General features: G+C 41.0%; 2 protein-coding genes across 2 annotated transcripts; both read right to left on the bottom strand.

Annotated features, from left to right (window-relative positions):
- Nucleotides 1-29,288: 29,288 nt before the first annotated feature.
- Nucleotides 29,289-35,002, bottom strand: EIF1B (eukaryotic translation initiation factor 1B). Its single transcript, XM_082478971.1, has 5 exons — nt 34,983-35,002; nt 34,639-34,846; nt 32,128-32,291; nt 31,320-31,421; nt 29,289-30,755 (listed from the first exon to the last, which is right to left on the bottom strand). Exons 2-5 carry the CDS (start codon nt 34,667-34,669, stop codon nt 30,711-30,713), a joined length of 342 nt encoding a protein of 113 aa, XP_082335097.1. The 5' UTR covers nt 34,670-34,846; nt 34,983-35,002; the 3' UTR covers nt 29,289-30,710.
- Nucleotides 35,003-53,126: 18,124 nt separating this feature from the next.
- Nucleotides 53,127-274,082, bottom strand: MYRIP (myosin VIIA and Rab interacting protein; the record flags this gene model as incomplete). Its single annotated transcript, XM_082479170.1, has 17 exons — nt 53,127-53,159; nt 53,865-53,983; nt 54,799-54,859; nt 54,955-55,059; nt 56,762-56,923; nt 61,540-61,734; nt 67,733-67,795; nt 75,268-75,507; nt 82,720-83,369; nt 87,888-88,065; nt 100,448-100,597; nt 102,177-102,257; nt 102,590-102,687; nt 103,298-103,378; nt 105,035-105,171; nt 173,885-174,106; nt 273,973-274,082. The coding sequence occupies 17 exons, from the start codon at nt 274,080-274,082 to the stop codon at nt 53,127-53,129; spliced, it is 2,685 nt and encodes an 894-aa protein (XP_082335296.1).
- Between the last annotated feature and the right edge of the window lie 14,276 nt (nt 274,083-288,358).

Here is a 288,358-nt window from a genome sequence, read left to right as displayed (position 1 = left end):
CTCTGCAGACTAACATAACGTCAGTATTTCTAGTAGTCTGCATGTACGTCTCAGGGACCTTAATGTTCCTCTAATACAGGATTCATTTGCTGCCTTTTTTCTCCCCAGCTGTGGAACTTCCTCAAGTCTTTAAAACAAAAACCAAAGCAATGTCAGCTATGTTGGGACAGCAAGCACACAACTGCATCCGTGAGTGCTCAAGAGCTCAGCCTCCCTGTAGCTGGACCAGTGGCCTATCCATCCTGGCCTTGAGCTGCTCTGCATCACTATCACTGCCACAGTGCATCCCTTCCCTGGGGATTTGCTGAGTCGGAGCTGCTCCCTTTCCAGCCAAACTGCTCATTTTTGTCTGTCAGTGTTTGGTGGCTTACAATGACCCCCGTGAGTCAGGGTGTGATCATATGAATTGTTACTGTCAGGGAGGATGGGATAAGCAGGCTAAGGAGGGCAGGGGGTAATCTCTTACTGGGTACAGTTGTAACTGAGAGAAGTTGTTAAATCAGACCTGGGACAGTAGGTGTCAAGAAATAAATCAGGCTCTTAATTCATAAACAAGGACATATATCAAATAGGAACCCTGCCCACCTTCATGCGCAGCTTCCCCACAGAATATGGAAGGAGGGCAGGAATCAGTGAATGATGAATGCACGCCACAAGCTACACACCTGCTGTATTAAAAGTGAATATCTCCACTTCCCTGTCTTGTAGAAGCTGATATAAGCCTGGACTAGTACTGTGAGAGCTCCCATTCAGTGGAATTTTCCACTCAGTTTATATACATATGCATGCTGTGTGCTGCTGGGATGCTGGCAGAATGCATGCAGGTATTACAGAACAAGTGGCTTGCTCGATGCTTTAAAATACAGTGAAAAAATAAGGGGACAATGATAAGAAAGGGCTTATAAAACCCGGCTATTGAAAATGCTGTAAAATAGCATTTAGTCTGGGAGTGAATGGCAGGGTTTCACAAAAGACTACTTATCTGAGACCCCACACATCAAGTTGAAATGGTGATTTTTTGTATTTCTATTTATTTCAAATTTCGCAGTCATTAGAATCTATATAATATTATTGTTAAAAAAAAACAACAAAACAACATTTCTGACACTGTCAGCAAAGAGTGGCACTTGACTCTTTCATATCTGAATGTATTGGGGCACAATGTGCACTGTGGGGGCAACTGATCCTAGGTTCCCCACTAACTTAGCTGAACTGTCTCACTTGAAACTTGGGGCTGCTAAAGAAAACATGGTCACCGCAGCTACTCCTTACTGTTATGGTTGTGTTTTATGAATGAGAACTGGTTTCAGGTTCCTGCCACCATGGAGGTGTTAAGAGCTGTGAAACCCAGGTAGTCAAGTATCTCCTTGCAGATTAATGCATGCGTACACCAGACAGGGGAAGACAGACAGTAAAATCCCTGTCCTTGCTTTTTGCCTGAAAAAATTGCTCCCTAGTTAACATGCTGGCTCTAATAACCTCCCTTTAATTGTTTTCTCAGGCATTGTATGACAAATCTGGGCCCACAACCTGGAACATAAATTCCACTGGGCAGATAGGCACATCTTGCAGCATCTATATAATTTCTCCAGGCATAGCACTTACAGAATAAGAAGGTAAACTGGAATGAATGAAGAAACTACTTTTATGGCCTTATCGTTAGGGTCTCACATACAGAGTCTCACTGTTACAGAGATGGATAACTATTTAATAGGAGCATTCAGGCTCCTCTAGGACCCTGCTTACATCCTGCTCTGTAAGCCAGTGTCCAGTTTGACTTTGGTCATATCCTTGCTTGCTAATCTGAGATGCAGTAATAAAAAAGTGATACTTGTGAAATGATGCATCTGCTTTCTTGTGTCCAAAATTTGGCACGGGAAGGCAATTTAAAACTTGAGTTTCTTAAGGGAAGCCTCTAAAGCTACCTTGCACACAGAAAAGAAACCTAACAGAAGGGAGCTTGACCCTCCTATCTTCTATTGGTGCTAACTTCATGTCTGAAGAAAGTCTTACCTTTCTTCCAAAGGTCAGATTAACAAGGGAAAGCAAAGGTTTAGTTTCTTAAATTAAGTTTCCTAGCAGGGTGCTTCAAACAGGATATTATTCTGTTCTAGTCTGTGTTTCTGAGCCCCAGGTTCCCCTTCCACTTCGTTATAGATAAAAAAAGTATGTTACACTTTTTTCTTACTGTTACACTTATCAGCATTATAATGCTTACTTTGAGTTCATTTTTCCTGGGTTCCTTGCTAAAAGCTGAAGAGATGACACATTGTAAACAACAAAAATCTGTGCTGCTAAGAGCTAGTTTTGCATACTGCGTTTTGTGTGTGTAAAGATTGAACAAAATGATTGATCTACAGATTATGAGATATGAAAAGAAAAAGAAGGAAATTTCATTCTTTTGTTTGTATTTCATGTCCCCTTTTTTATTTTTTGTGGAAAGAGAAAGAGTGTTTGGGATCTTTTCCTGACCTCAGAGACCAGGAATATTTATAAGAAAGCTGAAATGTTCATACAATTCTCAAACACCAAAGTAGGGCTTTAATTAATGTCTATATCTACGCATATTTTTGTGAGATTTTTATATAATCTATATAGCTATCTCACACATTATAGAGAGCTGTATTTTGTTATGCAGCTGTCTATCTATGTATGTCTATCATAAGACAGACTGTGAAAATGTTATGAATTGGCAACCATTGATATTCATACTGTGCTTAGAAATGTAAAACAAAAAACCTCTCAGATATTGTTCTGGTCTACCAAATTCAGTCTGTTGTTAATGCAGGACGTTCAATCATTTTGAAGAGGCTCTTAAACCATTTCTTTCAGCAGTTCTTTAATTAATCCCTTTGTATAATGGAAAGCAATAGAGCCGTCTACCCTCCTGCAAAGGGCCTGTAATTCTAAAGCCACTTTCAAGGTCTACAGCTTGCACAGTTAATATGTGTTAGACAAGTATAATATATAATAGTACAGATATGTAAGTAAATCTGCAGGTATTTTAGAAGCACGGATGAGGCAAAGGAAGATCAATGGAATTTGACAACACGACAGAAATGCCACTGCACAAGTACATCCATCTCTAGGCTTTTTGTTATGTATTACTGTGAGGGAAACAATCAGTGGAGTAAAACACCCCTTTGATGAGTGTAATTTGGTATCCATTTGCAAACATGATAATGTGCCTTCTTAATTCAAAGGCATTTGACGAGATATCTTGATACTTTCATTACAGGAGCTGTCAAGAATAATCTGGAAGAGGAGAAGAGGCTTATTGGAAAGTGCCTACTTATCTTCGGTAATCTAATAATCTATAGTAGTAGGGTCAAGTAATTTTTTATGATACAGCCTTTAATCATCTATCAATTACTACTTTTAATTACGGTGACCTGCTGAGATGTATAGAGGTCTTCCTGGGGACAAAATGAACAGCTATAGCTCTGCTCTGAATAGTGCACTATTGCCAAAGAGAGAGCAATTCCCTTTCTCCATCCCCGCCTTCCTATGAATGAACTGGCTGTAAAAATAAAAGGTGCTGAGCCCATTACACATAGTGCCAAAGATCTGGTTATGCCGTAGCACATATCCATGACAAACTGAATGAAGATTACAAGAGAAGTTTTTGCAAATTTTTCTAATTTACAGCTACTTAACTTTGCCCTTCAACATTTCTAACTAGCTAGCTACACTAACTGCTGTAGATACACTTTCTAGATAATTGTGAACATCTATATGGGCCAGGACTTTTTTTAATACCAATCACTGACACTGAGTTGCTGCCCCAGGGAGAGGGCAACACCTTGCCTGGGAGCCATGGAGGTCTGCACAGAGCAGCATGTGCTAATGCATTACCTCCCCCTGTAGCACAATCCAGGTTGTCACATACATATTGATCACTTGAACTGTTTTGGCTAGATAAATAAAAGTGCAAAACTTTAATACCCCTAAAGTAAAAATTTCATAGCCCACCAGCCACCCTGAAAAGCTGCATTTCTCCCTTGATTTCATATAACAGATTTTGCTGTGTTCCCTGAAGGCCACTGTGTCTTGCTGCTCCTCAGTGGCCCTATTTTTCTGTGGATGGGAGAGCTTCAGAGGGCTTCTCTGTTAATAGCACAGCGATAGCTTTACTGATTCTGCAGGCTAGTACTGCAAGAGTCCAGCTGTTTATAAAAAGCAAGTAAATAAAGACGCAGTGTACTTCATACCAAATTAAAACTCCTTTTTTTTTTACCCATTTCTCTATGTGTAGGACTCTTCAGTCTAAAACAAAGATGCATAGAATGACCCTGCAAATAAGATCAGCGTAATTCAGAGAATGAAATTAATCTGTCAAGCCCTAGCTTTGTTTGTCACTTACCATCACTGTAGTTTCTTTTCATCTTCGATTTTTGCTCCCCTTCATTATTTGCTATAAAGAGTTTTATTTAGAGGAAAAAATAGAAAGAGGATTTTATGCGTCCATTATTTAATGGTGGACTTTTATCTCAAGGGAAAATGGGCAAGAAGGATTCTGATGGTGTAGTGAAGTTAATTAAAGATCAAAAAATTTCTTAAATTTGGCTGAGAGTTTATGACCTAATTTGCATAACTGGTTTTAATGTCAGTGACTTCTTTCCTGCTCCATTGTTGGGGTTTTTTTTTGTTTTCAAATTAAATTGCTTGTGTATTAATTTTCACAATTCTGGAGCCAGCATCCCTGTGAGATCTAATTTAAGGGCTGTATTTCCTCTTTGGAAAATAACAGACTATTTCACAAAGAGAAGGAAAAATCAAGAACAATGGCATCTTTGAAATAACATACATTATTTCTTTTCAGAACAACATTTCTTTCCTAGGGCTTCTTAGGCGGGGGTATTGTCCTTACAGGAGATTTGCCTGAATACAGTTTTCGGGCTCTCACCAGGCAGCACGAAAGGCCAGAAGAGGCACCACAGCGTTGCTCAAACTTGCCTAGGTGGACCTGATGCACAAGTGGTACCACTGTGATTAGGCTAGGCAGAGGGAATTTTACCCTGCTCCACCACCGCACTGGCTGATGGTTCATGGAAAGAGCGGCATAGCCTTCACATAGCTTTACTGCAGTAGAAACTAAATTACATGTGATCAGCAATGTCTTAATATATTGTATATACAATGTATATACAGAACTTTATTTTCCAAACAGGAATAATTTGAGGCATGAGTCAGGTGCCAAAAGTTTTCTAACTCACTTTTGTGAGTATTTTGTGTGCTCTGCATTGCTGTGCTGATGCAAAAGAGCCATGCAGCCGGCATAACGGGCCACCTGCACTGGTGTGGCCCTGCAAAAGCTGCACCATCGGCAAAGCTGCTGAGCACCATGTGAATGTGAGCCTGGGGGACAAAGGATTACCGCCACATGAGGGAGCTGCCTTAGTCGTCCTCTGAAGCAACATGGGCATCAACTACTGGTGAGCAGCAGGGTTTGGGGCAAACCACAAGGTTGGTGGACTTGTTGCCAAGCCTTTGCCTCCCCACTGCAGGATGGTGAGTTGGGTGAACCAGCTATGGGGGCTCAGCTGTAGGATAGACAGCCTCTTTTCACCAGGGACAAGACAACAGTGTTTACATCATATTTGACACCACTTCCAAGATATGTCTCAAAATGCCCTTCCCATCTTCCTCTTTATTTCTCCCCATTTTTACCAATAAAATTGTGCCAAACTTCCCTCATAAATGACTCCAGTGTATGTCTGTCTTCATTTTCTTGCCTTCTTTCCTATCATTACAGCTTCCAGCCTTCTGTCCTTCTTCTGGAAAAAATAAAAGGCAAAAATCACAAAAACCTTCCAAAAGTGAGTATTTGAAAAACCTTATTACTACAGAATGAAGCACGGGGTAGGAAAAACAAAGAATTGTAGGATTTGCTTTAGCCCAAACCCAATATTTTTTTGTAAGGGGACACATGCCTGCTTCCCTAGCACTAATGGTAGCTGTGAAGTGCTGCACACCCAAAACACAAGGTGTTTGTACAGCCTGCCGCACTATGGGAAAGCCTCCAAGTACCGAAAGAGCAGAAGAGGCCCCAGGACATGACGGCATAAAATATGTTGCACCTGAGTCAAAGGAGCAAAAAACCCCCCAAAATCATGATTCATGGTCCTAGTCTTAATTAGTGGGGCCTCTTCTGCTCTGCTGAGAAGAAGCCTCAGAGAAAGCTCTTCTGTGTACCATTTGAAATTAAATTTATGGACAAAGGTATGTTTCTGATAAGTGAAAACACTACATGTCTGGAAAGAGAATGAAAGCAAATGACCTTTCATTCATTTGGCCTCCATGGGACTTAGAGGAGCTCCAGTTCTACCCTGTAAAAATGTCTCTGGGTGATTCTGGGTTAAGGCTACTCCTTGATCCAGACAGGAAAATATTATTTTGTCAAAATACTAGAAAAACTCTCTCCAGAGTCAGATACTCACAACAAGGTCCTTTCTGGTAAGCAAGAAAGCCACTAACAAAGGCTTTTCTAAGCTTTATGGACACATTAGACTTTGGATGCTGCTGCTACCATTTGTACCTCTATTTAGTCCTGCTGTTTGACCTAAAAGCCCTGGGGATCTTGGCTCTGCTGTGTCACAGCTCTCTGCAGTATTGTAAATGCCAGCAAGACGTAGGAGACTACAGACCATATGTGTGCATGGGGATAGGTTGAGAGATGACTTATTTTAAGGCCAATACATTATTTTCTGACAGTAACTGAGAGGAGATTCACACTCAAAAGTTATTCTTGAAAGGATGATTTTTGCAGAGCTGGGAACACTGACTCACTCCTGCCATCCTCTCAGTCTCCAGTGCGTGATGCAGAGGTGAGGTAGGAGAAGGAAGTGAGTGATGTCTTGCTTTTGCTGTGATAGAAATAAGGGATGGATTGTGACTTGGCTCTTTTCCTGAAAATTTTCAGCATGAGATGGGAGACTGCAAATAGCAAATCACAAATAGCTGGCTTCTGCTGCACAGAACAGAAAGGCAAAGTTTTTTTCCTCTTACTTTCAGACAATTGCCTAAAATACAAGACCATACAGTCCCCAAGGAAGAGAAAGAAAGATGAGATTAACTGACTCACATGATCTTCTCATACTAAACCTACCATAGGTAGAGGTACAAACGTCACCGTGAGACAAGTTTAGTCAAGGTACACCTTCTCCAAAGGAGAACTCTTTTTCTTTCTTTAAATTTCCTGTAAATGCCACATCTCAGCTCTGCTGCCAAATAAGTGCATTTGCTGGTGGAAATTGTCTCAAATTTTTCCTCGTCTCACAGTGCAAGTGCTGTCCCAACATTGGGACACCATATTGAAGTAACGCAGCTGAAATGAATGCAGTTACATTGGGATGCAGCTGTGTTTACAGCAATGAAAATGTGAGGAAATGCATGATTCAGTCAATGGAGACAGGAAAAACAATTTAAAGGAGCTATTTGGAATGGTGGATGCTTTTCATTTGCTAAGGTAAATTATTATTTTTACATCTACATACCAAAAAGTCAATTTTAATTTGTCTGTAACTACAGGAAGAAAATTTGCTGGTGATATTTAGAAATACTGTAGATAATATTGGACGCAGAGAAAGAGTATTCTTACACAAATGCAAAAGGTGTCAAACATGTAACGGTAATGAATTCCTCAAAAAATACCTGCACTAATGCTTTGCCAATGAAAACTGTGTCTCTTTGAAATTTTTTCATCAAAAAAGCTTGACTTAGACTGCAGTCCAATTATTCACAAAGGTTTCATTTTGTAGTGCAAAATTTTCATAAAGTGTATTCTGTCAATATTTATGACCTCTCATTGAAAAACAAAATCCAGCTGGAATATATTTTTGTGTATTTTTCTGAAAACTAAGCAGTTGCATTTGGAAACATGATCCCCTGGTAGCTGTACACGTAAGGCCACAAATTCTATTTTTGTGTTCTGAGTTGGGTTACATCACCAGACTAAATCTTACATTTAGACTCCCCCTAAAGATCAACAGGGGAAGCTTAAGAAACCTGCCCTGGAAAAAACAAGTACAATGTTTCAAGGATGTCTTTCTTTTCATTCGAAATTAAATGAGTCGTAAGGATGTAAACAGTAAGTAAATGAAGACTAGAGCAACACAAGAGATGGTACACAAAGACATGTGATTGTATCTTCCAGTACTTGACATTATAAACTCAACAAAAGGCCACCTCAACCTTACTAAAGAGTCACTAGCCTAGCTAGACTTCTCCAGTTTCAAAAGGCAAGCTTTGAAGAAGATTTGGGTGCATCTCCGGATGGGAACCTCAATGTAAACAAGCACTTGTGTCCCAGATGCTTGGAGTGAAGGCAACACAGAGGGGCCTGCTATAGCAATGTTACATCTAGGCAGTAAAATATTGCTCAGTGTAGAAAAATACAAGCTAATACATTACAGGGGGAAAATGCCAGCTATATTCCAATGGAAGGGGAAAAAACACTAAAAGCAAGTGATATTAGAAATAAATCAGGTGTAAACTGTGCAGTTGCGGACTTTGGGAGAAGAAAATAATATGCATGAGGAATTCAGTTCTTCTGCTGCTGCAAGGCTCTATGAAGACAACCCCTACGTTTTTAGGACATTTCACTAGTTTCAGCTCTTAAACCCTAGCTTGGAGTGGCTGACAAAGACTATAAGGACTAGTGATGATGATGGTAAGGAGACAGAAGAAATGAGGGCTGAACAATTGAGAAACTGTAAAACCCTAATGAAAAAAAAAACCCAAACAAAAAAAGCAGTGGCAGACCTGTGGAGAAAACAGTGATATCTTCAGGATTTTCCCTTTGCTAGCAGATACCTCCAAGTAGGCAAAAGTCTCCAACTTCTTTACAGTGCTAGTAAATCATTTGAGCCCTACAGCTGCAGGTGTCCTGGGCAGCTGGTGCAAGGGTTGCTCTGGGTTTAACAGCTAGGCTGTTTCGCTGGGCTGTGGAGCAGACCCTTGCTGCCTCCTGAAAAAATACCTTTTTTCTTTTAATGGTATTACAACACCTTCACCTTCACATCGTACATTCTTGCGCTCAGCTCGACCATGGTTTGACTATGTCTTATTTGTCCAAAGAGTATTTAAAGAGAGGTTTCAAAATGCCAATAGAATTTAATAAATTCTAATATGACAGTAGTCAAAGGATACTCTTGAAAGATATTTCAACAGTGTGGCCTAAAAAGAGGTTGAATAAGAGGGACACCCCATGATCAATGAGGAAATACTGGGAAAAACACAGTCTACATTATGCATTTAGTATCAGATCTTGATAATGTACTGTATGATACAGTCCTTAGTGGGAAACGAAGTAAGAGCTTTCTCTCCCTCTCACGGTGCCAAGCTGTCCACTGACACAGTAAAATAAAAGTGAGAAACAGATGCAAAAGAAGTGGAGAAAAAACATTCAGGCAGCTTTCCTGTCAATAGTATAGTCTTTCCAAAAAGTATGAGCAAATGGCTTGAATGAAATTAATAATCAGTTTTGATCAGAGGGCGTTGCTGTATTGTCTATCTATTTGTTTATGTATTTGTGCACACCCACAGCCAGCAATAGGGTAATAGTCAATGTCTTTATTCCTAATGTGGCTTATTTTTTCCAGGTTATGAAAGGCAGGTTAATATTTGATCTTATATCAATAAATCTCCCTATACTAAACATGTAAAGGTTATACTGGAAAACACATCCTAGCACGACTGTGAACTTACTGTGATAGTTTGTAGGAGGAGAATTTCACTAGGTATCTGGAGAATTTAACTGCAATTATGTAAATATATGAATATACTGATGCCAGTCCCAATTACAGTTATTGTCATAGGTACTGTTACAGACTGGTATTTGAAATATGTGACTTACAAATTTAATATGATCTCTGATGGACTCTGTTTCACCATCATAGTAGCTGGATGGCATTGATTTCTTCCATCTCCCCCTGCTTATCTCAAGCTCTTTCATTTTGCTTGGCTTATTGATTTTCACGTTCACTTCATACATTATCTCACCGGAAGCTGCTAATGACTCAATGTGGCCTCCTAAATATATGTTCTGTTATAACCCTTCGGAAAGAGCCACTTACAGCTATCTATATCAAAATGCACTCAGCAGCTATTGTACACATTTAAACAAGAGAAGACATCTTTGTCTCAACCTTGGTCCTGGATGGAAGGCCTGTACAGTCTTTCTATTGAGTGTATGTACTTTTAAATGCCTTCCATGTTAATATAGACTTAAAAGGAAAACACTGAAGCAAGCTAAAGAGACTTCAGTGTAAATCCTTCATTTTAAGTAGGTCCATTTTTAGTGGCTCATTTCCCAACCTTCTGCCTGTAAGTTGTGTGCCTTCTTCTCAACCCCTTCTTTTCCTATGTCCAGTAATACTGGAAGCCCTTCAGAGCAGGGACCAGCTCTTCTTCTCTGCTTACATTGCCCATAATGTGCAGTTGTTATCAGAAAGCATCCCATTAGCACAAAAGGGACACCTAAAGTATAGATAACAGTAATACTAATTATTCAAAACAATGTCAGGACAGCTATGATGACAAATTGTCGTTATTTTTGCTTCCTGCTGTTCTTACATCTTTAGGTATGTCCTGGTAACATTAAACTTTAATGGTTAACTCGTTCCCATAGGTGCACTCTTATTTAGCCTAGCTAGCCCGCTGCAGTACATATAAGGATATTGATACAGCTTTCTGCTATACAGAGACAGGGCTAGCTGAGAAAGGGAGACTTGTACTTGAAATTGCCACTTGAAACTAGCCAGAGTAATAACACAGGAATCTAATTTCTACTTGCAGATGTTTTAAATGGGTTCTTGAAGGAAGCATAATAATATCACTAACACCCTAAATTAACTGGTACCTCAGTGATAGAAAACAATACGTTAAGATTCAGGGATTTCTCCTAAGACATATCTTCTAAGTTAAAAAATCTACTTGGCTGAACAAAAGTAGAAGATGCATATGTTAATTTTGGAGCTTTCCAACATGAGAGCCAACACTTAATTTTTAACATCTGTATATGTAATGTAGAGTGATTACTGACAATAGTTGTGTGCCTCATTTTTTTGTAGGCTCACACAAATCTCATCCTATTCCACACTGAAACTGGCTTCAAGCAGAGATTTGTCACAGAGGAGCCTGCAAGTCCCTGCTTTGTGTCAACCACCTGTGTTTCCCAAGGGACATCGCACCAACCGTATCACATCTGGTTGTTCTGGCTACCCACTACAGGACTTTTTGGTGGGATTAAAAGTGGGTTTCTGCGACTGCATTGTCTGAGCAGTCTCCTGTGACAAGCCAGGCTCAGAGTATTTGGAAAGACTTCAAGGCTTGATTTGCAAAGGTTCAGAGCACTCTGATTCCCATCTAATTCACCAAGGGCCAGACAGCTAAAGACTTTTCTCAACCCTGAAGAAATTGTGCATGCGTTGGTAACAAACTTGCAGCGTTTGCTTTGCTAGAAACCAGCAGCATCTTAGTGTTCCACTGCCTCTTTCTGCTTGTGCTCCTTATCTGCAAATGCTGTCCTAAACATGGGCAGAAGGATTAAAATTCACGCTGAAGTATACAGAAAATGAACTGCCAGAGCTGAGTGTACACACAAAACTTTTATGCAAACCCTTTGGACACAAAGAGCTGCATAACCCTTCTGCCAGGGGATGTTTTTGGCACTGAAAGGGGTTCAGTTACGTGAGGGGCCTCTAAACTTCCCAACGCCTACAACAAACCTTAAATTAGCCTGCCCTTAGATCCTCATCAGGCACTTGGGAGACTAGATTACGTTGTTTGGGCTAAGCAAAACCTCCCCGCTTACAACAACCACCTGGAAGCCCTTACCCAATGGGGCTTCTCAAATGGGCTCTGCCAGTCTCTTGGGCAAGGAATTTAAATTCATTCAAGAATTCATTCATTCTAGCAGGAGGACTAAAACACTTATTTCAAAGCAAAAACAGTTAAATAAAAGAATCAAAAGCTATACTCGTCTGCCTTTACAAGCTGTTTTGACTTTAAAAAAAAAATCAACAGAAAACCCCAAGAGGCACCACAAGGCTTACCAGAATTGCAATTAAACTGTGAGCTGACAACATTTGGTTTTGTTAGCTCTGCTGTGGCTAAGTGAACAAATGGCTTATATGATATTAAAAGATTTTTTTTTATCTGCTCAGAAGCCCTTCCTCATTTACAAGGCAGAGCATGTGATGCATTTGCCCTCCTCTTGTTTGTTTCTGGTTTTCAAAGTCTCAGTAAAGCTTCAACCAGCGGGCCCTGCAGTAGTGTCTCTGGACCAGCTATCATCACGCTTCACAACTATGAGAATAATTCAATAAGCATCTCTTTTATATGGTGCTACAGGGAAATTTCAAAGCCCCTACAGCTCCAGAGGTGCCTGCAACAGGAACCCTGCCATGTGAAGTCTGAGGACATTCATGAGCTACACCTTACATCTGCAGCAAATTACCACCAGTAGTTGGTGACCACTTTAAAATATCCTCACAGTTCTTCCAGATGGTTTTATGAGACACCTAATTAAAATGATCTTGGTTGAGGAATTAATCCGTGAAGGTCTCTTAGGTAATTGCTTTGGTGTGCTTACAATTTCCAGTTGTACAGGGTGCTTCATGGTGACCTGCGAGCAGTGGCAGGTCTGTGAGATAACTCCTCCTCCCTAAACAGGTCCCCCCACTGTGCCCTGCCTTCATCCCATTTCCACCTGAATGAGCCCCTGAAAACCATAGTTTTTACTGCCATCTAATGTCTACCCAGACTGCATAATCTCCTGCTGGTACAGTATATTAGACTAACGCCATTAGAATATTTGATTCTGCTGAACCTACTTACCCGCAGCAGGACACCTGGTTCATTGCAAGTTGCCTGCCCCATTGCAGGACCTTCCCAGCTAAATCCTGCTCAGCTCTTCGCAGCATCACCCTGCAGCCCATGCGACCCACAAACACCAATGTTGCGTGTAACCGCTGGCTAGCACCAACTGCATTTGCTGAGACACCAGAGTCTGGGGCTCATTTTTGGTACTTTCTGGATCCAGCAGCTGATGTTTCTTGCAGTACCAAGGCATCCAGGAGAGGGGCTGGGAGGGGCTCAGCTCTAGGCTAGCATGTGAGTGGCTGTTTTGGCAGTAGTGCCTGCCATTGACCCTGCTGCCCTGTCCCAGCCCCCGGGGAAAGTGTCATGACTGAAGATCCCATAGGAGGAGGTTGGGGAGATATCGCCACAGCCATGTGGCAGCCACCCCTTGCTGGCCTGGCCTGTCCAGTGGGCTGCGACTTACACAATCCGCAGGGCAACACCAGGGAGAAACCATGGACGCCACTCACCAGGCAGATTTGGAGAGGCAGAAGAAAATTTCATCTGGTACAGCCACCAAGGATGGTGGACCACAAAACCCTTGGCGTTGGCAAAGAGGAAAAATGAGCTCAGGTACCCCACATCCTGGCAAATGGCAGGGAAGGCCATATCTCACATACACTGAATTTCAACTGCCTGTGTGGAACTACACAGGCACAGCAGTGCCCTTTAACTAGAGACTCCAAGTGCTTATTTCAGCATTGTTTTCTACCATAACGGCACTTAATCTCATTCTAATTGACCAGAACTGCTGATTGCGTTATAATTAAATTGCAGTCTGATTTTACTTAGCTATAACTGATAGAACACAAAGCTACAGAAATTAAACCAAGATGAAAGGAAACTGCACTAAACACAGGCATGAATATTAGGCCAGAATTAGGCTGAAGAAATGTGGCAACAGACCATCATCACAGCCACCACTGTTTATAGAAATTAATATTTAGGGACCAAGGGAATCTAAAATAGCTTTTTAATGTGTGGTTTTTTTCTATATCCATCATTCTAAAACAGAATTTGGATTTCAGTTAAATGGACAAAAGCTGGGATTGTTGGATGACTGTCATTGTGGGCTCAGCTTTTCCAGACGTGTTGACTGGATACTTACTGTTGAGTTTACCGGTGGGGCTGAAGCCTGTGCTTCTAATGCCCATTTTTCTACAATTGGATTTCTTCCCTCTTGCCAGACCAACTATTTTATTTAGTGTGCTGTAGAAAAGTCAGCTCATCCTGCAGATAAAAGATGAAAAGTGTTCATTGTGCAAGCCCTAGAACTAGGTCATTCGGTTCCCTTTCCAGATTTAATCTTCTCTCTCTTTTGTATTAATGAACCTGCAATGGAGGTGGCTTTTTACATTCTTTGGGAAATGAAAGCCATCATCACTTCAGTCCATGCAAAAGCATGAGAAAAAGCTCTATTTAATGCTGAAGAGCAAATTCCTGGAGGTCCCAGTTGTCATGCCATGCTCTCTGTAGAGCACACACATTACTAAAATAATTGTACATGCATATTTCCAAAAGTTACTTTTCATGGGGAAATGAAAAATTTTATCAACCCCTCTCCATACATAACAGGAACCACAGATTGCACCAGCAGTGTTAACACTGGAGAATACTCCCTTTACATCCACCCTTTCTGCCTTCTCCCCCACTGGCCAGTAAATCCAAGCCTACGTGGAGATATAAACTTTGACACGTGCCAATACGTGATATCATTCTCTCTGTGGCACTGCAGTGGTGACAAGGCACCTACAGCTTTTACCTGGAAACAACCCCATAAGAGCAACTTCATCAGCGTCAGCCATTGCTGAGTTTATCTTGTGGTAAAATGTACACTACTGGTCTCCTCCAGGATTTTGTTTTTAAGGGCAGGGTAGCTCACAAGCGCTTGTTTTCCCATTGATAAAACCTACCATTTTCAACAATGAAGCTAAAATCCCAGGTATGCAGTGACTTACGTGGCTAGGCCTTCTCAGGAGAGCTAAAAAGAAGAGCAATGCTTTATTGCTCAGACAGAAAAACCACCCAGAAGCAGCCTGTTTGGTCATTGGCCTGCCAGACCAGGCAACGTTCCTCTGAGAGCCAGGCTACGGCAGGAGTGACTTCAGCCCAAGAGCTGAAGACTGAAAGCTGCAGGCCCATGCCATAAGATATTTTCTCTTTTCACTAACCAACCCACATGAGGTTAATGTGCAGAGAGCTATTAATCCTCCTACAAACAGATCATTTTTCAGTTCATTAAGCATTATTGCTAAACTACCAGTAGCTCTTCCTCAATTACTCACCTCTGATAAAAGTGGCTCACAACTAAGTAGGAGCAGAAATAGATATTAAACTGTTTGTTCCAATGAAATCTCGTGCTGTGAAGGATAATTTCTGTTATTATTTGGTTTCTTTGGTGGGGGTGGACAGAGAGACTGGGTTTGTCTACACTGAAATATTTTGTTAGTGCTGAAGACACCTGTATTTATTCAGTCCAGCAAACGTTCATTTTATGTTTCCAGAAATTGTATGATGGGCAGAGCTGACCAACCTCTTCCTTCCATACCCTTCCATCACCTCGCTTGATTCTCTTCCTCCAGCAATATAAGAATGTTTTCACCCAGCTCTGTGGTTCCTTAGGAGAGGTCTCCTGCAGACATGGGGGTCCATCCCTTTGCCTGAAGCCAGAAGTCTGAATTTCAGACCCTGGCATAGCACTGTGACACTGGCAGGAGGTCACTTCTGCACTCTGCTTTTGCTGCTGGAGAGGGGCTGGAGGGACAGGAACAAGGTTTGAAGGAAGCAGCAAGAAAGAAGGTGACCAGGTGAATACTGTATTTCAGCAGATCCTTTCCAACCCTGCCTCTAAAGGAAGGAGGAAAAATCCCCAATAAGGCTGCTGTTTCTGGTAAGAGGAGACAACATTGGGAACAAGTTGGGGAGGGATGCCTGGTGCTGGTTAAGAACAGACAGGAATCAGACATTTGATAAAATGCAAAGCTATGTTTGAAATAATTTTAGGCCCTGCCAATCTGGGTTATTAAATGCATCTGGTTTTACTCATAAAATGTATTTTCTCAAAAATCTGATCAATTTATGACTTTCTGATCTAGCCCATGGATACAACCCCCAGTAGAACGCCATTTCATGCCCCCAGAACAGCTATCAGTGTCATGAAACCTCAGTTTTACATCCAAACCAACAACTTGGCAGACCTAATTTCTTTACTCACAAAAGAGCTGATCAAGGAATTCATTTCCAGCTAGGTCTCAATCATCCATACTTATTTAAAAGCAATGCCACTGTCCTCAGAGTAACCCTTCTGTTATGCAATTCAAATTGATCCAGCTCTTCAGTTGGGAGCAAAGCCCTTTAGTGCTACTTTTTCCCCAGCCATCAAAATTGTTGTATGACTGCCATTTTGTGGAAAGAAATAACATTAATTTAGATTTGTTTTTCCGAATTGTGGATCAAATTTTGAAACCTTTACTCTGTATTCTGCATTCAGGAAGGTTGATTGTAAAATGATGTATAGATGGCATCTTCCTGAATTCAATGGATAGATTCCAAAAGACCAATTGACCCTGGTTTCTATGCTTTGCAGCTTTATAGTTTTTCCTAAAGGACAGCCTCCTTTTCAAAGTACCCGTTCACCAGGTCTGTTGGTCTCAAAGTCAGCTACAGACTGTGCTCCATCATGCAACAGTAAGCTCCTGACCTCAGGAGAGCCACAGAGCCCAAAGTACAGCTGGTCTCTTTGGTGGGAATCTCTGTTAAATTGCCAGATCTTACCCAGCTAATCAGCAGGTACGAGATCCGCACTTCCAGTGAGTGACCAAGCTCACCTCTTACAGGAAGCATTAAAGTACTTACTTGTCTTCAGCAATAAGAGAGGGAGCTTACACAAAATGTTTAGATTGTTAAATTAGCTGAAATTAAGCCCACCCAACATATAAAAAGGCCATGCTTCCATTAAACTGAGCCAAGCTAACCTACATAAATGTAATTCCAAATGGTTTTCTTAATGATATCTAGACTGATGGGCTGTCCCTAAGTCTTACAAGAAGTCTTTGCTTGCAGGAGTGCACAATGGTCGAGTTATATTTACAGCTTTAATCTAGACCAGGAATGAAATTGGTAAGGATTACATGCTAAGATATCAGACCTACAAACTATTTGGCTTGGGATTCTGTATCTTGTAATCAATAAATTTCAGAATTAAGTGACATGTCTGGATGTCCTTGCTTCCTAGGGAACCTTTATGCTTCCTAAACAAACAAGCCAGTTCCACTCATCTGATTTTCTGAAAGGGAAGGCAAAGAGAGGATTAGGAGAGCTTTGAGTCAAATAGAGAAATATATTTAGGTACCTACAGTCCCACAGCAATCAATAGGTGCTAAGGCACCTAAGAGACTCGCTGGAGCCTGTTCTTAAGCAATATTGGCAGTTTCCGAAAGGTGGTCTGGCAGCAGCTGGCTGGCCATATGGGCTGCATCCATTTCTGGGTGTGCACAGCCACCAGTGAAGTCAGTGGGAGGGGACTCACTCCTGAATCAGGATTTTGCCTGTGCTCACCTTGCCACCTCTTCCATCACACGTGGAGACAGCCAGGGACCATCTAAGGCCAATACCATCAAACCTGGTAGTTCTGAAATTCTGTTCCTAAACCCACATCTGATGCCTACTTTCAAGTTATTTGGAGGGAGCTGGCACTATCTTGTGATGTTGTCTGGTGTCTAGTACCAAGGACTCCTGGTCTGGGGGGGTGAATCCTAGTATTGTAACATATGTTAATCTTGAGTAAAAGTGACTCATGGTTTAATTTCAGTGGCACCATATCATTAGTAGATCTGCCTCTGTCACAAAATCATAGCTTCAGTTTCCTGGCTTTATCAATAGGCCACCATTTTCTCTCTGAGGTAGTACAACCAGACTCTTCCTCTCACATACATCTTTCTGGGGAACAGCTAAATCTAAAGTTTTACTTCATGTGGGTTTTTTACATGAAATTAGAAAACTTCTTTAGGCTTCATTCAAGCTCTGCATAAGCGAGAGTGGCCAGAGCAGCAGATCACTTTGTAGCACATAGATACATTTACATGCCTGAGCTAGCCTGCCGTGCCTATACAGGAAGGTATGTGGACTGGACTGTCAATGATCACATAAGACCATCTGACTTAAATATCTACTAAATATGAGATACTTCAAATAATTTATATGAAGGTTAAATCCTACTATAAAGCCCTTTACCTGAAATTACTACTGGTTCTCAAGACCACCCCAGATGCAGCCAGGATCAGTGTCTGAGTTCCCAATGTGAGCTCAGTGCCAACTTTCTGCTCTTGGTTGCTTTTCTCCCCTTATTCTTTTTCTCAAGTTACCATTTTTAGCACCTTGTGCCAGAAGAGGTCAGTGCTCCTACCCCAGGATGCCAAGGCAGCCATTGTTATTCCACAGAAGTGTCCATGGTGTAACAGCGTGCAGTAGACTACAATTACCACATCTGAGAGTGACATTACCCAGAATGACCTGAACCACTCTACGAGGTCACCAGCCCCAAAAGGAAGAGGCAATAAGACATCTCAACCAGAAAAGTAAGTCCCCTTTCTTCAGGGCTAACATTTCCATCAGCAGCTGAAACTTTCCACATAGTTAACCTCAATGGAATTAATATACTCACAATACCAGGAAAACAAAATAAAATCATTCTGTACCTTCTTACAGTGCAGGAACTGCTATTGATTTACTTATTTGAAAGATTCCCCACAGGGTATTAGGAAGGCCCTCGAGATATGACTTCAAGATGTTAGGCTACATTTTGGATTACAGCTTGTTCTGCAGTACAGCTGCATGGATGGCAGCAGGGAGGGTGCTGGACCCGAGCTCTTTACGCCTCCTGGCTGTGGTTTGAGGTCTTACCAACAGTGAAATCAGTCAAGGCCTTCAGCAGGAAAGAGCCCTTCCAGCCCTGGAGTAGGACATTATTCTCATGGAGTATACTCTCAGGTCTATGGGGGCTGAACCAACCAAGTTTCTCTGGCAGGTGCAGGAGAACAGCCAATTTGTTTTCTTCCATCACCGAGCCTGGGTTATGCTCCTGGGTACCAGCCTCAGCAAAGAGAGGAAACACATCTGTGCCTCTACAAGGTCTCACCTGAGGTGCCTCAGTGCAAAGCTGGTGCCAAGTCAGAAAAGGTGTGTCAGAGAGAGAGATGCAATGAACCTCATGTTGAGTGGGTCTGATGGGCAGCAGCAAAAGCTGTGGCTACTTGCCTGCGTGAGGAATAGGCAGCAAACAGCCTAGGCCCTTCCTGTGTGTCACGGACCCTCAGATACAGGCAGGGTCTCTGTATGAGCCCAGAGGGGCTAACTTCTCCCCACATTCCTGAACCGAGTCTCCCACTGATATCATTGCAGCTGTAGCTGTTTGGTTTTGGTAAAGCGTGGTTGGTTGAAATGAGCTACAAAATCACGGTGCATCCCACCACCAGCCCTAAGAGCATCAAACACCAACACCACCTGCCAAGAGAGTCCATAAGCATCTAAAATTCCCGAGCAGAAGGGTTAGCACCCCTGCTTTGACCAGAAAGACACACATACGTTATTTTAGGAAAACAGATTTCAAATTACCAAACACATTTCTCTGGAGCCGTATCGTGGCATGTGTCTGTGCTATCTTCCTACATGGCACTGACTGCAATCAAATGCCCATGAACTAGGCTCTTACTTCAAGAAGGACAGGGAACTGCTGGAGAGGGTCCAGCAAAGGACTACAAAGATGATTAGGGGACTGAAGCATCTTTCTTATGAGGAAAGGCTGAGGCACTTGCATCTTTTCAGTCTAAAATAAAGAAGACTGAGGGGGGATCTTATCAATACTTATACTTAAAGGGAAGGTGCCAGGTAGATGGGAACAGTCTTTTTTCAGTGGTGCCCAGTGACAGGACAAAAGGTAACAGGCACCAACGTGAGCATAGAAAGTCCCATCTGAACATGAGGAGAAACTTCTTTACTTTGAGGGTGGCAGAGCACTGGAACAGACTGCCCAGAGAGGTTGTGGAGTCTCCCACTCTGGAGACATTCAAAACCCACCTGGACGCCATCCTGTGCAACCTGCTGTAGGTGACCCTGCTCTGGCAGGGGGGTTGGACTAGGTGATCTCCTGAGGTCCCTTCCAACCCTGACCATTCTGTGATTCATGCAAGTCATCTACCTATTGGATATAACTGGCTCCAGAGTTTCAGAAACTCTGATCTTCTGGACACAGTGTACTTTCTAATCTTGTAATGTCATAAGTCGTTGTACTGTTGCTGATACTTTGCTCAAAAAAAAAAAAAAAAAAAAAAAGGTTAATGTACAAAAGGGAGGTTTCAGTTTTACAAATCTCCCTTTATTCCCCTGAATCCCACTAAGGTCAAGAGAAAGACTGCTACTGACTCATAACAGCATTTGAATCGAGTGCTGAATTAGAAATTACGCTTTGTACAATTTCAGCTCAGGAAAGAACTAACTTCCTGAAAGATCACATGGTGACAACTTTTATCCTTTCTTAGCAAAAGTCCTAGAAATACTTCCCAACACTTACTCACCAAGTCAGAGCCGCCTTCTCTTCTATGACAGTTTTAATAAAAGCTAGTTATAGTTTTGATCCTATAGATGTTAAAAATGTGTCTCAGCCTCCTTTTATGAGCAAAATACCCACTGAAATCCGAAGTGTTGTGAGCGTTCGAGGAGCTCATCTCTAATGGGCTGCTTCCAACTCTCAGTCTTGGGAAGAGGACTGGACCCTCAGGCATTATCAATACCTCGATCTACCCAAATACCCTTATGGGCCCCGCCAGCCTGGGGTGGCACTGGAGAGGACCATGAGCCATTCAAACTTCTGATCCCTAAAGGGGCCTCCTCTGACTTCTGCCATGATTTGGAACAGATTCTTCATCACTGGTTCCTTACAACTCTTTCCTGCAGGCAGTTCGGTCTGGTGTGCAGTCACTCCCATTGCCCCATGCAGATGTGCACCAAGCTCCTCTCCTCCACCTCGCTCCAGGAGACCAGACACCAGCACTTCTCTGAGCCTGCAAACTCAGAGAACTAAATGGACGAGAAGCAACTCCTTAATCCCTTAAAGCAAATAATTTCCTACAGATTCACCTTCCAGAACTGGCTCGCTGCCAGAGGAGGGGCAGAGCACAGAGGAAACTGTGATGTACATAGGCAGGTGGCACCGTGCTGACTTTCACCAGTCACAAAGCCATAACTGTCATCTGCCTCTCCCGGTAGACTTCTTTCTTCTCTCTGAAGTGATGCACTGGGACTGTCTTCCTCGCGCCTCTTGTGCTGGGCTCTGCAGTAAGCATGCACTGAGCTACCAGTCAATGATGTGCAGCCGCCAGAGGGAAGAGGTACATCTAAGGACAGAATTCAGATCCTCTCAGGCAGATGAAATCTGGGGTACAGCTTCACACGCACTATGCCTGCAACCAACCAGGAATTTTACCAAATCTTCCCCTCTGCATTCCCACATCTGAACTTTACAGTCATTTTTCCTGGCTTTAGTGTCACTATTCTCAGCATGTGCTGTCTTCCAGTGACATCTAGGGATAGAGACTGGAAATAGCAAGTTGGCCATTTACATAAGTATTGCTTAAAACATTTTTCAAGCTGTTAAAATGCTTTTGTGTGATAGAGACCAATTATTTAACTGCTTTTGAGAAAAAGGCCGAGTCCCCTTTTGCCCCTCGGAAACTTAAAAATGCTCATTGCAGAACTTGTATTTTTAAAAATCTTTTGTTGTAGTCTCCCAACAACTACTTGTCAAACTTCAATCTCACAATGGACACAAACCTATAGATCTTAAATAAGCCAATGGCTGACGGGACAGTTGCAGTTAAGATTGGGAGAAAAGCATCTCTCATGTTTTGCAAGATTGATGCATCATACTCCCCTAGGCCCACTCCTCAGCTCATGAGCATTAGCATTTTTTTCAGAAAGTGATACCAGAGAAAGGGCAGTGATTGATGTAACATTTCCCTCTGGTACAAAGAATGCCAGGAAGATGAAGACATTTCAGTACTAGAAACAAAGCAGATGAAAAGGGATAATGTCATCATGAGGACAGAAACACATTAGGGTCAAAATAACAAGCAAGTCGCTTTGTGTAGCTGTATCTATCTACAATCTACTCACTGCTGCTACTACTACTAATTTACTCATTACATTTGCATGTCAGTTGTCTGGTCAAGAATCAGTCAGCGTGCCTGGTGTTTCACCTACATACATAGGATGCGGATAGGAGCCCTGACCTGGAGATCTTACCTGCAGGACATGACGTAACTGATGGATGCAGGAGTAGAGCAGAGGGAATGGTGGCTCCATCTAGACTGCTTTGCAGCCTGGCTTGAGGTCAGACTTAAGCCCCCAGTGTTGAACAGCTTGTTCCTGTAGGAACAAAGCCGAAACAGCAGCAAGTCTTCCCACTGCGCTTTCATTTCTTTACTGGAGGAGCAGGCAGGCTTCCTCCAGAGCATCACCAGGAAGAGTCAAGCATGATTAAATAGAAAATGCACTATGTGCCTGTGTAACACATCACATCAACGATGCAGAAACATACAGGGGAGCTCTTTTAAATCAGACTTTGTGTGACGTTACAGTCTACAGCTGCTCTGGATTTCCCTCTGTAAATTTAGACTTCCTAATTATATATGACGCACGAGAACAAAAGAATCCTGTGCTAAGGCATGCCTGGACCTTCGGAGAAGCCCCAAAAATACAACATTTCTTTGATGGCAGGAGGAAACATGGAACATATTCTTGGAGAAGACATCAAGAGAAGTGCTTATATAGATACAAGGGGCTTGTATGTCCAAACCCAAAGTATTTAAAACTGCTCACATATAAAACCAGTGTGAAGAGGGTGGGGACAGAGGCAAGGTGGTTTTTCTAGATCTTTCAGTCTGATCAGATGGAGCCACACCAGCTAAGGCCCAAATTTCAGTGAACAGGAAAATCTCTTGTCCAAAAGTAAAGGTCAAGTAAACTTTTGAAAAATAAAAGTCAGTGGATGCTTTGCCAGTATCAGCACTGTAAGATGCGATCCTGAAAATATGATCTGTCCAATTCTGTTAACTTCAGGGCCATTTCTCTTGATACGTACCTGTGAAGGGACTGGAAAAAAGGCCATCCCTTTGCTCCCCGCAGCCACTTCGCCAGATCACTAAACCACTACATATAGTAGAAACTGCAAGCCAAACCTTTTGTTTCTTTTTTTTGCTACCTCTGCTGTTACCACCATGCAGCAGTGCCGCTCAGCAGACAGAGCTGGCAGCCCATCCCGGGGCAGCATGCATTCCCAGGGCAGTGCATGTTCCCGGGGCTCAGGAGAGCAGGACCAGTTGCAGCAGGCTTTCCGAAAGCTCACACCATCCATGCTGTGCCTTCCAGATGAGGACCTGGGAGAAACCACCACTTCGGGGCTGATTTAGGGCACTGAAATAAACTGAGCAAGAACTCTCCTGGGCAGGAAATGCCTTTTATGGTAACACAAGAGAGGCTTCAACTTTAATAGCTTCTTTGCAGAAATATAACACCCAAATCATGCACTTGGAAGATTCCCACATTGTCACCTTGTATTCAATTGTTTCAGCTAAGCTTTCTTTTTAAAGCATACCTAATGTCTTCCTCCTGAAAACATACCTTAACAACGTGAATATTAGTAGCCCAAAATCAAATTGAGACAGCTAATAAGATACTAGAAATTAACAGATTAGAGATCATCTCTTATTATTTAGGTGGTTAGGGAGAGGGGTTACACTGAGTAAACTGCTAAGAATACAGCCTAGGCACAAAAATTTCCAGGTAACACCACCACCACCTCCTTTGGAAAACAGCCTGTAGAGCCTCAAAACAGTTATATGAGGGCTGTTACCATTTTAAGCACATTCCCTGTGCATTCCTACTGCCTGTAGCTTCATGCAGCAATGTGCAGCTGCTACCGACAGGCTGCTCTCGCTTTTGTACATAAAATTGCATCCTCGGAAGCTCATTTGTTGTTCTGAATGTTGGCCTTGATGATTTCTACAACTTTACGTGTTTGGGGTTTGTTTTTTTTTCCCCTGTAAATCTCCACAGTGGACAACTGGCAATTTTCCCTGTTTCCAGGGTACTGCCCTGAAGTTGTCAAGATACTACTTTTATCAGACAGACAAAAAGCAATTAAAGGACCGTAGGGACAGACACACAGTATATGTCCATTTCTATGTGGTCAGATCATGATCACTTTGAATTTATTGCCAGAGACACAGCTGTGTATCAGGCTGAGCTGCTGTGAAGAACCAGCTAAGGCATGGAAATTGCACAGCTGCTTCTGTGCAGCGCAAACCACGAGGCAGCAGATGCTGCTGCATTCAGACTGGCTTCAGGTGGAGGCAACTTGAAGGGTTCTGCATTGCTCTACTTGGAAGCAAGGTGCTCCCCTCTCATCCTCTGCAGAACCCTTTTTTATCTTCCATAGCATTACTGAAGGATGATCTAGTTTCAATGCAACTTAAGCCAGCACTGGAATTGACTTCTACTACCACGAGAAATTAAGCAATCTGATGACCCCAAGAGATGTTAAAGGGCACCGAGGGGAGGGACAACAGCTTAGCATGCAAGGCAAGCGAGGCAGCGGTGGGTGAGAACTCCAGTCCCAGCTACTTTCAGACAGAGCACTGTTCACAGTATTTTCTCTGAAGTAAAACCACTACTGGACAATCAGAACGTTTCTCCATGCCACTGCAAAATCTTACCTAAAGGAAATGTAGGTAAGGAAGGAATCATAGAATGGTTTAGGTTGGAAGTTAACTTAAAGATCATCTACCTCCCCCCCCCCCGCCACGAGCATGGACACCTACTAGACCAGGTTACTCAAAGCCCCATCCAATCTGGCCTTGAACACCTCCAGGGATGGGGCACCTACAACTTCTCTGGGCAACCTGTTCCAAAACAATCTTCTTTCAATATTCCCTAGAAGGAGCTTTTTTTATACTGCATTCTCACTCATATAAATTATCTTGGTAATACATGGATTAATTTACAGGCTACTATTTACTAAAGGAACCTGGACAGTGGTTTTGTTCTGTATCTTTAAGTCCTAATCCAGATCTGGGCTTTGAGTTACAGGTGTAACTCAATAATATCAGATACTGACAAGTACTGTACAGACACTGACAAGTATCATCTTGCAGGGCCATCTTTTTCAGTGTTAACAAGTACAGATGTGTTGATACCACCAATGCATCTGGCACTTATTGAGGTGTAGCCCATCATTCATCAGGAGGTACCCCATCACATGAGTATCTAACTTTGTTGGAGAGCAGCTATAGGCTGCTTCCTCTGCAACAGGGGCTGCCCTTCAGTAGTTTTCCAGCAGGGCTCTTGGGAATACACCATTTTTAACCTTCTTACCGCAGAACTGTTCTCTGATTGCACATCAACGCATTTGTCATTTGTCAAAGAGCACGCTTCTATTTCACTTGGGGGCACACGCTACCAAAACAACTGTAGCGTGAGCGCTTTCATGGGGTTAGCTGTCCCATCACGATACCCAAGGCTTGTCCGTCTATACTGTAGGAACAATGCTGTTTCCCGCTCCAATTGTGAGAAGGACCGCAAACACAGCTGACAGCTAAACCCTGTCTTTGAGGAGCATGACCAGTGTACTTGCAACCACATCTGCAGAATTCAGCTACTCATAACTTGGAGAGCTAAGTCTGGATCGTGATGTTCTGCTGCATAATCATAGCAAAGATGGCTTAAAATGGAAAAAAGCATTTATTATACACACAAGTACTTTTAATCAGACCCCAAATTAATTTCAGAAATGTGCTGTCACATTTCACAGATGCAAGACATTCTAAAAGAGCTGAGACCAGAACTTGAGTACATGTCACTGGCTTCACCTTAAACACTGTGCATTTTGCTTATTCAAGAGATTAGATGATCTTCTCCTACCCAAAACTTTAGACCTCAAGCCTGTACCATCATCTTGTTTCAGAGCTATTATATCCCAGTACAAGCTACAATATTTTTAAGGTGGTTAGTACAGATTATGGTAGAAATTTAAAAGACCAAATATAACATTTCTTGAATAAATCAAAGCTGATTACAGCAGGATCAAATACATCACTATTAAATTACACTAATTCTATCTTCCACCAAAAAAAACCCAATTCTCCTTAATAATAGCACAAAATTCCATTTGTTTTAGAAAAGCAGACATAACATTGGTACATTTTATTTCAAAAGACTTTGTTGTCTCAACTCTCTAGCAATACTCCAATACTCATTCATAAAGAGATCAATCATAGGCATGCAGCAAACATTAAAAAGGCATGCCAAGAACAAATCTTCTTTTGAGATTTTCTTTTTTAATGTAAACTGGAAACAGTAGGTATGAAGCACCTGTACAGCAAGCATAAAACTACTATGTCATTTTCCCCTTACTCATCTCAAGAGCTTTTGATCTTGCAACTGGAAAGTAACCTTCATCTTGCCGCACATGGGGGACACATTCCTAACTAAACTGAGTATGGATGTACAGAGTTGTAGGAGGAAGACAGATTCTTACATACACATGATCCTCTGAGACTACTTCTATCTCCCTAGCGGCAGTAGCACATTAATTAGAGGACCACTCAGTGACACTAATCAACACTGAACCAAAAGTGACAGTAGCCCCTACCATGTCCCAGAATAATCTATAAAAAGGCCTCCCCCATTCTTTACCTGGCTAAATACCAATCTTGGACATACTTCAGAGTACGAGGAAATCCTGAGTGACTTTAAACAAGGGTGTAATACATGGATCCTGTGCACCTGAGCCTTCCAGAAGGATTAAGGAAAAGATAATTGACTGGAACTCAAGGTACATCTGTCCTATACTGTTAATTTAGAGTAGTACAACCTCTAACAGTGCAGCACAGTAGATAAGATCCCACAAAAACTACAAATAGGGTACCTCACTACAGCAGGGGTATCTGCTTACTGACAGCTCTGTAAGTGCACATGCATCATTAGGGCAACTGCATACTGATTATAAGCAGGATGGCAGAATAGAACAAAAGGAAGACCTCTGCTTAATCATTATTTTTTCAAATATTTAGAACTTAAACTCCAACAACTCTTCACATTTTTGAGTTTTATAACAGCTTTAGATATATTTAGAACCTTAAATGCCAAGCTCTCAAGGAAGTTTAATTACAATTTTTAAAGATACAGAAATAACGTTTTAGAGGTCTTGCAGTCCAGGTGAATCTAAGTTAATGAGAACAGACAAGATATAAACTTCCTAAGGTGTTTTTTTTGTTGTTGGATTGCCCCTCCCTCCCCCAAAAAGTTCTCCAGGACAAAATGCTTTTCATGTAGGCTGTGCAAGACTGTTAGGGCAGGAAGTAAGGTTTAAGCTAAGCCATTGAACCAATGAACAGTACACACACACAATCTAGGAACTATTCTTTTCAAAGGGTCTTTCACTTGAGAAAATTATTGTTCATCTGCCCATAGTTGTGCTCTTCGTGCTCATCTCAAACACATGGTCAGATTTAGAAGACCACAGGTGAAGGTCAAGGGTCTGATAATTCACACAAGAGGAAGCAGGCAGCCTACAGACTTAAATTCCTAAACCTCATCTTCTACAAATAAGGACTGCTACCACTATTTGGGAAGAGATAGCTTCACTGTTCATAGCTGCATTAAGCAGATGTACAGTCTGAAAAGACAATTCAACGAACTTATTCATTGAATACACCTTACTCCAGTGTATCAGCTAAAAGAATCGGCTACAACAGCCTAATGCAATATGGACAGCAAGGCTGTGAATTTGAACTGGCAGTTCCTACAACTAATTGCAGCTTGTGGTTAAGACTAGATATCACTGAGAAGGCAGTCTTGATTTGGAGACCTGAAAGACACAGACTTCGCAATATTCCAACAAAAAGAAGCCACAATTCTTTGCAGTCTGAGCTTGCCCAGTCTCAAATCCTACTACTGTGGTTCAAGTGTTTTTTCCATTATTAGCTCCCTTTTACTGCCTCGACAGTTATGGGCTACATCCTCTACCATTTTTTAACCTATTTTGGAATAGACGGAAAGACTGAAACCTGCCTTTGCTGTGCAAACATGTTTTCATGGCACTCATTTAAACAATTCTTTCCCAAAGTCTTTCACGTTTTTCAGCATTCTTGAGGCATGCATATGTATTCTAAATAGACTGAGCTTTAACAAAGACATTTCAGGCTAGGATGACAAAACATGAAATTGTTGAAGCCTTTCCTCTAGAACACACACAGAGGGTTGGGCTTCTAACAAGGTTAGTTACAGTCTTACCGAGACACTGTCCTAATTTAAAACATTTCCAGAATAAAAAAGTTCTGCTTTCCTTCTAGAAAGATCGTTTCTGGCCACAATTCTCATCTATTTGAGCTTCAAATGAACTACTTCTTATATCCTCTCCTTTTAATTTTGCCCTTCAAAGGTCAAAACATAAGCAGCTCCACTGGTGCATAAAATCCAAGCCACCCATGAACTGCAAGGCTCTTCCCATCAGAAAGGACTTTTAAATGAGGAGGAAGAAAACAAATTTTTTTCTTATTTATTTCAAGCAGAATGACAACAGAGAAATGACTCAAGCTTAGGTAGTAGAAGTTAATGGAATGCCATCTGAAATGAAGACTGACTCAGTAGCACATGAGACTTGCTAATCATTTGTTAATCTCCAATTCAAAAACCCACTAGAAGTACTCATGTAATACCAGTGAAATAGGAGAAGATACTGCTTGTTTTTCCTCTCGGGCAGGAGAATAAGCTTTAAATGAGAACGTCAGTTTTTCTGGCATTTGATAAAGTGAAAATCATGAAATGCTACATACCCCCAAAGGATTAATTATTTTAGCATCTATGAATCAAGACTAGGTAAACTTGCAGTATGATGATTTTATTCTGCTAATGTGCAAGACTTGCGTAAGACTTATTCTTTGGATTTTCCTTCTGCATGCCGGTATTTCACATTGTGCAGCAGGCTTTCCCTCCTCCTGAACATATTATACCTTAACAGTATTCAATCTTCTGGAACATCCTTTTTCTGGAACAATTAAGATCAGTAATGCCAGGCAGAATTTGTGGAGACTGAGAGACTGGACACTGGATTCTTACAGGTAGAATTGTCTAGATCAGACAGAGAAAGAAACTGTCATATGAATGCTCTATAACGCTCCCCTAATTGTTGTTAGTGCCATAAAGGTTCACAGCTGAATTCAGAAAACTTAAAAAAAAAAAAGTTCAAGTGAATTAAAATTGAGCATTTCTTTTTAGAACGGCAAGTCTGAGCAGGAAACACAGTATAGGCACAGGTGATATTAAGTAATACAGTTTCGCCTATTCTTGATGTTTATATAGGTAGTCATCAGTTCTTTTTTTTCTAAGTTATTAATAAGTCTTAGCAGTAAAGAAATGTCTCTTTCTTCCTTTCCAGAGAATACATGATATTACAAGAAGGGTTTGTTTTGGTGTTTTTTTGTTTTTGGTTTGGTTTTTTTTTTTTTTTTTTTTTTTTTTTTTTTAAACTTTTCCCACTATTCATATGCTTTCCCAGCTCAGCATGTTTTGAATTGTTTCAGAGAAAATTTCCATGCCTATCTCACATGGAAGATAAGATTTGCATTTTTCAAAGTCATTTCATTCTATAAAGAGACATCTCTTAAAAGCAAAATACCGAATGCCTACAGCTAACTCAAACTAGATGAAAAGCATCGTGGAACAAACCTACTATAACTTTAGATCACAGTGAATGAATTGCCTGCTAGAAAAGTAGACAAAATCAGCTTTCTATAGTAACACCCAAACCCCATTATAAAACCCTCCTTATTAATTGTGAGTGATAGCAAAACTTTTCACACCAGGAAAAAAAAGAAAGGTTAGTGTAGGGCCTGTTCCCTTCCTTACTTCCATAGCTAACACTACCAGCTAATTAAAGCACTCTGCTTGCCAACATTAAATGCACAGTCATGGCAGAAGCCAACTCAATGTCTTTCCCGTTCACTCACTGACAGAAGAGATATAAAATCCCATGCACTTCCTTCAAATATTCTGGGAGTACTATGTAGGACCTAGATGTTTAACATGTTCTCAGTAATAGCAGCCCTAAGGAGTTCAGCTTGTTTTAGCCTACTATGCTTAACACTAATAGTCACTGCAGTAAATTTTAGAGAATACCCAGTTACTTACTCAGAAAACAATTTATGTCTTATCATGCTGCTACTAAGATACACCTACACAAGAGACTTCAAAGCTCTAGTCTTACAGCTACAGGATAAGATCACATCAAGCTAATGTACTGATTAATTAGCTAATACTTCATCATGTAGATTTTCCAATTTATTTAATGAGCAGTGAGCTACACTTACCACAAAAATGTTTTAGCCATTCTTTAGTAAGGGTGCTGTGCTAGTTTAAAACTTAAGCTAAAGCATTTCAGATATCCCAGAAAATATAAGAACAAACTTTTATTTCTAAGCAACAACACACACTATTTTAATACAACCCACACATTTAAGTCAGGTGGAGAGTAGTAACCTGAACAATCATCGCTAAAACATTTCCATTGGAAATGTGTTAAGGTTCACAAGTGTCATCATTACCACCTTACTGAAGTTTTCTTATGTGTTTCTAGCCTACACACCACATGTTTCACGCAGACATGCAAATCTGAATCAAATTTTAAATGTTCAGGTAACAGGGAAGTCCATTCACTACAAAGATTCATTTTTGATGGAAGAGCCAGGCTAGGTAAGACCAAATACTGCAGGGTTCTTCATGAGAGTACAGGTATTTTAGAAACCATGAACCTTCAGTTGTTCTTCCTTGACAATGCCAATCTAAAGGAGAAAAGCAACACATTTCAGTAAAGCTTACATGCTTAGGATATTACAGTTATATCAATTTACCACGATCTTATGCTCTGACTAAAGAAACTGCCACACAGTATATACTCAGTAAAGCAGTTTTCTAGTTTCCAGAATGTTTCTGGGCCAAGAGAAGAATTGACTTCACAAAAAAGAAAAACTTATCAGACATCTGTCTTGTTCTGTAGTCCTCCTAGCACTTATTCTTTGACAGTGTAGCATCTCTACATCATGATTTGCATCACTAACCTAGTGGTGAAAGACTTTTTCCTCTAAAGTGTTTTCAGTCTCAAACACTTGATTTTACAAATGAAGAACTCAAGCTGCACTGCCAGAGAACAAGCGGTATGTTGTTGCAGGGTAAATGCATTCTACACTGCTTTGATTCTTACTCGCATTCTGCAAGTGTCATTTTACTTTTTGGCTGAAAATACAAAGGAACTATAGTGGACATCTTTAGCTGGTTAATTAACATCACTGCCACCTGTCACTCTACTGCTTCCAGAGAGGTTTAGATATTTATCTGCAGTCCCTCACCTCCAAGAGGAATTGGCAAATGTTCTTCCTCTGGTCACCTTGAAGCTGGATAACTTCACCGTATTCAGGATGTTCAATCACAGTACCATTACAAGCAAATTTCTAGAGAGAAACATTCATACTGTAAGGCATCCGATGTACATTATGATTTTGCTTAGTAAGTCTTTTCAGCAGAATTTTGTCACAGAAGCTGCATACTAAATTCTGATGCCAAGCAAGGCAAAGGATAGATCCATTTTACACTGGTTTTGAGAGCAAACGGAATATATCTGCTGATGCGTACAGACACAAACTGTTTACTGATGGTAAATTCAGGCAAAGACAGGATTAGATACTGTGCAGGAGGAACTGGCCAACACTCATTGCAAGAATGGAAAACAAAGTCATAAGATACAGCCTTTCAGCTCCACGCTATTTTAAAATAAATATTTTCATCCTGGTGAAACTCATGATCTCTATTTCAACAGCACTCCAGCTATGACAGAAGCTGGAATGCAAAATGAGTTCTACTTTAGACTGATTCTATTCTTCACATCAAAAAAGCCAGATATCTGTGAAATTTTAGTGAAACATTCAGAAAATATTATATTTACTTCTTTATAGGAAAGAAACATTTAACTTTTTAGCGAAAATCAGTGTCACTAGACACTGATAGGAGTTTTAAGACAGGGAAAGGGATCAACCTAAATATGAAAGTGATGTGCATCAGCAAGAATGAAATAAAACAAATATTCAGTTACTTAGCATTAAAAGCTATCATACTCCTTTATATAATATCTTTTTTATTAAATCAAATGAGCAACTTCACCTTTTTGAAAGCTTTCACAAGTTTCTTCTTGTCATAATCATCTGCAATTCCCTGAACAGTTGTTAGTGTCTTTCTTCCGTTTCGTTGCTGGATCCTTATATGAATGTAGTCCTCAGTCCCCGCTGGGAGTAAGTCGTCACCCTTTGTTGCATCAGCAAAGGGGTCTGCAGGAAGAAAAAAATTCATGTAATTCCCACAAAGGAAAATACCCAAGCTCAAAAACTAACAGGTAAATTTCTCACTTCACAAAGAGCTTTATTTAAGGGATAATCTTCCTGTTTTCTCCCTGTTTAAAAATACACTGTTAAAATCGGAGTACTTTTTTTTTTCTACAGCTGTATTAAATCTCACTAGCCTACTAACTCAGCATAGCGCTCTCAGCTATCCTGCATCCTGTTTCTTCAATGCTTTTCTGGATATAAACAATTTTCAGCTACAGTATCAATTTACTTCACTATATCTCGCACACTGTAAAACCTGAAGCTCTGAACCTGAAAACAGAGGTCTGAGAGAACATCAAGTGCATGTAAGTTTTAGACAGATACATGCATTTTAAGCGAAATACAGAAGTCATATCTTTTATCAGATCAGCTGTTAAGGACAGAAAAATCAAAATGCTCTTGTAGACACACTCCTTTACAGGTCCAGAAGTCATACCATGACAACTACCGCACTACCAGCATTTTAAGGCATGGATGTAATTCTTGGCTACTGATGTAAACAAAACACAGCAACGTACACTAACAGATGTCAGAGGCTGTCTGTAAACCAGGACCCCTCTGCCAGTCAGTAGTTTTAGGAAAGGATTGTAACAAAATCCATTTAGGCTTTGACTATAGAAAGGTCAGTTCTCAAATTCTTCCAAGCTTTAATTTATCTAGCACAGGTGAAATAGGAAGGTGTCTAGGAAGAAGAAGGGTTTCCGGGTTATACTTCTTATTCTCTGTTCTCCACAAAAACATACTTTACACTCACTCTTATCAAGAAATTTGATAGCCCTACAAGTTTCCTAATCAGTAGCTCCAAATAAATCTTAAAGCATGAAGTACTGTAAGTTTTGTTGTTTTTTTTAAAACTAATCCCAAGTAATTTTTTGGATACTAATCAGAATCATATTGAAGGGTCTGATCTTCAGAAAGTGTAGGTTCAACAGCCATGCAAGCTGCAATTTCCTAAACTTCCATCCAAAACTCAAACCTAAAACAGTGATCAAGTTTTGCCACCCACTTGAAACAAACACCCCAAAAGAGTAAAACTTCAGCAGAAGTAGTAACAGAAGTGGTTCAGCTGTAGACAGACGGACCCTTGTAGAAATAGGAATGACAAAAGCATTAAAGTCACTGAAAGCATCATGAGGATACAAGCACCAAAGGAAGAGAAGTACAGCACTGGGAAGCTTGACTGGCTTAATTTCTACTACGGCATGTGTTAAAACATGCTGAATTTCACTGTCCCCACACAGCTTGCAGTGCAAACACTAATAGAAAATTTCAGTCAAAGAACAGGTGAAAGAAAAAGGGGCCTGCGTGAAGATCACTTGGCAGAATTTAGGATTCTAGGTGGGAGATACATCAGCGCTGTAGGCGTTAACACTGGATTACTTCAGACAAATCCTTTGGGCAGCACCTCCCTAAACCCTGGATCAGCTCCCAAATCGCGATTAACACAACCTTCTCACGTGGCTTGTATGTGCAGAAGATTAGAGATAAAAGAGACCAAAAGTCTAACCACATTATCGTATAAAGTGTTAACTTGCTCACTTCTGTTGCCTATAGATAAGGAAGGTGAAGAACCACGTCCAGCATGGTAAACTTCCCTAATACAAGAGAAATGACCTACCTATAGCTCAATGTATAGAAACAATACCCTCCGCGGGGCGCGTATCAGGTTTTGGCACATTGGTAAGGATGAGGCAGCAAATCAACAAGCAACTGGAACGGAGGAGATGATTTCCTTCCTTAGCGGCGGATGCGAACCCTAAACTCCCTCCGCCCGCAAAAATTACAACTTTGGGACTGCAGTGCTGACAGAAAAGCCCAGTTGGGGGGCAAGCAGGCATTCAGGCAAACAGCGCAGTATGGCGGGGGGGGATCAGAGGCCGGTACCCGGCAGCATCTCCCGGGGGAACGGAAAGGGAGCACACGGGGAGGGCGGCGACTCTCCCAGCCGAGGTCTCCCCGCCGCGCACACAGCGCACGTCCCGAGGCCGGGACGACAAGGACGAGCCGTCGGAGCCGCCTTTACGGAGCTCCGGGGACGGCGACACCCGCTCAGCCACGGCCTCAATGTCACGACGGAGGGAGGCGGTGTGCGTGATGGGGGCACCGGCGGCCCGGGGGGGAAAGCGGGGGGAGAACCACGCCGGGGGTCGGCAGCACGGACAGCGGGGGGGGGGGGGGGGGGGGCAGCCATAGCCGCGGGGTGGGTTTCCCGAGCGTGGGGTGGTGGTGACTGCGGGGGGGGCTCCCTCGCGGCACACGGGGGTGGCGGGGTGTCGGCGGAGGCCCTTACCGAAGGATTGGAGGTTCTGGATAGATGACATGCGACTCTGCGGCGAGAGGCTTGGAACAGCGGGGAAAAGGCCGCGGCTGGGTCCGCTCGGGTCACGTCTGGCTCCGGCTCCGCAGTGCCGGCGGGGGCGGGGAAGGAGGGAGGGAGGGAAGGGAGGAAGCGAGGGGAGGGATAACAAAAGCGGAGGGAGGGGGGGAGGGGGGCGAATCTGAGAGAGAGGGAGGGAAAGGGGAGGGGGAAGAGAGAAAGAGAAAGGAGTAAAAGGAGGAGAATGCGCAAAAGGAAATAAAGAGGGGTGGGAGACCCCCCACGCCCCGCACCCCCGGCACCCCGCCCCACGCTACCGCTAACGGGCAGCGGCCACCGTTTTTCCTCATAAAATGGCGGTTCGCCCGGGCCGCGCCGGGCACGTGATGGCCACCGCCCCCCTCCGCCCCCGTGCTGCCTCACGGGAAGGAGAGTCCCGTCCCGTGTCCCCCACAATGCTCCGCGGCCGCGGCGCGGCAGCCCGAAGGACTACAGTACCCAGAATGCACCGCGCCGCTCCCCGCGGCGGCAGCGTCGAGGCGGCCGGGGGGGGGGGGGGAGCAGGTGGCGCTGGTGGGCCGCTGCTTCAGGGCCGGGCTAGGTGTTGGCGGGTCCCGGCTTTCTCCGAGAGGGATCCGGGCAACTGGATGTCACCAGCTCAGGAGCCCGGGTCCCCACAGGAGGGGCCCCAAAAGCAATGCGGGCGGATCGCTGAGGCCCCTCGTTCTCCAGGCTGCCCACTCCGGCCCTCGGGGACAGCACAGGCCCTGGTGGGGTGACACCCCGCTACTGTGCCTTTGGTTGGGGTGGTGATGGTTCCTGATGTCCCCACGTCCTCCCAAGCTGACTGGAATTCCAAGCTAACTCCCAAAAAACTGGGAGAGGGCTTCCCCCTTCCCATGTCCTACTTGTTTGGAAAAAACCCTCTCCCTCCGGCCTACCTTGCTTGGCTCAAACGTTGCACAACATACATGAATGCACTGGGGGAGCCAGTTTGCACCCCACAAACCGCTCGTGTCTCCCCCTTGGCGTGCTTGCCCTTCCTTCCCGGTGGGCGCTGCCAGCGAGGTGGAGCTGCTGCGTTCCCGAGGCACCAGATACCACCATGGCTGTCCGGCCAGGCTGCCTGGGGACTGCCCATTCGGCAGCTTCCTGCTGACCATTTGTGTGGGGGGAGGACACAAGTGGTGGTGGGGCTGCAATGGTAAAGGTTTGCCTTTGGAAAGGTGTGCTTGTGGTACGAAGCTCGCCAGTCCTCAGGAGGTGATTAATGGCTTTGCAGATGTACAATAACCTAGTTGCATTGGGACAACTGCCAGAACCTATATTTTTTCTTTCTTTTTTTTTTTCTTTGGCTTTTATACTAAGCTTCAGTCCGTTTAAATCAGAGGGATATTTGTCTTCTGTGATCCAAGGCCTGGATCAGCACTGCAGTAGTCTTATGAATGTCAGCGTGCATTGGTCTAAGAAAGTTTCTGGTCCTGGCACTTTGTAAGGAAGCTTTTCTTTTTCCTTTGGGGAAAGCAGGGCCATTTGCCGTAGTACAAAACCTCTGCTTACCCTTTGCTACCAGCTTTTCACCACAGTATGGGTTGTAGAGAAGGGTTGTCTAATTCTTTCCCAAGCAGCTGCAAAAGGTGCTATTGGGACAGTAATGGGAGGATGGGGAGATGCTAATTACAGAGCTTGAGGCAACTGCTTCAGTCACAGAGGCATGCCATGGTTTGGACAATGCCTGTGGATTAAGAAGGCAAAGCTAGACACAGACACCTTATGGGCAGGTTGAACAAGCTCAGGACACACATCCTCAGGGACATGTCCCCAGAATGTCTCCCGCACCTCTCTCAGAGAACTTATACATTACTATTAATGTAGGAAATTTTTGGCTGTCGTGTATTTTTTCAAACTCGTCATCTCTGTGAAAAATATAGTTGTCTCTTTTGCTCTTCCATTGTCATCCCATGAAACTTTTTTCCCAGCAGCAAAACAGGCCTGACATCCTTTTTTTCATTCCAGCCACTGTTTTTTGTTACCTTTGCTGGGCTAGTACCGCTGTCTGTGGGGCATTGTGATAAGCTAGATCAGCAAACTGATTTGAGTTAAAAATTAAACTCAAAGGTTAAAACCTCAGATACACTCCACTTGCATAATCCTGCAACAGTTGGGCTGGGACCACAGGAGCGGACAGAAGCTGGGGACAGGCCTGCCCGTGGATGAGAAAACAGTGGGTCTTCAGACACAAAACCCAAGTCTAAGTCTGCAGGTTTAGGCAAGCGCTCTGCTCACTGTGGTGGTTCTTGTGCTTACTTTGAATCCCCATGCATTTAAAATAGTTTTTTACTTCTAGTTTTCTCTGCAGGGTTAACCTGAGTCCATGGGTTCACTGGGCATCTGTGGGACTCATCATACAGTTTACAAACAAATGGGATTTGGTGTTTGGGAAATAACAAAGCTCCTGTATAAGCCAGGAAGATGTGACTTTGCTGTCCTTAAAATGAAACCACAATGAATGTTTCTGAAGTGCAAACCTTGACAACTGCAGAAGGAATGGAAACAAATCCTAATTGCACAGCTTGGCATGCACTGGGCAGCAATTAAAACAAAACTGGTGGCCAGCACACTTATTGTTCCCTTGGTAGCCTACCGCAATGGCTGTGTGTATTGGCTTGGGATCTCTGGGGAGCTGTGGCAATGCAAAGAGCTCTCCCTCTGCTGTCCTCCTCAGAGGGAGCTGCAGGTGTCTGTGTCACCTCTGTCACTTTGGTCCGAAACAAACATAGTCTGTGCCAGCGCCTTGCACCAAACTTTGGTCACTGTGGGCAGAGACAGGTAGCATCCTGCTGGAGACGTGCTTCTCCTGCCTTTGCCCCTTTACAGGTGTCCTGAGGTCCTTTGTCCTGGCTGAGTCCTTCCCATTGCTCTTGAGCAGCCACTCATGGCAATAGACCGTGAAAGTCCTGGTTGTGAGGGCTTCCAGTTGCACCGGACTGCAGAAAAGTGGGCCAAGCAGACATGGCACAGCAGCAAACAAAAAAGGTAGAAGCAGTTAAAATAGGTTTAAAACCTAAGTGGAAGCAAGAAGTGTTGTTGCTTAGGCTGTTAAGTTTCAGATTACGGCTACTTGTCCTAGAGCCTCATTCACTAATATCTAATAGATAGACATCAGGGTTTAAGCAATGGATTGTCTTTCCACGACTAATGTATAACCTGGCAACTACTGTGCAGGAAAAGAAAAACATCATCTCTAATTACCTTGATCATGGCTTCAAGCTATTTAAGTGTAATTGTTGCCAAGACCTGGTTATGAATGGCAATTAGAGATCCCCTTGCTTGCCTTTTACTGTATTTCAGTTCATCTGTCAAGCTGTATGTGACTCATTAGAGGTTATTTATGACTGGATGAGCTGCAGGCATTAAAACCAGGGACTCACTGGCATACAGATGAAAAATATGACACACTGAAGCCACGAAGTACACTTTTGTAAAAATTATCACCCTAGTGCAGAACCGCACCTTCACTGGTTACCCTCAGAAGTACTTCAGCAGCCCTTTAGGCCTTCAGGAGCAACAAGTAGTCCAGACCAGTGGGAGAAACTTTGTTCTTCCAGAGGATTGTTGTGTTGGAAACATGGGCCTGGAATACCATGAGAAGGCCTTGCATCAGGAAAAAAACAAGTTGCCCACATGATAGGGGCTAAAAGTCTGCTTTAACGTAGGACTTTGTATGACCTCTCTCTTTGCATGTGTGCACACACATACCTTCAGCTGCCTTCAATCCCCTCTGTAATAACTGGAATGAACAACATTGTTCTTCATTTCTTATAGACATCGTTCTAATATATACTGACTACTATTTCCATGTGCAGCACTCTAATATTGCAAGTTTTATTCCTTAGGAGCCTTTACAAAGCCAAAAGGTCTGTTCATTTACTAAAGATTGCTCCTATAGGCAAATCCCCCAGACATGGTCTTGTGGTCTGCCCTACCAGAACATGGCAGGCTCTTGTGCTGAACTGTCCTCCGCAACAGCCTGGAAATCCAGACAATTACTGCTTGAAGCACGCAGTGTTCAAAGAGCAGTTTAAGTTGCCTGAGAAAGTGATTCTAAATGAAATGTGCAAATGGCATGTAGCAGCATTAGTTTCCATCCTGTATTCCAGCAATGCAGCTACTCTTTACACAAATTCTGCCCGGCTCCAGTGCCAGAGGCATACTTTTGCTGGCCTGATGTTGGCATCCTGAAAATAATGTCAAAGTGCTGGATGCTTGAGAGACAGGCAAAAACATTTCCATCCTTGATTTTTTTTTTCCTTGAACTGTAATCTTCCCTGCTTCTGCTCCATGACTCTACCAACAATATCCAGCTGCGTTTGGAAGCTGTGTATCCTGAACCGCTGTGCAGAAGACTGTCTGGTGGCTTTCTAGCAGGGAGGAATAATGAAAGTCTGAGAAGAAATCTTTGCTCTAACTGCACTGCCAGCAGAATCGCTTCAAAGGTGGCTGTAACCATGCCAAGCCTGACTCGTATTTTTCCATGGAAGCTCTAACTCTGGTGCAAAGCCTCCACAGCGTGCTGAGGAAGGACTTGGGGAGACTGGCTGATGTCTTGAGCTGTAGCCCATGCCTGAGCTGCTCAGCTGCTAACAAGTTGTTCTAGTAAGCATGCGCTAATTGGGAGAACTGGGCAGACCAGGAACTGTGCTGGTGGTAAACACCTGGATATCCAGTCTAACTTATCAGAATCAGGGTTATATGCAGTTTGGTTTAGCTTCAGTACATGGTCAGATTTCAAGATGCACATCCTTTCATTTTATACCTGTGGGGATTCTTTCCTTGCTCAGTAATGATCGAAAGCAAGAAGATAATTTCTGTGTTAACCACTAGATGGTCCTCTTTCTCAAAGAAAAAAATAGCTCCAAAATTAAGCCTGTCCCGGGTTTTCTCTCAACCTGAATGTTGGTAGAGAACGGCTTCAGTGTAAAGCTACACATAATTAGCAGTCTCGTCTAGTTGCTTGAGCTGACATGGTTTTTCTGCATAGATTTGAATAAAACTTTTAACTCAATTAGTGCAACTGGACCTCTTATCAATCAGCAAATACTTCCTAGTTAATACCAGTTAAGAATGTCCAGCTCCAGACAGCACCAGTGTTAGTGTTATCCCTCCCTCTCATTCCAGGCTAAGCAAAATCAAACCAGCAATGTTTTATTTCATTTCCCACACAGAGGTCATACTTTATCCCAGTACAGAAGGCTGGGCAGATTCATGAGTCAGACATGAGTTCGTGGTGTTTTCAGACTATCCACATGCTGGTATGTGAAACAAGGAGAGTGGTGGGCCGGAAAAAAAATGTTTGTTTCTCCATTCAACGCATCAAATATCTTTGCTTTGGTGGTTTTCACCTTCTGTTTGAGGAAGGCTCTTACCAGCAGAAGTAGTACAGAAAAAAAAAGAAGTTTCAGATTAGTTCTTTGAGCAGACTAGATAGTAGAGATTGGCATCAAAACACTAGTTCACTGTTGGCCTCTGGTGCTGTCTTCCCAAAGCATATTCCTCCATGGCAGGCTCCCTGGACCTCATCCTCTAGGGTCACTCCAACCTCCAGGCAATACCTTCCCATTGCTACCCTTAATTCTCCTCACCTTTTCCTGCCCAGGAACCCGACCTCTCCTTAGGCTTGGGAAGATACTTTCCTTCCCACAGCCCTTCACACCTGTGTATCATCTGCTGCCTTTCTAAGAAGTTGCATCCCACAGTGTCTTCCTGGTCAGCCATCTCACCGAGACACTGAGACACTTCAGCTAACAGTGGGCTCAGGCCCTGCTCCTGGTTCCCATAACCTCCACAGGAATTTTACGTGCAGAACTCCTTGGTTGTGTGTGGGCCAGGGAAGTGATGGAGGCTTGAGTCCTTCCCAGGGATCATCTACAAAGAAGAGAGCATGTTTCCAGCCTCTCACTCAAACACTGAAAAAGGATGGAGGTTTTTAACACACAAATTTCTGCCCCTTCACTACAAAGCTGTTCTCTAGATGGTCTTCCCGGTTCACTCTTTCATGACCCCCTTTCCCTTGACAACTCTTTCCCGGTTCCTCCCAAGTCTGAATGGCTTTCACATTTCTGTGCTGCATGACCTGCCTTGCTTCCCTCAGCCAAAGCATAAGCCTGGCTATGAACAGGATACCAAAATAAAATAAAATCACAACTGCCTGAAAAGACCCTGAGAAGACAGGATGATTTATGTGAAGCTCCTGAGTACTATACATAGCCCTGTGGTAGTTCAGTTGTGGTCTGGTGGAAAGAAATGATAACTTATAGTCAACGAGGATGGAGTAAAATAGTACTTTGGTAAGAGAAACGCTTAATGAGGCTCATTTATACAGACTGTCACATAGTTTATTAGTCTTAATTGCTTAAAACGTTTTATAGTAGCCTTTCATGAAGGCAAAATGAGTGGAAAAAAAAAAAGAAAAAATAAGTACTTGAAACTGGAAAGTGGTATGTCCAGAACAGAGGCACGGGCATGATCCTTCTTGTAGCAGGGAGAGAGCTGTGAAGTTCTTGGCACATGATTTTGTGGACGCTGAGAATTTACATGGGTTCAAGAAGCAATCATAAAAGAAAAGTAGTCCATTAAGGGCTATCTACCACAGAGAAGCATTTGACTTGGGAAGCCTCTGGACCACAAATCTCAGGGGCTTGGGAGAATAGTCTAGTGGGTAACGTCAAAATAAGCTGCCCTGTTTTCAGGCTCTTCCCTAGATGTTCTCTGCTAGCCACTGTCAAAACCAGGATAGTGCAGTAGATGGACCTCAGGCCTGAATGAAGGCAGCTGATCATGCTGGAGCATTTTAAATGCTGGCTCTCCTAATAATGATTTTTCTTTGTACGGCATATTATTTTGCAGAAAGTATTTACCTATAGGCAAACCACGTTAACATGAAGACATAGCACAGTTTTATTTAACATGGTAACTTCCACGTAGGTATCAATCAATGAAAATGATGTGTGCTATTGAAAGGCTCACATTGCAGTGCCGGCAAGACTAGAAAGAGTAAATGGGATGAAAATGGCTTTTACTTCTGTTTTAAGATGATAGGATCACTTAACAAAACAGCAAAACAAGAGAAGATCCTACATATCTTGGAGAGAAAAAGCCTTCACTCCAGAGATTGCCCGCTAGAGATCAAGAAAGGATACCCACATTTTCTGGTCACAATCAATGTGGAGAGCGGTAAGGGAAAAGGTCTACGATGCAAAACCATGAAGGATTTTACTTACTAAGAAGATACCCTCTCCATGCATCCACACCAAATTAGCACAGCGGAAGCACAGCCACTGCCTGGTTCTTGGGTGCAGATTGATTTTTAGGTAGGGAGCGTTTGCGAGGTTCAAAGGGAACACGCTAAAAGGAGGTTGCTGAAAAAAGCATGTATATACATTATTGATTGCCTTAGCTGTAGAAAGACCTTTTGTGCTATCACAGACTGGAAGTGCTCTTCTTATTTTGCAATTGTAAGCCTGAGTAGCCTGAGTAAACTCTTGAAAAGTTGAATGAGGAAGGCAGTTCTTTTAGTTGTTGCTAGGTGGAAACTGGAGAATGGAAGAGTGTTTCTCAGGCTTCTTTACCGTTTGTGTTCATACACGTGCCCATAGAGCAAACTATTACACATAAAGGAGAAATTTATGTTAATCCCCCCAATTAGTGATTGTACACAGCCCAGTAGTGGTGGTGGGGTCATCTACTCGACACCTGGATGCTAAGGGCAGGGCCAGGCAGAATTTCAATCGTGATTCCTTGTATGAGTACCCCACAAATTGCCCCCAGGAAAAAAAATATATATTTCGGAAGGTGACTGCAGTGAAACGGTGTCATTTGTACTTTGAGGTTTTCTCAACTGGAAACAGCTTTATAGAAAAACTAAACAACAGATTTGCTACTGAACTTCCACTTCATCCGAATGGGATTGTGGCATTTCCTATGCAGTCTCAGCTCACAGACCGGGTCATGCTTCAGAGCCCTTTCTACTACGTACAGGTTTAAAAATTGTTTCTTCAGGTAATCAGTCTCACCGGGAGCAAAGCACAACTCTGCGTCTGCAAAGATCTCTGCAAGAGAGCCTGCGGTCCCCGGGCAGCCCAGGAACGCTTCACATCTCAGCCTCTCCGCAGGAGGAGCGAAACACCTGCCAGCCCGACTGCTGCTCCTCTACAAAACCTCCCGGTAAACATGGTCTTAGCCATTAAATCAGCCAGGTCTGGAGCAGCAAGACTGTGATGACACATTAGTCAAGAGATAGTCTTAAAAATAGCCGCACAGAAGAGCTGCCTATTGTGGAAATACGATATTGCTTGAGATTATTGGCCTCATGCAGAAGAAGTTTTCTCTGCCACAAAACTGAGAAGCACCTGCCTAAGTACTGAATCACAGCTGATTTTGTCAGTTACTTGGGTGCTGTGTTGCAGTATGGCCTAAAACATAAGCGTGGGTGAGTTGACCCTGGCTGTGGGTTAGGGGCTTCATGGAACGAGAGCTGCGGCCAAATGAGATCCCAAGCAAAAAGCAAAGGCAGGACAACAGCAAGAGGAGCGAGGGCTGGGAAAGGGCACATGGCCTGGCTGCTCCGGCTTGCTGGCCCTGAGAGCTTCCTACTGTCCATCTCCTCTTTCCCCCCACACCTCATCCCCAGCCATGAGTTCCCCCCCCCCCCTGCAGACACGTGCTTCAGACAGAGCATCTCAGCTGGGCAGCGGGGACAGCCGGGGTCTCCCCTGTGGAGAGCGTGGCAGCTGGTGGTGCTCTGGTTTGCCCGTGTCTCCTCATCCACAGGGACATGGCAGTAGGCCCCTCCCCTCTCCTCCTGATGGTCTGGGGGGGCCTGGGGGTGTCCTCAGCCAGGTGCCTTGCCAGGTCCCCCTCTGCAATCCCCTGGCGCCGCCCTCCGCTCCTGCTCCCTGCCCTGATCAATGGCTTTCCAATAGAGCCACGGTTCTCTTCCCCTCCCTTTGTAAATTTAAATTTTGCTCAGTAGTACTGCTGACGTCCTCCTGGCCCACCTCTTGACTCCCCCTCCCTCCTTCAAGCCCACTTCCCTCCAGTATAAAAGGCACGAGCCCCCAGCAGCTGCCCTGCTTCTGCTGGGAGCAGCGGCTACCCGAGGAGCAGCTTTGGTGCAAACAGGTGAGTGCCTCCCTCCAGCTGCTTCAGCGCTTGTCCTGGCTCTTTCTTGCTGGATTTTTTTTTTTTTTTTTTTTTTTTTTTGGTGGCTTTAGCTTCTCTATGTTAATGTAGACAGCCGCGCTCTCTGCGCTCAGCAACTTTTCTCCAGTTTTTGCAGTGAAGGAGAGCCTGCAGTGCCGTGTCCCTGCAGGGAGAGGACAGCCCAGCGGTGCGCCTCGCCTGCCGCTCGGCCCTGAAATGAGCCATGGGCCCGGGCCTGGATTCACCCCGGGGTTTGATCTCTTGGGGGCATTTCCAGTGCTGCTTTCAAACGTGAAAGCCATTCATGTTTCTGTCGGGGGGGTGGGGTGTGGGGGGCTACATAGCCACTGATTTCAAGTAAGATGCTATCTTAGGGTTTAAAGAGTTATAGCACCTTGTCTTCTGAGGACATCCACGGTGGATGGATCTGCAGCAGAGCTTGAGTTTGGCATGCTGAGAGCCCCCCCTGTGCCCAGAGGGAGAGCCAGGCTGGTGTCCCGCTGCCCCTGCTGCTTCACTGTAACTTTACTTGTGGTTTTAATGTGCTGTAACTTTCTCTCCTCATGTCGATGGAAATTCCCAGACCGCTGTCACAGATGTTGCTCAGCCCAAATTTAAAGGCTGTTTCTGCTTAGGGACCAAGCAGAAGTGGCAAGTTGACCAAATGGCAGCGGTGCAGACTTTTGCTTAGCTCCAGGAGCAAAATTATTCCTGAAACTTTTAATTCTGTCAAGTTTTGTTGAAACTAGTAAGCTTTTAAAGTTTTTGGAGATCATTTAATGGTTGGAAATGGAGGGCACACGCAGGGTGACTGTATGAGGTCTTGTTTTTTCAATTTTCCCTTTAGAACAAAGCTGCAGATCTGTGGGCTAAGGCAGGTCTTGACCTGAGGAGATCACAGAGCATCTCCCAGCCCCATTACTCGTGAAAGGACTATGAGTGGGTAACCAGGATTTTGTGATTATCCTTAAAGCCTAGTGACAAGGAGGAGCTGGGGTTAGAAATGATCAGCATCATGCGGCACCAAGTTTATGGCATAACCTCTGCTTCGTTTTCTCCCCATACAAACAGGGGTGGGACAATTAGGAGGAGGAAAATGAGGGATGATTGGAGGTGCTGAGCCCCTTGGTTATTTAGGGGTGACATGTTACTCACTGAGGAGCGGTGGAAGCCGTGTGCTTCACAGAAAACCTAGCCAGGTCAAGGGTATGAGTAAAATTTTCACTAAATAACGGCACTCTAGAAGGTGGTCGGAATGGCTGATTCGGGCACAGGACCAGCTGGTGGAGACTGGGAAACAGCATTGTTTAGGAAAAAGCTTGTGTTAAAAGCTTTGCTCTCTATTTTCATCTTTCATCAACAATGAGCTCAAGGCAAGCTCTTTCCTTCTGCTGCCCAGTTTTCAGAAAAACAAGATACAAAACCAGACAGCAAGTAAACTGGAAAACCTGTCAGCACCCTGTAGGCACACTGGAGACATTCCTCAAAACATCTTTTTGTCTATCTGAATTTAATGCTTTGCTAAAAGTGGATCAACAAGAGATACACTTCAGCTGAAACTGGAGGGAGAGTTCATCCCATGTGGTTTTACATGCTAAGATCATTTAGCCCTGATTGTTATGAGACATTCTAGTTAGAACAAGTTAATTCACAGTTCTGTTGAAATTACGAGTTAAAATCCTTTCCTCTAAGGTGTCTGCTAAGTGACAGTCAGTGTGGGGGAAAAAAAAAAAAGAAAAAAAGACAAACCTTCACTGAATGCTAGGGGTTAAGAAGATTTTGACTTTTCATTTTAATGAAAGACACCACCAGATTTTCCATGTGCTTTTGTCGTGTTGCCTGTGCAGTGTGCTTGGGACCATCTTGCATCAAAAGATTTTCATTCCTGCTCTGCTCCTACTGAAGCACTGCGCTTTGTCAGCAACAGGGGAAAAATCCCACCTGTACATGGGGAGAAGCCTCTGTTTAGGTGTAGCTGAGAGGATTTCCTATAGCTCTGTAGCTGTATAGCTACCGTAAGTGATGCTTAAGCAAACAAAGCTCCTGCAGGCAGAGGCTCCAGGCTGTCAAATTCATAGGCAGACCTCACCCGTTAGAAGGTACCTAACATGACAGCCAGGAGAGCTGCTGCGAGGAAACTTGTCCAAAATGCCAGAGACAGTGCAGTGGTAACCCGAGCCCGGGATCCTCATCTCCTGGATGTGATTTTCCTCACTCGGCACCTTCTGTTCTGCACAGCCCTTCTCTCGGCGGGGATTTCTTATCCATTTGCATCTGGCTGCATTTACAGGATCTGGACATCTAACAGGGGAAACCGTAACTGGATATCTTTTGCGTGCTGGCTGTGAAAGGGTGAGCTTACGTGGGAGGAGTGTTCCCTTTCAGTAAACCTTTCTATTACATTTAGTTGTAAAGAGATTGTGTAAAATGCAAATGTTAGACATATTTTACAAGTGAGGAAAGGATGATGGAGATAGTGGCTAAACCAGACTTTGGTGGCCAATGCCCGTGGTCGTAAGGAGGGCCACACAGAAAGTCAGCGGCAGGCTCAGGGCCAGGACTCGTGTGTCCTCTGAAGCCGTGCAGGGGTCTTTCACTGATGGATGAGAAAACGCTCAAGTTGCAAGACTTACCTCAGTAGGTGGCTCACTGCATAGCCTTTGCCTTCCAGCAGAAATATTCAGGACATCCGCAGTGTCAGCGTTTGACAGAACTTAGTCATAAAATGGCTCTGATGGATAGGAACATGCTGTTACAGTTGACACCTTCCTTTGCCATGAGTGCTTTAACTGATACATGTTCCCCATGTTCACTTTTCTCCTCACAGCCTTCCCACCACCGCTCCATCATGTGGCATCTGATGTCATGGACACCACGTGCCCAGTGGTCACCAAAGCACTTAAAGCTGGTCACTGTCTATGTGCTGGTGCTCTTGGTATCACTCAGCTTTGCTTCTGGACAGAGCAGGCCATTTAAACATCAGATAGACAACAGAAGTAAGTATCAGTCTCACCTGATGTGGTGCGATGGACTCCCATATGGTGACCCCATGGTCTTTGGTGCATCGAGGGATCAGGGTCGGGCTGTTCCGCAGCAAATCCATGTGGGTGTTTCTATGGTAAAATGGGGGCGTGGGGTCCTGTACTTCCATTTACACTTGTAAGCATGTACAGAACTTAATCTCCTTCTCACAGCCCTTAATTAGCCAAGGGAAATACTGTAATTTTTGATAAATACTGGAGGAGACACCAATGTACAACAGAAAATGTAAGGCAGTGTACATTGAGTATTTAAGGAGCAAATTTTCAGCTGTGTTCTGTAGACCTGGGGTAGTTCACAACTACTTCTACAGAGGAACAAGAAAGCAAGGGGCCAGAAGCTTAAGTTTGCTTTACAGACATTTTCATTTGCGTCTGGAACCATGACTTGTCTGAAAGGTAAAATACAAGTGGTTGAAGTGTCTCCATTCAGAGACACTGTGAGGGACTGAGGCTGGTCAGGTAAGGGACAATACCATATGTCCCAAGTAAAAGCTAACACACGGTCCAAAAGATTTTTGAGAAAATCTTTATCAGGAAACCTCATCTTCCCGCAAAGAGCAAAGGCTGATAATTGTATGTGGAGTGGGAGAGAGGTGGGTGTGGGGAGTAAGGCACGTGGGCTCTCAGTAGCACACCTGCCCTTTTCAAGGAGAACTAGGCATGCAGGGAGCCTCAGTTTTTAGGTACCCAGGTGAAAAAAATGAAATTACTTGGGTTTTGGTGGGCAGAAGGGGTATTCAATACTGTATAGACAAAGACTTACAAGATGCATTTATGGAGAAATTCACAGCCAAAGCGGAGTTTTTATTTTCCCTGTTGAAGCATCAAAACGCACAGGGGAAAATCCTGCTGCCTTGCCTGAGACTTTCATAGGACTTGGATGATATATAATGCACTTAAACTGAAATTTATTCCTGTTCCTGATGTTCACCCGGCTTTAGAACGATTTGGTATTTCCTTGGGGTGGCACCATCTCCAGCACTTCGTAGATTTTCCCTGTTGCTATAGCTTAGTCTTTTAATATAACTATGCCCCTCTCCACACCTGTGCTAAAACTAAACTAGACTGTAAAAATGTCAAGTGTACTTCAGATACATTAAAAGAAAAAAACGAACAAGAATTCGCTTTTTATGTTTACCTCTCACATAGGAACCCCCTCTGCAACCCTGGAGGCTGGACAGTAGGACCTTCAGGAATTTAGCTAAGAGAGGAGAGTTTAAAAGTGGTGGTACAGAGAACTACTGTGGTCTTTCTGGATGTAGGCTTCATTGTAACCTCTTCCGGGGTTTGGATCAGTTTTAAAGCATGCTGTGCCCTCCTGAATTCATGGTTACTTTTGTTCAAATTGCAGGTTGCAGCCCAGATAGATAAAAATTAATTTTGCATCTGAAGCCTCTTCCTTTGGGCTCCACACATGGCAGGTGACCCTCAAAGGCACCACAAACTTGTGTCTGGATGCAGCCTTTCCCCTCTCTTTTTTTTTTTTTTTCTGGACCACGAATAAGCCATTTAACACCCTCAAGATGTTCAGGACATGGTGCCTTTAAGTAGGGTGGTAGATGCTTCACTGACTGCTTTGAATTCCAGGTCCTGAGATCGATCCTTTTTGGTACGTGGGCCGTGGCGTCCGCCCCATCGGTCGATTTGGGAAGAGGCAGCTGAGAAGCAGCCGTGGCAGCCTGAGGCCTGTGAGCAGGCACCTGGATTTCATCTTGAACGCTTTGTGGGAGCAAAAAGTGTCAGCCACAGGAGACAATGACTGGTGATCCCTGTGCCCTGGGGCGGCGACCCAACCTCTGCTCTTTGAATTTGCGCCCTCCTCTGCACCTCAGACCTCCGGTTCTGCTTTTGCCCAGCAATCCCATGCTGCTCTTCTTTCTGCTCCTTGTGCAAGTTCCTTCAAAAAGAAACATATTCAGGGTGCAGGTAAAAGACAATGCATGGACACTAGCAACGAGTGCAACCATAGCTTAGAAAAATGTTTCTTTGTCTCACATCCCCACCAATCTCCTGATGCTGTTCACTGTAACGTTACATTTACCCCAAAACTACACAGCTTTTGTGCTGGGATTTAACCTCTGCAGTGTTAAGCGTGTCAAGAAGCCTTCCTGTCACATTTCAAAGTCAATGGCTGTCCATATGTAAAAATAAAAAGCAATGTTTGGAAGAAAGAAAAAAGGCTCCCACTAATTTTTAGTGTACCTGCCCTAAAGGCATGAAATGCTGGTGCTCTGTGAGTAGTTTTTATGTAGATTCTTAACATCCACCTGTAGGAAGGCAGCCCTGAATCACCCACTGCCCCTTTATGATTCTTCCTGTACTGCTGGAGAGATAGGTTAATGAACAAAAAGGAGCTCCTAAGTATTTGTTCTCCCTGCTGAAGAAAAAAAAAAAATTGGCTAATTAAACTCTTCAGACTAGTTTTGTGCTTACTGCATGTAATTATGCACTGTTATCCGAAAGGGGCAAGGGCCTTAACTAGCAGGTTTCCTTTAAAACAATGTAGTTCTTTGTAAGTACGTTATCTCATCAAGCTAAGGTCACTCTCTGAGGACCACAAGCAATGTACCATCTACTACATTAGTCCACATCAATAAGCCTGGGGCTGTGGCTCAGTACCGTGTTTGCCACGGTAATTAACTTTGTTATATTAATTTCAATTAGAAGTGTTATTTACAGTATGTTTATTCTCGATTAATTACTATTACCAGCAATAATATTCAAATGCAGTTTAATCTATGGCATATATCCAAAAAACATAGTTTACAATTTAGGTAATGACTGAAAGTTAAATCCAGGCCATGAATCATTCTGCAAAAGACAAATTAGAATGAACTTGCATTTCTAGTTGTGCTTTGTTACAATTACTACTAAAATTTAGTAGTGGTTGAACTAATCATTGCAGATAACCTTTTTTTTTTTTTTCTCTTTGACAATGGTCTGTCAGCAAGGAGTCGATTTTTATTGTAATAAGGTAGTTACTCCTATTTATAATACAACGTATAACACCCAAAGCGTTACTTAAAACATGCTAGTTAAAATGAATGCCCTCATGGTGGAGAACCTGTGCTGATAAATATTTTGATCAGCATTCATCGCGTGTGACTTTGGAAATACTAGACTGAGATTATCAGCGGGGTTCTTGCTCCTTTTTTTTTTTTTTTTGTAGCGATCCCAGTGAGAGTTATAAAAATTCTGCATGAGATGGTATTTCGCCCAACAGACTGGGCGGTTTGGAGGAGACTAACCGTCAAATGTTGCTAACAGGATCTCTCCCACCCCAGCGGAAAAAAAAATTGGAACCAGGCGCATTAAGGTGTACTCCTCCCTTCAGCTAACTAAGGTAATTCTGCAGCGTTGGGAGTCTCCTGGGTTTGCCGGGGGATGGGTCATTTGTGGACAGGCAGGACCTGAGCTCTGTGTGCAGCATCACGTTCCGCACACTTTCTGGCCGAAGTGCACATAAATCCAAACAACAGAGAGGAACTTTTGGTTTTTCTTTATGAATCAAGTCCTTGAAAAGGCATTCTTTTCATAAATTGCTTTTACTCTTTTATAATTTCTCTTGACAATAATTCTCGGTGAGTATGCAGATAACAACAACAAGGCAAGCTTAATATTCACTCAGACTTAATCAAATAGATCATATAGTCTTCATTTTACCCATTAAAATATTTTCATTTATAAAAATTAATCTAAATATAAATATTAACACTAAAGATTGAAATCACTTGATGACAAAATAATTCTTTGTGTGCTATAACATATGCTTTTATGATTTTTTTTTAAAACAGTAAATTATATCTTTGCACGTATTTGGCACAATAAACATTTGTAAAAATTCAAATGCCTTATAGCAGGTGGGATTTTTTTTTCTGTTTTTTTTTTTTTTTTTTTTTTTGCAATGCCTACACAGTACACATTTTTCTGTCAAAGACGACTGAATATTTTAACATTGTAACACGATAATAATTGCTTTTCATGCCTCTTATGGAAAACAACCTATTCCAAACTTTGTTGGCTTGTTTAAGTCACACTAACAGAACAAAAGCCAAAGAGTTATTCTATTAAAATTAGTCATGTCTGTATTGATATTACATACACAATATTAGTTATTATTTATTAGACAAATATGTAGACCAACCACCATTAATGACATTTCATAACACGCATACCTGCATAAACCAGAACCTGGGAATGTATCGTATACATACACGAGAACAGTCAAGGAAGGAGGAGGAGACCGGATAACAAAAAAAATTACTAGGCATCCTACTCTGTTTAATTTCCTTCACTGGATTGCATATATAAATAAAATCTATTTGTTTTATATATATATTTATATATTAAACAGAGTGGGCCAAGTTCTGCTCTCACATCTCTGCAAATCAATTCCAGAGAACTCGTGTGAGAGTAATAGGCGGTATAATTTCACCCAGAATGAACACATCGGGTCAGATCTCAGGCAGATGGAAAGTCCTTGAAGGGATGGAGCGACGCTTATGCATTCTAGGTGGGAAGATGGTTGTATCTATTCTGAGGGTTCCTTACATGCAGCTGGACATCAGAATACTGACAAGGCAGATGTCAAAGATGGGTGGCAGATCTGCAACTGGCACTGTTCTTCCAACCGTCCCATCCAGTCATTCTTCACCTGCCCCCCTAAATCCAGCCTAGACAGGAAATTTGCCCAGTCATGCTCTTATTTGCCCAGCCATAGACATTTCATGACCTGGTGTCCAAGGGGAATGCTTTCTGGGCTACACGGCAGGTCTCCTCCTCCCCTGCTACTCACTGCTCTCACCACTCCTTAGTGCCGAGGAGGAACTTGGCAGCCCATAGCATCTTTCACATCAACCCGGTCTGCATTTGGGTACTTGCTCTGCACTTTGTGTAGAAGATAAGGGATTCACTGGCTTATCACCTCCTCGAATGAACTCCTTTGTATTCTTCAGAGCAAAAAGTACCACAAATTGGCTATGTCCACCCAAAAAAGGGTGAGAGGGACACCTCATAAGCAACATCTTCTCTCCTGGGCATCTGCTCAAGGGCCTTCTAGATTGGCTCACCTTTCAAAGGTCTCAAGAAATGAAAGAAGAAATTTTACTATTCCCAGTCCAATTCAGAGTGGTTCAATGGTAGTGGGATGCACATGGCACCAGTGACAGGCCCCAGCTACTATGTTGGCTACAGACTAGTAAAGGAAGAGGCATCTGGGCTACATTTGCCCCCTCCTCAGAAAAGCCAGGAAACCGCAGAAGGGAATCTTGTACAGGTTGCAGCCACCCTACAACAACCAGGCAGTCAGAGAGATTTCATCCACAATTCTTTTACTTTCTTTTTCCAATCTTAAAGATTTGGTCAGAATTTATTCTGAACTACAGCGTAGTTGGACATCACTAAGCAGACAATGGTACCCAAGAAGAACGAGACATACAAAGGTGTGGGTTTCACAGCAGTGTTCAGGTATTTCCAGACGCCAGGATCGTAACTCAACAGACATCTGGTCCACATGCGCTGCCACCAATTCACGGTTCAACACGACATCCATGTTCCTCCCTGCCACCAAGAGCAAAATACACCAAGACCTAGAACATTAACTCTGCCAAACATACCCTCAGTGAACAGGGAAGTCTTTGCACGTCGCACCTCCTCCTACAAACCCAGTCAAAACTTCCACTGACTCACTGGGAGCAGAGCTCGATACACTGACTCTCTGCTCCCATCACGCAGTTGAAAAGCAGCACACACTGCACAGAGTTGTTCATATTGCTCAACAAGATGGATGTCTGTGTGAACAGTAAGAGGGCAGCAAATATGGATCACAGGTCTGCTTTGCTCATTCTTTTTGTACGAAATATTGGCCTGTAATTATGATTGACTGAGTCTACAAAAACATACTGCAGTTTAAAGACGACATACTTTAGTACAATCAATGGGGAGAAAAAGTGCATCTTAAAATGTGGAGCCTTGCTTTTGAAACTCAGCATCCTTTCTAGAGTCTTGTGAGAACTTTAAGGCAGAGTTTCCTTTAGCAGACCACAATGCTGAAGACTTGGACAGCTTTCTCAGTGAGGTATCCAAACGAAGCCCTATAACTGAGGCATTGTGGGTTCTTGAGGGTCCATTTTCAGCTGGACATACACAATGGCTGTTAAGTAAAGGCACTCTAGTGTACAGCCTTAGGCAGTGTGTTATTGGCAGTAGGGAAGTGTAAATTTAGTACATCACAGCAGATCCTATAGCAGGTTCCTAGGACAGAGAGGGACAGGAAAGAAAGAAAACATGAGCAAAACACAAAACAAGCTCGCTGAAGCTTCTAGGGAGAAGGTCCTTCCTCTTCTCACCTCCCCACCTATCTTCTACATATCTAGTGGCAGACTGCTTTGGACAATCAGCTTTTTTCCTTATCCCTCTATGGCTGCTCTAGAGGAAATGATTGACAGCTGGACAGCTGTCCAGTGAAGCCTGTTTGCTCAAACCCTGCAGGGCCAACGCGTGGCCCGTCTACCCCTTAAATTCCACTTAGGCAACCTTTGAACATTTCTCAAAAATTAGCGAGATTCAAGATGACTCCCGTGCTGAGTTACAGTGTGCAGCTGGGTCTGTGACAGTCTGCTTCAGAAGTCTGAATTGCAGGGGAGCGCTAATTTATTCCTTGTTTTTTTAAAAAAACCATAAGGGTAGCACATTCCTGGAGACCTGACAGCCCGAATACGTTCACACAGGCTGGTATTCAGGAGCGCACAGCTGCTATACTATGGCATACAGTCAGACAGCTTCCAAGGACATTGGTCATATTTGTTCAGAGCTGCCTCAGCAGTCTCTATTCTTTTTCCTCAAACTATTACGGCAAATTTTGTGAAGATGCTGAAATACAACTGCCTACGCAGATACCACTATCTCTCTATTTACTGTTTTTTACAGCCGTTTTAAAAACATCTCTTATGAACTTACCATTAAGTCCTTGGCAGTGCTTTTCCTCTCTTTAGTTCTTTGTGTTAGAGACCCTTGAAGCATGAAGTTTCTGTTAAACGTTCTGACAGTGGTAACTGGAGAACCATCTATTTTTTCACCTGGGAAAAATACAAAAGGAGAGACTTTTCACATAACTGATTGAAGCAGATGTAACAATACTCATGAAGAGTCGCAGCTTCTAGAGAGATAAAACTTCCCCTAAGACACGTGAGGAAAGCTGGATTTAATTTAAATGAAAAACAGCAGGCTGTGATACTCCAAATTTATTAAAGTTTGAGGCTGTGTCCATCAGTGGAATTATACAAGAGTAAAACAAGAGCACTGCAAGGTGAAGCAGGCCCTAAAATTGTCAGAGATAATGCACTGTGGTGTTAAAAAGAAAAAAAAAAAGAAAGAAAACATGAAAGAACAAAGCACTTCATTTTATAAAGCCAAATCACAGCCATAGCCTAACATACCAGGAACATCTCTGAGCCACACCATATGGACCGAAATCAGCAGACAGAGGCTTTAATAAAGCAATGGTGGCTTGTGGAGGGTGGTAACTGGGTTTTGGTAATTAAACACTGTGACTGCATAGGCCTCACAGCCAAACCCCAGGCATGCCAGTGTAACAGCGTCCCTGCTGCAGGACAAGTATTCAGCGCTTCTCATTTGCTTTTCCCAACCTTCTGCTCCTGCTCCTATTAATTTGCCACTGTCACAACTTCCACAGAAGGCGGTGATGCTTTTTAATGTGACAAATGGGTATTTTATGTAATGCAACTACAATGGGAAATGAGGAGGGTGGACACGTTTAGGCTTTCTCTGTTCATTTTATGACTTAATCTTTCCCCTGCTTCACCGATCTGTACATTATTGAACCTTATAAAGACAGACTCTATATAGGATGTACACAATAACTTAAGTGCACCTTTTATTGGTGGAGCTGGAAGTTTTCTCCTCTGCTGTCTTGATGTGTCTATTGTATGCATCTGGAAAAAACACATATGTATTACTCAACTCCATTACAGAAAAAGAGGCAAGATTTCCCCAATGTATTTTTGAATACTACATAATGTTCTGGCACCTGGTTTGTTTGCTTTTGATCCCGTTTCCTTGTCAGGCGAACACATGGAGCCACGTTCAAGCCTGCAACAGTGAGAGCTGATATTCTGCTCTCAATATCTGAAATCTTCAAAGAAAATAAAAGAGAGAGACAGACAGATGGGGAGGGGGAAAAAGAAGTTTTAAAATTACTGTGGATGCCACTACTAAAATATATCCCTCCCCCAGTCAAATTCTCTTTAATCAAAAAATATAAACAGATGGCTAATTTCTTCAGCAATTCTGACACTTTCCTGTATTCTTTAGTCCTGATGTTAAAAGGGGCTTAATTTGTTAGTAAAGATGGAGTAAAAGAACAATCCAACCTACCGTGTGACTCCAAGGAAGAAGCATTTTACTCCTTTTGAGCAAAAAAAGAAAGGAGGAGAGAAACCCCCCATCTGCCATCTCCCAGTTACCTTTAGCTGCATAATCCCAAGTTCATTCAAGCCGTGTTTTTCAAAGGCTACATTCAAAGAATGACTTTGTGGGACATAGTTCCTAATTCAAAATTAATTTCATGCACGCGCCAAGCACATCCTCCCTCACAAAATCTAAACATTTGACCTTAAATATTTATAACGTACGTGTTAAACACAAACATGCATAAATGCAGGTACACACTATGTAAAAACACTCAATGGAAACCAAATTGCTAGGAAAACCAAAAGTCCAAGAAAAGAAGCATCTGGGGGGGAAAGCAGGCTGACGCTGAGACTAGCGGAAACAAATGTTGCCAAAAGGGAAGGAAGCATCAGAGAAGTCAGAGGTACAACCCGACTCCTCATTCACGACGACACCTGAAGCTGTTCATTCTGCAGAAGACCTTCCGTTGGCCTCTATCATCTTCCTCGCATAACTTAGGCCTCTCTCCTCCTCACCTCCCACCCCGGTTAACAAATTTACTGTAAAATAACGACTGAAGCCAACAAAACGTCACTGCCAGTTTGCCACCTAGTGCAGCAGTGCCCTTCCGACATCAGAGAGATGCCAGACTCTCAGATCTTTGCTCAGTCCTAATCGGAACATGCTACTGCTCAGCAAAATAACCAGGGACGTCCTGTTAAAGCCCAGCACGGGCAGGTCAGAGTGCTTCGCTTGGCACAGACGGGTCAGTGAAACCTTTGGGAGTGAGTTGCTAAGCAGTGCCATCCCCTCGAGGTCTGGCAGCGTTACCTCCCTCAGCTTTTAGCACGAGATTGCGATGTTCTCTCCCGAGCCCCAGACTTTCCGGAGCCGGCTAGAGAGACACTAGATCGCAGCCCACAGGAGCAATTGACTTTTGGGGGGGATGTGTGCTGCTTAAGCGGCTAAATCCCAAGCGCTAGGCTCTCCGCTTGGCTGGCCGGCTGCCTGCCCTTGGCCTTTTTCAGCAGAACGGTACCAACACTGGCTTCTTTTATAAAGTACTTTACAATCTGCTGATTAGATAAACGCCCAAGACTGCATTTGCAGTGTTGACAACAGCGTGTGACGTGACGCAGAGCGCACCACGCGAGCTGCCCGGGAGCAAGGAGCAGGTTCGGCATTAGTATTGCAGCGAGAGGCTGTTGCTCTCCCACGTCCGAAAACAAGCTGGGGGAAGGACCAAACAGATACAGCGTATCTGGCTGGGCTGAGTTACGCATCGCGGTTAAGCTTTGCTCAGCTCCCGAGATGCAGCCAGCATCCTCGGCTCGTGACTTCACTGCGGTACAAAAGAACATTGAAAGTAAGTGCGCGCGGACGAAAGGTAAGCGCGAGGCAAGGCAGCGCGAGACCCGCAGGGAGGGAGGAGCCGCTGTCCTCACCTGAAGCTCTGCGTGATGAACCTGGGCAGCTGCTGTGGCCACCTGATCCTCCAGATCGGCCAGCTCAGATTCTGCCGTAACGCTGTTGATCTTGCGCGCGGCGTCCTCCAGGTTGGTCAGCTGCCCCTCCAGCCCGTACACCGTGCCGGCTGTCAAGTACACCTGCAGGGCCAAGGCAGGGAGAGGTGTTTTGTTGGGATTTCTGGGATTTCACGGAGGTCTGAGCAGACTGCATCTTCCGCGATGCCTTTGAGCGCCCCTCCTTGCTAACCCACTACGGGGAGACTTACCTGGCAGAGGAAAGTCAGGGGGGAATAATCTGAAAACGCACATCCACAAAGAGAAGGGAGGCGTGAGGTGGCTGCGCTCCAAATTTCATAGGTGCTACAATGGTATTCCAAAACAGAGTTGTTCCAGATTCACCAGCAAAAAAAGAAAGCTGAAAAGTTTGCTTTTTTTTTGTTTTTGAGAGGCAATTGCATAACAAAACCCCTGTAGTCTACAAGGGGAAAAGTCAACATATCACACCTCGTATAAAGCTGCGGTTATTGAAACATGCCTAATGCCTTCTGGCAATCAAAACTGTAAGAATAACTGTTCAGCAGTGTATGTTTATTAATTTCTTATAGAGTAACTGTGCTTACATTTACAACACAGTTTTCCATCCTATCCTGCTCTCACCCAAGTATACAGCAGCCAAAAAGTTCCCGCCTCCTGGCCCTTTGGAGGGAATCTGTGGAGAGTCAATGGACTTATCTGGGCCACGTAAAAGAGAAGAACAGATTATCATTTAGAGATCTTCCATAAAAAAAACCCAACTTTAATATTTTGACCCACCTACGATACCTCTGATAACTGCAGGTAAAGGTTTCATTTCCTATTCAGCTCCTCAGAGCAATAATTCATGAAACACTGTGTTTTATGTTTCTTTTATTTCACAAAGAAATCTATGGTACATGGCCCCATGGAGGTCTCTGGTTTATAGAAAAGTGTCATTTTCACGCATTAGCTTTTGACATCTGTGCTTAAAATTGTGCAGACCCATGCGAAAATTCTGCACCTTCTGCCTATTTACGAGATAGTCAAGAGACTGTTTCCATGAGGCTGGTAACAGCACGATGGAATGAAAGAGATATTCTGGTTTTCCCCACTGGCAGCATCACTCACTGTAAAGACCGTGGTGCTACAAAACCAGCATGAATTAAACATATTCTGTGGCTGACTTCATGGTTCAAGGGGAAAGCAAACAGGATCTGAACCGGATCCTTGAGCAGATACCTTCACTTCATGCATGTTTTCCATTCAAGTCATTGTATCTGCCTACAATTCCTTGGTTATTCAGTCCTTTGACATAACAGGTATTCAATAATTTCTGGCCATGCTGTGACTTTATGGACCAAAAATGGTGGAGAATGACTAGATTAAGTTTTAAGTGTTTAATTTTCATTATTTTGTATTTTATTATTGTTTCTTAATCGCTTGCAATTCTCTTTTTTCTTTTGTACCAGTTGTTTTGAAGCATAAATGTATACACATTTTTTCATGCATGTCACTTTGCTAAGAAAAAAATTAACTACATCTTGTATGAACTGCATCTTGTAAGACCACGGTCTAACTGCAGGCACGAAATCTTTGAAAAATGTACCTAGAACAAATAAGCAATCTGATTTAACATCTCTGCTGAAGTACTTGGAGACAGAGGTGGGCCATAAAGTTAACATGCTGACTTAAATAGAAATGATTCTGCTTTCATGGGTTTTAATTATTCTTTCCATTCATTTAAATGATACATCTTTGTGGTGCAACATACCACAGCCACTTCAGATTAAAAGGTGATTTTTTAAATTTCCCTATCATGTCTAAAAGGTCAGAGAAAGAAGAAAAAGGAACATTATGAACAGAAACATGTTTAGAAAGGTAAAGAAAAGGTGCGTTTAAATACAGCGCTGAAATTCTCTGCACAATAAGTTCTACTTTTCAAGAGGGGGAAAAAAAAATCTAAAGAAATTAGGACTGATAGAAAAATATGGGTAGGGAAGGTCATCAATGTTTTTGTAACTCAATCAGCCCCTACATTTTTTAAATTTCAATTTTATTAAACATTTTCCAGCTAGATCCAAAGAAAATATTTTTCTAAAGAATATTCTCTTTACCCGAACAATTGCTGTGCTTCCAAACAGCAATGGGGTACTTGCAGGTCTCCAATAAATTATGCCGTTATGCATACTTTCACATTCAAATTGTGGACAGTTATTTTGCTACCACTTAGCTATGCACAGCTTCCACTAAAACCCACCCGAACCTGTGCTGGTACAGGTGGCCCGACATTCTCCCCGCTGATGCATGCACAGTCCCTGAAATGCTACAGAGAGCAAAACCAAACTGTCTATATATACCTCTTCCAAAATTTGCTGCAAAGATGATGTGCTGCATGCAGATGTGCCCCCAGCTGCACTGGGAAAAGTTATGGATTCCTGGATTTCTAAAGGCTCTTTAACTTTGCTATGGAGTGCGGCGATGAAATCTTGATACCATGAAGGTCTGCCACATACTTGCAATCCTGTGTGGGGCAGAGAACGATGTAGCGTGGGGGCACACCAAGGCTGAGCCGGACACCTTACGAATTGTGCAGGGAACTGAGAGAAGCTAAACCAGGGATATGCTGCAAGGAGGGCAATGCCACAGCAAGACATGCTCTCCCTCCGTGCCCAGTCTCTGCTCAGGGAGAAATGCTTGGCCCGAATGAATGACTAGAGGCCACGGCAGCACAGATACCACAGCTCCACAAGGATGGGAGAGATTGTCAGATTGTAATTGGGGGAAAAAAAAACCACCTCAGATAGTTTACAACACAGTTCTCAGAAAAAAATGTGGGAAGAACTCCCAATATTGCTCTCTGTCCTCCTGAGAAATTTCTTAGTTTTAAAGATGTGGTCCAGCCTGGACTTGGTTTTTCGTTCTGTATTCACTGTCCTGACAGACGCATTCTGTGGTGTGTGGAGCTAGGATGCTTCAGTATTCACAGAGGAAAAAAAATCTCCATCTATTATTCTGAAAAAAATTAATCAAACTCAACTAGAAGTTGTGGAAGTGTGTCTGTCATGTAAGAATGAAAGGGATACCATGGCGGGTGGCACGAGGAAGTCACTTTGCTCGCCACAAGCTCAATTTATACTCTTCTCCGGGCACTAGAGCAGCAACTGCTATGGGAAGCCTACCATTCAACAGAGGTCCATATCAGAGCTGCCACGTGTCCCGTGTCTCATTGACCCATCCTCTTGTCCTGCCCTCCCAGCCCCATGGGGGAGGACTCCCAAACCTATATTGCTTGTTTGTTTTGAGTTCCCCTCCCAGAGAGGAGCTGGGGGCATGGCCGCTGCGTGCAGAGCAGGCTCAGGTAGCTGTGGTGCCCCATGATGGAGGGCAGGAGATGGCAGCAACCAGAACCAGGACAGTGTGTGGGAGCGAGGTAGAGCAGGAGCACCTCAGCTGGCATAGCGGGATGCCTGGGAAGGCCGAGCAGAGGTGGGAAAGAGAAGTTTGGAAGCCAGGGTATGATTGAAAGCTGGTTGGGGGGGGAGCGAAGGTGCTCTGGGGTGGGTTGGAGGGCATCCTGTTGGTGTGGGCAGTGGGACAAGGTCTGAGATGGAAAACGTTTTGGAGCAGATGAGGTTTAGAGGTGTAGGTTCTAGTTTGGGAACCTCCAAACCGAAATAGGGATGGGAGATTTGCTCTCAAAACAGGTGTGATGAGAGGGACTGGGGACTTGTGGGACTGGTGGGAGGAGTCTGGAGTAAGACAGGTCCAGTGGCAGGATTGGCTGGCCCTAGCCTGGGGCTGTTGTGGAAGTACGTTTCTGTGAAGGAAACTGATTTTATCCCCCAAGAAGAGATTCTGTCTTTGAAAGTTTTCCGGGGGCTAAAGAAAACCAGGCTCTATTTTCTTGAATTGATCAGGATGTTATAATGGGACAGCCCAGATTCCTACGTGATCTTTAAAAGCTCCTAATGAAGGGAAAAAATGACTGACATGTAATCATTTAAATGTAGGAAGAAGAGAAAATCGAAAGTCACAAGTGTACTAACTCCATTAAGCGAATGCATAAAAATTTCCAATGAGTAGTGATTCCCCTCTATGATTGAGCATTACACTTTTCCTTGCAGATGACAGGTACTCACGAAAAAGGACGAGTGATGTGGACGTGGCCAAACAGAAATGTTTGTTGAATTTGTCTTCTCCAGCCTGCTCTTTTTAAGAAGTGCAGCAGGCAGCTCCGGCTGCCTGGGTGCTCAGCACAGTAAGGTGGGGAAGCGTGGGGGGAGGAAGAGCTCCTCCACTTTTTCTGTGTGACAGGGGACATGCTTTCCCTACCTGGCCTTGCAGGAATGAGGCTGTGCTGGGACTTGGAGACGTGCGGTTTCAGCGAGGCACGGCACAGCCACGCACAGCCAAAGAGGTTCAGAAGGCTCAAGTTAACTTTTGAGGTAGGGATTCTAAAATTAGTTGTAAACCCCAACGTATCCAACTTGCTCCCTCCTCCAAATGTTTTAAAGCACGCATTAAAAAAACCACACCCAACTACACAGCTGAGTACCCCTTTGAAATAGGACTTTTTGTTGTGTTTGTGTATTTGTTTAATAACCCAAAATTAATCCTGAACATCCACTGATTGCCTATGCACTTTCCCTTTCCATTTGGCGCGCGCACACACACACACACAGACAGAGGTACGCTCACTCACACGTGTGACACTTTCACATACTGATTCATGTTCTTACATTTTCTTCCAGCGTGGTGAGCTGCTCATCGAGTCTGACGGGGTCCGTCCCCAGTGGGAACGTCCCTCTTCCTCTGTCCTGAACATCAGCTGGGAAATCACAGGGACTGGTGGATTCTGCTATCAGTTCTTCAGTGGCATTGATGACTTTCAGGACCTCTGTAGATATGTTGCAGAGAGAGACAGCAGAGTACTTCTGTTTTGTTACAAGAGTAGACAGAGAAAACAGCATTAAATTAGCACGGAGGGGTAATATGTAAAATCACCTTGCTAATAGCTGTAGCTTTAGCCATGCTAAAACAATACACCTGGCTAACTGCTGCGAGCAAACGCAAGAACCTTGTGATGAAACTGGAAGCTACTTGTCTTTTTCTCCCTCTCTTTTTCACCTACGCACACCGATACAGCATGCTAAATAACGTACACGCGCAATTCTTCCATAATGCAATTTCTACTGAAGGGATGGTCCAAATCTTATCCCCAAGGGGCATACAAATATCCAGCTTTAAAATCCAAGTGAGCTAGATAAGGATATTTTTGCAACAGTGCTTTAAACAGGTTTTAAAACACAATCTTCCCGTTTGAGTACTGGCAAACAGATGTGGAATCATCTGCCTCCGTATCCACAGGAGTTATCGCACTGCAGCTGCAAACACGGGAGAGCAATCTTCACCAGCCCTATCAGAATGGCAGTTTACAAAGATGTTTGCTATGAATTATATGATAGCCCCAAATAACAAAGGTTGAGCTATACGTGTGTAAACACTTGTATTCTGATTTTTTAAAATGTCAGTTTACTTTTTTTTTTTTAATATTTACTAAATAAATTTTATCAAATACCAAGGAAAAGCGTGCAGTTTTATCCATGTGTGGGGTTTTTTTTAACAACTATAAGCCTTTTTATCAGTGTTCCTGATTTGTAATTTGTAACTAACTATCCTGATTCTGACGATTCTCACAGAGCTTTACACTTCAGGACAACTTCTCTGACGGCAATAAAATTTCACCTGATGTGCCCTCAAGCATCAAGCTCAACATCCAAACTATGCAGCTTGGAGACTGAGCCAAAGCCTGTTAAAGCCAATACAAACATTGTCACTGAATTTACGTGCAATGTCTTTAGTGTTGCTTTGCCAAAAGAAAGTGTGGGAAGTTTAAACCTATATTTCATTCATTCCTCAAACCTGCGAATACTTATGCATGTGAATCTGTAAATTTTTCCACAAATAAAGTATCTGAGGATCAAAACTGAGGAAACAGTCAGTCTTTGGATTCTGTATAGTAAATTATACCGTACAGAAAAGTATAACTGATTAAAAATGTCTGCGTGTTAATGTAAACACTGTATTAAACAACATGTCAGCTGCCCTCCTAGGCAGGATATAGGAAAAATAACCTTCCTTTGTTTCACACACAAACTCTGGTGGGTTTAACTCGAAAACCTCTTTTATCATCTTTTTCCTTGTAATTAGTTGTTCATTTTTATGTTAGGTAAGACTTTTACAGAAAACCTACTTTTTTTAAGCAGTGTGTGCTCAGTCGTTGCGCATCAATACCTTACGACATCTTTAGCACTGTTACTGCTCCGAATTACAAAAAATAATTAGATACATGAGATTAAAGAGAAGGAGAACAAAGCAAATACAGTATGCTACAGCACACAGATCTTTAGCTTGTTAGGACAGTCCACACAGCCCCAGACAAGCAGGCCTAGGACTCTCTTACTGAGAACAAATACTTGAACCCCATAAACAGCCTACTGTTTTTTCCATTTATTTTCACAAGTGCCAATTAGGTTTAAAACAGATCAATAATTTTATAGGACAGAAGAGGAAATCAATGTTACTTTGTTTTATTATTTGCTTTTACAAGCATCTAATTCTTATTCTATTCTGAGTGGCGAACAAAAAAGGATAAAGGCCAGACACTACATTTTCTTCATCATCTTCACTGATGTATGTTCTCCATTTGAAGAACTTCAGTGTTCATTATTTCTCACACTTTTTATTATCCTTTGTAGCTAATGATGGATTCCCCAAAAAGATGAAATTAATTTAGAAAACAGTGTTCTTACACCAGAATATGAGAATCCATATTTGGCATTTATTACAGAACAATTACTGCAAAACAGTTTTTTTTTGTTTTTGTTTCCCTGGTAGAGTGTTCTGTGAAAGGAAGCTTTATGAAATCAAGATTTTGAGTAAAATACCCTACCTTGTCAGTAGGTAATGGAGAGGGGAAGAAAAGTTCAATGAGAAAGAAATGTGATTTTTAGCTTTTCTAGAATTTTGGTAACTTCTTTGGTGGCAGATGCTGTTTGACTTTTAAAACCAAAGATTTGCTTCACATTAAATGTTGCACAAGGCAGCTAAATGCATGTTCATAAAATGTTTGCGTCAATGAACATATCTCAGTATCTACATATCTGCAGGTATCTACACGCAGGAGTCACAACATTAAAGCTTTTCTTTAAGCTTGTAAAATATCTGCTTTTACAGTATAACAAGGATACAGCACTAGAGTTTAAACACCATAAAGAAATACATTGCAAGCAAAAGTGATTTTCCTTAGACTACATCTGAAGAGTAGATCTCCCAAAACTTTAGAGTGCAAGCAATATTTCAAAGTATTTAAAACTAAACTTAAGTTTTCTGCTAAAGGGTATTTAGAACTCAGCTTTGCTCTGGTCTGCATTTTACAGAGAAGTAAGAAGATATTAACGTCTGCCCAAGGGAGACATAAAATCAACATTCGGGGAGTTCAAGGGTTCTCAAATTGGAAAAATTGGATACTCAGTTAATGGTTTTGCATACAATATTACCTCTTTTTTTTTGAGCAACTGTCAAAAGCTGTTATAAGAGCTCATGTTCCAAAATGGCAAAATGGCCAATTTGCAAATGTAGTGGGTTACTCCAGATATAACTAATTAACATGTGTAAGGAGGGGGGAAAAAAAAAAAGAAAAAAATGAGAAGAAATAAAGAAGAAAAAGTGTCCTGGATTTTGGATTTCTAGGGCTTCACAGTCCTGTCCCCTCCCCAACCACCCACGTCAAACTTAGGAGTTATGAGGTTCTATAAAAATCACCTAAAATTCACAGACACACACACACTGAGATCATCCTGGTAGGTGGACATTTCAAATTGCTCTAAAGACCTCTTGGCTGTTTAATTTATCTTGCCCTTGCAGGAAAGGTCATCAAAGAGACAGCTATCATGCCATGGTGAAGTCTCTCCCATCTGTCTTGTGGAGCAAGTCAAAGAACTAATATGGATGTGATAGACGCAGAAAGCAATCTTTGTTACAAACATGGAGCACAGAAAAGCTAAGTGCAACCATTCTTCTTGAAACACTGGGATGCATTCTGATTTCAGCTGTGCTTTCCTATTTCTGGATTAGCATCACCCCTCCCAAATGAAACAGAAGCAGCTGATCCAAATTTGAATTTTTGTACTGGTTATGAGAATCTCATTTTTTACTGAATCTGAGATGAATAGGTTAATGGAATGAAAAAAACATGCATTTACCCTTTTTATGATAATTAATGTTCACGCTCACAAATACGTTAAGACACAGTCAAAAGAAGATGCTCAATTTCCCAAGTTCTTTGTGGAAGAGTTTTCAAACCAAGGAAATACTAAAAACCTGTGTGCGTGAGAGCACCTACACACGGATGTGCGCCTGTGTATTGAATATAACAAACAGCATCTTGTAAAACTTCTTTACCATCATTTCTATGTGAGGATGGACAGATGGAAAGGATTCCGGTTTCGCTGAAGATAACATTTCGGTGGTCTAAGCTAGCTCTTGCTGGCTGTTAGCCGTTTCCCTCTCTTCTGCTGTCTCTTTCTTTTCCCTGCTGATGCTGCAGATACTTCCTTTGGTTTTTTTTACTTAAGGATGCTACACTGGAAGCTGCGTTATACAACAGTATTTGAATCCTTGCACAAGGTAACGGAAGTAAAGCAGGATGATAAAACTGAAGCAATGTAAGTGTCCAAACTGCTGAGAGTAGGTGAGCATTAAGTCATTGTACATGTCTACAGCCTATGACATCTCCACATCGTTTCCTTTGCATGAACATTATTGCTTTCATTTTTAATGCTCCTAAAGTAGTTAAGTTCTCCACTTGAGCTATTTATTTTCTCCACAATGTACTCAGCTGTTAGCATTTTCTCTTTTTTGCTACTACCATGTTATGGCATCGTTAGGCTCTGTTAAACTGGCATGGGAGGCAGTGACTTGCAATTCAGTAGAGAACAGTTGACATCAACAGTTAGATCAAAAAATAGAACAAGGGAAACTTGCAGCCCTGGCAATATTGACCATGTCGGAGATGACTTGTAGTGCAATAATTTTTAGCTCTGGTCTCAAGCTGGTCCCAGCTGCATGTCCATTTCTCAGTTGATATCCTCATTTTTTTGTAGGGAGTTCAGGGGGGCTGGGGAGAGGACAAGTTCTGCTTTGCCACTGGTTGATTCACCTTTTCAGAGTAACCTGACTGAATCCAAGCTTGATGAAAACAAAACCAAAGCCCAAACCTGCATCCTCATCTCCTCACCCCATTGGGAGTTCATTGTACAGCTTTGGGAAGGCCCTGAAATGCCCACCAAAAGTCCATCTCCTTCACAGGCAAACAAGATCTGGGACACTGGCCAAGCAACGGCGTGGGAGGAACAGAGACATCAATGCCCAGCCATCAATGGCAGTCATCAACCCTAACCTTCAAAAGATCTTTTGGCCTAAAAGTGAGCCCTAACCACTTATTACCACAAAGACTGAGAAAGAAAGCCAAAATTTGCCTTGATATTTGGGGGAAGACGAGTATACTTTGATAAACTGTGGTATTATGGAATTACTTTTCTGTGCAAGTTTAAGACTTCCTGCCTTGACTTTAACATCAATATCTTCATTTATGGGCGCTCATTTAGAAAAAGAAAGCTAAATTATCTAACCGAGTGAGCTATTATTCTACTGACATTCTCTAAAGTATGACACAGAGAAATACAGTCTCTTTTTGGTATTAGATTTTTACTAATGAATTCAATCCACTGCCCTAATGTAGTTACAGATACTATTCCTAATAATATGTAATGCCTCATTTCTAGAGACAAGTTTCCTATAATCATGAGAAAGGAAGTTTTTTTCCAAGAGGTGAAATATTATGGTCCAAGCTGGAAATGGAAATATTTAAATCTTAACATCCGCACAAGATTCTATAAGAGTATCTATAATGGACACAAGCTGATGACATTGCACAAATGGGAAAATATTTTTTCTTTAAAATCATCCTTGATACTTTCACTAAAGAAAACCAAGATGATTAAAAGGTGATTAAAATTCATAGCACAACATTTAACTCTGAGAGTAAGGAAAAAAAGAAAAAGTTGAGAGGAGTGTTTTGCTGAATTAAGCATCAACTTGACACAAAAAAGCGATTCTTATTTTATGACTGAGAAAATGCTATGGAATTAATTTGTTTACCACTACAAACGAGATACTAAAAATAGCATTTATTTTAAAATACAAGATGAGTATATATTTGCTCAGGGAATAAAATGAAAATCTGTTTTCAATCTGATTCTCATAAGCTGAGACTCAAATAGCATAGAATATGAAACCTCTTTCCATCTAGACCAATGATAAGCAATAGACATTACCAGCAATGTGAGAAAAGTGCCTAATCACTGTGTACAATCTCTACAATGAATTAAGGGTTTTATTTTTTTAAATTGGGAGCTTAGAAAGGTTTGTGAAGACCACTACGGTCAGAAACTGCTAAAAATCTTATTACTGACATAAAATTTGATTTTTTCCTTCCAAGTTTATTAATGTAGGTAAGTATATGAGAATAGGAAGATCATACACCTTATCTTTGTCTTCTGTTCTTTACTGATAAAATCACATCACAGAGCCAAATAAGAGAGCCAGTCTGCTCCACATGTCTACTTCATGCTCATCACTCCCATCATAACACAGGGCTAGCTGCGATTATAAAATAATTATAAAATAGTTTTCTGCAATGATTATTGATTTTGGCTAAAAGGTATGAGTTTTCAGGCCTGATATTTCCAGGGAAAAATTTTGAGTTTTAGAATTTTGCTTGGGAAATGTGGAAACCCTCAATATCACTTTATAGCATCTCTTACTATGTAAGAGATGTAAGAAGACACAGACAAAACAAAGCATTCTCACCTGCTGCAATACAGTGGATAAAAACTGCAACTTTAAATGAAGATCAAAAGCCTTTTGTTTTTCCTAGGTAGTGGGAAAGCAGTTAAATAAAAAGGCAGAAAGGTTATGTTAACAGCTACAGAAGTTAACATTTATATAGGTTCAGTCTTACAAAGAACTTTAGGATGAACAGCAAGGATAAAGAAACTAGCAAGTATAAAAGACCATAAAATTTAGATTTTATATCTATTACTAAAATATTTAAAATAAAGCAATGCCTAATTTATTTCTGTTTGTGGGATTTAGAATACCAGATCTCATTAAGACAGATATTGCAAATGACACATCATTTATTATAAAATTAAACAGATGGGAAATACTGATTTCCACCATCACAAAACAAAGTGGCGCTAGCAATAGAAAAATATGTTTGCAGCAGTCTTGAGAAAAAGAAAAGCCAGATATCTTCAATGTTTTTGGTCTACACGATTGTGATTTTGATACTGTGTGTGCTTCTAGTTACAAAAGGGTCTGTACCTCACTTACGCCACAGTCAGATGCTCACGTCGGAAACACCGGGGCTGAGTTAAGACATCACATGCCAAATCACTTCCTACTGTTTGCTGATGTCCCTCTCCTGGACTTCACTGTCCCAAAGCAGACAAGTAAAACCCTTCATACTACCACTCTCCAGTGTCAACGCACCAACCAAAATACCCAGGAGTTTCTCAGCAACGTTTTCAGTTCAGGGAGTTGCAAGATTACCATGATGAAAACTACTACATCATCTTCTGTGAGGACAGTGCATGCACCAGCACAAAGGATTAACGGAAGCCCAGCCACCAGCAGACACAGGATCTCTCTCGTTATTACAGCACTGCTGTTATAACATCACAGCCGTCCCCACTGTGATGCTTTAATGGGTCTGTGATACAGAGGACGGGTTCACTGCCATGTGCACATCCAATGCCATTCTCCAGCTCCATCAAGGCCACGAGCATATTTCTCTCCAGTGATCAAGTTCCATGAGCCCTTCCTCGCCTGACCTCCCTCGCTGAGCCCTGGCCACCCTCTCCATGGCCAGCCCCAGGCATAGCCACCAGCGTACACCACGCCAGGGAGCTGGCTGCCTCTTCTGCTGCGGTACGATGCACCCATGTCTGCAGCTACAGCCTATTCCTCTTGCTAACGAGAGGCGCCGGGCAGATTTTCTAACAAGTGTCAATCTCGTTATACCAGTAGCCGAAAAATGCTAATTTACCTGGTGAAATATGTGAGATGTATTCTCTCAAAACAAAGAATATAGGCCCCTGGCACAAATGCACGTGAAGATGATGCTCATAGTGCATACTTTTTTCCCCCAGCTAAAGTTTTATAAAACCAAAGACGAACAAAATGTTTCCAGAGAATGAAGGCATAAATATTTTATGGAAAGAATATTTATGCTGTTATTCATACTGTCAAGCAACTTTGAGATTTCACTTAGGGAACAGGATCTCACTGTGCTACTTAACAAACTGACTTACAGGTTGTCATTTGGAAAAGCGCTATTCTGTGCCTAGCCGTGTAATAATGTCAACAGAAACCAGCAGGATTCAAACAAAGTTACTAAGAGGTTGTAAGAGTCTGAGCCGAAGTAAACACATAAAAGGATTAAAAGAAATTCCTCGAGCACACAGCACGTTGCACCAAGCTAAAGCAAAGAGGAGAGAAACTCAACAGTACTAGTGAAGTTTAACTCCCTTGCTCATTTGCAAGGAGGAGTACAACGTAGATGGAGACAAAAAGAGAAACACAACTCAGGTTTTAACAACTATTTCAGTTTTTAAGCTATGTGGGGCAATTTGCAAAAATGGCAGGGGGTAATTTGTTTTTTAAACAGTGTCTTTCTGGTAAAGTGGTTGCAGTGACAGACTGCATTTAAAATGCAGTCTGCATTAGGCACTGCTGAAATTGCCTTCTAGAATGTAATTCTAGGGTATACCACAACATATAGACCCAGCCTATTCATCTTCATGAAAACATTAAAAGAGAAGGAGAGAGGATAGAGGAGAGCAAGAACTAAATACATCCCATTTATCACGCTTGCCACTCTCAGGACCAGTGTCACTAAGATACTCCCAAGGGGATTTACATTTTGCTTTTTTCTTTAGGTATTTGGTTAGGGTTTGGCGGGTAAAGCAATAAAACCCCAAACCAAACCAAACGAGCAAGGCAGAAAGAACTGTGCAAATCACTGTGCTAGTACCAGATGCTTCACTAACACGACAGTTGCAATAATGTGATTTTTTCTCTGTTCACACCCAAAGTCTAGAGGGGCTGAAAGGTAACTGTAGCCTGAACATAGAAGACTTCATGGCCTTTCATTGCACTACGGAGATGATCAGGCTTTTCAGGGGTCCGCATGTCCCTGAAAGACCATGAACTACTTCTGTAGCTTAACAAGCACTAAATGTTGTCTACAAAAACAAGCCTGCTGTGGGATTATGCTTGTTTTAGAGAGCTGCAAATCCCCACAAGACCATTTTAGGTAATCACAAACTTAGAAACGTTGAAAATAATTGTGCTCGAGGTCTAAGAGGATTTAAGTCTAAGGCATAAAATTAACTTGTATTAATTAATACCCATCCTCAAGTATCCCACATGAACTAAATAATTAACTCAAAGTTTGGCATTTTCAAACCTGTATCTTAAAGGCAGACACACAACTCATGAGCTTAGCTTGAGGTGAGAACTGAGAACACATAAATGCCCAACTTCAGCTAACTCTCCACTCAAGACGTGCCAATTCTTGCCATTGCTACAGATCTTAATTTACTAAATACCCTTATTAAAGCATCAGCTCATCATGTGATTATATGAGATTCCCAGCTTCCATTAACAACTGAAGTCCAGATTTTTAAAGGTGCAGACATGTCAAAGTCAAAGTTTCAGGAGCACCAGGTACTTAATTTCCAGTGATTCAATAAACAAGACATGCTTTTTTAAATCTTACTCTATGGTCAGGTGTACTGTAACTAGAAATTCCCTGTGATTTAAGGTTGCTCATGTGTTCAAGAGTAAGCTTGAGAATAGAAGACTAAAGGCTAACAAAGACAAGCAGCGTGGCTAAAACATAAGCAAAACAGCTAAAATACAGTATTTAATTTGTGTTCAGGAGCTCAAAGCAGATTGTAGGCACTCGAGCTCTCATTTTAATGGCCCAGAATTAGTGCTTCTGTATACCTAATTTGAAACTTGATGCCCAGGTCAGAATCTGCGTCTGTGGCTGAGAATCTTAAGTATCAGTCTGAAAGATCTGTAATCCCCTACGTATGTATTCTCCAAAAATCAGGCTTCTTAAAGAGACAGCATATTGGGACATCTGGCTTTTAAGGCACATGAAATTACTGGTTCCCAGAAAATATGTTGTTTATGCTTGTCTACATTGAAACATGCCAGCTATTCATCTTAAAGTTATTGCACGTTTTATCAATTTAGCTAGGTCTTAGTATTTTAGGTTACCATAGCCACAACTGGTATTATACGCTGTCATCATCAGTGTTTCATTGTAAGATATTGGTCAGCCACCTTTCCAAAGAGAAGGCACGCATCAGAAGACTTTAAATCACCTTTAAGGACGATTGTCAAGAATAAGAATGAAAGCAGCCTGCTTGTTTCTCTATAGCTGGAGCAAGTTCCGCTATCAATTCTGCTGAAGTCATGACCATGAATAGTGCTGGGATATTTTGGTTTTCTTATTATAGACAGAAAGAATATATACTGCGACCATGAATGACTAAGACTTTTTTTTTTCATCCAAAACCAATAAAGAATTAGGAACTCCAAGCATACTCCTTTTGCTGAACATGGTATATCTCTTGTTTTCTTAAACTTAACAAAATTTTACTGAGAAAAAAATATTAATCTTTGCATTATTTTAAATAACTGACATACAAACGTTAAAGAAATAAAAATATTGGAGGAGGAAAAAACAACTCATATTACTTTGTAGATGCATGCAGACGAATAAGTACACCACAAAACATACATCTGCCATTTTCTGTGCTCAGTTCACATTTTAGCATTTTAGAAAGTTCTATTCACAGCCTTTAATTCTAGACTTTAATCGCATCATGTTATACCCTAGCTAGCCTACATATCCTTTTGAATAATTTGATATTGCTGGTTTGTCTTTGTAAACCAAAGACAAGCTAAACTGAATGCTGCAAGTGAGCACTGGTAATAAAGCTTTTATTTGATTCCCTTAGAAAGGTTGTGCCTACGTCAAGGAGGTATTTGCATACAGGGTGACGAAGGTACTTACGCTGCTGTGTAGTCCATGGCTAAATAAGTATTCTGTGACTCTCTGATTCGGAATTAAGTTTGGAGAGGACCTCTGGAGATCGCCTAGTCAAACCCTTGTGCTCAAAGCAGGGTCAACTAGATTAGGTTGCCCAGGGCTGTGTCCCGTCAAGTTTGATTATCTCCAAGGACACAGACACCACAATCTCTCCTGAAAACCTACTCCAGCATTTGTCGTGGTTTAGGCCAAAATCCACTACTGGGGACCTGAGGGACCCCAGACGGGACCGACAGATGCTCCCCTCTACCCCTCTTCAAAGAGAGAGGCAGAGGAGGAAAAAGAGACTTATGAGTTTAGAAGGAACTAAACTACTTTAATGAAATATTAATAATAAAATAAAAAGAAAGAATGAAATATATACAAAACCGTATCAAGCTCCCGAGATGACAATCACGTCACCGGCTGGCACTGGGGCACTCCCAGCGTGGACTCAGTGACGGACGGGAACTGGATTCCTGATCTGGATTCAGGATCAGGATCACAGGCAGACAAACAGAGTCCTCCTCAGACGTCGGCCATTGAAGGAAGAGCCCCGTGACTCTTTGATCCCTCGGCTTTTATACTGAGCATGAGGCAGATGGGATGGAATACCCTGTTGGTCAGTTTTGGGTCACCTGTCCTGTCCGCTCCTCCCTGCAGGTGGGACCCCACTATGCTTTTCTGCTTCCGACCCTCCAACGTGGCAAATAACAAAGTTGGTTGGCCTTGGGGGTTACAGCAATAAGTATAAGCAAGAGCCTCTCTGCATACCATCCTGGGCATCTCTGCATACCATCCTGGGCAGCTATAAACAATTGGTCTTATCACTCTGAGAGAGCGAACATTGTCAGCACAATATGCAGTTAATTTCAGTAGTTAGAAGAGGCCCAGCTAAGAAGGGAAGTTACTGAACAAAATTGATTCTGTTTTACCTCAAACCAGGACACCACCCTCACAGTGAAAAAGCTTTTTATGTTTAGATGGAATTTCTCATATTTCAGTTTGTGCCCACTGCTTCTTGCCCTGTCACTGGACATGGGTGAGAAGAGACTCATTCCTACTTTATTCCCAACCCACCTGCCCCGCCCCAGGTATTTATACGCATCGAAGTGATCCTCCCTAAACCTCCTCTTCTCTAGGCTAGACAATTCCAGCTCTCTCGGCTTCTCCTCATATGACAGATGCCTCAATCTTTCAACCATCTCTGTGGTCCTTCACTGGACTCAATCCAGTATGTCCATGTGTCCCTTGTACTGGGGAGCCCAGAACAGGACACAGCACTCCAGAACTTGCCTCACCAGTATCTAACTGAGGGGAATAATCACCTCCCTTTGTCCACTGGATGCTGGTGCCCACCTTTTTTGCAAGTGCATATTGCTGGCTTATGTTCAACTTCATGTCCACCAGGACCCCTACGCCCTTTTCTGTCAAGCTGTTTCCCAGCCAGATGGCCTCCAGCCTGTATTTGTGCATGGGATAATTGCTTTCCTGGTGCAGGACTTTGCATTTCCCTTTGCTGAACTTCGTGAGCTTCTGTCAGCCCATTTCTCCAGCCTGTAAGGCTCCAACAGAACCATCTAATGTAACAACCACTCCTCCAAATTTAGGATACGCTCTGCCTCACTGTCTGTCAATATTGACCACTGGGGTACACCACTAGAGACTGGCCTCCAGCTGGATTTTGACTCTCTTTCGGCCTAGGTTCAGGCAATTTTCAGTCCACCTCACTGTCTACTTATTTGGTCCTTACTTGCTCCATTTGTCTGTGAGGATGTTATGTGAGACAGTGTTGAAAGCCTTGTTAAAGTCGAAATAAACAACATTCAGTGCTCTGAACGTCCCAGATTACCATGATCTCTCAAAGATCAACAAGAAGGGCCTCATCATGACATGGGCCGGCTCCTTCAGCTCTTGCGAGTGCCTCGCCATTGGGTGCCATGCATGTGTATATGTCCCATTTGTTGAAATGTTTGCTAATTTGATCCTCCTCTACCAAGGGTAAGTCTGCACTGCTTCAAACTTTTCCACAGGTCTCAGGGGCCTGGGACTCTTGAGGGCAAATCTCACTTGTAAACTGAGGTGAAAACAATGTTGTGTAACTTGGCCTTTTCCATGTCCTGTATCACCAGGTCACTGCAGCAGTGAGCCCTGCCTTCCCTCATCTGCCTTTTGCTGCTGATATACCTGTAGAAGCCTTTCTTATTTCCCTTTGTGTCCCTCACCACATTCAACTCCAGGTGGGCACTGGCTTCCCTGACACCATTCCTGCACACTTGGACAGTGTCCCATCATCCACCTGGGTCACTTGATCTTCCCTCACCTCCCGGTGCGTTAGTTCTTCATAGCATTTGAACAAAACACCTTTCAAATGATGACGAATAGATTTCCTTTAGCGAGTTGACCACACCCCCTGTCAAAGCTGAGCTGCTGTACAGAGAAGACCCCAAGAGGTAAATCAAGACACACAGCAGACAAGAATGAGCCTAAGTGGATCTCAGGGATAACGGTGACTGGCAAGGGGCAGTGCTGGGATTCTACAGCACCAAAACTCAAGCACATGACATGATCTGAAGAGAAATTCAGAGATAGAAAGGGAACAGCACAGGCGGTAAGTTCTGTGGAGTGACACTGAAATCAGACATCTCATTGTAAGGGTGAAATGGCACAAATGGAAGATCTTGTACATTATCAGAACTGACACTGGATTTCAGTTTCTACTCACAGAGGTGTACTAGCTAACAAAGTAAAAGGGTTTTAAAGCTTTAAAGAAGCACAAAATAGTCCAATAGAGAGGCAAAAGAAGAATCTATGACATCAGTATGAACTACACAACACTAAAAACAGGGGAGCAAATAAAAGGACTGAAAAAAAAAAACACTTAAACCAGCTGGTTAGCAAGGAGGCAAAAAGGAGAACCGGATGTGCTTTTTTAAAAAAAAAAACATATAAGCCAATTCTCAGTCAGTATAAACTGACATAGTTCTGTTAATATCAGTCAAGGATTTATTACACAAGCGAAGTACACTGCTTTAAATTGATGCTGTAGGGTCACAGGGAGGGAATGCACACCTTAATCGAAGTTTTACCTGCACAAGGGTTGCAGGTTCAGACCCAGTGTAAAGGGCCTTGTTTTTTTTTTAAGCAACTACATTTAATTCTCTAACCAAATCTTTCTCCTTCTGGATTCTAACTTTTGCAGGATTAGCCCAACTGCTCTCCAATGACCACTTACCTTCTTTAACTCTTCCTGAATACTTCTGCCATTCTCCTCTGAGGACAAACTCTCCTTTTGGTTTTCAGAGTCTGTTCTAGGTTCTGACTCTTGTTCTTCACCAGAAGATGTTTCCTTGTCGCTCATTTTAGCAGCGAGCTGAAATAACCTGGATTTAAGATCCTCTTCCATAAGGTCAGGCTTGGTGTTATGATGCTGATCCTCACTGCTTATATCTGTTTCTGATAATTCATCGAAATCCTACAAGGAAATTAGAAGAACAGTGTAATTACTGTACAGGTACAGCAAGGAAAACAAATAGCTTCTTGAAAAGTATAGATATGATCGTTCTGCAGGGAAGCTAGAAAGAAAGTACACTAAGTGTGCTGATGAAAAAATACCATGTCTTTACAGAGGAATACCAGTAAACCCACACCTGTTGGATCATATTTACAACTCCTGCTTACTCATATTATGTAAAAAGGATCTATCAAAATCATTATGTATCTGTGTGCAACTACTGTAACAAAAGCCTAAATGGCATTTCCCATTCCCAGCACTGCACTGCCATCACCCTCAGGCATGGTGCAGATAAAGTGAAGCGTGGGAATGAAATGATTTGTGGCCTGGCAGTTGTGTCCAGCTTTCAGGTGAAAGCTGTGCTCGAATTCCCTGACTGCTGGTCTTGAGCATTATCTCTATTTTTCTTAAAAACTACTGGAAACAAGTTTTGAAATATCTCTCTTTTATTACATGATGGTGCTTAAGATTTCCAGCTTTCCCAGTGATTATTTACATAGGTGGGTCCTCCACAGCGAGAATTATTTCCGAAACGCCAACCTCCTTGGAGCCAGTTCAATCTTTAGGAGCAAGTTCTTTTCTTACTCTTGGATCCTTTAAGGTGGGAAGCACTCAGAGGCTCAGTTAAGTACAGTGGGTGTTACAGTCTTGACCGTGACAAGTTCCTTGCTTCGGAGGCTGAACAGAAGAAAAGCAAAATCCTTTTGCAAGTCTGTTTAGGGTGTGCCTGCCCAATGTTTAATAACGTGGAAAGGGGGCTTTTTTTTTTTTTTTTTGGTCAGCCCTTGCAGGAAATCTGAAGTATCTGGTGGTTATGCCAAAAACTAATGTCCGGATACATACTAACTTATTTTCTGGATTTGTGCTGTCTGATTAGGATGCAATTTCCCCTGGTTTCCACTACAGTCCATGGAGAGACAGGCATCTCCCAGAGCAACCCACTCCACCTGTAGCGTTAACTGCCTTTGGAAATGCTCTTCTCTCCCTGCTGACTGTGAAGAGAGGGCTTAGAATAATTAGAAACTTTGTTTAGTGCCTCAGTCGAGTGCATAAAGTAAAGTGGAATTAAGTGGTTTTAAAAGTGAATTCTTTGAAATGGAGCGCAGTCGTGACACAACCACCCTGAAGGAGGCTATAAAGGATGCAGCCTGGGACCCAGAAGCGGTAGGCACATTGCAGCAGGTCTGAGAGGAGGATTTGGAGCAATTCTTAGATAGGAAATTATTCCTGTTTGCCTTACACTCTCCTGCCGTGACAGGACCAGACACTGCTGGAGAGACGAAAAGCTGCGCTCTCTCTACCATCCATTTGGAAATACATAAACAGGAGAGTTGCTTTGCACAGCTACCCCCTCTGCAGCCGCAGCAGCAGTATTTATGGATGGACCAATTACCTCCAGTGCTCATGGGAAACCTTACCTCTGACAACTCTCTCACAAACCCTACCTGCCAAACTGCTCTTAATGAATTGACACATCATGTTCATAATGTCACTCCTCATCTCCCATACAGTAAACCACACTGTGTAGTGGCTTTCTGGACAATTTTTGTCTGCAGTTACCTGTGAATCAATTACACTACTAAATTATTGCTTTATAGCTCACTTTCAGGATGCAGATGGCCCTTTTAGAAAAACAGGATTTGAAAATGCATGATTAGCTATAATAGAAGGGGAACCACAGGCTTATGCTGAAATTTATTCTTTTCCCAAACAATCAGCTTTTGCAGAATAAAAAGCCTTTTCTGCCAAATGAACTTCCAAGCTGTTCTTAATAAGAACGAGAACAAGATTTCAAGTCAGTATGTTTCCACTTTAGTTTTCTAATATGTTATGATATGCTTCTATATACATTTAGAAGACTGGTGTCATTTTACCTTTTTAATTAAAAATCTATTTATCATAATGGTGCTTCATCAAATTGTAGCAAGAGATTTTTATTTCAGACATATCTTGCATGTCATTCAAAAACTCATTACAACTCCTGCCCAACAATCTGCTAATGAAAAATACTCACATATTGCTAAAATTTTGCTACATTTTTTTTAGCTTTTTGCTCCATTTGCCAGCACAGGTGAACGTCATGAGCTGCCTTGGCATCCCTAGGGTTTTACTCCACATTAGCTAAATTTTTGTTATGAATACACATCCTTTCTCAGGGGAGGACTCACCTTACGGGTATTGATTTCATTACAGCTGGATTCAGGTATGTCTATTATCCATCTCTCTGCCTTTCAACCTCCTTACAATGAGCAGGTGGAGTATTTACATTTGCAAGAGCTGTTAGCTCCTGCTTACACGCAGAGATAATGATATCCTATAATGCTATACTTTGTGGTTTCTGGTAGGCTGCATGGCTTGTGTGTTGAGCTTTTCAGATGGTGGCAGCAAACTATTTGCAAGGGGATGATACCTCTTTCATGGATTAACAGGTTAAAAAAATGCATTAGAAGCCATGACAACAATAAAAAATAATACATACATTGAAAGGTACTATTATTATTAATTTAATAGATGCTATCTTAAACTTCATTATTCTTTAGTGTTCACACTTTGGCTTTATCTGGTAAGCTTAATGACATCTTTGTGTTCATATGAATCACTGTGTGAGTTCCCATTTGCATCTACCAGCAACAGATAATACTACCATCTGCAAACAAGAAGAAAGGACTACCGCTGTGCCTGAAATCAGAGCTTCAGCGAGGGTCGGGCAGACTAACACAGCCGCAAACCCGCTCTCACTAAAAGAAAATCAAGTGTTTCTAATGCAAGCATAAGTCCTTTAGCAGACAAGGAACTAGGAAATACACTCTTCCTCATACACACTGTCCAAATCTTCACATGCAAATGGCTGATAACACAACATAATCCCAGCAAACAAACAAACAAAAAAAACCAAAATAAATCAAGCAAGCACAGTACTGGCTAGGAGGCTCCCCAACCGAATCCGTGTTATACTTTAAACTCTTGAGAGAAAGCTCCATTCGTATAGGAAACCAAAAATTGGAAACGACAGGTTTTAGGAAAAGACACAAATTGTGAGGTTTGCACGCAGCTTCTCAGCGAGAGCCCGTGTAATTTCAGGGCAGCGATTTTCAATAGATACATCCCAAGCGCCATCCCGTGGGGACCAGCAGTCCGACAGCACTCACCCCGTACCTGGCTGCAGGGCAGGAGGGCTGTAATTAACGGGTTGGATCTCCTGATTAAAGAAGCAAACTCATAATGAGGGCACTTCCTTCACTTGAAGAAATTAAGCCATACACTTTCCATCAGAAATATAAGAATTGCAGCTACGCTAAGCAACTTATCCTCCCCTCAAAAAGATAATGAAGCCAATATATAAGTATTAGTAAGAATAATATAAATTATTAATATTATTAATAATAATGAAAGAAGAAAGAGATTGGTGGTTTGAGTGGCAATTGCTTGTAAACAGTTACAATTTGCAAAAGAATTATCATTAAATGCAAGGTTGCACTTCCCAGTTCAGTTTCCACAAGAATATAAGTATTCTGTGGTACATAAGCAATCAGGCTATCAGAAATTTATTACAATAGGACTTTGGTTTTATCAGGAAAGTTTTCATGTTGTACTTTGTGTACTTTCTTCGTTACTGTGCTTACAGCAACTCTACAGGCAACCCAGTAAAGCAGGTTGGTCTTTATCTATCATTAAATGGTAAAAAACTCTCCCCAAATACAGTACATCCTGATATCTATTCTCACGGTTCCCTTTTTAAGTTGCTCCAGACTTTATACAATTAATTCTTTCTCAGTCACCAAGTCAGCATTTCAGTGCTGAGTCTAAAATCCATTTGAAACAAAAATGCCACAGGGTTATCCTAATCTAGGTACTGGATCTTGATTAAAAAAGACCTAATTTTTAATAGAAGTTCAATTGTGAGTTATGAAATGACTGCAATTGTTTCAGATTGTTACTGCTTGAAATTCTCTAGACTTGGAGCAGGGAGAGAGGAAAGGGCCCATTTTCATTTCACTGTGAGTTTCCAAGAGTAGCAAACAAGAAAACGACCCGCATTACTTGAAAAATAAAAAAGAAAACTCAACTTTTAGACTGCTAAACTGACATCCTGTTGTACAATGATAATGAAAACATAATGGTTAACAAATTGTCATGTTATTATTACAACGCAGTAAAATAAGGTTATTATTACAATGCAATGAAATCAGGAAAATATATGTTTCTTCACTGCAATTTACATATGATCAGTTGTTCAGTGTCTAATATCTAGATGCAACATGGCTTAGGAGAGCATTTTCTATGGTTTCTGTAAATTCTGTACAACCTTAGCACATGAAAAATCTATGACTGTTTTAAGACGCCCCCAATGAAGCTTCCTTAAGATTACACTGACTGCAGCTCTCCATGCGCCTACACCACCATCTTGTACAAACTATTTACATGTAGGGCTCTCTCTGCTGCAGCCTCAATCATTTTACCAAGATCAGTACGTTACTTTGGGGATTATATGGAACCCTGACGTCTCTTTAATCTCATTTTTTTTAAGCAATATAAAGGATGTCTGGCTAATTTATTATCATACCTCAAATCATATTCATAGAATCATAGAATCTTAGAATGGTTTGGGTTGGAAAGGACCTTGAAGATCATAGAGTTCCAACCCCCCTGCCATAGGCAGGGGCACCTCCCACTAGACCAGGTTGCCCAAGGCCACTTCCAGCCTGGCCTTAAACACCTCCAGGAACGGGGCCTCAACAACCTCCCTGGGCAACCTGTTCCAGTGCCTTTACCACCCTCAAAGTGAAAAACTTCTTCCTAATGTTTAATCTGAACACGCCCTCTTCCAGTTTCAAGCCATTCCCCCTCGTCCTATCACTACATGCCCTAGTAAAAAGTCCTTCCCCAGCTCTCCTGTAGGCCCCCTTTAGGTACCGGAAGGCCGCAATAAGATCTCCCCGGAGCCTTCTCTTCTCCAGGCTGAACAGCCCCAACTCTCCTATGAGGAGAGGTGCTCCAGCCCTTGGATCATCCTTGTGGCTCTTCTCTGGACACGCTCCAGCAGGTCCATGTCCTTCTTATATTGGGGACTCCAGAGCTGGATGCAGTACTCCAGGTGGGGTCTCATGAGAGTGGAGTAGAGGGGCAGAATCACCTCCTTTGACCTGGTGGCCACACTGTTCAACTGTGCAACAGCCTTGCTATAAATTGCAGTAGCCAGTCCATTCCTGCTCCCAGCAGTGCTCACATGCTGGAGGCTGGAGGAACAGTTCTCCAAATGTGGGCACCAGCTGTCAAATCAGCCACCAGGTTGTGTGCGTCCAAACACAAACTAAATGTATGCAAACCCACCCATAAATAAACTTTCTAGTAAGAATCTGATTGCTTTGAAAACAGTGGCGTGATCTGGAGGCAGTGCTTCTCCACCTACCCCACTGCGGCTGAGGGAACAGGACAGCAGGAACAGCCTCTTTTAGCCTCAGGGGTAAAATGAAGGGGAGAAGTCAGAATCCTGAACCTTGAGCACACCAGAGAGGTAGAGCTTAAGACACACAGCAACTCACAAAAGAGTTGGAAAACCCAATCATTTTCTGCACCAGCTTGCAGGATGCTATCACGTATGTCTGGAATTATCCTGCCTTTTTGTTTTCTGCTGGAGGAACACCTCTCCAGGACATCTTCCCTGTGAGCTCTGCTCTTCTATGCTCTGCAGAGCAGTAGTAACTTGAAAGCCATGATATGAATGTAGACACACACAGACACACAGAATATGCACAAATCCGCAAAGCCAGAAAGGGAAACGCAGAAGTCAACGTACAAAATATGGTCTTTGTGCAGTCCCTGGAAAGTCCTGTAATTCTGCCTGATGTTCTAAGAAGTCATTAATGGCCGCTGATGTGTTGTTACAGCACGTTATCATACATAACTCCCCTTCAACAACTGTACATTATAAATGTATGAGGACATGAGTATAAAAGAATCAGTACAAAACACCCACACCCATCTCCTAAAAGCACATGGAATAGATACAGAATTAACAATAGTTGACCCACCATCAAAAACTTGCTGAAATCCTAGAACCCTAATCTTGACTTACTGCTGTACTGATGTCTTTCTATGGGAAATACAGGCTAGTAGTGTAAGCAAAGACAGACAATTCCAGGCATCCTAAAATTGCTCAGATGGCTTTAAAGAGCAGGTTGGGTTGCTTGTAGTCAGAGGCATAGGGAGAAGACAGCACTTAGCTCCCTGCTTCAGGCTTACCAATACTCTGCTGCAGCAACGATGCAGCTCCAGGACTTGAGAGGGGCAGGACGTGGGAAAGGGAACTGGACAAGGGGTCAGTATTCTCCTCGTCCAGCTGGGTAATCAGTTAGAAGTGTGCTTGTACTGCTAAAAAAGTTTTGGGGCGGACAACTGGATCCCTTACATAATATCAGTCCCAAGCCTGGACAAACTCCAGACAGACTACTTTGCTTTCTGGTTATCCCACACTTGTTGTTTAAAAGAAATGCTTGCGGAGTGCTTTGCTGTTTTCAAGTTGTATGATCAGTTATTCCAAGTTTGAGCTGTTATTTTCTGTTTGTTTTGGTTTTCTTTTTGGTTTTCTTAATCAAATGTCAAATGACACATTATTTAAATGGAAGTAGTTTGTAAACACTTACCCTAACACACCAGAACTCTTAATCAAGTGACCAAATAAAAGCAGACATCACTTGGACTATATTTCAAGACCAGCCCTTTCTGAATTTCTGCTGCTTATTAGCTTTATCCCTTACCAGGACATTTCCAAACAGCACACAGAAAGTTCCCAAGCATATGAGTTATTTCTTATTCCAAGAACAAAGGAGTTAAAAAAACCAAACCGAATACAACAGAACAGGTGATTAGTCAACATTTGTTAGCTGTTGGCAAATCCTGACTTTTTCTTCTTTTATAAGAGCACTGCATTTTACGGCATTAACAATGTCATTGATCAGATGCAGGTGGCATATTTGAGAAAGAGTCAAAGCCTGTTCATGGTATATATGACACTTTACCTTTGCTGCTTCTCAGTTATGAGGCACGAGGAGGATAAAGTTTGCAAGAACACTCCTCCTCCCACTCACAATTCACGTGTTATTGCCAGTATAGCTTAATTAGTTTTGCCCAGCTCTTTTTGAGATTGCATTCGGTAAGCTCAAACACAATTACCTGACTTAAATTCATCTTGTTGGTTTTTGTGCGATTTTTTCCTTCGCATAATTCTTCAGAAATCGCTTTGTTCTTCCTCCACCTTTTTGATCTCTTTTCTAAATCATAATGGACTTCTTCAGTCTCACTGCTGTCCGAATACTCCAAGCTGGTTGCCTGTGGATTGAAATTTACATCCAGTTCTCCGTGGAAATGTTTTTTTTCCATTCTGGGCATATCACTTTGAGTTCTGCTTTGTAACCAGAGAAGTTTGCTAGGTCCTTTAGCTTCCTGGGAAGAGTTTACTGAAGACGTTTCAGAATCTGAGAACAGCGTCTCAGTATTGGTGTATAACCCAGAGGAAGGGGAGGTCACTGCCTGGTACTGATCATTGCCATAAACCCATTCAGTACCATACTGGGAATCGGTATAATAGAAATCGTCTGGCAACTGCCGAGGTCTCCGACGCAGCTTGTTCAAGGCCACATTCCAGTCGTAGTCATCCTCGCTGTCTGAGCCCATCTCATCATAAGCAGAGACAACGCTAGATTCATTCTCCAAAGCTTCAAATACTTGACTCTTTGGTTTGGCGAGCATTCGAGGGCGAGGCAACGTGACATTCTGCAAAGCCACCCAATTTCCATCAGTGCTTTGAAACACGGAAGGCGGAGCTATGAAAATGAAACAAGAACAATTATTGCTATGTGATCATGGGGTGAAAGGCTCATTTGACTGCCCAGTTTGCAATCAACTGGCCACAAATTGGAGGGTTCAATCAAACTAATGAACAAATGCAAGTGCTGCTGCTACATAAATTCTCTCACCTTGTGAGCCCTGCTGCCATGCTCTTTTTAATCAGAAGCCACCACTTAAAAGTCACGGTGATGAGTATTTAAAATGTGAGAGTACTTGGACCAAAACTTTTTTCTAAAAGAATTATTAGGAAAGGATGAGGGAGCATCAGTACAGTACACAGACAGGTATAAATTCTGTGTTTTGCAAATGTCTTCAACTCTGTGTGCAGTTCTGCCATCTTGAAAAGGAAAGATGGAAAAAGGATCAGAGAAGAGCAACAAAGATTGCAGCAGGCTCTGAAATGGCTTCCATTCAAGGAATGATTAAGCAAGCTGTCCGGAGGAGAGAAGACTGAGAGGATACATGCTAAAAGATATGGTGGAATCTCTTCCAGCCTAACTATTAGAGGACATCAAGTGAAACTAGTGAAATCGAGGTTCAAAACAAACAAAAAGAAAGAAGTGGGATGCAATGGGTACCAGAACTGTGGAGCTTCTTGCCTAAGGGTGTTATAGATGGCAGAAATTAATCTGGGACAAACCAGAGATGGCTATGGACACAAAAGAGAAATCCACTGAGGTTTACTAAATAGAGAAAACCACTTCTAGCTGAGGTAAGTCATTAAGATGAAAGTTCTGGAGGTTCAGAGCCTACTCAGAGGCAGCATGAAAAATAATCTTTCTTGGGCTCTTGCTTATGGTTACTGTTACTGCTGTTCTACCCTAGACTACATGAGCTTTTTGTCTGACCCAAGCACTGCTGCTCTTACACTTTTTCAGAGTATGTTTTACAACTCTGACAGAAAAAATTAAATGCTATAAACATGGTCAAAACCTCACAGAACTGCATTTCTTCTTGTCGTGGTTTGGATTTACACAGTAATCTCAGCCTACTGAATGAATTTTTGAGCCTTACAGATGCCTTCCAGGGGTTCAAATTTGCCATTTCCAGAAAACTGTAGAAATACTTGCTATAAACTATTAGTTTTCCAAAACTGTAAGCAGAATATCTATTTAAAAATTGAAGCAAAATCTGGTTAGTGTTGTAGATGATACTCAAGCATCTTGCATTACATGATTACAAATACTTGGAGCTCAAGAAAATGACTTTTTCCCTGGAATTGTTCATAAAGAATGTAAATATGCAATAAAAAGGTGTGCTCAGTTTTTAAAAAAAAAAGTCTGTGGTGCACTACCACCAGCAACAAAAACCCCACAAAAATGAAACATAGTAATTAAATGTAATTAAACCTAGGAGCTACGCGAGATTTAGAACAGGTTTTGTATTTGTTACTCGTTTGAGTCCTTTTGGCTTGTTTTCACTTCCTAAATTTCATGCCAATTCAGAGAACTTAAGAAAATACATCACTGAAATAATTCTTATTCCTGCTTAAAAAGAAATCAAAATAGTAGCAGTGACCAGCTGATGATACAACTGAAGTCAGGTTTATATGAAGAACTAATAACTCTTTATTGTAACAGCTGATTTTGGAGAAAAAAAGAATACAAGCTATCAAGCTTAAGGAACTTCTGCTTGTTTGTTTTTTTTCCAACTATGCTCACTAATCTAAGTACAGGATTCTCTCGAGAGAAAGAGGACCTTTTCTTGTTAAAAACATTATTCCTTCAAACAAAGCAAACAGCTCTGCAAGATCTAAATCTCCAATGGGAACTGAATTAAGCTGCACCACATCACACAAGCGTAATGCAGTGGAGTGCCACATCATTACACTTTTTTCTCTCCCAAACCATATCCCCCACAGGAATCGGTCAAACATTCTCAGTTAGCTGAAGAAAGGACAGGACAGCAGTTGATTACATTTTAGAGGGTAAGCAGGGTGGAAAGGAAAGGAAAGCCACCAAGAACTTTAAATTCAGAAAGCTGACTCAGTTTTCCCCCAGCTTCAAGTAACGGCAAATGGTCCCTTCCTGATTTTCCAAAACAAAGTCACTTAAAAGAAGGGATTTTGTACACAATTTTTTGGGTATATGCTATAAGTTATCCCTGTGAAAATGACAATACGTTTAAGAAGTCAATGACAAATGACAATATATTTAAGAAGTCTCATTGCGAAACTATCGGAAAAGGGGAATTAAATTTAATTAAATTAATTAAATTAAATGAATTAAAATGAATTGTGAACAGATTTTTGGCTACATGACTAAAAAGCCCACTGATTTTAACACTCGAAAGTCTTAGTTGAGATTTCTTTTGTTTTCTGTATCTAAATAGAGAGCTGAACAGGAAAGACATGGACTTGGTGAAGTGAGTCCAGAGGAGGGCCACAAAATGATCAGAGGGCTGTAACACTTCTCCTGTAAGGACAGGCTGAGAGAGTTGAGGTTGTTCAGCCTGGAGAAGAGAAGGTTCTGGGCAGACCTTATTGTGGCCTTTCAGTACTTAAAGGAGCCTTATAAGCAAGATGAGGAGAAACTTTTTAGTAAGGCCTGTTGCGATAGGACAAGGGGTAATGGTTTTAAACTAAAAGAGGGGAGATTTAGACCAGATAGAAGGAAGAACTTTTTTACACTGAGGGTGGTGAAACACCGGCATGGGTTGCCCAGAGAGGCGGTAGATGCCCCATCCCTGGAAACATTCAAGGTCAGGTTGGAGGGGGGTCAGAGCGACCTGATCTAGTTGAAGATGTCCCTGGTCATTGCAGGGGGGTTGGACTAGATGACCTTGAAAAGTCCCTTTCAAACCAAACTACTCTTTGATTCTATGCTTACAGGTGAGATCATATTTACACAAATTAGCACAATCAGGAATTTACTATAAACTCAATAGGCACCACAATTTCATCACAAATGTGGTTCTTAGGTGAAAGAAGCAGAACAAATCCTCTGAGTAGAGCACCTGGAAGGAAACTGGGTCAATTTGTCATTCTGCTATGGTTAAGCAATTGTTAAGTACTAAATTACTCAACATTGAATTCAATGGGATTGAAGTGGGTTCTTAAATTTAAGCACCCAATTAGCTGCTTTACTGAAAACAGGCCTTCCACTAAAATGCCCAGAAGAACAACACTTCTGACAGGGGGTTGAATGAGCAGTTCACAAAGTAATGCATGCGTAGTTAAGTTGGATTTCAATACTACTTTACTATCAGTTTCTTTTTCTGGGGGAGGAGGGGTATTGGCACTGTCCAATTTTCAGCCTCCCAGGGTATCAACTGGCTTTACATATAAATGAATTGAATCGATGGTCAGCCCCCATCCCCAGTTCCCACTACCCCCAAACACGTGTTTTGGCTGCTTCTGCTTGCCAGTGCCTAGCGAGTCAGCTGTGGGACTTAGAGCACCTGTAAACGCACCCTACAAAAGAGAAGTTTTCCTCTTGTTTTGTTTCATGAACCAATTTGCTAGAGAGGGGTCAGATGGGCTCTACAGCTGTTACAAAAGAAGAAGCAGGAACAAGAGCAGACTCCACCATGGGAGGACAACAGCAGCCTTGCTGTTCCCTCTCACCTGGAGCCAGGGGCTGCTGCTGCAGGGAGCAGTTCAGCCCTTCCCCTTGCAACGCTGTGGGGATGAAAACTAACCAACTCCTCTGTGCAGCAGCTGCCTGGTGCTCCGCTCTTGTGGCCTCATGAACACTACAGCCAGAACAAGAGAGGCGGTGGAAATGGGACCTTCCCAAGAGCAGGAACCATCTTCCTCAGTGACAACCTGTACTTATGTTGTCTTGAAGTAAGCAAGGAATTGCATTCTATCCCAGGGTGCTGACTCAGGAATGGGGCTGACTTAGGAAGCTACTCACTATCCATCATCCATATTTACATCATACCTTATGCACGGAAAGACAGAGGACATAGATCTAGGGAAAATGCTAGTCTGTGAAGTTCCTACTCATACAGGTTCCTCAAACTGGTGTAGAAGCAGCAGTTAGCAGCGATGCTCGGAACACTGCATTGGTGAATTCATCAGGGTTGAAAATAAAGGTGCAAGGGGGAATCCTATACGTGAATTATTTCACTGTTTGGTTCACCATGTAACCGCATGAACAATTAACTTGTGCAACAGAAGGGAGTCTGTGGGCAGCTGCAAACTCCTTCAACTGGAGGACAGATAAGCAGGTGGCAAAGCAGAGCCCTTTGGGATCTTATGTCTTAAAAGCTCTGAAATGTATCCAAATAAGATGCCTAATGTTTCCTACCAACCCAAAATCAACTCCCCAAAGGCCCAGATTTTGAATCTTTTCTTGGAAAAAATACAATAGTAAGATAAGCAATGAAATCATGACACTCAGCATCACCAAATTGACGTCTTTACATGTGACCCCTGCAAGCACAAAGATCAGCAGAAATTTCCTGGAGAGGGTCCTTGCTTTAAGTCATATTTATCCCACATATGAGTGAGTACCAAAAAAAGTCATATTCGTACTAGAAATATTTACTTGTTTCATTTAGCCTGTCCACACTTTTCCAGCTGGGTAATGCAGAAAGCTTGCGTTCCTTCTGTTTCCTGAATTGTCCTTTTTGCTGCCTCCAAAGAGCCTCAGTCACAGACGAAGCAGGGTCTAGTCCTTTACTGGGCGTATCTTCACTAGCCAGGGAGAATGCAGACTGGGACCTCTGTGGGAATAAAAATCGAAGAGCATAATTTAAAAATAGAAATACTTAATTATCAAACTCTTTACCATAATTAGTATGAGTATCCAGTTATCCATGGAAGTGGGGGATCTGCTAGCATCCAGAAATTGAATTTAATGCATTCAAAAGAATTGTTTCAGCGCTAGATTGCTTATTTATGTGCATTTCTGATGCTATGCAAGGAGGCAGGAAATTGTTTACACTACCACGGACCAGATGGAGAGAAATAACTACGGTGAAGTTGTTAGGAATGTGCTTGGTGAGGACTGATATCTAACTGCTTTCACTCAAGCTAGCCAGAAAGAGATCCCATTGTGATGAGACATGATGATCTATTGTTGGCTCAACAGGCCATCTGGTGTAACAATTTGCTGAAATTAAAAATTTTAAAAAAATCAAACAAACAGCCTGTTCCCCCAAAATAGATGTGAACTCAACTGGCTTTAATGCAGAATTCTTTTCTTTGCCAGGACATATCACACAATGAGCCGGGCAGTTTTATGCAGTCTTGCTAATGAAGTCAGCATAGCCTACAATTGCACATCTATCTGTTTCTAGGAGGGTCACATTTCAAGTCAAAATGAGGTAAAATACTGTTGTGATTCTTAATGATCTCTGTCTGCTACTGAGGGGAATACACTTTCCTTTGGAACCACGTAAATAGATCATACATTTTAGTTTTGACACAGGCACAGGGGTCAGTTACAGAAGTCACATTTAAATTTGGCCAGATGTTGAATAAAACCTGTGAAAGCAGGCAGTGTCCTGCTGATTTCATGATAATTCACTCTTACCTATCAAATCACATCTGCAATTCTAGAAGCAAAGCTACAGCAGCTCGAGTCAAGTTTTAACATCTGGCTGACAGCGTTTGGCCGCAGTACAATTTTTTATTTTTAATGAGTAACTTTGCTTTTGATGACAGTATGTGCTTAGGCAGCTTGAATGGCAAGAGAGATCACTTTTTCAAACGACAATTAGCTTTTTCCCCATACCTTTTCATTACTCAAACCCGCTGTCTTGGCCTTCATAACAGTCTGTTAAAGACTGCCTGCATATGCCAGGGTTTCATTAAGAAGTGTGCTTTCAAGTGGCTAAGCTTCTTTACTCAGGCCAAGCTGGCGCTCTCAAATCTTTGTACATTTTAACTGATGTTCAAATTACAAATAATTAACTAAAACTGTTAATCTCAAAAGGGCCAGTCTTTGCCTGCATCAGAGCTCTGCTTTGCACTGGTGCAGATGAGGAAAAGGATAACCTGACTTTCAGCTATTTTCAAGTCCCTTCAATTCCCAGGACAGCATAAGCATTGCTGGAGTCCTGCTGGCTTGAAAGCAACAATTTCACCGCTTTTTTTTTCCCACGTTTCCCAGCTGAAATGCTCCTGTGTGGGACCCTTGTACCATGCCAGAAGATTTAATTAACTGCAAATCTTCCTGTATCCTTGGCTCAGCGGTGTGATTTCATAACAGATTCAGTAAAAAGAAACACAACCAAACACCAGGTTCTGGAGAAAAAGCCAGAATTAGTGCCCTAGAATCAAGTATTTTCTGTAACTGCAACACCTGCATAACTTGGTTAATCCTGTCCATGCATAGACACAGGTTCTATTATGACGCATTGGAGTGTTTCCTTTCAAATTGAGTGACACGAACTACTAAAAATAAGCTCATAGTACTGTATAATTTTATTATAGGGAAACGCTCAGATGACCACTTTCACAAACCAGCAACATTCAAGTGTATATTTAGGCTGTTTCAAACCTCGACCTAGAGGTTTTCAACTGATCAAGATCATCCGAGTCCTCATCTCTCTAACTCCGCAAAAGAGTTAATAATTTAACACAATACAGACAGGTACATATTTTTTTTTCTATAGGAATTTGCTCATTAATTTTTATTTCATCCTGCCAGGATATATGGAGAATATAAACAATTCTGCCACAAATTCGCAGCCTGAACTGTGCTGTGGCTCAGTTCACTTTGTTGTAAAGGAAGAACTACTCAACTTCCCATTCTTACAATAAATTAGGTCCAGTTCACATCTGCCATCCTCTGATATCTTTGTGTTAAAGTTGTTCTGTACTGAAAAAAGCAAGTTGTCATGGCTGTCACCATTTTCACAGTACCAAACATAGTCCCTCAGGGCACATTCTTCTTCCACAAGTACGGCAAACACAGAGAGATAAGAGATGCTGAAGAACCCAGAAGAAGGAATATCCTACAGTTTAATCACTAGTATCTATTTTCCCTTTTACTTAAAGAACTGAATTGTAAGAAGGAGAAGAAGAAAAAAAAAAAGGCAGGAAAAATTCAAATAGTCTGTTCCATGATAACCTGGGCTCAAATAATGAAAGTAACATGTTTTTTCTTATTATGAAAAAATCTGTAGGTTTGACAGTTTTTCTGGTGCTTTGTTTAAATGGCAGTTTCTCACCCTCCTACTCAGTGTTTCATAAACATCACGGTACAGGCTGCATCGCAGTGATGGCAGCGTCTGCACTTAGCTCTCAACTAACCCCAGACCCACCAGCAGCTTAGACCTGGCAACGCAGAACTTGGCTCGGGCTGTGAAACCCATGGAAGGAGCTCGGCAACCCTGACCTCAGACCTGTGCTTCTGCAGCAACGCTGCTACCAGCACAGCCTGAGCAATTGAAAGGTAGGTCAGGTGCACCTACACTATAGGGCAAATATGTCTTTCTGAAGGTCTAGAAGATACTCAACAGCTTGAAGGATTTAAAAAGAAGATGAGCATGAAGGGCCTGATGGACAAAAACCACTGATAAACAAGGAAGCACAGAAAAGAAAGTAGACACAGTCCTTTGTGGTATTAGCAGCCTAGGATCTCAAATAAACTTATTCAAAGTTTATCTAAAGCTTATCTAAAACAAGCTGGTTCTTTTAAATTGTGTGATCAAACTTTCGGGTCAGGTCAGAGGGAAACTGCTCTCCACAGTTTCTACCAACTCACTGTGGAGAGTAGAAAGTTGGTATTCTGCAGGAGCTGCTGCTAATTCCCAGGAAAATCCGTCCAAATGCAGCAAGGGAAAAAGCTTTTGGTACCTCCAAAGCTTGGCTTGAGGCCATCCTCATCCTTTTTCTACATTTTATGTGAATTTTTGATAAAATCTGTCTTGGAGTGCTCTGCTATAAGTACCATCTCTTCTCACTGAAGATGGTTCAATGTCACAGAAGGCTCAAGAAGAGAAAAGTAATGCTGAGCTAAAATAGCTTGATGGCACCCCTGCATTCAAATCCTGAAAAAGGATGAAATGATGCCACTGGAAGAGGCTGTTGAACTAGCACTCTTCCACTACTACTTTTGTACTTCTCTGTAGTTCTTGCAACTGGAGAGGTTTAAATGATCAAGAAGTGACAGTGTTCCAATAAGCTCCAATTAAGAATAATAATTAAAGTTAGAGGTGGAACGGTTGAATCAACTTGAACTCAGCTGGCACCGCTAACGCAACAGCTCTAGAGCTACAGCATGGGCTTCAGCATGGGCTACAAACCTATGTACATGCCTGCCCATGCTGTTGAATTCACTGCCATGCTTTCCTGTGGCAGGCAGCAGAAGTACACATTACTGCGCTGCATTTGTGCCACCCTTCCTCATTGAGATAACAGCCCATTTGTACATCCACAGGGGACATTTTTCTCTCGAGGATATTTGCATAGGAAGCAAAACACTGAACATAAGGGAACAGGATAGAGAAGCCTACCTGGGGGCTGGTGCTCCATGTAGTTTTCCTGTGCATGGATGCAAGGAAGTCCTAGAGGTAAGGCCAGCTACCCCAATAGGGCTCTTGGATCAGTTCGCATTGGAGCAAGGGATATATACCGACCAAGTGGAGGAGTCATGGCCCTGAGTCTTTACCAATTGCCTATAAATTTGGGGAGCAACAAGATCTCAGGGCAGAAGAACCAATCCATTCTGTTTTCCAAAAGTATCCAAATAATACAGCAGCCTAAATATGATTTTCAAAAGGAGGCATGAATGCGGGAGCTTTGGTTCTGATTTATAAAGACGTGAGAGGTCAGGAAGACCCTTCCCTCCCAGCTAAAGCTACCGGCACCTTTTCTAACCAGAAGTTTTGGTTCCTCAGCAAAAAAACCCGTGTCAGTCAGCTACTATGTTAGGTGTATTTATTTGTGATGAATTATCAGGCTGCCCTGTATGTTCGCAGTCAGACACTAAGGTACTGCAACTGTTAGTTACTGCAATAAATTAGTACATCAGCAGATGGCATTGCAACCAAACAGGTCATTTGCTATGATCGCTGCACTCTCTCCTCCCTTGGAGGCATGTGCTGCATACTGGATTGCTGTGCAGCAGAGCACAGCTTGCAAAATATAGTTACAGTATTGACAGGCATTTCCAAACGCTTTAGTTAGATGAGTTCCCCACCGAATCCTGCCTACTGGCATCTGCTGCGAGATGTTTGTTTCAAAAAGAAAATCCAGACACGTTATTATTCTATTGGTTTGGGTTTTTTTTTTAACCCATCTTCAGGGGATTTCTGCTGCATAGTTATAATGCCTGGACAGAGAGAACTCAGCTTTCATCTTGTACTGGGCTAGCACTAAAAGGAATAATTTTTGCATGTACAGTCCTGTTTCATTGCTGGCCTTTGGGGGTGGAAAAAAAGGCAACGCGGTTTCTGAAGATTAAAGAAGGAAGGAGTAAATAAAAAATAATCACATACAATGTCTCCTATTACTTAATAAATATAAATATTCCATCTTCTGTCTATAACAATTCACAAGTTCATGCTTCTGAACACTGAATAAATAAAACCAAAACAAGTAACCAAAAGCAAGAACAACTTTTTATAAAACATGCTTGTGAATACTGAGAGACAATACCAAGATTTTGCTCTACATTGTTCCTCAAAAGATGAAAAAGTATGGGTAATTCCTCTTTCTTCTAAAGAGAAGCCAAAGTGGTAATTTAAAACAGCTGTCAAAAGCAACTGACTGAACTCTATATTCTGGATCATGCATGTTTTTCTCCTCGTTTCCCTCCTATTTCACCCTATTTCACCCTATTTCTTTGGTCTGGTTTAACGAGTAAAAATGTGATTTATTCTGCACTTACTTAGAATAGATGAAGGACTCTCCCAGCTTCAGGAGGGACTAAGAACCCTGGGTGCCACAAGGGTAGAGCAGCTGCAGGGTCACCATGGCAGGAGCCCTTGGAGGCACTGAGACCTCAACACCAGGGCTGAGGGAGGGGAGGGCACCTGTGGGTCCTGTGCTGTGAGAGCTCTGACCTGTGGGGCAGCCGTTAATTTGGGCTTTGAAGACTGCCTTATTTGTTCAGGGAAGCAGCCTAGAACTGATAGCACAAACACAGATGACTTAAATGCAACCTTATCCGTCCCCTCTCCTCACCTGCAAATTCTACGGCTATGCCTGCTAGCGGTGCAGCGAAAAACCCCTCGCCTGTTTCTCATCTGTGCTCTATGAATACAATCGATGCACAGACAGAACCAGCCGGTCCCACCTACCTGAGCAAATACAGCAGCAATCCCTAAGCATCAACAGCAAATGCATCCTTTGGTAAGTAAACTCCCACACCAGGAAGGAGACAGTATGAGCTTGCGATCGGTGCCACTCTGCCACAGCCTATTTATCCCTGGAAGTGATTTTCACTCTGCTCAAATGTATGCAGTCCAGACATTTAGCAGTGGGAGTGAAATACCAAGGGTTTCAAGCATCTGTTCCTTAGTTAATCTTGTATGTGGCAAAGTATCTGTTAACTACCCTATGGCTTCTGAAAAAGGGCAAGAACAGGGAGATGAATGGGAGATTTTCACACAGAGTTGGAAAAAACTTCCCTTCTTCATGCCCTGACCTAAACCCTGGTTAGGATATCCCAGCCACCAGGGCAAATCCTTCCATAACTGACAGTGAGAAAGCAAAGACGACTGTTCCCTCTCCTGCAAAAGCCTTAGAGCATCCGTCCTTCCAAGGTCTGCCCAAGCTGGCTTGTTGTTCGCTAGTGACACAGACATAGCCCAGCTGCACTTTAGGTGGGTTTGCCATCCTTCTACCGGCCTCTCAGGCAGCCGATCCCCTTAGAAGTATTGTTCCTTTAAAAGAACCACAAAGATAAGGCTCAGTTAATCAGGAATAGGTCCGTCAGCAGTAGGAACTGCAAGCTGTGTAATAATATGTAGAGCCATATTTGGGTGTGCATTTATTTTGGTTCGGTTTGGATTAGTTGACCTTGAGGATCCAGAGACGGGTTGCAAGGGAGAGAGGCAGGAGGTTATTTGCCAACGAACCCAATGCTGCTGAGCATGCAAGCAGCTCTACACATCACCACACAGAAGTATAATCCATAGTGTTTGAGGGACTTCCCCCCCCCCCCAATAGTAAGCAGGCCCCACATGGGAAAATGCTTTGGTTGCAAGGGATTTGCAAAGGGATTTGTAAACTAGTTATAAGGTAGATTTTAAATGTTGGTTGAAGGAGATGAGTATAAACATCCTTTTATTGTACTTATGGGGCTAACAATTTAGGAAAGTGCTAGGAGCGTAAAACAGCATAGTTCAATCAATGTAATGGATTTATGTGAAGGAGTCTATAGAATTTTGTGGTAAATCAATTGTTACAGGCTTTGACAGGAATAGAGGGCAGATATACCAATGCAACTGTAATCTAAACAGCGCCTTTACAGGTACCCTTGTTCATCTTGCTGTTACTATTTCTCATATGTTCCCCCATGGCCCATTCTTCTTCCCTCCTCCGGAACCTGGAATATTCTGCTACATTTCTTTAGAAAACCAAACAGTGCAGATGCTTCCCAGTCATGTAACACCTTTCATTTGAAGATACTGAGAGCTCAGTTAGTATCTTGTGATTACTGTATTGCTATATTATTTACAGATCAGAAAGCTGAACAACCGCAAAGGACCGATCCCTCTTCTGGTGTAGGGCAATATGATTGTAAGTTGCTGCTAGTGTACCCCACTGGGAGACTGCAACGTCTATAAAGGAGTAGGGAAAGGAGGTGAGCTGGCATTTTCAGCTCAATTCTAATTGCAGCCTCACACGTAAACTCACCTTTTTTTCAAGACAATATTCTTCACTGCACATGATTACTCTATTTTTATTATTTTCTAGGTTGCTCAGTACCCCATGCAACCTTTCACGTCCCATTCTGACCCTTGTTCACAAAGTTGTGCTCAGCAGTGCACTCACCCATCAGAGCGAATCACTGCATCTCCTACTCAAACACCCACTTGACAGAGGAAGCCTTAAGTGTTCTGTGTTTATTTGCTTCTCGTTGTGACAATATACACCCTGATTTCATCTAAAAATAACGTAAGATTTGTCAGGCAGCCTAGCTCTGAGCATCACAGGTTTTAAGTTAGACCTTAAAGCTTTGTGAAATCCAGCAGTTTCAAGATAACATCTTTAAAACAAAATAAAGCTGAAAGAACAACATACAACCTAAATTATTGGGAAAATAACATTGAAGAATGACCATCCTTCTCTGTCCTCTCTCCTACTCCCTTTTCTGCCTTAAAACCTATCTTGGTTTGCTGGCAGTAAGCGTAATCCAGCTGAATTTAGGCCTGCATGGGCTTGATCGTATATCTAGCATCCAAAACTGTTGTCTGTCAAGTGCATGAAACCAAGAATCGCTAATTTTCTGCTAGAGATACATCTCAAACTCAAACTATACAAACAAGCTTAAAAGGCCAATGTTGTCATGTTTAGCCATGCACTGATTATTTAGCCACCCGAAGCCTTAAAATATGGTACTAATTGCTGAGACAGAATTGCAAAAGCAGTTTTATCCTATCCTTCTGCTGCAGTGGAAGGAGGGAAAAATCAGCCAGATTACTGTGGACAGGGCTGTCCCGATCTGAAACCCAGATCGCTTTTATAGCGAAACTACAATGCTACACGTGCAGAGTCAGCAGATGACAGTAAGATTTCTCACCTGGAAAGCACTTAGAGAAAGTTGCATCTTCTCATAATAAATATTAATTAAAAAAAAAAACCTCAAACAACCCAAAGCATTATTTTCTAAAGTACCAAGTGCTTTTCCATCTCAAAGTGTACTGGTCTTTCCCATTCGGTGCAGAGAAAATAGTGCTGCAGTTGGCTTCCTCTGGGAGGAAACAATAAAAAGTAAATAACCCACCAGGGTCCAGCTGATGGGCTTCTGGACAAATGCATGCCTGCCTGATTGGAAGTAGGTCCCAGCAATACACTCTGTGCAACCTTCTGATCCCAGCTCATGTATAAAAGCTAAAAGCTCCATCTTCCCTATGATGTGGCACATTTATTAATTAGACATAAATATGAGGTTTTTGATACAGAGTTGTTGACAGGAAAGAACTGATGTCAGCTGGTATCAACTTCCTACAGTGTTACGCCTCCCTCATCTGAAGCAGCTCTCCCATTGAGTCGTAACTGTTAAACAGGATTCCTCCTCAAAAAGGTTTTCTTCAAATATTTGTTTGGGACAAACTTACAAAGGTATAGAGCACCTGCAAAACCTCCAGAGATTTCCAAAGCGGTTTTGGACCTCAGGCTTGTGGAACCTTCCTTCCCTTTGAAACAAATCATAGGGGGAAAAAGAAAAAGAAAAAAAAAAAAAAAGCAACTGTCGGTACACTGTGGACCTTATAATTAGCTTAACCAGTAAATTTCTGCTTCCCCCGAGGTGCATCATAATGTGTATTTAATGAAATCCTCCTTTTCCCTATATCCCTAGCTGTTTTATATACTATAAATTATGGATCAGCTTCTGTTTATATATGCAATCTTTTAGCTGTAAAATGAAGGCCACTAATACAGCACTTAGCACACACCAGGATGCCTGCACTCCATCGATGTTTAAATGGGATACAACATGCCAACAGGTCGTTTGCTTTCGCTGGGAGTGATGTATGGGGGGAGAAATGGACCGAGAGAGCAGAGAAGCATCCGCCCATTGCTCTAACCTCCTCCTACCCCAACATTGTACAGCCTTTGCTTATTGGTAATGAGAAACAGATGGTGCCATCCATCTCTTTTTATGAGATGGGGAAATAAAATATTCAGCCTTGTACCACTATTTTTAGCATGGGCAAGAGATCTCAAAAAAAATCTAAGAGAAAAAAAAGAGAATATCTATAGCTACAACTGCTCCATAGTACTGCAGTTAAACAATCAATAATATATTTCAGGGAGATACCGCACATGTGTGTGTGCTCCGTAATATGAAGATCAATAGATTTTTGCTCCAATCAAGCAGGTCTCATGCAGTTGGTCTCTTGGCACTGTGCTCTCCCCAGCTTATGCAGCTCAAGTTCTCTGCAAACATCTTTTATTTCATTCTACAAAGAGGCACGAGCAGGCAGGTCATGCAGCACTTCCAGAGCCCACTGGAAGTTTCTGACTGATACAGATGAGCTACACACAAATAGCTGCGATGAAAAAGAAAAATTGCTTGGCAGATATAACCACACAGTTATATGTGAAATTATTACAGCTCCCCCTCACACTGGAAGCAAGTGACTTTGCTAATAAAATGCAATGCAGTAATAAACACGTGTTTCTAAAGGCCAGTGTTACTAGCTTTATTGTGGTAGCAAAACCGCTTTTATTAGCTTCTACACAGAAGACATATAAAATTACTTGCTCTAAGATAAATTTCCAGTTTTAAATTATGAAATCCTAACTGCCTTAATATTTACTGTCCTTACCTTCCTTTCCTCTCCACGTCTGTCGTCAGTTAATCACATTTCTTCTTCCCTTTTATTTAACCTATCCTGCTTCTGCTCACTTCAAGTACTAATTTGTTTGCCAGGTAACAAAGAAAGCCTCAAACAGAGGAAGCTTTACTTAAATAATTTACCTGGGAAACAGGTTCCCATATATAACTCTAACCCAGTAAGAGTCAATTTTATAGCTTTGATAGAAAGAATTGCACACTTTTTTTTTTTTTTTTTGGCTTCCCTTGGGGTTGTTGTGGCCACATAGTCTGTCTACAAAACCCTTGGTTACACTACAAACGTCTTAATAAATCTGTTGCAAGAGACCCCTTGTTAGCTGTGGCATGTACTAGTAAGAAAGGGTTTTTATTGTTACAGGCAGATTTCTACTCAAACTAAGCCAACACAGCTCAATGGTAGGATGTGTACACAAATCAAGAGTTTGGGGTTTTTTTGGTCAACATAATGTCATCAGTTAGGAAAGACGAAAACTTCACTTATTGCAGTGGAGCCCACAAAGATTTGCTGTTACAAGCTTGGACTCAAGAGTTCCAAAGTCCACCTGGGAGGGAGTAAGGAGCTGTGTCTGGAAAGGGCATGTGGCCATAGGCCCTCTCTGCCAGATTCTGTAGAAGCGAGGTTTTGTTTTGGAAATTAAAAAAATATGGCAATCCTTCTGGCAGAAAAGGTAACTTTCTCAAATGATATACAGAGGAGAAACTGATGCAGTTTAGTCCTCCAAATCTGCTGATAGACGCATGCTTACCATTCGTAGCTGAATGGAAGCAAAGTTGAACGGAAAGCTCAGGAAAAGGAAATTGGGTTGTTCCACCATTGCTGATGAGAATCATGCAGGCTGTAACTGCCCTACTTTTGCTCTGCACAAATTGCTTTTCCAGTACGCTTTCCAGTAGATCGCTTGTTAGAGCTTCTAGGACTTTATTTCTGCTCGCCTAATAGGCTAACATAACTACAACTATATTAGCTATGGGAGCAACTGGAGTTACGCTACCTTTCCAAGGGTGTCTGGTTATACTAAGAAAATTCTCCTCTATTCAAAGCAAAACAAAAATAAACTTGTGTACTTCAAGGGACAAAAGAAAACAGTGAAACAACCCTAGCAAAGCAAAAAGCAGAAACTGAATTTATGGGAGGGGTGAGAGAATCCAGACTAGATGGCCAAATTCATTCCTGTTCCTTAACACACTGTGGGAAGAGGGAAGACAATTGGACCAAATGGTGACAAATGTGGTGAAAGACGCTGTAAAGAGGTAGGAAGTCCTTATAAAGAACTGTACACGTCTGTATCTCTAGCACTGACCGATGGCTGCAGAAGTTTTGAAGCTGTTCATTGTGGCTTTTCTCACCTTAGCGGGACATTTCTACTATTTCTCAAACCAATGAGTCTCCCTCTGGAGAAAATTTGGGACTCAAACTTGTTACGTCAGAACAGAATTTCAAAATGCGTTGAGTTCAAGCTTAACTCTCCAAACGCAGAACAACAACAGGCTTCTGCTGCGAGAACTGAGGATTTGAACAGCATGTTTCCCCTAGGTCCTGTCCTTAAACTCCAGAAAGAAAACTCAGTTGTCAGACACAAAATTAACTCTCCCTCACCTGGCTCTTCTGTTCCACAAGCAAGTTGCTTAGGAACTATAGAGCAAAGCGCTTAAACACGCTGACTTGTGATCACCTGGCTAACAGCAGCAGCTTAAAGGCATTACTCCTTCATTTTGGAAATAGGCGGGGAATGAGAATGTCAGTCTGTATCTCAGCAATTTCGGCCCACAGTCTTATATTCTGGCATAAAGCTATTTTCACTGGCCATGTATGCCAGCAAATTTAGCTGGAAACTAAGGCACAGCACACGTTCAATTCTGGCAGTTCTGCTGAGTGGGGGAGAGGTGGTTACTGGCCCAGTAGCAGGACACTTGGGAGCAGCAGCTTAAACCACTGTATCAAAATGCGCTGGAACTCATCTGTCACTGTCCTCCCTCACGGATTGTGAAACAGCCTATCCAAGCCTACAGCTTATTTTCACTTGTTTTCACTTGCTGCTCTTCTTAAAATGTTACTAATGCGGCTTGTCAGATTTTCTTCAGCTTTACAGCAGGAGCTAAAGGCATTGTGCCGAGAAATAAGTGAAAGAAGGAGGAAATACTCTTTAGTGTAAGACATAAATGGTGCTCTACAGTTGACTTTACTTTTTTGTTGTTGGCGGTGGCTGTTTTAAGATGGCTCAGGAGAAAAAAAACCAAACCATTACAGAAAACTAACGTACAAAAGAAAATAAAACATTCAGCAAAAATCCAAATAAAAGCTAAGTGAGTATAAAAAACGTTTTAAGGAATAAACACTGAGGTATTGAGTCCTGTTAGTGTTCAAATCAAGCAGCGAGATTGCTCATATCGCAAACCTCCCCAACACGCTCACCAACACCACAGAGTGTCTGTGCTGTACTTCCATGGCCCATGATGCACTAGGAAAGCATGTAACTGAGCCACAGTTTGTCCGGAAACAGGTTTAATGCTTGTTGTCTGCAAGTCTCCACGTACCATTCCAGGCAGTAGGTACACTTCTCTGTGTTTTCGATCTTCCAGTTTTGTGCAGCCCCAAACATCAGTAGCTGTGCTCAGCCACTCACCCATAACGTGTAGGACCCCCTGCGGCTCCCTGGGAAAGTCAGCATACTCTGGTCTGAGACCGCGACAGACGCCAGGCCGCTGCTCCTGGATGGCGGCCATTCAAAGTCAGCCTCGGCCTGCTCAGTTTTGCTTTTCTGCTTCTTTATAATCTGTAAGGTAGAGGGACACAGGGTGGGAGTAGGAGGGAAAAAAAAAACAACAAAACAACAGTGCTTGGAAAATGCTGTCTGAGCTGCATGGAGAAAAAGTACATTAACCCTGTCTGAAGGCAAAGTGGCTAGGAAGAACATCTGAGTTTCCCTTTGCTTTTGCCCCAGTTCATGCAAGGATGATTCTGACAACCCGCATGCATTTCTTCTCATCGTGCAATTCCATAAGCATCGATAAAATAAATCATAATCAATGCCTGTAGGAACATCAGAGGTGAATTAAATAACCACAGAAACCTGTTCCTACAGTAACACTTTAGCAGCATCTATCAAGTATTTTCTCAGACAAGAATGTTTGCAAAGAAACATAAAATTCTAGTTATGAGGAGAATTTCAAAGGCTCCCATGGCATATAGACACATTTCTGCTGAAAACAAAGAGGTGTTAGGTGTCTAGGCACTATTTTTGGTTTTGAAAATCTACACCGTCTTAAGAGAGAGAGAAGATCATATAGACTACCTGTCTCCCTACACTGAGAGATTATATCCCTGCTACATTTCATTTCCACAACTTTTCTGACTCCAGTTTAAAATATCTACAGAATATTATTTTATGGAATAAAAGATCTTGTTAGCAGCTTTTGATAAAAGCGGTCGCTTGGCTGAGATAGGCTCTGGACTATCAAAGACTTGATAAGCAGAATTAATCTTCTAACATCCCTATTAAAAAAAGAAGGTGGATTATTTTCCATCGAGCTTCTGGTCTTCTGGCTTTTCTTGATAGCCTTATAAACATCATGTTCCTCTACTGGTGTGTGATCTGTACGTTGTTATATGCCGCATCCCATGCACAGATGTGGCAATTATCTTAGTTCACATGGAGGGAGACTAACTTAGCAGAGTGGTTACTTTACTGATCACGGGAGCTCAGCAACGCTCAGTTCAGCTCGTCTTGCCTTGCTGCAGACTGTCCAGATAAACTCAACGTGTATTTGTTCCCACTAGCCCTCCGTTTCAGTGCTGCGTCGGTGCCAACTGTGAGCTTTGCAGGGAGAGGAACGAGCTTTCCAGAAAAAGCGACATAAATCAGACACACATTGGGTTCTGTGAGTTTTTGGGTGTCTCTCTCACAGCATCATTAACAGAATTCTATTTTAATGATCGATGTGTTCTGTGTATGTGTTGCAGTTGTAGCGTTCAGTAGAGTTGGTATGGTCAAGAGTCACACTTCTTTACATTGGAAAACTTTGTGCCTTTTGGGAACTGAAGCACAGATGTAAAATTCCACCAAGATGGCGCCTCCTCTTCCAAGCAAGGATATCACAGACCTGAGGAAGTGGTACCTCTCAGCTCCGAGGGTGTAGGCCATCAGTTTAGGCACTGGATTAAGCTTATTTATAAATTGATCTCTCTGTCAGATGTAGCTGATTAAGCCTATACTGTGATAGCTGAAGTTGCAACTTGTCATTTACTTTCTTCATTGGTGTCATCCTTTTTTCTGTTAGCAAAGTCAAAGCTCACCAGACTGAAAGATCATGTTTTGGCTATTAAACAAGCTAAGAAAGAAATGCATGCCATACCTTCTGCACGATGGTTGTTGCCAGCTCTTCTATGAGGTCCTCCTTGTGTTCCTGCAAGTAACAAGCCTCGTTCTGCTTGTCCTGCATAAAAATGGATATCTGTAGTTTCCAAAATCACATAAAACCAGCCTTTCCACAGAAATGGTATTGATCAGGAAATGGGGAATATGCCCTATTGGCACCGTGGGAAGAAATTACAGGTACTTACATTGCATGTCACCTTCTGAAATGCAACATGCATCTTGGATACAAGTTCATAAAACCCACACTCAACTCTTTAGGTATTGCATGAGATAGTCACTACTACTTCTTTATGTTTTTTTTCTGTATCTACTTGGTTTTGTACCACTACCCAAATTAAAAGAAACATAAATGTTCTATTTAAATTAATACATTTTGTTTGAAAGTGTTACCAGGCTGTCACTGTAGGTCTCTGCCTTAGAAATAGCTTCTTCTACTGCTTCTTCTGCAACTCGTAAGGCCACAGCAAGGGTATCCATCATGCTGTGTCCTAGGTGAAGAATAAGAAAAACGACCATGTTCTTTATATATGTAAATTTTGCACAATGAGCTCCAAAATTCAGACTCATATTCTGGACATATATTCAAATCTTAGATTATTCATGACCACGTTAATTTCCTTAATCCATAATTATGCACAGTAAAATAAACACCTTAAGACAAAGAAATTTGTCTCAATCTCTATGTTACTTCTTAAATGTAAATATTAAATAAAATAAACCACAATATTTTTATGTTGCTTATTTTAGAATCGAGCAAAATAGGAGGAAATCATAAGAAAATTTATAAACTTCCGATAAACACCAACAGAATATAAGAAAGAGAATGAAAAGAATATATGAGCATGGGAAAGGGAACGGGAGAGAAGTTAACAAAAACTGAACATTAAGAAAATCACACTAGAATAAGTGTGTAATAGCTGTAATACTGACACAAGATATCCCAGAATGGTACAGAAAGTATTTTTAGTATTTTGCTAAATGTTTCAGCTAAAAGATAACTGGATCTGTGAACAAGACTTACCAGCACTCTAGGCTATTTGTCCAGTAATTCAAAGTGTAAAGACCGTGTTTTAATCAAAAGAGTTTTTAGCAGCATACCTTCTGTTTGTCGGTAGAACGTAGAGTCACTGCCACAAACGCTTCCTTCATTTTCAAAGCTTCCCTCAAAAAAACCTCCTTCTGCTCAAAAAAGACAGTACCACACATTAGTAGAAGAGCAGAGGAATTATTAGATTAGAATACTCACTCAAGATATGGTGGCACCACACACAAAGAGGAATAACCAGAAAGTTCCTCCTACCTTTTGTATAAACCATGATTGCAGCAGCTTTTGTGCAAAACATGACTGCTTTTATACAAAAGACCTCTCATTCATTTTGGATGGAGAAAACTATTTGTACAGTAAAAGAAAGAGAGAGGAAGAAGCCACTAGGTATAAAAGTTACATGGTAGAAGTTAAGTACAAGGAATTTGCCTTTAATATGACATTTGGAGTTGAAATAGATTCTACATTTTAAAGGGCAATTCTGTATAAATAAGCCAAAACCCAGAAACGTATACTAGTATTTATCTTTCAAGGGAACAAAGGGTTTACCTAACAGTCACACGGAGAGCAGAAGAAAGTTAGCAATGACATTTAGACTCAAAGGCCTTCCTCAGAAAGGTCTCACCGAGAGTGCAGATGCCACTGCAACTCATCATTGCATTGTTCACACTTCCATTCGAGGACAAAATGAGTGAGACTACAGCTTAAATAAAGGCAACACATCATATCAAAGTTCTGAAGAATCCATCCCCACAGTTTTTAATTCCATTGTCCCACTTCTGCCCTCACAGACATGGATTTTCATGTCTTCATACATATTTGCTCTCAACTGTTAAGGAAACTTCTCTAGAAAAACAAATTTGATACAGAGAAAGCAAAAAGACTAATAAATCAGAACTTAATGTATAGCTCACTTGTCCCTAGAAGCTTTTATGCCAATATTCATAAGAAACACCTAAAATTTCCACTCAGGACTAGAGAGTCCACTTACCATCCCATATAATTTCAGAAAAAGACAAAGCAAAGACTATAGAACACTTAAAGTATCTGTACAAATTTCAAAAGAATTGCATTAGGAAAGTATCTGGCCCAAGAAATCCAATGAAATTTCAAACCTTCATCTCACAGTGTGTTGAGTAATTTGCTAAAGTTACCAGTATGACACCAAACGCCACTTCTAACCCATTTTATATCTCCAATTACTCTTCTTATGGGGTGATGTGTTGTAACACCACAGTTAAGGGAGAATTGTGTCTCTTCATTTAAAAGGTTGATGCCAATACTTAATCTGCATCTTTTAACCATTTACAAACATCAATAAAAAAATAAGATGTGGCCAGTTTCAGATCCTTGAGCGTGCAAAACTCTAAGTGAGAACAATCTAAGTTTTGGTCAACTTGGATACTGAATGTATCCCGTGTTAACCAAATTCTGCTTCAAACACCATGGAAATATGCTCCAAGGCCAAATGTGGAATGCAAAATTATTTTCTCATTCATTGACTTCTCAGAACTGTGATAAATTTTGGAACACGGTCTAGAACACAAACTGCAATTTAATTTATACACTGAAGATAATGGTTCTTCTGTATCAGTGGCATAATTAAGATTAAACATTCTTTGAATTCATAAACAGCTCTCTAGTCACTTCACCTCTTTTTTCTCCCTCCACTGAAGTGTTTCTTTAAAAAAAATGCCTTAATTTTTTTTTAATAATCTCAGAATCTCCATTGTTTCAGCTTGTGTGTTAAAGTAGATAAGTTAATAAGAAATCAACACAGCTGTTCTTACCTATTGCATCAGGACAAACTCCACTCTCCAGTCTATGCTTCTTGTATAAGTTCTTCAGGACTTTGGCACTTCCAAAACACTTAAAGCGGCTTTTGACATTATTATAGTACCAATCCAGAGACTGGGTCCTTAGGAGCCTAAACCAGAAAATAACCAACATATTTGGAATCAGTCTACGACAAATAAACCTAAACAGTTTACCATGCTTTTATGTAAACCGGGATCTTTTAGGTTTCAGAGCATAAATGTTGATTTCTGAACACTTTTTTACTCTTTGTACTTCGGAAGTGTCCGGTATACTGAGGAAAAAAAAAAAAAAAGGTAACTCATGAGCAAACATCTGCTTCGCATTACTCAAGGTTTTATTTGGCTTTGCTACTATCAGAAGAGGTGCTTTCTCCTTTTACATTATAATGCCAACACAACAGCCTTTTGAAAAACATAAACAAGCTCTGGAACAGCACAGGAAGGTTTTAAAAATAGCCTTTATTTACACAGATCTACAGATAATGTAAGAACATTAGGCCATTAATGAACCACAAAAAAAAAAAATAATTCATGAAAATGTATCACTGCTTTTATTTGGGGAAAGCAATAGAGTATGTGAAGACTAATTAGAGGACCTCAAAGCAGAATGAGCAAAGAACAGTAGGCAGACAAAATTTTTTTGGGGGGGAAGGACTCACAACCAAAGTTTGGTTTCTTACTTTCAACAGTAAGTATCACTGATGTCAATAACTCATCCTAATGGATTCATCCCCAGAGCTCTATAAAGCTTCAATAAAGCCATGAGATACTGTCAAGTACTTTATTCTTTTCCACATGGCAAAGGGCTCTTGTTCCACCTGTTACTTCATTAGAAGGTAGAAAGAACCTGCACTGTATCCTCAGGCATCACAACCACAGGTTACTGCAGGTACCCACAGCGGACCCAAACGTTTCCCACTGACGGTGTCACTGGAGAGGGGGATCCGAGGGTTCCACCTATAAATTAAAGCTGACTTTCCCAAAAGCCTCCAGGAAGGAGAAATAAGTCTGAGACAGTGAACATGAACTAATTCTGTGTGTTTGCTTCCTCATTTGAGCCCATTTGTTCCTCTGCATACTGCCATAATAGTTTATTTTTAATTAATTTATTGCACTTACACTGCAAGAAACAATATATTTCTATAGGACGTGAAAACATTTCCTATAAAAGACTATTTTTTATATGCTACAAAGTTATTTTCCCTCTGTAAAAATTATAAAAATCAGGGTCTTGGAACTAGAAGCCCTATGGAGCTTGTTACATAATTATGCGAAGAGATGATTCTTAACACCAAGATTTGAGAAAAGCAAAGGCTAAGGTTAGTGTGCGGTGTCAACATATGAACCCCTACAGAAATGATGTTAGTATCAGGAATTCTGCACTCTCAGCACTTCCAGATTTGAAGACATTCATATGATTTAACTTTGTTTTTTAAACGTGGGGTTATGGATGAGAAACAAAATAAAACAAAAGCCCCACTGTAACCTTTAGATTCTCCTTCAGGGACTCTGGACTTTTCTTTATAAAGTGCAAAGCAAGCCACAGTCCGCAATTTTTGTTAAACACGCACCATTTCATAAGCAAATAAAATCTCACCTATTGAGAGACTACCAATGTGCTTCTTACTCGCCACTGAACCCCAGGAGATACTCGAGAACAAACAAATGTGCTGAGCCTGGGGTTGCCTCCAGTATGGCTCCGGATTTTTTGAGTTTCAGTATACTGCTAAAAAGGAATATCCACTTCACATAAAACAGAACATCATGATATAGTCCACTTCTCTGTCACCACTGCAAAGTATTTAGTAGCAAACACCAGCAGTGGGAAATTAAAAATAAAAATCAATGAAGCCTACCGTATTCAAACTGTGAACTCTTAAAGTTACATTAGTTGCTCTACTGAAAACAACTGAAGAAAAAGCACAAAGAGGAACAGAAGCATATTTTTTCTCTTTTCTCTATGCTGTGTCAGCAGTTAGATGCAAGACAGATGTTTACAGATAATGTAAGAATATTAGCCCTTTATTATCTATTCGCACAATAATATCCCAAGCCTAACTATGGTTCCCAGGAGGCTGATTAGTTCCAATATTCACCATTCTACCAATATCACTAACATGTGACAAGGGTAAAAATCCTTTTTTTCTGGAAAATGTCCTTACACACGGAGCACAGATGACTGACATCTGATGAAGCCCAAATGGCTGGTGATAGAGCAAGGGGGAGCACATGTAGGTCTGTGAAGTACAGGATTTCTGAATTCCTATGATGCTGCCACCAAGAGATCTGTTATGGTGCCTCTCCAAGTCCTGACCCGCTGACCAGGGCTTGGCTGCTGGCACAGTGATGAATCTGTGAATGGAGGCAAATTTCTCTCCCAAATCTGCAATTCTTTGGCATTTTGAGAACATGCCTTCTTTGTGGGCAGGAACCATTCGCTCTCATGGAAACTGCGTCAGAAAGGAACAAACGCTGCGTCTTCTGCTAGCTGTATTCACTTTTGTCCGCTGAGTTTCTACAGGTGCTGGGAGTGTAAGATTTCAGTCAATAGCATGGAGTCACATCATTAGGATGGATAAAACTAAGTCTGTACGACTGGGCTGGATGTGGCTTAGCAGGAGGTACTTGCCAGGAACAATGCTCTTCCACCCAGGGAACACAGTGCTCTCCACACTGTTCACAAAATGGTCTTCTGGGACTGTCACTGTTGGTGGACTCACAGCACTGAGTCCTCAGATACATTGCTTTACGGCTTTTGAGATCCCTGTCAACTACCTTAGTGCATTTATCAAGCAACCTCAACTCCACTCGCTCAGAACGCTAAACTTGGCATCTTCTTGGAAGCCAAGTAGACCCCATGACTGGGTGACAAGGTACCAAAAGCAGAAAGTCACCTATCCCATTGTACAAGCTGTATGAGTTAAGATGATCAGTTGTGAATGCTGACCTGGCAACTTGGGAAAAACGAGAGACGGGACCCATCACAAGCCCTCTTCCCCATCTTTTTCCCCCACGTTACCATGTTTTTCTGGGTCTGATCAATACTGTTTCTGTAAAAACAGGAAGCTAACAGCACTGATTTTTTTAATGAGGTGAAACACTGCTTTGCAACTAACATACTTTTAGGGACAGGCTTTCTATTTGTAATGATAACATTTTCCGTATGTGAGCTTTGGAAGAGTCAAAAGAATAGGAGATTATACATTTCAAAGCAACAATGAAAGCAGAGATGCTCGCCTCTCTGTACTCGCTAATCTGGTGTAAACACACAGATCAGGATTTTTCTTTTTTTTTTTTTTTTTAATTTCCTCATTGCTGCAGGATTAACATTTTGTGAGTAATCTAATAATCTCATGCTTCTCTCCTATGTGTTGGAGAGCTACCAACAACTCCAAATCTATGCCTCTGTCCTGCATGCGTTTTATAGCAGATTACAATGCCTCCTCTAAAGCTTTTCAGCTTCTTAACTTTCAAATAAGTCACAATGTCCCTGCTGATTCCTCCTGGGGAGAAAGGATTTGGAGAATAGAGTAGTTCTCTTATAGATACCAAAATAATGGACCCACTCAAAAGAGAAATAAGAGCATTTTATACTTATTTCAAAATCCTTTAATGTTGACCTGTATTTTAAAGCTGTATTCTCTAAAAGCAGTCCATGAGTGCAGAATAAAGAAAGACTATAACAGCGCTAGCATTAAATTGTTAAAATGAAACACTTTCCTTATTACCTCTAAAAGAAAGTGTGCAAGTTTTCTCCGTGAAAAAAAAGTTCATACTTAAAGGATATTAGCTGTATGCATTTTAAAGATGCAGGAATGGTTGAAGCCATTCCTCTCTCTTTCTGTGCCAGAAAGACTGCTACGTCTTTATTGCTACATAGCCTTAAATGCTAAGGACATTATTAATGTTATATAATATTGCCATGGAGTTGAGTTGCATTTTGATGTGCTTTTGACAGAGAGGAATACTGTAATTTTAAAAATTCTGCCTTACCAGAAAGTGTGAAAGGTAGGTAGACGCTTCTGGTTTAATAACATTAAAACTTGAACGAGTATTATAAATACCCTGTCCTTTTTTTTTAGTGCGGTAATGTGTTTGCCTTAAACAAGTAGCACCGTAAGCGCAACAGATAAGCTCATTGAAATCTTTACAAGCAGTTTTCAGTACATTTCTCACCTGCAGCACCCAAATACTCAATTTTTAGCCTTCTCCTGAGAAAAACAGAAAGTACACCAGCTGTGCTGGGGAGTGGGGACACGAACCAACTCACTCACTGTTAGTGATGATCACAAGAAGATCATGTGAAAGACGCCACTCATGCATGATTACAAGTATTCACTACTCAATACAGAGGAGGTTGTTTAGTGACTGATTTACCACTTCAATTTTTTTTTCTTCTAAAAATTTGTGAGGTTTTACTTGGTCTAAAGGCAATCTAAAGCTTCTGCAATAAATTTTCTCTGAAAGGTAGTACCAACCTAATGTTCATGACCTCAGTCTTTGCTCATAACTCAAGTTAAACTACAAGCATTTTATAACAACAATATTTTTCCATGAACTCGGTGAGAAGTTTTCTCCCACAAGAAGAAATTGCAACCTACTGAAAGTAGACCGCAGCTCAGTAAGTCAGGAGGTGCTTCTGGAAACCTGAACTTACATTATTTAAATGTCAGAGTGAATATATAAGCACATGGAGTTTCCTTGCTGTTGACTTGCACTGGAAACTGAAGACTCCTTTTCAGCTTTCCAGTCCTATCTCACCACATCTTCCATAGCTTTGTGCCAACAGCAAGGTCAGCAATCTGTTCTATCCCCTCAATCTCACTCCAAAGTCAGAGCCACAAACTTCACCTGCACATCAACAACCGTTGTACAAATGGTTATGCAAAACAATTAGTATTTCTGAGCTGACCTCCATATATCTATTGTGAAATGTTAGACATGAGTTTCATGCCACCCTGCGAGAGCCTCTTACGTTCACTCAAGGTGGAGGTGCCCACTGGAGCTCCAGCTACCAGCTGAGCCTCTTGAGGCCGATCCCTCTCCCTTCATCCATAACCTTTGCCATTTTTCTTCTGGAATGATGGGAATCATGCTATAGGCTAAATGATACTATCTATCGCCTCCCTGTAGCTCCACGGATTTTGTTGATGGTCCACATCATGTTAAGATATTGGAAATCTGACTTTATGACCCTTAGGTATAAAATGACAGTGTAATAATCACAGAGTAATATCTTTAAATACAATTTTTATACTTCCTTTTGACAGGAAAAGGTGGTCCTTCAAATACTCATTTATTCTTTTTAAGTGTTAAACCCATTCCCACCCCACCCCCATGCTCCCTCCCATTAGTCCAGCATTACCACTGCATTTACTAGTAGCAGACTTAATGGGCTGGTTGCAATTTTCATTATAAACTCATTTTTTCAGGGTTTTATAACTCAGTTGTGAGATGTTCCTCACGGTTCTTACTTTGTAAAATAGGAAATAATAAAAAGGACCTACTAGCAGACCCACTAAAGTAATGCCCATCATAAAAAAGGTCTTCATTAAACAACTGCTTAATATTCTTGAATGGGCATCAACACCACTCAGCCCTGACATGCAGACATTCAGCAGCAATTATTCAGACAACTGATCATCAGCTAACAAACAATCAACCTCACTAGAAACCAAATAAAGCAGTTGTTGAAAATAACTTTTATCTGGGGGAGAAAAAAGAATAAAATAAAAAGCGTTAAAAATTTTTACCCTGTGCTTCTCCTGCTGTGCCCATGCCCTAGTGTAACATCCAACCCCAGGTCAATCGAGATCCGTGTTTGGCAGTTGCCTAAATTCACTCAAGGGAGCTGCTTTACAATTCTTGGACCTTTTTAATTTTGCGGATGTGACCATTTTTAAAATCAAGTAATGAAAATTTAAATAGCTAAACAAACCCACCTCTGAAATACCGGACTATCCACAGATCAGAACCACTGCTCTGTGGGAGACTCTAAAACGCAACGCAACCACATCAAACAGAAGAAATACTAGAAGTTTAAATTCACAGTGGAAGAGCAACATGAGTGTTTAGTTTTCACTCTTTCAAAACACTCCCAAGGTGCCTTGAACTGCCTGAAAGCTCAGCTGTGAGTGAAGAGATGGAGGGGTTGGGAGCCAGGGGAACACTGCCTGCTGAACTATGCCAGAGATGGGACACCGGTGGATAGGAGCTCTCCAAAGCCAACCTGCTTCACCATGATGCTGGGCCAGAGGCAGAGGCATGCTGCGGTTAAATATTTGTCTTCAACCGTGGTGTCCACCCAGAGGCAGGTGACCAGTGCTGTAGGACCAACATCCTTGAAGCCTTGCTGCTCCTGGGGAGCTGCATATCCATCATCCTCTGGCTGCACTGGCATCAGTTCTCTGGGAAACTCCAGCTAATCCAGATTATGCTGTCTCAGGCACACCGTCTGTCACAGGGGCCCTGACACGGGCTCTCTCCCCGTAGTGGCCTCACACAGAATACAAAGCTCAAGGCCCTTGTTTCCATTTTCCAGGCACCGAGTGGCCTCAGCCTGGAGCCCAGAGAAACAATTAAGATTTAGCCTGTCACTTCTTATTTACTCAGTTTTAGAGCAAAATTGCTTCAAACTCAGCATCCTGAAATACTCTTTTTCTGCCAATAGCAATATTTGGTTTTTCCCTTGGGCTGATGTTTTAGACCTTGTAATGTACTGTTCTTTATAAATTGTGGAATTAAAGTATTTCAGTTCCTTTCAGTTTCAGTGAAATCAAACATACTTCCAGCTTCAAGAATGCAACTTCACCTTCATTCCCTTCAGGATGAATCATTACTATAGCACACGAACATGGCACACATGAATATCCTGCCAATGCTCAGTTTGCTAAAAATCAGACTTCAGAAAAAAAGTAATAATTGAGAAAGTTCAGCCCCCTGAAGCCCTAAACAGGAACTTCTGTACATCAGCCTTTGGCCAAGCTCATGTCATTTCAAGATGGGACTTATATTTCGCTGATTGTTCTGCATCTATCCCTTGCCTGTGAAAGGCAATTGTTCACGCCTCAAGAACAGCAGCTCCTAAACATTTAGCCCCAAAGGCCACTGTCAGCTCTTTGTGACACTTCCTTCCCAAGCTTTAAGTTGAAATCCTATTTATTTTTCTCTAATGGCATTCTGCAGATCATCTGTCACTTAAGAAGTGCTGCTCCAGAAAATTTCTTCCTCCAATTATCCACAGCAGAGCGCTGCACCCGGATTACACTGCGACATGTGAAAGCACAGCACGCTGACCCGTGGAGATGTGTCATGGGAAAGGCTACAGCAGTGCACCATCGTCGTGGTTTGGGCTGGACTGGCCATTGAAACAAGCAGCAGATACTCTCCCCCACCTCTCTCTCCAAAAAGAGAAGGAAGAGAAAGACACTTATGAGTTTATAAAAAATTAAACTACTTCAATGAAAATAATAATACATGAATAAAATAATAATAAAAAAAGAAAATAATGAAATACGTACAATGTACATAAAAACCGTATCAAGCTCCCAGAATGACAATCGTGTCACCAGCAGGCAGAGGGAAAGTCCCAGACGGGACTCAGCGATGGATGGGACATGGATTCCAGATCTGGAATCAGGAACACACAGATAGGGATCAAAGGCAGATGAACAGACAGAGTCCTCCTCGGACGTTGGCCATTGAAGAAAGAGAGCTGACCCTTTGATCCCTCAGCTTTTATACTGAGCATGAGGCAGATGGGATGGAATACCCTGTTGGTCAGTTTTGGGTCACCTGTCCTGTCCGCTCCTCCCCGCAGGTGAGACCCCTCTACGCTTTTCTGCTTCCAACCCTCCAACGGGCCAAATAACAAAGTTATCTGGCCTGGGTTGTTACAGCAATAAGTATAAGCAAGAACCTCTCTGCATACCATTCCTTGGCATAAATTACAAATAATCAGGTCCTATCACTCTGAGCATGAACAGTGTCTCCACAATATGCTGTTAATTTCAGAGAGTTCAGTTAGAAGAGGCTCAGCTGCAAAGTAGAATTACTGAACAGAAAATCGGTTCTGTTTTACCTCAAACCAGGACACAACGGATGCTATGCTCAGCAGTCAGCAAAATCCAAGTAACAGCAGAGGAGAGACTGTCTCAAGTCAAAGCGTCTACCCCAAAATGAAAGCTGTCCAACCCAGTGAAAACACGGTCTGTCATTCCTACAAGTGGAAGAAAACAACTGTCCGTGTCCCTCACAGTGAAATGATTTTCCTGTGCCAGCAGAAATGAACCCGGCCCAGTAATCACACTGCAGTCTACAGTATGTTAATCATTCAGAGAGCTCACCCTACAGCATTGAACTATAAAAGGCGTTTCCTAAAAACATGCACACCTCCCAACCATTCACCGAGAAATTCACTGCCCCAGTTTTACTTTTAAATTCCAACATGGAGCAACATACAAGAAATAACAAACTAAGCTTAGCAACACAGAGGAAAAAAAGGAATTTATTTTTTTCACCCAGGAGACAGCTGTATGTGCAACCCTCAAATTTGCTGACTCTCTCTCCTTTACCTTTGAAATCAGCAGTCAAGACGTTGTGGGAGGAAGACAGAGTAGGTTTTATACAGAAAACCTAGATATACTTTCTGAAAGGAAGAAAGCTTAAAACTTGCTACAAGTTCACCCAATCCTGATTATTGAGGGAAGTACTAAAGTGTTGACCACCTGGGCCCTTTAAACCAAGCCTTGGTGACTTCCAAAGGGAGATGCCAAAGATTGCTCATGGCAGCATGTGCCAAAGCGCAGGAATCACTGGCTGCATTATGCAGCAGGCCATAACCTTCCCTTAAAACATTTTACTGGCTCATAAAAACAAGATCACGAGCCATACTAGTTCAAATAAAAGGTTCAACCAGCCTCTTACTCTGTCTCTGGCCATCAGTATATGTTAGGGAAGAGATGACAGGAAAGGTGCAAGTGTGGAGTGACCCTGCCTTTGACACACTCTGTGCTTGTCAAACACCAAGTCCCAAGCTGACATTACAACAGAGCACCTTCAAAGGACACTCTATGATGGACTCATCTTCCATAAATTTGGCTATCCCTAACCTAAATCTATGCATGCTTCTGGCCTCCTCAAAGCTCTGTGACAACAGAGTCCACAGCTACATACCACACAGACGCATTTGTGATCCACACTCGTGGTGGTAGCTTGATCATCTAATACACATTAAAATAAACTATGAGATTGCTGATCTTTAAACATATAATTTAATTATTGGAAAGTAATCAGTATGTAGGAAATCAGGAGTAAAACCATCTGCCTCTGACAGCCTTTTTGAAAACAAGAATGGAGAAGGTTCAGGAGTTCCTCTCTTAAGAAAATAACAGACTTTATTAATATTAAAAAAAACCCCAAACAACAAACTAGTTGCATTTTTGTAACCTGTATACTACCAAAGCACCATTCCTCGAAGATCACATCTAGACTGCAGATAAATGTTTACCTATATTTGCTGACAGACATTACACAGAACAATTGAACATTGGCCATCTGCAGGGACAAATAACTTGGTGGGTATGGATTGGGTTTGCTCAGTGGTATATTGTGATCTTCCAGAACTGACAAGTTCAGCCGAAGTCAGGCCCCTGACACAAGAGCTCCAGACCTCTTGTGAACACACCTGTAAACTCGGCGATGTACTGCTGATGGTTCCTGTAACCCAGTCAGAGCATTTACACCCTCAAGCTCTCCCTGACAAATGCCAGACCTGACATACCACCTTCGGTTCAGATTTACACCCTTTTGCCATTTATACCCACCCATGCTGCCATCTAACAATAGATTTTCACTTGGCCAGCAGTATGTGCATACTCCTCCATCGTCACATCCTTTCTTTTTGGCAGTCATCTACATACTTAACTTACTTTTCCTATGAAGCTATTTGGGTCTTCTCTGAACTTTACGGTCCTCCAGTTACATTTCCCCAGAATTAAAGAGGTTCCTTTGTCAGAGGCTTACAGCAACAAGACACCTCCCTTTTAAAATTTCTGCAAAGGATAAGATTTGAACAAACGATGGCTGAACGTAGGTCAGGTTCAGTAGTTTTTGCACATCGTCTCAATTAAACTTCTCATATGAAAGTGGTCAGGCTAAAAAAGTCTTCTGGCTTAACTCGGGCACAAAGCCATCATTCTGGTTTGTGAATGAAGGCTGTGAACGCAAGCTTGGTGAGGACCATTTTCAGGTCTGTTCCCCACAGAGGAGAGGTGTCCTGCAGCAGGTGAGGAAAACACCGAGACAATACCAGGTATAGTTGGAGTTATGGTTTGATGCTCCAGTAGGAAAACACAAACAAGAGTAGAACACGTCAGCATTTACCTGAGATGCTTTGCCCTGTATTTTCCGTGTGAGGTTGTATGTCAGGAACCCCTGGCTCACCAATGAGCGTGTTTGGCGTATGAGAATATTTGGCATATTAACCCGACTTGCTGCCCCCAGGAAGCATGTTATGTTTTAGGGTAACTGAAGTGAAAATATGAACTTTGCAGCGGTTGTAAAAGTGATTTTTTTTTTTTTTTTTAAAAGAAGAGACTTTTCAAACCCAGGGCTCCACTGTAATTTATCTGACTGTAAACACCAGGGGTGAAATCACAACTGTGGAGTGTTAACAGCACTTAAAGCAATGACCTAAGAAGGGGCGGGACCTCTTGTCAGGCAACTACCAGCAGTAAAAAACACGAGAAGCCATATCCAATACAGCTCCTGACATTATCTCAGCACGAGGTAATAAGCTTTCGCCATAACAACATGTTTATAAGGATGTTTTGCCATGTCTTACAGCCATTAGTGAATATTCTTTCTCCATTTTCGCTTTGTAAAATGAGCACCGGTGACTGATGCTTATTTATTTGGAGCTGACTTCTGAACCTGGAAGTTCAAAAGGCTACATCGCAGGGGAGCTTGCAGAGAGCTTGCAGTACAAGTTACTTCTGCTTTCAAGCCACTTTGGCAGAGCCTTAGGCCATGACAGAAAGGATATCACATAGGTGTTCCCCTTGGCCCCATATGTGATGAGCAATACCTAGATCACTCCCAGCAGATATACAGTTAGCCTGTTCTTAATGACTGCTGATGTTGCAGAGCTCCACCAGCCATCCACTCCGGTGTTTTCCTACCCTAACGTTGAAAGGTTTTCTTAACATCTAAACCAAATCTTCCTTGTTTCTATTTAAACAAGACAGTTTAAGATGTTTGCTCTTTTATTTTTTTTTCGATTCTTTTTATTTTTAAAGGCTAAAGAATCCTGTTTCATTCCACATCATGTTTTCTAGCCATCTGATCTTTCCCATTGTTATGTTTTCCTGGGACAAAGACAAAAAAGACCCAAGTGGTCTATATCTTTGTTTGAATACAGATCTCGGAACTGGTAATTTGAGTTCTCACCAGTACTCTTTCAAGAAAGCAAAGTGTAACTGTCAGGATAGGACTTAACACAGTGCTAACCCTATGGATGTGATCCCACTACGAGTACCAGATATGCCATGCTAATATTGAATCAGGGATACACATGCTGTGAGTCACACAGTCGTCAAAGTCTTGCTAAGACTCGCGGTGCAGAAACTGCCAACTCTTCAAAAAGAAAGATCATGTTGAACCAAGTCAAGGGTATTTCCACTCCACCTTTTCTTTTAAACTGACAATTACATGGATGCCACTTTCAGAAATAAGGTTTAAAGTGTATCTCCTCAATAGGTGGCAGATATACCAATGGGCTAAAATGTCATTTTTGTGGGAGAAATCCAGGCACTCAGCTGTTACATCTTATCAACCAGCAAATAACTCTCCTGGACAAGAAAACCATGAAGCCTGTCATTCAGAAGACAACTTACGGTCATATCCGTACCACTTCCACTCCACCTGCACAAAAAGCCCATCTCTCTCCATTTCACTCCTGCTTTCATGTCTAGGTTCGTGTGTAACAAGCCTCAAATGTCACTGCAGCCCCCGTGAATCATTCAGTGGCCAAAAATGGTCTGCAGTCCTCATATCAATGGTGTAAATGGAGCCCAAGAACTCGCCACCTTCTTTTCTCAACCCTTCTAGGTGTTTCATTCAATACCTGGAAACAACTGCCCCACCACACTGCCAAATTTTTTGCTCTTAAGCATTTCATTAAACTGCGTATTTTTACACAGCTGATTAATACTACCTGTCAACTCTGATGAAAATTAAATAAGCAGCCATTGAGTACTCGAAACTAAATCAAAACAAGTCAAAATCCAAATGCCTGTGTAAAAGCTGGAACAATCTGATATTGCCAAAATGGATCATTCCACATTTTTACAGGATACATTAATGACATTTGTATATGAACTATAGGCTTTATTTAGTGGCATAAAAATCATAGATGCACAAACAAAAATGTCACTACTGAAACAAATCTTTCCCCCTTTAAGCAAAAAGCAATATTTTACCTTATCTGAATCCACTTTCCTCCAGAAATTTCATTTCATGTGAAATTTTGGTTTTTTTTTTTTTTTTCCCTATCTTAATTTGCAGTAAAACATATTTTCCATATCTCAATATTTTTCAAAGGGAAGAAATTCCACCTCCTGGTCATCTTGTACTGGATATTTTTTCAGGCATATCATAAGAATTAATCGATACGGCATCATTAGTAAATTTATGACACTCACATGCACACAACATGCTGAAGCAAAATACAAATAAACATGAATCAAAGCAAGTGATTATAGCTACACTGAACACGGATATACTGTCTTTTACTGTCATATTTGTTTCTACTTGCTACAATACATCAATGTGATTTTTATTTTAGATTTCTGAAAGAAGACAGGCAAAAAGAACAAAAATCCACACTGACAGTACCTCAAAATGAATACATCCCGCTGTTTTTCTTAAGAAACAACAACAGCAAGAGATATTCACAAATTCTCAAATGGAGAGGCATTCATTTCCTGCTGTGCTATTACTCCAAATTTATTCTTTGCACCTACCCACTGAAGTGAAGGAAAATTCATACAGAAACCTCATGTAAATAAACTTCAGAATGCAGAGAGCAACATTAAAACACTCTCAGGAACATTTAGTCACTGAACTTTGCGTTAATGTTAATGAAACAAACGTATTTGCAGTCAAAATACAACTGAACATAAATGGCTACGAATAAATGCACCATTCACCTACATGAGAAATGTTTTCCATTATCACAGCAGATACCAAATCAAACAACAGAACATAAAGCCACTTTGATTAGTTATTCAAATTACCTAAGTGAAGGCTTTTTTTTTCTGAAAACTTCATTTTAATCCACGGATTCTTGAAAAACAGCTGAACAACAAAAATAAGTGAGGTCGCTGAAGCATAAAAATTTTCACAAGAAGAGATACAAACTCCACTCCATCAGAAAAAAATACCAGAGGATAAACCATGCAAATTAATTCTGTAATCCTGATTAGAAAAATACGCAAGGCTTTCAATATAGAGCTCAAGAACACCAAAAAGACAACAATCCTCCGCTTTATGGTCTGTTTCTGTTCTTGTATTGGGAGAAAGCTGTGAATAAACAGCTGTGAAATGCCAGCAAAGACGAGAAGATTCATCACCACGTACAATCAAAGAGAAAGTTGGGCTCATTTCAAGATTATTTTAAAAAAGAAAGGGAAAATTAAGAAAAAAATAAGAAACTCAAACAAGCCAAAACCCTTAAAACATTGCTGGGGAGTGAAGAGATGTGATTTCAGTTCCCATCTTTCATACTGGTTATCTCAGCCGGTAAGCCCAACTTGTACTAAACTAAGGCTGCACTGGTTTCTTCTGGGAGCTGTGCACACAGCGACTCCACCACCCCCTTTCTGAGATGAGATGTATTCGTAGCTTTGCGACACCACAAGCCACAGAACAGCTTAAGAAACGCTTTGCTCAGCTGGAGACGCTGAAGTGTTATCCAGCAGGAGGATGACACCTCTGAATCCAAGTCCCACGCAGGTCCCTAGCTGGGAGGTGCAAGGAACAAGGGTATTTCCTTGCCACCCACCCACCCATCATGGGAAGAGGAGGAGGAGGAGGAGTGAGACAGAGTGATGCTGCACTCCCCAGAGAGCAAACTACCCAGACACGCTTTGGACATTTATCCAGCAGTTAAAGCAAGATTTTTTTATTTAATTACAGTGGAAAATGGGCTGGATGGGGAATAGCTGGCCAGCCCCAGAAGGGTGCCCCGGTCAACCACTGCACCTCAGCAGCTCTTTGCAGCATGGACCAAGGGCAAATAAGGACAGGGCGAGGGTATCCGATGCCGTATAACGTTACTCTCTACTGCTGCGTGCAAGTGATCATCCCGAGCACACAGCGTGCGCCTCCGAAGTTCCTTACCATTCTATTTCTCCTTTTGCAGACAATGAGCCTTCTGTATGTTGTGCTACTCGTAAGAGGAGCTCTCTTTGATTAAGCCTTTAAAACACAAAGGGCATGCTTCTCTTTTTTTCTTCTTTTTTTAATAATAATTATTTTTTCAAACCAACTTCATAGTCACTGCTTTTAAAATACACATTTTTCCCTAGTGGGGTTTTCCCTGTTGCACAGGAAATATTTTTAGTTGGAAGCTTTATTGTGCAAGCTGTCCAGCAGTCTGACAAAAGCTAAATTCCAGCTTATGGCTGAAAACTGTAGGAAAAATTCCAAAGCCTTTACAAATTATACAAATGAGACTTTAATCCCAGCTGGCCTCACTAACAGGGGCTCTACATCTGGGCACACATACAAATGTAATTTTCATATGGATTTTAAGCTATCTGTATAATGAAAAATAGAAAAAAAAAACCAACCCCGTTCTATTTTTGTAAATTGTTGTATCACAATAATAAAAACCAAACAGTCCTGCAAGCACAGATTAGCCAGACTGTCAGGGAAATACAGCTGTTTCTCAAAACCGGTCCTGCTCAGAGCTCTTGGGTAAAATTGATCTGCTGTCTGGAGGATTCAGTCTTCTAACAAACAGAAAGCTTCAAAGCGAAGCAATCCTCCCGTCTTCTCCGGGGCAAGCTCATTCTCTTCTGCACAAGGGAGGGGGTGTCCTCATAGGGCCACCTAATTGTTGTAAGATGAGTATACGTGTGATATCAGCAAGTTTGATCAAGAGCAATCAAGAAAAATGGAAGGAACCAGAAGAAACAGTCTATGAACAGGATGGGGGAAAACAGGGAGAGCTGCAAAGCTGCCCGGTCACACGCACCGAGATGACGGTGTGCAATGGGTCTTTGAGTCGCCAAGTCCTGCCTTTCAACTGCCGGCAGTGAGCGGAGCACAAAGAGCCCTTCTCAGCTATATCCACAGTGCTCATTTGAGAAGAGCCCTTACTTCACTCACAGAAGAAACGCATGAGTTTCTGAGTTCCCATTAAATTGGGATGAAAATATGGTAGCCAAAGGATGGATGCTACCTGACCGAGAGGTCTCTTCCTGCTTTAATTGATTGAGGTATCACTACCGCAGCTTTTCATGTTTGGATAAGGCAAACCCACAGAGGCAATTTTTTAAGAGTAAGGAAATCAAGTTCTATCTAACATTTTTCCAACTGCGCTGTTTAGGCCCTAAGTGAATAAAAGGATTTAATGCAGCCTCGCTGCATACACTCTTGTAGTTTCACTTGACGGTGACAGAGAAGATCCCATTGTAAAAACAGGAGGCACTTCACTCGGGTGTCCCTCCTGTGTGTAGTGACCACAGGGAGAGACGGGGCCAACAGCAGCTATTTGTCATTCCTGAGACATCGTTTACCCTCACCTCTCACCAAAGGGGAGGGAACGTCAGCCTCTTCTCCAGCTGAACTCCTCCCATAAAGAAGAGAAACTTGACGGCATTTTGGCGAAGCGACTGTGAACTGCTGGCTGCTCGCATGGCTCGTGGTGCAGGCTGCCAAATTGCTGCTGAGCCTGGGTGGATCAGAGACAGAGGTGTGTGTCTGTCTGTCTCTCCTGTGCATCTAAGCTGGAAGCCTTAAAGAACAAACAAAAACGTTCTTTCTCTCTGCACATACACAGTACTTTTGTCAGAGGCCTGTAGGTAACTCTCAAGCTGCGCCTGCCCCTGTTTCTTGCCATTCTTTCTTCTCCATTCTTCGTTTTCCTTAGGAAAACATGAAGGTGGGATAAATGATTCGCTTGCATTGCTGATGACAAATTCGGAGAGTACAGGGGCAAGCAGGCAGCAGAAGGCAGTCCAGTAAGAATGTCCACAGTGTATGTGCTGCTCTATTAACAAACATACTGACTTTCTTCTAGGAGGTCAGACTACAAGAAATCACCAGTCTTTTTGTCCAGCAGACCACCCAGGGATATAAAAAAAAGCTTGTAATAACAAAATATTATCCCATAATCTGTGCAATTCTGTTACAAAGACAGTGCAGATGCTAAAGTAATCTCCATTGGATACATACCCATGGGAAATAATTTAATGACCACTTTTTAAGGATGGTGTTATGGATACTGCAAACACATTTTCAACTAAAATACGTTAAAAATTATCTTGGACACAGAAAAACATTAAAAGAAGCATATATTTGAGACACAGAAATGATTAGTCTCCAAAAAGACAGATTAGTCTATATGGAGTCAGATGGATACATTAAATCTGGTAATTGTGTAATGAAAAGTGGAATGATAAAAACAATCGTTTTTCCTTGATATGAAACAAAAAAATGTATACTGAATACTTAAGGGTATTTACCCGCAACTTTTCTTTTTAGCTATGATGAGCTTGCATTAAAAAAAAAAAGCTCTTTCTCATTTTCTTCAGAGGTTCATTTTTGTAAAGGAGTGGAGACCCCAGGGGTAGAAAAACCAGGCAAGGAGGGAAACCAAACAAAAATAAGAAAAAAACCCACCTGACAGGAGTTTCAAGACGGAAAAAAAATTATCTTTTTTTCTCTCCCAGCCCCCAAAAGTAAGAGGTTGTATCAATATAAAGCATTAAGAGTATCTGCTTACTTTCAGCATATTAAGGAAAATAATAAAAAGCTTTACATTCATGGACATTTAACTCCTGGGTTGAATCATAGTACTGCTGCTTTAAAATATTTGGGTTTTATACATCTAATCCATCTACAACATTATTTAAATAAGACACTGTGAGATGATAATATTAAATACTCTGCAGGCTGCAAGAATAGGATTATTTATTGAGTACACCTAAAATAAAATCACAGGTAGTAAAGAGAAAAGAGATTTTCCAGAAAAAGTCTAGAAACACAGTTATAAACAAGAACTTCTTTAGCAGATAGTAAGAGAAGTATTTTTCAGATCAGAGCCAACTACCAAATCCTGTGATACATTCTATGATCCAACTCCTAATTTTTTGAATTATTAACTTTTTAAGGGACAAAGTGCCATAATTCTACAGTAGGTGAAGAAGCTAATAAAACTATTTTACATGTATACCATTTCATCCATTTTATGGATTTTTGCTATTCTCTACAATCAGTAAGTATATACCATATATCACAGTTATTTAAAACTTCTTAACTCATTGACAACAATGCCATTATCCTAAAGCAATTAAAATGTTTGAAAGGAAGCCAACTAAAATCTCAGCAAGTTAATAACAGAAATGGCCAAATATTCTTTAAATGCATTTTACAGGTGAAAAATTGAGGCACCAAAAGACTTCCTTCCAGTTACTTTGGAAATCTAGCAAGTTGAGAAACAAATTCAGGTATCTTGACTCTAAACCCTGTGTTTTCGACTCAGGCTGACCCCTCTTCCCTCTGAGGCATTAAACATTTGTCTTCAATCTCTGTTTTCACATCTGCAATTTGTTCAAATTAAATATTTTAGATTAAATACTTGTGTTGAAGAGAAAAGGAAAGCAACACTCTCAGAATCTTTATGCATGAAGAACTGTGAGTGAGATCAAAGGGTTGAATAAGGTGGTGTGACAGCGCATGCAATCCTCTTCCAAATCCACTAGACAAGCAGCATATCTGAACTTGGAAACAGCCAGTAGCCAAGGACTTTGCAGATTGTTTTGTCAAGATACACGGCAAGAATTATAAATGGCTGAATACATGACAACAGATGCAAATCTTGAAAAGTGATGGTCTGCATTAAGCCTATTTAGCACTGCTTTTACTACAACAGCTAACACTGCTTTGCTCAGAAATGTATGGGAGAAATAAGATGTTCACATTTTACAGCCAACGAGCCACAAACACATATCCTATATCTCAGGCAACTCCTGCTGGGCAAATCCCTTTGTGCAAGCCTGTGCTGCCTGTGGCCCAAACACCGGCTTTATTCTCAGAGGATTTGGGATGACATAGAAACCGACGTGCTCAGCGCTACGGGCTTCTTCACCGTTTCTCAGGTTGCCTCATTCAGAAAAGACCATCATTGCTCAAGAGCGCAATTATCAACAGGGCAACATCTTGTAGAAATATTTTTGGCCAGCATGATCAAAAAAGCTCCACATTTACTGAGACATCACAGCAGCAGGAGTCAGGTCAGCCTAGCTGAATGCTTTCAGTTATATTGCCCTGTGCTTTATAAACAAGATCATCGCTCCAAGTTTGGGCTTATTGAAAGCTATTGAAACCTAGGCTAATTGACGGCTCCGTAAAGTAAGAGACTGCAGAAGAAAACGGAATTGCTTCCTCCCTGATATCACCCTCAAGATCCAGTGTCACCTCCGAATCCCCCTGTAGCATGTTATTTTGGTGAAAAGCTTTCATAAAAGTCTTCAATCCTATTAGAAAATAACACATATGCAAATTGCTGCATGTCCTTGACCGCAAAATGCATCCTCCACTGTACCAGTGAAAACATACTTGGAAAATTAACACCAGGGCTCCGATTTAACCTTCATATTAACATGCAAATTCAGAACAAATCAGCTACTGAAAGCCACTGATCAATACACAGAGATATGAGGAGAGCAAGGCCACCAAGAAAAAGCAAGTGATGGTACAGACACCGTCGTATTGGGCCACACAGTACAGAAAGGGATTGTAATATCCACCTTCATTCTAAACAGTCGAACTTTTTCAGACACCTGTATCTATCCTGCAAGGCATAGGGAGGGACCATACAGCCACACAGCCCAACACACCTGCATTTGTTGTACAGGATTGTCGTAGGTCTGCATACACTACTTCAGAGCCACAGAAGTCTCGCATCTCTTTGCCAAGCCAAACTACTGCAACCATTATCACAATGCTTCATTTGGGTCATGTCCAAATTACCCATCACTCAGGGTCTCCACCTACTGGTTACTTAGCACAATGATGACACTTAATTGGTAGAGGACCGCATTTCTTCATGGGGAAGCTCATTTCTGTTAACCAAACTTCTCATAGCAAGGGAGCAATATGTTGCTGCCTTTGGAATTGAGTCACTTCAGTAGGAGGACAGGGAGGATGAAGAGAATATGGAAAGCTTTTTTCAACATTTAGTCTTCAAACACATCATAACCCAATTTGTACGGATGCCAGCCACTCCTTTTGGCAGACTGCATGATGTCTTGTTGTATTCTACAGCCAATTTGTTGACTCTAATTAGCAATTTGGGAATAGACTAAGAAGAAAAGAGAAACAAAAAATTGAGTGCACAGTGCCAGTTACTATAGAGGGACACACACACACTTTCATTATTGTTTTTTTTTTTTAATGTGGCTGAACATAGGCTGCATCCAGCTGTTTCTTCAAAACCAGCTATGGGTCTGAGTAGTTCCATGTTATATTTGACTCTGGTTGGGTAAAGATTTGGTCTCTTTTCCCTGTAAATGTCACTTGTAATTTCCTAGGTGGACTCCAGTGTGCAGCCTAGCAGGTGAAACCAGGTGTTAAGGAACACCTTTTCTAAAGAAAAAAATTTCTTGCTATCTCTTATACTTTATGTTTCAACTTAATAGCAACAACCTGGGCCTCTCCAAATTATTCAGTCCCAAAAAGCACTGGGAGAACACTACCATGCATAAGCCAGCTATTCAGTGTGGCTTAAAACACAGATCAAGTCCAAGTTCAGCAAGTTTCAGGATACTCCATTTGCTCCTCTAAACCCCTAAACTCCCACATATTCCAGAACTTTCACCTTTTTTTTTCTAGTAACAAATGAAACAAACTATTGGTGTCAACACACTACATAACCATAAAAGATACTTACACAGCCACTATATTCTGTCACATGAGCCACCACGTTTATGTTACCATGTTCTCTGACATGAACCACCAAAGCATTTACATCAAATATCCCCAGGATCCCACAGATTTTGACAGATTAATTTTTCAAGGTAAGAAAATAAAAGGCAAAAGGGAAAAGACTGTGATGATTAAGGAAAGATAAGAGCGTTTCTATTTATTTTTTTCCCCTTGTACTCAGTGCTCTTTCAGGGATCTTTAGATACAAAGTCACAGCAGTAGATGGAATCTTTTCCGAGGTTTGCAGTACACTATCTATAAGCCCTTCTTTCACAAACAGATCTTTTGGGGTCTTATGCCCAATTTCTACTTGGAGAAATTAATTTTTCTCACAGCCAGAAAACTAATAGTTCATCACCTCTCTTTGACCGTACAGCGGGATGCAGGGACCCGCGCTGCCTGCAAACAGACTGTTTTGGCTGAAAGGGAAGAAACAGCCAAAGTCATGTAAGGTCCTCAGCTGGCCTTTACTTCAATGAAATGAACTTTCAGCTTGCGGTTATGACTCCCCTGAGGCATTCCCCAAGCCCTGCCTGCCTGGACTCAGGCAGAATTTCACTGTGAGAGCAGCACCCAGCTCCATGATCTCCCACAGCTCCATGGATGCTCCTATGTCTCTGAGTCTTCAGGTGCAAGACCTGGGTACCACCTGCCTTTGTGAGCTATGGCTAGAGCCACGGTATCAAGGGAAAGCAGCCTGCCCTCTCCTCCATGTATCACAGTTAGCATATGCCTCATATGCGATAATGTGTCCTGGTTTAAGGTAAAACAGAACCAATTTTGTTCAGTAACTTCCCTTCTTAGCTGGGCCTCTTCTAACTACTGAAATTAACTGCATATTGTGCCGACAGTGTTCACTCTCTCAGACTGATAAGACCAATTGTTTATAGCTGATGCCCAGGCATGGTATGCAGAGAGGCTCCTGCTTACACTTATTGCTGTAACCCCCAAGGCCAACCAACTTTGTTGTTTGCTACGTTGGAGGGTCGGAAGCAGAAAAGCATAGTGGGGTCACACCTGCAGGGAGGAGCGGACAGGACAGGTGACCCAAAACTGACCAACGGGGTATTCCATCCCATCTGCCTCATGCTCAGTATAAACGCCGAGGGATCAAAGGGTCAGCCCTCTTCCTTCAATGGCCGACCTCTGAGGAGGACTCTGTTCGTCTGCCTGTGATCCCAATCCTGAATCCAGATCCGGAATCCAGTTCCCGTCCGTCACTGAGTCCAGCCTGGGACTGCCCCAGTGCCAGCCGGTGACGTGATTGTCATCTCGGGAGCTTGATACGGTTTTGTATATTTTTCATTATTTCTTTTTATTTTATTATTAATATTTCATTAGTTTAGTTCCTTCTAAACTCATAAGTCTCTTTTTCCTCCTCTGCCTCTCTCTTTGAAGAGGGGTAGAGGGGAACATCTGTCAGTCCCGTCTGGGGTCCCTCAGGTCCCCAGTAGTGGATTTTGGCCTAAACAACGACATAATGCAAAAGGAAGTCGTGTTAGTCTTCTTTCAGATGTTTTTTGAAGGGTATTTTGCAACCTCTATTCCCTTTACAGATGATGGGGGTGTGAGATGACAATTGCAGGAGTATGAATCAATGCACTTAAAAGAGATGGATAAAACCCTTTGGTACGAACATCCATCCCAAAAGAGTTTCTGATCAACTTTACCACGGTCAATACTGACATCTACACCTTCCCCAATGTCCTTCAACCCTTCCTCCTTGCTGTCTTCACAGTCTAATGCCATGCTACGCTGATGCATGCAAAGATATAAATAGAACAACTCCCTGCTTCCACCACTGCCTTTCCCCTTTTCTCAAAACTCATAGTCTCTGTTTTTGGTAAAGACAGCTACTACCACAGCTTTTGTCGCTGGCTGAGTAAAGAGCACTTTAGTGGCACAGGTGCTGGAGCAAATTTTCATCATTTCTTTCTCAACCAAAACAGGTATATCTTAAACAGTCAAAAACTTGCAATGGCTTTGGTGAGAATTGCCATTAAAATGTCACAAACAGCTGTGAGAGTGCTCACACGGCACTAATGAGTACATTAAAAACCATACAGAATGCACAAATAATAAGAAGTTTAATTGTACTCTCTATAGTAACTGTTCAAGTCTGCATTTTGAAAATATTGCACATTCCTAGTGAGAGATGACATTTGATTTTGAAATACTAACTCAGGGCAGTTAGACGTGAATATCTGGCTGCTAAGTCATTTGTATCACTTTCAGGAAGAAAGAGCTCCCGAGGGACACAATATTTATATTGTAACATTAAAATTTACATGATCACAGTAGGATTAGATATAGAATGCTCACAAATCTCGAGCAATTAAAGAGACTATACAATTACTGAGCGCGGAGTTTCTCTCTTTCCTCGTAACTTTTCCCTTCACCCTCTCTTAATATTCCTGTTAGGGCGATAGCCCGAGCAGCGGCCAGTAGCACTTCAGCCAGGCACAGGTTAGTGTATCCGCTGGCCATTGCAGCTGCACCTCTTGGGCTAGCTCACAGATTTTTGGCATGCCCAGCAGGTGATAGGCTTTGGCTGGCCAGCATACAGCAACTAGGCAGTGATCAGATGGTCCGTCTAAACAGGCAGGCTGCCCATTTTGGTCATCAGGTCTAGACTTGAGTCCAATATGCTCAACAGCTCTTTCTGAGCCTGCCAGCCAAACAGGTTACCAGCACAGCAAGAGCTGTGGTCTTGCGGTGGGTAGAAGATAGGGGGCACGAGGCAGTATTGGAGACATAAACATAGGGAAGAGTGATAGATGCAACCCAGACTGGCTTGCTTTTGCTTGCTGTTCTTCCCTGCTCTAAAAGACTTGGGGCAAACCAAACTGTACGTTTTTACTATTTGTCAGTGTCACCACAAGCTACTGCGATGTATTAGAGCTATCGCAAAAGATGGGAATATAACAAACATCCCTTCCCCTAGGGAGAAAACACAGTGAATGGCACTAACAATCACTTAAGTCTTGGGAAATTTTGCATGCCTCTATGTGCTTGTTCTAAAACCTCTGGTACTACGTGAAAACCTTAGCTTTGTTTGGGACATAAAGAAAATGGGTTCACTACATAAACAAGAAACAAGATCTAAAAGTCTGACTCAAGGGGTGAAAAAAATCCACTCCAAAAGATCTGCATTATTTTCTGCACCTCTTGGGATTTCCTTGAAGGCCCAACTCATAACGGTCGATGCTTCCACCTGGACCTAGTTCCAGTGCTGACAGTGAGACTAACATGTTCTCACTGATGGGCAGTTACTGCAGTAAAGGTGTAATACAGCTTCTGGAGACAAAGCATCAGATGGGCTAGGAAAAAAGTTTGGGTTCACCTGTGCTCCACTTCTTCTTCCATTTCCTCACCATCCTTGATCTAATTCTTTTGCATTTCAGCTCAAAAACGGGTGTCCAAAAATCCCAAATCCTCCCTCAAAGCAAAATCCCCATTTGAAGTCTTATTTCTGTGCATTACACCCTCTATGCCAAATTCACATCAACACTTTAGCCCACCAACACCCCAAGCTGAGCAAACCCGAGTATAATTAAATGCCGCCTCCCACCTTGGCTTCAACAGCTGATTCTTCTGCGTCTGCCTGGCTCTCGCTTTGCATTTACTGATACTCTCCTTACCTATCAAATTCCAAAGCAAATTTAAAAATGCAAAGATTACCTGATTCCAAAAGGTTTGCTCCACTTAAGGACCCACTTAAATTTTTCCACCTAAGACCTAAAGTCTCAGACAATAATCAGCAGCTTGCTGTTGACACTTGGTGTGCTGGCATGAGACTTAACCAAGGGTGGTGGCCAAGGAAACCAGCCACCCACTGCCCACATCAGACTGCCTAACGCGCCTGCTGGAACAGAATGCCCCCCACTGTCAGCATGCTGGTACTGATCTTGAGAAATACAGGGGGGAAAAAAATAATCTAGTGCAGGTAGCAAAGAACAAAATAGGTTTTAGGTAAGTGTGGTCCAACAGTGAGCCAAGTTAAAGTGGTCAGGAAAACTGAAAGGGTAAAATGCCACTGAAAACGTCTTCCTCTTTTTTTTTTTTTTTTTTTTGAAAGAAAGGTGGATGGACTGCAGTTGGTACAGCAATGAATCTGTCAACTAGAACATGTTCAAAACATTATACAACCTGCAGATTTATGTGGATTAAGGTATTTTGGAAGGTTATGTAGAATTAGCATCTTTGAGAAGCTCTTTACATAGACATACCCTATGAATACTTGCAGGAAGGGAACTATTGTGGGAAACAATGTGCATATCTATTTAGTTAACAAGAAGTTAGCTCGCTTCTCTGACAAGAAGTCAGAGACGAGTATCACAGAGACAGATAGGTTAATGATTGCCTCAGTTTGTTAAATGTCATTTCCATGCTTTATGTCAAAGTTCAGCCAGACAGTTCAGAATTGCATTAGGACCATTATTATTTCATGATACTTGATCTGAAGTGGTTTGTAGCAGCAGCTTCTGAAAATAATTTTTAACTTCTCAGTTGACTCACTTGTGTAATTTGTCAGGCACCTGTGGTTTCAGTAATCATTAATAAATAAACTAAAGGTATGGTGGCTGGACCTTAAGATACAACCTTGTTTATATGCAGGCCCAAGGAAGGTTAATGAGGCCTAAATATACAGTATGTGAAACTAGAAATGTTCTGTGTTACACACAGCCCTCTGTCCCACACACCAAAAAACTGCAAATACATGTAAGAGAGAACATTAAAGGGGTTTATGCTTAATATGTACTTCAGGATTAAGAAACATGACCACAAGATTGCATGCACCTACATTTCATGTATTTGAGTTAGCCCTAGAATGCTTTTTCAGACTAATTCAGTATCAGATAGAGAAGAAAAATGAAGGACTAACGAAAATTTTGTGAGAGGAGTATAATAGGCAAAAATGTTAACTAGTCTTTCTCTACTCCACTTACTACATTTTCATTGCTATCAGAATTTAAGAGTTTGCCAGTTTACAGAAGTTACATCTAGGCAAAAATGAAATATTGAATTTGAAGTAGGATGACTGCACTACTGAAGAAAATTTTCAAAGCATTTGCTCTGAAGATGCTTCTCACAACAGGTATAAATCTCTGCTGTATAAGAGACAAGAGGCATTCAGAAATGAACCTACAGGATTTCTATAGAAGAAAAATCATGTTTTTAAAGTCTTTTGAGAAAAAGATATTTCTAATATCAAATTTGTTCATGTCTTGCTATTCATAAAGCTGAGCTAGTTGAAGTAGATGGGTCAGTTTTATTTTTGGATATAGCTGGTTTCTAGAATCCTTAGAATTTATGTCAAAACGGAGCAGGTACCTCTCTTCATTAGAAAGTACCATAGAATGTCAGGATGAAGAAATGCTCTGATAAAAAAAAATTACATATATATAAAGTTACATATATATTTATCCTATTTATTCTACATTAATACCTTTATTAGCCCTGACACTATTTCAAATTTATCTTGGTGTTATTATGATCAAAACTGGATTCCTGGAACAGCACGATATTTCCCTGCCTCAGTAGCTGTGAGAAGATGCTGCTGTAGGTGTAAAATTCACTTAGACTTTTATTGGAGTCTTTGATGAGTAATAACATACAAAAAGCTGTTGTGTAGGAAGGGAAAAGTGACCACCACATCACAAATTCCAAAGGCTGACAGTAATGCAAGTCCCAGAGAGGGACTTTCTCCAGAAAACACGTTAAAATCTATGTTGGGTGGCAGCAACTACCCAGAAAGGCACTTAGAGTAGCAATGGAGGTACATGACTATTATTACTCTTGATAGTAATATCAGTTACCCAGAAATAAGGGTGATGGCTATCCTTAGCTTTCAGTAGAACAAGATCTAATGAATTCTTTATCATTTAGCACAGCTCCTTCTTTTTACTATGAGGAACACCCATTTACAATGTCTTCACTAACAGTAACACTGATTTTCAACTTAGGAACACAATAGGCAACATGAACATTGGGAGAATTTTAAGATGACTTTTCTGCTTCAAATGAAGTTGCATTTGTACCAAAGCGATGGTGTTTGCTCTCCCTTGGTGTCAGGTGCACCCCTTCTCCTCCCTTTTAGCCTTGGGCTCGCTTGTTCTTCTCTTTTGCCCCCTTTCTCTTTTGCAACCACTAGAGCTGAGTTCCCCTGAGGACTCTGTTCACCGTGGTTGCCGGCCAGCCCAATACAGAAAGGGCTGTTGCCACCTCAGTGCCAGAAGTAAACTAGGCCAAGGCCTGCACGAACCAGTGGCATCTCTGATTTCAGGAAAACTCACCCACTAGACACAGCTGATGCATGGCCCCTGGAAGCCTGGGATCACTGATGATCAGGCACCCTCCGTGCTGCCGATGGACCAGCTGGCCTGAACCACGGCAAGATGCCAGCAGGTCTGCAAATTTCACCAGGAAAAAACAGAAGTGGTCCAGCAGATATTTTCTGCCTCTTAAGGAATACTCTCCAGACCTGGAGTACTATGGGGAGACAACACAAACAAGAGGTTCTTCCTTTAAACTTTGCTCATACTATCCATAGAGAGAGCATATCTTAAGCGTGAGTGTGTTATTTCAGAAATAAAAGCTGGTGGCTCAGCTTGTCCAGCAAGCTTTCAGCTGTAGTACTTAAACATTAGTATTGCTGTTTCTGGAGGACTGTTCCTACAAGAACAAAAAACATGAATGCATTCACATGCAGAGCATAGAGATATATTTTGCACTACAGGACATCAGGCAGAAGCTGAATCCTTCAGGAACCAGAGTTCCCATAACGTTATGAGAGACGAGAGATTCCGGGTTACAAATGCTGCAATACTGAGCACCGCAGAGAACAGCACAGACACACTCTCTGTCTAATTTCTAGGTAAAGCAGCGGATAAATCAATTGCACTCTTATTTTAACCTCCAAGACATACATAGTGCTTCAGCAGCATCAACACAATCAGTACCAAATGGTCAGTGTCGTTCAGGAATCAGACTTAAATCTCACAGAAATATTTAAGACAGAGATGTTGAATGGTAATAGATATTTGAGTTTATATTCACCAAAAATATAAAAAAATTCCTCAAAAAATGATGCACAAAAAGGGCCAAAACTGGATGCCAACTCTTCCATAACTCTATTGACCGATACTCCAAGTGGAAAAGGGTTTTCTATGAGCTTAGCAACATGAGCACAGGCAGGAAGCCTGCCCTGGCAGGGCTAATCTCATCTCAGTTTCTTGACTTGTGCTACGTTCGTTGTAACACTGCTGATGTACTAGATTTACAAGTGTGTGGTCATGAAGCTGAAAGGGCTTTGGAGACATTGCTCACATCCACACATCTGTGCCAAACAGGACAACACATTGCCAACCGCATGTCACTGCTACACAGGGAGCAGAAAAACCACGTTCCTTCCATCCATTACCCATTCCTCCATCTATTATCCAGTCATCCGGCATTTGCCAAAAACAGTGTCCCAGTGGGTGCTAATAGAGTGAAGAAGCAGAGAAGCTTGTACCCGGCGTGTGACCCTCTGTCTTGCAAACATCGTGTCGCCTCTGCAGGAGCCTGGCCAAGTCATTCACCAGCTCTGTATTACTGCTGTCGTAACAGGGGAAGGAGGGGGCAGACAAGCAAATCCACTAAAAATGAGTCACAGAGAGTCTTTATCAAATGACTCAGAATAACAAGCGAATAACAGGGATTATGAAAGTACAGACACTGTTGCGTGAGGCCATTCATATGACTTGTGTTCCCCAGTGACGCAAGAAGCAAATGAACTGAGGACTATTGACAATGTACAATTCCTATCTCGCTGCCTGCAATACAATTTAGAGGATGCTTCCAGAGATAGGCTGAGCCAGAGATAAAATGTGACATGAGACAGCTGGAAAAGAAAGAGGAACAGACTAAGTTGATTTTTTTTGCACTTTTCTCCCCCAGAGAAATGGAAACAAACTGAATGCTAAAGGCTTATCAAATAGGGCTCATTCTTCTAGTGGTACTGCTTATTCCCCTGGAGAAACAGAGAAGTTTTCTGCATGACTAAGGCTGTCTGGAAGCATAGCTCCTCAAAGACACACATGCACCACCTGACACTATGGAGCATCTTCCTCCACCAGCCAGACATGGGCTGCCTTGAACATCAACTGAAGCCCAGGCCAGGACTTTGCACAGACCCTGAGGCAACTACACAAACCTAAACCACTATTGTTCCTCCTAATAGTGCAGCAGCTAAATGGGATGAAGTCCTGGGGTCTGGCACCAGGATTTAGGGGCTGTTTGACATCCCAGAACATCACCCGGTCTCTATGCCAGCAGAACCTTAATACTGACAATGCCCAAGGCTTTTGCAGCACTTTCTGATCTATCTGCAGATCCAGAAGCTTGCTGTGCAGCACGTGTCCAAAATCTTAACTCCATTTTACAGATGGGATAAAAGAGAGTTAAGCACAGACAGCAGTGTTTCAGTGGTGGTCAAAATCTCTTGCACGTTGGGGCACACAAGTGAAACGGTCACTCATTTGTCACATCAAAGGAATGAAGTCACCACAAGCCCTCGGGATTTCAATACACACGAGCTGCCGGTCCACTCGCCTTGCATTTTTCATGTCTGACAAAACCAAGTTACTTCAAATTCAAAACCATCTAGAGCCAAGTGATAAACACATTGAGTGATAAGAGATAGGGAACAAATGATAAATCGTACAGGTTCAAAGATGGCCCAGGTGAGCAGAGGGCCAATGTTACCATCTTCCAACACGGAACAGAACAAGCCCTATGAAGCAGCAGCATCGTGCGTCACTGACATACATAAAACCTATGGCACCACTTTGCCTCTGGATGGAATCCTCTTCCAGAATGGATGGTGCTACTTTCACTGACCTTGATTCTCCATGAGAAGTCAGGAAGCAAGGGAGTGTTTTAAGTGCACACATTCTCCTAGCTTACTTTCCACCAACTCCTCATGGGACAACCCCAGGAAGAACAACGCTTTGAATGCAAGAATTGCAATGAACTATGTGTAATACTGGTAAAATACTGGTAGATATAGTATTTTCTAGTATGAGACAATACTAAATGAATGCCATAAACTTTCCCCCAAAAGGTAGGTTTTTTTACAAAGTTCATGAGCACTTTTAGCCATTAGGCATTTGTTTGTCATTGCTAAAAGCTTATTTAATTAACTCCATTTTGCCTAGTTAAGCACCTCCCATAACTTGGCATTCTTAATCTCTTCATTGTACTCCAGACAACAAAAAGGAAGCCTAAGATCTGATAGACTATTTACCAAAATGTTCTTCTCGTCTGTCTTCATATATTTCAACAGAGATTCTCTTTCATAAAATGTTTGTGATTAATTTGTTATTTCATGAGTCTAAACAGAGGACATATCAGTTTTCTAAGCCACTCTTCCCAAAAGAGATGCTACTTCTCTTTTCATTAGGAAATGATGACAGCCAAAGCAGGGCAAAAGCTATAGCAGCAGCTTGAACGATACTGAAAAGGCAACAAGTCTGCCAAGTTCACTAGAAGCCTTATTGTAAGAAAATTAAAAATAACTCTTTCTCTGGCCTAATGACAGAATCACATTTGCTTATAAACTGCAAATCTTACTGTCCATCCCTGATGTGATATTAAAAACAGCAACACTCCTCCCTCCCAAAAACCACCCACAGACTGACCCAGCAGATGGAATTTTTAGACCCTGCCCTCTCTTTTAACTGGGGCCAATTAAAACAACACCACTTCTTTCTTCTTACATTAATTACATAAAAGGTTATGAAACACTGTGATAGAGAGGCCATACAAATATCTGAATCAGAATCTGTATTAATTCCCACTTCTGTTTAAATCTTCTTCTTGTGATTTGGTTTTCTAGCCAACATTATTAGTCGTATGAAAGTCTCAGCCTCAGCATCCTCCCAAAACACAGAATTTGCCTGAGCTGTTGTCTTACTGCTCCTGTAACACTTCCATTCTGGTTGAGTTATCATAACTCCACTTCCATTCTGGTTGAGTTACCATAACTCCACGGATCAAGTAGGATCATTAGCTCCGCAATATCTGAAGAACGCTAGAACTTGGAAACTGGGCAGGAAAACAGACAGAAATACCTCACCAGTACCTACGTGTGTTTTAAAGTTAATCAACATATTACAAGTTTCCCACACTTGATCTGTTCAGGAGTACAAATGGGTCTCCTGAACTCACAAGCGCTATATAGCACATCAGGATTTCTTCTGACTTACCTGAGCACCTCATAACAGCGCTGCGAAACACCACCAGGATCTGTTCACGAGCACTTCAAAACTTCATGCAACTGGAGTGCATTTGAAGTGATGTTCCTGATACAAAAGCGCAGGACTAGCTTTAAGCTCCGTTTGCTTCACTTCACGTTTCCCTCATTCCTCATTTGTAGCAGCTTCTGTTTCTCTTTAGAATGATTTATTCTCGGGCATATTTAAAGGGTATTAACCTCTGCTTCCAGAAAGCAAATGTGCTCATAAATTGTTTCACAGAACAAAAATGACTTTTATCAGTTACCAACTCTTCCTTCTCTGAATTACGCTGTAGAGCCTGCTGGCCTCTGTAGCCAGCAAAATTGGAAGCTGTTGCTAAAGCAATTTTTGAAATCACTTCCTCTAGTGCTATCAAAAAAACCCCACCAAAACACCGAAGCCCAAACTTTCTCTCTCCTGAGTTACCACCAAGGAAAAGCACTAAAATCACACCACACTGACATAATCACCGAAGAATACCCACACATGTAATAGACTATTTCCCTTATTAACACTAAGATATCGGTTCTTCTCAACCTCAAGAAAAAAGACTGTGAAACCACAAACCACATCCCAGAGACTTTCAGGGTAACGCATCAGATCATACTCGCTCATCTTTGTCAATATATTGAACTCATACTCTGAGTCGAAATGCCTATAGGAGTTAATAATGCAAAGATCTATAGAAAAGTGTATGCTGACACCCGAAATTAGAAACAACCTAAACTTTCCTTTGGACAAATTCTACTTTTTATTTGAAGTTATTAAGTTTTCTTCTTTCCCAGGATTACAAAATGGTCATGTTATACTTCAATTCAATAGGACAGGTTTTTTTCTCCTACCTTTTCTTCTGATGCCTTATTTTTACCATGTTACTCCTATGCTATCAGAAAAGCGAGGAAGTGAAGATTTAAAATAAAATTGTTCGTGAAGGGCAAGTGCCTTTCCAAATCTCCTAGCGCTCTAAAGGTTCCCTTTGTCATCTAGTTTTCTGCAGTTAGATTTTCACTTTAAAAGCACAACTGTGATTTCTTCTTTGTAAAAGGTATATACTGTTCATTTTTTTTTTCCACAAATGTGTTTTGGACGTAGGTGATGTAACATCATTTCCTACTGTAGCCTCTCAGGTTTCTTCTAACTTTGGAGTTGAAGATCTGCATTTAAGCTTTCCAAACATTTATTTTCTCCCTCCCCTATCCCCCCCCTTTTTTTTTTTAAAAACCTTTGAGGAGAAGGTAAAGACCTTTCCTATAGTCACTGACTGTTCAGAGACTTGTAGCACTTGGCTGTCCAACACGCTTCCCATCATTTGCTCTGGACTGGCTTCCTAGGATACGAATGGACTTAAGTTGTTGTAGCCTTCTCTTTGAAATTCAGACCCTACTTATAAGCCCCGACTATTTTATACTTATTATTTTTAACCTATTTTCAGGACCCAGCAGAATCCCACACTTTCTTCTAGTCTCTGGATGAAGAATTTAGTGAGCTTGCATTGCCCTGTAGAAAGGCTAAAAATACCACTTTTGAAGGACTCAAGCTCAACTTTTTCCACAGTCAGTTGTCTTTCTAGGGCATTTTGCTTCCATCAAGACATCAGACTATTTTTCAAATACCCTAACAGCCTGTATGAACACCACTAGGATTACTCTGACTAAGTGACCTTAGTAGGAACTAGATGGGAACCCTAATGATGTAAGAGCCATGTAGGATTAACCATTCAACAGGCAACTGGAGAGCTTCTGTCATGTGCAGAGTAACTCAGTGATAGCCTGCACCGAAAAACACGAATCCCTTATCTTATTGTACAATGTTGTATCTGAGCAGCTCCACTCAAGCGTTGGCCAGAGCAGATCATACTCTTCAGGGCGACTGATCAGAAATGAACAAATGGGGCAGCGTGATGGGAGCTGAGCTTTATTGCTGCAAAGGAAAAGATGACACACTGAATAAAATAATTTTAAATTGCTCATACAGGTCACCAAGCTCTGAATTAAACGAGTCTGAATTATCAAAAAAACCCCAACCCCAAACTCAAAAAAGCATCACATTCAATACTCCATAGCAAAACTCCAGTCAATGAGCAACAGAATTACAAAAAGAGTTAGAGAGAACAAATAGAAATATACAGAAATATAAAATTAGCTGAGATGCCTTCATTTAAAACACATTGTTCTGTTTTCATAGTTCTGGAGCAACCCAAGTTACAACAGGCCTATAGAAATAGACAGCAAGAAGTGGACCAGCTTTTACCTTGCACTGAGGGTTAATGAGAATTACGAAAAGGATAGTGATACATGGTACAGAAACAGTAGAATGGGCAAACTTTATCCTCTGAAAAAGCTACAGATAAATCCACTGGGATTATCTGTGAAATGGAACTGTAAAAAAAACATATCAAACCAAAGGGTTTTAGTGCAGTACACAATCAGCATGTAGAAGCTTTTTTTTTTTTTTTGGCACAGAGCATGAGCTGCAGCCAAAAATTCAGAAGTGCTGCACAGGTAATAAGAACCACCACGCTTGCATGAGATACTTGGACTTCAACAAGCCCAGAGCCTAGAAACTGTAGTGCTTCACAACCTGAAGTTCATTAACTGGCAACGGCACTGTAGGTTGAGTTTGTTGATGCTGTGGTGCTCCATCCCGGTCTCCTGGAGAGAAGGGGACGCCGGGAAGCCTGGCTGGGCCAGGGGTAGCCCCATGGAGGGGCACGGCCAGGGCTACTCCAGCCAGGTCCACTGGCGAGGAAGGAATCAAGGTGCCGTGTCAAAAGCCAACAGCCACTTGCCAAGATGGGACCTGCCGCCTTCTACATCTCAAGAATGACAAGGGAATGGGAAATTTTTAGGTTAGGCTAAAAAACATAAAATAGCCGAACCAGTGCAGAGGTCAGTTTGTTCCCAACAGCGCATGCCAGCCTGAGGGCAGGATAGGACCCGAGCACCAGGGCGGAGAGGCAGGTGCAGGATTTAGTCTGCTTTAAAGAAAAAAGTACTTTCAAAATTTGTTGTTCATTTGTTTTCTGCAGAGTTGCCACATTGACCAAACCCAAGCACTGAAATAATTTCAGCTATCCGTATCTCAAGGGGAAACTTTTCATTTAGTTAAGTTGTAGACAACATAAAAAATGACAAACTTCAAGGTTGTTTATTCTTTTCTGACGGAATAACAATTTATCATTAGATTTTTTAACATTTTGGAGGCCAAAGTGGAATTTGGAGAATTCAATAATTGTAATTACATGTATGTAGCTGCTTTCATTAAAAGGATAAATCTAATAAAACACAGTTAACATTTTTTTTTGTTCTCATTAAAACAATTCATACAAATTTAAAGGTAAAATTTCTGTGTTGATAAACCAGAGATTGGGGGAAGGGGCAGGAAAATGTAGGCTGCATTTAAGGTAGGATGAAGCAGTAGTATTTGCCACTTTGGATATTACCAACCAGAATCTCAGCAGGGATAAGTTAGGGTCAATTTAATGTGTTGAAGCTTGTGTCAGAAAAATAGCCTGAATTATATGCAGGCATGAAAAGGCAGTCTTATCTCTAATTCTGAACAATGATTTCTTCCAGGGAAACTCAACTTACATTGCAGTGGTGGGGAATGCTATTACCCACTTCTACAAAGGGGAAAACCAGGACACAGGGGGCTAAGGTGGATGCAAGCAAGATTTTAGAGTTGCAAAACTAACAGACCCTGTTTAGCAGCCTGTGATCAGCTCAATCAAGTTGCTTCCTAATACATTTCATGTTTTATTTTAACTGTGATTTTAATCTGGCTGGGTTTTTTAATTAATAAACTAAAACTGAATATCTACAAATCTTTATAATTGGAAAGAGAGAGAATTTTTCCTTGACTAGAACTGCTACTGCTTTACGCCTGTTTCATGGTCAGAGAAAACTGGAAAAAAATCAAGAGTGATGATAATTAGTGCCATATTTTGCTCAGATTTTTTTAATCTGGCTTAGTGATTGAACGTATTTTACATTTTTGTCGTAAGAGATCCTTATTTTTCTTAATATTTGGACACTGAGGCCACGCAATTACATGGTACTTGTTTCCTGCTCGGGAGCCTTGTATAGCAACAAAGAATTCTCAGCTATGCTTGTGATAAAAATCATAAACTCTTACAGAATTTTTTTGGTGTCCAAAGGAAATTAGCAGCTCATTGTTATTTCCTGCTTACCCCAAAACTGCCTGGAAAAAAAGCGAACAAACAAAATCAAAATCCCTCAATTTACCAAAGGAAAGCTCTTTAGAGGGATTGGAGTGACTAGAAACATAGTGCCTAAAAATATTCAGCCTAGTTATTCTGCCAAAGTGAAGGAAATGTCAGCAGGGTCATTGAGACTGCAAAATGAAAATCCATTTTCATGTCATTCTTTTATGTACTTTTACCTTTTCATCTACCTGGCCACATGTTGCAGCTGGAACACAGTCCTCAACAGGCACTTTATGGTGCAAATGGTAAACACTTGCATTTCTGAATGTGGTGGGAGTTTTGCCATGGACTCTAACAGTTAAAATGAGGCCATTAATAGGGATGTCAGATACAATGGCGCATTTCTGGCTGTCATCAACCTCATCCTAACAGTAACTAACAACATGACTGAACTGTTTTTGACTGTTTGTTTATGATTAACTTTTCTTACACCGTGAAACAGCCTATTACAATACATCAAGGCACTACCAAAATGGGTTTGTGACTAATCAGTAAGTTATATCGCACCGAAGCACTGTGCAGGAGGGACCTTCCTGTTCTGTGACATTCATAAACTTAACGGGAGCAATGCAACAAAGCTAATTGTATTCTTGGCATCGTTCTTCAGTGAGCGCTGGGAAAGTGCTTATTCTCCATTTCTTCAAATTTATTATCCAGCTCTTATAAATGAAATTAATTAACAAGTCTTCATCTTGTCAACTATTGGGAAATGGCTACAATGCATGAAATAAGATTTCATATCTACCCAGCTGGATGGGTTGTTCTCCTACATTTTGCACAAAGGTATATACACTAGGATATGGCTTTCTATGATTTTACCTATCAAGGCTTTTGGTTGTTCAGTGCTTTCCTGAATGGAAGAGCGTAAGAAATCTCTAAAATATTTCTGATATTTCTTTCCAGATAACAGTAATGTGTTCAAACGTCACTTTCAATTCAATATCTTCAAAAAAGCACCTCCATAATTTGCTATTTTACCAGTATTCAAAGATTCTTTGTATCAGCATCTGTCTTAACATAATTCCTGGATGGGGTAACCTTGCATCTATTTTATGATTCCCAAGCAGGTCATCTTTCTTTAGATTCAAATGAACTTTTTCTGAATTAATGCATAAGCCACAAGCACACCCTTAGTTTTCCTAATTCCCTGATAATACTATTACGATCAGTGGATAACAGAGACTATTACTGGGAAACTAATTATAACGAGTAACTTTTGAGAGCAACAGTTTATGTAATTACAGACTTCACCTTCCTCCTCCTATTGAAGCCAGGGCAGGAGCAGGGCCAGAAGTCCAGATTCCCCTCTGCAGGGAAATGTCAGCACTTGGAAACAAAGACCCTATAAGTCTTTCCCTCTCCTCACTGGCCTTCTTCAGAAATTATACCCAGAAGCCTGCCGAGATCTTTAAGGGTCCCCAAGAGTGAAGGCTCAGCAAGGAAAGCTTTACACAAGAAACAGAGGCCAGGCCCAAGCACCCCTCAGAAGGTGGTGGGGAACGGCATGGCAACATAGATATGACCGACTTGGCTACTGACAACGGGGCCGATACGCTTTGCTTGCGACCAAATGGGACGGACAGGCTTCTGTAAGTCACGGAATGGCCACATGACACTGAGAGGGGAAGAAAGAGTGTGAGGAAAGGAGTGCTCAGCACAGGGCAGAGCTGAGCCCCATAGACACCTGCCCACACCCTGCACCACAGAGAACTTCCAAGGCATTTCCAGCATAAATCCACGCTCGTAACTTACCAGCAATTGAATCTGGCCCTTTCGTTTTCCATATTATGCCTCTTCATCTTTGCCTCCTCCCCATAGCACTGTGCATCCCCTTTGTTCTTTATGGCATCTAACGTTCCCCTGACAACTCGGACATTCAGAAAGTATGTCAATGCATGCAATGAAAGCATCTGAAATCTGGTGCACGTGTTGCCCTTCACCTCCAGAGCTACTTGTAAAAATCCAACAAAGACAACATTTTCAGTTGTACCTGTTGCTACATTCTTGTATTTAGTTTCTTGTTTGAGAGAGAGATTCAATACTCAACCACATATTGTATGACCCATGAAAGTCAGAGCAATACTCTGGTGGGCGTGCTAAGTATTATTTTACTAAAAACTTGGGGAAGAGGGTGAGGAAGGAGTCCCTGGGCTGGCGGGTTGTTCCAAACGCCAATACCTTGCCTGTGGCTCCACCCAGCAGCCGAAAATTCACGTGGACAACCAAGCAGACCTCATGTCCCTTCAAGCAGCCCCTCCGCTGCTAACCTGGGCATACAAAGATACATCTGGTTTCTTGGTCTCTCCCTCAGCCTGCCTCTCTTGCTGCACTCTCTCGAGCAGCTTGTGTATATTTTTCCATTACAAGGGCCTTCCCTTCTAACTGCAGAAGCGTTAGCAGGGATGGGAGAAATTTCTCATTAGCCTCTCGGCAAAGGAGAGAGTCACGTCAGAATTGTTTCCCAAACTGGGTATCAAGGGAGCAAACTCCACAGATTTTTTTTATACTGTAACAACTGGGATCCCAGGGATAGGGTCTCTTTAATACCAAGAGATCTCTGCAGCTACTTTTTCTACTGACAGCCAGGGCTACGCTGTCTGCTGCCTCCAGAATTACAAATAACTACCAGTTATTCACAGAGCCCTATTTTCTATGAACAGTACAGAGAGAAACTGATGGGCACAGACAGTAGATCATCTCCATAGCACAGACAGCAGAGATGGGAGCAACTCAGCAGCAATGAGTGCCGGGTACAGTCTCTAATGTCATGCCCTGTATCAGTTTTAATTGATTATACTTGTGAGAGAGACATTACATTCTTTAAAGCTGTGTTTATAGAAGAGCAGGAATATGTTTCACAGTGACCCAAACCAGTCGGTTACTTGAGTATGCCTAACTTCTTTTTTTGCTGTCCATCCTACAACAAAAATAAATATCCAAGATTTTGAAGCTGCTGTGGCTGGCAAGACAGAACACAAAAGAAAATTATCCTCCCGTTACCTATGCTTAAGTATATGCAGTGTTATAATGCTTCAGCTTCTGCTCACTTCAGAAGTTGTGATTCCCCCTACATTAGTGGGATAACATATCACTGCTCCATCGTCACAACACAGATGCTGTGATGCATCTGGTAAGACTTCACGTTGACGCTTGTAAACCCCGTGTTATGACTGCAGCAGTAGAAAACAGTGTTTAATGTTAATGCTGCTTTCCTGGAATACAGTTAAAAGGCATTAAAAGAGAACATCTCTAGGAGCACTACAGAATCTTTGTCAAAACACTGTCAAGACAAAAAAATATATGCAATGCTGAAGGAAATGTGTCCTATCTCGGTTACAAAGAACGCTATGGATCACCAAAGCAGATTGTTAAATCCATCAGTAGTTTACTTTGCATCACTGAGCTCTTGACATCTCTGTCTGTCCAAGGGAACTACTGCTACGGTTGTGTCCACTTCCTTATGCAGCCACACAGCACTGCATTGCTTGGGATTTCAGCAGTGCCAGTCACCACTGAGTAAACATTTGTATTTACTCACAAATTTAAGAACTAAAACTATTTTATTCATGTAAGCCTCTCCATAGCCAAATTTCTTTTTTTTAAGTCCGCATTTTGGGACTAAGCTATTTCAAAACATCCTTTAAAGTCATTATAAACATAAGGATAAATCAAAACATCTTTAGGAAAAACAAAGCTCCCCCTAGCTAATCCAGATAAATATTGTGCAGATACGCATTTGTTACAAGTTCAAAAAAGCTGAAAGTTAAATTCTTTGTCATGTTCACTGCAGCTCAGTGTCCAATATTGAAAGGTACTCCCAATCCTGTGATTAAATCACACACTAATGTTATGAACTGGAAGAACTGCATTGCAAGGACAGTGATGCACAACACAAGGAATGAAGTCATCTCATGTAATATCATGCATGACAAAGACATAGGTACAAATGATAAGAAAGAAAGCAATAAGCAGATTTACCTGGAGTAGTTACTGTGCTCTATTCCTGATCTGTTTCATACTCCTTTCAGGATAAACACCCCTAAAGTACATTTCCCGCTTTGTACTAATGTTTTATTCACGACATGTGCGTTCTTCATTATTAAGCGAAGAACTGTAAGGTTTTCAGATGGCAGGCAGAGGGCTGGGGGGACAGAGATCCCCCCATCCCCAGCTCTTGCAACTGCGCTCTTACGATGCAGGTGGACAGAAGGATTCTGCTGAAGGGAAGGTGCAGTGTATGCAGCTCCTCTCAGCAGCGCTTCTCTCCCCAGCAAATGCAGCTCGCTCGTGGTGGAACAGCCTGCAGTAGAATAACGAGAGAATTTCTCAAGTGCTAGTGTAAGCGAAGGAGGGGGTGTGAGGGAAAGCAAGGAAAGAAAATGCTCGGGAAGCTGCTTCTCTCTTCAGCTCAGGCATGCTCTGTGTCCCTCTTTCACCGGGGTCTTGTGAGGATAAGCACACACCGAAGATTTTAAGGCTCTGAGATACTACGTGAGACCTAACACAGACAGTTGGCTAAAATAACCAAGGTTAGGGAATGCAAAACATCAAGGGAATGCAAAATATTAAGTTTCCAATAGCAACATTGACACCTCCCTGTTGTAGCTCCCGTAACGTGATGTACATTGTGAGACAAACAGCAATATCGTGTGAGATAATGTCTTTGGCCTGAAAACCAGTCGCAGAATCAGTCTTGCTCTAGTACCCCTCCTCGAGACTCATTTGCCAATTTTTAAATTTTGTTTGATTTCACAGATACCATTTTTCCCCACTGTATTCTTCAATATTTTCTGTCCTCTGATGGTGAACAAACAACCCTTGCAGGTGCTTAGACAGCTCTGTTTACAGCCCATTGCGGGACGGTAACTTAAGTGACCATACAGATGAAAAACTCTTTTGCCTGTACTAACCACCAGCAAATCTACGCAGCACCCGTGCTAGAAATAAAGAGAAAACCTGACTTTTTTTTCAGATCTACGTAAGGCTCATTCGGCCGTCATGCAACCAGAGCGTAAAAGACCTGCTGAGCCTCCTGCTTTGTGCACGAGGGCCATTCATCTGGCATCCCTCCTGCAGCTCCCCGGCAGCTCCAGCGGCTGAGCTGATGTCCAGTGTGCAGTGGGGGCACTTCCCTCTGGTCCTGCATGCCTCTTCCCTGGGGCTGGGTCATAGGCATCCCCTGCACACCATCTCACAGTTAGCCCCAGCACGTGACTGCAAACAGCACCTTTTGTGTTAAAACCACAGGAGCTGAAATGTTTGCTCTCATACGTATACTGCTAACAGATGGCAGATCTCATTTAAAAAAAAAAAAAAAAGAATTCAAACTCTTAAATTACTACAGCCTCTTGTCCTTGCTGACTTTAATTATCAGCTCTAAGTGTTATGAACCCAGTTCTCCCTTTCCCACCATTTTAAAATAACAATATTATTTACAATTATTTTTTTTTTTAAAATCATTGTGCTGTTAATAGTATCCACCGCAATATAGTAATGATTACACTTTGCAATCTAGTAATAACAGCTCAGATAAGTTTCTCTTGGGGAGAATTTTCATCCCCATGTGGTTTATATATGCTAATTCCTATGCAAATTAAGAACCCACTGACACATCCTATTATAATACTTGCCCATTTTGAACATGTATTTGGTGAAATCATTGCACTCATATTATGCTTTGGAAGGAGAACACGTCCCAGCCCATATTGTTGCTACAACAAGGGATGAGATACAGATCCATCATAAGAGTGTATCCTCCGCTCTGGGAGGTGGGTGTTCACTATCGCTAAAATGGCATGGACAGTGGGTGGCAGCAGGTTATCATTTCTTTCCTACGTTATGTAATTAGTACTGTCAATCCCGGCCTTTTGAAAACTCAGAGTTTAAGAAACAGAACAAACTGATGTATTTTTATTTATTGCTTCAATACTCTAGTCTTTAAGATTCATATTTTCTGTTTTAAAGAGCACAGCATCGCAACTATTTTTAAAAGGGAAGCCTGAGCTTTCCATCTCTGTGGAAACTGAAGCTTTAAGGGAAACCACGACAAGATCCATAATAAAATCACGACTGCCAGCAACCTCACATCCCATGTCAAGAAAAAAAAGCCCTTAACAACGTCATGTTGTCACTAACCACAAACTGCTGACAACTTACCAGGAAGGAACAGCAAAGTAACGCAAGCTAGACCGTGAGTGCCATGTTAGCGTACGGCAGAGCCCGGCTGAGACACTTCTGGGTGGGAAAGGGGAAGAGGTTCGTGCTTGAGAGGGGAGGGAGAGACAAATGTCAGCCCAACAGGCAGTGCTGTCTGTATTGCACCGACAGTGCCTGCTCTGGTGAGAGCTGTGTCAAAAAGGCAAACAAAATTGCCGACAAACTTTCAAAAGAAGGGCATTCCCTCAAGGCTGAATGCAGAGACCCCCTAACAAGTCAGGATTGGGAAAATCAACACTTTGAACGACACTTGTATGAGTCCTGATCTAAGCCCTGGAGACTTGACGGCTCTGACACATCAAAAAGAGAAGAGCCTTGTTGTTATAGCTCCCTGTTGTGCATTATTAACACAAGGGCTGGGAACGTCCATCCCTTTGTGAAGATTAGGCTCCTCAGATCTGTGTATCAGAGATAAGTGGTAGAACTGATGTGAATCGCTGTTGTTACGGCGCTGGAGACCCCAAGGCCTCACACGAAACCCAGGGAAACTGTACAAAGAGGCATTCCTTGCCTAGGGGAGGTAATAATCTAAATGAAAAAGACAGGCAGGGAGTTGGAGGGGAAGCAGAAGCATGGGGAGGTGAAAGCGATTTGCCCAAGGCCACGCAGACAGTCCAGGAGCGAACCAAAAATAGAGGCTGACCCCCTTGATTGTCAGCCCATTGTTCTCTCCACTAGACTGAATCTCCCACGGTGGATGTGACATTAAATTGGTATTTCTGTTTTGCTGCTGTCATTTTTAAAAATAAAGCATGACGGCAACGTCTCTGTACTGAGCTGCTGTAATCGAGGCCACACGAGCATTTTTAGAATACCATGGAGAACTTTTGCTAAGAGAAGAAAGCAAGGCCCCCGGACCGAGGATCTGGAGAGCACATCCTAATTACCAGCTACTCCTCTGCCATTAAAGACAAGCGTTACTGCAGTTTTGAAGGCTCTCAGCATCAGCGCCTTCACCAGAGCAAATGCTGGACAAGAAGTGCAGCTGAAGAATGCAGCTAAGGGCAGACGCCATTAGGAATGAAGAAAGGATTTGGCCCTGCAGAAGGGTTAATAGCTCAAGAGGATTTAGGATTGTAAGGGTGTCTGCAGTAGCTCTCAACCTGGCAGGGTAAATTCTCCCGTGCAGAACTTGGTGCTGCCAAACACGGACTATTGCTGATGACTGATCAAGACCCTGGATCCTCTGTACACCACTCCAAGCTGCAGGACACTTGTCCTTTCAAAGCCCTTAAATGTCACTTTAAAATGCAGTAAAGTTTTCCAACAGACCTCTATCTATGTCTATAAAGGCTGCAGCAGTGTTACTCCAGGCATCATAAATGCAAAACTGGACTTCCACTCGCGTGTACCTGAAGCAGTTTTTCAGAAAACCCTAACGAGCGTATGACGCAGTGCTCGGAGGCCTCTGCAGGAGAAGAGCCACACACGCTCTTCTCATGGAACAGGAGGAGGAATTCAATTACCTGCGTTGTGACACAAGGACAACTTATTCCAAGTGCACTGGTATGTTATTCCATTCATTTCAGAACAAAACCACACAGAATTCTTTCAGTTATGTTTTTAAACACAGCTCCTTAGTATTACATACCCAGCCATGTCCCCCACACTGGAAGAGAGCAAATGTCGCTCCGATCTTCAAGAAGGGCAAGAAAGCAGATTCAGGGAACTACAGGCTGGTCAGCCTCACCTCAGTCCCTGGGAAGGTGATGGAGAAAGTCCTCCTGGAAAGCATTTCCAAACACGGGAAAGACGAAAAGGTAATTTGAAGTAGTCAGCATGGATTTATAAAGGGGAAATCAGGCTTGTCCAACCTCATTGCCTTCTACAATGAGATGACTGGCTTGGTGGACAAGCGGAGATCAGCAGGTGTTCTGTATCTTAACTTCAGTAAAGTTTTGATGCTGTCTCCCATGAGACCATCATAGTCAAGCTAACAAAGCATGGGTTAGTTAAGTGAACCGTGAGGTAGATTAAAAACTGGCTGAACAGCTCGGTCCAAAGGGGTGTGGATCAGTGGCACAAAGTCCAGTTGGAGGCAAGTCACTAGTGGTGTACCCCAGGGGTCAATACTGCGGCCATTACTGTTCAACATCTCATTGATGACCTGAACAAGGGGATGGAGTGCACCCTCAGTAAATCTGCAGATGATGCAAAACTGTGATGAGTGGCAGATATATCAGACTGATGTGCTGCCGTTCAGAGGGTCTTCAACAGGCTGGAGAACTGTGCGGAGATGAACCTCATGAAGTCCAACAAGGTGAAATACAGAGTCCTGCACCTAGGGAGAAATAACCCCAACCACCAGTACAGTTGACAGTTGGCTGGCTGGAATGCAGCTTTGCTAAGAAGGACCTTGGGAATCTGGTGGAAAAAAAGCTGACTATGAGCATGCAACGCACTCTTGTTGCACAAAAAGGCAAAGCACAAACAGCATCCTGGGCTGCATTAGGAAGAGCATCACCAGCAGGTCAAGGAAGGTGATGTCTCTCCTCAGAACTGATGCAGACATATCTGGACTGCTGTGTCCAGTACTGGGCTCCCCAATAGAAGAAAGATATGGACTTACTGGATCAATTCAAGGGCAAGGTCACAAAGACTAGTAAGGGACTGGAGCATCTATGGAAGATGAGGAGATGAGGAGAGGCTGGGAGAGCTGCAACTGTCTATACCGGAGAAAAGAAGACTTGGGGGGGGGCGGGGTGGGTATATCTTATGAACGTGTATAAACATTGATGGGAAGGAATGAAAAAGAAGGAACCAGACTCTTCTCAGTAATGCCCAGTGACAGGACAAGAGACAAAGGACACAAATGAAAACACACAGAATTCTACCTAATCCCAGGAAAACACTTTTTTCCACCTTGAGGGTGGTGAAACAGGTTGCCCAGAGAGATTATGGAGACTCCATCCTTGGATATATTAAAATCTTGACTGGATATGCTCCTGGAAAACCTGTTCTAGCTGACTCTGCTTGAGCAACGGAGTTGGACAAGATGATCCAACAGGTTGCCTCCAATCTCAATGATTCTGTGATTTGCCGGTGCTTCAGTACAGAGACAGCACAGTTTGCTTGCAATGACCAAACTACAGTCAGTGCAGGTGTATGCAAATATGTGACCACAGTTTCTTAGCATGCTTTCTCTCCTTCTGCCACCAGCAGATCACATCAAATTAAGGAATTTAATGCTAGTCTTAAGACTTAAGTGTGACAAGTAATTAGTTCCTTAATAAGCAGTGCTAATTCACCTTTGTATCTTGTGTCCTTTTGACAACTGCTGTCCATATTCCACGACTTCTAACCTTTTGGCATGTGAACTGCACTCATTCACCTCTTTCCCACTAAAAGTCAAAATGCAGAAATTAAGTAAAATTAAGAAGGCAAGTATGTAACCATGACTTTGTTGTAGAAAGCAGAGAATACTACTTTAACAGATGCAATCATGTCTGGCACAAAAGCCAGTGAGATTGGTGAAACGAGAGTGAAACAAAGGAATTTATAAAGATATTGCAATCTACTATTAACACAGGGAAGTTAGAGACTCACATTCAGCAAGTGAAATGCAGAATGCCATACTTTAAGTGAAGGAAGGAAAATATCTTAACTACTTTGTTTATCAATGTTAGAAGCATTGTAACTTTCTTAAGCAATAAGCTGACAGGTTTCAACACACTGTTAAACAAAGATACTTAGTACTTGCTCCTCTCTTGGGAAAAAAGGGTAAGGAAACTGTTCTTCTAAGGTAGTAAAAATTTCACTACTCCTAGACTGACTTGATTGAGAAACGAGTAATTCTATAATGTCTGTAATATGAATTTCTCTCTATCTACTTCTAGGATATCCAACTACAAGAAGTATTTGAAGGTAGAAGCAGTTTCATAATTCCACATATCCACATTTTCAACACTATCTGGGAATGAAGTCCTTTACAATAATACAGGAAGCCACGGTATAATGTCAGAAGTTCAATTATACAACACAAATATGCAAACAATTGACTATTATTCCTTAAATGAAATGAGATACAGATAAAGGTTTTACACAATTGTATGCATAGGCTGTTCTTTATTTTGAAGAACTGCATCTTTCCGTATATTTGGGTAATACATATTAGTTCATGGGTGCTATCAGAAAATAATAATAGAATAAGTATCACTAGTTGCAACTTCTTTCATGACAATCCTCTTCTCATTTAAATCAGTAAGAGGATTAAAAAGATTCACTTTATAGGAAAAAATAAGTTTCCTCTGTGTGTAGCTACCCACTCTATACTCAATACTTTCGAATACAAGTTCTGCAGCTATGCTTGACTGTACTTTTTAAAATTAAAGACATTAAAATTCCTAAACGTGCAGAGGACTTGATAACATTTTAGAGAAATTAGCTCTCCTAACTTAAAAGCAGTACTTATCAAATTACTTAGAACCCCTGTACTTCCGAAAGACAGTTCTGCAAGAGCAGTTTCTGGGGTTCGAGAGTTAAGATGGGGAGACTGGAGAATGGATGTGGGACTTCCTATTACTGCAGTAATAGAATAACCGAAACAGTTATGACTTCTCATTTCTTGCTTGGACATTATCTATTTAAGACCAACATCTACAAGCAAATCCCCAAGATTCATACCCGAACTTTGTTTGACAGTAACAGAAAGAAGATTCCCCCCACCACCACCTGAAGGGTTTCGTTTGTTTGTTAGTTGGTTATTTTTCTTTTCCAAAGAAGCTGACTATATTTAAAAATAATGCATTTGAAAAGCTAAAATATTGACTTATTTATTATAATGACAGTCTTGGTATAGGAATTGGTCTTAAGATTCAACAGTCAGACACTAAAAGCCGTGGCTATGGCAACCCCGGCTTCCTGTTGTATTCCTTACAGCACAGCAATATGTCAGAACGCAACATTGTCGAACCCGAGTTAAAAAAAAGCAAGCTCGGGAAATTTATGTAGTGTAATTCCATGGAGCAAAAAATGAAAAAAATCCTAGTGAGGTGGCAAAGTTTAAAAAACCGAGGATTTCCAAAACAGCTTAAGTTCATACCACAGATCAGCAGTAAAGTAAGAAAACTGAAGTTATGGTTTCCCTTCTGTATGCTCTAAAGTCCACCACATAACTTAAGGCGCACATGGATTTTTAGTTCAGTACAGTTCAAATCATGAAAATGTCCTACTTGCAAATCAATACTGCTGTGCAATCAAATAAGGCAAGTAAGAGACTTACCACAAAAAAAAAACAACAAAACAACCTAAATTTTGGTTCTCTGACACTACAAGGCAGACTGCTGTGGCTGGTTTACTGGAAGAGTTAGCACAAGAACGGGCATACTTGCTTACATGAAAATATACTTCTTCAGGATCTCCAGTTATGCAGCACTCCATAGAAATAGTAGTTTCCAGCAAAACAAAAACTCAGTTACTCAAGGCCCAAACCCAATCTGACAGCAAGATAGGAGAAATTTGGATTAAGATTTCTTCCAACAGGTTTTTAATATATAGCTCAGTATACTCCAGTCTACCTGTAGGTGAACTGTTTTGCCCAGTATCATAGGAAATTATTAAAAAGATGATCACAAGTGTATATTCTTCTACTAGAATAAGAGAACACATGCAAGAAGCTGTAAATTTTCATACTTTCCTCTACAGAAAGTCCTGTGTAAGAACTACCCATAGCCGTTGTGTTGTATGATTCCAATAAAATTAAGTGCAACACCCTTGAGGACAGCAGACTGTAAAACCTTTCATAGGAAACTTGCTCATGCAAACAAAAGGCTCTTACATAAGATAACTTGTCCTAAGTAAGATAAAGAACCATCTCACTTGTAAACTCAGAACAGAAAGGCAACTTTCTAACTTGTCATTAGGATCAGAGTAATCAAAGGGAAAGAGGGTGAAGGAAAAAAATATGGCGGAGAAATATTCATGGTTTACAGATCATTCAAGTGAAGTTTTTCTTTCCCCCAATAACCTGCAGATTTTAGCAATCGGTATTTAAAAAAAATAGGTTACCTTCACTGAGGTTTCCTCTCCCAAGAGAAGTATCAGACGTAAAGGAATGGTGTAACAACTTAAAACAGGTTTTGACACTGTTGTGGTTCCCATCTGTGTGTGTTCTGGTAGAACAATGCAAGGCACTTCGGAAAATCACTTGTTTTCCTAGGTGCGATATTTAAAGACGTCTTTGAGAAACCGAATTAAAGGTTTTTCTTTACCTATCTCTAAAACTGCAGGCCTTCTTTGCAATTACATTATTAAATCCAATGGCTCCAAAATATTCAACAAACTTGCAAGTTGAAGAAGTACAGCTCAGACATCATGTCTCATCATTATTTAAAATGCTTATATGTTGTACATATATTACATCAAAATCACTCCCCCCATCCTGGAAATAGTATAAATATGCATTTATGCAGGACATGTTTCATTAAGTAATGCTGACGTGAAGCTTCCCTGTTAGCTCCCATAATTTATGAAAAGGGTTTTGGAATGTGTATGCAATCACTTTTTTTAAAACTACATGTCATATATATACACACACACAAAAGTATTTATTTTTTTTTAATTATTGTATAACGGTACTATAAACACGAAAAAAAAATCATGTTAATATATTTCCACATTAGGGTAGTATCGATCTTGTCCTCTTTGATTAAACTTCCTTAGAAAAAGATGATTAGAACTGATAACCTAGACAGTAAAATTTAAAGAGGAGTTGGCAATACTTTTAATTAAAACTTCAATACGGTCCACTGTTTGCAATGTCACCTTTAAAGTCAGAAAAGGCAATCTCTCCCACTACTAAATTTTCCCTTTCACGGCTAACACTTAATTGATCATCAGGAGCAGTAAAAGGATCCCGAGTTCAGCCTGGCTTGCGATGACAAGAGAAGCCACCCTCACATTGTCAAATAATCCATGCTGGAACAACTCCCAGCTCTGTGTTAATTAAGGTTATAACTTGATTTTCAGGCTGTAAAGGAAACTTCCACAGGGGGCTGGGAGGAAGGAAGCAAGCCACCCTGCAGACCTGAAGGAAACCAGCACCACAATTTGCTACTGCACATCGCGCAGTATTTCTGCAGCAAGTCCATCAGTATTAAGGCCCTACCGTGGCTGATAATGTATTTTGACGCATTCCTTTACAGATGAGAAACACGGGTGTTTTCATAGAGCACATCTGACAACCCTGCGTAAATCCCCGGTCCCCACTACGTGAACGGAAACCAGGGAAAAAAAGGTGCTCGTAACGGAAACAAGGCTCTTGCTTCCTGCCGTTTCCCAGCACCTGCCGGTGTCTTAATGCTTTTTCAGCAAATGAAATCGCATTGCAAAAACTGGCAGAATTACAGTAGAAAGTAACACGGCCGCACCCTTACATGGTGGCTCCCTTGCTGAAACCAAATAGTTAAGCGTAGGGAAAGATAAGCATACCCTGTAATGAAATTAGCTTCTAAGCACAAAAGGGGTACAATGGTCAGAAAACAATTTATTATCATCACCTCTGATCACACAGTAAGAAATGAAAATACTAATCAGTGGCAGAAAGTGTGTTCCTATTAAGTTAGCTAATTACATGGTTGTCAGGAGCCGGGCAGGTAAGGATTGAAGTATACCGTAACTGGTTTACAATTTACTGATACTCTTAAGATTACGTGATGCATTTTTATCTGTTGTTCATGACTTTGATAAACTCAAACTCCTTTGAACTAAGTGTGTTGTGCTGGGGATTTGCTTTACGTTAAACATTTTGAAAAAAATACCAAAGTTGTTCTGCAGTTTCTAAGGACGAGGCTAAAGAACAACACGCTTTTCACGTATTTAAAAACATTTATCTTGTGATCTTTACTTTGAGATGCTTTACTTCGGGGTTTACTCAAAGGGTTTACCCTTTACTCATGAACGCAGTGGAGGACAGCTTCTGACACAGACACAGGAAAGTTTATGTCTCCGTGAAAAGACATAAAATTGGGCAAAAGCATGTGATTTTGAGAACCATAGTGAAGTTTACAGAGGCTCAGCAGAGCGGTGTGACTTTGCTAACACACTCTATAAAAAAATTTGCGCACTAAAGCACACGCTTCTGCAAAGGCAGGAGCGGAGCCTGAGTCATCCGCTGTCGACGGATCTCCGAGAAACAAACTGTCAAAGCATCCCGTTTTCATCTCACGCTGCCTCCCAAAGGGTAACCACCTGCTACTCCTCTTGCCCCGAGCGCCAAAGACCTGCAAGGGTTGCTGAAACGTGCTGACCTCGCCAAAGAAGCACGCAGGTCTCAGTCTAGTAGCACAGGGGGAAGACTGGGTTTGTTTTGTTTTGTTTTGTTTTTCTCTTTGCAGAAGGAATACAGAAGCCGCGGCTCCTGTGCAGGAATGTAAGCTGTGTCTCCAGGGCAATTTTTGGTTTATTGACCACATTGCTCCCAGCTTCTGAAACAAATGAAGCAAGCGCTTCAGCCTCTAGATAGTCCTTTTTTGCACTTCTGCAGTGGGACCCCAGTAAGGCAGATGTGCTGCCGACAAACCAGTGAGAAATCACAGACTGAAAAAAATGTATACTGCACATGTCTGAGTTATCCCTTCCTAGTCTTCTTAATCATTGCGATAGACTCATTTCACGTGCCCACTACTGCAGGTTAAATGTGCTTTAAATATCTTGGTGTATCACTGAGATACTTAAAGCATTAGTTTGCCTTTAACCAATCCTAGTGGGTTTTTTTGTACCCCTCAAGCTTCTACAGAATATTAAAGATATTTTTAAGAAACCCAAAAGCAAAAAAGACAACCAGACCACTACTGATGCAAAGAATAAATCTACTGCATTAGCGATAAAACATGTTGGTCAAAATATCCAAGACCACTATGATCAACCTGAACTGCATCTTTTCTCAACAATAACCAACTCTTCTATTTCAAGGTAAAGCTAGCAAAAGGGAAAACAGAAAAGTGAAATGTTACCATGGAAATGTTTGACACCAAAGAGAAATGGAAGGTCTCGAGGAAAATGGCTCAAGTTTTAAATAGCAGGTATCCAGTGCAAGCGCAAAAGCATAAAGAAAGCACTCACTCCGGAGAGTACATGTTACGTTTTTCTTGGCATACAGTTACTTGCTTGTTCATTTGCCTTTAGTTTTCTCGGTACCCGGACTACTATTTGCAAACCAGAATTCCTAGTATTTTTACTGGGAAATGAACTGCTGAAATCGTCTCCAAAAATGTAGGATTTTTTTTCACGTTACAATTTCAACACTTGGTTTTAGTTTTTAAGCTTTTTTCAATCTAGCATTGCAGTCGAGAGTCTGCAACAGTAAACTCATGTAAAAAGAAATAATTGTGAATTTGTGCCAGCTATCCCAAACCCAGCAAATTAAAAGCTCAACTTACACCTCAAACAGATGCAGTTACATTAAGGTACGTAACTGCAAGGCAGAATTACTCAAGCAGCTAAAAGCGGTAACAATCATAGCCTGTAATTCTACAAGGTTCACAATCCCAGGTTAGCTTTGAAAGATTTTTAAAGAACATTTTTCATTCCCACTCATACTGTATTGTGACACAGCAAAAGTTGTGGTTCATTTGGGAATGCATCATGAATACGCCGATACTGAATACAGCAGGCATAGTTTAAAGTCACTGTCTTCTCCAGAAAGGGCTTATATTTAGCCCATTTAAGAGATCAGTGAGTAATGCGTATTTTAAAAGAAGCCTCTCCTACTGCATGTAAGTGTATGTGGAAGTCATTTTGAGACAGCAAAGGGATTTTAAGAGCTTGTGAGAGTGAAACATTATGTTTTAATTACCTGCTGAGAAAGAAACTTTCAATGATAAAGAATGGCAGAAAAATCATGACCTAACAGTAAATTCTCCAAATATATAAAAAGTTTTCAGTGATTTAGTGAAACGGGAAGACTGAACAGTCTGCCCTGTTCTGTCATTATGCTGTATTATGGACAGAACTGAATTTGAAATTAGATTAAATTAAAATTAATCAAGATACTAATAAAATTTTCAGACTATTTACTTCAACTCCCTAAATATATTTGTTAATCCTAGGAGTAATATGAACTATCCCTTCTTGTGAAGTATTGCTCTTGCGAAGCTCTGCTTCAAATATTAAATTCATTTTAACTTCAATTACAGAAGCACAAACAGTACTGGCATAATAACATCAAGTAACATTTCACAGATGATGTTAGTGAATATTTATTTACACAAGCTAAACCAGGACCACGTGATCCCATTAGACATACGCATGCTGACTCTGAAAGGCAGATTTGATTTCAGGGTGGTTTTTCCTCCCTCTAACAGCACCGCCATGGATTTTTAAATATTCCAAATTAGAGTTTCTTGTGTCCTTCTTGTAACGAGGCCAAACAGGTTGAAAATACACAGAAAAGCCATTTGGACATGGTGCTTTTACACACAGCTAAATTCTTGGCGTCAAATGAAACACAGAACCTGAAAGGACTTCTCACAGAGGCTTTGTCTAAACCAGTTAAAAGGCATTAAGTATTTTGTAATCTTTCAACGTAAACTTACGGCAACAGGAAAAAGTGGAAGAAAATAACCGAAAACTGTGTTAATGTTGTAATAGTAGAAAGCTAGGCAACTCAGCCTCATGGGAGGAGCTTCTTATCTCTTGGAAAAAAATATTTTTCTATTGCAAACCCACACAGACTAACTTAGCAATTTGTTTTAAAAGGGAAAAAAAAAAGTGCAGGATGGTATAGCTCCCTGTCACAGGAAAAAACAAAGCTCATTTATATCTTGATGTCAGCTTGAATTAATTTATTTTAGACCCACGGCAATATCCCATGACACTGCAGGTTTTTAATTATTAGGCATATAAGCAGCAGTCTTAATAAATCCCAACAGTAAGGATAACGGCAGAATCATTTTACTTTCTGCAGACTCTCAGAGGCAGTAACTGCTACACTTATTCTGAGGGCAACGTTCAGATCAGAGATGAATCTGTGCAAGCATCTGGAGACAATTATTCAGCAGGAACTAAAAGCAGAGCAGACCTGCGAGATGGGCGTCTGAAAGGAGGAAGCCTTTCTGCACTGCAAACAGCCCTCTGCCAGCGCAGAGGCTCTGAAGATTTGCTACGCGGGTTTTGGTACCACAGAACATTTTACTCCATTTAGGAAGAGGGTGCACCAGCGAAAGCTACTCATTTTACACGAGGAAAGGGGAGGATTTTCCGCTTGTCTTACATGTCAAATAGGGAAAAAAGCCAAGCAACCAATATGTTGCTGTTGTGATGGGATTAGGAAAAGCCACATCACAGAGAAGCAATAAAGCTATTTAGCACCTGGTTCCCCACCCCAACTCTCTTTAGATTTGCCAGAATCTTCGCTACCACAGGGAAAAGACATTTTTAGCTAGAGAAAACCTTCACAAAAGCACAGCAGGGCAGCGTCCTGGTTTGAGGTAAAACAGAACCAATTTTGTTCGGTAACTTCCCTTCTTAGCTGGGTCTCTTCTAACTACTGAAATTAAGTGCATATCGTGCCGACAGTGTTCACTCTCTCAGAGTGATAAGACCAATGTTTCTAGCTGATGCCCAGGCATGGGATGCAGAGAGGCTCTTGCTTATGCTTATTGCTATAACCCCCAAGGCCAACCAACTTTGTTATTTGCCCCTTTGGAGGGTTGGAAGCGGAAAAGCATTGTGGGGTCCCACCTGCGGGGAGGAGCGGACAGGACAGGTGACCCAAAACTGACCAACAGGGTATTCCATCCCATCTGCCAAAGTTGGTTGGCCTTGGCTGTTATAGCAATAAGTATAAGCAAGAGCCTCTCTGCATGCCATGCCTGGGCATCAGCTAGAAACACAGGTCTTATCACTCAGAGAGTGAACACTGTCTGCACAATACATAGTTAATTTCAGTTGTTAGAAGAGGCCCAGCTAAGAAGGGAAGTTACTGAACAAAATTGGTTCTGTTTTACCTCAAACCAGGACAGGCAGTTACGCTTTCCAGCTTGATTTAACAGAAACTTCCCACGACTGAGGAAATTCTAACAAATCCAGAGTCCCAGTTAAGAGCATTCTCTTAAGAAGCTAATTCTTTCCCACCAGATATTGGTATTTTTTTCTTGCAAAACATAAATAACGGAATTTGCGAGGTGCCACCTATACTACTTAAATAACAATTTTCCTCAGCACGCAGAGTACCTCTGCAGAATGATCCAAATCTTAAAAATGAAGGGCATCATTCAGTTTGCTACATGCTGATTTTACCTTCCATAGGTTATAACAATGAAAGTTGTAACATACAGCACAAAACACTCAGGATATACGTTAGTTAGCTCACTATATTTCCACAATCGCTGCTAAAAGGAAATGACTTACAGAATCCCAATTCTCACTTACATTAAGCTCTTATTCATGACCCTGGTGCCCCAGATGGATCTTCTTTGCAAACTTCATCTGCTAGTTGCCAGAGAAAGGACAGGAGGTGCTGCTGTTTGTATTAGGACACCCATAGCTAATTCCATGAACAGGATTTGCAATGGTTTAAGAAATCCCATCACAATGGCCCAGGTTACTTGTAAAAACTCTCAGTGGAAGAGAACTTTTAGAGTTTATTATATCAGGTGTCTGAGTTCAACCAAATCAGCTAGTCTCAGACACAAATCTTGACCAGTCTGTTAATGAGGATGTATGATAATCCTAATCTATGTGTTAACTAGGAGAAGCACCATTTTTAGATTTTTGCCTCACTATTAAAAAAATTATTAAACCCATGAAATCTAGTACCTAAAACCAGCTACTACGGAGGAGGTGTTTCCCTTCACTAAACGCAATGCTTTATTTTTGTTTTGGGGTTTTTTTCCTGATCAAGATTTCCCATCTGCTATGTTATCAACTAAGAGAATTTGCCAGAGAGCTCTCCTCAGATTTCACTTGACAATCATTTGAACAGGAAAGGCTGCTTTTCCCACAGGTGTCAAGTTCAGTTTCACTGCCTTGACCATAGAAAAAACACATCACTGCAGTAACAGCAGCAGTGATCAACTTTTAAAAGTCTACAGTTGTGGTTTTTTGGTTTTTAATCTGATGGAAGAAACCCCAGCTCAGTGTCACCACCCCCCTGCCACTGCCCCGTGTTATAGCACACAGGGAAGCAAATTCTGAGTCATCCTGACGCCTTTCTGACTGTGGACCTACCCGTGGGGTTACCCCATCGTCCAGCAAAACAGAGTAATTTATGCTCTTCTCCCTCGGAAAGGCCTCCTTCAAACTCCTATTCTGGCCAAGAAGAGGCGGGCTGCAGAGCACGCATGGACACACAGTAAGGCTAACAGAGAAAAGTAGACCGGTGATACCCTACTTCTGATAGATGACACGAGGCTCTGGACTGATCCTTACAGAGGATTCAAAAGGAGAAAAGCTTTAAAATGTTTCACCTAGTTACCTGGATGACCTATCTGTGGTTCTTTATTAAGACACAGTAAGATTATCAGAGCTGGGAGCCTTCCAAAACCCTGATTTCCCATATGGAGCCTGTCACAGCCATGGTTTTTATTCAGGTATTCCAGGTCTGTACGACCTTAAGTGAAAAAAAAAATAGTAATACAAGTGCCACATGAACACACTTTATCAAAGTATGGATTATTTCTCTCTCATAACGGAGCAAAAAAAGGGAACGGCAGGTTGACCTTCTCAACACCAGATGGTGAGCAAATTACGAGTAGGAAGCAAAATCCAGGTCTGCCTCCTACTTCCTCACCTAATAAATTCTGTCACCTACAGAGTAACAAAAAAATTTACTCCCTCCATATACTATAAAAAAACCTACCTACAAGCCCTCATATATACCTGTTATATAAGACATGGAGAGACATGAAGGAAAAAGAAGGAAACCTTCTTTTCCTCTGTAGCAGAATCCATGTATTAATTTTCTACCTTTAAATATACACTAAAGCTATGCTTTGATTTGAAATTCTTCTACCCTTCATGAACGATCCAAAGACATTTGAAATGCACAGAATCAGCATCAGCAATCATCCAGCAAAACGAAAGTGTCCAAATAATTTTGGAAGCCACGATGATGCCTTTATAACCTAAATGAAAAGTGTGGAAGTATCAGACAGCTCAGGAGATTCAGCACAATTCAGAAGCCATTGCCTGGCTTTGTCAATCAGACTGTGTACATTCACCTTCTATTTCAAAAAGTAGTTCTGACAACTAACACTTTTCAGCTTAAGTAATGCTGGGGCAGCAACTTTTTAACGTGCCTTTTAAAAACTGGAGCAGTATATTTGAACTGTGAGAAGCAAAATCTTTGTGTGACAAGGGTTAAAGTCCATGTAAAGGCTAAACCGCATATTGGAAGGCACCTGACATGAAGTGAGAGAGTTCAGCAGTGGTGCTGATCTGTATTTGCATTCCGGTAGCACCTATTAGCTCTACTGTACCTGAGATTTGAGCAGAAATTAGCAGTGGTCCTTTCCCTGAGAAGCTATACGCTTAAACATAAAGGAATTGCCACCGTTGTCCATTATATTTCACCAAAAAGGAACTGGGGTATGCAAAGTTTAACACAGCTGCCCTTGGACGGAGATGATCTGAAGGAAAGCTGGGAGCTAAGCCCTGACTTTCAGAATTTTGAGGCAGTAATTTCCTCACATGACTCTCTAATATCAGTAACTGGTGCATCTGAGCAACTGCATCTAGGGGATGGACACTGCCAAACTCTGCGCAAGCCTTCAAGAGCTGACATACAATGCTCATTTAGCACGATGCTCAGTATCCCTTGGAAAGTCAGCAGATTTAAATAAAGCACTCAAAAGAGCCTGCAGGGCTGGACTCCCGGCTCTCACAGATCAAAGAGGATTTCTGTCCTGAGACTCCTTCCTTAACTTTTTCACATCCAGATGTGGGGATGCTGTTACTGTAGCTGGTCCACACTGATTACCTGAGAAGTTTATTTGGCATCCATTAATTCCACTATTAAAAGCGAACTGTCACTGAAGACAAGTCTCACAAAAGTGGTATCACTACAGTGAGCTCACCCAAGCACACGGTTTGGGATTTACCTCTGCATTTTTTCTCAGGCTCTTATTTGCAAAGAAAAAACATGGAAAACATTTGAGTATTCAACGTTTAGCTATCTACAGTCACCTAAATTGCAGACTGTGTGGCCAGGGGAAGGCTCCAGGGGTCAAACTGCTGCCCACAACCACCTCCTGGGAGGATTTAGGGAAGGAAGCACAAGACTCTCCTCAGAGGTGCCCAGGGAGCAACAAGAGACTGGGGACACAAACGAGGACATGGGAAATCCTGATTAGATACATGGGAACACTTTTTCACTACAAAGGTGGTCAAAGGCTGGGACAGGGGCTCTGACAGACTGTGGGATTTGCATCCTTGAAGGCCTTCAAAACCCAACTGGAAAAGCCCTGAGTAACCTGCTCCTCCTGGTTCTGCTTGGAGAAGGTGACCAGGCTGGAGACCTCCAGGGGTCCATTCCAGCCTGAATTATTCGGTGACCTTGCTGCCAGAGACCATCCCAACGAGCAGGAGTATATGCAAGCCTAGCTGTGTCCCACACCTGCTAAGAGCTTTCAAGCTGGATCAGCTTCCAGGAGCACTGCCCTTACCAGCCCTGTACAACCTGCCGTCCATCACTCGCTATGTTTCAGCACGGACTTCCGTTATCACCAGAGGGATGTCCACTGCCCTGGGGGAGCCCCAGCTACTATGGCCCCTGGGACCAGGTGGGCTGGCACAGCACCCCACCACATGAGGAAGAATAAATCGTGCGATTTTTCTGGCTGACTGTCCTATTTATTTGTGTTGGGTTTTTTTTGTTTGTTTGTTTTGTTTTTTTTTTAATCTATCAATGCAACAGGCATATTGTAAAGTCATAGCCAGCTAACTGTGGAGCTGGAGGTCTGGTTTTGCTAGGACTAATTATATTAAGCACTGGAATATGGTAGCGTATGGCACGCGTGAGGCAGGTATCTGTCAAACAATTTGCAAATTATATACTGGAAGTGTTGTGCAAGATCCTTAACGTTACCCTCCGGTGTTGCTAATCATTTATGCAGATATGTGCTGTTTAATTGCCAACTGGGAATTAGGATGACACGTTACATGACTGATTTTTCAAACTATAATCGTGCTATTCCCCCCACCCTCCTCTTTCTACTTTTCCTGTCAATCTCCTTTCACTCTATTTTGTTGCTGTTTCTCTTGCCAGAACCACCTTCTTTGGCAGCAAGTGGAAAACTTGGAGAGTGAAAAATAGGGTATTTAAATGTACTGCACAGAATAGACTCAGAGAACTATGCTTTCGCAGATCTCATAACCAACCCTCACTACCTAAACTCTATGTAATATTGCTTCGAAAGCTGTTGTTTCCCAAGAATATTCAACCTTGAATCATAATTTCCCTGATCAGAAGAATTAGCCCCTATTGCCACATTATGTTTAGGAATAACAGAGACACTTGTGAAGTATGTTTTCTGTGTGAGTGGTCTAGTTTCTATACTCGGAGAAACAGTTCCAGGGAGCAGCATTCAAAGAGACACATTCTAAAATATTAACCTCAAATTCCCTTACATCCAATAGCCCTTTGATCCTAGAAGCAAAAGATATGAAGGCATTTTGACATAGGTCACGGAGCCTAAGGCTCAAAGGCACCAGTAGCAATGTTTGTTTTTAAACATATAACAGAATTACTTCCTCCCAAAAGCGAACGGCTCAGGATTTCCGAAGCACAGGAGACAGGCATTCAAAATGTACTTCGCAGTGGGTACTTCTTCACAGTACAGTACTCTACAGTTTTTCCCCACCCTTCAGGAGAATTTCCAAGAGTATTTTTGATCAGAAATACGCACTGCCATCACAGACAGAGGCCTGGCTACTGCTGAATTTGCACAATTGGGAAAACAAGACATATTTCTTCCTTGCCCCTAATAGCTATTAATTCACCACTTATCTTGCCAGAGACCGAAAGTGCTTTTGACAATTGCAACTACCTGAGACACAGAGAACCTAAGAAGTCCCCTTGGTTACGGAGCCCTGCAAACACATCAGTGAGAGAAAATTACAGCTGTGACTACTAATGGAATTTCTACCATCCTGCTACACTGATGTCCTCTATCACAGAAGCATTCATTCAAGTTTCCGTACGCCGGGCACTACTCTACAAGCCACTATATTGACCAGCCAGGAAAAAAAACATGAATACAAAGCAAATCTGTCATCAGCAAATTGAAGACAATGCGAACTGTCATGTCTTCATTACCCTGTTAACCTCACATACAACCTCAGAGTGTGACAGATGCCAGAAGAGAGTATTTCTTAAATGAACAAAGTCTTTCATTCACCACTAATTATTTCCTGGGAGCTTCATGAAAAAGAGAAGGAAGGCTCTCTCAAGCTGGGGCCTGGAGAAGTACCCCTCAGTCTTTACAACAATGGATAGAAACAGAGATGAAACCTAAAAGAACCCATATGGACATCTGACTCCCACATATTCCCAAGAGACATCACTCACTGAATTACAACAACAAGCTTTACAGCATATTAAATTTCAAATCAAAACGATCAGGGCAGGCAGTATTACAGATCCAGCAGCAAAGGCCACCTCATTACCTTACAAAGATTGCTTCCCCAAAGTGAAAGTGTTCAGCCGAAGCAGCAAGACCACTTGGTCACAGAACAGCCCCTGAACAACGGGACCAACAGAACCACTTCAGAAAAGCATTAGGAACTCCCTGTTGGCACCCAACAATCGAGAGACAAAAGTCAAACCGTAAAACCATACCATGGTCATTCCTAGAAACAAACAGGAGTTTGAATTATTTGGGGGGGGGGGGGAGGTTGGAGAAAACAAAAGACATATTTGGTATGATTCTGAGGAAAGGTTGCAACTTCAGCTCCCATGTTTCTCAGGCAACTGAACTGTGATCTTTCACAGGCTCCTTTTCAGAATTTCTATGTTGGGCCTCATCGTTTCCAGTCAAAGCAAGTATGGGCTTGTAAAGAATTTCCATTTTTACCACAGCAGCTTTTGCATGAAAACATTTTATCAGAGTAATTCCCAAGCACGCTATAAATCCACTACTAATCTGAAAATGAACAGGAAGCTTTCTTTTGCTATCATCAAACAGCACTTTCAAACAGTTCACAGCTTCTGCAATCAAAAGTGTTTTGTTTTTAGGCAGCTTTTATTTAGGCACTATGTCAAAATTAGAACTTCATTTCTAAAGCTGTTTCTGCAAAAAAAAAAAAAGATACAACAACCTGAAATCAATGGAGATGTAAACTCAAAGACAGCTTTAGGTCACACGTGGTTTTCCCCTTACGTTAACATGATCTTATTTGTGGATACGTAATAAATAAAAGAGTTGTCTATTAGCTCCTGAGCTAAAACGAACAAGATGTTTGCCCGGACAGCTATAGCAAAAGATGCAGGTGTGACGTAGGATAGGAAAGCACATGAAACACTTCCAGTACAGGTAACTCTGGGAGGCATTACCACTTATTTCATGATCTACAAGTGTAGGGTCATATTTTGAAAGATGAGGGGGTGGAAGATACAAGAAGTGTATGTAATTAGCTCTCTAGCCAGACTCCAGCAGTGCTTATCTGGAGTAAGACTTCACAAAGACCTAGGTGTAGAAACAATATGCTACTACAAAACAATAAAAGAAAGCCATATACTTAATTCTGCACACAAATTTTGAAAACCTTGTCTTTGGCAGAAAGACAGGGCAATGGCTTTTTCTCCCTTCCTTTTCCCCCAAGTCACAGAAGAGGGACGAGTTACTGCCTGATGAAATATGTAAATGTACAATCTCATAGATTGTTATTGAAGATACAAAGCAGCAAGTGCTTCACTATCTATTTCATGTGAGAGATGGGTCTGAAGAATAAGAGCATAGAGGGACTTATTTATTGATCTGGTTAAGCTTTTTAAAACCGACAAATTAAATTCTCACTTTAACTTCTTTGGTAGCGCAAGAACCTTTTAAGAGGGTACTATTCCTGATTGCTAAGTGCATTAGCTAGAGGAAAGACACATTTGTTATTGCCATTCACAGCTAGTGGCTACAAGTCTGGAGGATTTCCAATTTTATCACCAAGAAAAAAAACCACTGTGCTAACCACAGCATTTATAATGCTTCTAAGGGTACCCACACATAATTGGGCAGCTGTTCACAGTTAACAGGATAAATCTTTTGGAGGAAAAGAGGACTGAGGTGGCACAGAGGGTCTTTCATCCATAGGAAGTGGGATAAAAATAATACGATTTAGCAAAAAGGTCTGAAATACTTGTGGACTGCGGAAATACTCTTTATATATAGCTTATAATGACAGAGACAGAGGGGCATACAATACAGGTATAAATAGTCTTCTCTCCTTGTGAGGAGTGTATGAGAGCTAAACCTATGTGGTACTTAGGTGGGAAAAGACTCTTCTTTCACTGCACGAACCTCCTCTCTTGATGCCCAGTTCCTCAAATTCACAGCTGCTCCCCCCCTCCCCCAAACATTAGGAACCCAGCACCCTCAAGGTCAGACTTCCCAATTGGAAAAAGCAAAGAGCGTGCACATGGCATGTCCCTTCAGGAGACTGGCAGAGTACAGGCCAAAAGCTGACTTCATTCTTGGAGGCAGCAATGTCAGCATCAGCTGGAGCAAGTGACTGGATTTCTGTACTTCATCAAAGCATGATGGTTGCACAAATACAGCAGGAGAAAAGCTGAAGACTCAGCAAATGCTGAAACAAACGTATATCAAGCCAATTCGTAATCTTTCACTATCGATAATTTAAAAATGTTCAATGGTACGTCTACGTGAAAGTGCAATCTGCTCCGCTTAAAGGCTACCTTAAGAGTGTAACCCCAGCATAACTTTTTGCTTTATTACATGCATTTTATGATGGGGAAAAAAAGTAATAGGGCACAATAAGACTTAACAAGTGAAATGTGATTTTCCCTCTTAAAAAAATATTAAATAGCAACTCTGCTGAATTGAGACCAGAAAAAGAAATTCTGATGGAATGATATACAAAGATACTCTGACGACCAAAAAATCAGACATCTGATCTAGATGAGAAGTTGTGAGCAACTCTGCTTACACAAGTTTTTTCTATTCAAAATAAAAATCAGTAGACTTAGTTTTAAAATTTCATTTTTTTTTTTCCAAGGGGACTTTCATGGGTACTAATTCAATGTTGTTTAAAATAAAAAAAAAAAAAAAGTTTAACAGCTTTTTCAGATTAACATGTTTTGAAAAACATTTCCCAAACATTATGCCAAGAGGATTTTAGAAACCCAGTCCAAATTTTTCTACTTTACGTGTTTATACCATCGCGTGCTCTAAAAGATCATGTTCCCACCGAAAAGGGAATCTCTCTTCCCTGTGAGCAGCACCTCCTTACCTAGGGAGTAGCTTCACACAACATGGTCTGCCAAAACAGTGCTGCAGCTGCTCATTCCTCCCTATTAGTTCTACCACACTTAACCCTTCTTTTGCCTCAGTCCCCACAATCACCCTACCTAGACTGTATAGGTGCAGGAACAACTTTCTCAACTTGCAAGCATGTGAAAACATCAAATCATTGGCAAGGCAGTATGAAAGGAAAAAATCACTTTCTTCTCCAGGAAAAAAAGACAGCAGAGTAAACATCTGACACATTTGAAAAATAAGAATCGCAATACTACTGATACCAAGAATTAATTGGAGTGGACTTGCTATAGGCAGAATCACTGTATTAATAAGGGACGCATAAATTTGACATTATACTGAAAAACGAAGAGAGGTACAAGCCTCGCTCTCTCTACAAGCCAGCCACTCAGGAGTCAGGATGACAGGCTGGTTTTTGGTATGACATAACTTGGAGGAAAATCTTGGCTTGCAATCCTTTATTACTTCACATATTGGCAAATCTGAGCCCTCTAATTAGATATTGCCATCTTCTGCTCTCCCCTGTTTGACCACCACGAACCCTACATCTCTCCTGACTGCCACCAACCCGACGTAGGGGCTCTCATGGCCCACAGCCCTCCAGCTCTGCTCCTGCAACAGTAGTCAGCGACAGGGTGCAGAGCCCGTGAAGTCCCAGTTACAGCATTGGTGCAAGGGAAATTCTTCCCTAAACTCTGCTTGATACTTAAGATTTTGTATTTCAGCTGCTGTAAGAGGTGATGATGGTCTCACTTGCCACTTAAGTGCTCATACTTGATGAATCCTGTGTATTTCTTATTAGCTTTCAATATGATGCTTTTGCTGAAAGTCCCTCAGCTTTTGCAAAACTGAAAGGCTAAATAAGTCCAACCTATAATTTGTATGCTGCTTATTATGTGGAAAAATTGTGTTACATCCTTTCATATTCCCCTCTTCCCGGTTCAGCAGTCCCAATATTTTTGCATACTGTTTACATAATATTTATTCCTACTAGGGAAAATATTTGGTGGCTTCTTCTACTATGATCTGCCAAAGGTAGGCAGGGCCCAACACAGGCAAATATTTCATTATTAACACTGAAAATAAAGTTGTGATATTGTATCCTCATTCATCCCCTACAAAATCCAAGCACTTACTTTTCTCTGCTACCGCAACACATGAAGCAAAGGTTTTAACCATGCTGACTTCAGCAAAGCTTCTATAATAACAGTACATTAATAATACTTAGCACTTTATAGCCATAGCATTTAACTTTTCAACCGCTGACCTCCAAGAGCTCAGCATCATTAAATCCACTCTGCACATGGGGAAACCTGAGACATGGAAACTTCCCCAAGGTCACTTGACAATCAGGTGAACAGCCAAAACTGGAATCGAGAGCTCCTAAAAAACAGATTAGTCCTCCAGGCACTCAGCCACACGCTCACTTCCGAGGCTACTTAAAGCTAGAAAAGATCGCCTAATTAGCACTTGTATTTAGCCGTTTTAATAGACCTCTCTTTCCCACTCTCCTCTTCAACTCCATTTTTAGATACTTTTCTTAAAGCCGAGTGCGGCATTGCAGTCTGCTGCGTGTTATGCAAGTACAGCTTTATTCTGTCTAGCAGAATTGAAATTCTTCACAGCGCATACTTCAGAAATAATTAAGACAGATCAGGATAGCAAAAAACCTGCCAAAGCAACCAGTTTGCACATTTCTCTCTCTCCTCCTCCAGCTAGGGAATGACTGAATAAACCGAAGACTGTTCCTGGCTCTTGTGCAAAATCCAAGCTATTGCCCTTGCTCTTCACGGGTACTGTAAGCAAAAGGATATGGTGTCTGTGATCCACTGTGCTGCTTAAGCATGGTAAGGAGATGGAGATCAAGAGGCAGGATACAAAACAGAGAGATAACGGTGGAATAAGGAGGAGGAAGGAAATTGGGATAGAGCAGCAGGCATTTTTGGAAGGAATTGCATCAATTTCCAGAAGTACATACAGCTGAGGAAAACAATTTTCACTGCTATTTACTTAAAATTAGTAAACCTCAAGTACAATATGAATGGGATCATTCAGAGGACTTTTAAAAAAGCAGAACAAGACCCATACTGGTCCAGTGAAGACAACAAGCACACGGCAGAGCTAAAACCTTATCTTTTCTGCTATGCCACACACCAAGTAAAATATTCCTATCCAATTCTATCTCAGAAGGAAAAACACACTTCCTGGCATTTACATGACAAAGTCACAGCTTCCAAGTTCTGTAGAAGTTCTCTCTAATGTCAGACGAGGACCTCAGACAGCGGAACGACGCAGCTCTCCCAAAGGTATACACAAAGCTCCAAGCTGTGGTTGAGGCAGACTATCTAAAAGATGTTTCTGCCTCCTTTTGCCAGATGGTTTAGCCTGCTTGAAAGCAAAACAAGATTGCTAAGCAGCAATATACCTTCATTAGCTTTCCACAACTAAGTCCCGAAACCAACTGTTTTGTTACAGCTGAATGCATCAACAAATACAAGGTTCAGTTATTAACTAGGAGTACTTCATTTTCTCAAGTACCATCCCAAGGTTTTGCCAAATTTTGCTGGTTTTTTTTTCCCCCTGTAGGGACTGTAAAGAGTTTTACACTAAAACTTGTATCAGCTAAGCAGAAGGGATGTATCCTTTACGCCAGGCTAAAATCACAGCTACCATCAACTTTACCATGTTTTCACAAAAATATGATCCATTCTGCCGACATTAAAGCACACTACAGTGAATGGGCGCTCCAAACAAAACCATCTGAAATACAAAGATTTTACTTAGGACTGTTCCTGGGGCTTGCAAAGCTCCAGTCTATTTGAAGGGTATTCTGTCTGCCCACTGAGACTAGATTTTTATTTTCTGTTGCAATTTTCATGTTATCAGAAGCATTGCTCCATTTTACATTAGTATTAATCCCAATACACATTAGTCAGAGGCAAATGTACTGGACACTGCAGGTAGACTATACTTCAAGAAATTTTCCTCAAGTCTCATAGTAATGTACATTTAAAAAAATCTAATCCATATCTAACTAATCTAATTCTAATTAATTTTCAAGTTCCAGTAAGAAAATTACATATGCTACAGATGCAAATTGTTACAGTCTAGTTAGAACCCTACCTTTCAACTGGGCACCACAATAAACCCAAAAGAAAAGGTAAAGAACATTAAAAAATAACTCTGGATTGAGAGTCTATGACCATAAACGATATTCTCTTGCTTTCTATTTTTTAAAGCAGCAGTCAAATTGGGAGCATGAAAAAAACCAAAAGGGCAGTTCTCTTAAACATTCCAATAAATCTGTGCTGCAAACAACTAGTGTGACAATTCTGGCGCCCCATTTTGAGCCACTCGGAAGAGTACTTTGCCCAAAGTCTGAGTGTGTGCAGCATGGCTGTGTTTTTCATTAGTTAACACCATTAAGGAGAAGAGGAGCAGTGCCTGGGTCTCCGTCTCTTAATAACTGTTATTGGCAAAGGACCATCAACAGAAAGTATCTCTTACGAAGCAGAATAATGACCTCCTGCAGACCAGGTGATGCCCCCTTACTCACAGCCTGGCTCAAGGGAGCTAAGCAAGATGCCACTAGATGATGAACTCTCATCATCTGAGTGAGGGTTTTAAGAAAAAGTGACAGAATCACGCAGCAGATGGATGTGAAGACACGAAAGAATTAGGTGTCCACGCTCCCACTCACACCAGAGACACAGACCTTCTGATGTGCAGATGGTAAGACCAGAGGAAGGGAACCAAGAACGTGGGGGGATTCGTGCACGATAGTCATGAAAAGCTGAGATGGACAGCCAGATGTTTGTGTGCCTTATTCTGGATGAATCTGTATATACCCCTCCTACAATCTAGAAGTAAAACATGATTGGTTTAGAAAGTCTGCAAAAACATGCATTTTAATAGCTTACATTGATTTTATTTTTTTTTTTTAATACAAGTGTTAAACTGGAAAGCAGAGTATCACTCCCAGGGTATTCTGGGATATGGCTCCTTGGGTGTCAGAAAAGAAAATGGTCTCAGACAAATGGGAAGCATGCCTCGTTTCTAATAAATGAGCAAAGAACCCCCCCTGTCTGGCACCAGAATTGGTAATCCAGAGGGAAAAGAAACTGTGCCTGGAATGTACTTAGTCAAGACGACTTCAGAGGTACAGACCTCAGCAAGCTGCCTAAACACATTGTCTTATGGTTGTCTAACAAGGAGACATTGTACAAAGCTTTGGAAGAACTCAAAATGCACTATTCACAAATTGAAAATTTGAAATTAATAATATACAATTCTATCATAACACACTTAGAAATTAAGAAAATACATACATGAGAGGGAAAGAAAGCCTAGAACATTAATAACAACATCCAGACATAAATCTAAACCAAAATGCATTAGGAGAATGTGTGTGAAATCTGGAAAATTGCAAAAGCGAAGGAAGGTTCTCCAAGATCTATATAGACATTGCTGTAGAGACATTTCTGAGCACTGATTCTATACTAAGTTAAATCTTGTAACTTTTAAGGATGCATTGTAACAGGAGATGTGCTTTAAAGAAGTTCAAACACCAAGATTTTCACTGGCTTATTGAAGAGTTTTCTGCTTTTGGAAGAAGCAGAAACTAACTTTGGGGCCCAATTTTCTACAATTGTTCTATGTTTCAAATGCTGACCTGTGTATTTGCTCTTTGCTAAATGCTAATGTAGGTCTCTGCCTTGGAAGATGAAAACCAACTTCCACAGAACAAGTATCTCCACTAGGGTCATGCCTTGAGAGACTAACTCAACAGGTCAGATTTTCTTCAGTATCAAGGTCACCTCGATGCAGGAATCTACCAGGAGACTACAACCTGCAAAAGTTGACGCCACTCTTTTGGAGGAAGATAATGGGAAATAAGATAGTCTAAAGGAATGGGTACAGCTCCTAGAAAGGTTTTAAATCTGAACCCAAGTGGTATTTATACAATGTATTGCTTTCCAAAAAATTTTAGCCATCCCCAAGTCATTAATTCTGATTCCCGCATCACACAGGAACTTTTCAGAACTTTCACATGTGCAGATAAACAAAAAGTATCTTCCAAGTAATTCCCCTAATTAGAGTCTCAAGCTTTAATAAGTTGAGCTATCCTAAAAAAAGATTATGCTGAGAACACTTTATAGTCTTTTGAACAGCAAGAAACTGCTTCTGACATCAGACAACTAGTTGACATATTCTAAATACATACTAGAAATAAAACTCAGGATTATTTGAGCACTGCTCTAGAGCAGAGCTGAAGAGCACAGACAGATCATTATAGGGAGGCTGAACTATATGTGTTTGTACTTCTCCAGTTCGCCTAAGCTCTTTCTGCACAGCAGAGAATTACAACATGAACTCTTGTAGAAACAAGAAAAAAACATATAGGAAGGGGGAGAAAAAAAAATAAGAACAACCTGAAAATGCAGTCCTCTCCGAGATATTTCTAGCTCACTATCTATTGTGCAGTAAGATGCACAGACAAGCGGCAGCTAAACAGAGAACCACCTCCACTACTTGTGCTATCTTATTAAAGGCAAAAAATAAAAGACGTAAGAAGAGGAGCTGGGAAGGGGCAGGAGAGCACAGTCCATGCTCCATCTGAGGGATAAGTCACTGAGAAAGTGGCGGGAACTCACAACAGACCGTGGTGTTTCCCCCCTGTGTTTTTCTCAGAAAAAAATACTGACTGATAGTTAAAACCAAAAAAAGCCCCCACCAAACCAAAACACCGCAGCAGCCCCTGAGGAATGCCAGCCCCTGCTTCCCCTACAGGGATTTTTAAGTCACACAGTCCAATCAATAAACCAGATCATAACATGGTTAGCAGCAGTGTTAGTTAATTTACTGACTGAAAAATAACTCAAGCTGTGTCTCAGGTCTTATAAATAAAGAAGATGTTTATAACTGAGTTACAGGTGGGTGACTTTGAGGGCTCCACAGGATTGTGGGAAAAGCACTGACTTCAAGGGTCAGAAACAGCATTTCTATAACACAGCTACAGATTTTTCTTCTGAAATTAAATTCTTCTGAGACTTTTTTTGTGGAGTCAGCAAAAATTATTTTAAGTGCAGTTCATCAGCATCCACAAACCTGGCTGCCTGTTCTGCGGCCCATATGGGTGAACTGAGGAGAAGTAGAAGACAGAGGTGTAACATGAAACGGTCGAATGACTAAAGTAGAAACAAGCACTGGCTCCACAGCTCTTTGTGTTGCTGGAAAAGATACTCCTGTTGTTTTTCTGCCTCCTCACTGGAGGAAAGAGGGTGCGTGGAGGTCTTCCAAGGTAAAAGACAGAGAAGGAGCAGGTGCCCTGGAGAATGCAATCTCCTTTGGATTCCAAGACTGGCATTTGGAAACACGGCGTCAACTATCTGAGATGCCGATGATTTTAAGGCCCTGTGTCAAAGGGCACACACTTCATTCACAGACACTATGTGAAAGCTTAAATTTCAAGTGGGTGTTGATGGGAAACAAGTGGGAGCAATGAGTCTTTGGTGACCACAGGAATATCATTCAGCATTGGAAAGGCACTCAGCTGTCTTCGTCCTGTGTTCCCCACCAAAGGGGAAGACGAAGAATAAACAGCCATCTCTGTCACATTTGCTGCTCTGTTTTAGTCAACAATGTTCAAAATTAAGCTATGAGGAATGGGGCTATTTCATTCATCCTTCTTGTCTGAGTAAAAACACCTTGGTCAGTACCACACCACCGCAGCTAAGGCTGCTTTTGGAACCTGGCCTGCAATGCAGACAAGGACCAACCCCACCACCCGCCAGGGAACGGCCCCTTTGCTGCTGTTATATGCTTGCCGAGCTTTGCTTTGTTTCTCTGGTGCTATCTTTAAACGTGTTGGCTATGTTAGCCTCCAAAGGGTGCGGTGGTAAATCCGTGATACCCTCTGCAAATAGAAGCCTGGCAGCACTTTCTTAACAGATGTTAAGATTTATAATAGGTTACGCTGTGATTTTCTCTGGTTATTTGCCAAAGGAAGGCCGAAGCATCCCCACCAATAAGTTGGCATTTAGAAAAGCACTCCAAAACACAGTCACAGCCGGATGATCTATCCACAGATATTCATTCTTCCTTCCACTCCCCACCCGTCAGCGGGATTTGCTGCAAAATGATAACTGCCGTACCACCATCTGTGCCCAGGTTCCATTAGTAACCCAGGCATTTCAGGAGATCCCAGCCCTGCTCAGGCTAAGCCCAATTACTGCTCGCTGATTCATCAGTCCAGCTGAGCAAGGCTGGAAAACGCAACAGGTAGCCAAACACACTCAGAACAAATTAACCTCCACAAAAAACAAGTACGTCACACCTAAAGAACAAATCAACCCCTACACGAACAGGTACTTCGTGTACCACCCCGCCAGTGTTAACTACTGACAAATACAGGGGAAAGCTCAGGTCAGGCCATAGCTGCTTCACAGGGGTTGATGAGCCTTACCTTGCTTGCTGGCAGACACTGCAAATCCAAGCCTTCTCCTTCTTCTGGTAAGAACTGCAGCTCTTGCAGATGTTGTACTTGCAGTCTCGGCACTGTCGCTTGCTGTTGATAAGAAACGTGAAAGGGGAACAGCAGCGAATACAGCAGTGCTCGTTGAACTTCTGCTGCTTGGAAAGGATGCTGCACTTGTTACCCTCTTCATCCAGCTTCTGCTTCATTTCACTGCAACGAAAAGCAAAAGAACAAAACCATAAACAACATTTCAGTGGGAAATCTCCTCCTCTTAGCCTTTCTCCTCTTTCCACGTCTTCACGTTACACTCTTCAAATAACTTTTGCTTGTGTGAAATAAGTGTCAGAAATGCACATTCTAAATCCGGAATTGGGAAGCAAAAACTTCTATATTCCCTGAAGTCACCTGTGGCCGATCAGTTTAAACTTTCTAACACATGAGCCAGAGCAAACAATCTCCTGAGAGGTAGTCCAGCTGTGCAAAGCCATAGTGTTATCTGAGAATTCAGGGCTGCTTTCAGAACACTTTACAAATAAAAAAAATCAGTCTATGAAAGTCAAAAGGTTTGGTGCACACTAATAAAAAATCCTACTGATTGACAGTTTGGAAAACAAAAATGTTAAGTTTGCTTTGTTCTGCCCCATGGGGTTGTATTAGTCATAATAGCTCCAATTTGTGAAGGAATCCTATACTTCATTTCAGAGACATTTGGGCATTTTCCTAGTTCGGACCAATACTGAGCCAACTGTTTGTGAAAGCGTTTGCAGACCCTAAAGCCTTCTCTATTCCAGCAGAAGACCTCATTTATTAAAAAAATAAAATTAAATAAATTGTGTGTGTGTGGTATTCAGTAATTTGCTACCTCCCATTTTACAGTGCTTTTGGTACTTTACGAATTAGGCAACATATTCCACAATATGAGTAATAAAAAACATCCAGAAGGAACAATTGTGTAAGTAAACAAGTCTGCAAACTCATCACAGTTTCTGGTATGTACACCTAGGATATACATCAAGAGAAAAAAATAGGATTAATGAAAAACGTTAAATAAAAGCTTACAGAACAGTGTGTATGTACATATATTCATTCTTTCCATTTCTCAGAATTAGTGTGACTACCTTACGATTTCGAATTGCTGCTAAGAACCACTGATAAGACTAGAGTAACACAAAAGTCTAAACAAAATTTAAAGGTACTACAAGAGATAGACTAATTTGCAGGAAGACAGAGTCGTGACATGCTGACTTGCACTTAAATTAATGCTTAAATGTCTTACTACAGGAAAAAAAGAATACACTTATCGCATCTATCAGGATCATTATAGGCCAAGCCTGGAATGTTAAAAAGGCTTGCATTACTGGGCTATACATCATCTTATTTACTATTTCTGCCTTAGATTCATAACTCAAAATAAAACCAGCCTATTTTACAAAAATCTGACAGGTCAATTCTAAACTTCAAGCCTAAAAGGCAATTAAGGATCTACAGCATATAATTTTTTAACTTAATGCACATACATCATATTTAACCATATTCCAGATACACACCTTTTATAAATTTAAAGCTTCAAAACAGTGTATGTTTCTGTTGTTTGTCCCCTGTACAACGGTTTGCCTATCTAAGACCAGCTGCTCAAACCCAAGTAAATACTCTTTGGAGTTTCAAGTAAACAATCTTTGCTTATGCTTTTTGTCCAGATGGCAAAACTTCCATGTTTTTCCACATTTTTACAGAATGTTAAAGGCGAAAATGGTAAAGAGATTATCACGTAAGAGAGGAAACGTCTGAATTATGCAAGTCAAACTGGCTTCCTTGTGTAAATTGATAGAATCGCCCCACAGATTGAACGGGATGGTTAGACTCGTTTGTCTTACCCCCATTCCTCCCTCCTACCGAGGTACTCCATGGACAGTCTTCCTAGGGGAACAGGAGTAGTAGCGAGCTGTTCCCCACGCTGCTCCTCCATCCACAGCACGCAGCCCGCTCCGCAGTGATGGAGTGAGACACAGCAATGCTACTGCACTGGAGGTCAGGCAGGAACCCTGCGTCCCAGGAGAGAAGCTGGCGAAGGTGAGAGCTATATGATACAAGGCGGATTTCTGGCACGGAGAAGAAGCGTCAGCAGCCCAAGATGCTGCAAGCTTTGCTTCAGGCTGGGGACCCCAGGCAGCAGATGCTGGCCTCCCCATAAGATGAGAACAGCTAAGCAGTCGAGGTCAGGAGGAGCAGTGAAAGAAGAGATTTTTGTCCTCGTGCAGCTCTATTATCCCCCAGAATTAGTAACACTGATATTTGGTAGTATCAGCCCGCACACTCAACATTGGCACGCTCAATGGCATTTTGAACCCACATTAGGGCTCTTATTCATGATAGCAAGATAAACCACAGAAGCAAAGCCACCTATCAAAGCACTGCAATGATGCTGGACACAATATAAAAACAGGCAGTTTTGTTCACAGCAGAGCTAATAAAGCCTGATATTTAGAAAAAACCGAGCACACAATGAAGCTTTTTCATCAGTACGGGCATTAATTACATCTCTCTCCTCTGTCTGGCTGCCAACATTCATTACAGCGGTAGAACCTTAATATCATTAAGGCATCTGCCTCATTGTTAAATAGGACTAAAATTGGCCAATGGATTAAAAAAGTCAATAGGATAGGGTTGGACAGGCTGGCAGAGAGAGAGCATGACAGAAAAAGCCTAATTTCCACAGGAAACCAGGCAGAACAGAAAAGAACGCAATGCACATCCCTCCGATGTCTGTAACAAATTAAGGCCCTCACCCACTACCTGCCAAAAGCTATTCTAGTTCCTATCCGGAGTCAAATGGCAAAAGGGACTGTCAACAGGACTTGTCAGCTGAGGCCAAAAGGGTACTCTCCACATTCTTTCCTTGGAAGTAAAACATGGGTTTCCTATGAAAGCGAAGAGCTGCACAACACTGGTAGGCAACAGAATCTGCCTGGTTTGAGGAAAATGATATAGTGAAATGGAAAAGCAGGCTCTGGTTTACTCCCAGCAATACTGAGAAAACCTCACTAACACATGACTTCAGCTGAATGATCACGGCAAGCAGGATGATCAATGCGAGCTCCAATCTCAGTACCCTGAGAAAGTTTGGAGCACTGGAATTCAGGAGGTACAAGTTGAAGTTCAAGGCATCCCGAGTTTGGAAGGCTCAGACTTTACCTTCAGGATGTTCACATGGCCTGGTGCAAGAAGATTTTAATAATGGTCTAAGGAAAGAGTTGCATTCATCAACACTCATGCAATGAAACTCACTTCCAAAAGGACGACAACCGCCTGTGCAGGAGACGACTTTTTCTAAGTGGCAGGTTGAACCATACGGCCATCTCAAATATTCGCCCTTTTTCCCCATGAGACACCATTTCCCTCAACAAAACACAGATGAGGGGGATGAGAGAGAAGAAAGAGAATGTGTGTGTACTCACGCGTGCTTACTTCCCCCAGCATTACTTCCCCAAAAAAGGAAGTATAGGTATATGTATAATATGTGTGCAAATAAAACAAGCAACAAAAAAAAGACTGCACAAAAAAATTCCCTTTTGGGGAAAGGGCAGAAGAGTGGGAACCACAGATGACAGAATTTATTCACATCACTGAAGTCACAGCTGACGGTGCTCAGCTATTACGGTTATGTGTAACATAGTAATAAGGATCTGCGGAGAAGAGAACTCCTGTGGTTTGAATGAATCTAAGATTGGATTTCATTTTCTTTTTCAAGTGGCCGCATTTCACCGATTGCCTACAAATACAAAAGCAGCAATGAATACTCAATATGTACCCAACACGTCTGTCACAAAGACTAATTCTGTCAAAGAAGATTTCGTGGAACTCTAAGTACCAAAATATGCAGATGCATATTTAGATTTTCCAGAGGCTTGTATTAATTAAGCTACAACAGTTTGCATAATAAATACGTAATTAATTTCAGTCAACGTTTTGGACAACAGACTTCTGGCATGTAATCCTAACACAAAGTCAGGTTAGAAATACTTTCTAACATAATGTCTAGCGAATAGTCATCTACCCCTCTTCCCCTGCTATGGTTTTTGTTGCCTTTATTTTTTTATTTATTTAAATAGTTTTCATTGTCACGGTTTATTTCTTTTTAGCGTCTTAGAGGATTTTAACTGAATTTGTGGGAAGTACGATATTCTACTTTGCTAGTTGTTTACAGTAGTTTACACACGACACGGTAGGTTAGGTATCACGTTATGCTGAAGAGAGGTACCGCACAGCACACGGCAAGTGAGGACGCTGCTGGAATGCGGCTGGTGAGCTGAGCAGATACGCAGCACGTGCCATCGCATGACTGCTGCTCAACGGCTGGGCAGCAGCCTCTCTGAAACACCTTGTCTGATAAGTCATCTTTGCGCTCTATGAATTGGCAGCCCCTTTTTGTTTCTACAAGTAACACTGCATCAGACTTGTAAACGTAGGACAAAACCTGGCAAGCTGGAGCTACAGGATTCTTTTCCTTGCTCTTCACTGCTACCCATTTACAGAGTGATTAGTACAAAGTCACCAGCTTTTTACACGCTTGGGTTTATCTGCTGTACAATAACAGTAGCAGTAAAATTTGCAATGGCAATAATAAACTTGTTTGGTCTAAATATATAGCTAAATTTAAATATATACAGAACACCTTTACATCATCTTTCATTCAGTGACCGTATAGTCCTCTCCTCTGCTGTTGTAAGCAACAAGTTTACAAATTAATATTCACAGCAAATGGACCTCAAACTTTTTTTTAACCACAAGACCTGATTGCCTTATCTAGATAAAATTCTTTTTGAAGCCACTTGTACAATATACACCTAATTGAGTTCCTACTTATCAGCAAGTAGCATAAGAAGTATTTGGTGCAGGACTGTAATACCGAATGCTCCGTTTGTGCTCTGGACAGGTCTATTCTGGTGGGAATCAACAGGACTGAGGCATTTTCCCTGCGTGATTGCAACAGCCCCAGCTTCAAAAAACAGGCTGGCAGGTTCAAACATAATTCTTCAACATCTGCCTGAACAATGCCTTCTCCCCTAGTAAACTTTTTTCAAACAACTGGTTATTGTATATAATTGCACCTCCTGAATATAGAAATACAAGCTCGTTTGAGAAAAGCTTTTCTGCTGTTTTTTTTTCCAAACGCTCTTTTATAAAAAAGTTAGCGCCTTTTTTTTTTTTTTTTTTTTAACTGGCAGTGTGGTATGGATACTTGTTGTTTCTCTGAGCTACAGTCTGATACTCACAAAGCTCAATGGCTGTAATTATTCTATATTTTAATAAGTGAAACAAATCCTAGACGACCCGGTATGCTTCCCCCCAAGAGGCATTACCTTGATTACATACTCAAGGGCTGTGGGCAGGTGGAGCTCTAACCTCAAACTGCAAAGTCAAGAGTAATACACATGTTGGCAACTTGCCATAGAGGTTTAAAAAGAAAAAAAAAAAAAGCTAGAAGGAAGCCTGTGATGTGTTTGAGAAACAGGCTGAAAAAAAAAAAAAAAAAGTCATTGCTACATATATAAGGCAAGGATGATCAAACTCCAAGCCTCTCCATTGTGGGTGGCAGTGGAAAGGAGTTCATAAAACGGCAGGACTGAAGGCCGTGGTCAGCTATATTACAATATAAAACTAGGAAAACCCACCTGTGTTCCATATATCAAGGAGAATGGTTCCTGGTGGAAACCTGACAGTTGGCTTGATTCACCCAGTGATTTGGGTAGCAGAGCTACCATGCCTTTTTTTCTTTCCAAGAGATCGGCACTTGAAACCTTTGCCTGCGGTGCGGAAGTTTAACTTAGGTCTCTGCTCTATTCGAAGGAGACTTAACATCCTCACTACCGCCAACTTAGACATGAGGTGGAATGGCCTCCTTAGGCATCGTTCTTCATCTTTGGTAAGATTACCATCGAGTTACTTACAAATATTCACTGGAGCCCAGAGCAGCCAAGCAGCCAAGGCACTGACGAGGCCAAGTGCTTTAGTCTCGCCTTAGGAAACATTTAGGTATTGCACAGGTAGCAATACATCCCCGATGGTTAGCACGCTCCTCTGGGAGGTGGGAGATGAGATGAGGGTGGGCCCAGTGGGTTTTGTTCAAGAGGCCAGTTTTGGAAAGGCTCTCCAATTAACTTGTAAAAAGTAGCCTCACACAGAGGCATTTATGGGAAAGCAATGGGACCACTACCACTGGCAGCAGCAGAGGTAGTCCTTTGGAAAGGATGCAAGACCTATTAGTCAGCTACAACGCAGCCCGCCAAGCTCCGAGACAGAGTCTGTGTAAGCCAGTCTGTCTGCCAGGCCCCCCGAAACCCAGCTCTCTGCTCTTCTCTCAGGGAACGTCTTTAACTATCGGACTGTAGCCAGCTTATGCTTGCCGCACACCAGTCTCCATTTCAGACTGGCACCCACCAGTTTAAAGGCAAAGTCCAGCTGGCGAGGTTCCCGTTTGCTCTGTTGCTTTCTTGGGCGATGGACAAATACAATTTTTCCTGCCGTTTAACCACCTTTTCTCTCCCCCCATAGAGAGTAGAGGTTAAATCGTTTCTAGTTGCCTGCACAGGGAAAGAGGAAAATGGAGGGACAGTGTTTCTAGGAGTTACAAAAAAATTCCCATTTCTTTCACACCACTCCCTCCTGCTGAACAGAGGAACAGCGCTTTGAGCACAAGTTATCAAAGACAGACAGAAACTTTCTTCTTCGGTACTACAGAAAAGGGGTTCTTAATTGAAATTGCATCTGTTTCATAAAATAAGTTACCTTTTATTCACTTGGCATTGGAGTTTTTTGTCCTTCAAAGACTACTGAGCAGGCAGCATACACTGCAAAGCGCTTTCCTTAGGGGAGCAGTCTTCTGCTCAGCTGTGTAACTGGCTGTCTCTCTGCATTTGTTTGCACTCTCTCACCCCTGAGACCGGATGATGAAGATTACCAATTTGTCACAAAAGCAGTTTTAATCTTAGTCTGATGACTGTTAAGATCCTTAAGATGCTTTTTCTCTCCACAGAAGAGAATGCCTTCGGACACTCTTCTGGCCAGGCACCCTTCATACTAGCTAGTGAGTAGCTAGCTAGTACAACCTAGTGAGACATTCCACTTAGCACGAGATCTGGGTTCCTACATAGTCTGGAGAGCAGGTGAACCAGTTCTGATGTGCCTGTTCCCCACCTTTCAGAGAAGCCATTTTCACCAGCCGCACCTTGTGTTTTTCCACTCCCACAGTCACTCCAAGCCTGGTCCGTTGGGATGGGAGTTTCGTTGGGATACACAGATCAGCTGAGAATACAAGTTCCACCGATGCCCTCTTCTAAGCTACAATGTTGGAGGACTAAGGGCTTTTCCTATTCAGAGGCCAAAGTGTACACAGTACTCCTCTCTGCTCTCCTTAGACCTGCCAGAGGTGCACCAGACGCTGGGGTGGGGGTAAAGCTCCTTTAATCTGTGCAGAACCTGACAGTCTTTTACTCCTTGGCTACTAGCACAATGAGGAGCCACTGTGACGGAAATTTGTCTCCCATTCATACATTCCCAATTTGATGCTCAAGGTCCCAGACTGTGATTCCTACAAATGGTTCCCACCTCTGCCCTTGATTCCTCTCTCCTTCCCCCTGCTAGAAGCAGACCAGCCAGGTTATTGCAATGCTGCTAAATTTAGGGAAAACACGTACTGGAAGGTTTACAGCCCCTCTCCTATCCCTGCCCAGGGGTTAACTCGCTGGAGCTGCCAAGGAGAGCTGCTCCCCATTTCATCCCTTCCATTCTCTCTATGATACAAAGTGTGCAACAGTGCAAATCGTGACAAAGCTATATGCTGACAGGGTCATATATATTTTTTTCCCTGCTACATACAGTAAGAACCAAATTCTCCCAGCAGGCGTATGCCTCCCTCATTATTTACTCTCTAAGGGTTCAGTGCTCATTTCTTCTAGCTGCCTCTTCTTCTCAGGCAGTTTATTCTTCTCCATCAGGATGGGAATCTAACACAACTCTCTGGTCCCAGAAAGTGCTACACCATCACCACAAACACCGTTTGCTTCTGTTATGTCTTTGCTAGATTGTCCCTGGTGAAACTCTACTTGCTTCTCTTTAAAAAAAGTAAAGCACAGAATAGTACTGTGTCCCTTTATAGCAAATGCGAAGTTAATTCACTATCTTAAAATTACGGCTCTTTTCTAGGATCCTGTCAACACAGTCACAACTGTGCCTTGTGCTGTATTTAACACTATATCTTCTATTAGCATTCTACATGTTGCTGGTGCTGTCCAAAAGCCATGACAGCACACATGCAAACACACCGCTTGCGGTTGGGGACCCTTCGAGGAACACATATCACTGTAATGTGTGCAGAGGGATACTGATTCAGCAGCAGTAACTGACTTCCAGGGAGGATCAGAGAGCAGGTAGTGCTCCATAAATGTAGGGAAATAAAAAAAAAAAAAAAAAAAGTAACATCAAAAAAGCCCAAAGCAAAACACAGTCTTTGGTGGGAGACAGGGGGATGGGACACCTCATAAATAGTTATGAGTAAGTCACTTGCGTCAAAAAATCAGGAAGATGATTATTTCACAGTCCAATTACTCCAACTGCAGTTGCATTCTTTTATCTAAGATCTTACTAGCATCTCTTAAGGGTTTTTTCTCTTTGGCTTTTCATTTCTACAAAATTAAATGTCTACAAAATTAGTGGGTATTCCTATCAAATCTCACTTTTTAATTTTTCTTTCCCTCTCTTTTCAAAAGTAGGAGCAAGCACGGATGGTTCTGCAGATATGCTAACTGATGACCTTGTCCCATTAAATTCTTTACAATTGTTGTCAAAGTCTTGCCCTTTTGTTGCTTAACTCAAAAGGCCAATGAGGACATCCTGTTGCCCTTGAAAATCAACGCTAAGGACTCATAGACCACACAGACACTACGTGTGTGTGTGTGAATTCAGACACATTCACACTGTGTCTGAATGCAGAGTGTCCATACTATGTCCATCGCACGCACCACATGGCTACGAACAATATGAACCCTCTCGAGGAAACAGTAACAGAAGCGGACACATGAAAGGTGAGCTGACTGGTGTGCAACTTCGACGCCATGAGAGGTCTCATAGGACAACAAAGTATTTAGGCGCTTGGGATAACTTACTTTTATGTTTACTTAAGGTTGAGTGAGGTACAAGAAAAAAAACCTACTTCAGTATTTTTTTTAAACAGGCCTTTGCAACAACAATGCGGAGACTAAATAGACTCCCTGTTAGCCTACTGACAGACCACATCTGCCTCGACTGATGTTCCTTGGAGCAGGATAAATTAACACTAAAAGACATACGTATACCCTACCTTTAAAAAATACAGTTATCCTTCTACAACCTGGGACAGCACTGTAAAAAATAATTGGTTACCTGCATAAAGTATCATGGATTCTGGGGATAGGGTCTTTCTGAAAACAAAGAAATCCAGCACAGTGGAAACAATGTTGGTTTTGGGTTGCTTTTTTTTTTTTTTTTTTTTTTTTTTTTTTACATTTGCAAACACTTCTGATAATTGGAAAAGAATTGCATTGACACGTTTGCATTTCTTTTCAAATACCAGAAAATGTTCTGAAGACCAACCTGTGCTAATCACAGTTGAACCAGTTACACTGCTGACATAGAACCAGAAAAATGCCAAACTACTCAACACTTACCTTTGACTAACAAACACGTATCAGACACTGCATTTGCTAGAGAGGGAACAGATTCAGCTGGCACCAAGATAAGTTGTGGCTTACGTGCCCCAGACCAGTACCTTGCTTGTTGTACCAGGCTCTATCCATTAACAATTTCATGCTCAGGTGAAGCCGTTTCATAAAAAAGAATGATTTATGCTGTGTTACTCTATAGGCACCATGCCAGTGGCTCTTAAGTGAAGTTTCCTTTTCTGTTGCTGGCACTAGCACTGTCAATCAGTATCTGTCATCAGTTGGAAACGACTGACACGTCAGAGTGTAGATAAATGAAATAATATACTGGTATTATTTTAAATTTCTTCTTTGCACTTTGTAAACCTCTAAATTGTCAAGAGACACTGTATTTAACCCCGTTTTCTTTTGCCATATTGGATATCACAGGAGCACAGACTGTGCACCACATTTAACTGATACACTTTGAAATTTTCTGCGGGCAAAGGGAGCAGCGAGGGAGAAGCCTGTCTTGAATTGCAGAGCAGATATTTTGGGGAGCTTTGGGGACACTGGAAACCTCCACAGGAAAGCTGAAATGATCTTTTCCAAGAAGCAGTGCTGGGAGTACAGACTCCGTCGCCCTCCTGTTCTAACACTGCCCCATGCAACACGTGAAAACAAATCCGGGTTTTAACATACTTTTTCCTCACTCTTCTTTCTCACCTGCCCTCCTACCTCGGTTAGAGACTGCTCTGCAGCCGGGTAGGGTGTTCTGAGGTGAAATACTTCACCGGGATTGGGAACAAGTGCTTCTGCTGCAGGTGCAGGACCTTCTGGTTAAATCCTGGGTTTAACTGATGCATTGCGAAGGGCCAAAAGGTGTGCTTCCATCACCCACAAGCGATGATAAACTAAAAAGGTTTCTCCCTTTCTCACTGTTACATCCATACTGAACTACTGACCATTACTACCTGAGCCTACGTGTCCAGCCAGTTTTCATCCACTTTATAACTTCACCTGTATATGCCATAGCCCCGCAATGTGACTACAAAATGGTAAGCTTCGATTATTATTTATGTTAGCATTTTGTGACACCTTCCTCTTAGATTACAAACGTAACACTTTGTGTCGTACTACCCTATCAAACATCCTAGCAACCTAGCAAAACATCATTGCAGTTTTACCACCTTTCTTATATGCCTTCCCTGGTTTTTTCCTTCCCACATTTGAGTGATTTATACTTATATAAGCATTTCCTACATACACCTCTATCTCATTTCCTCTCAATAAACATCATTTTGCTCTCCCTGAAGCTTATCTCTCACTGCCCGTCTGCTATCTTTCTATAACTAATGTCAATGTTTCTTGCTTCTTATTTAGCTAATTATAGTAGAATTTTATTTCATCTTTCAATGTCCTTTCCAAAAATTTCCAGAAATACCAAGAAGTCTATAGTATTGTGCTGAATCAACAGTATTGATAACTGCTTACCACAAGTAGTTTATCTGACCTGATAAACTCCGCAGCCTATCAGCTCTCTATTCCCTACCGTCTACTGAGGGTTATCCTACATATTAAGCAGCCAAAGTGTAGTTCTAAAAGTCTCTCTAATATGTTATTTCTGTATAAGTCAGTCTCTATTTGCCACATTGCAGCTCAGAATAGTGCATTTCGTCACATATTTGATTCTGTCTTTTTTTACCTTCTTGTACCAAGTGAAAAAAAAAAAAGAATCATAGTTTAACAGAATTAATTCTCAGGTGCATCTAATTTTAAAGGGATGAAAATTGAATTCTTGGCCATATTGACCAACTTCCTCTGAACATGTCATTGTGTATCCATGATCAGTAGAGGAAAGCAAAAGTATTCATCAAATGCTGGTACATTTGTGGCATTTATCTGCACTCCCTCCTTCCATTTGTCACACTGTGCATCTCCCCATGTGTCTCTCATTGGAGAATTTCATGTTTCTCCTATCAGGTCTCAGGTCCTGAGTTTCAGTACAAGGTCATCTTAAGTTAATGACCTTTTTTATCCCTTCCGTCCATACCTGAAGAACGATAAATATACAGACAAGCATTCTTAATAAAGTATTGTTCAATTCAAACAGACCAAAAACATTTAGTGAAATGATTTTTTAAATGTACATACTCTTCCATCATACTCATGTGCAATACGTTCTCTGCATCACTACTGGCATATGTGAGTCTACCTGTCTGAGGAATCCAATTTTATGCCCATATCAACTTGAAAAAGTTTCCTTTAAGAATAGAAACACACCTACTACATTAAACAGTTCTTCTCCCAGCGCTCCTTTCACAGTGCCATCTGGCTTGACATTATAAAACACAGTTCATAGCCTGGCTAGTGTACAGCAGGAGAGTAACTCAGCCATCGGCTCTGAAAATTCTCTGAAGTATTCACTATGAGTCATCCTTCCCTCTTCCTGGTTGGACTTCCAGCAGCCCAGACCTACAAAGATTTAAACTGGAATCAGTGTTGTTACTGAGTTACTATTTACTTCCTTCAGGAGAAAACGAAGGGAGTCTTCCTTGACCCTTCCCACAGAACACACAGCAGAATAAACAAGAGCAGGCGGCAGAATAAACAGCAGAGCTCGCTAAGGAAGCAGGTTCCACATCGTGACAAGTCATAGCGTCGGAGGACTGTGCCTGCGTTGTTAGAAAAACCAGCACAAAGATGCTCGTCCCACTTCGCATCCAGGCAAGATGAGTAATGCTTCACACACGAGGGCCTTCTGCCTGATGGGGCTGGCTTTCAAAATTTGCCTCTCCTGACCATTGCCGTCCCAGGAGAGTGGCTGCCACTCCGGAACCCGGATGGGACAGGAACGCTGGGAGAGCCATGTCCTCCACAAGCATGGGGAATTCAACACAGACAAATCTGCGCTGCGTCCTTCCACACCATTGTCCACCGAGTATTTCGCCACTTCCCGCAACAACCACAGAAGTCCTAGCGTGCCCCAGGAAGAAAGCTCCAGGCCACCCTGGTAACAGCGGGTTGTTTCAGGTGAAACTCCCATGCAGTCCTAGGAAGCACACGAGGCTTACGCCACGAAAGGTGACCAAAAAAAAAAAAAAAAAGAAGCCTCAAAACAACAGGTTCCCACTAACTTGATTTCGGAGTGAATTCCTTGCCAATTGAATCACTTAACTCTGTATTTTCAACAGGTTTGCATGTACATAGCTCCTAAAGTCCACTTCCCTAGTCCAGCTCCTCTTCATGCTGCCCATGCTCCTAATGAATAGCAAATACTGTTCTTAGATATTCTACGTAGACTCTGCAATTCAAGTAGCCTAAAAAATTGCAAGCCCTGCAATTCCAAACAATCAACGTAATATTTTTAGTAAGTTTAAGCTTGCAAATAATTATTTTTTTAAGTATAGAAATCCTTTGCAATATCCATGTAGGTTTTGTTTGTTTTAAAGACAAAGACTTATAAGCTTAAAATTACCACATCCCTCTACTGTACACAAGACTATTTTTTGGCAGACAAAAGCTTTCACAGAATGTGTTTTATATTTAACATGGTATGTTACCCCAGCGTGGGTTCATATCAACAACATTAGCACCTTCTGGAAGCAGTATCACATCACTCGTTACACACCAGACAAATCTCTGCCAAGGGGCAGGAAAATACCGACAGGACCTTCAGCTCCCCGTTCAAACACACAGACTCAAGGTAGGCCTTTAAAGGTACTGGCATATGCTATTGCTATAGTAACACCAGTATTTAATAAAGATACAATCTTCATTTAACACTGTTAGACCAATTCCAATACTTCAAACAGTTCACGTTCTTAACTTACTCCAAAAGCTTTTTGTTATGGGAATGTTTCTGCGGATTTAATAGCGCGCTGATGTTTTAACATATAAAGGAATGTACAGTTATGGAATGAAAGGAAAGCAGTGAGCAACCACAAAAATATAAAAAGCTAATAATTTGGAATTTATTTAGAAAACAGTGGTATTTCTTTTGCAGCTGCACTTGTATTCGCAGCTATTTAGCTTTACTCTGTGTATGTGTGCGAGAATGTAGGCGTACACGTATAGATAAACGGCTTTATTCAGTATCCCTTGCAAGCGAAGGCTGGGAATCTCGCCCACCTCGTACTCTCCATACCCCATCCCCATGGAAACATAGTACTAATAAGCACTGTCCTTGAAAAGCCAATTCAGCTGTAGAAGAGGAAACACAGCCGGGTTACCAGACTAGCGGGATACTAATGATAAATTTAAGTCCTCTTGTGCAGACGCTCCCACAGCTCTACGTATCCCAGTAATTCTTCCTCAGCCCTTGACAGTCTGCCTCACCCAGGACACAGAAGGCTATATACCGTGAACTTTCCCAGAGAGGAGAAAGGATGCAGGGGACCACCAGAAACCTGCATTTTTCATTCCTCCTCTAGGACCAATTAGGTGTCTACCAATCTGAAGTACAGCAAATGCACTTCAGTAGGATGTTTTTGGCGAATGGTAAAACAATCAAAAAAACCCAGAAGCTTTTGAAAAATGGAAATTCAACTAATCCAACAACTAGAATTCAAAAATATTTTCAGAAAGGTGATTAGGTGGTAAATATTTGGAAGACAAAATGGTTCTTCAACGTTCTTCACCACTTTAAAAATTACGTGGTTTGAATTTTTAAAATGTCAAGTTTTGTTCTGACCTTTTCCTAATAGAAGAGTTCAAATACTATTATTCAGTTCTTCTTTAGATACTGCCATTCAGGTATCTGATGCCTTTCTTTTCTCTCCCTCATGCATTTTCTCTCTCCAAAAGCAGCAGATGGAATAGATCTCCCTTGCGTGGAGCCTATGGCATGGTCAGACCCCAGACTTGGTTCAGGTACTTTGCACAGACCCTCAGGCTATGTCTGAATTCACAGATAATTCAACGCAAAGAGCAGATCAGTAGACTGAATTAGACGGTGCTGAAGGCCTACACCTACACAGTACGTGGGTCAGCAGGTTTGCTTCAGGGAAGACAGTCCGATTCCTTGGGCCAAATATTCCCATCTTGCACAGTTTGAACCTGTCTCAAGGGGTGATTCATTGGTGCGGAGACGTATCTGTTCAGTGGGGGGAGTTTATAAGCAAATAGGGCACATTCGGTGAGCACCTGGAGATAAGCTTTGGCTTAGTTTCTTCCAGAAGGAACCTAGCTTGTGCACACCAAAACCAACCTGTGACGTATACTGTGATAAATGAGGATGAGTAGGCTTGCTCCAAAACTGTACTACTGCTCTAAATTGAAACACTAACATAAATGCAGTTATAGACAACTAGAGGAATCTCCCAGACAACTAGAGGAGCCTCTCTCAACAAAGGTACCTGGAGTTGGTCATTGGTCGTTAACAGGTCTATAACGGCATCGACTACTGAGTTTGGAAAATCATTCCGATACCTGCAACATGCATAGCCATTGCTCGCATGCAGCTAAGTTTTATACGGTTTTACATCTACCTTGCCGACAGTTAACAGAGATGCACAACGCTGATTTATAAAGATACATAAGAAGCAAGGAGCAGTTCAGTTTCTGATTAGGAAATCTTTCTCTTAAAAAAAAACCCAAACAAAACACAAAACCCAACAGCAGTGGTCCACGAGACTTGTGCATGGGCTTTTGACAATATTCTTTGAAACAGCATTAGAGTATCATACACCTGCTTGATACGTTTCAAGACATATCCTGGATTGCTATACTTAAAATTTGCCTGTATAAAGCACTACCGATATGATCCTAATTTGCACCTGTTAGTTTGGAGTACCTTTGAACATAACTGATCTAATTCTCAATAGCATTGCCTCAGTTCATGCCAGTGGCACTCCACAAATCCCAGCACCGCTGCGGTACAGTAAGACGGATGGGGTATTGGAACAAGGAGCCAAAAGCCACACCTTTTGTAGCTACCACCTGAAATGCCACCAGAAGATGGTCAGACTGTCAGCTTTTATTCAGTAGTAGAAAGTGGGTACAGTAATCTCTCAGGAAAAAAACAAAGTCACTTTCTCAGACTTTGCTGCCTTCCAGACTCTTTTTTTTCAGTCAAATCCTCCTTCCCTCACCAGGCTTCCAAATGAAACCAAAGCTGTACCAAGCCACTTACCTCTTTGGTAAATGTGTCTTGGATTTACCTTCTGGGGTCAGCTGCTGGACTGACAGTCTGTGGGCAGAGGGCTGCCAGCAGATAGTCCTCTCCTGAACCCCTCCCTGTAGAGTTGCACCGATGTACCATCAACTGAATTACAGTTCAGTAATCCACTGAAAGTGGATAAAAAGTTAAATCCACTTCTGATGCCTGACTGCCAGTGATTTGAAGTTAAATACGTCAAAAGGAGAATTGTTGGTTTAAAAGCAACAATTTATTCTCAAACCCAAACATTTATTCTCAAGGGGAGGAAAAAAAAAGAAAGAAAAAAAGAGAGAGAATATGAAAAACTAATATTTCAAAATAATCAGAATATAAAAGCATTGGCATCTCCATAAATGCAGGACTACAAAACTCACGGAATTAAGTGGCCACAAGGGAATATGTCTGTAACTGAAATATCTGTTGATTTATAACAAATAATGAAATGCATTTAACTAAATTTCAAGTGGAGGAAGCTCCTCCAATGGGAACCATAACAATATAATTAATATTAATTTAATGACTAAAAAAAAAATCTAGTGACAACAAAATAAATATTTCTTTTTAATAAATTAATTGCTTATTTTAGTTTTATACATTTCGTTGCAAGTATGTGAAAAGACTAAGGAGAGACCAACTTGATGCTCAGTGGGTAAGAAAAATGCAAGTGGAGATTCTCCTTCAAAACAGTCCTAAAAATGCATATTTCACCAAGATTTTACCACACAGAAAAGGGAAAAGGCATAACTATGTTTTCCATCAATATTCCCTAACTGTTAAGGTGCTTTCCACTTGAAACGTGTCTTTGTCTCAACAGTGTGATTTGGGTGCAGGAGCGCCAAAGCTTAGCAAAGCACATTTTCCTGCACAATCTTGGGTTAAATAAAGAGGGAGAAAGGAAGCCTCTTTTACTAAAAAGTGATAGTTAGGGCAGGTAGTGCTACACAGAACTGACTCCTCCCATGACACGGATGCCACCAACAAACAAGAGGGTTGTTGGAGTAAGGGCACTTGCACTTGAGTTCCAAGTTCGATGCATACAAGGATGCTGTCTTGATGCTCTCTTACGGCATCAGTACGGAGTAGGTATTCTTCCCCTCCAGCCCTATAAACACTTTATCTTTTTTTTTCCCCATTGCTTTCCACAGAAAGCAAAGCGATCATGATTCATTTTTTGTTTGTTTGTTGACTTCTACAGTGCCCCACACTTTTTTACAGCTTTTACATTTTTACGTACCTTCTGGCAAAAGAAGGTACAAACATCCTGGAAGCGCAAACATCCTGGAAAAGGTGCAAGTTAAAATTAATTCACAAAATATGACATGGAGGGTCAAAGGTAGGCCACGAGAACCAAAACTCAAGTAGTAATACCCACAAGCAGGGTCAAAAGAAGCATGCAATCAAGAGTTAGTTGTTGGCAAAGCAGCAGCCACTTATATTCAGTCAAGAGTAAGAAGAATACATGCAAACATCGAGATAGCAAGATGATGGTTTTCTTCACATATGGGGTGATACAATTTTTCACCCAATTCTGTACTGTGCTGCTAGACATCTTTCAAACCACTGTTCTAGGCCAAGGGTGCTAATTTCAGTTACTACAGCAGTATGCGTAAGCCAGACATAAAAAGGAAGTATTTTAGTACTTGTAGCAAAACACAAAAATCCCCTAAAAATCTTGATTGACAACTAATTATTTTTACTGAGAAAAACAATTGCACAAATTCTTGCCTAAAACAAAAGGCTAATTATAAATAACATTTTTAAGAGCTCTAAAACACAACCTGGAATGCACTGCTACTTATAATCAAGGACTCTCTCTGTGAACAAAAAAATGAAAAACTTTAGAGGAATTCAGAAGCCTAGTTATATCTATGTAACTACAAAAGCAGAGAAAACAAAAGCTGAGGGTACAATCAATAGTTTATAAATCAAAGCAAAGCTTTACTTCAAAAAACAGAGGCAGGCTTGAGAAGAGCAGCTGATTTATAAAAACCATTATTTGAAATCAGCAAGCAATTAAAGCAAACCATTTCACTTTCTGCTATATGGGCAAAGCACACACAGGCTGTAAGAACACAATCGATGGAGAAGGCTGTTTCATCTGAAATATTCCACCCTTGCAGGAAATACTGGAGTTACAAAGATTCCCTTGATTGCAGTTCAGTTCATTTTCAGAACAGTGCCACTACAGAGTCTGTGTCCAAAAAGTACTTAAACCGCTCTACACATACCGTTAAGCTTCCCAGATCACTTAAAAAGCTGAATCTATCCCTAACTTTGCAGAAATACCAGCCCAGACCTCAAGGCTTGTGTTCTAGCCTGGGAAGTTACAAAGACCAGACATTGTATTTATCATGTTATCAACTCCAGCGCCTAAACTTACATGAAGATGTTACACCACCAAAGAAGTTACTTTACCAAGCCTTCCACTCTCCCACCTCCCACCCTTCTGCAGATTTTTTTCAGAGCTCTCCTAATTTCTTTTTATCTTCCATTTTGTTGATGATGGAGAAGGTATCTTCTGACACCTGAAAATCTCTGAGGGACATAGAAGGCCTTAAAATATAAACAGAGATTATTATTCATGTTCCTTGGTGTTACTCATCTGCTGAGAGAGATCAAGGATGCCAAATATCTGCTAAAAAGGCTTTATAGAAATTCATAGGCTGTGTGGATCGGTCTCTCAAGATTCAGCATCACTAAATGCAGAAAGGACATGCAATAGCTTTATGTATGAATAATAATGTGCAAAAAAAAAAAAGAATTGCTCAGGAATAATATACTAGCTTGCCTAACAACAGGACACTGTACAAGATCAGGACTCTTAAAACACGAGAGAGAATAACACGTACTTGATGCTTAGTCTTCACCAGTAAATCCTATATTACTAGTTCAGGAGTAGCATTCAGATGGCAAGCTCAGAGACACACTGCAGAGCTTACTGGAGTTAAAATAAGGGACCAATGCTAGATTTGTAACAGAGGTATGAAGTAAAAATGAACTGAGGAATAAAAAAAAAAAGCGTTAACAATGAGCATATTCAGAGCAATTCTGCCTCTAATACCAGTAAAATCTTTTCTCCGGAAGTTTTCACACCCAGAATCACCAGAAATTCTGACCCTAATCATTAACTTGCTGAAAATGAGAAATGACCCTAACTTGTCCCCAAAACGTGAACTTGAGTGTAAACAACCTGGTGTTTCTACTACAATTACACAAATCAAAGCCCAGAGAGACCAAAAGATCTGAGGCTGCAGGAGCTCTATTTTACATGATGCTGTACACCAGGGAAGCAGCTGAATGAAGCACAGTTTTGTCAAGCTCTTAGTTAGGATACAATTAGATTACAGCTACAACAGCAAGTGTCTTGCATGTAGACATAAACCACGACGACGTGGGGCAATGTGACCAGACATACAGGAAATTAGGCGCTGCCTGTGAAACTAGCCCTGAGAACCCAGAAAAACAGGTGGCTGACTTGTTAGTATTAAGCACTGTGGTACCGCGTTCCCTTATGATCAGCACCCAAGTCAGCTGGGTGAAAAGTAAGCCAGACCAGTTAAAACAGATTCTTGAACACCGCAAGCAGTGAGACACTATACAGGGGGAAGAAAAAAAAAGGCCCAAGCTGTGAGGTAAACCATGGTCCTTCACCTAAAGTAGCTTGGGTGAAAGGTACAACAAAGAGATCGGTCATCCGCCTCATGCGTGTGCCACAGAGGCTAAGAAAAGGAAAATCTCCAACGTCAGTGGGCTTACGTACCCACTTTGGCTTTGCCTCTGCAACACGTCACCAGGATATTGCCACTCTCAAAAGGTACCTTGCAGGCCCTGTCCCGATAAAAATGATGTTCTTGATGACAAACAAATGCTTTGCGAGCTGAATACAGCTCCAGGAAGGATGCGGTAGGTGCAGATGTATCCTAGGGTAGCCGAGTGCCTGGGAGCCGCCGGGTAAACAAACAGCAGGCAAACTCTGCTGTCGCAGATTAAGCAGGGACACTTCAAAAGAAAAGAAAGGGATGACTCATGGATCTCACCGTTACCACTCCTGCATGAATCTGAAGGCTCACATGGGACAGATCGCCATCAGTTACACCTAGTAGCTGGAAAATACACAGACTAAGCGCAAATAACACTCAATAAATAAATAATTATAGCGATAGCGTAAAAGCAAGCACCAGTTTCAGAGATTTGTTGGTTGTACAGCGTCCAGCTAAACCCCAGAACACAAGCAAGCAAAGATACAAAAAAACCCACTATCAACAATAGGTTGGGTCACCTCCACACTCTGTTCAGGATGAGTTTTTCGAAATTACATTCGGAACATTTTCAGTCTGCGTAGGTCTAAAAGAAAGCTCATCAAATAAAATACAAATGCTCACCTCTTACTGGAGTGTTATATTCATCACTAATATTAAAATAACCAATTCTTATTCAAATCCTTTTTATTTACTTATTATCATATGCATGTGTCAAGATGAATACTTACAGTGTACAGATATAACGGTATGATTTGATATTCATGTATATGCATTGCATAGAATGAGCTGGATGCTTAAGGTCAGATTTTTGGCTTCTTAGCTATGGTATGCAGAATGACAGGTGCTCTAAAGGATACCTCAAATTTGAGAGATCCAAATCATTGGTCGTGCAGAACTTTTTACCTTGTATTGTTAATCGGTAAAACATCAGTTTTTGTCACACTCCATTAAAATGGGTTATATTCAACACACTATATCTTACCCAGAACATTTTTTTCTATCTTAAACAACAGTATACGACAAATATCCAAGTAAAAGTAAGTGCTGCACTGAAGTAAACAATTCTCTTTAAACTGCCTGTACTGTGTGTAGCTGAGAAGTTTCTTCGGAATCTTTTCAAAAGTCTTCAAGGACTTCAACTTCTTCAAAATCCTTAATGATAAAATATTTATTTACGACAGGGTAGAAATCCCCAGATCTATTATTTAATCAGAAGAACATAAAGGGAAGTTTATAGAAGATCAAAGAAATATACAGTTGCAATGAGAAAAGCAGTAAGCTACATAAATCGGATAAAGATTTTGAAATATGTATTCTATGCCTGTTACATTTATGTGTATCCAATTATAATGACCAAAATCCCAACCAAACCCCTGAGACTATGCGAGTATTTTATCTAAGGAAGAATTGCGTTCAGTTCAGTGACTCAGATTTTGACTTCCTGGTTTACTCTACGAAAAAAGAATTCAATAACACACACCACCCCAGGTCATCTAAATTTAATTAGGGCCTCAGTTCTCACATCCAAGATTGATGGGGGCTTTGCCCTTCACTGAAATAAGAGCATAATTCAAGCCATTTAGCATAACCGGCAACACTTTGGTGTGGAAGCAGGTGACCTAACATGAGTGGTGTCAGCACCTACTCCAGTACCTTAATATTACTCAGTACATGAGATATGGCGAGCACAACAGAATCTGCTCCTTGGAAGAAACAAAAGAAGGTAAGAGTAATGGCAATTATTTTAATTAGCAGGCTGTGTATTTCTAAGGTGTCTCTGGCATCTCAGTGCCAATTATCCTGGTGTGTACTATTCTATCAAGCCATTGAAAGTGTTTCTTTCACAGTAATTATATAATTGAGAAGCTAAAGCTATGTAAGTTTCCTTCCGGTCAGTGAAAATGTTACCCTCCAGCATAGGGAGATTTCTTTTTCCAGCTTGGACATGTGTTCATATTAAACCACACTATTTCAGATCCAACATTTTACTCAGGATACTCTTACCAGAGCTCCAACATTTCTACTTGACTAAGTGCCTTGCAGTTACTTTTACTTTCCTTCAATGCCCTGCATGTTTGCTGGTCCTCAGCTAACAGTACGTATGCCGTAACACTGCTCAAAGAATCAACTTCGCCCCCACCTTGCCCCCTGAAAAAGCCACTGTATCGCTAATTATAACAGTACAAAAGCAAGTGTCCAAACTAAGCTTCATTCTTTGTTTCAGCAACAGCACCAAATCACAGCAAAGGTTCAAATCTGCCCTTAAAATCAGATATTGGACTAAATAACCTTTTACTTTGCATCACATAACCTTGCTTTAGCAAGGAGAGGCAGGAGCAACGTGTTGAACTGTCACTCAGAAGAATGGTCCTTCCACCAAATCTGACGTGAGGAAAATTTCACAGTGATACGTTACTGGTCTTAAAGATATTCTTCTGAGAGATCAAGGGGGTGCTGTGCCTTCCCGAAGGCCAGGGCATACAGCCTCCTGCTGTCTCTCCACTCACAAGAGCAAGTGGAAGTCGAAGGGAGAAGCTGCTTTACTTTAATACAGAGAACTGTTACTTCTCTGTATTATGGCTACCTGCTATTACTCCTCTTCCCTTTGTTTCCCCATCCTGTTTTTCTACCTTCTGCTAATGCAGCAATCCATCCCATAATGGATGCAAGCAATGACTACACACACAACTGTTCTCACGTGGGGCTTTGTGCTGGCGCATCCAGAAAGGAAGTCATGGCAACGGATGCATTTCTGAGAGCATCAATATCGCTTGGGAGATGCGCGCCCAGGAACATTTACTTCATCTTACATTCGGCCAAACTATGCAGCAGCGACTCCCATTTAATTTCACATTTCTAGTTGCTGCTAATAGAAAAGGAACCATGAAGGAGTCATTACAGTATTGCCCTCTGGAAATAAATTTCACCATCGCTAAACGCTCCTTCACTCGAATATGGCTCAACACATACTGCCCCTGTAACATTTTTCACCCATGTGAATTTTAAACCTGATTTCTAACAATTATCCCACATTTCACATCACCAAGTAGCAGCAAAATTCTGGCTGGCTTGGTTTTCTTTTGGAACATAAATTAATTTTGGACTCCCCTAAACTGTTAATCCTTTTTTAGATTACCAGTTATCTTTTCCAGCAAAATTCTCAACCTGAGTTAATCAAAAATCATCTGCCTCCCTTAAGGCTTTCCATTAGTCTTCTGAGTATCACGGCATTGCTTTTTATTGACTCTAGAGCACCTGGTATTGTTAATCGTCTGCCAGAGACCAAAGAATTCATCATCATATTTCAAAGGTGTCAGATCCCCTAGCATAGCAATTTATTGTATATAAAACAAAATAATCGATATGCTTCTGCAATAAACCGTACCTTTTCCATGCTAGCCCAAACCCATTCTTCTAAAGCAGGTGATGTATAGACCGCTTACTGTACATTGTGCTCTTGCTGCTGTTATTCAGTAATATCATTTTCTCCTTTCCTCTGGTTGTCTAAATGGCTCTCAGAATTAGGATTTTCACACGTATCGAGCTTGAGAGACTTTTAAACTTTTTAAAACAGAATTTTTCTAACTTATTTTTAGTGAACTGTTTAAACAACAGCTAGCAATTTATCTCAACAGCTTCTTCATTCAGCCAGCACTTAAAAACCCAATCTCAGAATGAAATTTCATCCATCATATTCTTTTGAAACGCACGTAATCAAAACCTGCTATCAGCATTACAATAGTTTGTCAAGGCTGCATCTTGGGATGTCTGCAAGACTTTGAAGCTTACACACAGCTTCATTCTCACTCGCTCTGACCAGGGTACCTCCCCTGCCTATTCTTTGTATTGCTTCCCTCCTTTTTTTTTTTTTTTTTTTCTTTTCTCCCCTCCCCCCCCCCCCCCCCCCCCCCCCCCTTTTTCCTCCATATTTTGGTTTCGTGACTAACAGTTGTGAAGTGCTGGACTTCAGCCTTGGAAAGTAAATTCCAAGATGAACTACAGTCCATATAACACTTGGGTTTGATGTCTGACTAGATGGGCAGGAGTTACTGGAACAAAGAAGGTTTATTTGTAACTTCCCTCCCTCCACCTGTCTGTAGAAATAATCTTATTCTTCAGAGAGTAAAAGTTGCTATTGTACTGAGGAGCTATAGCGTGGAATTTTGTTGCTTTTCTGTTTGTTTGAAAATCCTGTTAAATCTGAACCTCAGTATTATTTGGAAAATTAATTCCCTAGCCTAACCATGTAAAAATAATTGGATTTATTTAGTGTAAATTTGATGATGGTACATTTGGTATCAAAAAGAACTGCAAGAGCACCTAATTCTATACCACATAATATCTTCTGTACTTTCATTGTGTCCTCTCATCTCTTTTGTAAGGCAAACTCTTTCACTCTCACATTTCTTTCAGCAAGAAAACTGCTAATGAAAGCTCTCGTAATTATTAGCTCCTTTCCTGATCAGAAGCAATGACTACTTTAGGCAAGGAGGCATCTCCAATTTGCAAAGTGGAATTACGAGACCATCAGCGTTATCTTCCATCATAATTCTTGCATCCTCCAGTACTTACTTTGCACAGGTACAGTTTTTGCTGAGGCATCTTCCTACCTGGCTATTTCCCATGAGTTTTCTAACTCAGTACAGAACACCCATCTAGGTTCCTCTATCCAGGTGGCATTGCTCAACATTCATCAAAGGGGCAAAAAGAAGGAGGAAAAAAAAAAAAAAAAAAAAAAGAAAAGAAAAGAAAAAGAAATCCCAATCCCATCAGAGCCTGAAATAAAACCTTAACTACATCCTTGCAGACACCTTTGACTTCACCTGATCTAAATCTTTCTATTGCTTCTGAGCATCTTGCCATTAATTTCCAAATCATCATTTAGTAAGCTAAAGAAGTCCTTTAATATGAAGCCCCACATACCTCTAGCCAAAGCTGAAAATTCTCCATTTGTTTCTACTCCTTAATTTCAGCTGCAGTTTCTAATCTAAAACAACAACTCTTTATTTCTAACCTTCTCATAACATTATGACCTTTTCTTCATCTTTTTTTATGGGACTTTTTTTCAAAAGCTTTTGGAAATCAAAAGAAATTAGTTCTATGGAGTTAGGCAGAGCAAATAGCAAAAAGAGTCAAGAATAGAAACTCACTTTGGCACCTGGAGTTTGACATAAACTATAAATGTTATGCCTACTGTTTTCCAAATATTTTAACAAACACTAATGGATTTACTGAAATCAGAACACAATTCTGCATTTCTTTAATAATACAATCCTCCAGAGCACTGGTTTTGTTCTTTCTTCATTTGCTAAATCAAGATGACATTTACGCAACTCCTTTGTAAGACCACCATCACACCTGCAAGTGAAAAGTGCTACACCAGAGATACATAATGGATGCCTTTTAATTTGTTCTTTGTTGCTAGAGATAATGACGTTACAAATTTGAAAACATACTTTAATTTAAAGGTAAGGTGATTCCAATTCTATTATAATTTCTCCTGTTATTAATAGCTAACATAAAAATAGCTAAAAACAGTTTATTACATTAATAAAACAACAGCATTCAAATACTCTCCAAAACAACAAAAATATACATGAAACACTGCAGCAGTAGAAAATCAGTTAAACATAACACGTCAAAATGTTTTGCTGGAAATGATGGTGAGATTATCTTCTAAACCATGAACAACCTCATCACATGTTCTTTTGTTCAAATTATTCGGGCATGCCTAAAAAAAATTTTATCTCCCTCAAAAATCAAAGATAAGATTTCCCCATGCACATTTAAGCTTCTATAGGAGAAAATGCTGCCATCGAAACTATTTTTAAAGCTTACTTTAAACTACTCAAGCTTCATTTTGTGGCTCTGTATAGCCCTAAATAAATAATTTTCTACTTCTATAAACTCCTATTTGTGATCCAGTCACGAACTGTTTCAACCTTTAGTAAGCAACAATAGCTATCAACATTTGAATAAGAAGCAGGATAAAATTGCTTTAATAGTCTTCAGGATTGGCTGAAATTACCTTTCCAAATGTAACAACGACATGAATCACAATCTGGGCCCCAATTTTTCAAGCAGGTGCACAGTAAGAAGAATTTTGCATCTTTGCAAAACCTTGCTGAAGTCAGTGAAATGCTCCAGCTGGATCCAAAAATCCTTCAGGTGAGGCTGAGCCTGAGACCCAAAGGCTTATACTAAAATGCAACACTGCTTAATGTACACTGTTGTCATCAACACAGTTTCTATGATGGATTGCATTCTCCCTACCAAAACATTTACAAGGGTATTAAGGCTGGTAGGTGTGTTTGTTGCTTTTCTTAAAATCAACCAAACAAAACATGATTTCTTTGTAGAGAAAAAGGTCTCAGATTATTGGATCAAAATGTGATTTTAATACTCAGTGGAGCAAGTTCCCTCTAAACATTAAGGAGAAGAGACAGAGGAAAACCATCTCAAACTACAGCAACACAGATATCAGGCACATAGCTTTGGAAGCAAAACGGTTCAAGCACAACTTAGCTTTTTTGCTAGTAGTAAAGACCATGCAAAAAATGGAAGCCACTAACTTTGAGGCTGAGATGATTCAAATTATGTGTTCCCCAGCTTTGATTAAAAAAAAAAAACAAATAAATAATCGGTAATAGCCTTGCTAGAAACATTATTTCCCAACATTAAGGGACACAAAAAAAGCATTTCCAAATGGTCATCCAGCTGCAGCGTACACTACTAGGACTACAACTGAAAAAATAAAAAAGCACAAGCAAAGCTTACTACTGTGCAAAAAGAAAACAAATACCTCACATTTGTATAGCACTTACCACAGATGCTTTTTATGCTATTTCACCAATATCGATTAAATCACTTATCACATAGATGTGCACTTTTTTTTTTAAAGTACAATGTAGGGGATGAAAGTTGCACACAACTGCAGACAACTTATAAGCAGTCTGGCGAAGCTATGCGGAATAAAATTCCAGACTTAAGCAAGAAGGTAAATGCACATATGCATGTGGCAGATCACTATAGACTATGCTTCAAAGGTAAAAGGGAAGAAGATTATGCAATAAGAAGTTACTAGTTGGTTTCTAAGCTGTGGTTGAGTGGGGTTACTATTTATCCCGGAGCTAAAGCCTAGAGGGCCAAGCAGGGAGATAGATGGGGGAAGAATGTATTTCACGAGAGCAGGAGTTTGAAAAGTTACTTGCTTTGTTAACACAGACTGCACATCCTAAAAGCCTTGATGTAACAGCCAAGCCTGTTTTATGCTGGTACAGAGGTATAGTAAAGGTGTAGCAACTGAATTATGAGTTAATTATCAACATAAGCAATGATGGGAATAGCTTTTCCAAGCAGCATAAGCCAGGATAGTTTCATTAGCTTCATGTTTAATTAGATGTCCAAATGATGGAGAGTAAGAAAAATCTTTTTCATGCCTAAATGGAGGTTAAAATAATCAACCAGTCCTTGTCCAACAATGAGCTGATGGGACATTAGCATCATTAGGCATGAGTTAGCAGTTATTAATTTAGCAGGGAAACAACGGTGCAATATTAAGGCAGGGCTTACTGGTGCACATTGCTTACTGCACTATGTTTGCCAAATTACAACGTAAAGTCCTGAAATTGCTCTGTGAGGCAGAATTCACATGACTATACCAAGTAGGTCAGATGATTCATAGGTATTTCTGAAAAAAGCAGTTCAAACACAAAGATCAGGGCACGTGTACTCAGCTAGCTTAATTCACGCTGCTGGATGAGCATTCTTGACACTGTCTGGAAAATTTCTGACTGATGTCACAGACCATCTCTTCTTTAGCTCAGGACATATCCAAGCATTTGAACCAAACAGGCGTGATGGTTGTCCTTCCCTGCTTGACAGTTTTCAGACACTGCAGAAAAGGAGGGGCAGCATCTTCACTCCGGGCCATGCAGAACGCTCTTTAGGGCTGGCAGCAGGAAAGCTGCTTGCTGTTCCCAGGCCAGCGTGAAACAGCACAACCCCTTCAAACTGTCCCACAAATCCTTTTCAGGTTGCAATGGACAGTTCAAGAAGCGCTGCCCCCAATTTCTCTATCAAAGGCTGTTCTGCATCTCTGATCATACTTGTTGCCCTTCTTTGTGCCTTTCCAGTTCTATCAGCCTTACAGGTAAAGGCTAGAACTGCCCATGGCGTCCAAGTTGCTGGCATACTATAAAATTACTAAACTTGTTATTTCTTAATCCTTTCACACTAATTCTTAAATGTTCTACTTGTATTTTCATAGAATCATAGAATGGCTTAGATTGGAAAGGACCTTGAAGATCACCGAGTTCCAACCCCCCTGCCATAGGCAGGGACACCTCCCACTAGACCAGGTTGCCCAAGGCCACGTCCAGCCTGGCCTTGAACACCTCCAGGGATGGGGCCTCAACAACCTCCCTGGGCAACCTGTTCCAGTGCCTCACCACCCTCAAAGTGAAAAATTTCTTCCTAATGTTGAATCTAAACCTGCCCTCTTCCAGTTTAAAGCCATTCCCCCTCGTCCTATCGCTACATGCCCTTGTAAAAAGTCCCTCCCCAGCTCTCCTGTAGGCCCTCTTTAGGTACTGGAAGGCTGCAATAAGATCTCCCTGGAGCCTTCTCTTCTCCAGGCTGAACAGCCCCAACTCTTTCAGACTCTCCTCATAGGAGAGGTGCTCCAGCCCTCAGATCATCCTCATGGCTCTTCTCTGGACACGCTGGGGACTCCAGAGCTGGATGCGGTAGTCCAGGTGGGGTCTCACGAGAGTGGAGTAGAGGGGGCAGAATCACCTCCTTTGACCTGCTGGCCACACCACTTCCAATGCAGCAAAGGATACAATTGACTGAGTGATTGGTTGATTTTGGCTGGTTGATTTTAACTGAGTTTAGGTTTAAAAGAAGAAGAGATTGCTAATGATGTCAAGATCTCCTTTCTCAACAGACCCCACTGCTATATATGTGTATTTAAGGATATATATTACACATGGTAATATTGGTGTGTTTGTATAGATGTATACATGTGTGTATATAAAAAAAAAAAAATGTAACTCATCAACACTTAATTTCACATGCTGCTTTGCTGCCTTGTCACCAAGGATTAGAAGTCTCTTCACAACTTTTCTCACTCAGCGAAGTTGGTCATTTCATTATTTAGTCTTTTTCCAGAATAGTAATGACAGTTTTTAAAGGAAATCCACTAATAACCTCATACTAAGGAAAGCAATCATTTAGTCCTATTTTTCTCCCTGCCCTGTTTTTTAAAAATCAGTAATTAATGCATGAAATACGTTCCCTCTTATTGCTCAACAGCTTCGTTTCCCCAAGAGCCTCCATTGTGTGAACTCACTGAAAGCCTTTTAAATGCAAGTGTAGTATGGCAACTTCATCACCCTAATTCACATGCTTCTTGGCTGCTTCAAGGCCCTCTACACTTGATTTGCAAGGAGTGACTTTGCTCTCCAAAATCCTGTTGATTCCTCCCCAGTCTTACTGGTGTGAGTATGACTATTTTCTTTATTGGCTTTGTCATTCAAAGTCAGCCTTCATGGTCTGCAGTCTCCCTGTTACTGCATCCCCCTTCAGAAATTAGCATCGCATATCAATCCTGCCAATGTTCCTGATTCTAAGAACAATTTAGGAGACACTTTTCATACCACAGTTCAACAATTTCATTTTTTGAGTTCCTGTGGAACACCTGTGAGCAATTCCATTTGGTCCTCGATACTAATTTATCTTCTTTTTACTGATTTAGTCTAAAACTTACTATTGACATTTCCAATTAAGGCAGGCCCTCACACAGCGAGAGACTGATGTGAAAACTCCCCTAAACTCTTCCCCCCCCCCCCCCCCCCCCCCCCAAAAAAAAGCGCCAATGCAAATAAAAATATTTTGCAGTTATTCATTGATTTTATCTTCCTGGAGTGTTCCTTTTTGACCTTCCTCTTTAGATAGTACACTCACTCAAAGACACTCCGGAAAGCTTCCTCCTTCCTGGCATCTCTGCACAAAATTTTATTTGTTTTTATTAATTACTCTTTAAGGGGTGCTTTAGCTGCCCTAATTCACTGGCAAGTTCTGTCACTCATGATACAGAAAACCAAAGGAAGTGATCAAAATTGAATTGCGAGGCATTCCACAAGGAAACTTCACTTTCACTTGAAATCCTAGAACCAGGCGACTTCCTCTCCTTCCCTGCACATTTTGATGACCAAAAAAAAACCAGTTAACACTAACAGTATCCTTATTGTCATCTGAACTGATACAAATGGGATAGTTTACACCTCCAAAGCATCATTTCAGCTTTACTGCAAGTTCAGCAAACATGACTGAATTGGTTTGGTTCTAACCATGTTTTCCAAAGCCTTCTCCGTAAGCAGCTCAAGTTTTTTTCCTTGTAAAAGTATAAACGGCCGAAGCAGTGGCCAAATGTTTGGCTCAGATTTTCAAAATCAAAGGGGATATGCCTGCAGGAAATTATTCTTATATGAAAATCATCACATTCCAATAAAATGCCAAAAGCATTTTAGAAATAAGTAATCTACTATCACTGACTCACAGAAGGGCAACATCGCCTACACAGGAGCTTTCAAATGACTGGAATAAAATATGGCCCTGTATTCATGGAACATCCTGAAGTCTTCCAGAGCTGATGATGAGATGAATAATAGCAATAATGAATGATGCACTGCTATATTTTCATTACTGAGTAATTCACTTTAGAAGTCATTAGGCAATTTCATATTGTTTAAAATGAGATGCTGAGCTGCTGCTGCTATTTTTGTTAAGCTTCAGATTCCTGACTTCAGCTTGTAGTTATGCAATACTGTAAAAGCAGATTCCTCTGGTTTCCAAGAATAGTTTTACTGAGTATACAATTAACTAAGCAAGAACCCAGGGGTTCTGTAAATGACGTACTGCTGTTTATTGTTTATTATTTCTCCTGTAAACCTGATTATTTCACCAATAAACCTTATTAACTGAGGTCCTGCACAACACCAAGAAAATAAAGACTGCAAGTAATACTTTGCTTGTGCTCTTGATTGTGTACCATAATGTTCTGCTACATTACCCGCTGCAGAAAATTAAATTATACGCTTACTTTATGAATTTTCTCACCTGCCAACACTGGAAAGAAGGCTGTTATATGAAAGAAGTTCATGTATATCAAAGGTAATCATTAAGCACAGATTGGCAAAAGATACTGCAATTAGCATTTTATTGGCTTTCATTAGTAAAAGAAAACAGCTAGAATACCTATTACTACTAAGTATTCTATGACTTAATTCAGTAACATTTACTGTGCTTTTGGAGCTTGCAAGCAGGTAACATACATGTTTAATTTAATTGTCAAAGTATTCAATGTAAATTCAGTTACAATATCAGTTTCCATTAATCTGATCCATTACATTTTGGACAGATTTACTCTAATGCTATAGGAGATTTCACCACCAGAAGGGATTGAGAAAGTTCTCCTAGAAAACCTCCAACAGGCCCACAGCAGCTCATCAAACGGGGAAGGAGCCGGGGGCTTTTGCACGTGATGGGAAGTCTCAATGACAACTCTCAGACCACCCTCCGTAACAGCGTTATCTCCCTGGATCCACTTGATCGTCATTCAGGGAAAGAACTGAAAAGCAAGGTTAAAACATAAATGGGTCTACCCTTGCTGAGCCTAAGCTCTTCCATCTCATGTCAGTCAAACTGAGCCCCCACATGCCAAGGAACACTCGGCAAGCCAGCCAAAAGTTAGTTTTGTTGTTACTGGGATCTCTATTTGTTCTGTGCAGGAAATGCCAACTTCCATCACTTTTGTAAAATGGAAGCACTGAGAATAATGTTGGTTTCTGTATCTTCCTCACACGTGCTCTGTTTAAAAATTCATTTGTATTGGTAAAGCAAACAAAAAAGGTAAATTAACAACCCTACTACCACTGTGACATAACCGATCTAAAATTCTTCTATGGTAACAAAATGAATCATATTAGAAATATGGATTTTTTAATTGCAAATGTCTGTGTAACCTTACAAAAAGAAGGCAGAAATCCAGAAGAGTCACATGCAGCACAGCAGGACAGAACTGCTCCATTTGATCAGCATGGAAAAATCACACGAACGCCAGAATAAAGACTGGACAGACAAAGCAGCATCCAAGAAATTGTAGGATTTTTACAAAACCAGCTTACTCACATCTTCTTTCTAACACGCCTCAGGGATGCCAGAACATGGCACTCCATCAGTGCAAATGAAAACTGTTTCTCAACCACATTTTTGAGTTTTTCATTTTTGAAGGAGCAGGTTCCCAGCGTGTAATAAACAGCTCCACCTACTGTCGCAGAAGCAAGGAAAGCATTTCCCAAATCTTCATTTCCAGGCTGCAGCAAGTACAACAGATCTCTTACAACTCCCCTTCCATCCTGCCCCTTTGTAATGAAGGGCTAGGTCTGAAAAAACTTAATATCAAAGCAAAAAGAATAAAAGAAACAGTCGCGTAATCTCCCACTCTGAAGTTCTTCAGATCTCCTTTAGGCAGCTGAAGGTCCATCCCAGCCAGAAAAAGCGTTAAGAAACCCACTGAGACGCAGACCCTCCCGCTCAGCTCCTGACACAGAGCCCGAGAAGAGAAGGCAGAGTCACTCCCCAGCAGGTCCTGGTTTCCTGGTGGCTTGCAAGAATAGCTGCCTCTCACTGCCAGTGTCTAATGCCAGCAAGAAAAACGCATTTGACTGAAAAACACTGAAGCACTACAGCCGCCAAATCAAAGCTTGACACAATCTGTTGTGAATTTTTTCTGAATTTCGAACATGCAAGCTTCTTGCTCTTGAGTGTAAGAGCGAGTGTATCCAGAAAAAGACAGCCAGGCTGAGCTCAGATCTTCTGCATGACTTGAGGAGCAACACTGTATCAACCCCTACCAAATTAAGGGGCAAAATACCCTTGATCAGTTCCTACAGTCTCACTGTAGCTCAGCTGGTTTAATGCATTGGTCAGACTTTTACTCAGCTTTTCTGAGTGAAACTCTCCTTATAAACAAATCATTTATAACTGGAAAAGAAGGAAAGACTGTACTCTCTTTACTTTCAAGTATCAAAAATAGTCAAATACTACAGTGATGCGGTACTCAGAAAAACACAACTTGGGATCTTTGAGACTGTGTCCCAAACTATGGTTTATAACACAAGATTCTTCAAAGGGTCTCCAAGTAGGGAAAAATAACAGTTTATTTAACTTAATGCTTTAAAAGCCAAAAGCTTCCTGTTTTAAGTAACCAGTAACTTAATATATACAAAATTAACACAGATACTACTTAAATACTCTATAGGACAGACAGATTTCTTACAGTTCAAATTAAACAAGTACAGACCATCTGTAACTCCTACTCTAATCAGCAGGCTTTAAACACCATTGAAAAAAAAAGAGCTACTAAGCGTTTTGTGGGGAAAAAAAAAAAAAAAGGGCAAAAAAGCAGAGCACAACTCACCTGGCTCTTTGGGAAGTGTCATGAGGCTGCTCTGTTGCAGCATCCTGGCAGCATCATTCATCACCAGCTATCACCCAAGGGTGGGACGATGCCACTAGATTCGTGACTGCTACCAGCTGTTAGAAAGTACTGTGACTTAAGATGGAAAAAATACCCTTTGTGCAGAATAAATAAATAAATAAATAAATAAATATTTGGGAAATGTTTGTGGTGGTTTTTTTTTTTTATATTTTTTGTATCTTTTTTTTTTTTTTTAAGTCACATAAGACTAGGATGATTCAAATAAATGACAATGAAGTTCACTTCGCTCAGAGCAACTTTTGCTCACCTGACAGCCATCTGGCATGAAGAATCATATCAACTGATCGTAATACACCTACTAAAGGGAAAAGTTGTGCTGGGAATTTGAGAATAGTCCAGCTTAGTTTGCTTTCACCGGGTGACACTGAAGCAATGACATTACAGGAGAGAGGTGTGCACACCAGAAGTCACAGTAGCAGCATACGGCTTTCTCTTTCAAGCACTCCTGCTGTCTTCCCCCAAAGCCTCAGGTTGGATCATCAGTCACACTACTTCACCCTGATTTTCACTGCTTCGATAAATGTCACCTGCCAAATTTGAAGCCATCAAATGCAAGGCTTACAGCCCAGAACACAAACCTGCAATGAATCTGCCAAGATCCTTATCCCAGCAATCTTTCTCTGTCTCATTCTGACTAGAGTCTGCTTTAGCTCCTAAATTTAGGCTCTGTCACTGTATCAAGTAGATGGCACTACAAGCTCTGGCTGAGTTAACAGTGGGGCACACACTCAGTAAAGAGTACATTCCAGCAGCAGCACAGCTCAGAAGGATGTGTAAACTAATACACAACCTAACCCTCTTAGGAAAAAGCAGTGACACCTTCTTGCCCTTTGCGAGGGAAGCTAGCCAGATGGGCAAGTGCCCTTCCTGGCAGCACACTGACACCAAGAGAGACATTCAGAAATAGAAGCCGCAAGATTAAAACTGTCATTTTGTCATAAATACAGACCTATTCAATAAATAGGAAAACTTTTTCTCTGAGGAGGAATTTATATTAAATTCCTGGTATCATAAAAATATTTTCCCTTAATTATTAGAACAGCACGTGGGAACGTGTCCTTTCCAGGGAAGTTATAGCTTTCCCCCTTCCCCAGCAGTGAAAACACGGCTGGCTGGACCTTGGCTTCACCTCAGGTGCCACAAGGCCTGTCCCACCATAAGTTATGCCTTGCCAAGACAGCACTCCCCTTGCCTGCTATTATCCAGCTTTTCTCAAGCACACTGGGACGCACAAGAACTGAGCACGTTGGTAGGTAGAGGCTGTACACTTTGCTTCGCGTTTATCAACGCTACGCTGAGAGGAGTTCCAGCTGACCTGAACACGGCAGACAGTACCATCCATGCACGCAGGGCAGCACAGAACCCCCCCCAAAGCAATGCCAATAAACGCTTTGGTGCACTAACACTAAATTTCCATGCAATTTCTGCTGCTTTGCAAACAGGGATACCTGAATTAGCTCCAACATCGGGCGCTACGTGAGCTGATGCGACTGCAGTGAAGATGCTGTTTTCCTGCCCCGTCTTGTTTTGATTTCCATGTCCAATGAGACAGAAAAGCTACGGTTATTCATTCACATATGCCACTTATTATCTGTCTCACCGACCACTGCAAGACTGCTCAGCAAATTCAGCAGAGAAAAACAATCAATTTAACAACTCGGCTCTAAGGAAGCAGAACAGGATTTGGACATTTGCTATTTGGACAGAGACTTTTACAGAGGAGATCTCTCTCCAAGTCGCTGCATGTGATATCAAGTTTCCTTAATGTGTGCCATGAATCTATAAACTATCGCCTCTGCTGCAGCCCAGTAAACAAACGGACTGTGCTCCTTCGGAAAAGTACAGTCAGAAAACGCTCAAGACCCTTGAGGATGCTGTATCAGTATTCAGCATGAAAGCTCACACAGCCTGTCTCTCACAGCCCTTCCAACCCTGTGATAAATGCAATCCCAGGAAAAGTTTTAGCATCACGGTAATAAAAGTATCTATTACAATTAAAACTAGCGTTAGTAATCTTGTGATTTGCATGTCTCTTAGTTTGAATACATTGGGTAAACACACTTTTTGTTCCTTCTTATGGATAAACTAGGTAAATCCTGTATTTGTTTAGATGGATTAAATGTGAAACTGTAAAATCCTAGCAAAAATTGAGTATCTAAAAGTCACAGAATCATCTAGGTTGGAAGGGACCTTGAAGATCATCGAGTTCCAACCCCCCTGCCATAGGCAGGGGCACCTCCCACTTTGCTCAAAGCCCCATCCAACCTGGCCTTAAACACTTCCAGGGATGGCACCTCAACAGCTTCTCTGGGCAACCTGTTCCGGTGTCTCACCACCCTCACAGTAAAAAATTTCTTCCTAATATCTAATCTAAATCTACCCTTTTCTGGTTTCAAGCCATTACCCCTCATCCTATGACTACATGCCCTTGTAAAAGGTCCTTCCCCGGCTCTCCTGTAGGCCCCCTTTAGGTACTTGAAGGCCGCAATAATGTCTCTCCGGAGTCTTCTCTTCAGCCTGAAGTACCCCAGCTCTCTCAGCCTGTTTTCATAGGAGAGGTAAAACATAGAGCCTGATTCACACAACATACTGCAAAAAATTAATGTATTATTTCAGCCATTTTCTGTCATGTCCTCTTTTGCTCAGTACAATAAAGCAACTCAGTAAAGGTGCCTTAACACTGAATTCAGGTCGGTATTCTAGGAGAGATTTTAATATAATTTAATCAGAAAGAATTAGCGATCATATTCTGAAACAGATTTGGTATTTACATCTATTATAAACTTCTAGTCTCCTATACTGTAACACGATAAACTGCATAACTCTAACATTCTCAAAAAATGTAAAAATATAAGACAAAAAAAAATGTGGGGGAAGAAAGCATATGTACACAGCACCAAGAGAAATGTGTATAAAATAACTTGGTTTGTTATTGGATTCTTTATTATGAAAAGAAACAATGAAAGCTCTGTTGTACTGAAAAAAAAATAAAAGTAGCTGTTCAGATGCCAAGCCTTAAGGGCTCCATATGTCTTATCACCAAAAAAAATTGGAGTTTATTAAATTCCAGAGAGGAAAAAAAAGTTCATAGAAGAAACCAAAGTCATGCCTTTGTCTTGTTTCTTTAAACAACCAAACAAAAAACCCCAACAACAAAAACACCCGCACATGGGAAGACCACTCTGGCTGCATCTAGACGTGCATCCTAAGAAGGGCCAGAGTACAGGTTAATCAAATATCCAGATTAGGTCCATTAGAGCATGAGGGTGAGTTTCTCTAGGTTTCCCCAATACAAGAATTACTCCTGATTCAGAAAAAGCACAACTTCTCTGTCCTCCAATTCCTTACATATGCAATGGGGATACTTTGGAACGTGTTAAGAAAATTAAATTCACTTAGATCAATAAAAAGGCACAAACGGGGATTTGGGCCATTAGAGAATATTTTCTTTTTTTCTTTCTTTTATTTAAAAGACCAAATACTTTAAATATCAGGACAATTCTGAACTTTTTAAAAAGTCTCTATTGTGATAGAGTGGAGATACTCAGCAGGTATGTACTTCTGAAAGCTCATTTGAACAGCCAGTTGACAACAACCATCATTAGACAGCCTAACCACCTGGGAAAGCCAGTCCACAGATTACTAACAGTCTCCATACCTCATGATCCCCGATGTGATGAAGTTATAACATATGAGATAATCATGATTTACATCTTAGTGTGTTTCAGAATACAGTGAAATACTGCTTGTACTTCTCAGGTTAAGCAAACTGTAAGAAAAGATCAGGGCACAGTTCTGTTTCTTACAGAGGTTAGATGAGAAAACGTTGCCATTCATTTGGTACTGCATACCTTAAAACCTCATCTGGCTGATTCTCAATATTGAGACATTTTATTACCCGGAGCTTTGGCTGCAATTACCTGCAACCTTGGTTGCTGATGCATTGCTTTAATGCAGATGCATTAAAAATGAAAAGATAATGTGAAACAAAAGAGACTAAATTAAACATTTCCTCAAGTGTTCATAGATCTCTGTATGTCATTAAACTAAGAAAAAAGGATCTTAATTATGAAAGGTATGTAGTTACGGTCAAAGTTTGCTACTGTTTTTTCCCAACTGATATGGGCAAACAGTATCTGGGAACCTTGTATTCACCCACATTTTTCTTTTTTTTTTAATTAAAAGGATGATTTTACTTAAAATTCAAAACATGAATTTCAGACAACTATTTAATAATAATTTTCTCAGTTATCCTTCAGTGTACTACCTCCTGTCTTTTGTCCTCCTAAAGAACAGGTGACTAAAAAGTTCTCTAAACAACGGAAGCAAAGATTGAGGCAGCTGAGATGTCGCTCTTGGTGCTGCACATGACACACTGGGACAGAGACATTTCTACTTTTTGAGGATGTGCATGGAGACCAGTCTTTGTGGGTAAGCACTGCAAGGTCTTACTACCCCCTCAGTGTTTAAGGGTGCTTCCCAGTGTGTAAGCTCATTTCAGTTTAAACCCATTAATTCATATCCTATCCCCAGCCGTTTAGCCCCTCCCTTATTCCAAAAATCTTTTTACTTACTCACTCTACACAGTATGAGTTCGCCTGAAGGTGTTAGCCTGCAGGACCTTTGAAGTATATCTGCAAAGTATTTCAGGCTTATTCTTTGGTGCACACTATATTTATTTCACCTAAGAGAGGTTTCTCTACATTACAGAGCTGCTGTTCAATAAGCATTCCGGCTAACAGCTATAGGAGCTGTACACCTATGGAAGGAGAGCTCCTACGTCTTTCACAGTACCTCAGAAACGTTCAAATGGGGAGAGGACATGGGAAGACCACGCATGCTCGTGTTTTCTAATTCAATACACTTTGACCTCCCTTCTTTTCATGTGACAGTCAGGGATCACTTATCCTTTTCTGAAGAGTTCACGCAACTGCCTTTCACACCTTACTAAGTGTAAGCCAAAACAAGCTTTCTATTTAAGAAACCATGTAAAGTAGCAGCTTGTATGATTTGTCTTATGAGATATAGTGAACGAAGTTTGATTGGGGAACCCACCTGCTTTCTGTAAGCGTTACAATCAGGTCCATAACACACAAACCTTACTACAGGCCACCTTCTCTTTCTCTGCCACCCCACTTGGTGAAGTCCGCAACGGAAAGGGAAATGCACAACAGTTTGAGTCCACTCATTGTCCATCCAAAGGCTAGCAGTACATGATAAACATTTTAATGAGGCTGGAATTAAGATTACTTAACCTCTTTGACTCAAGCATACACACACCAACAAAGATTAACAACATGGTTAATCTTTTTAAAGGAAGACAGGCAGGGACATGAAACGGTCTACTAAAAATTAATGTAAAACTTTTTACAAAACAAAGAAATACATAAAGTATTTTGAAATTCAACAAATCTTTCTATAACTAGACTTCATTACTTCTGCTATTCTATTACACAAACCATGAAATTACCCTTTGTCCTGTTTTTATGTACGCTAAGGATATTGCTTTCCATTTTGTACTATGCACCCCCACTGACTCATTTGATCGTCTTGAGCACAGAATGAAAATATTCCCTGAGTAGATCACACAAATAGGATTATTCTGAAGCAATTTCATCCAAGCTGAAACCATAAGACACAGCTGTATAAGAGAAGAAAGAGGTCACAGAATGTTCTATTTAAAAGCAAAGGTATATGCGAAAGCTTTCATCTAAGCAGAAAGCGGTTTAGGGTTAGCAAAATGGGTAAGACCACCCACAAGGCATCGAAATCTGCTGCAGAAATGAATGCCAGGTGAAAATAGGTAACACTGAAACACTACAATTTAAGTCAGTGATGTGGTATCCATCTTACATTGATGGAGTCTTCACAGCAACCTTCAATCTTAAATAGTCACAAATAACGGGTCAAGATCTCTCTAAAGCCTTGAGTTCCTACTCATTCAAAATGATCAGATTTTTCATGAGACTGTAGTATCCTGACTAATTAAAACCAGCAATGAAGATGCATCCACATTACTTTACTACATTCATCCAACCACTCAAAATATCGTTAGGGGAGGGATCATCTTTTGCTCTGTCTTGACCGGGGCTTTATGAGTAAATGAATAAACAAAGGCATAATTTGCACCTTAGGTATTTAGAATATAGGCAATTCTAAAAGAAGCAGCACAATTACAGTTCCCCGCAAATTTTAACTTAATACAAAAATAGTCTTGCAATAAGTTAGGATGTGCATGGACTGAAGCGACATCTTTCCACTCGCACAGTGCTAGCAAAAAAATGAATTGAAAATTCTTATTGAAAATAATTAAAATAGAGAATAGCATAGCAACAGCAATAGAGGAGATCTACAATAGGAAGTTGCAATCTTTTTACACTTTATTTTAGAAGATATTTCCTCAGCTAGCTGACTGAGTTCAGGTTAACCTTATTTACTTTGCACCAAAATCTCCCAACAAGGATTCTTACATTCATCCTGGTCTGACATTGCAACAAAGAGCACAACTTTGGCAGGGTATTTTGTATCACACCAACATGGAATTAGGCTTTAACATTTGGGTGGATGAAGAACGCCTGTCTTTGATTCTTTGAAATTCATGCTTGCCTGTATTCTCTCTTGTCTCCAGAGCTTGAACAAAACTTGCTTTAATAGTCTTAATGCTGCCTGAATTTTTATCATACAGCAAACTACAGAGTGCAAATCAAAACAAGTATCTTTTGCTTTTGATAGAGGTAAAACATCCAACAACAAAGTGGCAAAGATGAAATGTTTTTCCTTTGCTTCTTACGTATCTACATCTATAATTACACATGACAGCTTCAGTTAACTGAATTTCAACAAAGAAGGTCAAATCATAAAGGCCTAATTAATTTTACAAATACTCAGCAGGATAAACTAAGATTTCCCTGAGGAGTTAGAGAACCTGAAAGGACTAATTAAGAACAAGAAGCGGTAGCTTAAATTTACAGAATTTTTGCATGCATTTTCATTCTGATCCAAGCTCACTGGAACCCACTTCAAATGTTTTCTTGAGTTCTAGTTATACAATATACCAAGAGTGCTGAAAGACTACAGAGAAATTATTATTTTTCCCACTTCATTGATCTTCACTTCTGAGTCAAGAGAAACTCAGTATTTCATCTGTGTATATAAGCAGGGACAGCTAGTGGGTTTTACCAACATTCAGTTTTCTAGTTTTACAATACAGAGGAGTTTACTTCTATTACAGGTTTTAGAAACAAATGCCTATATGAAATTTAGACCTATCTGAAGTGAAAAACAGGAAAGGGATATACTAAAAAGCCACAGATTCATTTAAATTTTATTCTGAAAAATAATCTGGCTGATTTCAAGATATTTTTTTTTTCTGCTTTCATCTAAAACTGAAGAAAGGAACAAAGTGCATCTGTAACATGCATTGGCATGGTATGTTCAAAGCATGCACCAGTACATACAAAATTCTCTCCATCCTGAATACAGAGAAAAGCTTGGGGGAAAAATAAATCTTATCAGAAAGCTAAAGTGATAAAAACCTCAATGCAAGTTACAAAAATAGTCACATTTATATTTTACTTCAGAATTGCATGGTTCATGATGTTCAAGATGTTTTAGAGCCAGCTACATCAAGTGCATCATTTGTTATCATCTGCCAGTGAATAAAGTGAGAGAAAAACACAAGATCCATTCCGCAGTCACCTATTTCACAATGAGGGTGAACAGGGTTATACAACATACATAGTTCTACTCTGTACGTAAAGAACACACGATAACCTATGGACATTAACTGTTCTGCCAACGGAGGCAGACACAATAAGTAATTATAATTAACTGCATCTTTTTCCACAGGACGGATTTCTACACATGCCACCCCCCCAACAAAAGGAAAATTGATTTTAATACAACAGAGTAAATACCATGTCTTAGAACCAGGGTAAAATATTACTGCTTAAATAACAGCAGAGTTTAGAACTTATTGTGTTTTTTTTCTTTAGAGCAACCCTGTGTTATTTCTCATATCCCAGAAATATGTATCTCAGCTCAAGCATACATATGTCTAGGCTCCACACCACCACTGAAAATACAGTATATGTTAAACAATCACAGTAAGAGTGTCAGAAAAAACAACAACAAAACAAACAAAACAGTATGCCCTCGTTTGATAAGCATTCAGATAATTTTCATAGTTTTTAAAACAGTGTAAACTGTAGCAAATCTCTCACAAGTACAAGTACACAGATTACTCATAATATCCAGATATACCAGTACACAAAACTACTTTTGAAATTACACGTTGCTTTTGCAACTCTTAAACTTGCAGTCATTTACTGAATAACCTCACAACACTTACCATGATGAACCTGGTCATGCCATTATGAGACAAAAGTACAGGTCCATGAACTCCGAATATATGGATGTTGTTGTCATACAGGAATAAACAGAATCTCTCAAATTCAATTACATAAAGCACTTCTGGTGAGCTTCAAAATTCCTTCATTTCAAACTGCTTCAACTAAAAATGAAGTCTCATTTTATTACCAACAACCATTTTGTGGATAGTCTTCCCACCGCCACCAAGACAAAATAATACATTTTCAAGAAACGCTATGTTTTAACACACAGAAATAAGCTTTAGGGCTTGCATTAATCATCTCCAAGACATAGTTTTCCAGTGTTCTTTTATTAAATATCTCACAAGCATACAGAAGCATAATTTTTTTCTGAAAAACTGTACTTTTATTAAAGGTATTCTCTTTTAATAAAAATACACTGTAACCCTTGTTCTCTGGCTATCTGGGGCTGACAAACACAAACATAGCTTGTCACTTCCATGCAAATTAGTAAAGAATCAAGAGCATCTGGGCAAAGAATATAAATCTCTTACAGAAATAAACCTTAGCTATTGATTATTTAAAGGACCTTTAAAATGATTCAGTCAGTGAGTCCAAAAAGTATCTGAAGCTACATTTATAAAGACACAGGAGTGTGGAAATTTATCTGACTTGAAAAAAACCGTAAGGCTTTCCTGACAATCCCCTTAAATTCACGTACTAGAATTCTGCTTAAGGTGACAGAAGTGCATTTAATCATCTTTTATGATGGCATGCATTTTTGTCCAGTATCAAGTAGGACAGCAATCAGTTTAGAGACCCTCAATGGACAAAAATTAGTAAAAAGGGGCCCAACTGGGGGAGTGTTCAAGGAGATACCTACAACAGTGTCAAGCCTGAGATGCCCCAGTGCAGGATATTTAGTCCTGCTCCCACAGGGTGTCTCAGCTAGCTTTTCTGATCTCTGTTCCTTCCAGATGCACCCTCTCTTGCCCAACAGTTTTATCTTTTTTCAGTGTTGAAAAAGTCACCCAGTCATCTTCAAAAAGTCCTGAAAACATTTGGGCTGCAATCACATCACCTTTCTTAACCTTTGTCTCCATCTATGAAATGGGGACAGGAGCAATTTCCTAACCTCAACTTGGCCATTAAAGGAATGAACAGTAAAGGTTGCTCAGGTTCACCAATGCTACAGTGACACAGACTGTGTCTTTCTTGAGTAATGCAGAAGACACTCCACTTAGCCACCTCTCACTGAGATTAAAAATTACATCAGAGGCAAGACAGAACCTAAAATTACTTTAAAAGCAAACACATACACCAATGGAATGAACTATAAAATAGAAAACCTAATTAAGCTATTCCGGATCAAAAGCAAGGTGGTAAAATTCCCTAATATATAAATAGTAAAGACGGTTACAGTGACATTTTAGTTTTCCTGACCTTTTGTTGCGTTTACTGGTAGTTTACATGCTTTTTGCTCTACCACATGATATGGAAAGGCTGATTCTACATTGACTTGCTTAGTAGTAAAGCTTTGTGCAAACAAAATAAAGCACTCTTGCTGTGTTTTGCTTTATCACCGAACACTTCAGGCTTTTCATCCTTTTGAACACATGATGTATGTGCACATAAACTGTGAGGATCATTCAACAGCTCAACATGGAATACCATTCACTGGCACATACATATCAAGCAGCTTTGGTTTTTCATGGAACTCTTCCATCACTTGCATCATGCATAATTGAACTTTTTAGCATGCAATATTAACCTGCTTACCTTTGCTAACCGATGTAGCAGGAAAAAGATCAGAGAGTTAGCATGCTCATTATGACATTAGATACTCAGTATCCTTGTATGCCATAAAAACTAGGAAGCATTATCACTGTCATTAGGCCATTTAAGTATTACTGAAATGGTTGAAAGTGTTGAACTTCATGCAAACGTTACCTTAATAAAGCAAACATGATAATTTGAATTTGGGATGTTGCATGTTTTAAGAGTTTTACTTTGGGGAGGGGGGCAGAATGGGATTTTCCATTTTGTTCAATAATATGTTCTCATACAGTTTAGACTGTGATTAGACCTCATCTTTTTTGTTGTGTTTAGACAACATAGTCTGCAATGAAAACTTAGCTCTATGTTACCATTCCTTTAATAACTGTGAAAGAGAGCTAGCTAGGAGGATACAACACTTGCATACAGACAACGTAAGCATCAAAGAAGACAAACAAGTGATTTCATAAGGAATTTTCCATATGACTAGGTCCATATTTCTGTGTGTGATTAATGTTAAGTTGTTTTCCTAAATTAATGTAACATCTGCTCAGCTTGGGAGATCTCCCTTTGAATATTCCCAAAATATCTACCAACAGTGCTGACTGCCCCAGAAAGGGGAAAACAGAGACAAGGTAATGTAAAGGTCCTAGATAATAAAAGAGCAGATTCAGTTGTAAAAAAAGGAAGCCAAAGACTCTTTAGGACTGCAGTTTGTTTTCTCCATTTGCTATTAACAAATCTGTTGCTTCCTTCAATAGGAAATAGCCAAATACTTAATTATTCAGAAGTTATTAACATCCTGAACTCAGGGAAAAAAGCTATGGAAATCTAATTATGTATATTCAACAGTGCTGGCCTATTAGGTACAGAATATGCATTTTTTAATATTGCTTAACTATGACTCCAATCTCTTGGGTAATCAAAAAAAACCATGAAAAACACACATCTGAAATATTTACCTGAGAGAACAGAATTAGAATCTTTACTCATAGAAAATGTTGTACATTCTTTACAACATTTGTCTACTTCTCCTTTAGGCCCCCCTCCACTGCAGTTAACCATCATAAACCTTTGCCACTTAGGGAGGAGCAACAGTCAGAAGATAAAAGTTTTGAAATTGAAGCGAATCAACTTTAATTGTTGATTTTCTGATTCACAAAAGCTGTATCACACACCCATCTGTCCAGAAAGGCCTGTTGGAAACTATCTACTATTCTATACAATATTCATACCTGTTATTAAATAATGCACATTCTGTTGGTTTTAAAAACTTGCTCAATATGGGGAATCTAGTATATAAATTTTTTTTTAATTAAATTGTGATATATCCTCAACTACTGCTTCTGCCTTGTTTTCTCAGCCCTAGGCAGAGAAGTGCAGGCCGTAGCTCAACCTTCAAACCATTCTTTCTATTCTTTCCTTCCAGTACTCATAAGGAACACTCATGAGAAAAGAAAAAGAAGAGCAGTTATCAAAGAGATGAAAGCGCCCCAAACTGGTGCCAGGCAGGGAAGGCAAGGAAGCAGGCACAGAGCAGCTGGTTCTGGGACAGGCAGGAGGAGAAAATGCTGAGACCATTGGCCAAGAGCTTCTGCTTGTGGTATGCAAAGACACTCTGTTCCCCAACAGATCAGCTGTTGTTTGGCCACCGTCCCATAGCCTCGGCCTGCCCGAGTGATGGATCACAAGGCTGTAAAAGCAGCTTAAGTAGCATTTGTGTTTGGGCTGTTTCAGCTGACCAGATCTAAGGGGCGAGGGGGGTGTTAGACACGAGCTGGTTTTCCTCAGCAAAAGCCATGAACAGAGTAACAGTCTCTCCCCCACAAAGAGGCGAGCATGCAACCTGGGTCATGGGCCAGCAGATTAAGTTCTGCCCTAAGCAGGTGCCCCAACAGAGTTACGGCTGCAGTGGCCCAAGCAAGAGCCCTGTGCTCACAGCCAGGCTCCCTGGCCAATTCTGCCACGGCTGCCAGGCTTGGCTCCCCTTTCTCACACGAGGGGTGACATCCCACTGGACTCTGGACCAAGCACACAGTGCTGGGTTGCCTTCCAAGGTCTGCCAGCAGACTTCGTCCCCATAGCACACTGGGCGTTACTGCTACTCACATGTCTGAGACAGTACCGAGAAGCAGAATCAAGATCTGACCGAGAATCCACACCACGCTGCCTCGTACCCAGAAAAACAGAAGAGACAGAGTCAGCCCTCATCCCCACCCTGATGCAAACTTATTAATGCAGTATACCAAGTGCTACCTACCCCGCTAGCCAACAGCAATGAGGTATCTCACCGAATGAGACACCACATTAAAATGCAGACTACCCGACTCTGCTGATGGATGAAGAAATCTGGTGGGCTAACACAGTTTGAATCTGCTTCTCCTGAGGATTTTCAGCATCCAGCATGTTTTGCACAGCTTACAATACACGTTATCTCTGGCACCGAGGCCTCTTATGACTAGGGATATGCTGTCCTAGGCACTATACAAGTGTAGGGTAAGAAACAATAACTGTGCCAGTAACTGATCCTGCCTGCTCTGCCTAGTTAGGCAAAGCACTGAGAATCAAAGAGGAGCACTAACTTGCCAAGGCTTACACAACTGCATGGTCACAGAGCTCACAACGTTCTCCCAGCTCTCCCAAGACCAGAGCTGCCTTGTTTCTGGGTCACATTGTCCCCCTCTCAAAGAGATTATCTTCCCCAAGGAAGGCGCATTATGAATGAAATAGGTGCACAGAACACAAGCCCTGCAAGCACTTTAAAGCCTAGCAGTATTTGGCAAGCAGTCGTGATCCTGTAGCCCCAATAAGCTTCTTTCATTAGGGAAAAAAAAATTATTTCAACTTCTGCCTGTGCCCTTATCTCTAAATTTAATGAGGAAGCAGACCCTTTTCTACTGTTTTCCAAGTCTCTTTGATCTTATGATTACGTATGTGCTGTTTGCTTGCCATTATACAGAGTCTGAATAATGTATATTGATGCTAGATAGCTCCGAGTACACTATGTACCCTGGAATAAAGAGCAGCTACTCTTTCTGTAACAGGAATCTTAGAAGTGGTTCAAAAATCTTGGGAAGGAGGCAAGGAGACATAAAGCTGTCTCATGGTCATTCCATGCTTGCCTCATGCCTGCACAGCCCTAAATCACATGGAGATGCACAGGGAAAAAACAAGCAAACAAGAATTAAGACCAAAAAAGTGAATGCTGCTGCCCTGGAGCCCATCTCCTTTTGCATCATTTCCAGTTTGGAGGCACCCCCAAAGTGTGAGAAGCACTCTTCTAATTTTGATGCTTCTCCCTATATAACGATGGCTGAAAAATAAGCCAGAAAAGTAGAAAGGATGGTGCATTTAGGGTGGGTTTTTTGGGGGTTGTTTTGTGTTTTTTTTTTTTAAACTTTCCCCATTTATTAAATTTGGAATCCATTCTGCAAACGGTCCAAGACCCAGCCTAAGTACTTGCTGTAACTGTAGGAAAAGGCAGGAAGCAGCAAGAAATCAGTAAGGTCGTGTCATTCTCACAGCACGCTATGCTTTTTTAAGCCTAAGAGTGAAATACCGACAGCTTCACAAACTAGACACACAACCTTTCAGAAATCACTTCAGGAGACACTGAAAGTTAATCACATTTGTATTTAAAATACTTGGGTGGCTGAGTATCAGCTCTGTCTCAACAAATCATGGTCCTTAATTCCTCAACACCAGTGACCACAGCTACCTTGTAGATGTCTACACTTGGGCGGCCATGTTGTCACCGCTACTGCAAAACACTCCTTATTCGGCTACCAGCTGCAGTGCCCTAATTAGCACAATGCCTGCAACAACTCCAATATGGAATAATTCTTTACATAATATATGTACATATGTATATACATACAAATCCATGCACGCAAGTGACCCAAAGATCATCAAATTAGAAGTATGCTGCTTTCAGTTTTAAGCAGCTGTTCTGGACCATGCAGACGGACCAACGGACCTTACCAAACACGTACCTCATTCACTTGTTCATCCCCTCCGTAGCTCAAAGGGAAGGATGCTGAGGGAGGATGGAAGGCCTTGCCATTCACAGGCCTGAACTAACCCTCCCACCCATGCAGCTTGACACTGCACCTCAGTGCAACACATTTTCAACCATAATGAACAAAATCAGCTCCTCTCTTTACCTCTGTACCTGTAACAAAGTGAAATTTCCCGATGCCTTTCTCTTTTAGGGAATTCTGCCCCTTTTAGCTTTGCCATATTAATTTGCTAGTTCACCTTTTCCCTCGTACCACACACTTCTGAAGAGATGTGGTACAAATACATTCTCACTGAATATATCCATATAGCCGGACACATGGCAAAGTAATAAGAAATATTCACCCTCCATTCACTTCAGACATGCATTTATTTTTCTCTAAATGGAGCTGATGGTAGCCCCACCCTCACTAATGTGGTCCTATGGTCTTTAAGGGAAAGCTACTAAACAACAAATAGAGAGTGATAATTTCCCCTTCATTAGCACTGCAACTATTGACCTCAGAATTAAGTTAAATCCCTGATAATACTTACCTTTCTAGTAACATCAAATTAGGTTCTTCTCCTCCCTATTCACATTAATATGAATACTTCGTACAGCTCAAGTGCCGCTCCATTTACAACAAAACCTGAAGGACACCATAACAGTGTTAAACAGATTTTGGGAAAGATTTTAAGCAAACCATGTTGTAGAGTTAGAAAGCATTAAAATAATATTGTTTCCTAAATTATTAATGTAAATGTTCAACGTAAGTTGGCTTTTTGCCCATTGTAATTCTATACTGGAAAGCAAGGACATAAAAATTAAGGGCACTGTTGGACCTATTCTGGCACAAAAGTTTGCAAAAACAATCAAAGGGGTTTTTTTATTATTAAAGGTTGATGAAATGTTTTCTTATTTTTCTTTTTCTAATGTCAGTAAGACAGTTGGTGGGAGTGGGGGGCCATGTACAACACATTTCCATGCAGACTGACCTAGACAATGCTGTATTACCCAGACTTATAAAAATCTGAAAGTGAAAACGACTTCTCATCTTAGAGAGAGAGGGGGAAAGGGAAAAAAAAAGAAAAAAAAAAAAAAAAAAAAAAAGAGAGATCTGCAGCTAAAACAGGTATAAGCTCTAAAAAGAAGCAATTTTGGAATTCTTTCACCTTTAATAATCTTTACACCACTATGTTCCTTTTTATTGTTTAATAGCTCACAAATAAATTCAGAACACAGAACAAACTGAAATATTAAACATTAATTTTCAAAATACCAATTATCCCACTGAGGGACACATGGGAGTTAGATTAAAATATTTTATATAATAATATAATGGGGAAATTCTACCACCAACTTTTACATTCTGATGTTGGCTGTGTCTCATTTGCTTTTACATCCATGATGTGCCAGGTCTCTAACAGATGCTTATTTGCAAAGCTTTCATTAGGAAGGGTACAAATTTAGATACACTAGAAATCTAAGATTCAGGATATGCACAATTCCACAAGCAAGTGGTGCTATTCAGGACCTTGAAAAGAAAGCGGTGCGTAAAAATAGGTCTGAAACACAGACAGGCAAAACAGGCTACTTCTGTGAACGATCTGTGCTGTAACTTCTCTGTACACATATACACACGTTTAAAGTGGCGGACAAAATACTTTTTGCCCTTCTTACTGAAAGAATGCGTTATTAATACTTCTGAAGACCAAAGAACAGCATCGTTATAGTAACACATCTCTCAGCTGCATGTTTTGCACTCAGTTCCACACTGCGGAGAACACCATACCTTGTAAACAGATGTTTCAGAATGATTATGCAGAGAAAGGACAACCCGCCGGCTTGGGCTCAGACTCGGACACCAGAAGTAGTGACCTGCACTACAGAAAGCTCCTGTCTGACATCTGACAAATCACTTCTTGTCTTCTGGCCTCTAGACCCCCACTTCGAACTCCCAGTTTTACCTGGCTATCATATAGTCTCAGGGATGCATAAAAGGTTACACAGACTAAAGACTTGAGTACCCAGATGCTACTGTAATTAAAGATTACTTGAAAGAGACACATAGAAAATCTTGCTGTTTATCAAAAACTAAAAAAGACTAAAAAAAAATAGAAAACAAGAAAATGTAATGCAGTCACAAGTGCTCGAACAGAGAGGCACTAAGCCCCTGCACAAATAGCAGGCAGCCAATTCTTGACACCCAAAAAAAAAAAAAAAAGCATCCCGACATTTCCAGACTGGGGCTATATACATTGATTCAAACCGTTTTCCTTGAACCCACAGCAGTCTCCGGCAAAACACTGATCCTCTTCAGCAAGAGAGGAAAATAGGCTTCTGTGCTTAGCAAAAAGCAATGCTGCTGAAAATACAGAAAATCACTTATTTCCTGAGGCTACCGGTGTTAAAGTCTCAGTCATAAGGAGTCATTTACACACAAATGGGGTTGCATAATGTTATTATGGAGGGATCCTGACATAATTAACTATTAATTAAATCATACAGATGAGCAGAATTGTGCTTGCAGGCCAACTAGCTTTTCCCAAATTATAATTAACTAAAATATTATTGAATAAACACTACAGAAACGAAATGATCTGTGTTTTCTGCTGCTGTGTATTCTTAGTCATAAAGGTGATACTTCAAAATCACATCATATTAATCAGGAGTATGGTAATATAGGAAGAAATCACCTGTTGCAAAGGCAACTTTATTGGCTTACGGGAAACGTTGCAAACTGTACTATTATTAAACTAACTATTCAAGACACAAAAATCTGAAAAATCAGTAGACACAGAACTTTATTTCCTAAATCGGAGTTAAAGGGACTATAAAGAAATCATCCAGGTCTTCAACATTCTTCATGGTGGAACACAGAGCTTTTTAATTCACAGCAGGAGGCGAATGCAGCTTCAGAAGAAAGACGCCTCTGTAGGACCTCTCAAGGGATTTGAAATAGTTTGCATCAAATGCAAATTTCGTAAATTATGCAAGGATGCAACCCAAGCACACATTCTTTAATATACATGATGAAGGTAACTCTCAACACAACTCGGTGGGAAAAGGATGGAAGGATTTTTTGCTTTTTGGCTACCAACATCATGAAGGAAGGCAAAGTGGAGGAAGACTGTCCAGGCTGCTATTACAAGCCTTCTACTATTACACAAACTGGACTATCAGCTCCAGGGTAAAACATTTTGAAGCCTAGTTGTAGATTGAGGCAAGGTAACTCCTTCACTATCCAAAAAACCCTAAAAAGTTTTTGAGGGAAAGAAGCAGCACAAATAACTCTGGGAAGGATGGACTTCACACTTTGTGAGCAAATCTGATCTTTAATAATGTAAAAAGAATATATGGATATATTGGATATCACTTGGGAGGTATTAAAAACAAGTACAAGTTAAAAAAAAAAAAGAGGCTAGAATTTGATGAAACAATTTAAGAAACAAAGTCTATAGTACACTTCAAAACCAGCATCTCATTTAACTACCCACAACGCATGACAGGCACCTGCTTGTTGTTTAGTATCATTCTTACTAATTTCGGTGTTAAAGGACTACACAGCCCATATGATCTGGGCTCCCATCTTCTTTAATGTAGTCAGAGATGCTATGAAGATGAGGAGACACTGAATGCTAATTCTGTTTCGGGGGGTCAGATTTTTAGTGAGATAAACATGGCAACGTGATCACCAATAAGCGCTGGCTGCAATGGCAGGGACCCCCATGTCAGTGGGGCACTGCCTTACATCAGCCAGCCAAACTGCACTGTCAGCCTTGGCCCTTTGAAGGCATTTAGACATTTAACTCAAGGAAACAGATGGAAGTAAGGAATACAAATACCTCCAAAGGTGTGGGACAAACCGATTTCCCCAAGCTCACTCAGCGAAGTCTACACAGAAAAATCCACTTCAACTCCAGTCACAAGATTTTACATCTTTTCTGTGAAAACATCGGTGCAAGCCAGGCTGGATAAAGCCGACATAGGGACTGAGAAGTTTTTGTCACAGTGAGGAAGACAAGGGAAAATTACTTTAGTTCGTAGGGCCTCCCATACTACTGCACTAAATAATTCAGCACCTCACCCATTTGAGTGAACGGGGTGATACAGATTAGTCAGTCGGTTTTATAAAGAACACACTTCAATAGCAGGCAACTCTGCTTCTAACAGAAAAAAAGAAATTGTGGCAACTGTTTCATTATTTTACTATGTCCTATTTAATTTCAATAAACCTACTGCAAAATCTAACTTAATCAGCTACCCTCATGTAAATTACATTAACTGCATCTGCCAGAAAAAGCAGTATTTACAAGATTTTATTACAGCAAGAACAAACTCTGAGTTTTTCAGTGATCTTCAAAAAAGCCTCTTAATTAAAATCTTTCAAGCTAGGTATTTAGATGTCCTTTATTAAAGCATTAAAAACCCCCGAATTAATCTGTACTGCATAGTCTTGACATAACAAATTTAGATGCAAAACTGAGTAACTGTAGACAAAGAGGAGCTGTCAATGGACCGCTCAAAATGGAAAGACGTATCAAGTGGCACTGCAAGCTGTTCCAGTCAGTCTTAATTAATGAAGTGCAAGAAAGAGTATGCTTATTTGCAGATGACAAAGGCAGCCAGAAGAAACTCAAAATGATAGAGATTATCGGTAAATTGCCTGAAAAGAAACCTCCGTGAAATTCAGTAAGGGACAAATCCAAGGTGGAAGACCTACACAGAGAGACTCAACTGTGCAAACACAGGATGAAGACAGTGGAGCAGTAGTACTTTAAGGATGAATTGTCGCAGGAAAGTATCAAAAGCTGAATATAAGGCAACAGCATTTTCAATACTATTGCAAAAACATAAAGCATTGACAGCATAACAGCCTGAAAAACGCTTGAAATTATCCCTCCAACCTGCTTTACATGGATAAGGTCTTTGCTGGGTTCATTAGACCAGGGTCAGGTACTGCTTTTCAGTAATATAGGCACCAACTGAACAGAATCATCATCAGCAGAATGATCTGAGATCTCGAAATAAAGAATCTAAGAAAAAAAATCTACTGAATGAAAATTATTAAGCCTAGGGAAAAAAAGGCTGATTTCCTAAGGTCCTTTCTGTGTCCCCTCATCCTTTTTTTAAAATGAAAGCATCACAATAGGTACAGGACAGTTTTAAAAGACTGAAAATGACAGGCAGAGGAGGGAATAAAGAAGAAATAAGCAGACTGGGGGAGGGAGGGGAGGAACACAAACAATAAATCAGATCAGGGAAATTAAGGGGGATCCTGATTCAAGGAGGCTGTAACCTGTCAATAACCTTTTCCTACTTAAAAACCAGAATGTTTTCACTTTAACTCCTTTCATAACAGCTGCAGTAGCTGCAGCATACAGACACAGATGAGGTCTTTTAACCCCCAACTTTCAAAATGTGTTGGGAAATAAGCATGGTTATTCTTTAATAACAAGTCCATTGCTTTAGAATTCATCACTTCAGAATTAAAACTGCACATCCAAACACATCCCATCACAATTTCTTTTTTCTCAGGTACATGCTGAAAGTTTATCATTTTCCACAGTGAAGAAAATGGAATTGTGGAGTAAATGTAGCTGCTCCATCTCCTGTCTTTTCACGAGCAAAGAAGGAATCAAGCAGTACTCACAGATTTAAGGTACCTGAAGGACCTTTCCCATAACAGCCCATCAGCCATATGCCGATGTCTACACCTGGGTAGTTTTCTTTTCTATCTTTCAAACATAGCCACCCAAGTAGAGCCTTCATCTCACTTCAAAAATTAGCAGTTGAACATCCAAGCATTATGACTGTGTGTGTACAGTGAGGAAAAAGGTTGAGCAGATATGAAAAATAAATTGTCTTATTACTACAGGCAATGTTTCACACTGAGGTAAACTGCGAAATGATTGGTAAATTTTGTCCAATTTGCTGTCTCTGTGAATGGCAATATCAACCCTTGGGAGCCCTTCACAAAAACTGAATACAGTAAAAATAAAATTTGTATTTACATTTGAAAAGTAACCACTATTTTGGAATGGCGACATAAAAAGTTTATTACTTACATTTCACAATACTTTAAATGCAGAGACATTGTAAACTAATGGGAGCAGTGTCTTCCTTACACTGCCTACAAGATTTTTCCCTGTTGTTCAGATGTCATGCTGTATAACTTCAATGCATTTTTCTTTCATTTCAGAGGTTTTGCATTCAATATTCTGAAGTGACACAAGGTATAATTGACCAACTTCAGATAACACTTCTGAACAGTCTAATTCAGAGTATTTTAAAGGTTATATTCTGAACCCCTTAGAATACATCCATATTCCAAAATATGCATGACTTCAAGGATAACAGGACTCATCGCTGAAGATTCTTTCACAGTAGTTTGTGAATGGTTGCAATAATATTTCCTTCAGTTAACTTAATAATCGTGTGATTGCAGATGGATGAATCTTAGAATGGTTTAGGTTGGAAGGGACCTTAAAGATCACCTAGTTCCAACCCCCCCTGCCATGGGCTAGGACACCTGAAGAATCAAATTCATTTAGATGTACTTTTTCCAACTTGTTCACTGTTCTCTTTGTAGTAATAAAAGGTATCCCTACTTTAATCCAGAAAAATAAAGCATAATTTACTACTACGGCATGTTACAGGTGTGAGAAAAATAAATAGAAAACATTTCATTACCTACTGAAAAGCCAAATAAAAGGTAAGTTCAAGTTGTCAGACTAGCCTTTAATTTTCATTGGAATATCTGTATTTAGAGATTTGTATTTTGGTGCATTTTGTCTTTGTAGTCTGCAAAGACCAAATACTCTTACATAAATAGCCTAGTTAATGTAATGAAACAATCACATTTAATTAGAAGGATTCAGCTGAGACACAACAGCAGACTTACCTTGGAAGAGACACATTTTGGAGACTGCCTAGGCTCAATTCCGATGAATCAAATAATAAAAATTCAGCACATTACAATAATAAGTCTCTTCTATTTAATCTTTCTCCCTTGCCCTATTCTCTAATGAGCAACACTGAAAGTCTCCCTTGAAAATATCAGTGACTAAAACATTTCCATTTGTGCTTTTGTGCACAATTCGGAGTTTCTTCATGGAATTTCACTTGAACTTCTTTATTCCAACATGCCTTTTCCTTAATAGATTAACCCCCTACACACTCATAACTTCTAGTCATTGCTTTCAGTGTTTTGGAAGCCTGATGGCATAAGCAAAACTAACATCCATGCTCTTAATTTTTGCCTGATTTTGTGCCCTTAACTCTTTTCTCCAGTTCCAACACAACTGCCAAGCATTTAATCAGAAAAAGATCATGTACATCCCTGCATTCGGTGCCTTGTATATTACAAATTTGTCCATAGTGGTTTATTTTTTTCACGCTGGAATAGTCAAAATGTTGGATGAGAATCTTTTCTCCCTCTCTGCACGGATAAAGCCCAAACCAAATGAGGACTGCAATCTGCTGGAGTCTCTGGAATCAGTAACAATAATAATAAATAATAAAATACTGATATCTATATTCATTTCAAAGAGTTAGAAAGACACTATTCTTCTGTATAGGATCTGTGCATTCACATTTGCAATAGAAGAGTACGCTGGCAACTGCTGCTTAAAGAAGAGAAAAAAGAAAAAGGAAGAAATGGTGCAGGGGGGTTGTCCTCAAAAGCAGCACTTCTGTATTTGCTTCTCTGCAAGGAGCATTAATTTTACAGTTTATAAGAAAGGATCTTATCACTGAGAAAAATATTATTTTTTTAATAGATTGATAGTAAGATTTTAAAGGAGTACAAATATTATTACATTGACAGTTATTGTAAGGGCATAATAGTGTTTTACAGGCATATAAATGCCATAATCACCAAATTATAAGCAGCCACGAAACAGACATTTAGCTCAAGTCAAAAATATATCCACAGCATGGATAACAAGCTACAAGTAACAAAAGCACTGACCCTCTAGACCTTTATCAGAAAGCACAGAAGACAGAACAGGTAGACCACACAAAGAATACAGAAGCGATCAGCATCTTGGACTCTTGCTTGTCACAGGAAACTTGTCACAGAAAATTACTATCCCAATATTGAGAGCCAGACACCCAGTGGGCAGACAGCAAAGTGATAAATTCATAATAGTCCAATAAAGCCAAAGGAAAACCTTCATTCCTGTCCTGGTTTGAGTGACACAGGACTGATTTCTCTTCTAATACTTGGGAAGACTGCACTTTTAGAAGACTCTAATGTCTGAATTTGTGAAAATATTTACCTTATAACCAGCTATGGTGTGTGGGTTTCCAGGTCTCAGTGTTTTTGATCTTGCCAGGTGCAGGGATGAGGAGGATTGAGACCTGAGCACTGGACCCAAGCTGGCCAACAGGATTATTTCATAACCATCAACGTCACCTTCCATATAAATCAGAAAGTTTGCTGTGAAGGGCTCTCTCTCCCTCGATGGCTGCCATCCTGGGAACTTCTTGCCCCTGTCCTGGACCCCTGAGCCCTTCCCTTCCTCCCAAAGCCGTAGCGCTGGCAGTGTCCAACATTTGCTGTCCTCTGCTGGGAGTGCACAGCTTCCTACTGATAGAATGGGCTCAGTATAATCTTTGCATATTCTGTATTGTTATCGGGATCAATATTGGCTCTTTAGTGCTATTAATGTTAATTATCTAATCTTATTCCATTAAATCTGTTTATACTTCAACCCCCGGGTTTCCTTGGTTTTCCCCTGATTCCTCTTTCTGGGTGGGGAGGGGTCGTTGGGTGATAGAATGGTTGTCTAAATGACAATTAACCCTTATGGTTTTCTCAAACCATAACAACTCCTGACAAGCCTGGCTATCAGCACAATCCTAAACTGGACAAATTGTAGCTATTCCTGTCAGCCCTGAGAGGAAGGGTGATCCTCCAACTGCTTCCCACGCTCTCCCCAGACATCCAACCGGTCATTGGAAGGACAAACAAATAAGACAAGGCAAGGCAAGCAAGGCTTGAGCTGGAGATGACCAAAAGAAGGGAGTTAATACAATAGACAGGAAATGCAGTAAACAAAGAGAAATTTTGCAGATTTCAAGCCCTTTTAGGAACACGAGCAAATCAAAACACACAGCACCTCTAATGCAGCGCAGTAGGCCAGGCTGCACTGGAAGGAAAGCAGAAGCAACGTTTGCTAGAGGATAGCGAAGGTTTGAGAAATGAAGTCTGGCATAACTGGCAGAGTTACCGCAAGAATCAATCTTAATCATAAGGGACACTATCGCTGGAGACTTTGAAAACGGAGGACAAGGAATCTGACTTGAGCAACTCTGAGAAAAGCTAGCTGATGAAGGAAGGGACAAGCCAAGTGAGCAGCTGAAAGCTTGAAGCACATGAGGCAACAGGCATGGAGACTGGACAGATCACATCATAATACACGCAATCATCACGGCACGGCCTACAGTTCTGAAGGCAGGCAACAAAAAGATTAGGTGTGGCAACTCAAGCAGCTGGTATCACATGCCTATATCTTTTGATACAGCCCAGAGATCAGGACCTACGAGTACCAGCCAAGGATGACACTCAGGTTACAGGTTCAAAGTGATGGGCTGGATGATGATTTAATTCTCTGCAAAAAGGCAGCAGAAGAGGCAGGGCAAGCAAAGTTTAGGAGCACTATTTTAGCTACAAATAGGTAGCTAGAGGCCCACAAGGTTTTTGGTTGGTTTTTAGAGAGATGGGCTAGAGGTTGACTTTGATCCAAAAAGGAGAGAGGTCCAGGGTATAGATGGATCAACTCATTACCAGTGAAAAGACAGCAGTCCTACAGTAAGACATATAGAAATCAAAGATCAAGGAACAGATCTTGTAGGATGTGCAAGAAAAGATGGAACCAGCACTAAGAAAAAAAAAATCCTCCAAAGAGAGTGCTAAAACAGCCACTAGGAAAAGAAAATGAAGGTAGTTGTTCTCAACTTTTATGCTAAGATTTCAAGAAAACAGAAGAAATTCCTCTGGTTCTGAAGACCACTGTGATGGCAAAGAAGTAGTTTAAGTAGGTTGGGCTGGGGGGCAAAATCACTCACAATGGTAGCCCTCGATTTCTGCTATTTAAATTCTATTTTCCACGTTTTACTGCATTGTTAATATATACTAGACTTAGAGATTCGACATATTCACCGCTATAACTGAAAGCTATTGGGGTGGGAGAACAGGGTAAAAGGACATTCTTTTTGGTAACTTAGACAGAGCTGAGGGATAGCTGGAGGTTTTTGCAGTACTGAGATGTAGGAAGCATTACAAAGCCAAAGAATAAACACAGTTAGTACCCCCAAACCTATCAAATGATGAAACAGCTAAAAGATTCCACAATAATTCATTGACTTCTCAACTGAAGACTTGAGAACCCTTGTATAGGTAATGACTATATGATAACAGTGTTACGCTATAATAATAAAAAGAAAAGCACATAATCCTAGATGTACTAGAAGCTCCACATTTAACCTTTGTACTTGCTTTTTAAAAAAAACAATACCAAACCACCAAAGAAACTAAATAAAACGCCAAAAAGTTTGTGCCTCTTGGTTGTATTTCAAAAAGGATAACATTAAAAAGCTTTCCCTCTTTTTTGAAGATTTTAGTTGTAGCACTAAAAGCTGATTTTATCCTTGAATTTTTCCTGTGGGTCCCAATCGTGCCAATCAATATTTTTATCAGATTAAAAGGTATGTAAAAGGCATTTACCAAAATACATTTTGGTCACAAAGCAATAGTTTAAGGAAAGGGTTGGCAAAAGCAAAAAACTTTTCATTAATACTTAAAATGAAGAAAGCTCATCTCCCATCCAAACAACTGGTCTTTTTTTTAAGTTATGAATAATAATGAACAGGACATTTTATTTATGAACAATAAGAGGCAGGACAGCTTTACAGTTGACATTACTGGAGAAGCTCTGTTCAAGTAAGCCACATGAAAAATTAATGTTCCCTAAACATATCTCATTTAATACATCCATTTATACGTTACATTAAACAAGCACGCACAGACCTCTGAGCTTGTGCTCGTATCGCCTATCAGCTTCAGAAAGACTCCGAGTAAAGAAGATGCTCAGAGGCAATCTGATTGGGTTTGACTACTGTCTGACCACATATTTGCAAAAATAAACATACTTTGTAGGGGTCAGAGAATAATTAAGTGTCCAGATGTCCATTCAGTTCTCACCCTCTGGCAAGCTTGAGCACTCCCACGCCATGTGCTACATGGGCACATTTCCACAGAGCTTGAGGCTAGGACCAACAACTCACCACACGACAAGCCACTGAGCAGAGGGCAACTACTCTGTCATCGCCAATTATATTTGAATTTGAACTTGTGATCTCAAGGTGAAAAAGCTTCATATCCTGTCATCAGTACATTAAACTTACTTAGTTCTTTAAACGTAGGAACGCTAACATAAATGGCAAAGGCCAGTGAAATAAAAAATGTGGAGGAAGGGGTCTGCAAAGACATTGCCACGAAATCTGATGCGCTGTAATGTACCTTTCAATTATTCTGTTCCTCTGCTGCTGATATTCTTGTGACATCTGCTGCTCTCACCGTAGGGTAATACAGATGATGTACGCATCCTGTCTTTTTCAGCTCAAAAGATTAAAGAGCAAATATGCCTTATATTTTACTAATTATCATGAAGTACAATCCTGCCCAATCAAAGTGAGATTTTTTTTAACCGCTGTATGGCTTTATTACTGGCAATTTAATTATTTGTCACTAGTTTAATTCTTAAAGGGTGACAAATCTATGTGTTATTCTGAACTTCTATATTTTACAATTAATTTTAATGAGACAGTGTTCCTAATTATAAAATGTTTTATGTAATTAAATCCCCAGAATGAGTGAACATGACATACATACGGACACATCTGTATGTTACTGTCCTTTATATTACCTCTGCACATGCAACAGTATTACAATCGGATGTTACCTTTTAATTTTGTGCTTTTCCATTATACTCCTCTCCAGTATAACACCTTGTAGCTACTTACCACTGCTGCTTGGCTTTTACTACAGTGGCTCTCAAACTCAAAACACAGCATTTTTCAGACTGGGTTGAAAATTCCTCTTATGCTCTGTCATTACTTACTTCGTACTCTATCAGTACTGTGCAATGAACACTACTTTCTTTAGAGACTACCGCAAGCACAGCAATTACAAGAACATTTATATATCACAGAATCACAGCATGCTTGAAGTTCAAAAGGACCTCTGGTGGTCATCTGGTCAAACCCCACTGCTCAAGCAGGGCCACCTAGAGCCAATTGCCCAGGACCATGTCCCGACAGTTTTTTAATATCTCCAAGAATAGAGACTCCACAACCTCTCTGGGCAACCAGTGCCAGTATTTGGTCAACCTTGCAGTGAAAAAGTGTTTCCTGATGTTCAGAGGGAACCTCCTGTGTTTCAGGTTGTGCCCATCACCTCTGGTCCTGTCACTGGGCACCGCTGGAAAGAGCCTGGCTCTGTCCTCTGTGCACCCTCCCTTCAGGTATTTATACACGCTGATGAGACCCCTGATGAGATCCCAAGCCTTCTCTTCTACAGGCTGAGCCATCCCAGCTCTCCCAGCCCTTCCTCATAGGAGAGATGCTCTGGTCCCTTAATCATCTTAGTGGCCCTTCGCTGGACTCTCTCCAGTATGTCCATCTCTCTCTTGTCCTGGGGAGACCAGGACTGGACACAGCTCTCCAGGTGCGGCCTCACCAGTGCTGAGTAGATGGGAAGGATCATCTCCCTCAGCCTGGTGACAATACTTTGCCTAACGCAGCTCAGGATGCCATTAGCTTTCTTTGCAGCAAGGGCACATTGCTGGCTCATGTTCAACTTGGTGTCCACCAGGTCCTTTTCTGTCAAGCTGCTTTCCAGCTGGGCATCCCCCAACACATATTGGTGCATGAGGTTGTTCCTCCCCAGGTCCAGGACTTTGCGCCTCCCCTTTGTGAGCTACGGGCCTACTACAAGAAAGTATGAATGAAGAACATCAAGTCTATTATTTTGTTTTGAAGTCCTACATAGCCATCTTGAACATGCACAGGAATTTAATAAAAGCTACTTTCAACTTGAAAATTTACCAGTAGCCTTTCAGCTAAAGAGAACTGAAGAATAAACAGCATGATTTAATACCATGCTTAATTAACTTCCTTTTTTCTCATTGGAACCTCAGAATGCTTTATGGAACAGTCATACACGATCTATTACTTTGTAATGTAAGATCATACACTTCTCTAGATAGATAAACAGAAAAATGACAGTTTGACCTAAGGAGTAACTAAGAAAACAGCATGTCACTGCTTCTAGTTCAAAAAAACATGATATAGTTTAACTATAAATTATGCCTATACATATCGAATTTCTTCTGTATGGATGAAATACTGAAATTAGCCTCTTTGTTCCTAATTAATTTTAGAATTTGGAAAGTTTATCTTAGCAGAATCAGAAGACTCAGAGATCTGCAAATTTCTGCCAACGGAATCAATGGCGAGCCACGGGACACGAAGGATAAACGTGTACAAATACAAAGAAACTTAACAGCATCACTGTGTGCTGAAGAGGCACTTCCTAACAGAGGCAGTGTAAACCCAAGACTGGCTGTGTCGAAGAGCGTCTGAATTCTCTTATCTGTGAGAAACAATCTGGGTCTGCCTGCGTTTAACTAGATTATTACAAGATGGTTTTCTCAGACTGCGGTACTTTCAGCATGGCTTGAGCCTGTTAGCGAGGTAAAGTCTCAGGATCGCATCGAGTCCTGCAATTAGGTGACTAGGAGGGTTAGGCTCCAACAGAGAGGGCATGAGTTTTGCTCAGCCAAAAGGGAAAACTCAGCTATTCTGCAACCAGTTTGGTAACGGCTGGCGGGAACACCCCAGCGCCCAAAGAGCCCCAGGCCAGTTCCCCCGGCACTGCTCCTTGCCCAGGAGCCATGGGGAGATAGATAGGTGGGGACCTAGAGTCACTGGGGTGGAGAGGACACAAAAACATGCTGCCACCGTTGACGCAACAGTTTCTGTACCGTTTCTGTACACTGTGCTGTGATTTTAGGGGAGAGTGGTTTGATGCTATTTTTAACTGCATATCCAAAATAGCACTGAATGAACCGGCGTAAATGGAAGCAAAAGCCAGGGCAGTTAGCCTCAGAAGACATTCACCTTGGCCTCCCATTACAGTAGGCAGTACCATGCTTCTGCTCTCCCAACCGCAAGGCAGAGAGGGGTTACTGCTGCTCAAAGCAGCACAAAATTCACTGTATTATAAATCACACATTATATGCACACATTCCCTTCCCTAGCACAATGGTCATAAAGACTCGAGTAACCAGCCAGGCACTGAAGAGCTCAGGTGAGCTCATTTTCCCCATACATGTGTCCACATGCAGGGGGGAAAAAAAAAAAAAAAAAAAGCATGTTCTCTTTGAAGAAATATTCAACCCAGGGAAAAAAGCAATCTTTCAGATTTCCAAAAAGGACTAGTAAGAGACTAGTTACTGTCAGCAACCTTCCACAAACTTTGTAGATTGCAAAGTCAGGTCTCACAAACACACACAGAGCCCTGGCTCCAGCACAGTAAATACCATGGTGGGTTTTTTGGGGGGAATAAGACATTGTCAAATGAACATTGCCTCCTTGCATAGCCTCATTTGATCCTAAATGCAGTAAAAATTGCAGCCTTGGAGAAAAAAAAAAAAAAAAGCATTCATTACAGTACACACTGCATAGTAAAAGAAACCAAACCCAAACCAAATATTTCAAGTCTCATCTAAGGAAGTAATAAGAAACAAACCAGAAGCTTTGATTTTCATAAGGACCATGGTAAATACCAGGACGCTGCAGAAAAAAAGTAATTTGCATTCATTAAGTATCAAAATATTAATGAATTAGCTACTGTAAACCTGGGAGAAATGTTTCCCATTAACTTTAAAAAACAAGTGTAACCCAGTCGAGAACTTGCCAAGCAAATTCTAATACCCACTCTTAAAAATTGACATTAATGAATTTCCAAAATTACTGTGGAAACAGCTTTCTTTTTTTTTTTAAATAAACATCATTCTGCATGCTACAGTACTAAATCAATTTACAAGAAAATACTCTTATTTAAAAGAGCTTTCCATTGTATGTTCTACTATTCACATCTATATTTTGTCATCAAAATTCTCCTAGATGTTTCATAACCCGCAGGACACATGCTTAAAGCACATTCCAAGAGTACATCCTTTTTTTTTTTTTGTACTTAGCCCCTTCTTTGCAATTTTCTTTCATTCCCATAATTTAGGCTGCTCTAATTTATGCCATCTGCTAAGAGCCAAAGACAATTTGCTATTCCAGCTATGACAGCACCACCTAATTCTCCAAATACTGTTACCATAGGAAGATCATGCAACCAACTAAACCGGGCCAGCAGGACAACGGAAGGCCTGTTTAGCACAGGCAGCTACATAACCCAACACATAAGAGCTAAACCAGCTGACTCACGTGAGTTCTTTTACTAGAAATACATAAATTTGTGAAAGTTGCCACAGAAGCCATGAGCGTGTGCTTGGAGAATGCTGGTTAGCAGGGGTAAATTCATTACCTACACTTCTGTGACCTTGGGGAAAGTTCCAACCTTATGAGAGAGCATCTACTGGTGACACCTCAAAGGAAAGTCACAGGATTATTTTTTTTCTCTCTTGGAAGGGTAAGAGAGAGGGCTTATCGCTACCAGCATCAGCTAAATCCTGAAAGAGGAGATTTCTCATTCCCCACTCAACCCTACACTCTTTATGGCTTCTGTTCAAAGAAACATAAGTTAGGTAACCAAGATGGTTTCCTCTGCACAACACTGCTGCAACTCAGCAACTGCAGGCACTACTGAAATCGGTGTCTTAAGCAGCCCCCTGGTGACACAAACTCAACAATCTTGGCAAGCAGCGGTTAAGGAGGGAACATGCTGCCCACTTGCTTTTAGCACTGAACATCAGCTCAGAAATGGATGCTGTTTCTTCTGGTCTTTGTCTTTCCTTTCCATGTGTTCCTCTTGTGGGGTGTCCAAAAGAGCTGGACTGTGCTCCAACAGCAGCAGTGGCCACCCCACCCCTGACGCTACTTTCCTCTACAAGCATTAGTTGGTGTGCCTGTAATATTTTAACCCCAAAATTTTAATTATATGATACGGAAACAAGTAGATGTCATTATTACAACAAAAACATAGTTCTGTAATGAATTGCATTCTTTTGTTGGGTTTCTCCCTTCTTAAAAAAAGTTATTTTTCTTTTTTTCCCCAACCAGTGACTGGTTACTTTGTGATCACAGAGACCAAGGTCTCAGTTCTCATACATTTAGGCACTAACCAAATCTTGCAGCACTATAAAATACTGTTAAACACCTTTCCTTTTTGTATCCTATTCATTCAGGACAACATAATACCACCTAGTCCCCCAGTCCCAAAGGTGAGGTCTTTGAAGTCAGGAAGAATGGGCATTGAATGAATTTACTGGAAAATCATTACAATTCTTGGCCTTGGAGTGTACAAAAACAATGCCTTCTAACAAACTAATACAACAGTAAACCCAACTCAGGAGAACCTAAAATTCACAGAATTGTTCAGCCTTGAGAAGAGAAGACTCCGGGAAGACCTCATAGCCTTCCAGTATCTGAAGGGAGCCTACAGGAAAGCTGGAGAGGGACGTTTTACAAGGGCATGTAGTGATAGGACGAGGGCTAATGGATTCCAACTGGAAGAGAGTAGATTCAGATTAGATATCAGGAAGAAATTCTTCACTCTGAGGGTGGTGAGGCACTGGAACAGGTCGCCCAGAGAAGCTGTGGATGCCCCATCCCTGGAGGTGTTCAAGGCCGGGCTGAATGGGCTTTGACCAACCTGGTCTAGTGGGACGTGTCCCTGCCCATGGCAGGGGGGTTGGAACTAGATGATCTTCAAGGTCCCTTCCAACCTAAACCATTCTGTGATTCTATGTTGCAGCTCAGGCAAGCAAACACTTAAATGCAATTATTTTATTCATGTGCAATTGTGTATTAAAGCTGGGCAAGGAAAGACATTTCCACATTGGAGAAGATTGCCAAATGTGTTCTGGCTCCAGTGTAAAATGAAACCCAGAAATTTCGAATTACCCACTGAAGGGAGTGAAAGAGTACATCTGGAGGGCAGTTCTTCCATTGCTGGCTCTGAAAAAAGAGTCACACTTGGCAGTACCCCGATGGTTCGGATTGCTAAGGGGAGAAAAGACAGAAACATACACCAGAAAGGTTCCTGTCTCTTGAGACAGGGAGATAGGAGAGAACACTGCCCCATAGCGTTAGACTCATACCAACACCCAGCGCTCCCTGAGGTACATAACAATGTTGAAGCTTTATGGAACTCCAGCTAAAGACCATCAGAATTCACCAATGAGGTCTGGCCAAATTATCTTGATCCTGAAATGAAGTTAAAGCACGATGAAGAGGAAAAGACAGTGTCTTTTCAAACTAAAATTTGAGTCAAGCATTAGTGTACTTTGTTTCTTCTCCTTTAGAAAAAGGAGACAAAGTTGCTCCATTATTTATATTTAATCAATCATTTAAAGATGCTCGTTGTGTCTATTTATAATTCCAATGTTTAAAACTAAATATAGTGCACTGATTGCTTCTCGTCTTTTTCAAGTAGCACACAGTAGCATCTGGGAGTTTATTTTGGAAAAAAAAAAAAAAATCAATAAAATCTATAAACTCAGAACCCAGGTGCCTCTTAATTGAGGATGGTGACGCTGACTGGTAGTTAACAGGACTTCCAGTCTTGGTTTGTGTCCACTGGGGTGTGACCCCTCCAGTGGTCTCCAAGTACAGTACAGCACAGGAGAACAAAGAGGAAGCCCCCAGGGAGCACACAAAGATGGAGAGGAGAAGAAAGGAGAAGCAGGGAGAGATTATAATACCGTGTTTGTAGCCAGCTGCTTCTTTCTCTTCTTACTCCCTTGGTTTTAACAGTATTTCTACCTCCAGTCTTTTTGGGGAGTGGTATTTCCTCTCAGCTATACCATCAGAAAAGGGATGTCTGACATCCCACCTTTGTTGTAACAGCAGCAGATACGGTTCCCCTATTTCCAGGAAGATTTTTGAAGAAAATGTTGCCTCTGGAGCTCCTAGTTAAATTTGGGATACTACTGCCACAAAAGGGAACAGCTAATGACAAACAAAGCAGAAGCAAGTTTGCTGCCGGACAAAACTGCTCCAAGGCTATCTCTAGCTGCTGACGGGCACAGCATGCCTCTGCTCAGCCCACCAGACCTTTCTCTTCATGGTCTCTTCCCCAGAGCTCTCCATACAGCTCTAGAGAGAGACCTGGGAAAGTACTGGGAACTCGCTCCTCTCAGAGCAGGAGAAAGCAGGCTCACCTTCCTGAGGACACCGCGCACAGTTCTGGCGTGGTGGCCGTGCCCTCCGCAAACACACAGGCACCCGGTTTCTCCATCAGTACCATTTCTAGCTGCTACCTGTTCCTTTCCGCGCCTTCGTAAGAACAATTCCCACCCTAATTAAAAGGCAAGGAGCAATTTCTTATTCTCATGCTTCACACATTAAAAACTCATCAAGTTCCCCATGGGTTCATCACAGTAATAAGTGAATACGGTCCAATCCACACTGTTTGACATGTAACACACGTATACACACATAACCCTGACATCCTGGATGCAGTAACTACTGAAAGAAATAAGCATACCAATGGTGGAGCCAGGGGGAAGAAAGCCCCAGTTAAGATCACTTTTGCAAACAATTCAAATCCTGGCCCCATGCTAAAAATTTATTGAAAGTCACAGCAACTATGGGGAAGTTTTAAACCAAGTTTGCTTTCCAAGTAAGAACCAGATACACTGAAATGAAAGCAAACAACAAATAAAACTAAACAAGACACTGAAAATTCCATATCTCAACTGAAAGCGTCAGCTGAAATAAGCCCGCCTTTTCTAATTGAGTCATTACTTTAAGGAGACTGCTAGAATCCATTTTGGCCTTAGTCAAAGCATCCTCATACCCAGACAATCATCTCCGCAGACCATCTCAGGCCATCTGCACCCTGAGATCATGAAACAGGAGCTCATTTGGATGTTTGGCACGTGAAAGCATAACTGATCTCCTGACACCTTAATAGGATATAAAGGCTTCTATTGGATTAAAGCAGGTTTGTAACTAAATACCGAGGTGAGGTTGTACATGGTGCACTAGGAAAATGAGGATGGTGGGTACACTGTACGTCTGCTTGGCAGTTCTGCACGTCCAGCCTGACAGTGCCCATCTCACAGAGGGGTTCATCCTTCTTCCTGAGAGGTGATGGAGGACCCTAAATTCCATTTAAGGGGTTATGACCATCCAATTTAATGGGAAAGATGGACTTCAAACCACAAGGTCACCAACCAGTTGCTCTTGACACAGTGGATGTGTGCCAAAACACTGCTTCAACACCCCCTGTTCTGGTCCTTGCTTTCCAGCCCTCCTGAAGCAGTACATGTTGTTATGCCCTCCTGAGCCACCCTCCTGAATGACAACCCCATCGCTATCTGCAGCAGTAACTGTCGCTCAAGCAGCCCTTACTCCAAGGCACAGTCCCCGCAGTGTTCAGCGTGTGAGCAGACCAGAATAAAGTAAATGCTACAAGAAATGAAGTTACACCAAAATGGAGGGTCACGCTTGAGGGAGGGTGGACAGGGCAAAGAGAGAATGAGTTAAATCCATAAATTTCTTCTCACAAACTGTAAGATTGCTGATCTGGCTTAATAACCTATGTATTTTTCAAAATAGAACAATACTGTTGTCAACTGCTTATAACTTCATAAGGATTTTGTAAACTAATGTAACGAGATGATCTTTGGAACTAGATGATCTTTAAGGTCCCTTCCAACCTAAAGCATTCTATGCTTTTAAGTAGTACTGCTGTTGTCATTTTCCAGCCTGAGAAATATCGATAGCTATGATGATCTGCGACTGAGTGAAAGGGTCAAGTAATTTTCTAGTTTAGATTTTTCCTTATTTCTCAGTGAGGTAAGCAACAATTGGAGGAAGGAAATGCTTCGGCATGACATTTCAGAAGTCATAAGCTGTTCTTGTAAGGCAGAAGAACAGTACAATTCAAAACCAGGAAAACCGCACGTGATTACAGGTCAAAAAGCTGAAAACATTAAGGGGGGCAGGGGGAGAGAGGGAGAGGAACCAAAACATTAACAGTCTAAAAGACAAACAAAACATCAGGGACAACTAGAACAAACCTACGTATATAGGCAGAAAGAGTAGAAAAATTAACCTGATTAAATTTGACAGGGCATCAAAACACTAGGATAAAGGGATGTATAGAGTACTGAAATTGTCTGTCTGATTTTTTTTTTTTCTTTTAGGAAATAAGTATGTCAGATTTCAACTTAAAAAAGGAGAAATAAAAGAAATTTGCAGTCCTTTATTTGAGCAGCATTCATGTTTAATGAACGCACTTTGGCAATCCAGTGGGCTATCTATTCAAATCAGTGGTTCATTAAACAAGACTACTTTAATTATTTTAAAAATACCACTGCTGCATTTATATATTAAAAAGATTTATCAGTGGAGAACGTTATTATTTCCAGACTATTTGAAAGATTACAGGGCATATATTGAAGGCTTCAGGAACAGCAGAATGAAAATAAATATGAACTAGTTCAGTCTTACAAGAAAAAAGGTTTAACTGCAAGATGTTCACCTATATTAAGAAGAGGGCAGATCCTTCTACCGTTTGAAACAGTAACTGTTTTTACAGCTGGTACAAAGGCTCGATGATTCACACACACACACCTGCCTACTACTAAGTCTCCTTTAATTCTATTTCAGAATAGAGTATTCTCTAACAGGCACGTCAACTGGGCTTTCAGTTTCCTTCTCTTCTTTAGCTCCCCAGCAACTAACTAATTGCTAACTTCTCCAGCAACTAATTAATAATGCAGTAAATATCAACCAAGATGCTTAAAACTGAAATGACCACTTCGAAATACACTGAAGTCATGCTATGCGAAAAGCAAAACAATATCAAATGGAGACAGTCTAGACTTCAGACTCGACCGTGGCTCTTCAAGGAAAAGATGCAAACAAAGCAAAAGGCATCTGAGCTTTTACCAGACTACAGCTAGCCATAAACACGGATCGGATAATTTGGTACGCGCTGTACAAAGTTGTACTACATTTTACAGTTATGCATATTGGACATGCAGACTTCCTCAATAACCAGGCCACATATTTGGAAAGAGGACTGATCGGTTTAAGCCTTTTGTAAAATTTAAAAGGTAAAGTCTAAAAAAAAGTTTATAGTAAAATACATTACTGGCACAACAGCTGTCACAAAGATTAAAAAACAGTGAAAAAAATTGGGCTTTTGATGCAAAGACAGCAATCTGTAATGCTTACGCTATCATGGAGAGCAAAGAGTCACTAGAAGAACCAAGGTACAGATGCAAGAAAACCTGTATTCAACAGAAATGCTTTAACTTTGTCTGAACTATGCAGCTATACACAATTTACATGATTTTTTAATCCACGGTAATTTCCACAACATGGTTATTTGAGCAGCCAATGCAGCAGGGGAGGTGAAGAGGGAAGACACATTTTTTGGACACATGGGGCTTTCTTCAGACTACTCTGCTTTTAGTAACTGTGTGTCTTGGTGTAACAAAGAATATTCCATGTTCCTACAAACCTTATATTCTTTATTCTGGAGACAGTCTTGACTATACTGCCAATACAATCAGGTTAAGGACTTTCCAGGAAGAGAGTGGTTTGCTCATTCATTTGCTCTTTTTAAACAACTTGTTTCCTCCCTATTCAAACATGTACTCTAACTTGCATCATTAATGCAAAATGGTGAAAAAAAGTCGATATTCACATTCTTTACTCCACTCAGGATTTTAAAAACCTATTTGGCCTATACCCATACAACTGTTTGGTTTTTTTTTCCTGAAAAGTTTTAGTCCTCACACAGAAAATATTCCATACTTTTGATCAAGCACCACAATCTTTCCTGTACATTTACTACTGCTCTAATACCTTAAAGATAACTATAACATTAGGGAAATGCATATAGTATTGAGAAGTGGACGTGGTAGAGATTGACACATTCACACAAGTCATGTTTTCTGATTTGTTCTCTATTCCTTTACTAGTATATTGTTAACATCCTTTTAGATTCAATAGTTCAGCACCACCGAGTACTGAACCAACTCCTAGGACATCAACTGTAAGTTCTTTAACGGCAACAGCTAATTTACTAGTTTAAAGGTTAAGGGTTTTTTTCTCTTCACCATGTGTATTGTTTGGTACTTACCAAACTTCAGTCTCATCTGACATTACCGAAACCACAACGTCCCTCAGAAGTCTTCATAGTTACTTTTGATTCACAGGAATCTTTTTCCATAATGAAAAAGTGACAACATATTGTGACCTTTTGTCTAATATCTCAATGTGGCAAACACTCTCAATTTCTTCAGACACAAACTCCAAAGAAAAAGTACTTAACCTAGCTGTGCTGCAATCACATTATCCACCAGTAAAGCCTCCTTTTTTTTGCTGACTCCCTGGCAAACTTGTTTCTTATTATGCATTTATTATTATTATTAGCTCTTATACACTTACAAATTTGTCTTTGGAATTTCTTCTGTGGTTTTACCTTTAAGATGTCAATGCTTTTAATTTTTGAAGGATGTCTTTTTATTTGTAACACATCTTTCATTCTGCTTTTCATGCCTTTTTTTTTTTGTCTTTTTAGACTTTTTCCTTTAACTGGTGGGACCAATTTACTGGAGCGTCTGCCTTTCAACATTATTCATTCTTACTCCAAGCACCCTCCCTTTTAGCTGTTCCTTTTATTTTTTGTTAAATTAAAATCAAAACTCAAAACATGAGACAAGACAAAAGTAAACCAAGGGAGGTACAGCAGTGCGCCACCACCTCCTCTGTTGAAACTGATCTGCAAACAAGAAAAGGCCTTTCTATTCAGCAGCTGTCATTACTCAGTCTCAGGCAAGAGATGCATACTCCAAGAAAATAAAAAGTTTTAAAAACTCAGAGACACTGTTGAGTTAGTAACATAACTACGAAGACAAAACTTGCTTAGTCTTACCATTGAATGCAACTTAAACATAATTGTGTGCTTATAAACACAACAATTCCAGGATTACATATGGACTTGACTTCACAATGCGAGGTGTTTCTATGCTTAATTAAGAAAGATTAGTGGGAATTTCAAACTTTTTTATTTTTCCCCCAAAAAAGGATTTTATGCTGTGTTCTTCTACAGCTAAGTTTGCTAAGTCATCCCCTCTGACGACCAGAATAAACTTCTTAAATTATTACAGAATGGGAGTCATTGGGTAGAAAAAACCCCAAACAAACAAGCAAGCCAAACATATGAAAGCTTAGTATTGTTTTGCTAAATTAGGCAACATATAAAAACATTTTCTACACCCTAATGGCTTACTTATTTATTAAAGGTTTGGAGCCATATACATATTGACGTTACTTAATTCTCCATTTCAATGCAAATATAGACTCTGAAAGCTTCTAGTTCATTCACCCTTCTTACTGCTACTTCCTCAGTGATCTCTAGGGTTCAGCCTCGCCACATAAATGCCATTCCAATACCTGTCTGGCATAAATAGTTCTGTCAAATCATAAAAGACTGCGCTCCCAAAAACAGTTCCTCTGACACTCAGTGGAACACAACTGCTTTTCTGCCAAGAAAAGCTAAATCCCGTAAGTTAAAAAACCCAATAGATTCAATATAGAAACACAGCTGGTTCAATATAGAAACGAACAATAAACAACTCTACCCAATCCAAACTCGAGGAATGCATTTCCATTTTCTTTTGATAATAGCTTTGCAGTAGGTCTTTCAGACACTACACATTAGTATTTCAGGATGACTTGCTGAAAGTCAGCCTCGTGTAAGTGATTATTTACATTTTGAGAAAACTGATTATATGCAGTTGAAGCAAGCTGCTTGAGCTAAAAAGCTGGGGTTCAATAAATTAAAAAAAGCTGGTGTAGACTGACTTGCCAATGTTAGAGTAACATATGCCTAAAGCACCTTTACAACACCTTTTAAAATTCTGTTCCCTATAATAAAAATATAATAAATAACAACAATTATGCCTAAACCCAACTTATTCACGTGATTCAGAGCATGAATATATTTTTCACAATTGGTTGCTGTGAATAGGATTGTGTTGTCATATGCGGAGGATTAGGATGTCACACTGGAAGTGATCAAGAGCAGATGAATTTATAAGAAATACTGATCCTGCTTTTTTCATACACTTTCCAGAATGTAGTAGTAGGATTCTCTTATAGTAAATATTTTCTTATTGATACTTTTTTAACAAAAATTTCAAGTACAGAACAAAACACATATAGAAGGTAACAAGGATATACCACTACTGAAAAGCTCAGAGCAGCTCAGAAAGCCAAACTCGCTGAATCTTGCTTCGGCAATTCACTCACTGCAAGTTCACATGAGGCTATGCCTAGAAAGATGCCCCTTAATTTAATGTCCATGTAACCATATATAGTATACCAGAGCAAATTGAACCAGTGCAAGACCTCCTAGATGTGCAATTCAAAAGAAAAAAGCATTCAACTGAATCAAAAACACTCATACCTCTCTGCCTACAACAGAACTAGTCCCCAAGAAACTGCACAGACATGAAGGTTCTAAAAAAGGGCCAAATAGTTTAAGGTTGGTTAGAGTCTGTCTTGTCTTCTCAAGGCCATTAGCAAGTTTGTTACTAGAGGCATTTTCAGAAACGGACTGATCTTTTCTTTTTTTTGTCTTTATAATATGAAAACTTAAATATAAAAACGTTTGGAGATTAGAGAAATGCTGAAGAGTACCGAGGCCTGTCTGCCCCGACCCACGCTCTCCTTCTCCTCACCCTCCTACTTAGTACATCTTTCTTAGAAATTAAATCCTCGGTAAAAGAAAAAAGGGGCAAATTGACTTAGGAAAAAGGAAAGCTGCCAGACCTTATTTTCATACATAATGCAGTCGCTTATTAAGTAAAGCAGCATCTTTCTTCAAGGACCACCTCCCCATATCATCCCTCCTGCAAAGTCACAGCCTGCCTGCACACCCACGCAGGAGCTACATCATGTCAGTGGGACTGGCTTTACAGAGATGCACAACATGGGTCGTTCCTCTGACACCTAACGAGACTGGCTGGTATTCCCCTCTTCTGAAGGGGAGAAACCAAAACCCTAACAGGAGGCTGAGACATTGATATAGGTAAATTATGTCATCCATTAGCTGTCATGTACAAAAAGCGTACACTAGACCTTGACACAAATGGGGTGTTCGCAATACCTATAAGAAACTGTCCAGTTCTCGGCTACCAGTACAAGAGACAGGTGGACATACTGAAGAGAGCCCAGCAAAGGGCCACTAAGACTATTCCAGGACCAGAGCATCTCTCCTATGAGGAAAGGCTAAGAAAGCTAGGATGGCTTAGCCTGGAGAAGAGAAGGCTCAGGGAGAATCTTATCAATGTGTATAAATACCTGAAGGGAGGGTGCACGGAGGACAGAGCCAGGCTCTTTCCAGCGGTGCCCAGTGACAGGACCAGAGGTGATGGGCACAAACTGAAACATGGGAGGTTTCCCCTGAACATCAGGAAACACCTCTTTACCACAGGGGTGACTTAGCACTGGCACAGGTTGCCCAGGGAGGTTGCAGAGTTTCTGTCCTTGGAGATACTCAAAAGCCATCTGGACACGGTCCTGGGCAACTGGCTCTAGGTGGCCCTGCTTGAGCAGGGGTATTGGACAAGACGACCTCTGGAGGTCCCCTCCAACCTCAACCGTGCTATGATTCAGTGAATATCAACTGAGTAAGAAAGTGCCATTGCAATTTAACTTTTTCAGAATAAACTGCACTCTAAATTGCACATGCTGTTCAAACTTCAGCAATCTTATCAAATGCTGAGCTGTAGTTCTCATCAACACAGAGCTCTTTACAACCTGGCTCAATGTGTACAGATTGGGAAAATTCTGAAGGACAACTATTGGATCAATACTTTAATTAAAATGGATGAACTTATGTTTCAGAATTACTCTTAGCAGTAATAAGACAACAAATCTCCAAATTAAATATAAACCTCAGTGGTTAATAAGCCTCTAGCAAGGTTAATTAATAAGGTAATATCAATGGAATATGAAATTCTCATGGGACAATTGTTACCCCCGGCAAAAATAGGAGAGAACAAGAAGAGACATCCATCACAAAACCAAAGGGCAGGCAAAGACCAGGTTGTTTCCAAAATGAGACCCTGAACTGGACAAGCATAGTGCAAAGACAAAGCTTTAATACAGTACTCTAATGCATCATCTAATACAGTAACTCTAATGCATCATTTTTCAAGTTAAACTGCATCTGAATGGAACCATCCATCTAAAGTGTGCAGTTTTAAATATCATTGGGTTTTCCCCATTGTAAATTTAAAGTCATCAATTATTAACCTCTTATGGAATAAAAATCTGGGAACAAATATATGAAAGCATATTCCCTGATGCCCCTAGGCATTCAATCAAAACTTTTGGAACAGCCCCACAGCAGTTGTAGTGGATGGCTTCACGTGAAATGAATCACTAATTCGGTTTGACTACCCAAAACATGTTGCCTAGGCTCAAACCCACCAGCTCTATTATCTGTTGCAATTTGTATATGATACGTTGTTCTACCAGTGCTCTCTGACTATAATGGCCAAGGTTTTTTGGAAAAAAACACCAAACATTTCTGAAACCACAGATTATATACAACTTTTACAGTTTTGCACCCCTCCTGAACAAGACAGCATTACAGGATCCATGTCTTCACTGAGTTGGTGTCATACACCTAATCTGCTGTGCAGGCACTTTGTGCTTTCAACTCTCAGCGACAGAATTAGAGCTAAGGACACTTAGTACTTCTCTACATCAATATCTTAATGAGACAGGACTAGGTAGCATCCCTGATTTCACTTACTGAGCATAATGCATGGAAAAAGATGATGAGAAAATTCTTCCCAACAATAAAATTTATTTTTTACTTCCAATTAAAAACAAATGAGAACTTCATTGAAAAAAAAAAGTAGCATCACAGGATGTCACACTTGCACAGTTAAACAAGTGTCCGGAGATATAGGAGTTCATACAGAATGTGTCAGAAATTAATTCTACATTAGGAGTCAGCTTTTAATTACATTATCTCATGCTACAGCTTCAAGATGCTCTTGAGATCTCCCACAGGTACAGAGAGTCTTGATAACCTTCACGGTATTTTTGACTCCTGAATCACTTCCAGTATGAAACTTTCCTTCTTTTCCATGCTGTTGTCAGAAGCCATTGCTACCAGAAGTCTGATGGAACTCTACTATAGGGCAGACCAATATATGCATCCAACCACCAAGATACCAGCTTTGCTTACAAGAGAAGTGTTCCCAATGCTCATTAGTTTGAAAAGGTAGTTTAAGCCTGAACTAAAGGTCTGAGAAAGAATCTTGGACCTCTCAAGCTGGCTAGCTACCTCATGTTGCCTTCACTTGACCTTCTGGATGTTTGCCAACTAACAGAAGAAGGAAGGACAAAAGCCATTTTTTATTATGGAAGGGCTTTAGTTAAAAAACAAACAAACAAACAAAAAACTTCAAACTATTTAACCTAACACAAGGAGAAAACCTATAATATCAGAGTTATTGTTCATGACCAGTGCCCCAGGAACACGAAGAACCTGGACCTAATAAACGAGTATTTTTTCTATGTTATCTGAAGAGAATTATCTTTATTAAAACCAATCTAGCATTTATGAATACATGCCAGCTTCAGACAGACCAAAAGAACAGTTACTCACTGCAAAATTACTTCTAGGAGAGGAAAAAAAATGTACTCAACAGATCTGCTTCCTGATACTTTCAGTCAGAAAGATATCCATTCACTCTCATATATTAAAAAAGGCCAAAAAAAGATAACTTATTCTTGTCTCACTAGGCTTGCAAAGAAGGAGCGCAAGCCACTGTGATGTGCTTCTGCTACCAGAGCTACTCTTCAGACACTGGGAGTGGTGCGGCCATTATTGGCCCAGCTAGTCCAACGTACAAGGGAAGAGGGTTTCTGCAGGACACTGTACTCAAATGGATCTTCCCCTGGGTATTCCTACCACACAAGCAAGAGACCAAGGATGCTGCAAAACGAGACAGAGAGATCAGAGGGAACACACAATTAGGCTTGACTTGAGATCTAGAAACAGATTTATCCGTAGCCAAGAAGGTAAGAGGTTCAACACTTGCAAACAATAGGAAACGAAACACAGTGCTTGAGTGGCTGACAGCTACACCCAAAGCAACCGCCTTGGGAACTATACCACAAACTGGGCTGTTGTTGCATCATCACAAGGGGCTTCACAACCTGATTAAAAAAAAAAAAAAAAAAAAAAAAAAAAAGGGCTAAGGAAACCCAGATAAGCAAAATGTTCATTATTCTTGTGGGCTTCGTGTAATGAGACTGAAGTTGTTTGTTTTTTTTTTAAAAAAAAAGGTCAGATAATAGTGCTACTGGATGTGTATGAAGATTAAACGCTTATCAAATTAATTGCTGCACCTCTGCCTGCTGTGAATTACTGCAGCCCTCACCTCAGTTTACTAGAAAGATTACAAGTTATTTTGACAGTCTATGGGAAATGTTTTAAAGCGCAGCAAACTTTAAAAAAATTAAAGGTTCAAAATTTAGTGGAAGATTATCTTGGGAAGAAAATCCCAAACTCATGTCCTCCGTCTATTGGTAAGCAACAGCTGCTATTCTGACTCTAATTATGTTTTATAGAAGTACTCATACCAAGGCCAGCAGCTTTGCAGAGAACTTGTCCCAAGATTTTAAAGCAACAACATATATACTTATGGACAACCTGTCACTTGTAATATATCTGTTCTGAAAGCAGGATCTGGATGCTTCAGGTTCACAGGCATCAGTTAAGCACTACATGTCCAGCCCAGTGAACATTGTACTTGAAAGCTATTAGCTGAGTGTTGAGGCTGTCAAACGTAGAAGATAAAATCGTAACACTTCAGGGATACCTCATCAATGTTTTGGAGCAAACAATGCTGGAAAACAGTTGGGAGCAAACCTGTGGGTATGTCCCAGCAACGATGTTCAATTCCTAGTAACAACATGAAAACCACAATAAACAACGTGGTATTAAACAGAAACACAAATAACAGGAAGCTTGAATATATTTTCTTTATACGCACCTACCACTTCCTTTTTGAAATGAACACCACATTTAATAGACGGTAAAGGACAAGTTCAACGCAATGACCAACTCCAGCTGTGAAAGTCTGAAAAATCTCATTCAGACCAGAATTATCTATGCCTGAAAATGCTCACCAAAAGATACACCATCTTAGAATTTTAGACTTCTTTACAACGCACCGTAAAGTGTATGAATCTACGACAGGCCTCTTTTAGCATGTTCAGCATTTAGAAAACAAGACAGCACGTTGAAGGAAGGCTTAAAGTGAAAAAAAATTATTCAATACAGAAATTCATGAATGAGATGATGTAAGAAGTCATCATGATAGCAAAGTAGAATGGAACTAGAGGGTAGCAAAATAGACAGCATAAACCAATATTCAGTTCTAAGTTGGTCTTATCACCATCCACCACCAAAACCCTAGAAAAAAACTTACATCTTTGTATGATTATTACCCCAACTTTTTTGCTCAACTCTTCTAGCTGTTAGCACCAATGTTAAGTGTGCCAGAGTTAGATGCACACGATGTCACAGAGGGATAAACAGTATGCAACCCCAATCTGACCTGCCTTGTTTTCTCTAGTGCAGCCTAACACAAGAAAACTTACTTGTCTTTCTTTACCCATTATCTCAAAGAAACTGTTCTGGCTTGATGAGCTCTCACTTTCCACCAGGAGCCTCCATCCCAACATTTATTTATTTTCTTAACTGAACATCCTCGATTTGGAGGGTGGCAATGCAAACAGAAAAGACTTGTTTATATATTATTTCATGAAAATAAAAAGAGAGCTGATAACTTAATGACATAATTCTTTAATACATAAAAAAAGAAAAAAACACTCAAGTTTAAATCACTGGACCCATTGTTACAATGTGTAAACAGCATCAGCCAAGGCAGCAACAATAGTCTTATGCTCTGCTGAGAAGGTCGCGTACAGGATTAAAGCTGACAAATCTCCATGGGTCCAAGGTTCCAGAGAGCTTGCGTCTTCAAGATTAAACCTTTGGCTTTTATTAATACTACAAAGAGCACGAACAAACCTCTGTTAAACCAGCTATGCAAGCTTATTTCAAGAAATGCCAAAGTTCTAAGTCAAATTCATGAAACTCAAAAAAAAAAAAAAAAACCCACCCAAACCAAAACAACCCCAGCACACTTGCAGGAAGGCTGAGGCTAGAGCACAGGTCACCGTACCCAGCTAACCCCGTGCTAAGTAAAGGTCTCTGCCCAGCTACAGCCTTTGTACCCACAGAACCACACTGGTTTCCTCAGGTCGGGTATGTGCTCAGCTAAGCTCGCAAGTCTATTAGAAAAGGATCAGCTTTATTTCCCAGGCCGCTTAAACTGGCTCCCAGCTTCTCCTCTATCTACAGCCTTCCTGCCCAGTTTCGAATTCCTGTCCGAAGCAACCAGATAGATGGGAGACCTCCACAAAGCAGCGCAGTTCAGAACCAAGACAGGGCTACCAGTTTCAGAGCTGGATCAAAGACCCACAGAAGCAGGCTAGTTCCTCTGCCCCACAGCCCCCTGAGGCAAAGTTAAAACCAGTTGCGGGTTGGTGCAAGAAACATGGAAGGTGGTGGCACAGCCAAATTCAAATTAAACGTAACGCTATTGACGCTGCCCTTTGGCAACAGTGAGAAAAGTAGGCCTAACCCTCTTCTGCGTCTTGACTCAACGCCAAAAGGCACAGGAAAGAAAAGCTGCAAGCAAGTGGTGGGGAGACAGACTGACAGTACACACAGATTAATCAGGAGCAGGTAAGAATTAGACATACAGCATGAACAGGACTTTTCAGAAGAACTCTGCAGCGAGATCAGCTGAGAGAGGTGAGGAGACAGCAGCGCTGCTGCACTAGCAATCAGAAACGTTCCACGGAAATTAGAGCAATTACACTAACGTTTCAGACGTGTGAAGATTGCATTTGTCCTGCGAAATCCTCTATTCCAGTAACCACAAAACTCTCCCAGAACACTTTTTACAGGAAAAGGCACTACCAGAAATCTGGTTTAAAAATCAGTTGCGGGGGACGGGGAAAACAAACAGCACACTCAACTCAGATTAAGCTTATTTCACCATAACAAAGCAACCTTTCTGAACTCCCTCTGACCAATGCCTGTCACCTATGGTCCCTTGAGTACTATTAAGTCCATTACAGGGGATTTTATAGAACTTACATAACCCTGAAAGATCCTGCATTTATCTCTGTCTGGTACATGCGACTCATGTATCAAAAAAAGGCCACTGTACCATACTTGGCAGCTTAATATATGGAAACCAATTTATCACTGCACTACTTCAGTTGTGGTAAATTCACCAAATTAAAAGACTTGCCTGATACGCTGTAAAGGTCTGTCCTTCCAGCTCAATGAGTAGCTTACAACTGTCATAAAGTCAATTATATTAAAGCAATCAACATAAGTCTGCATATACTGCTTACAATAATAAACATTTATAAAAACATCAGCCATGTTTTAGTGTTAACATTCAGAAGAGCCAAATTCACTTTTATTAGATCAGGAATAGATTATTTAAAACTGTGACACATTTCAAGTTCTAGAAGAACCTGCTTTGGCAGGGGGGCTGGACTAGATGATCTCCGAAGGTCCCTTCCAACCCTTACCATTCTGTGATTCTATGAAGAACAAGATGAGGCAAATACAAAACGGGAAACTTACATTACATTTTTTTTTTTTTTTTATTTTCCCCAAGTGTTTCTGAAAGACTCCTAAAAAGTAAAGTCCTACTTGCCTAAAGACAAGTCCAATAACGTACGGCTCCAAATACTCCAATGGACAGATAACACATAGAGAATGCTATGCTAGGACTAAAAAGGTAAGATTAAGAACTCTTACTCTTTTACCTTTACCAGAAAGCAAGTAAAAGGAATTTTGCATCTGTCATTTTACCCAGAGGTCTTTGGGAAATTATTTACTGGAGGGTGGGTTGTATTTTTAATACCTGGGTTGACAATACTGAATGATTTAACTTCTCCCTTAAAAAACAATTAAAGGGAAACACCATTTGCACAAAAGCAAGATGTTGGTTGTCTGTTGCAAGGATCTTTCTTGTAGGTGCTTTGCACATGTTTTTGTTAGGATTGTATCTGTGCTGGAGCACAGCGAGACACCCAACAGATTTGCTTGACCCCAGAAAAAGTCTAGTCCTGTCTGTGCTGCCTGGGAGCTAATAAGCCCTGCAGGGACAGACAGGCCCCTTTTCCACCTTTAAACCGTAGGTCGGCTTGGTAGGACCTGGTACTACTGCACAGACTTACTGCCTTCAATCTCCGCTAGCTTTACTGCCCAGAGCAGGTATTCCCCTAAACAAGAGGTACAAACAAAAGCATGCTGATGGGCTTAAAGATTATGACCCACATCTTCCAGTCAATGCAACTGATTAATCTGATCACTCCGATCTTCAAAAAAGGCAAGAAGGAGGACCCAGGGAACTACAGACCGGTTAGTCTAACCTCTGTCCCTGGGAAGGTAATGGAGCGACTCATTCTGGATGTCATCTCCAAACACGTTGAGGAACAGGAAGTTATTGGAAGTGGTCAACATGGATTTACCAAGGGTAAATCGTGCTTGACCAATCTGATAGCTTTCTATGATGTTATAACTGGTTGGCTGGATGAGGGGAGAGTCATAGATGTCATCTACCTTGACTTTAGCAAGGCTTTTGACACTGTCTCCCATAATATCCTCATTAGGAAGCTGAGGAAGTATGGGCTAGATGAGGTGACAGTGAGGTGGATTGAGAGTTGGCTGCGGGACAGAACTCAGAGGGTTGTGATCAGCGGCACAGAGTGTAGCTGGAGGCCTGTAACCAGTGGTGTCCCCCAGGGGTCAATACTTGGTCCAATTTTGTTTAATATATTCATTAATGACCTGGATGAGGGGACGGAGTGTATCCTCAGCAAGTTTGCTGATGATACCAAACTGGGTGGGGTGACTGACACCCCAGAGGGCCGTGCTGCCATCCAGCGTGACCTGGACAGGCTGGAGAGCTGGGCAGAGAAGAACCTAATGAGGTTCAACAAAAGCAAGTGCAAGGTCCTGCACCTGGGGAGGAAGGATGTAAAGCACCAGTACAGGTTAGGGGCGGACCTGCTGGGAAGTAGCTCTGAGGAGAAGGAACTGGGGGTTGTGGTAGACAGTAAATTATCCATGGCCCAGCAATGTGCCCTTGTTGCCAAAAAGGCCAATGGAATCCTGGGCTGCATAGGGAAGAGTGTGACCAGTAGGTCGAGGGAGGTCATTCTCCCCCTCTACTCTGCACTGGTGAGGCCACAATTGGAATACTGTGTCCAGTTTTGGGCTCCCCAGTTCAAGAGGGACAGGGAACTGCTGGAGCGAGTCCAGCGAAGAGCAACTAAGATGATTGAGGGATTGGAGCATCTCCCTTATGAGGAAAGGCTGAGAGACCTGGGACTCTAGCCTGGAGAAGAGAAGGCTGAGGGGAGACCTTATCATGGCATACAAGTATCAAAAGGGTGGGTTGAAGGAGGATGGAGCCAGGCTCTTTTCAATGGTTCCCAGTGACAGGACGAGGGGTAATGGGCACAACTTAGAACATAGGAAGTTCTGTTCAAATACACGGAAAAACTTCTTTACGGTTCGGGTGACAGAGCACTGGCACAGGCTGCCCAGGGAGGTTGTGGAGTCCCCTTCTCTGGAGATTTTCAAGACCCGCCTGGATGCAGTCCTGAGTAATGTGCTCTAGGCAATCCTGCTTTAGCAGGGGAGTTGGACTAGATGATCTCTAGAGGTCACTTCCAACTCTCGAAATTCCGTGATTCCGTGAATTGGTCTGTAAGGAAAAGAAAAACCTTGGAAGGCGATTATACCATCTGGCAGTCAATGCAAGAAACGCCTCTCTTCTACAAGTGTTCTCAACCTCCCACCACTAGGAAGAGACAGGTGGGAGACAAGCAGACTCGCCCATCTCTTCCTTATTGGGAATCATTTACACCAATCATCTATATGATCTTCCACTCTCTTCAGTTCACAGTTAATGAAACAATATCAGACCAGATGGCAAGAAGTACCGGAAGATGCAATTGAGTGAATGGAGCTTTGATTTGTCCCTGGAACAGCATCTTGGCCCCAGAGGTTGGTCCCTCTCCTCTTTCTGTCAAGCTGGAAAACTGGCCACGGCAACGCTTCAAGAACTTTCAAGTGGACGCCTGTCCCCTGCCAGAACAGCAAGGGGATTTCAGCTACCGAGTTTTAAACTATTTCTTTTATATAAGCAGATAAACTTATTCAAACATTAATTTGCTAGTGAGGATAAAGACTTCAGCCATCTTAAGTTCCCTTCGGATAAGCAATAAAGCTTTTACAGTATTATCCCCTAGATAGGTAAGTACCTTTATAGATATATTTAACAGGGGACAACAGCTGCACAGAATGTTGAAGAACTGCCTCAATGTCAGATGCCAATACAATGACTGTACTTTATTGCTCTGTTCGGTAAATAACACACACATTTGTTATCAAATATTTTAGCAAAGAGGTATAGTGGACTGGAAATACAACATTACATTTGCTTAAGGCATGAAACAGAAGAGAATGCAGTAGCATCATCCTTATATACCATGGAAAGAGAGGGGAGAGAAAAGGGAGGAAGAGCACATTCTCCTTCGGTCTACAAAAATAGGAAGAAAAGAGGATAAATTGCACTTCCTCATCCTCTTACTACTTCACAAACCCAACTATAGGATAATTAATTTTTTTATAGCCTAAATTTAATCAAACAGTAAAAGTGTATTATATGATCAAATGAGAAATTCCTACAGAATATAAATTCTGAGAGTGGAATTCTTTCAACTGTAAGTCACCACTTGCAAATTTCTCTACAGCAATTTACCACATGGCTTATAGACGAATATTTTATGATGGATTGCAAGTAATAGCAATCACAGTATAAATCAGTGTTCAGAAAAAAACATGAAAAACAAAAGCTAAATTTTACGTATGTCCTTACCAAATCCTTGTGATGAGTCCAGAAATACAAAAAAACACTCACACAAAGTATTCACAGTACAATCTGCAATGTTAGATGGGTCTTGGCTTTTCTGTTTGTTTTTTTTCTTGCACAAGACAAACATTAGCAGGCAAAGTTCTTCAAAGCCTAATTCACTGTTACCATTTTAATAACAAATTCACCTTTCCCAACAAAAGCTAGTGACATATTATCCATCAACGCTAGCAGAAACCAGCTAAAGTAGGGGAAATCTGAGTACTGTCTATGAGATGCATGTTTGCAATCAACTAAAATCTGCCTTTCAAGGGAGAATTTAGTTCTTTGTCATTAACATTCAAGCAACAATTGTAAATGGATAGCCAAAAGACAAATAGCCATAATTCCAATTCTCTAACTATTAAAGATCTAAGTCTGTAATGAAAGCTAAAGCCTTTCATATGAAAGGTTCATTTCAGTAACAGACGCAGACATGGTATTTGATTCGCACCTAACCCATGGAAACTAAAAAGATTAAAACAATTGTAAGTAACAGGGCTCAGGATGCCTAAAATTTTAACTTTTAAAGTGTTAGTACCTCAGGGGTGGGTTTGGGGGATGATGGTTCCAGAAACATTAACTGAAACAAAACAAAAAATATTTTTTTAAGTTGCAGACTCTCTCCCACTGAGTATTCGAAGTCATAGTTGTTTGATGAAAATCAGTATATAACTTCTTACTCCTTACAAGCCCTGAAGACACAACACAGCTAAATTAAACACAGATGGTTTTATTACTCTTGTGCAATATTTTACAAAAAAAAATTTAATTACTCACAATCATGCAACCCTACTAGCGATGAAAAGGCTGCACAAGCAATACTTCCCATCTCACCATTGCTGCAGGGACTTTTAACAGGGCAGTAAGGCATGAAATTGAAAGAACTCAGCTCAACTTTTGCAGCAGCGGTGAAGTTTGCAGAGTTAGTATTAAGGGGACAGAGAACGCATTAGATAAGAGAACTCCAAGAAACAGTAAATATGGGACTTCAAATAAGTGTTTTTACATTTAAGCTTTTTGAACTAGGTGCACATTGAAGGGTTTCATTCAGCCAAACACAATCACACCTGCTACACCTTGCTAAAGTCAAAGGCTGTGAAGGTACCTCCTTCTCTTCCCCAAGGTAGGGCAGAGAAGGATTTAGGAGTCTATTCTGGCATCCCACAGAAGAGCTTCAAGACTCCATCTCATATTGTCTGCGCAGACGCACAGACACTCATTTCAGTGAGATGAGCGCAATTTTTCTCCCCCTACCATCCGCTTCACGAGCCAAGGTAGAGGCAGGATACTGAGAGTACCATGACACGAGCCGAGTGCCAGCTGAGACCTTCCCAAGGTCAAGCACAAGAAGAAAGTTCCTGCAGCCACAGTGGTCTACACCTACGGCCAGGATCGCCGCAATGCCAGTGGCAGCTGGGTTCTGGTCCTCAGGAAACATCAGGCTTTTCTGCTTTTAGTAGTGGCTTCTCATCGTACGAATTGCCTCTCAGAGGGCCACTGCACTAGGCTACCCTTCCAGTCAGTTTTGGGGGTAATTCCACCAGATTTCACAAAACGTGGAGAGCAAATGGACACCATGCCAAATGATTGCTGCCAGGAAACCACATCAGCTTTTTAATAACCTATCGTGAGGGTTAAGTGTGAGCTCTGTTTAAAAATGACTTTTCATTGCCTTTTCTGACATCGATAACAGAGTGATTTTATAACCCAAATGCTCTGTAATAAACACCACTGGTTTACTATGGCCACAGAAATAGATTTACTGTCTCAAACCCCAGAACTGACAACTCATGTAATCTTCTAAACATTTGCTTATCCATTAAATCCCACCTTAAATACCTTTCTAGGAAGCACATCATGTGTGATCAAACCAAGTGAGTCAGTAAATAATAGCTCAAAAGCCAGAGAGGAAAATGAACGCTTAGCATAATTTTAAGCTTTGCAAAGCAGTGAAATACTTGGAAACAAACTAGGAGTTCAAAAGAGAGAAGACCCTTACAGTATGTACCGTATGTATCAATAGATAGATCTATACGGCACTTGCACATAAACAGCCTCCTCTGAAATTTTCTATAGACAAATAAGCTCCTCAAAACCAAAATCTTCTAAAACATGTATGAAATGTACCACAATACCTGGATTTTGAGAATAATCTAGATGACTCCATACGATGAAAGATGATTGGCAAATCATCACAGTATGATCCTGTGTTTCAGACTTGTTTTTAACCCAGCTTTCTAATTTATCTTTTTATCTCTGCTACAGAGAATATTTTAAATGGAAGTAATGGTGGAAATGAATCTGGAAAGGAAAGCCCTTCATAAATAGCTTTGCTATATAGCTTTTGATCTACGCCTAAGGAGCTCTACTGGCCAACTATTAAGAGATGGAAAGGAACAAAAGGTATTATTTACTCAGCCTCTGCATCAAACTTCATGTGTTTCCAGGGAAGACCACCAGCAATAAAGGACTTGAAGTCATCTGTCCCCCGAGTAAATTGCTCAAATTGAGAGAGAGAGAGGTCTGGGAGGCTCTTGATATCCTCAAACTTTTCTTCTGCATTCCCAAATACAAAAGTCATAATGATAATATTGGTTTAACATATTCAAACAAAGCATCTGGTGATGATTTACTCAGAACATGGCAACATTCAAATATAACTGCTCCTAACCCATGACATATTTTCTGATCACAAACATCTGTGGAGGATGTTTGTTTTTCCAAGACTGGCGGCATATAAAAAGAAAGAGTGCTTGTGACTTCTGTCACACAGTTTCTGACTGCTTCCTGAAAGCTAATTTCCATTAGCATCTCCACAGCAAGCTGTTTCGGTCTCAAGCTTTGCTGCATGAGGCACCTACAACGTTAGGTAGGAGAAAGGATCAGATTCCCAAAATGCAGACTTAAATACATACGTATCTTGGAGTTGTAGTGCCTCACTGGTTTTCACTATTAAGAAAGACAGAGACTGAGTCTTGACTTTAAATCCTCCATGCTGTGACCTAAACTGAAAGCATTTGTTTGCAAGTGAAGAAAGAAATCCATAATACTGAAGAGGAGTTTTATCCATGCAAAGCCAACTGAGCTAGATTCATAAACCGTACTAGAGGCAGCCAAATCATGAGAACATAAGCAGGATAAAGTGAACATCGGCCTTTGATTTCAGCAGATAACAGTGGCTTCTGCGATATTCTTTCTTTTTCCCCCTCTTTTCCTAATCTCCCTTGTCTCAGATAACCCCAATCACCATTACAAAGCACTGTTAAATGCTGAAGCAAACGAATCAAAGGAAAATCCCACCACACTAAGCAAGTTAAATGTGGACACTTCAAAGACAGGCCTGAAATGCTCTGCCAAATTTCTGAGATTACTTTTCTGCAGCAAACATCGTTTATTAGAAGATTTTTTTACTGAATGAGAAAAGCATCATAACTGTTTCCAAAATGCCTGCCTGTTCACATACACTACAATTATGTACTGCTGATTTACTCATCACATTAATGGTAATTAATGCTAACGTTAATAATTGATGCTAAAGCAGCAGTGCCTGCAATACCAAGATAACATATATATATTTAAGACCATAATTTCTGCTCAAAGGGGTGACATCAGACAGTCACATTCTCCTTTTGCAGCATTATCCTCTTTGCCAATTCATTCAAAGTAGGCGTTGTTTGGCCAGGACTGTTTGTGTAGAGGAACGTCTTAATGTTGTTGGGAATTCCCTGCTCAATAGTCCGCAAGACTGCTTAACTGCTGAATGTCAACAGTTCCAATCGCCACTCCCAGCAGGAGTCACTACTGCAGCTGAGGTACCCCTTAATTAACAACTGTTGTAAACACAGGACTGGGGGTAATTTTAAAAACAACCTATGTTATCATAAAAAGCACCAGTGCTATCAACATAACCAGGGAAGCATAGGTCAAAAGAGAGTACTCCTGAAAAGTCCACAAAATTAATTTCTGGTTTCAGGTGATGATGGAGTTGCTGTCCTTTCTTTTATGAAACTGTGTCCTAAGTTGGTTAGATGGGATGCTGCATCTTTTTACATTACCCAAGGGCAGAAAGGCTTTGCTATACTGTGTCTGGAACTGCTTCCTCAATTGATTGAAGACAAATGAAATCTGAGAGAACTGCAGGCCAGGAAAACACTTTTTGGTCATCATAGTCTGTGCTAAGGATTAGAAGAATATTTTGTTTGATTAGACAGAAAAACTATTCCCTCGCCTGCTGCTAATACTGATTTCCTCTCCTCGTTTTAATTCAGAATACAACAAGGTAAAAACGCCAGCCTGGAACTAAATTAAGTTTGGCAAACAAATAATTTAAAGGCTATTCCTCCTTAGACCCACTACAAAACATTAAACACCTTCCAACAGTTCGTTACAGGCAACTGATGTAATCTAAACCAGGAAAGCTTCTGTTATAGCTGGCTGACAGAGCTGCCATCCAAAAGACTCAGTGTTGTACACTATTCCAAACACATGAACGCTAATTCAATCTAAGTGTTCAGCCTCCCTGAAACTGGGCCACTTAGTGGTTCTAAGCTAGTGTTTCAAATCTCAAGTTTGCATCTTTGGAGAGCTACAAGTCTAGCCTGTATTAAAGGCAAAGGCGGAGGTACGTTTGACTTGTCATAAACCTCTTATTCCCAAGGCATTATTGAATTCTCAAATTCCCAAGTTGAGGAATTCCTCTAATTCCTCAACTGCTCTGGCTCTCTGAAAGCACACTTTGACAGTGTGGTAGTGCTGATTAGTATTCTATTATATAATAAACTCTTAGCATGTTATACTATACGAATATGCTATAAGTATTATATATAACTTCATCTAATAACAATAAAGCAAAGTTTACAGGGAAAAATAAATTAAAGTCTAGATGGCAGAAGGAAAAACAGTGATTAGGCTACTGTAACTCGCCTGCCGAGACACAGACAATTCACCAGTTCTGGACTGATACATAAACTGCTTAAGAGCTCCTTTTTGAACTTAAAGCCGCACAGTTTACCACAGATTCACCACCTGCCATAGGACAAAACTGTCAGTTCGCAGTTTGTACCGGCTAACTAGGTTTTATGTCAGCATGAAAGAATTGTTCTTAAAAAAAGCCACATGTAAAATATGAAAGGCAAAGTTACAAGTTCACAGTAATTTTAATTAATTTACAGTAAAATTAGTTTTTTCTTTATCTAGATGACCAATTAGCTATACATGAAACAAACGCACATTCCACTAAATACAGCTACCTGTAATGATATAACAGTGACAAATCAACAGGCAATATTTATGAGGCATAAAAAAACTTCAAATGTTATCTTATGGCATGGAACAGATTTCTTTACTAGCGACAACATTATTTAGATTACAGCCTCCTAACAAGAGATACTCCATATACCTGTCATACAAGTATTTGACTATTTTCGTGTTAGTCCACAACCCGTTAAAATAAAGTCTTCAAGAGACAGAATCACAGGTGACATCTTGCCATCAGCTGAAGCAACGTCAATTGAACAGACAGTTTGATTCTTATATATGACCAAGGTAATGGAAGATGACCGCAGGATTACCTCCAGGATGACTGACAGCCTACATGCAGCTACAACAAAGCCTTTAAAATTAACCACATTTTCAACATTCCTACTAGAAGCACACAAGTTTATTTTATTTTCTTATACAGGGAAGGGAAAGGAGAAAAACCCCAACAAACCACTAAAGTCAAAACAGAAGCAAAAAAATGCATCACCGCCTGCAGGTTCAAGAACTGTAGAAAAACCATAGGACCACAGCGGTAGTAGTAAGTTAGGAACTGCCTTCCTGTTAATGACAGGTCTTCCATCACGATACAATGGTCCCCTCCCTCCCAGTATTATGCTCAGAGCAAAATCAGAAAGTCCACCACTCATTCATGAAAACTGAGGGGGGGGAAAGGAGATGCCACCAGCGCGTTATCTGCCAGCCTCGCTGACAAAAACTACAGTAGCCAAGAGAGTTATTAGAGACTCTTTTGTTATGTATCACCCACAGTGTTTCTGAACAGCAGAAAATTTTGATTAAATCCCTCCCACCTTCAACAGGCTTCTCTTAATTGCTTCTTGATTTAAAGTTCTTTTGATTGAGATGCAAACATTGAGTTCTATGCTGTTTTCAAATTATTTCACTTCTACTGTGCTTGACAAAAGCTACCTACCTTCAGAATATCCTTTCAAGCTGGAAGTGCTGCGCAAACACACCACCCCTAGCAGCCTATATCCTCCAATATTTACTAGCCAAATTATAATCCCAACAGTACCATTAACCACAGTGCATTTGCCATAAGGCTGTATTAGGTTTACATCTTTGTAATACACTCAAAAACTGTGTTAATGAAAACCTGCTATGGCTTATAGGGAGATTTATATATTTTTCTTCATGGAGTCTGGAGAGCAGTCAACAGTATTAGTAAAATTATTTTACTCATTCTAAATTTTACTAAGTAGCGTAGAGCAAAAAGAAAAAAAGAAAGTACTTTTGAGTTCAGCTGCTTTCAGGAGAACTATAAAGTCATATCTAGGAGGAGAATCAAAGGATTAAAGCAATAAAGGAACAGAGGCATAAGGAAATATATTGACCAATTGTAATTCATTCAACAACAAAAAAAAGGAACAGGCTGTTACACAGCTTTCTCTGGTGTGCAGTTCAAAGACTTGCTCTAACCTCAGACACCGAGCCAAATATACACCAACTGCAAATAAAGGCAACGGCAGATTAACAACTGACCGCAAGTTCAATTACAGTGAAAAGTATTTCTCTGTAGTAACTGCCCATATGTTAGGTTCTACCCCTAAGCAAACAAGAAGCTTCTTACATTATACCTCAAGGGCAAACTATAATTATCTCACATTTATCATAGGACAGGACCATATACTTAGGTAGCACCCATTACAGCAATACTTTGTGGTATATTAACTTGCATACCACCCTCAGCTGAGATACAACAGCTGATAGTGTTTGCATGCCTAAAATATTTTAAATGCAAAACATAATAATAAAAATAGTAGTATAAATTAACTTGTTAAGTTTTGCAAAGCAAATCCATTTTATTTCACATATGCAACCAACAAATGTCAGAAAGTGTTACAGTTAGAAGGTATCTCCAAAAGACATTTCTGAAACAATACTTTGGAAGTGTTGACGAAGTGTTTTGACATCTTTGGAATTCTCCCACACACGCTCGCCCCTTTTTCCTTTAGCTGAAAATGTTCACCAGTTTCATTTAGAAAGAAAAATGCTGAGAATTTTGTCATTTGTGAAACAAACAAAGATCAGCTATCTCTAACACACACCTCTCAAAACTCAGCTCCATTCCCTGCCAAAAGTTGTCTGGCAGTCCTTTGAACTCGCCATAAACATAGAACATGCTTATAAACCCAAAAAACTGAGGTTCCCTCTAGGTACACATTGTGACATTTCTGGGAAGCAAGCAGATCATAGTTTGCAATGGTTCATTTTGGAATGAGGTAGAATGGTGAAGAATCCAGCACGAGTTTTAATAAAACTTAACTTACAAAGTAGCTATCTTTCCATGAACTTCTCATGACAGAGGATCAGGACAGATTTCTAAGAACGGGTATCCCATTTAGCACAGCCTTCAAGTAGGAAGCTGTACAGGACAATTAAGAGTTCTTGAGAACTGGAAGGATGAGGTGGTTAGGTAAATGCAAACTCACCGCGGCAATTTATTAAGAGTCACCTTCACCTCTGCCGATTCAATAGTTTGAGGTAGAACCTGTGACAGGCTCCCTAAACCAGCATAGTGAACAAAACACGCGTTTAGCTGCTTCTAATATAGTGGCCTTACCTTCTCTTAAGTGCTCCTTCCACACACTCAGTATTTGTTTGCCATGAGGATTCAGACAGGTTTTTCAGTTCTTTATAGGCTTCAGAAAGGAAATATTAGCAAGTATTCAAAATGCACCTTTTTATCATCAAAAACAGACTGTAGGAGACAGCTCCACACCAATTTCAAGGGCAGAAAGGCAACTCAACTTACAGCAGCCCTCTTCCACTCTGCCACCTTCCTGTGCTGCTACTTACAGCTGTTCTTGGTTCTGCTCTAAACTGGCCACAAAAAAGGCCAGAGAGACTTCATTGTCTATGAAGAACATGGAGAATGGAGATTCCTCAAGTATGCAAAAGCAAAAACTATCCCTTGATTCACCAACAATATTCCCTCTTGAAATAACATCAACAAATCCCATTTGCAGTCAATATTATCTTCCTTAAATCTAGTATCTCTGAAATATAATACTTTTCAAGAATGGTTACTGCTTTGTAGATACAAGCAGAAGTCTTGTGCTTTTGTAGACATTAGTGTTTCTTAAATGTGTACTTTTAAACTTCCATAATTGTTGTTTCTGAAAAAAAGTATTAAGTCAATTTTCAAATTTAAATGACAAGTCATATTTCAGATTGTCAGACTTCATCATGATAAACAGTATCATTAGCAATACTTTCTTGAAAACAAAAGGTGACTATATTGAAGATAGGAAGCCATATAGCTTCAGACAGATCCATCCAGATTGATGTGGCCAAGCACAGGTCTCCAACTTGTTGCTATTGAAACTCACAGGAAAACCATTCCCTTCTGGCATAAAAAAAAAACCAAAATAGAACAAAAAACCAAACACATTTTAAATACAACATTTCTTCCAAAACTGTAAGACTTGATGCGTATTGCATACAACTTTGTGAACATTGTATGGAAATGCATTTAGAGCATCCCTGTACTGTAAACTCTAATTTGAAGAATAAGCCCTGAATGTTACAGTACGTAGCCCTTTTTTTCATATTTATTTACATGTTTTATCATAACTTGGGAAAGTACTACAAATTGTACTACTACAGTAACACCTGAATAGAGAAACCAACACTTAAGGTAGACTTAGGCATGAGCAGATAACAACTGTAAGTTGGTGCAAGATCTTAACCTGTAAAATCACCTAAGCTGGATAAAACCACACTCCTTCAATAAAGCCATAGGTTTCATACAGCACATCCACAGACCTTATAATCACTTCCGTAACTGCAGCAATCACTAACTGACTTCAAGCACTACAGTAACAGTCAACAGATGTCATAAAAAAAAGCCCACGCAGTTATGAGTATCCAGGATGTGGGGGTCCCAGTGCACAGCATTCATTTGGCTTTTCCAGCTTTGGATTTAAACCACACTTCCAAGGCGCAGATAACTTGTCCAGACCTCTCTCCTCTGCAGCAAGACCCTAAAACTCAATGGCCCAGGACCTGACAATTGGACTCTTTCACATTCTTCCCAGCAGCTTAAACTAGTTCCTGGAAAGTCACCTCTTCAAGCACTATTGCTTTCAATTTTCATCTTCAGAAGCACCAGACACTTAATCATTTCCCTTTCAAAAAAACCTTATTCTTTACTTCAGATAGCACAATACATACACTGACCCATCCATTTCATGCATCTCTCTTATAAACTCCCTGGTTGCTCAAAAAAAAAGGCTAAGCACCTCATAAGAAAATGCAGTCCAGCAGCCCGTTTCATTTAATGTCCATGAGGGTGTCCAAACTCTCCATCCTCCTACTAACAAAACAAGTTTTCTTTACCAAAAGGCTGAATATTTCAATGATCACCTGCTAGCTGATGCGTTGTTCTCTCTTAGGCTAATTATTCACCGAGCAGTGCTTATTACATGAGACTGGAAAACGAGCATTTTTTTGTTGATGTATTTGTATTTTGGTCCAGTACAGTGACAAAAAGATAACAGACACACAGTAGATGAGTCCACCTTTCAATGTGGTGTTTGCCCAGACCTAGCTAATCTCTACAGAATCATCAACTCTGAATTTATTGGGACGGCGGGGGGGGGAGGAGGTGAACGGACATCAAGAGGTTCATCCTCATGCCCAAGGCAAGATCCAGAACCTGATGGCGTTCAGAATGAGCCTCAAATACCCTGTCCTTAAAACCTGTAACACCATTTACCCAGTAACCTCTTCCCTCAGCAGATTCCCGCTATCAACCCATGAACATCTGTACGTTTTTCCCATGAACTAACACTGAGCTTTAATAAAGAGGTTTCTGATAACTACATAGAGAGTACTATATTTAACCAGATTAGTATCTTGTTTCTTCAGAAAAGAAGTTGAAGCGCTTTCTCTGCAACAGGCACCTAAGATTTAACATTTTCAGCGCTATTTTCACTGTGACTAAATTGTACAGACAGGAGTCCATACTCAAGAGAACATCCCTTCCCCACACTGCAGGGCTAGTCACATGAGAGATTACTCCTACAAGTCATATTTAACAGCTTAGATTCTTCATACACAAGATATCTGAGATTAAATATTGATTTTACGTTACAGCTATTTATTATCACTTGGCACACTCACTTCTGTTAGCTAAACTATGGCTGCTAATTTGATTAGTCATAACACATGACAAAGACCAAATGACCACGAAAAAGCCTGCAATAAGTTTTAAAACATCTGTGCAACATCATACTGCTTCCTTTATGAAATACTTACCCACAGGTTTTGCAAGATTGGCACAGTTTATGTAGCCGCTGTACTGCAGCTACATCTCCCATGGTCTGCCCAATATTGAAAATGTTAGCTGGACACATTTCTTTCTTAAAATTTCTCTAATACTCCCTAAAATTAGGCTTTTTCTTTTTGCCCCTTCTCATAAACATCACCTCCCATGTTTCTTCATGCTTGGTTCACCAGCATTTCCTCTCAGTTGAAACTGCATTTGTAAACACATTTTGAAAAAGCCAAACCTCTCATCTGGAATTGCCTGTATTACAGCATGTGGCACAAAATTCAAGAATGACAGTTTGGGGAACGAGGTCCTGCATTTGCCAAATAACTTGTTGAGAAGTTCCGTCCATGCTTTCCCTATAGCATCTCTCCGGCATTCAAATAACGAGGACAGTCACAGTGGGTTCCCGTTAGTCACAAGCATGATGCGCAGAACTGGCTTTAGAGGCACCTAAACATAAGCAGCTCTTTGGAAGTACTCCGGCATTTTCTCCTCAATCAGGCAGAAAAAATTTGGACCCAAACCTATAACTTAAACAGCTGAAAGTTCTTTGCTTCTAATGCCAGATTCTTTTCGGTGCCCCCATTTCTCTCTTGTAAAGCATAAGCGAGGTCCTACACTCTCGTCAACTGCAATCACTTTCTCCGCTTATAGGTGGAGCAGGGACCAATGCTGAGTCAGCAGAATTTAGGCACTAGCTTTGCCCCAGGACCATCAGGTGTTAGAGCTGGGAGCTTTGGGCAAATCAAAGAAAGATCGGGTGATACCTACTACCTACTTGCTTTTCTAATCCCAAACACAAGATTATTTGACAGCAAGCAGCACACTCGGATCAATATTTCTTGAAATTAGTGACAAGGAACCGTTTCTAAATGCATCTTAAAGTGCATCTTTACTGACTCTACAGCCAAAACAACCATTAGCTAGCTGGCTTTTATACAGAATTCATCCAGGTCACTAACTATTTTTCAATAAGCAACTTAACCTGACCTGAGAATATGGCTAAAGGATATCTGTTAAAACATTAAGCACTTACTGTGTAGCCCTCTCTCAACGGTGTAAAGCGTCTAGTACATGGATGGAGTTACTGACAACTCTTAATCCTGACAGCCTGCTTGAGCTGGGAAACAGGTTTCTTTGCATCTTGGAACATTATGTAACAAAACTGGTGATAATCTATAAATAAAGATGTCTTGCTCTTAATCTTGTTAATGAACGCTTACTTCCAGGAAACATCTGTACTGCCCCAGATATGTTTTAATCTTGTCTTATAAGCCAAAGCAGTAGCAAAATAAAATACTAAGTTGCAGCTATGATTCTGATGAATCATTCGTTGCACTCAAAAATAAGTTTAGACAGACGAGTGCAAAGCTTGTGACAGCTCAGCAGAGCCTTGCACTGGAGAAGGGTGCAGCTGTGTTAACTTGGCAATGACAAAGCACATCTTTCTCAGCGAAGGAGTAAACCACTCCAGGACCTTTTATCACAGGGAGAGAACGTGTGTGTCAGGACAGCCCGTGAAGGAGTGTTAGCCACTCTCCTTAGCAGTGTGGCCTTGCTCTCAAGCCTCACGGGCAGAAGCAGGGATATGAAGTGGTATGTTACAGCCTCCTTCTCTGGATCCCTTGAGGAGTTAATAAGCAGGCACAGGAACCAGAACAGTGCCTACCTGCTACAAAAAAATAAATTAAAAAAAATCAGAGCAGTGGACAGGAATTCTCCTCCACTGTTCAGGCAGGCTGACCTTATGAAAACCCTTTGAGCAACCCAGTATTGATCGGAAGTTCACCTTCCGCAGCTCTGAAGCTTGTGGAGATGAGGAGACCAATCTCCTGTTCCTTCCTCACAAGGAAAAGAGGTTTAAAATGGCTTCGTTTGCAGGTGAGGAGAGGAGGGAAGACAGACAGGGTGGGTTTTTTGTTTGTTTTAAGGTATTTGATACAAGCCTGCCACAGGAAGGAGGAACAAGAACTGATAACGCAGAATCAACAGATAGCTACCCAAATGTCTGACGTGGCATTTTGCCAGCTTGATATGACTCACACAGACAATATTTCGATTAACAGACGTTGGAAGGAGTTTAGTATTTTATCCACTACAAGACCCGTGACGCACACAGTGAATACACTGAAGCCTCCTGTAGCCTGACAAGAAAAAGCATCAAACTGGTTTCTGGGTTTTGTCAGGTATGAGAATTTGTTTCTCAAGAAGCCTCTTCATAAGTCTACTCATGAGTCTACTTGCTATGATGCAAAAGGAGCAGAAGGAAGAAAGGAGATAAAAATTCTTTTAATTTAAAACTTTTCATCATCTTATACACAAGGCTCTATTCTAGTCCCTCACCAATTCTTTGGCTTAAAGAAAATGAGAACAACCAGAGTGGAGAGGGCCCTTTAGTGAGCACACGTCTAATTTTTTCTGCAAATAGAGCACTGCTGGAGATTTGATACTGAATCACTGCTGTTTGTCTTCACCGGAGCTGAAAATGCGACTGCATAAAGACAGCAAAGCTGATATTCACCAACCCAGCTACAAAGGACGCAACATCAGGCAAGACATGGTGATGTTTCTGCCTGTGGGTGACAGTCAACTCTCAACACTTCCTTTGTGCTGTTTCAGTGACCACACATAACTATATTAAGTGATTAACATATTATGATCACATGTCCATGTGGTAACAGAAGGTCAGCAATTTTCCCCTTTTAAGTGCATTTTCCCAGGTGATTAAGAGTAGTGGTTTAAACAAAAAAGAACCGTGTCCCCTGCAAAGAAACATTTTTCATCCCTGCCCAGTGCAAGTTTCTAATGTTTATCACTAGAATACCACCACACAAGTCGCTGACTCAGCATTCACTACGGCGATGGAAGCTTTTCTTAGCCAATAGTTACAGGAAGATGGCATAAGTCACTTAGGCCGTGGCCTCCTCAAATAAAGTGACTGCTGACAGGTAAAGCATCTGCTCTGTTGGCAGCTGATCAGCGTTGCGCCCTTTCTATGCCTGCCCCCCTTCCCACCGTTCTAACTTTCTCCCTCTGCAGTCATTCTGAATGTTAAATTCAGTATGAGAACAGCCATCTTTTAACCTATCCACATGGCTAAAACATAACAGGTTGGGAACATCTACCACGCTAAGATGACCCACCAATTTTTCTGTCAAATGGAAATTTCACTTCTTTAAAACACTGACTTCTCAGCATTCCTGACCTGAAACAAATGGACAAGCATGTTTGCAAACACAGTGGTAACTGTAAAAAGCAAAGCAAAGGGGGAACTGATTTTGCCCACAGCCAAGGCGAAGAAACAGTGACACATTTAGTAAGTTTGGAAAATTGAATACACAGGCAGTAAGTGGAAACAAACAAAAGGCAGCAATCTCTTTTACACGCCTGTCTATGTAAAGAGGCCTATCTCACAAACACATATTTGGCTTTGTAAACTCGTGTAAGCTCTCCTCTGCCATTTCTTAAAAAAAAAAATAAAAAAATAAATAAAAAAAACAAACAAAATCACAAACTGCAGATATGACAAAGAAGTTATACACAGCAAGGTGTTAGAAGTTCAACCCTCAAACCAGCCCAGTCTTCCCCATTGCTAATGTTCTGCAGATGCAAGAAGTCTGAAATTCAAGATTAGGAAAATGCATTTGTCCATGAGAAAACAAACCATTAGTGTGTCCGGCCAGCTTGCTCTGAAAGCCAGTTATAAGTATTAGTGTCCCAGCATCCCAGAGACAGCCTGCAGAGCTTCCGTGGCAGAGGTGACGGACACAAGGCTGTACTACTGCAGCCTATCCTGAGCACACACTCAAACTGATCACCTTCCTAATTATGCCAGACCTGCCTGTTTGCCTACTTCAACTGATTCACAGAAAACCAAGCCCACCTATTATTTACAAGCCTGCGTTGTAATTTTAGTCTCAATGGCTCTGGATGATTATACTAACATTGGAATAAATAAAAACATAACAGTACTGCCAAAGAACAGAACCAACACATAATCAAAATAGCAGGATTATGGGTGAACAAGCAACAAAGAACAGTAAATATTATTAATCTGATATCAGGCTGAGAGCCATAGCAAAAAAAAAAGAAACTGAACCAATATGAAGCAGTAAGACATAAGTCAACCACGCTAATCACCAACTATTTACATATGGTTATCTTACTATTTTTAGCCAACTAATTTTTTTGTCACAAAATGTACAAGAAGAGCCTGTCTGAGAACACTAACAAAGTTGGGAGAAAGATTCAAGTTACAGAAGCACTGCTAAAAATTCTTACTGCAGAGAGATTCAAAACAGCTTTGCAGCAGAAAATGCAGATCAGCATGGCTTTTCTCCACATATTCCTTATGTCATTTTGTTTACAGAATATGGAAAAATAAAGTAACGTGTAACAACTGCAATATTGTAAAAGACATTGGTATATTAGCTCTAAAACAGTTTCTGTTTTATTTTAGTCCCTTAAAAACATTTATTAGGAGTGAAGATAAACTTCATTTTTTGTAGGCTGTCACTTAACTCTTCAGCTTCCGCTAGCAAAGCAAAATTAAAGCCATCAACCCCATACAGTTTTCTTAGCTTTCATTGTTCTCCTAATATAGTGGAAATCTGTCATATATTGCCTTAAGTAGTTCTTGATCTTTAGAAATAATTGCTACCAATGAGAATAATCCCAGAGAGATATCAGTGAAACAGCTACTTAAATCTTTATGGGAAAAAAAAATAATAAAAAAATAAAACTATCTACGGTACGAAGAATTACACAGAAACCCTGTTTTAAGAAAGTATCACATGCAAAAGCTTCAACACTTCCATCCAAAGACTAATGCTGCTATCTGGAATTAATTACAGGAAGAAAAAAAAAAGCCACTATCTTCAAATATAATGTGGGTTTGAATTTATTAACAGCAGTCTAATATATTAAATATATATGCCAGTTTCTTCTTTTAAAAAAGATCACAAACCTTGACAATACGTCTAAAAAGAGAAACTATATTGCAGACTTTGCCCGCTGATAACTTTCTAAAAACAAATGCAATAGAGCCAAGAACATCAAAGCTGATGCAAGAACTAATCTGCTTTCTTGCAGGTTGAAAAATCTAATCTATAGCAAGGTATAAGTTTCTTATATGGTTATATTTTCCATTACATAGTACGACAAAGATGTGTTGCTACAACCTTCCTTTTAACTCTGCATTTCGGAAGGGAAAAAAAAGTGTATCATAATGAAAAAAAGAGTCATAGCTTTTAAGTCAGAAGTAAGCTTTGGACCTCACTAGCAATCTTTTAAGCTCAATAAAATTATTTAAATTCATATCTTAAATATCGACCTATATTTCAGAACTTTGACTTTGTCAGTACGGCTCATTATTTGCAGCACTTTTAACATACTTTAATACTTGCAAAAGGCAAGAACTACACTCAAAAGAAATTTACATACTCATATGTAAGCTGAGTTGAGTCTGTGCGTTTCTCCTACCTTTCCGGTGTTTTTACATCCCTTCTCACACCAGTTTTCTACTTGTGATCATTCAGTTATCAAGTCTCACGGACACTGCAGCAGCAAAATGGTAAAACACAAACACCAGTAAAAAGTTCATCTATCCAGGCTTCCCAGTCAGTTTTCTGTGGGCATGCCTTGCGTCCTCCCTCCTCCTCCTCCTCCTCTCACTATAGGATCTAGTTGTACAGAACAGGCAAGATGCCCCAGCGTTTGCTAACTGTGGTATGTTTGCTCGAGCAAGATACAACCAGTCACATAAAAAAAAGCCAGAGAAAGCCCCCACGCTCATCCTCCTTAAACTGTTTGTAGAATGTTCTTGGCTTTGTTGTGAAAGATGACCAAAATAATCAGCACAACCCATGCCAAAACAAACAGACACAAAAATAGAAATCTGCGTGCCATCCTCATCCAGCCTCTCCTCCCTGCGGCAAGCTTGCGCTACCCACCCAAGCAAGAACTTGCACCGCATGCCAAAACTGAAGTAGGCCTACGCCGCAAGCCGCCTTTCTTGTCCCTAGTGCTCCAAGCACCTTCAGAAAATAGTAACAGAAGACTGACGGAGACAGGATTCCTCTCAGTTCCAACTGCACGTAATACATATACACCTAGTTTTGTGTTTATTTGAGTCATCTTCCTGCTCTGCTGACTTCAGCTTGATGCTAAATGATGAAGAAACAGATCGTCTCTGTGATACTAGTAGCATGGTAAGAGAATGCGCATTTGTCAGCTATAGATAGAGACTTCGGCCTATTTGAGAGAATAAATAATGACGGGTTCAGAGAAGGCAATTAAAAAAAAAAATCAGACATAATAATTCAAGGAAATATTGTTGGAACGTCAAGAAAAATACTGCAATTCAGTTCTCTGTCAGTAGCCCCACTGTCCCATACAGAAGTTCCTGGGCTGAGAAATTACCTTGCAACAAGTTCCATTCGTTTTCTTCAGCATTGTTTCTGCTTGCAATCATTTTGTAGGTACATTACTGAAAGCAAAGCTAACTTCTCAATACAACGGATAAAATGTCCCATTGATTATTTGGGGAGAAAGACATGGGTTCAACTTCTTCACCTTCAGATGTTTGCATATAGACAAAATTTCTGAATAAAAGGAACTGACTAGAGGAAGCAAAAAATTCTCTTAACATAAACTTCTGTTTATGTTAAAGGCAACCACTACTTAACCTCCACCCAGGCAACATACACAGATGATTTAGAGACCACTGGTGTGGTTTAGGACAGGACAGACAAAACACAAAAATGAATTACTACTCAATAATTGAATTCATGCAGAGGACTTTGGATGTTTATTACCTCTGTGATAGCAATGATTATTAATGCATAGAACAACAGAAGAGAGCTGTGTTCTCCAGTTTCCCCCCAAATCAATTAGTAATAATCCAAAGAGACCAATATTTTTCATCGTGTTTTTGTTCTTACCTCAGCCTTTCTTCTTCTTTCTTACGAAGGCTGAAATCTCGCTGAACCACCTGGAGCACATGCTCTGCTTCTTCATCAGTCAAACCAGAAAGATCCAGTTTTCTCCCCATTATATACTCAGTCCTGGATGTGAACAACTATGACGAATATCTGAAATCAGAAAATAAACCAAACACACAAAATAAATTGAAAGCAATGATATTTTTCCCAAGAGTGTTGAAATCACAGGCATATCTGCCCAACAAAGAGTTACTGCCATAAACATCAGAGAAGAAAATTATTTATTTCACAACTATTTTTCAAGTTGCATGTGCTAAAAAGAATCACCCTCAATTTAAAAAGAAATGCAAAAGATAATTTGGGGGGGGGGGGGGGGGGGGATATTAAATACTATTGAGGGAAGACCTCAGTGTTGCCCTCAACAAGAAGCATGTTAAACTAAGGTGAAATCAGGTTTAGATATTTTTTAAGATTTTATGCCATGAGTTTGCAAATCTGTTTGCAAATCGCAGTCCCCAAGACTGTGTATGAACCAAGAACATACTCTCCTGTAACACTCACAAATATTTTGTACTACCAGCTAAAAACAAAACAAAAAACAACAAAAACACACACACAAAAAACCAAACCAAAACAAAAAAAAACAACAACAAAAAAACATGAAAAAAATTAAGCATATACATTTTAAATGCATTTCCCAGAGTGACTGGAAAGATTTAGCTGTCACTACCACCATAATATTATTGTTTTCCCTTTCTATGAAAGACAATGGATGAGAAAAAGTAGTAGTCAATGTTATGTGTGAATTGAAGATACTGTAAAGTTAAAACTAGAGCTTCGTCCGTTTATTTCATTAATGAATTATCATCAACTTGTTCTAATTTATTTTCTCGTAACTTTTAATTGTGTTGAATTCTAGAAAATTCAGCTATCAGTATTAATTTCTGTAATTTGATCTGTGTAATTATATGAGCCATCATAAAGGTGTCCATTAAGTTACGGTTTCAGAAACATCACACAGTTTTTGCAGCTCTATTATAAGCTCCTAGCAAGGTATATAATAATTATGAACACACAAAAGTTCTTACATTATATTGAAGAGGCAATTATTACTGCCTCTTTAACCACGACGAGTGTCAAGTGAATATGCTGGTTATGTCTCAAAAAAAAAATCTCTAAGCAACACTACTATAGCATACATTAAAGTGCCCTGAATAGTATAAAAAGTAGAAGCATGGGAGGGGAGGGGCACGAATCACCTTTATTTTCTAAACATAACAATTCATTTGTTACTGAAATGATGCTATGGGATGTGATTCGTTGGTGTTTGGTTTTGTTTGTTTTGTTTTTTTTTATAAAATATTCACTTTCCTCCAATCATCTGGTTACAGTTCTTCAGAGAGAAAAAAAAAAACAACACACAGAAGGAGGGTATTGGTTAATTTTTCTATTTTCGCTAGGCTATCAATGAAGTTTAGAACACACTCTTCATTCAAGGGAAAACCACTTCAACAAAAACAAGCAGGTGGGATAGAAGCTTAGGTGAAATCAAGATGACAAGATCTCTCCAGTGAGACATATGCTCACCATACAGCTAAAAAATTTCACAATGGAATAGTATGTTCTGGCTTGACTCTTTGGGTCTACTAAGGAAGCTGAACAGGAACATCAACAATGAGTTAAAGGCTATAAAAATGTACTTCTAAATAATATTACCTATTTTTTTAGAAAAAACTGCCAAAGAAAAAAGACTATATGTAGTCCTCACTAATCCCAGGTGCAAGGCCAAGAATGCATGTTAAAATTAAAAGTTGCCTACAATATAGTGAGGAACAACTGGCAAGATTTTTTCCATCCCACACGCACACACAAACCTTGCCAAAATTTTCACCAGAATGTTAAGATTTTCCCCTGTTCCTTCATCCACAGCCCTTGCGCCACAGCCTCGCTGGGCACTGGCAAGCATAAGAAATCACAGAACCATAGAATGGTTTGGGTTTGAAAAGACCTTTAAAGGTCATCTAGTCCAACCCCTCTGCAATGAGCAGAGACATCTTCAACTAGATCAGGTCGCTCAGAGCCCCATACAACCTGACCTGGAATGTTTCCAGGGATGGGGCACCTACCAACTCTCTGGGCAACCTGTGCCAGTGTTTCACCGCCCCCATTGTAAAAAATTTCTTCCTTATATCCAGTCTAAATTTCCCCTCTTTTAGTTTAAAACCATTACCCCTTGTCCTATTGCAACAGGCTCTGCTTAAACACTTGTCCCCATCTTTCTTGTAGGCCTCCTTTAAGTATTGCAAAGCAGCAACAAGGTCTCCCCAGAGCCTTCTCCTTCCCAGGCTGAACCACCTCAACTCTCTCTGCCTGCCTTCATAGGAGACGTTTTCCAGCGCTCTGATTCTCTTTGTGGCCCTCCCCTGGACCTGCTCCAACAGGTCCACATCTTTCCTGTGTTGAGGTCTCCAGAGCTGGACACAGTACTCCAGGTGTGGTCTCACCAGTGTGGAGCAGAGCGGCAGAAGCAACTCCTTTGACCTGCTGGCCACACTTCTTTTGATGCAGCCCAGGATGTGGTTGGCCTTCTGGGCTGGGAGTGCACATTGTTGGATCATGTCCAGCTTTTCATCCACCAGTACCCCTAAGTCCTTCTCAGCAGGGCTGCTCCCAAACGGTGAGGTAGGGCTTGCTGAGGTTACACTTACACGCTGCCACTCAAAAACAGAACAAGCTGCGCCCTGAGACACGTTCTTCCCTTCAGGCTTTGGGATACCTGTTCAGCTCTTCCCATGCGAAGCACTTCAGTGCAAAGGCCTCTCTGACACTCTAAAAGCATGGAGGAGATTCATACTACAGGAAAGCCACATCTGCAGGGAAGCAAGCAGGACTTTTCCAACTAACTTTTTTCACACCCATACACTTTGTGGGAAAAAACACAGGATATAAACTAAAAGGAAATAAAACTATTTTAAGCAATTACTGGAGCCAGTGCAGACACCTCCATAGTAGGGCTACAGTTGTCTGAGACACAAGATGATGAAGATACTAGGACATCAAAGATGCCATTCCAGTTGTTCTTGAGCATTAAGTTAACAACTGTAATTAACACTGCCATAATAAGTTCTCCCTTCAGGTCTTCATCAAAAAGTTTTTGGAAACTTTATCAAAATTAATGCTGTTTTTTCACATATACAACCCGTGGGCCATCAGTAAAGAAAATTATCCCTTTGATTCAGTCACCACTGCCAACTGTGAGCATATTTGAAGGGGGAAGTTTAGCCCTTAATCTTGGAGTAAGCGGGCAGCCCCACTACCTCTGATTTTTTGGTGTCTGCAAAGACTTAATTTCAAGTATACGCATACTTTATAATCACCAATGACTTTAACTTTTGATTTGCATGTGGTTTATTTATCTTTAAGACTCTTCCATTAACCTCTAGGGAACTTGTGTGATTTTCCCCGGGAAATAGTTTTTCATCACGTTACTAAATCACCTCTGATCTGGGAGTATCACAGCAGTTTAGAAATATTTATAAACAATGCTTAAGTGTATTTTTTTCAGTAGGTCCGGATTACGCATTTTGGAAATACACAATGGAAAACCCTCTAGAGGAAGCATAACAAGATACATTTTTTTAAAACCAGAATAGTTTCTCAGCTTAAAATAACTGCTGAAATAACTTACACGAGGCTGTTCAGATATTTACCTTCATAAGTAATACTTCTTTGCTAAATCTCAAACTGAATGCAAGATATAAGCTTTCAGAGATATTACAAGAAATAATATCCTTCCCTAGAAAACTTTTGCTCAACAAATTAACACATTGTAACAGGAAAGCCTAGGCTTAAAATAAATGATTGGGTATTGTTTAAGTAATACTCTAATCCTAATACTTCTTACAGTCTGTTTTAAAATCTAATTAAAACTTCCACATCAAAAACATTTCTTGAATTTAACCTTTGAAACAAACAAAAAAACAAACCCAAGAACACCAAAAGAACCACAAAACCCCCACAGAACAATGAGCAAATGAAATGTTTTTCAAGAACTGCAAGCAATGCTTCTGAATTTTAAAATGGACAAAAGCATCAACACAAAAAATGAGGGCAAGCTGTGTATTTCCTAGTCACTCACACGAGAGCTAAACTGATTTGACTTGCAATCTCAGCAGAAGATTAGCACTACAGGAGGGTGGGCAGAAAGCCCACAAACTTTTCTTTTTCTTTTAAAGTACCAGCTAACATTTAAAACAGATTCTCTGCTTGACAAAGCACCACAATGTAAAGTTAATTGTGCAAGTGGTCACACTGAGTATTGTACAACACAGACATCTTAGTTTTATGCTGTGGCAAAAGCACTGGTGAGGCTGCATCTGGAGTGCTGCGTCCAGTTTTGGGGTCCTCGGTACAAGAAAGATATGGACTTACTGGAGGAAGTCCAGCTCAAGGCCACAAAGACGATTAAGGGACCGGAGCATCTTTCCCAAGAGGAGATGCTGGGAGCACTAGGACTGCTCAGCCTGGAGAAGAGAAGGCTTGGGGGGGGTTATACAGTATGTCTCTCGAAGAGATCCCTCCAATACCCTGGCACTGCAAACAAGAATATCCTCTGATTTTTTCCATTTCTGAGCCAATTTTTAATTGAGATATCACCGGTTTCTACAACACAGTATCATTTTTGCTTTAAAGGCTGTTCCTGTGCATTAATGAAATGTGACACTTGCAGAGCCAATATCACAAACTCCTCCGACCCAGCCGTCTACAATTGAAATATTTCACATAGGATACCTTCCCCTCACGTGCTCTCAGCTTTAGAGTCACCAAACTAAACACCAGAGCCCTTCTACTCTGTTCTGCTACTCCACCACTTCCAGTATTTTCCAGGTAGAAAAATGAGAAGAAAAAAAACAAAACCTTCTAGTAATTATATCTTTGATTCTGTTGCCAACCAACTCATCTTTAGTTACTTCAGCAGTCTGTCAGGACCTAAATAATCCTGCTCGATCTGTCTTGTCATTATAGTTTGGCACTTGACCAACTTCTGCAGAAGTCTTTTAGTATCTTAAGAAATTCTTTGTATAATCTTGTTGGTGAAAATTTTGCCCTTTTAAATTGTACAACAAGATAGTCACCTTTCCATGCCAAAAAGGAAGACAAATGCTTTGTTCACAGCAGAGCTCCTTCAACACAATTCACATTTTAAAAAAAGTTTTGTTTAATGAACGTCCAAAAGAAACAATCACATTGCCAACACAAGGTCATTACGCTCAATTTTTTAATGTAAATGTCACAATATATATCATATATAAATTGCATAATGCCACATGCTTACTTGGTGACAAAAATAAGGTCTGAGCATTGAAAGTGTAGAGGCGATTCCTGTATTTTGAATTATGTCAACACACTTAAAAAAACCAAGACTTTTGCCAAAAGAAAACATTTAAAGAACATTACTGTCTGAAGCCATTCCTACTACAGCAAGCACATCGTTAAGTCTAAAATGAGGCATAAGTAACATTGGTCACAAATGTCAATTCTTTTTAAACTCCAAGAAAGTCTAGAAGCGGCAGTAAACAACACCGTGGGTATTCTTCCATTTTCACTGGAAATAAACTAATGTTCCAAAATAACAAGAGGGAAAATATACTCATTGGAAATACAAAGCCACCTTTTTGGATGAAAAATTAAGCACAGCACAGCCGACTTCAGCATGAGGACTTCTATCTGGTGTGCCACATTTTAAATGAGATGCAAGACAAAGATCTCAAAGAGGATGTTATTCTTCATACCAACACTGATTTTAACTGAGATTTACTGCACATGTTTCCTGGTCCATAACCAAAGCAGATAATTATCTTCCTTTCAGCCTTGTACTAATTTTATGTGAGATCTGTGTAGAAAAACGAACAGCTTCTAAGTTCCTGAGCAAAGTTAGGTTTGTTTCACTGAGGGATGTGGGGGGTGAAGCAGCAGGTTTTTAAAAGAACCATGAAGTTAATTTCGTTCCTTCTGAGAGAAATGTTACTTATTAAGGCAAGTTATTACAATAACTGTGTGTACTTCTTGTCTAGAAGAGCGCCAGGACATACTATAATGGGGGAAATTGTAAGTCTTAAAGGTCAAAGGTTAGTACTGTGTGGTTTTAATTTTTAATCTATTTAGGAAATAAATAGGAGTTTCACATTCTTCTTGCTTCTGTATCTTACATTATTTTAAATACTGAATATGAAATAGCAGAAGTAGAAAACCTCCACTAAAATGGTATTTTATTTGAGAAAGAATGGCACCTCTCATCTAAGGATGGCGCTCTTCCAGAGGCAGAACACAGCAGATGATTTCTGAAAAATAGAGGCTATTTTATTTAAGTAGAAAAAAAAAGTTATTTTTATAGAAAAGACTAAAGATTACACTGGAGGACTTAATTTCTGTCATCTACCTTTGACAGATTTAGAAAAAGTCATATTAAAAAGAGAATCTTAATAATAAATCATGACCATCATACATACCAGGCCTACAACTGATAAACAAGCATAAATCCCAGTGGGAATTCAAAATATGATCTAAAACCCCAATTCATTGGCCAGAATAATCTTCTCGCTGCTAACAGTGAACTCCTAGAGGAAAGGCTTATCCAGAATTCAGCCCTACAGCTGCCAAAGATCATCGATGGAGTGGCACACACTGTTAGCACATATTTCACTGCCATTGGCTTTCTAGTTGCTCTGTCCTCTCATTTTACTTCAGTCTTGTCTTCCATTGTTCAAGTTGAATTTAGGCAAATCATGTTCAGCTCTATTTTCTCGATTTAGTAGCAACTGTCTTATGAAAGAATGCGTAGTTGAGATGATGGGTCTGACAGTATTCTGACTGTGTGAGACTGACTGTTACTTTTCCCGAAACGATGAAGACTGCGTGGAGAGAAAGACAAAATTGGAGCAGTAATGCGCTGACACGCAATTGTATCTTGGATGAGTGGCCTCTTTTCCACATGCCTTCCATCTAAAGCATGAAATGCAGCTTATTACTGTAACAGCCTGTCAACAACCTCAAGGAGAATCATCACAGGTCAGGGAGAAAGCCCGCATCTGCACTTAGGGCACGCAACCGATCCCAAAGAGCCCAACGCAACCAGAAATTTGCAGATCTGTAAGCACGAGGCTACAAGGGCTTCCCTTTGGATGCTCGACTTGCAAAGTGAGGCTCAGAGGTTACTGCTATGCACCCAGGCTCCCTGCACAGAGAGAACAGCAGCCGCTGGATGGAGTTATGTCCCTTCTTCCACCTTCTTTGCGCTCACAGCCCAGAAGGCCAACCACATCCTGGGCTACATCAAAAGAAGCGTGGCCAGCAGGTCAAGGGAGGTGATTCTCCCTCTCTACTCCACTCTCATGAGACCACTCCTGGAGTACTGCATCCAGCTCTGGAGCCTTCAGCATAAGAAAGACATGGACCTGTTGGAGCAGGTCCAGAGGAGGGCCATGAAAATGATCAGAGGGCTGGAGCACCTCTCCTATGAGGAGAGGCTGAGAGAGTTGGGGTTGTTCAGCCTGGAGAAGAGAAGGCTTCAGGGAGACCTTATAGCGGCCTTCCAGTATCTGAAGGGTGCCTGCAAGAAAGCTGGGAAGGGACCTTTTACAAGGTCATGTAGTGATGAGAGGTAATGGCTTCAAACTGGAAGAGGGGAGATTTAGATTAGATATTAGGAAGAAGTTTTTCACTCTGAGGGTGGTGAGGCACTGGAACAAATTGCCCAGGGAAGATGTGGAGGCCCCATCCCTGGAAGTGTTCAACTCCAGGTTGGATGGGGCTTTGAGGAACCTGGTCTAGTGGAAGGTGTCCCTGTCCATGGCAGGGGGGGGTGGAACTAGATGATCTTTAATGTCCCTTTCAACCTAAACCATTCTATGATTCCCACCAAAGCCCAAACCAGAACACACCTGGCAAATCTGTTTTCACACTGTACTTCCTAAGTTGAGCCAGCATGAAGAAAATACTAAACAAAAAGCTCATTTGTATTCATACCTCTCTCCTCAGCATTAGCTCAGGAATGAGGACTGCAAAAATACATTGACCCACCTGTGCTGCACTACACATGCCACATCCTTCTCCCGAGACACCTGTCAGTCTCAGCATTTCACAATCAATGGCCCTGAAATGAGCTACACAGACTGAAGGGAGATGAAAGAAACAGCAAATCCTTCTCTGTTCCTTCAAAGAATTGATGGCAGCTTCCATCCCATTTTAAGTGGCAGACAGAGAGGGGAGTATTCACATTACCTGTGTAACAGTCTAATACATGCACCCAGAAAAAGGCTCAGGGTGATTGCCATGTTAAGCCCAGGAAGGCTCAACTATTTAACTCCCTCCTTGTGGAAGAGTATAGAAGAGAACACAAGAGTATATAAGAGAGCACAGGATATTCCTGTGCAGATCCCTATTTCAGATGCCAACATCCCATTTTCTACGTGGCCTGAAGAAACTAAATGAAACAGAAGGTCCACTACCATATGAGCTGGGAAGCAGCATGTGTTTTAAAGTTAAATGCCTTCCCTGGTACCACAGCAGTCACTATTTGTAAGAACAACTGTAGAGGAGCATCCTACGGGTAAAATTCAAACTAACCAAAAAGTATCAGTCCACCAAGATAAGTCTCGCAAGTTCAAGATGCCAAAGTATCTCTGCTGGGTAAAGTGGTGGTAAGGCTTCTCATCCAAGTTATTCATGCCTTTAAACTGGGGAGAAAAACATTGAGAGAAAAGGTGAAGCTTTTGTAAAACCTCAAACAGCTCTAGGAGCACTGCACATTTTACATCTGCATATAAATTTAATTTTGCATTTTAATAATACAGGCAAAAGGGTTATGGTAAATTAAGAATCTCATCATAACTTCAAAGCCATATTGTGATCAACCCATGCAAGCTACAAAAGTAAACAGTTAAGTGGATTGCTTGACTGCTGCCAAAACATTCATAATATAAAATCCAACCAATATGCAAACACCACAGGCATACTTAAAATATCCTACACAATAAAATGGATTTTTTCCCCCATAACATATGTTGCACTAATTGATATCCTTCATCCCTCTTACTAAATATCACTCATCAGGATATCCTTAAGTTTGATCCAAGAACTAAACTTTGACTGAAAGAATCTTTCTGCAAGACTAGGACAGAGACACAAATTCTATTTTTAGAAGTAAAAAAATGCTTCTGACAGCAGTTGCCACAATGAGGCAGTATTCTCTAGTGCTGCCAGATGTGAAAACAAATTCAATACAGTAAATCACTGCTAATTCAAACCACCGACAGGAAACCCCACTGCAAATTACTGAATTTTACAGATTAGCAAGTAAATGAACAAAATAAAAAACAACAATAATGTCGTAAGACTGCGCCTTCTGCATTCACTCCGACACCTGCAAAGTGCTTCTAACCCTGATTTATGCTAGAACAAGCTAGAATCATAAGAGATACAATAGAAAAGAGTGACATCTGTAAAGCCACGTGTCCCATTTCACTGCGACTTAGTGACAGCCTGTAGTTGGTTGACACACAACTTATGCCCCATGCATGGAAAAAAGCATTTCAGAAGCAGGTTGTCTTCAAATTGTTTAGATAAACATTTGTTAAGTGACATAAAACAAGAATAAAATGGAGCCAGAGCCGTAGAAAGCCTCTGAAAACCAAACTAGGAGCTGGGTTAATCTGTCAGGTAAGGGAGTTAATGGATTAGTTTGTTGACACTGGGACCTACTCTACACTGCTTAGAAGAGGCTCTGCTTTAGACCCGAGCTTGGCTACTTTTTCTTATATTGACACTTCACAACATGGAGAGAATCAGAGCCCTGGCCAACAAACACAAACCTGAAGTTCTGGATCGTTTATACAAACAAGGAACCTTTTGTATTCAAGCACAAGACACAGTCAGGCCCTTTCTGGAGGTCAAAGGCCAACTTCACTGTCAGGTTTTGACTGCTGGTTCACTCATATTTGGATCCCAAATGGAGCAGCCTCACAGCTCCTTTAGCTTAAACTAAGGAACCAAAGCAGTTCATCTTCTTACAGGCTTAGAGAATCATCCAGCCAGCACGGACATCTTTTTGAGTCCCACATCATAAACTATTATTTGGTCAACTTAATCAAGTTAAGCCACCATCTTTAGGAACTAGCTAGGACTGCTCTGTACCCTATTAACTTATTTTTAAAAAGTCCCCTTTATCAGGCCCCACTCTTGAAGACTGAAGTAGTGTTACCACTACACTGAAACAGCACGCTCCTTTGATGAGCCTACATGAAGAACATCAGCTTTACCGAGAAAATTCGTGTTTCTAGTCCTCTACATTAGCTTCTTCCAATTTTTAGACTTCTAGTATCCATCATAATAGGCCTTCTGGACCTTGATACAACATTGACACCAACTTCCCCTCCCAAATGAAAGCAAAATCTTAGGTATTCTTCGCCGACCACAACTACATAGATGACATATTTCCATGGAGGAGGTACAGTTCACTTAATCGTGTGCGGAACCCGAGTCCACAGTATTTCATCCATTGATTCCCCTCTTTTTGACCTGCGATACTACCTTGGAGAAGGAATCTGAAGCTGCATCATTAAACATTAGACGAGAAGGGGGAGGGGAGAATAATCAGGCTAATCTTCATCTACAGGTGAACTGTTTTCTTCTCATTTGGGACTCAACCCATAACTTCTGTGCTTGGAGTGATTAACATATCAACAAATTTTGTCACTGCCTTTTAGATCAAGCCCAACTGAGACTGTAAAAACCAACATCACCAGATTATACTTTTTAGAATCCTCCCTAAAGCTCTTCTGATTGTTTTTAAAACCCGGTGCTGCTCCAATTCACACACTACAGTTTAACTTCAATCCAACTCATGGTCTGTCAAAAAAGTGTCAAAGCACTTATGACGGCTAGATGCAAGCATTGAGATAATTTCGAGAAAGGTACACCAAGCAGTCCCGGGGGTGACCACTGAGGGGCAGAGGGATCAGTTCTCTTTTAAAGGGGAAAAAAAGGAATCAACCTCTTGCAAGATCAACAATTGTTAGAAAAATAGGTACACTCTGCAACTCGAGGTATTTGAGGACAGTGTTAGCTGCATCTCTGTCAACAGCACTTAAATCCAAGCTCAAAATCCATGCCACAGCAATTAACAATAACGGCACAAACTAGCAGTCTTCTATTTGGATTGCCCTGTGACACAGCATCCTGTTCATACCTCCCAAAAGGGACAGAAGAAAACCACATTAAAATGACCTTCTGTATCAGAAGTAATGCCTAATAAGCAAAGAAGCTCTTCCCATATTAGTTTCAGAAGAGATAAAACTCCTCATCACCAGAGAACAGAAAATTTACTCCTCGAGTTGTAAACACATTTTGCTTTTTTTCCTTTCTAGATAGAAAGCAACAGATTATGTACTGTCTTCTTCCAAGAACAGAAAGTTGGTTTACAACAGCAGAGCCACATATTATTCTGGATGGAAGTGGGTGTTGGAGAAGGTATTGTTTTGTTATTAAAAAATTCCAAAGGATTCAGGCTGTTGCTTGGCTTTAAGACTCATTAAAGCCAGTGGGAATGCAATGGACTTTAATAGCCTTTGAAACTACATCTCATTTTCTACAGTAAATTACCTCAGCACCTTTTAAACAGACTTGATCTAGAAACTATGGCTGCATTGTCACTTATCCGTTTATTCTTCTCCATCAGTAAGCAACACACATTGCGAGGAAAAGTCCAGCAGGAGAAGATTTTTGGAACTGATGCACAGCAGAACTTGAGCTTGGGTCTTCAGCAGTAGGACAGGCTAGAGTTCCCTTCCCAACTGGCAGCCAGCACCAGCAAAACTCAGGAAAACAACTTAATTGATTACCATGAGTCAACTTGAGACAATGCCATTGAAAGTGTCTCATCTTCAAGATTAATCTCCGCAGCGATTAGCTCCTCCTTTGGAGGTGTAATTTGCCTTGAAGAATGCAAAATTAATTTCCTACAGTAATGCTTTATATCTTAAAACAACCAGTAAATAGTAACAACTGCCATAATCTGAATACCAAACACCAATATTATTTTTTCTTTCATGATCATCAATTGATCAACAGGTAAGCAAAGCATATAGGTAATAGGAAGTACCAAGAGGTCTTGTTTCCTTTACCCAGCTCATGGACTAATGGGTCAGTGAAAATTTGCAAGATAAAGGTTTTTGTTAGTATAACATTCTTAAAAAAAAAAAAAAAGAATAAAAGAATTGCTGTGCTCTTGAAATTTAATGTACATTGGCCTGGAAGTTTAAAATGTTCCTATTCACAGAATAGTACTCAGAAGATCTAAAAATTTGTCATTATTGCAATAATGCTGATATTGTCACAACAACCCCATGCAGCACTACAGGATTGGGGCGCAGTGGCTTGAAAGCTGCCCAGCAGAAAAGGACCTGGGGGTATTGGTGGACAGCCAGCTGAATATGAGCCGGCAGTGTGCCCAGGTGGCCAAGAAGGCCAACAGCATCCTGGCCTGTATCAGGAATAGTGTGGTGAGCAGGACCAGGGAAGCGATCGTCCCCCTGTACTCAGCACTGGTGAGGCCTCACCTCGAGTACTGCGTTCAGTTTTGGGCCCCTCACTACAAGAAGGACATTGAGGTGTTGGAGCATGTCCGGAGAAGGGCTACAAAGCTGGTGAGGGGTCTGGAGGACAAATCTTATGAGGAACAACTGAGGGAACTGGGGTTGTTTAGCCTGGAGAAAAGGAGGCTGAGGGGAGACCTTATCACCCTCTACAACTACCTGAAAGGAGGCTGTAGAGAGGTGGGGGCAGACTTCTCCCTGGTGACAAGTGATAGGACGAGAGGAAATGGATTTAAGTTATGTCAGGGGAGGTTTAGATTGAATATTAGGAAACACTTTTTCACTGAAAGGGTTATTAAACATTGGAATAAGCTGCCCAGGGAGGTGGTGGATTCACCATCCCTGGAGGTGTTTAAAAAAAGGGTAGATGTGGTACTTAGGGACATGGTTTAGAAAGGGTTTTTGTCAGGGTAGGTTAATGGTTGGACTTGATGATCTTAAAAGTCCCTTCCAACCTCAGCAATTCTATGATTCTATATTAGGTTTTGACCAGTCACGCCACTGCGGTCCTTATACTCAGTTCATCTACGCTAAAGTTGCTAGGTGATTCATTAAACTGCTTTACATTATAGCATGTTTTATTTCTTTCTTTTCAGGACATAGAATATCTAACATGATGGCTTTTTTCTGAAAATGCTGTTTTTTAAAACGCAGCAAGGCATTTTTCTATAAGCACTGCAAAAAAGAAAAAAAAAAAAAGATAGCACATTTAACTGGAAGTTAAATTAGCAAGAAGGTCATAATCACTAATCTTTACCGTACAAATGAATGACAGATCTTACCACTGTGCCAGCCACATGTAAGGCTTCTTCCTATTGGGACTGAGTAAATTCATATGAAGGTTGGAGATAAGCATCTTTACCCAATCTCACAAAGATATGCATAAAACTAGACCATGACTTGAAGTCTTATCAAATTACACTGTATTTAGCCCTTCTACAAAATCCCATGTTTATGCCGTAGATAAATGCCAAGTTTCTTTGGTAATTTGAGCAACAGTATGGCATGCTTCGCTCCACGCCAAAATATAGCAGTTATCTTCCCCTTCCCTTAAATCTAATAAGGTTCTTTTGAAAGTAAGCTACTGTAAACCTCTGAATATAAGAAACTTGGGGCTGCTATATTTTCTGGCTGTCAGTGGTCCACAGGTAAGTCAGAAGCCTTTATTATCTCTAAGAATCTATCTAGTAAATAACTTACCAAAAGGCAGGTGAATAAAGCACTCAATGGGAATGCTGGATTAGTCTGCTCAAACAAATGAATAGATTTTTTCAAAGAGGAAAAAAAAAAAAAAAAAAAAATATATCCCTATGGTTTTCATGGAACTATACGCGACTAGCTTCTTTCAACTTGTCCAACTTTCCAAGGGCAAGTAAAGGTCATTTACAGTGCCAAACAGCAGCTTCCAGTCTGATAACAATAAGGCATATTAACGTTGGCACCATTACAAAGGAGTCACATTTTCATACAGATGTACTGTTTATGAACAATAGTGCATTTGGTATATACAGCTTTTCTTCAGCATCACCCATGCGTAGTTTAGGGATTTTTTTTTTTTCTTTGTTTAAGTACAAGTTCTTCAAGTGTTCTGTTTACTGTAACTATTAACAGAGAAAGGTGGATTCCTAATGTGTTCATACACTTGGGTACACCCTATATAATCCAAAACCCTGGTTTAGCAATCAATTGTCAGCGCACTCAGCTGTATTCATCATGTTAGGGGTAGATGCAGGAAA

Source organism: Vanellus vanellus, assembly GCF_965231255.1.
Source record: "Vanellus vanellus genome assembly, chromosome: 2".
NCBI classification, from domain to species: domain Eukaryota; kingdom Metazoa; phylum Chordata; class Aves; order Charadriiformes; family Charadriidae; genus Vanellus; species Vanellus vanellus.
This window is presented reverse-complemented; position numbering and strand designations above follow the sequence as displayed.

Excerpts from the sequence above, each read along its gene's own strand:
- EIF1B (XM_082478971.1), bottom strand. The coding sequence starts at position 34,669 with ATGTCATCTATCCAGAACCTCCAATCCTTCG. Across the intron at positions 31,422-32,127 it reads TTGTGAAAGCTTTCAAAAAG|AAATTTGCTTGTAATGGTAC; the intron begins GTGAAGTTGCTC and ends GTTTCTCTCTAG. Across the intron at positions 30,756-31,319 it reads TTTGCCAATTCCTCTTGGAG|ATTGGCATTGTCAAGGAAGA; the intron begins GTGAGGGACTGC and ends TTTCTCCTTTAG.